Consider the following 281340-nt stretch of genomic DNA (forward strand, 5'->3'; position numbering starts at 1 on the left):
ACAGGAAGAATGAGCTGAGCAAGTCTATTCCTGCTGCCTACACATGAACAATTGTAACCTTTTAAATAACATCCCGGGATTTAAAAACTAAAATTCAGCAAATATCCAGCACGTACCATGTACCAATATCAAGAACATGAAGATGAATACAGGGGGAAATGGCTTGCTCTCGGTGGGTCTCACATTCTGGCTGAGGAAATGGAACTCCGTGACCAACTCTGGCAGCAGGTGAAAGGTGTCGCGGGCCCGCGGGCCTCGCCCCACAGTGACGTCAGAGCTGGGTGTGGAAAGGCACAGCTCGCTGCTGCAGTCAGCAAAGGAGAAGCCCGGCACCCCAAGAGCAGGAGCAGCGTACATCCTGGGAGCATGAACGTGTTGCCCGTTCTGGGAACCGGGGCCGCCCTCGGGGGTTCGCGTCTACAGGGAGAGTGGTGAGGGAATGAGGCTGGGAAGCTAGGTTCCAGCTAGACTGTGAGGGCCCTGCAGGCCAGGCCAAGTCTGAATTTTATCCCGAGGTCTCTGGGAAGAGGGTAAAGATCCCTGAAGAGGAACTGACAAGTAGGGACACTGGAAGCAAGGAGACCGGACAGAGATGACTGTGGTTAGCTAAGGGGTAGAACCCAGAATACAGATATACATTTCTTGCAGATTAATAAAGAAAAAGCAGAATGGGAAAATAGGCAGGGATATATGAACAGGCAACTTGCAGATTGGAAAACATAATAAATATATGTAAAGACATCAACCTCATTAGCAATCAGGGAAATTCAAATTAAGACCACAGTGTATTGCTATTGCACAATCATCAGACTGGCAGAATTTTGAAGTCTGACGATACCACGCGTTTATGGAACGCACGCCTGCAGGGAGAGCAAACGTTGCAGGGAAGCAATCTGTCCACATCCAGCGAGCAGCCGGGTGTGCGTCACTGCATCCAGCACCACTTCCGGGTCAGCCCAGGACACGCCTCCACGTGTCCACAGAGACACAGACGAAGATGTTCGTACAGCACTGTTTATAACAACAACAAAAACCCGCCAAAATTAGGGTTGAATTATGTACTCCCAAAGTTCCTACTTGAAGTCCTAACCCTCACAACATGACTATACTTGGAGATAGGTCTCTAAAGAGGTAATTAAGTTACAACGAGGCCAGTAGGGTGGCCCGAACAAATTATGACTGGTATCCTTGTAAGAAGAGGGGACGAGGACATGGCCATGCGCAAAGGGAAGACCATGAAGACACAGGGAGAGGGTGGCCATCTGCAAGCCAAGGAGAGAGGCCTCGGAAGAAGCCAATGCCCCTGACACCTTGATCTCAGACTTCCGGCCTCCAGACCTGCTGGGAAATTGATTTCCACTATTGAAGCTCACCCAGTTTACGGTACTTTATTCCGGCAGCCCTGGCGGACTCATACCATGGACTTCAATGGGGGCATAAGATTCAAACTAATTCAGTGAAAAGAACACAGTAGCTTGACATGTATCAATATGGCTGCAGCTTCGTAACATAATGACGAGTGACAAGTTGTAAAAAGTATACTCAGTATGAGAACAATTATGCAACATGGTTGGGAAGACAGAAATTTCAAGACAGTAGTAACTGGAAGGGGAAGGATGGGAGTGGGATTCAGGGAGGTGGAGAAGCTTCAACTGTAAGATCATATACATGATGTGTTATTATGCAGAACATAATTATGCATAATGCTTGTGTTGTGTGCATATAATGTGATATCTATCATGCATGTGTTGTGTGTATATAATGTGATATCTATCATGTATGTGTTGTGTGTCAATAATGTGATTATCATGCATGTGTTATACGTATATAATGTATACATATAATGTATATCATCTGCGTGTATATAATATGTACGTATATATCTATAGAATATAAACATGTTAAATTGCCATGGTAGGCACATGTTGTTTTTCTCTGCATTTTATTATACTTTAAAATAGTCTTATAATTTTTAAAAAATTGTTTGAAGGGGTGAGTGTAGGCATCTGGGAGACAAAAAGGAAAGACTTGAACTGAGGCAGCAGCTCGGGGAGAAACTCTGAAGGGCGTGTGCTCTTCTCTCCTTGTTACCTATGCCTTTCTTCCAGGAGAGAGTGTGGTTCTCTGGCTCCAAATCGCTGTGCTAGCTGTTTTCTTCCAAGTCCTGGGAGGCTTGTTCACGTTCTCCGTTTAAGTTCTTCCAGTTCCAAGCAAAGGAAACCTTTTCTGAGTGTGCTTCTCGCTCAGGCCTTGGCCCAGGCGGCCCTGCCTTGAATAACACATGGCCTGCCCTCGGTGTGTTCGTCTGCCGGGGCTGCCACGCCGCGCACGGACTGTGCCCGCGCTGGGGAGTTACACGTGCACGCAACCGCTTTGCTCCACACGGCCACGGCGCAAGCAGGGCCCGGGCACATGCCAAAGGGCAGGGGTGCATTTCTGGTTCTGCTGTGGCCTCTGCCAAAGCCCTTTCCCCGGGCAGCTGCCTCTCCCGAAGACTGTGGTCTCCTCCGTGAAGTCAGAGGCTGACTAGGTCTCCGTCCTTGGCTCCCCTTCCCCGTGGTGGTGGGGGCACCGTAGGTCTCACTCGGGCGCAGCAGCCACCCAGTCGGGCCAGGCCCTCCCTCTGCCCACTTGCCTAGGAAGTTGTTAAATCGTGACCGTGTCCTGAAGAGGCCGCTGTGATGCTCACTGTGGAATCAGCGTATCCACCAGCACCTGCAACAGAGGCTCTGTGACATTCCCAGGGGAACCGCAGGCCTTTGCCATGTGCGCTCGTCTGTGGCCGCCAAGGCCCTGAGGCTACGTGAAAGTGCTCCAGCTCCACGTGTCTAGCTGGCTCCAGCTGGAGTGTTATAGCCACGAAAATCCCCCATCAAGCAGACAGCCGGCACCTTGGGCCAGTTTCTGGGCTAAAGCGGGATATGCTAGAGGTAACCAACCGACCGATCCATCGGTATTTGCTGACTTCCTGTCCTGTGGCAGCAGCTAACTTGTGAACTGGGCAGAATTTGTCTTTTGTGCCCGGTTCTCATTCCCGCAGCCTCTGCACCCCCCGGGCCCCGGCCCGTTGCCATGGCTAGCACCTCCTCCTCACTTCACCTGGACCAAACTCTGTCTCAGGACGGAATCTACCTCGGTCATTGAGCCCTTGAGCTCAACCCTGCTCAAAGGACAGTTCTGTCCCCTCCTGGGGTCTTTCAGGCGTCAGAGAATGAGCAGGTGGCAAATGTCCATTCTGGGACCGGCCACCTGTCCTGCACTCCCCGCCCATGGCTCTCTTCGTCGTGCAGTCGAAATGGATCCTGGCACTGCCATTGGCCGGCCTCCGGTCAGTGCGGCGGCAGCCTGCCAACCCTCCGAGCCGCAGTGTTCCCAGCCACAGCCCGGGAGACAGTGCCTCACCCCGGACGCTCCTCTGGGGTGACGCGTCCGCGTACCTGAGCCTCCAGCACGCGGTAAGACCTCAGCAGCAGTGGATATGTTCACAGTCACGGGCGCAGAGCAGGGCAGGAGGCCTTCCCAGTCTCCAGCTCACACCACATGGAGCGTCGGGTTGTGCGTTGGGAATCGCAAAGGAAGAAGCCCTGGTTGGTGATCTCGATGGCTTCAGTTCTATGGGGCAGTTAATGCCACCTTAGAAAATGTGACCAGTGATTGGCATACAAAAGCACTGTCAGTAACCCCAGAGTATCACAGACCTAGAGATGAGGACTCCCAATCTGCGGTGATTTGCTGGAAAATTCATCCCCAACTGGGGGTCTGAGACTGGGAGGCTCCAAGCCAGCTCTCCGGAGCCTTGGGGCCTCTGTTTTCTTGTCTATAAAATGAGCTGGATTAACCTCTAAGGTCCATTTCTGGTCTTACTATCCAAATGTTTTCTAATGATCTCACACTGTGATCATTTTCTAATGCAAAGCTAAACAAAGATTCCTGCCCACATGGAGCATACATTTCAGGGGTAGACAATAAAGACAAGCAGAATGTATGGGATATCAGGTGGCTAAAAGGCTCTGGAGAACATGTAGGCAGAGGACAGGGGACAGGGAGTAGCAGGGAGTGTGCGGTGCTAACGGGGGCAGGTCTCCCCAAGAGGTGATGCCAGAGCAAAGAGCAGGGGCAGAGGCGCCGAGCAGGACAGAGAGCAGTGGAGGACAGGGCCCAGGGGTGGGTGCTCCCCGGGCAGGTGGAGAGCAGTGGAGGACAGGGCCCAGGGGTGGGTGCTCCCCGGGCAGGTGGAGAGCAGTGGAGGACAGGGCCCAGGGGTGGGTGCCCCCCGGGCAGGTGGGAGAGCAGTGGAGGACAGGGCCCAGGGGTGGGTGCTCCCCGGGCAGGTGGGAGAGCAGTGGAGGACAGGGCCCAGCGGTGGGTGCTCCCCGGGAAGGTGGAGAGCAGTGGAGGACAGGGCCCAGGGGTGGGTGCTCCCCGGGCAGGTGGAGAGCAGTGGAGGACAGGGCCCAGGGTGGGTGCTCCCCGGGCAGGTGGAGAGCAATGGAGGACAGGGCCCAGGGGTGGTGCTCCCCGGCAGGGTGGAGAGGCATGGAGGACAGAGCCAGGGGTGGGTGCCCCCGGGCAGGTGGAGAGCATGGAGGACAGGGCCCAGGGGTGGGTGCTCCCCGGGCAGGTGGAGGACAGGGCCCAGGGGTGGGTGCTCCCCGGGCAGGTGGAGAGCAGTGGAGGACAGGGCCCAGGGGTGGGTGCTCCCCTGGCAGGTGGAGAGCAGTGGAGGACAGGGCCCAGGGGTGGGTGCTCCCCTGGCAGGTGGAGAGCAGTGGAGGACAGGGCCCAGGGGTGGGTGCTCCCCGGGCAGGTGGGAGAGCATGGAGGACAGGGCCCAGGGGGGGGTGCTCCCCGGGCAGGTGGAGAGCAGTGGAGGACAGGGCCCAGGGGTGGGTGCTCCCCGGGCAGGTGGAGAGCAATGGAGGACAGGGCCCAGGGGTGGGTGCTCCCCGGGCAGGTGGAGAGCAGTGGAGGACAGGGCCCAGGGGTGGGTGCTCCCCGGGCAGGTGGAGAGCAATGGAGGACAGGGCCCAGGGGTGGTGCTCCCCGGGCAGGTGGAGAGCAATGGAGGACAGGGCCCAGGGGTGGGTGCTCCCCGGGGAGGTGGAGAGCAGTGGAGGACAGGGCCCAGGGGTGGGTGCTCCCCGGGCAGGTGGAGAGCAGTGGAGGACAGGGCCCAGGGGTGGGTGCTCCCCGGGCAGGTGGAGAGCAATGGAGGACAGGGCCCAGGGGTGGGTGCTCCCCGGGCAGGTGGGAGAGCATGGAGGACAGGATCCAGGGGTGGGTGCTCCCCGGGCAGGTGGAGAGCAGTGGAGGACAGGACCCAGGGGTGGGTGCTCCCCGGGCAGGTGGAGAGCAGTGGAGGACAGGGCCCAGGGGTGGGTGCTCCCCGGGCAGGTGGAGAGCAGTGGAGGACAGGGCCCAGGGGTGGGTGCTCCCCGGGCAGGTGGAGAGCAGTGGAGGACAGGGCCCAGGGTGGGTGCTCCCCGGGCAGAGGGAGAGCAGTGGAGGACAGTGCCCAGGGTGGGTGCTCCCCGGGCAGGTGGGAGAGCATTGGAGGGACAGGGCCCAGGGGTGGGTGCTCCCCGGGCAGGTGGAGAGCAGTGGAGGACAGGGCCCAGGGGTGGGTGCTCCCCGGGCAGGTGGAGAGCAGTGGAGGACAGGATCCAGGGGTGGGTGCTCCCGGGCAGGTGGAGAGCAGTGGAGGACAGGGCCCAGGGGTGGGTGCTCCCCGGGCAGGTGGGAGAGCAGTGGAGGACAGGGCCCAGGGGTGGGTCTCCCCCGGGCGGGAGGGAGAGCAGTTGAGGACAGGGCCCAGGGGTGGGTGCTCCCCGGAAGGTGTAGAGCAGTGGAGGACAATGGCCCAGGGGTGGGTGCTCCCCGGCAGGTGGGAGAGCAATGGAGGACAGGGCCCAGGGGTGGGTCTCCCCAGGCAGGTGGAGAGCAGTGGAGGACAGGGCCCAGGGGTGGGCAGCTCCCCAGGCAGGTGGAGAGCAGTGAGGACAGGCCCAGGGGTGGGTGCTCCCGGGCAGGTGGAGAGGGCAGTGGAGGACAGGGACCAGGGGTGGGCGCTCCCCCGGAAGGTGGAGAGCAGTGGAGAAAGGGCCAGGGGTGGGTGCCCCCGGGCACGGGGGAGAGCAGTGGAGGACAGGGCCCAGGGGTGGGTGCTCCCCGGGCAGGAGGGAGAGCAGTGGAGGACAGGGCCCAGGGGTGGGTGCTCCCCGGGCAGGTGGAGAGCAGTGGAGGACAGGGCCCAGGGGTGGGTGCTCCCCGGGCAGGTGGAGAGCAGTGGAGGACAGGGCCCAGGGGTGGGTGCTCCCCGGGCAGGATGGAGAGCAGGAGGACAGGCCCAGGGGTGGGTGCTCCCCGGGCAGGTGGAGAGCAGTGGAGACAGGGCCCAGGGTGTGTGCTCCCCGGGCAGGTGGAGAGCAGTGGAGGACAGGATCCAGGGGTGGGTGCTCCCCGGGCAGGTGGAGAGCAGTGGAGACAGGATCCAGGGGTTGATGCTCCCCGGGCAGGTGGAGAGCAGTGGAGGACAGGATCCAGGGGTGGGTGCTCCCCGGGCAGGTGGAGAGCAGTGGGGACAGGATCCAGGGGTGGGTGCTCCCCGCCGGTGGAGAGCATGAGGACAGGACCCAGGGGTGGGCGCTCCCCGGCAGTGTGAGGACAGGGCCCAGGGGGAGGGTGCTCCCGGCAGGTGGTGAAGCAGTGGAGGACCAGGGCCCAGGGGTGGGTGCTCCCCGGGCAGGTGGAGAGCAGTGGAGGACAGGGCCCAGGGGTGGGTGCTCCCGGGCAGGTGGGAGAGCAGTGGAGGACAGGGCCCAGGGGTGGGTGCTCCCCGGGCAGGTGGAGAGCAGTGGAGGACAGGATCCAGGGGTGGGTGCTCCCCGGGCAGGTGGAGAGCAGTGGAGGACAGGATCCAGGGGTGGGTGCTCCCCGGGCAGGTGGAGAGCAGTGGAGGACAGGGCCCAGGGGTGGGTGCTCCCCGGGCAGGTGGAGAGCAGTGGAGGACAGGGCCCAGGGGTGGGTGCTCCCCGGCAGGGGAGAGCAGTGGAGGACAGGACCAGGGGTGGGTGCTCCCGGGCAGGAGGGAGAGCAGTGGAGGACAGGATCCAGGGGTGGGTGCTCCCCGGGCAGGTGGAGAGCAGTGGAGGACAGGATCCAGGGGTGGGTGCTCCCCGGGCAGGTGGAGAGCAGTGGAGGACAGGGCCCAGGGTGGGTGCTCCCCGGCAGGAGGGGAGAGCAGTGGAGGACAGGGCCCAGGGGTGGGTGCTCCCCGGGCAGGTGGAGAGCAGTGGAGGACAGGGCCCAGGGGTGGGTGCTCCCCGGGCAGGAGGGAGAGCAGTGGAGGACAGGGCCCAGGGGTGGGTGCTCCCCGGGCAGGTGGGAGAGCAGTGGAGGACAGGGCCCAGGGGTGGGTGCTCCCCGGGCAGGTGGAGAGCAGTGGAGGACAGGGCCCAGGGGTGGGTGCTCCCCGGGCAGGTGGAGAGCAGTGGAGGACAGGGCCCAGGGGTTGATGCTCCCCGGGCAGGTGGAGAGCAGTGGAGGACAGGGCCAGGGGTGGGTGCTCCCCGTGCAGGTGGATAGGCAGTGGAGGACAGGTATCCAGGGGTGGTAGCTCACCGGGCAGGTGGAGAGCAAGTGGAGGACAGGGCCCAGGGGGTGGTGCTCCCCGGGCAGGTGGAGAGCAGTGGAGGACAGATCCAGGGTGGATGCTCCCGGGCAGGTGGAGAGCAGTGGAGGACAGGCCCCAGGGGTGGGTGCTCCCCGGGCGGGTGGAGAGCAGTGGAGGACAGGGCCCAGGGGTGGGTGCTCCCCGGGCAGGTGGAGAGCAGTGGAGGACAGGCTCCCAGGGGTTGGTGCTCCCGCAGGTGGGAGAGCAATGGAGGACAGGGCCCAAGGGTGGGTGCTCCCCGGGCAGGTGGAGAGCAGTGGAGGAAGGACCCAGGGTGGGTGCTCCGGGCAGGAGGGGAGCAATGGAGGACAGGGCCCAGGGGTGGGTGCTCCCGGGCAGCAGGGGAGCATGGAGGACAGGGCCAGGGTGGGTGCCCCCGGGCAGGTGGAGAGCAGTGAGGACAGGGCCCAGGGGTGGGTGCTCCCCGGGCAGGGGGAGAGGCAGTGGAGGACAGGGACCAGGGGGGGGTGCTCCCCGGGCAGGAGGAGAGCAGTGGAGGACAGGGCCCAGGGGTGGGTGCTCCCCGGGCAGGTGGAGAGCATGGAGGACAGTATCCAGGGGTGTGTGCTCCCCGGGCGTGAGAGCAGTGGAGCCAGTCATCCAGGGGTGGGTGCTCCCCGGGCAGGTGGAGAGCAGTGGAGGACAGGGCCCAGGGGTGGGCGCTCCCCGGGCAGGTGGAGGACAGGGCCCAGGGGTGGGCGCTCCCCGGGAAGGTGGAGAGCAGTGGAGGACAGGGCCCAGGGGTGGGTGCTCCCCGGGCAGGTGGAGAGCAGTGGAGGACAGGGCCCAGGGGTGGGTGCTCCCGGGCAGGTGAGAGCATTGAGGACAGGGCCCAGGGGTGGGTGCTCCCCGGGCAGGTGTAGGAGCAGTGGAGGACAGGATCCAGGGGTGGGTGCTCCCCGGGCAGGTGGAGAGCAGTGGAGGACAGGATCCAGGGGTGGGTGCTCCCCGGGCAGGTGGAGAGCAGTGGAGGACAGGGCCCAGGGGTGGGTGCTCCCCGGGCAGGAGGGAGAGCAGTGGAGGACAGGGCCCAGGGGTGGGTGCTCCCCGGGCAGGAGGGAGAGCAGTGGAGGACAGGGCCCAGGGGTGGGGTGCTCCCCGGGCAGGTGGAGAGCAGTGGAGGACAGGATCCAGGGGTGGGTGCTCCCGGGCAGGTGTGAGAGCAGTGGAGGACAGGACCAGGGGTGGGTGCTCCCCGGGCAGGTGTAAGAGCAGTGGAGGACATGATCCAGGGGTGGGTGCTCCCCGGGCAGGTGGGAGAGCAGTGGAGGACAGTGGCCCAGGGGTGGGTCTCCCCGGGCAGGAGGGAGAGCAGTGGAGGACAGGGCCCAGGGGTGGGCTCCCCGGGCAGGTGGGAGAGACAGTGGAGGACAGGGCCCAGGGGTGGGTGATCCCGGGCAGGAGGGAGAGCAGTGGAGGACAGGCCCAGGGGTGGGTTGCTCCCCGGGCCAGGTGGGAGAGCAGTGGAGGACAGGGACCAGGGGTGGGTGCCTCCCCGGGCAGGTGGAGAGCAGTGGAGGACAGGATCCAGGGGTTGATGCTCCCCGGGCAGGTGGAGAGCAGTGGAGGACAGGATCCAGGGGTGGGTGCTCCCCGGGCAGGTGGAGAGCAGTGGAGGACAGGGCCCAGGGGTGGGTGCTCCCCGGGCAGGTGGAGAGCAGTGGAGGACAGGGCCCAGGGGTGGGCGCTCCCCGGGCAGGTGGAGAGCAGTGGAGGACAGGGCATCAGGGGTGGATGCTCCCCGCAGGTGGAGAGCAGTGGAGGACAGGGCCCAGGGGGGGTGCTCCCCGGGCAGGTGGAGAGCATGGAGGACAGGGCCCAGGGGTGGGTGCTCCCCGGGCAGGTGGGAGAGCAGTGGAGGACAGGGCCCGGGGTGGGTGCTCCCCGGGCAGGTGGAGAGCAGTGGAGGACAGGGCCCAGGGGTGGGTGCTCCCCGGGCAGGTGGGAGAGCAGTGGAGGACAGGGCCCAGGGGTGGGTGCTCCCCGGGCAGGTGGGAGAGCAGTGGAGGACAGGACCCAGGGGTGGGTGCTCCCGGGCAGGTGGAGAAGAGCAGTGGAGGACAGGAATCCAGGGGGGTGGGGGTCCCCGGGCAGGTGGAGAGCATGGAGGACAGGGCCCAGGGGTGGGTGCTCCCCGGGCAGGTGGAGAGCAGTGGAGGACAGGATCCAGGGGTGGGTGCTCCCCGGGCAGGTGGAGAGCATGGAGGACAGGGACCCAGGGGTGGGTGCTCCCGGGCAGGAGGGAGAGCAGTGGAGGACAGGGCCAAGGGTGGGTGCTCCCCGGGCAGGTGGAGAGCAGTGGAGGACAGGGCCCAGGGGTGGGTGCTCCCCGGGCAGGAGGGAGAGCAGTGGAGGACAGGGCCCAGGGGTGGGTGCTCCCCGGGCAGGTGGGAGAGCAGTGGAGGACAGGGCCCAGGGGTGGGTGCTCCCGGGCAGGTGGAGAGCAGTGGAGGACAGGTCCAGGGGTGGTGCTCCCCCGGCAGGTGGAGAGCAGTGGAGGACAGGATCCAGGGTGGGTGCTCCCCGGGCAGGTGGAGAGCAGTGGAGGACACGGACCCAGGGGTGGGTGCTCCCGGGCAGGTGGAGAGCATGGAGGACAGGGCCCAGGGGTGGGTGCTCCCCGGGCAGGTGGAGAGCAGTGGAGGACAGGGCCCAGGGGTGGGTGCTCCCCGGGCAGGTGGAGAGCAGTGGAGGACAGGGCCCAGGGGTGGGTGCTCCCCGGGCAGGTGGGAGAGCAGTGGAGGACAGGATCCAGGGGTGGGTGCTCCCCGGGCAGGTGGAGAGCAATGGAGGACAGGGCCCAGGGGTGGGTGCTCCCCGGGCAGGTGGATGGAGAGCAGTGGAGGACAGGGACAGGGGTGGGTGCTCCCCGGCAGGTGGGAGAGCAGTGGGAGGACAGGATCCAGGGGTGGGGTGCTACCCGGGCAGGTGGAGAGCAATGGAGGGACAGGGCCCAGGGGTGGGTGATCCCCGGGCAGGTGGAGAGCAGTGAGGACAGGGCCCAGGGGTGGGTGCTCCCCGGGAGGTGGGAGAGCAGTGGAGGACAGGACCAGGGGTGGGTGCTCCCCGGGCAGGTGGAGAGCATGGAGGACAGGGCCCAGGGGTGGTTGTCCCCGGGCAGGAGGGAGCGCAGTGGAGGACAGGCCCAGGGGTGGGTGCTCCCCGGGCAGGTGGAGAGCATGGAGGACAGGGCCCAGGGGTGGGTGCTCCCCGGGCAGGTGGGAGAGCAGTGGAGGACAGGGCCCAGGGGTGGGTGCTCCCCGGGCAGGTGGAGAGCAGTGGAGGACAGGATCCAGGGGTTGATGCTCCCCGGGCAGGTGGAGAGCAGTGGAGGACAGGGCCCAGGGGTGGGTGCTCCCCGGGCAGGTGGAGAGCAGTGGAGGACAGGGCCCAGGGGTGGGTGCTCCCCGGGCAGGTGGAGAGCAGTGAGACAAGGATCCAGGGGTGGGTGCTCCCCGGGCAGGTGGAGAGCAGTGGAGGACAGGGCCCAGGGGTGGGTGCTCCCCGGGCAGGGGGAGAGCAGTGGAGGACAGGGCCCAGGGGTGGGTGCTCCCCGGGCAGGAGGGAGAGCAGTGGAGGACAGGATCCAGGGGTGGGTGCTCCCCGGGCAGGTGGAGAGCAGTGGAGGACAGGATCCAGGGGTGGGTGCTCCCCGGGCAGGTGGAGAGCAGTGGAGACATGGCCCAGGGGTGGGTGCTCCCCGGGAGGTGGGCGCTCCCCGGGCGGCTGGAGGACAGGGCCAGGGGTGGGCTGCTCCCCGGGCAGGATGGAGAGCATTGGAGGACAGGGCCCAGGGGTGGGTGCTCACCGGGCAGGTGGGCGTGAGCCAGTGGAAGGACAGGGCCAGCGGTGGGTGCTCCCGGGCAGGGTGGGAGGCGCAGTGGAGGACAAGGGCCCAGGGGTGGGTGCTCCCCAGGGCAGGTGGAGGCAAGCGTGGAGGACAGGGCTCCAGGGGTGGGCCTAGCTCCCCAGGCAGGTGGCGAGCTCAGTGGAAGGACAGGGCCAGGGGTGGTGCGCTCCCTCTGGCAGGTGGAGAGGCAGTGGAGGACAGGGCCCAGGGGGTGGTCGCTCCCCCGGGCAGGTGGAGAGCAGTGGAGGACAGGGCCCAGGGGATGGGTTGCTCCCTGGGCAGGTGGAGAGCAGTGGAGGACAGGGCTCAAGGGGTGGGTGCTCCCGGGCCAGGTGGAGAGCAGTGGAGGACAGGGCCCAGGGGTGGGTGCTCCCCGGGCAGGTGCGAGAGCAGTGGAGGACAGGGCCCAGGGGTGGGCGGCTCCCTGTGCCCACAGGAGTGCAGATGGTGGGGGGATTAGGTGGGAGGTGTTGACATTCCCTTCCCTTCCCGGGACTGCATGGAGATGTTCCGGGTCGGGGGAGGGGAGAAGCTGAGAGCTAGCTATATAGGAGAAGGGGAGAAAAGTGAATAATTCCCTTCCGTGCCATGAGAAACTGGTTTGCATGTTCTCACTGGCACACAGGGGGGCATTTTTCCTCCATTCAGACATTCAGTTGGCAAAATGTGAGAGTTCGCAGGGCCAGCAGCATGCTGGGTGGTGCCAGGCCAGGAAGCCTTTAAGTGAGGCCACCCTACATCCCCACTCCCCAGGATTATCTCTGACACACAGATCTGCATGCAAGTAGTTTATCTGGGAGGGGACAGTGAAAGGGAGGAGCCAATCCAGGGTCTGTTAATGGGCAGGTTCCCACTGTGGGCAACTGGGGAGCCCTGGGAGGCTGTGCAGAACCCACCTCCGAGTGTCCCAGCAGAGGAAGCTGGTTTCCCATCCACAGTCCGCCACTGGTGGGGCGGCCCCTGGCAGCCTGGCTTGGCCTTGCCTCCTGCTGCAGGAACGGAGCCGCAGGCCGGCAGTGAGAAAATGCCAGGATGTGCAGGGACAGCGAGTGTCAAGGAGACATCGTCAGGCTTCAGAAACATGTATGTCACCCTTGGAAGTGTCCTGGGGTAGATGGAAGATTACATGTCACCCTAAGTACAGGTGCAGTCATTCCCTTCAATGAATGAGTATATTGGAGGAGGCTAAGAATAGGCTCAACACTGAAATAATTTTTTTTTAAAGAAAGAAAAGGAATCATGAGAGAAGAAACAGGCAGCATAGGTGAAATGCCAAGTGAGTGTAGACGTCAAGGAGTTGGAGGAGGAAGAGGTGTCCTGGGCTGGGATAGAAGGCTCCACGGAGGAGGGGTCCCCAACTTGGTGGCAACTGGACGAGCAGAAACGCAACAGAGGGCATGAGTGGGGACCTGCTTTACTGGGAGGGGTGTATTTGCCTCTGTGGTCAAAGTTAACACAAGACTGTTGGCTGCTTCCGACTTGGGGACACTGGGGTGTGACAGAGAAAGACTGATGCTCACCCAGAGCCACCTCTGGCCACCTGCGCCCACAGGTGCGGAAATGTCTTGATTTCAGCCAAGGCTGCTGCTCTGCTTCGGGGAAATGAAAACAAAGAGATTCTTGCAGGTTGTTATAAAGCTGCAGACGCAGCTGCTAAAGACACGGCCACGAGCCACCACACAGTGAGCCCATGTCTTCCTTCCTGCAGCGCCACCGAAGTTGGGAAAGTCTCGCCTGTGGCTCCTCTGCCCCCGGTCCCCACACTTTGAGGAGAGGATGGCTGAGCACTTGGATTGCTTCCTCTGATGAGGCTAAATTAATTAGCACAAAAGCACACAATCACAGACGTACCACTTAGGTCTGCGCACTCTAATAAAGACGATGATTGCACGATGCTGAGTCAGCCAGCGTGACCTCTGGGCCTGCCTGTCGGGCACGCTCTGCCTGGAGACTGGGACCCGTGCTGGCCCTGAGGTTAGCTCCCCCTTCTCCAGCCAGCTCCTCTCCCATCCCTGCACTCTGAGTAGAAACTCTCGTGACCTTCCTCCGTCAGCCTCACAGCCCAAGACCTGTCCTCGGAAGTAACAGAGGAACCAGGAACCTACACCTCAGCTTCCAAGCTCATCTTCCTGCCCCATGGCTGAGAAATGAATTGTCCTCAAACACAGCTGTGTTTCTTTTTCCCGATAGGGCTCGAGAACTTGCAAAAGCTCCTTATGACCCGTGGAATACAATCCACATTCTAATAGAAGGCTGTCCGCCAACCATCTCCTGCCCCTTGCTTTCCACCATCTCAGCTCCTGGCTGCAAGACCCGGCGGATTTGCGTTGGCCAACCCTGCGCCCGTCCTCCGGCAAGCCTTGCTAGTTCTGGCTTCCAGATCGCTTGCCCTTTTCCATTCTCCCCACCTCGACGACCTTCCTCTCCTCGCAGATCCGTTCTGTGGCTTCAAACAGAAGAGGTGGCAGCCCTGAACATTCCCAAAGACCAACTCTCACTGAGTGATAAGTGACCGCTATGTCCTTTGAGTCACGATTCACAAAGTAGACGACTGACTGAGCAAAGGAAGCAGCCCTTCCTGGTCAGCCCCTTCCCATCCAGATAACCCTCCTTGGTACGGTCGGTTCTCAGCAAGAGCATGTGTAACAGTTACGGCTTGAACCCCATGCCCCTGCGTTCCCATCCACGGCAATGTCGCTGAGGTCGGTTGTACCACCTTTCGGCGAGGCTGGTGTTTTGGATTGAGCGCCTCGCCTAGCGCCAGAATCCGACGGCCTGTCCAGCACCCAAACGTACACTGTTTCATTTCACTCTGCCCATCCGTCATGGATGCAGCGCGTGTCAGAAAGTGATGTAAGAAAATGTTTCCTCTGGAAAATGACCGAAGTTGTCCCCAGGGAAAACGGAGCACTTTAGCAGTGACGCAGGGCAGCCCCTCTGAGGGGTCCCTGGGGTCGGCCTCCTCCGGATTCGACTGTAAGCTCCCCGTCTGACTGCTTCGCCCTCGGTCCTGCCGCCTGGCACGCGGCGGGCACTCAGTCAGCGTGTCCTCAATGTGAGAACCCACGGGCGTGCGTTCCCGGCCACTGCGCTCAGAAATCGCAGCTCTGGACAAAACGCCTCTCAGGGAGAAGCAGAAGCCTGTACAAACGTTCTGTGTAAGACGGGAGGTTTCTGATGCTTCCAAAGAGATCTCTCTCCACGCCTGCAGCCTCTCCAACGCTGTCACCACGGGAGCCTGCTCTTTGCCTCTGCGTGGCCCTGCCCTCACCTTGAGCAGCGCCTTGAGGCGGGGACCCTGTTTTATGTCTTGTGCCCCGCCCCCCCACCCCGAGCCTGCATGTTGGCAGGATCATAGAAGGTACTGACTAAATGATGAGATTGTTCCTTCGGGAAAGGGTGGATTCCCAGCTCCACCCTCGCGCCCGGAGCTGAGCTGCCCAAGCCGTGCCCAGCCCTCCGGCAGCCGAGCCACCCCACCCCTGTCTGGAGTAGCCACACCAGTGCAGCTTGAGGCCAAGGCTGCCCACAAGTTCAGGAGTCTGACTCCTAAAAATCAGAGCTGGGAGGGCCGTGGAGGGCCTCATTCAACCTCCTAGTTTTTTAAGCGAGGGAACTGAACCCAGATGAGGGAGAAGTTCTCTCCAAGTGAGAGACCTGGGAGGGTCCCCAGGGCTCCCCGTGCCCAGACAGGGCCCTTTCCACCACACAGGTCCTCCTCGGGTCTCCTGGTCCCTCTAGGATAAGACTGTCCCATTGCCCAGGTGGGCACAGGTTCACATCAGCTTGGAGCAGAGCAGGTAGGCAGTGAACATATCTGATGAATGAATGAATGAATGAATGAATGAATGAATGAATGAATGAGTGACCTCTAGAATTGGAATATCACATTCTTGATATCTTGGGGAGGAGAAGCCGCTCCACCCCTCCCCTGCAGTTCTAAGCTCCTCTGAGGCTTCTAGGCGTCTGGCTGGACCAACAGGCTGGGTGTGGAGCTGTGGGGGTCTTGTCTGTAACCTCCACCTAGCTCTCGCATCCCTGCTCCCACACCCTGAATGATCTAGAGGCCCATAGAGAGGCACCTAGTGCAGTTATTCCATTGTTTTCACTCAAACAGCACTTACATTGTGTTCCTACTGTGTGCCAGGCACAGGGCAGCAGGTGTGGGTCCCTTTGCATGAATGTATAGCCCCGCACTGGGCATCCTGTTCTGGACAGAACTAATCCTAGTTCCTCATTCTCTCATGTGAAACCCACGAAAGGAGGTCTTCAAGTTGTCGCCCCCAGTTTATCCACCACGTCCCCTCTCAGCCAAGGCCCTGTGCATCCAAGCAGTTTCCACGGAGCTCCAGTTCCACACCAGAGGAGAGGGAAGTGTTTTGTCAGGTGTTATTAACTTAGTGCCTTTGTTCTCCTGGGAAGATCCTCGTGGGACCCAGAGGCCCAGGGGCATCAACCTCCCTCCAACACATATGATAGAGACATTGCAGGTAACAAATGGATCCCAGCTGAAGGAAAATCCATTTATTCGGCCCCTAGAGACAGCCTGTTTGAGACTCTGGAGAAACCAGGCATCAGACCCCACCCTGGTCCTGCCCAAGAAGCTACAGACCAGGGTCATTACTTCCAACTTGTCTCATGATTCTTGCTTAGTAGGAGAACTTATGGCACCATTATGTAACTTTGAAAAGTTGATTAATAAAAGTGGTTTTCCAAAGCTATACCAACGTGCGCTTAATTTCAAATCTATTTCCCTTGTTTAATAGACCAAGAAGTTTTGTTCGGCTGGTGTGGCTCAGTGGACTGAGTGTCGTCCCACAGACTGAGAGGTCCCGGTTCCATTCCCAGTCAGGGCACATGCCCGGGTTTCAGGCTCGACCCCCAGTAGGACATGCAGGAGGCAGCGATCGATGTTTCTCTCACACATCAATGTTTCTCTCTCTCTCCCTTCCTCTCTCTCTAAAAAAATTAATAAAAACATATTTTTAGAAAAATAGACCAAGAAGTTTTGAAGAATGACTCTCAGTCAAGATGCTTTGTCTTGGGTCCCAGAGGACACCCAGTGGCCAGCATGGGGGGGAGAAACAGATACCCTCTGCTTTCTCTAGTGCAACCTGGATCCTACACACCTGCACACTCTGGTGTCGACCCCACGGTCAGGCAGGGGAACTCTCGAAACTCCCTGGTTGTAACTCCTGCCTGGGAACCAGAGGACTTCCCCTGAAAGCAACATGGTGAGTCTATAGGTTTTTAAAAAAGGAAAACAATCTACCATAAGCTAGAGTCTAGAATCCTAAGCTCTGGTCTCAGTTCCCATATGGCCTTGCTATGTACACGTAGGCGGGTGGGTTCGCCTTTCTTCACCTTACTTCTTTATGTACATAGTGAGAATTGAGCTGGATTAGTGGTTCTTGACTAGAGCCCGATTCTTGCCAAAGGGGGTCCCAGGGACGGGGCATGCCACTGGCATTTAGTGGGTAAGGTCATCAGTCCTGAGTGCCTTACACCGCCGGGGACAGGGCCATGTGATGAAAGAATGCTCCACCCTACACGCCAGGAGCAAGCTCACTGAGAAACAGTGGGCTGCATTATGTATGAGGTTTCTGACGGCCTGAATAAGCTGCGAGTCTCCAGTTGTAACTGTTTCTTCCCCCACCCCTCATCCCCCTGCTCCATTCAATAAATATTCACGGAGTGTCTTTTCTTGCAGGATACTGTTCTCCGTGGAAGGTTATCAGAGGGAGTGAAACAAAATCGGTGCTCTCATGGAACTGCTATTGTGGTAAGGAAGGCGGGAGATAGCCCAGACACAAGAGATCTGTGATCGGTTACCACGTGGAGGTCAGTGCTGGGGGGAGCTAAGGGGGTGAGGGGGAAGGATGATGAGGGGAGTGGGGAGCTGTGTTGTGTCAGACGGTCAGATGGCCAGGGGAAGCTCTTGCCAACAAGTGGGCATTTGAGCAGAGACCTGAGTAGTAAGGGCTCGAGCCGTGTGGACATCTGGGAATGAATGTTCCACATAGTGTGAGGCCCTGGATGCTCCAGCTCTGCAAGGGGCTGGAGCAGAGGGAGGGGCAGAGGCGGAAGTGCGGTCAGAGCCGTGATGCGGGCCAGGTCTCAGCGTCCCTGCTTCAAGGGCAGCATCGGCACCACCTGACCGAGGGATAGACCCAGACCCGGGGAGTGAGCCTCTGCACTGACAAGACCCCGGAGAGTCCTGCGCACGGTTAGGGTGGAGAAGGGCTGTGGTGGAACCGGGGTCTCAGCTCACTGAGTCTGAGGATGGCCTGGGAGCTTTGAAAAAAGCTGGTGCCAGGTCCCATCCCACATTAACTAAGGTTTTCCAGAGGCAGGTCCACATAAATATGTTTATTTTAAAGTCTTCTCCAGTAATTTGCCCTGGCCAGTTGCTCAGTGGTTAGAGCATCGGTCCACAGACCAATGAGCCGTGGGTTTGATTCTGGTCAAGGGCACGTACCTCCATTGCAGTTTGGTCCCCGGCCCTGGTCGGGGTAGTGTGGGAGGCAACCAATCGATGTGTCTCTCTCACTTCGATGTTTCTCTCTCTCTCCCTACCTCCCCCTCTATCCAGAGATAAATAGAAAAATAGCTTCGGGTGAGGATTACAAAAGAAAAATCTTCTCCAGTAATTCAAATGTGCAGCCAGGGTCAGACCACGGATCCCACACATCCATGCTTTCCAGCATCACCGAGCACCCTCCCAGGAGCACGGACACCTCTGCCGCGGGTTCCCTGACCGACACTCTGTCCCCCACTGCGGCGCCAGCTCCTCCGAGGCAGGGCTGTCTCCTCGTCTCTCTTTCCCCAGCCCCAGTGTAGGCCTAGGCGGAGTCTCCCCAGTGTGCAGTCACTGAAGAAAGGGGTGAATGAAGACATGAGTGGATGACTGTAGAGACCTCACCTGCATCCAGGTGTAGCGGCCCCTGTCACCTGGGATTCCAGCTGCAGTGGCGGCAACTGCAGGCCCATCAGAGGGAGATGCTCCTCATGTTGCCTCTTCTTCTCCCTCTGACAATGGCTCTACCAACCACTGACTACTTGGACCCCATCTTCTCCCGGTGGTTAGGATAACAGAATCCTGGACGATCAGAGCCTCGTGCACACGTCTCTTGTACAGATGGAGAAACTCCCGAGAGGGAGGCTGACTTGCCCAGGACATGCTAGATGAGCAGCAGGCCGGCCTAGCTACTGGGTCCCTGGCTCCCAGCCCAAAGCCCTGTTCACTGCGCCTTGTTTCTCCCCCCATCCCTCCCTCTTCTCGGGGTCTCTAAGGACCCCCTCTTCCCACAAACTCCTGCCTGCTCACAGCAGCACTGTCTTCCTTCATTTCTCACGCCCCAGCCAGGGCCCACGCTCAGATGGACGGGGCTTGGTGCTTATACAATTTCAGGAGTCTTTTAAGGAAAAGACCACAATATTGTGAACACAAAGTTAGGTACCAAAACCCATATTTCGAACAAGAAAAGAAAGCATAACAAATAACAAATCCTAAAAAGCAAATACTACAAATGTCACACGATCCAGAAAAAAAAAATTTATTTTTATGAATGACCTGCCTGTCACACTCCTGTAATAATAAACTTACAGGGACTTGTACTTTGACAGAGGTGACGATTGAAAGAATGCCGTAGACCAGCTCCTGCTCTGCGTCTCAAACTTGACGTCTGTCCCCTGCGCGTGCATTTCCGGATCTGGGCCCGTGGGCTCTGTCCACGTCGTGACCTGACTTGGCCTCTACCCTTGCGTCAGGTGCATGGGCTCAGAGTGCAGCGCGGAGTCCCCGAAAGCCATCTGTACGTGGGGATGACAAGCGAACTGTAACTGCGTGGAAGTGAGCCCTGATGTGACAGGAAGTCTGGGGGGCAAGCGGCCGTGGAATGAGTCGGCAGCCACACTGGTTGCACTTTAATACCATCTACACAGTTTACAGAAACGTAGGACCATCCAGGGCTTTGGCAAGGCTGGTGCCCAGAGGGCCCCATAGCAGGAGCCTCACCAGCCGACAGGAAGTCTTCATCGCCCCCCTCAGGATGGAGAATTCCCAACAGAAAGAAAACCAGAGGCAGAAAGTTTAAATGTGCATGTCGTGTGCTAGGGCTGCATTACCCAGGACCACAGCCTGGGCAGCTCCAAGGGAGAAGTGCTGTCCCAGGGTCCTGAGCCTTGGTTACAGATGACCCTCTTCCCCTGCGTGTCTCTTGTACCATCTTCCCTCTCTGTGTCTGTCTCTGTCCAAACGTTCCCCCTGTCATAAGGGCACTATTCATACTGGGTCAGGGCTCACCCTAGTGACCTCGTTTTAACTTGATGGTCTCTGTAAGGCCCCATCTCCCAACCTGTTCTGAAGTCCTGGGGGTTAGGACCCCAACCTATCATTTGGAGGGTTCACAACTCCCCCCCTGACAGTGTGAACACACCAACTGATGTGTGCCTCTGCAGAAAACTGAAGGCGAAGGAGAGGAGCCCAGAGACTCGGGAGGGAGGGAGCCGCTGCCTTGTTTACACTCTGCATTTAGAACACCCACCTCATTAGCTGCCTGTCTGCATCCAGGCCCAGCTGCAACCACTAAATCAATCATCTGAGTGCAGTTGCCTTTCTTGGACACCATAAATGGCACATTTTTGAAATTGTTTTGATTTCTGCGGCTGTCTCGGATGTCAAACATGACGAAGGGGGAGAGAGGCTGAAGTCTGAGGACAGACTGAAGATGAGGCCTCGTCGGGCTGAAGGATGAAGACAGAGGCGGGTTAAAGGCCCAGGCAGCGTGGGGCAGGCGACGAGGACCGGTCCCCAGTCCTGGAGTGGCCATGACAGTCACCTTCTTGGCCACTGAAAGGTGGTTAAGGACGAGTAAGCTCTGTCTACGCAGAAGGCAGTGAATCTGGGGGACTTCTCAGGCCAAGAAGTGACCAAAGATGAAAACAGAAATTCAGAGAAGGCTGCATACATTATTGGACAACACGGACGAAGGCACTTCTCCAGCTAGTTTCTGGAAGTCCCCGGGGCGCGTCCCAGGTGCTGGACAGTGAAGAGGCTCTGCCCTTGCAGGGAAGCGCACATGGCCCTACACCGACCCGCTCTTGGACTTGGAGCTCAAACTCCTGTTTCCTGAGTTTCCGGAACCATCAAGGGGGAAAAGTGAAGGTTAGCATCACACCCCTGCAGTGTCCTGTCCTGTCCTGTCCTGTTTCCTTCTCCCCTCGACCAAAAGCTCTGAGAGGTGCTGGCTCCTACAAACTGAGCCCTGGAGGGAGCCCAGGCCCCCAATTCAGCTGCACCCTGAGCTCCAGCCTGGGCTCAGCCGAGACCCTGCGCTGACAGAGGAGGTGGTCAGGCAAGGGCGAGGTGAACGCCAGCCCGTCAGTGGGGGGACTGAAGGGCCAGCGGGAAGATGGACGCAGGCTTGCAGCTGCTGTCGACCATGCTCACAGTGCAACTCTGCAGCATCGGCGTCTGCTGGACGGACACACAGCCGTGTTCACGTAGGTCAGCTTTGTTATAAACTGTACAACGCGTCCCAGGGGTGTATCATAAAATCAAGTTAACGAGTTAAAATCAGCATTTGGAAAAATAAACTAAAACAGGACAGAAAAGCCAGCATGCAGCAGACATTAATTGTGGCGTTTAATGACACTTCATTCCCTTTGCGTAGACGTACATGCGCTCGGGACAGACGCGGTGTGCCGGGGACAGACGCGGTGTGCCGGGGACAGACGCGGTGTGCCCGGGGACAGACGTGGTGTGCAGAGGACAGAGGCGGTGTGCCCGGGGACAGACGCGGTGTGCCGAGGACAGAGGCGGTGTGCCCGGGGACAGACGTGGTGTGCCCAGGGACAGACGCAGTGTGCAAGAAAAGCTGAAAGGCGACCAATCCACACGGACACTAGACTGGGGAAGGCGGAGTGGGGTGGGGGGTGTCAATGGGACAAAAGGGGGACATCTGTAATACTTTCAACAATAAAAAAAAGAAAGACAAATATCATATGATTTCACTTGTATGTGGAATCTAAAAATAAAACAAAACAAAAGAAACAAACTGACAGATACAGAGAATAAACTGATGGTTACCAGAGGGGACAGGAATGGGCCAAAAAGGTGAAGGGAATAAGAGGTATTACCCTCCAGTTATATAAAAGAAAGTCACAGGGATGTAACTAATGTACAGCAAAGGGAATATAGTCAATATCATTGTCATAAATTTGTACAGTAACAGACGGTTACTGAACTTTCTGTGGCGATCACACCACAAGGAATATAAATATAAAATCACTATGTTGCACACCTGAAACATATATTATATAGCAAATATACTTTAATAAAAAATAAATTAGCTCAGCAGGTGTGGCTCGTGTGGCTCAGTGGATTGAGTGTTATCCCATGAACTGAAAAGTCCCGGTTCGATTCCTGGTCAGGGCACATGCCCAGGTTGCTGGCTCGATCCCCAGTAGGGGGCGTGCAGGAGGCAGCGAATCCATGTTTCTCACATCAATGTTTCTATCTCTCTCCCTTCCTCTCTCTCTGAAAAATCAATGAAAACATATTTAAATAACTAAAGTAATTAATTAAACACACACAAAGGAAATAGGACGTTCTTGTAAAACCCAAATAAAGATATTTGCTTCAGTTATAAAAATAAAAAATAAAAAGCCTGAAAAGGAGTGCTTCAGACCGTAGCCCTTAGAATAGTTAAATGTGCAGCAGAATTAACTGGGGAGCTTGTTAAAATGCAGATTTCCAGGCACCACACTCCAGATAATTTTTTGAAGTCATAGCTCTTCGTGGGGACCGAGAATCTGCATTTGACATGCTCCCCAGTGGTTCTGATACATTTGGTCTGTGGAACATGATACAGGAATTGCATGTCAGAGGAAGCAGCTATTTATCTGGTAGGACTGCGTTATAGGAAGCTTGGAAAACATAGAAAGCTGCTTGCTTTGACTTACCCTACAGACTTGAGAAATAGAGGGGCAGAAGGATGGGTATTGGGTAGGGGTGAAGTTCTCCCTCCATCTGTGGGGATGAATTCGGTATCTGGCAGATTTGGGTATCAGTAGACCATGGTTGGTTATAAACTGTGTTGACAGAATTCAGAGCCAGACATACAAAAGGAGTAACTACTTTCCCTAAGTAAAGTTATCTACTGAGTAGACTGTCTACCCGAAGACCCAGATGGCTTCAGGGGCACTCCTTCCTGAGACAGCCCTGGAGCGTGTGACGTCATGAGATGACCTTTCATCTCTTATGCAGCATGACTCTGCGAGCAGCAGGACAGAGGGAGAGGTTGGAGGGCAGATGATCCCAAACACATCCCCCGTGGACCGGAGCAGCCTTTTCCAACGGCAGATCATGACTCATTAGTGGGTCAGGAAATCAATTTAGCATTTTGAAAAATAAAAATAGAATTGACTACAACAGAAAATAGCATGGTGCCTCGAATATAATAATATATTCGGTTGTCTATTGCTGTGTAACAAACCCAACCCAATACTTAATGAGTTGAAAACAATATTTATTATCTCGTGATTCTGAAATTTAGGCAGGGCTCAGTGAAAACAGCTCAGTTCTGCTCCATGGCCATCGGTTGGGGTCACTCTACTGGGGCTGGAGGACCCACCGCCAAGACCCTTCCTTCAGGCGGCGGGCGATCTGGCCTGGCTACCCACTGGGAGCTCAGCGGGGTGGTCAGCTCGGGCTTTGGCACTCCAGCTGCGGCCGCTCCATGTAGCTAGGTCCGGTTTCCATAAAACGACTTCTGGGTCCCCAGGAAGTACATCCCAAGAAAAAACCTCCCAAGAGGACAAGCCTCAGTGTGTAAGAGTTTATCAAGCCTTTACTTGCATCACCCTTACTCATGTCTTTCTGGCTGAAGCCAGTCACCTGGCCAAGCCCAGTGTCATTGTGGGAGGGGACACGCAGGACATGAACACTGGTAGACGTGGTTCATGGGGGGCCACAAGGGTAAGCATTAACTCCAAAAAAAGTTCTCTTTCCAGTTGTGTTTGTGCATAAACAGTGAGTAGCAATGGAAAATATATTTCTAATAGTTCATCACAGTTGAAAAGAGTTGAGAAACAGCAGGAGACAATCTTGGGATTCAGGTAGAAAACACATTTACGTTCCTTGGTTTCTATTTTCCTGACATTTCTCTGTGTTTACCCCATCGGTCCATTTCCCTGATACCTTTGCCTTTTCTTTCTTTCTTCTTTGTTTCTCTTTCTTTGGTTTCTCTTTCTCCCCTCATCTTTTTCTTTCCCAGTCAATATCTTGTCACGGAATCATTTTTTTTTTGTACCTTATCTTTCATATTCAAACATGTTACATGCCTATGTAAACCTGAATGTGAACTGGGGTTCCATGTGACCCATTCTCCATGCGACATCAACTATAAGTGAGCCCAGTCCAGTAGCCAAAAGTAATTTTACATTTATGTCCATTTTTCCTGCATCTCTTAAAGGATGGTAATAGGACTCCAATTTAAATTGCACAGACAAACTCGGTGAAATTTCTCTCACTTCCCACCTGGCAACTGTTCTGGAGTCTCCCACGTGCCAACCTCACAGGCCTTTCCAAACGCAGCCCGGAAGGCTGCCCAGCCGCCTCCTTCGCGACGCTCCTCCACGTGACTCCGCTCGGCCTCTGGTTCCAGCGCTCGCTCCTCAGCACCTCGGTTCTGTCAGCTCAGCTGAGGAAACCGAGCTGGGAGAGAGGAGTAAAGGCAGAAACAGAGGACGACGAGCATCTCTTTCCGTTGAACTGCTTGAATAGTTATACATTTCATCCCAGGCGCACGCACAAAATATGGTGTCTTAGAAAGCGGATCCTGAATGGTGAGTCAGGAGAAATTGATGTTGGCTTGGGCTCAGCTGCTAATTAAATGCACAGCCTTTGACAGATCCTTCAGCCTCGAGTCTCCCTGATCCGCACAGGAAAATAATACCGATTTCCGAGAGTTGCTGTGAGGACTGATGACCTGCTACGTGCCATGGGCCTGGGGCCCAGCAGGCAAGCAAACCGGCAAATTCCCCTTGTGCCCCCCACCTGCAAAATGGGGTAGTGATATATGCCTTGCTCACCTCGCAGGGTCTCTCTACGGATCAAATCAGGAAATGCAGTGGGAATGTGGAGGCTCTTTGTCATCTACAAAGCGCTGTGCTAATAATGTGCAGTACTTTCGTACTTCAGTAACAGCAATCTCGTCCCGGTCATATTAATGCACAATGCCTTATTCAGTATAGTACATTTGTAGTTCATTAAACAGAAATCTCATCCCAGTCAATGCCTTATTCAGTATAGGGCCCATAAATAGCTAACATTTTGTGTGCCAACTGTAATCATGGGACGTGGGGAAGCTACCCTTCTCCACGCCCTCTCTCCCACCCCCATACACACTCTGCAGTCAAGGGAGCCCTGCCTTCAAGTTCAAGTTCATAGGAGAGAACGTTGTTGCTTGACCCGAGGCTGGGGGAAGGGCAATGGTTTCTTTAGCTCAGTGGTTCTCAGAACGTGGTTCCTGGGCCAACAGCATCAGTGTCACCTGGGAAGGGTAAGATGCAAGTTGCTGGGCCCCCCTCAGACCCACTGACTCGACGTTCAGAAGGATGGAGCCCAGGGATCTACGTTTTAACAAGCCCCCCGCGTGTTCTGACGCACACTCGATCTCAAGCATAATGAAGGCACAGGAGCCCTGGCCAGTGTGGCTCAGTGGGCTGGAGCATTGGGAGCGTTGTCCCCTGCACCGAAGGCCGCAGGTTGGATTCCCCGTCAGGCACATATCTAGGTTTCACCTACAGTCCCCACTCGGGGCATGTATGGGAGGCAACCAATCTCTCACATCGATGTGTCTCTGTCTCTGTCTCTCTCTCTTCCTCCCTCTCTCATATGTTGGGGGGGGGGGAGAAGTTCAAGGAATGTGACTCTCCCCTGTAAGTCTGATAACGGTTTTGGCAGACACACCAGCCCTCATGGTGCAAAAGGGTCTGCCTGTCTTCAGACACTTGAGGACAAGCAAACAGAACCCAACTGCAGTGCAGTGTGAAGGAACACTGCAACAGGGCCCTCCCCTCTGCTATCCACCATTGTCTGGGTCTTCCCAAAAGTCATATGTTGACATTTTAACTCCAGTGATGATTTTAGAAGGTGGGGTCTCTGGGGCGTGATTCAGTGATGAGGGCAGAGCCTTCCTGAGTGGGATTAGGGAGGCAGAGCGCTTGCTCCCCTTCCCTCTGCCCTCTGCCCTCTGCCCTCTGCCCTCTGCCCTCTGCCCTCTCCACGGGAGGACGCATGGAAAAGACAGCCATTTGCAAACCACAGAGAGAGCTGCCGCCAGACACTGGCTCTACCAGCACTTGATCTGGGACTTCCCAGCCTCTGGAACAGTACGAAAGAAATGCCTGTTGTTTACCCACCTGGTCTATGGTATATTTGTCACAACAGCCCAGACTGACTAAGACGCCCTCTTTCCTTGGGGCTCAACGCTCTCCCCATCTCCCTCGTCTGGAGAGAAACCAGCTGTGGACTAAGAAATGTCAAGTGGAGGAACAGCTTTGGTTCACAAGCCAGGGCCAGAGGCGGTGAACATTTGCCAAGACAGAACGTTTTATTTCATTTTTTAAAATGTATTTAGTTTTTAAATCTTCACCCGAGGATACTTTTCCATTGACTTTCAAATAGAGTGGGAGCAAGGGAGGGAGGAAGAGAAACATTGACGTGAGAGGGGCACATAGACTGGTTGCCTCCCGCACAGCCCCGCCTAGAGCCAGACACCAAACCGCACCCAAGGTACGTACCCTTGGCCGGAATCGAACCCATGACGCTTAGATCCGCAGGCTGATGCTCTAACCATTTAGCAATCCAGCCAGGGCAAGGGCACAACGTTTTAAAAGGCACTGACTTCAGGCTGCACAAGTGCAGAGTCCCCCAAGGTGGTAAAGGGTGCAGCCTTGGCTCCCCCACCAGCGGGGGCAATAGAGGCTCCTTCCCCCGAGGGAGCAATCCCTGCTGATGTGACCACCAGCTGGAGCAGCATCATGCACGACTGAAACCCCCGACTTCCCCCAACCCAGAGGGAAGCCACAACCACACCCTGTGGGGCAGAGGACAGGGAGCTAGCATTCATGAGGTAACAATAATACGAGTAGTAATAATGATAATAAAATGACTCGAAAGACTGCTACTTTATTAAATGTTTATTAAGTGCTCAGTTGCTAGGCACTGGATGTTCTAGGCATGTTCCGTTATGTTCTGTCCATACCTGTCATCCCACACAGTAGTATCACCACCTTGATGAGAGAAAAGTGAGGCAGGTCACCGCTTTGCTCGACGGGGTGCCAACCTGAGGGCCTTGAGTAGCCGCCCCGAGGCTGAGACTCAGAAAGGTTAAGCCACTTGTACAAGGTCACACAGCCCGTTGGTGGCCAAGTGCCAACTGCGTGTGTTACAGAGCTATGCGGAAAAGAGGCCACGCAGCCCTGCGGATGGGGTGGGACTCAGGAAGGGGCGGGAGACACCAGCCCCCTGAGGATGGGTGACGGGGACGGAAGGAGATGCAGTGAGCTGGGGCGGCCTGGCATGGACATGCAGCAGGAAGCCTGTGGCTCTGGGGGTGGAAGCTGGAGAGGGGACCGCAGGGTCCACCTGGCCTCTTCCACCCCCAGCAGGTCAAAAATGGAGAGCGGGAAAATCAGGTCATAGCCTGGACCCTGTGAAGTTGGGCTCATCCATTCATTTCTCACACACACACACACACACGCACTCGCTCACATACACACGTGCATGCACACGCACATGCACATGCACGTGCACACACATACACACTCATGCGTGCACATGAGCACACATACGCACGTGCAAACATGCACGTGCACACACACGCATGCACACGCATGCGCGCACACTGTGGGCCAGGCACTGTGTCTAGGGTCAAAGATTCAAACATATTTGGTGCAGCCCATGTCCTTGAGGAGCTCCCCGTCCACAGGGGAGCGGGTGACTGCCGGGCAGTGTGAGGGGCTGTGAGGCCACCAGGCCTCCTGGATGTGCAGAGGCGCAGACGGGGGGCCCGATGCCACCCCAGCACGAATGGGAGGGGGGGACGCGGGAAGGCAGCCAGGGCCAGCTCATGAAAGGCTTGATGGGCCAAATGGACACTACAGGGACCGGATTGTGTCTTAAGAGCAGTGGGGGACAGTGGAGGAGTTTTGAGCAGGACAGTGACATTACTGAATTTTGGATCAGAGTTCTCCAGAGAAACAGAATATGTGTATATATGTATTCACATGATTATAGAAATCCCACGATCTGCCTTCTAGTTAAAAGGCCTAACTCCAGGACACCAAGAGCCGGCCGAAGATCAATGTCTCAACTGGATCCGTCCGGCAGAGAGCACATTTGGCTTTCCTCTGCCTCTTTGTTCTAGTCAGGCCTCCACATATTGGTGGTGCCCCCCACCCCCAGAGAGGAGCCATCTGCTTACTCAGTCCACCATTCAAATGCTAACGTCTTCCAGAAACACCCAGAAATAATCCTTAGCCAGCTATCTAGCACCCCTTGGCCCAGTCAGTTAACAATCACACACTTATTGCTCAGAAATGTCACCCTGACTGCCTTGTGGAAGAAGGATTAGGTGGGTAGCCAGTGAGGGCTCTGCCAACCCAGCCAGAGAAGGGGACAGGTGCCAGCCCACCCTGTCCCCAGGCATCCTGCCACAATGGGGCGAAGCCTCCTATCCTGTAGCATCCACTTCACCACCAGCCTAGCCTCTCGACTGGTGTGTGCAGTCTCTGCTCAGACCCCAGGCAGCAGGTGACCGTGTCGGAGAGAAAGCACTGTGCACAGGATGGCAGGGCCCGGCGCGCGGGAGGGGCTGCACGGAGCACGTCTGCCCTGGCACAGGAAAGAGGGGTGCGCCCACTCCCAGAGAGCAGGGGCCATGCAGCTGTGACGGCAGGTGAGGGTGCAGCCCCTCGGAGGTTGAACAGCGGTCGGAATGCCTGAAATGTCTGGGGACCACAGTTTCGGGAAAAGGCTGGGTAATTGGTCTTGGGTTTTGCCATCTTATTGCCATTGTCACGTTGGTTCATATTCCTGAGTCCTTATTCATTAGGCTGTTGGGTGCTTTCACACACACACACACACACACACACACACACACACACACACACACCAGCCACCAGCCTGGGGCCTAGAGAAAGCTGTTATTGTCTCTTGAAATTCCAGCTCCAGGAATTGGAGCAAGTTAGACGGAGACTGGTGGTCCCAGGCCTCAGGCGCCCCCAGTGGTGGATGTTGGAACGCCTGCTTCTACCATCCACCCCTACGGACAAACAGGTAAACATGCCTCAGTCCCAGTGTGACCGACAAATGCTGGGGACGTCTCTGTCTTCGAGCCGGCTTCTCAGAGTAGACTTCATAAAACCAAAGAGCAGGAGCAGGACCTAGGAAATCACCTAGGGTGGCTTGTCCCCAACACTGAGGTCCAGGGAAGAAGGACTTCCTCAAGACCACCGTCTATTGGACATGCGTTTGCTTGTCAACAAACACCTGTTGAACACCCACCACTTGCCCAGCCTTGTTCTAATGCTGGGGACGCCACACCCGTGAACGAGAACAGTCCCTGCTCTCAAGGGGCTGACATTCCAGTCAGTTGTAACCCAGATGACCACACAACGTGTGTGGATGTCAGACAGCACCAAGTGCCAGAGAGAAAATGAAGCAGACGAGGGGCATGGAGGGTGCTTCGGAGGTGAGAGCAGTTTTAAGCAGGGGAAAGAAGGTTCCAGGCAGAGGAGACAGTCAATGCGGTCCCCGAGGCCAGGGCATGGCTGGGTGTTTGAAGACAAGCAAGGAGGGCAGTGTAGCTGGAGAGCCGTTAGCCAGGAGGTGAGCGGCAGGAACTGAAGCCAGAGAGGTGTGGGAAGGTTTGGAGGGCGGGAAGTTCTCATGGGGCCTTGAGGCCACTGTGAGAACATGGCCTTAGGCAGGGAGCATCACAGCGAACCCAGAAGGCAGAGGTGGGTGCAGGAGCCCAGGCAGCATAGGACTGGCCTTTGGGGTCCTCAGACGGCAGCCCCGGGGGGCGCCCATGCCATGGAGAAGCTGGCAGCCAGGCTGGGTGGCCGGCACTGGAGCAGGGGCACCTTCCTGCTGGACCTCACCATCAGCCGCCGCCCCTGCTGACACTTGCCTGCCTTGGGCCAGGGGAGTGTGCTGGGCGCAGCATGAGCGAGACAACCTGCGCATGCGCTCCTGCTGCCATGGGACAGCCGCCACAGCCCACACCCTGGAGGAAGGACGCTGTGGCATCGGGCCAGGACTGACATCCCCTGCAGTACTCAGACCCTGGAGGAGAAACATCCTGCCAGCGTCTTCTCAGTACCGTGCAACCAAACAACTTCAGAAACAAAGAGATGCTCTCAGGTGGATAATCTGGCTGCACCTGTCAGCTCTCGTTTTGTTTTCCCCAATGTTAGTGTTAAGCTCATTGTTTTCATTGATTGACTTTTAAGTGAATGTTAACATTCTAGACTTTTAAATAAGATTATGCTTTTTTTTTTTTTAATACGAGCAGAAGTTTATTTAGAAAGTCACAGAGATAGAAGTGCGCCCCGGAAGAAGTGAGCCAGCTGGTCTGTGTGGGCTCAGAAAACAAGTAACAGAGGCAAGAGAGGGCCCTTGGAGCCCAGGAGAGAGAAAGGCAAAGTAAATGCGCCTGGGGGAAGGAGACAGGAAGAGGCGCAGGCGTGCTCCAGGGAGAGAAAGAGGGAGCCTTAAATAAGATTATGCTAATGAAAATAAAAGGAATTTGGCCTTTACTCCAATAGGATGGGAGCCCCCGGAGGACTCTGGGCAGAGACCAGACCTGCTCTGACTTAGGCTTTAATTGCTGCTGTGTTGTGAATAGACAGAAGAGTGTCAAGGGTGAGGTCGGGGGGCCCAGTGTAGGAGGTTTGCCACTGCAAGAATCCAGGCAAGAAATACCGATGGCTTGGACCAGGAGGCAGCAGCGAGCGTGGGGAGGAGTGACCGGACAGAGTTTCAAGAGAGAACGGCAACAGTACTTACTGAAGGGGGAGGTGAGGGGGGAGAGCAAGAGAGGAGTCTAAAGGACCCTAAGGTTTTGCCTCCAGCTACTAGAAAGAAGGAGTTGGCATTTGCCAGGCTGGAGGAGGCTGCAGGAGGGCGGGTTTGGTCTGAGTGGATTGCATGAGACGCCCTTCGTCGTCCATCCAGGTGAAAGTGGAGAGGAGGCACCTGGCTGGTGTGGCTCAGTGGCTGAGCGTCCACCCATGTGCCAAGAGGTCACCAATTCGATTCCCGGTCAGGGCACATGCCAGGTTGTGGGCCTGACCCCCAGTGAGGGGCATGCAGGAGGCGGCCAATCGATGTTCTCTCTCATCAACATTTCCATCTCTCTCTCCCTCTCCCTTCCTTTCTCTCAAAAAAAAAATCAATAAAGAAAAAAAATATATTTTTAATTAAATAAAAAAAAGGAAGTGGAAAGGAGGCACGGGTGCTGGGGTAGGTTCCGAGACAAGGTCACAGGGCAGAGCCTTGAGCCTGAGGGCTCACGTGAGCTGCTCTGACTGCAGAGAGACAGCAGGGCCAGGGCGTCCCCGAGCTCCGGATGCTGAGTCCAGCACTGAGAAAACTAACTGGGTGAAGGCTGAGTTTTCGTTTCTCTTTTATTTTTCCATTATAGTTGACTCTGAATATTATTTTATATTAGTTTTGGGTGCACAGCAACAATATTAAGTTTTTAAATAAGCTACAAAATTTCTAATAAATGCTAGTTTATCTGTCATCTTTCAAGTCAAAAATTCTCTTAACTAAAATTTTCATACTTATTTCTTCAAAAATGAACAAAGAAAGAGTGAGAGAGGAAGGAAGGAAGGAAGGAAGGAAGGAAGGAAGGAAGGAAGGGAGGGAGGGAGGGAGGGAGGGAGGGAGGGAGAAGGGAGGAAGGGAGGGAGGGAGGGAGGGAGGGAGGGAAGGAGGGAGAAGGGAGGGAGGGAGGGAGGGAGAGAGGGAGGGAGGGAGGGAGGGAGGGAGGGAGGGAGGGAGGGAGGGAGGGAGGGAGGAATGTCCGTGGCTTGGGCAGGGCCGGGCTGGTGACAGCATGCATGGAGGCCCCGCGGTCACAGAAGAGCTCGCGCACAAGAGGGCTGACATTGGACTGGAACCTGCGCTGTGTCCAGATGCCAGTGGGCAGATCCCTCCCCCAGAAGCACCCGTCCTCGGAGGCCTCCTGGGAGTTCACGGGGGACTTGCTGTGCAGTGAGCAGGGTGGGTTTGCCTATGCTTTGCTCAGGCGGCAGAATGAGCTCATGTGGCGAATATTCTCTGGACCCACAGCCCCCACGGCCTGAGCGACAAAGAGGACAGGCTGGCGAGGAGAAAGGCAGCTGCCTGCTGGCGTTGGCAGAGCATCACCCGATCGATCTGCAGGGACATGTGGGCTGCAGCTGAGAGGAAGGGATGTTTGACAGGTGTCTGTCTGTCTTAGTGGGAGTCCCAGAAGCAGCCCCGGACACAAGGATTTGCTTGCAAGCAGTTCCTTTGGGAAGCGTGCGTGCGGAGCCAGCTGGAGAATGGGGAAGGGGGAAGGGGATGAGTGTGTTAACGAGCTCAGTCCCACTGCAGACCCTCGAGGGTGCACAGACCATGTCACAGGACCGCCCACCCGAGGGGCAGGAACCGAGGTGCTTATCCACAAAGTCTCATCTGTCTTGGGCTGAAAGCTTATCCCATAGGCTCCAACTTCCCAACATGTCTAGTCTGTCCTCTGCCTCAGCCAAGCAGTCTCCTGCGCCAGACAAAACCCTGGGGCTGTGATCGGCGGGGCCTGGACCACAGCGGGTGTTAGCAAGCGCCCAGGCTCCCCAACTGGGCACTCCATCCCAAGTCTGAACCCCAAGGACCATCCTCATTGCAGAAAACAGGACTGACACAAATTGGACCCTGACCATTCCTGTCAGGAGAGACAGAAAAGCCTGGGCAGAGTCTCATTGCTGCCAACCAGAGGGAAGGCTCCCCGGGTGCTCTCGGATTGGAAACCGAGTTGCAGCAATGCCAACCAGAGGGAAGGCTCCCCGGGTGCTCTCGGATTGGAGACCGGGCTGCAGCAATGCCAACCAGAGGGAAGGCACCCGGGTGCTCTCGGATTGGAGACCGGGCTGCAGCAATGCCAACCAGAGGGAAGGCTCCCGGGTGCTCTCGGATTGGAGACCGAGTTGCAGCAATGCCAACCAGAGGGAAGGCTCCCGGGTGCTCTCGGATTGGAGACCGAGTTGCAGCAATGCCAACCAGAGGGAAGGCTCCCCGGGTGCTCTCGGATTGGAGACCGGGCTGCAGCAATGCCAACCAGAGGGAGGGCTCCCGGGTGCTCTTGGATTGGAGACCGGGGCTGCAGCAATGCCAACCAGAGTCCAAATTTTGCAGGGTGCTGGGGAGAGGCAACCCCTCGCCTGGAAATCAACGGCGAGATCCAGTTCTTCAGGCTCTCAGTGAATGTTTGAATAAGAGCATAAACAGGGGCTGAGGCTCAGGAAGGGAGCGCCCGAGATAGAGGAGACTGCCCAGCACAGAGCGGCCAGACCAGGGGGTTAGATTCCGGGCTCCTCCACTGCAGGACGCGCCCGGTCACTCAGGGTGGGCGACCTCGAGTTGACATAGCACACGTGTAGCGTCCATTAGGGTGCATCCTTACGAAAACCCAGACATTCCCATTAACAAATAATTTTGTCATCTTTAAAAAGTCTCCCTTGAGCCCTGGCCGGTTTGGCTCAGCGGTTAGAGCGTCAGCCTGCAGTCCGGAGAGACCCGGGTTCGGTTCCCACTAAGGGCACGTACCTCAGTTGCAGTTTGTCCCCGGCCCTGGTTGGGTTGTGTGGATGGCAGCCACTTGATGTGTCCCTTTCACGTCAATGTTTCTCTCTCTCTCTCTCTCTCTCCCTCCCACTCTATCTGAACAAAAAATGGAAAAATGTCCTCCGGTGAGGATAAAAAAAAAATTGTAAAAAAAAGTCCCCCTTGGCACTGTATTTGTGGACCCCTGGGTGAATAGATCCGACGTGATTATCAGAGTCCATTTTCTCTTCCCAAATTGGGCAGAACGAGGTAAACAGCACCCATCCTTCCCTCCCTAAATGTCTGTCTGGATGAGTGGTCCCTGATGCAGCAAACTAAAATGTGTACAACTGACCATTTACCAGGAAACTTTTACTTGTAAGGTGGTTACAAAATACATGAGCGGCCTGGCTGGTGTGGCTCAGTGGTTGAGCTTCAACCCAGGCACCAAGAGGTCGCCGGTTTGACTCTCAGTCAGGGCACATGCCCAGGTTGTGGGCCTGATCCCCAGTGGGGGGCGTGCAGGAGGTGGCCAATCGATGTTCTCTCTCATCGATGTTTCTATCTCTCTCTCCCCCTCTCACTTCCTCTCTCTCTAAAATCAATAAAGGGAAAAAATTTTTTTGTAAATACATGAGAGGGACCCACGTTTCAACAGCTCAGGGTCCTGCAAAGAAGCACCTGTCCTTCAGTGGGGTGCCTGCTGGTCCAGTTCATAAGCAGAATGTTAGAGTGGCAGTGGCTGCCACTCATGAGCCAGAGCACTGGGGCCTGGAACTCTGCATCAGAGCCCTGCTCCTCCCTCTCTGTGCAGATCAGCCTTCTGGGTGCTGTTACCATTTCCCAGGCATCAGAATCCACCACCTCTTTCAAGTTGGGTTTGCAATGGCTTCTGTGGGTTCTTCTGACCATATTGGAAGGTGTCAAATAGGCTTTGGAATTATATGGCCCTGGTGTGATCCACGTACTCTCCAGTAACAGGCTGTGTGACCTTGGAACAGCTGCTTAACCTCTCTGAGCCTATCATCTGAAAAGTGGAGATAATAACATTAGGTTGAATCATATGAAAGTGTCTATTTGTAGGCTGAAAACTCTACAAATAGGTGGATGATGAGATTAAGAAGATGTGGTAACATTTACAATGGAATACTACTCAGCCATAAGAAAGGATAGAATACTGCCATTTGCGACAACATGGATGGATCTTGAGAGTATCATGCTAAGCAAAATAAGTCAGATGGAAAAGAAGAACCACATGATTTCTCTCATATGTGGGATATAAGACGGAAAGTAAGAAACAAATAGGAAATCTAGAAGAAATGGGTATTTACCTAGCAAAATATTAATTACCTTAATTGACCCAAGGAGAAGGAGAAAGGGAGAAGGCCAATTAGTACAGAGGCTGGAAAGGTGATTAAATATCTACCATTCTAAAAGGCACCAGGAACAGACGGTTTCACAGCTGAGTTCCATGTAACCTTTAAAGAACAATGTTAATTACTCTCTTCCAGGTTCTAGAAAAAGATAAAGCGCCGCAATCCACTTTATGAAGCCAGCATTGCCTTAGGACCAAAATCTGATACAGGTCATTTAGAAAAAAGGGATATTGTAGACCAATTGTTCTTCTGAATGTAAATGTGAAAATATAAAATAAAACGCTAGTAATAAAATCTGGTCAAATGTCATTATGATCAAGTGGGATTTATCCTAGTAACATACAGATTTATAACAGATCAGTTCACATAATTCATTGCACCAACAAATTCTAGAGGAAAAAAATATGATCATATCAATAAATGATGAAAGTGCTTGATGAAATATGTACTCCGGGCACCACGGGGCAGGACAGCTAAGCACTCATGCATCAGAATCGCGCACACACACACACACACACACACACACACACACGCGCGCGCGCGCCTTGCATTCCCAGTAGAACCTTCAGACCCGGTGAAAGGTGAGATGACATCATTCTTCAGGGGAACCCCACAGCTGAATCCGCGGGGTTGGGCTGGTTCCCGAGGCCCGACAAAGCCCCATCTCCCACAGTGCGGATCATTCAGGCTGAAACCACACTCTGCCAGGGACTTCAAAGGTCTATGTAATTAGGGGAACGTTTTCTAAGCTTCAAGGGCACAGATCAGTGAAACACACCACATGTCCATGGCTGACTGAACACACGCTGCCTGTTGAAAGCACAGCCGGTCAAACTTGGGTGACGTCGCCATTTTCTCCAAGAACAATGACCGCGCACTTGGTCTACATTTCTCCATCCGAGCGCTCAGCCAGCTGGGTTTCCGAAAACCAAGGTAACGAGCACCAAAGATGTGCACACCTTTCCATGTCCAAAATCCTCACACCAGCAGGGACAGTTCTGATACTGAAATCAAATCCAACTCTAAAAGGCTCCACACCTATGCCAAGCACCCAGCATAATGCCGGCGTGGGGTGGGCATCTGTAATGTGCGTCCCTTCCTCTGCCTTTTCTGTTTTCTACAAGGCAACCCTACCGACGTGCCCCTTCCACATGGGTGCAGGCCCACGGAGCCAGTGGGAAACGTGCCTCTTCCATGGGTGGGAGAGAGACTCCCTGAACACGGCGTGACCCCCGCCACTCTGCCACAGACTTCTCGTGATGAGGTTAAGTTGGCCCCTTCTGCATATCTAGTAAAAAGACAGCTTAAGGAAGTAAATGTAGAGAGACGGGTGCAGAGATTAGAGTCAAGGGGAAGGCATCAGCGGGGCTCCCCCTGCTCCTCCACTCCCAGGGCAGGCCAGCAGCAGAAGCTGCATCCCTCAGACCAGAGGAGTTGGGAGCCAGGCCTGAGGAGCTGAGGTCTGCTCCGAGGTGGAGAGACCATGGCCATCAAAACCTCTTGATTGGCCCTGGCCGGTTTGGCTCAGCAGTTAGAGCATCGGCCTGTGGTCCAGAGAGACCCAGGTTCAGTTTCCGCTAAGAGCACATACCTCGGTTGCAGTTTGTCCCCGGCCCTGGTTGGTCGTGTGGGTGGCAGCCACTCGATGTGTCCCTTTCACGTCGATGTTTCTCTCTCTCTCTCCCTCCCACTCTACCTGAACAAAAAATGGAAAAAAATGTACTCAGGGTGAGGATAAAAAAAAGAACTCTTGATTGACTCTGACCATGTGGTTGGCATGTTCTGGAGGAGACCACCCACCTCCAGGTCACTGGTGCTGTCAACAGTAAGAACCAGACGGTGCCTGGGGTCTCCTTGCTGTGTAGACTGCAGATCAACCTGGTATCAAAGTATCAACACAGGTATCAAAAGACTCCCAGCTCCTGGCCCCACCACTCACCAGCTGAAGAACTGCAAGCAACCTTCTTAAGCTCACTGTGCCTCAGGTCTGTCTATAAAAGGAAATGTTGCTACTCCACTGAGGTTATTAAAAGAATAACATGAAATATTGCTCATGGCAGAATCCACTTTATAAGACTACATTTAAAGCATCTGATTCTCCGTGGGACTCAGGAATTGGTTTGCCATGGCTTTCCACCTTCCCACGTCATCGCTGGACACTTCTCCTCCACCTCCCTCACCCATGTTTCAGTACTGATCGACATGCCCAACGATCGTCGGAAGCTGTGCGGTCTAACCAAACGCAGGTTACTAATGCGCAGCGAGACCACGCACCGCAGACGACTGCGGAGTAAGACGCTGGTGGAGGATTCGAGCTGCGTATGCGTGATCTGGGGGAGGGCTGAGGAGGTGAGGGTTGTTCCAGACTGTACGCTGTCAGGAGGCAGGGACATTTGCTGACTGGGTGTCTTGATCGTTTTTGTGTAGGAAGCAGAGGAAGGGAGCAAGGCTAGAGCTGTCACTGGTGATGAAAGAGGAGTCGCTTGTGTCGGTTGGGAGAAAGGATGTTCATTCATTTGGGAGAATCTCATAATATCCTTGTGCTTATTATGTCGCGCCTCGGTCACTCAGAGGCCTCTCTGATGCTGATGTTGTGTATGTTCCACAGGGACCACCAGGGTCTAGCTAGTGGCTGCTATGCCGCTGTCTGGACTCGGTGTTTTTCTCAATATACAACCACAGGGACTGACTACTGGAGAACTCAAGTACCCTCTCACTCAAGGTCAGTTGTGTACATACTCTGCAAAGTGTCCACACTAAGCTTTTTCCAGGAAATGTTACCTCTAGTCAATCCCCAAAGAGTATTCAACAAGCAAAGAGAGGAGACTTCTCAACAGTTAGCAAGGAGACAGGAGCTGGGCTGGGGCTGAGTGGGCCTGGGTGCCTGGAGGGACAGAGGGGCCCCCCGGGCTGGTGTTCGGCCGCGGTGTCTGCCCTCAGACCCAGGCGTCAGAGACCCCGTCTTACGAACGACCTCGCCTGCCAGAAGCTCTTGCCTTCCTTCCCCCGAGCCAGGAGAACTGGTCTGGAAACAGGTGACTGACCTTGGGAAAGAGTATTGACTGGGGAGACGGGAGACGAGAACCGGGCGTCTGACAGCTGTGTCACCTTGAGGAGACTGCTCGGTGTCCTTACACCAGTGAGAAGCGGGCTGAGCCCTCAGGTCCCCTTGTCGCATCCTAGGAGGTGGGGAGCTGAGCAAATGGTAAAGCAGGCGCCCGCAGCCTGAGGGTTCGGGCTGGGGCAGCAGGGGGAAGGAGAGGCTAGAACCAGGAGAGCTGAGCCAGGAGCTCCTGCCCAACGACCGTGTACACGGGCACCAGACTCTCAGGTGTTGATGGTAAGAGTCCTTGGCATGTGACAATAGGTGACACTTACCACGTGTTCGCAACATACTAGGCACTGCTGTAAGAGCTTGACGTTAACCATTTAACTCTCACCACAACCGTATGGGGTCGGCAGTATTATCACTCCCATTCTACAGATGGAGGAACTGAAGCAGGGAGCTATTAAGTCACTAGTGCAGGGTACCCCAAGCAGTAAGTAGCCCAGCTAGGGGTGAAACACACCAGTATGTCTCCCAAGCCCAAGTTCTCTGCCAGGCTGGACACTGCCTCTCTGAAGGGTGAACAGTCCCCTCTCACAATCATCCAGAGCAGGCACCACCTGGACCCAAGGCAGCTCTGCCACCTGCTGGGCCCCAGATACGATGCTTTCCGTGAATCTCCGTTTCCTCGTCGGTAAAACGCGCTTGCTTGGAGAATATGGTGGGCTCGTGGGTGCACGCACGGAATGCCTGCCCACAGCAGGTGTGCGAAGGGGTTTGCTGCTACCATTGCGGACGTGTACTGATAACGACGGCTTTGCCTGGAACCCCGCTGCGGACAGGGCAGAGCCCTGGGTCCCCCTCGTGGACAGGGGAACGCGGGCACAGGGAGAGGAAGTGGTTTGCCCAAAGAGTCATGAAGAGTGAGAGGCAGGGCCCAGGTCTACCCGTCAATGTCCTGCCCTCTGCCACCCACCTTCCTGCCCCCACCCCAATCCGTAGCAGCCGGGTCCTCAACTTGTGTTCGCTGGCCTGTGAGCAGCCCGTCTGTGTTTGTGTGTTTTCGGTGCTGTAAGCACCCGCCGTGTGCAGGCTCGCTGGCACAGACATTTGTCAAAGATGACGCACCAGTCATCCATGCCACCGGAGACAGTGACAGATGCACTATCTGGCACCCGCCGAGGATGGATGGGGCCCTGGCACCCACTTGGCCCGGCTGCTCGGGGAGCCATGGACCCAGCAGAAGACAAATTGCATGCGGCCTAGTCAGCAAGGAGGTTCAGAGCACGAAGCTCGGAGGCCGCCGCGTGCCCGGCATCCTGCCTCCTCACTCCTCACCCCAGCTGAAAGTGACCCCAGGCGCTCCCAGACCCTCCCTGCTCCTCCCCACTGCACCAGACCTGCCCGAAGCTGATCCTCCTAGGGCTTTGGGGGGTCACAGGCGAGGTGGTGGTGCTCATAGGATCCAGGCTCTTTTCACAATAATAGCAGCTGACTCTTACACATGCTGCCCAGTTCTAACTCTGAGCATGTTTGGGCCCCTTCCATCCCGAGCCACCCCCTGGTGGAGGGACAGGAAACTGAGGTCAGAGAGGGTAGGCGACTCCTCCATCGTCACACAGCAAGTGGCAGAGGCAGGATCTGAATCCAGACGGTCTGGCCCCAGAGCCACTGCACCTGGATAGACAGCAACTGCTGTTGTCTGGTGGTCCGTTTCCTCGGTGGGAAAATGAGGGGTGGGTTTCATGCCCCGATGGGCTTCCGGCGGGAGGAGCCTGTGATTTAGTGGCTCCTGTGATGCCGCCTGCCTCCTCCCACTCACCTCTCCTCCCGCATCCGTGAACCCCAGGCACCCGCGTTCCTCAAGAGTGTGCGGGGAAGAGAGAACCAGACAGTTCCTCTCCTGTTCACAGCGGAGAGTTGTTCCAACCGCACTGTCCCATCGAAGGGAGCCACCCCTGTGGAGCGGGGAACCTGGGGAACGAGCTATGGTGGCCGCGTCCCCGCCCCGCCCCTGCAGTGATGGACCTCAGGCCCCGTCCCCGAGCTTCCGTGGGAACAGTCCACGGCATCCACCTGTGCAGACCCGGCTGCTTCCGCCCAGTGTTTGCGGGAAGAAGTAATTACAGCTTCCTCGAGGTGCACGCAGAGGACACCCACGCGGGGAGAGAATTTCTCTTGCAGTTCAAGCTCTGTAAACACTTGAAAAGTCATTTTCTTTTTGATTTGTGGGCAGGGTGCCACCAAACCAGGAAGCATCATTAAATAGACCCTGGGGGATTTTTTTTCCAGCTATTTGGGGGGGATGGGGTGGGGTTTGGCGTTGGCTTTTTTTCCCCACTGATGCTTTTTGGATAAACACATAAATCAGCATCATCTGTATTCATTAGATAATGTGCCTTGTTCGGTACAAAATTACCCCTGTTTTGCATGATTTTCCCCCCTTGTGATTAATATAAATGACTTAAGTTAATTATGTTTCTCTTCGTGGAAAAATGTACTTGTCAAAGTGCTGAAACATCAATACACGATAAACAGTGTCGTTTGTGGACGGGCGGGATGGCAAACGAGCAGTCGGGGTGGGAAGGCGCCGGCCGTCGGGGGTGTCACTCTGATGGAGTGGGCACGCTGCATGTTTGCTCGTGATGAAAAACCGCTGTTCTCCGTCAAGCCCTCGCAGGTCCCGATGAGGTAGACGGATGTCATCATTAACCATCATGACGCCTCAGACATGGAGGAAACCTTCTTCTCCAGGGTCCCAACAAATGCTGCATGGGCTAAGCCTCGCCTATCCTTCCCAAGGACAACTGAAGCTGTCTCACCAGCCAGCCCCCCAAAACGGGGCCCAGCATGTGGATTCGAGACAGAGGTGAATGCAGATGATCAGAGTGAGGGGGAAGGGGAGAGAGGCAGAAATGAAGAGAAGTGAACCAGGAGGCTGTTGTGAGTCCCAGAGCAGAAGGAAGCTTAGAGGCTAGACTGCCCAACCCCCTCACTGGGCCAGTGACGAGACTACAGTCCAGAGAGGGGAAGGGGCTTGCCCGGAGGCACGCAGCATGTTAGTGCAGGACTGAGACAGAGCCCACGCGTCTGGGCACCAGACCCTCGCCTAATCCCTGCTTTCTGCTGCCCCTAGTCACCTGGATCAAGGGCTCCTTTTTCTCTTGAGCAGGTGAGCAATGGCACCAGCAGGGGGCGTCCTTCAGATCATCAGGGCCACAGGGAAGTCTCCGGGGGACCGTCATTTCTACAGTCCCTGGAATGCCTCTCTACCACCAGCCTGTCTCCGTCTGGGCTTCCTGAAAGCAGACCCTGAGACAAGACGGTGGGTGCGGTGGGTTATTTGAGAGGTGGTCTCAAGACCCTCGAATGAGGTAGAGGAGGATGAGACAGGGAGGGAGGAAAGCCCAAACAGGGAGGGTGCCAAGGGGGGTACTGCTCGGGGCGCCTGTGTTCACTGCGCCAGGGCAGGCCTGTGTGCTGTCCCAGTGCGACCAGGAACACAGAGCATCTGCTCACTCCCTCCTGGGAGCCTCCGTGGCCAGGCCCTCCGGGCCACCTGCGCTCAAGCTGAGCCAGCTCCCATGGAATCATATACACCCAGAGAGGACTCCAGCCAAGAGGGCGGCGTAGGTAAACACGGCACATGCCTCCTCCCACAACCACATCAAAATTACAAATAAACTACAACACAACCATCATTCAGAACTGCCTGAAATCAAGCTGAATGGAAGTCCCACAACTATGAAATTAAAGAAGCAGCCACATCAAGACTGGTAGGAGGGGCGGAGGTGAACAGGTTGTCCCACACCCACATCTGGCAGATAGAAATCAGGAGGACACCTCAGCTAGGAAGGTCCTCCCTGGGGAGCAGTGGGTCCCTGTCCTACACCAGGTGCCCAGCTCAGGGTTCCAAAGTCAGGAAGAGAAGTCCCATAACTTCTGGTTGTAAAAGCCAGTGGGAATTGAGGCTGAGGGAGTCTGAGGCTGCTAGAGCCCCAGGCAGTTCCTCTTAAAGGGCCTGAGCATGAATTTACTCGGACTCACTCTCTCTGGGCTCCAGGGCAGGGTAGGAAGCTTGAAAGGCACCAGAGACATAAGGCATCGGGACAAGAGCTGGAGGGGCAGGTTTCTCCCAGACAGAGGTGCTGGTGGAGGCCATTGTGCCTTTGCTGAGCCCTCCCCCCACAGGGCTCACCCTGTTTGCCCCACCCTGGCGATTTCCTGAGGCCCTGCCCCACCCAACTTTTGGACCCACCCAAACTGTTCCCAGTGGCTTTACCCTAGGAATGTCCTGCTTTGGCTCATGCTTTGGATTTTCTTAAATCTCTCAAACAAGCAGTATCTGGCCTCAGTGAGCCCCATACCTCTCATTAAGTGGCCCCAGGCCCAGCACTAGAAGCAGCCATCTGCAGATCGCTTTGTAGCTTATGCCTGGTGGCCCCGGGTAGAACACAGGCAGTGGTTGACCTTTCCCAGAGCCAGCACACCCTGGGGACAGCTTCAGATCATGATGAAGCATCACCACGCAACCACCTCCACAAGTGACACAGTCAATGAGCAGACTCAGGGGGTACCAGAACCCTGATGACATAAGTCGTACTCTGTGTGGTGGGCCCCTACACAGCTGATCCTCCAAGGTAGTCAGAGGTCAGTGGTCAGCGGGCACAGCCAGTCCTCGCAGCTGATCAGCCTGAGTAGATCCCCCTCACTGATATGCCAACAGCAATCAAGACTCAATTACAACAGAAGGGTGGACAGTCCACATGAGCACCTCGAGGGCACAGCTGGGGTGATCAGGGAGGCTGTGCCACTGGACCCTACAGGACACCTACTGCAACAGGCCACCCTAGGAAGCCTAAGAGACATAGCAACTCTACCTAATACATAGAAACAAACACAGGGAAGCAGCCAAAACAAGGAGACAAAAAAACATGTCCCAGTTGAAAGAACAGAACAAAGCTCCAGGAAAAGAACTAAACAAAATGGAGATAAGCAATCATTTAGATGCAGAGTTCAAAACACTGGTTATAACAATGCTCTGTGAACTTAGTGAGGGCCTCAAGAGTATAAGAAAGGACCAGTCATACATGAAGGATGCACTAAATGAAATAAAGAATAATGTACAGGGTATCAACAGTAGAGTAGGTGAAGTGGAGAATAAAACCATCGATTTGGAATATAAGGAAGCAAAAAACACCCAATCAGAACAGCAAAAAGAAAAAAGAATCCAAAAAATAAAGATAGTGTAAGGAGCCTCTGGGACAACTTCAAGCGTAACAACATTCGCATCATGGGGGTGCCAGAAGGAGAAGAGAGAGCAAGAAATTGAAAACCTATTTGAAACAATAATGACTGAAAACTTTCTTAACTTGGTGAATAAAACAGATATACAAGTCTAGGAAGCACAGAGAGTCCCAAACAAGATAAACACAAAGAGGCCCACACCAAGATACATCATAATTAAAATTCCAAAGGTTAAATACAAAGTGTGAATCTTAAAAGCAGTAAGAGAAAAGCAGTTAGTTACCTACAAGGAGCTCCCATAAGCTCCTTGTCAGCTGATTTCTCAAAAGAAACTTTGCAGGCCAGAAGGGAGTGGCAAGAAATACTCAAAGTAATGAAAAGCAAGGACCTACCACCAAGATTACTCTATCCTGCAAAGCTATCATTTAAAATCGATGGACATATAAAAAGCTTCCCAGACAAGAAAAGGCTAAAGGAGTTTATCACTTTAAACTCCTTTAAAGGATGGGGGATGGCGAAAAAGGTGAAGGGATTAAGAAGTACAATTTTGTTAGGCTGACGAACCTCAGAGGGAAGGAGGCGTGTAGGAAGAGATAAACCAAAGAACTTCTATGCACATATGCATAACCAACGGACACAGACAATAGTGTGGGGAAAGCAAGAGGGGGATGGGAGTGGTGAGGAGGGGGTCGATGGGGGGTGGGGAGGGACATCTGTAATACTTTCAACAATAAAGATAAGTTTAAAAACAAAACAGAGAACTAAGGACCCGGGTGTACGAGTGGGAAGAGCCACTGTGCGTGGCCTCTATCGCAGATGCAGGTGAACCTGGAGGGGGCCAAGAGGACATGAATGGTTCAGCCACAGCATCAGCCACACCACCCTTGTCCAAATGTCCCCAGCCCTCCAAAACCTCCTCCCTCTGTGTAAAGAAGATCATCCTGTCCTCTGATGGTCAGAAACCATTCATCTGGCTCTTACCACAGGTCACCTTTTATTTTATGTATCCACTTAGATATCTTTTCTGTTTCGCCAAACGTACAGTAGTTCCCAAATCATCCATGGGAGAAACATTCCAAACCCCCAGTGGATGCCTGAAACCATGGTTATACGGAACCCTATATTGACTATGTTTTTCATATCCATACACACATATGACAAAGTTTAATTTGTAAATCAGGCACAGTCAGAGATGAAGAACAATACGTAAAATCAGGGAATCTTGAACCTAAGCACTGCCAGGGAACAACAGTGGATGCGATAACCAAGACCGCCGCTAAGTGACTAATGAGCCGGTAGTGTACATAGCGTGGGCGTGCTGGACAAAGAGATGACTCACATCCTCGGTGGAGCCCGGCAGGTCGGCTCAAGATTTCATCACACTGCTCAGAATGGTCCTCAATTTAAAACCTATAAATTGTTTATTTCTGGAATTTTTTATTTAATAGTGTCAGACTGCAGTTGACCGCAGGTAACTGAAACCCTGGAAAGCGAAACCATGGATATGGGGGAACTACTATACTTTAAATGGGTCAAGGTCAAAATTAAGGCCATAATCACTCAATATTTGTTGCACACCCACGAAATGCCCAGCCCTCTTTAAGAGGCTAGGAGTACATAACCCAAGATAGAGAAAATTGTCCTCTAGGAGCGTGCATTTTAGGGATGGAGATAGGTAACAAATAAGTAAATACCATGATTTCAAGAAATCATAAGTGAGCAGACCAAGGAAACCAAAGCAGGGCTAACTGCCGTGGGAGGTGGGGGTACTGCTGTGGACATTTGAGCAAAAGCCTGAACGAAATAAAAGAATGAGCCATGCAAGAATGGTGTTCCGTCAGAGTTAATGTCAGTACAAAGGCCCTAGGAGCAGGAATGAGCGTGGCTCAAGAATACCAAGAAGGCTCCGTGACGCTCAGCAGAGAGAAGGAGAAAGTGCTAGGAGACAAGGTAAGGGAGGGCCAGATCACGGAGGATTTTATCTTGAAACAGGACTTGGCACAAAAAGGTATTGAAAGCAAGCTGCTGGATGGGATCGATGGGTTTGCAGATGGATGGGTGGGTGGACGGATGGGTGGATGGATGGATGATGGGTGGGTGGGTGGGTGGATGGAGAGATGGTTGATGGGTGGGCGGGCGGATGGGTGGGTAGATGAATGGGCAGGAATACTGATACACCCATAGATGAAAAAAGAAGAAAGTAAAGCAACTCCAATGGGAAGAACAGTGTGAGGCCAATTGTGCATTCAAACCGACTTTGCAGGAAAAATAAAATCTGGACTAAAGGTACCTACTAATTAAGCTATTAGACCAAGGAGGCAATTTAAGGAGAAATATCCCTCTTTGGGCCTCAGTCAATGAGAATCCAAAAGGTTGCGTGTCCTTTTTTTTTTTTTTTATTTCATGCCCGGGGCCTGGCCTTCCCTCCCAGTGAGTATCCACTGACAGTACATGGTATTATAGGAGTATTAATTAAACTTGGGTGGCTGGAAGCTAATAAATGATTCCCTCCATTACATATGGCCATGTTTACTCATCAGGGCTCCATTTTTAATTTCAGTCTTTTAATTAAACACGTCCCCACAGTCCATCAGTGAGGAATGTGGGAAGGAGACGTGCATGTGGGTACAATTTAATCTAACAGTTGTGGTTTTTTTACTGAGCACATACTATGTGCTTGGCAAGTTGCTGGGAACCTGAGAGAAGAACGTGTTCATGAAGGGCCTCGTGGACTTATGCTACCAAACAAAGCGAATTTACACACACGCCGGGGGAACAGTCACATATTAACCATCACTTGCTGACTAGCCAGAACACTTCATTAGTAACTTTCCCCTCCAGATTTTATTTGGGAAAACCAGGTCAACCATAAGAAAAGTTTTGGGCCCTGGCCAGTTTGGCTCAGCGGTTAGAGCGTCGGCCTGCTGTCCGGAGAGACCCGGGTTCGGTTCCCGCTAGGGGCACATACTTCGGTTGCAGTTTGTCCCCGGCCCTGGTTGGTCGTGCGGGTGGCAGCCACTCGATGTGTCCCTTCACGTCGATGTTTCTCACTCTCTCTCCCTTCCTCTCTCTCCCTCCCATTCTATCTGTACAAAAAATGGAAAAATATCCTCGGGTGAGGATAAAAAAAAAAAAAGAAAAGAAAAGTTTTGGCACTTTGAAAATTCAAATATACAGGGTGTGTTGTAGCCTACATCCCAATGCACCAGGTACGTTTGGAAAAGCCTCCTGAACCTACTGAATTGCAATCTCCTCGTGGATAAAAGGAGAGGTACTCTTACCCAGGGACTCCAGATGGGACATTTTGTCATCTGTGACCCTCCAGACCTCCAGGCCCAGCCCCCAGCAATGGCTTTCCGAACAACGGCTTAAGTCACTGTAAGATTTTCATTCATCCGAGTAAGTTTCCATCGCTCATGACAGCGTGTTGCCTGCGTCTTCGAAGAGGACGACGAGCTCTGAGGGCAAGTACAAGTAGGTCCCCGGCGAGGCACCATGTGAGCACCGAGAGGCCGTGCAGCGAAGCAAACGCCCGAGTTCGAGGAAGGCGGGCTGTGTTCACTGGATGACCGAACGAGAGACCTTTGATTTGGGCCCCAGAGGCTGGGTAATCTTTTGAGTAAGAAAAGGGAGAAGGGCCCTGGTTGGTTTGGCTCAGCGGTTAGAGCGTCGGCCCATGGACCAGAGAGGCCCGGGTTCGGTTCCCACTAAGGTCATGTACCTCGGTTGCAGTTTGTCCCCGGCCCTGGTTGGGGTCGTGTGGGTGGTAGCCACTCAATGTGTCTCTCTCACATCAATGCTTCTCTCTCTCTCTTCCTCCCACTCTATCTGAAGATAAATGCAAAAATGTCCTCAGGTGAGGAGGGAGGGAGGAAGAGAGAGAGAGAGAGAGAGAGAGAGAGAACGAGAAAGAGAAGGGAGAAGGGAAGCACTTTGAAAAGAAATCCTTCTCCCTTCCTACCAGCTTGGGATGCTACCTTACAAAGATGTAACGTAGCAGCCATATTGAGGCCATGGGGCATTGTAGATACAAACCAAATGACAGAACAGAAGGATGGAATAAAGCACGAATAAACTGGACAGGAATAACATATGGTGATGGCCTCTTCCAGCCTCCTATTTAAGCTAAAGCTTCTTGTTCGCTCCACCCTAGTGGGGTTTCTGTTATTTGCAGCCGAAAGCATCCCAGTTCTCACCTGCCCCTCCAGCACTCAGCGGTCTCTTCTGACTGGCCTGTGTCTCCTCTGTTCTTTCTCACCTAGCCTGTAGCCCCTTCATCTCTGCATCCCAGACTCTCCCGCCTGACCCTTGTCCTTCTAGCCTTCTAGAACTTCCCCTTCCCCACATAGTGGGTGCCTAGATCACGAGCAGTAAAGGAAGGAGCGAAAAGAAAGGCCACCTAAAACTCTGCCTAATGCCCATAAAAACCATTACCCTTCGGGGATGGCTTTGCAATTACATTTTTTCATGAAGTCAAATAACTCTGGCAGTGACCTAAAAAAACAAACATTTGAGACAGGCACAGGAGACTTCCAAAAATGAAAACACTTTGCACTGAGGGGGAAAAATATATTTAACCAAAACAGCACCTGCAGGAGAGATTAACATTTTCAAATTAAAGGCACTTTGAGCTTTCACGGCATTAACACGGAACACGCCACTTAGACATCAGGAGGTTCAAAGTGAGCTTTTAAAAATGTGTTTGTTTTAAATAAATGAGATGTGCGTACACGTACGCACACATGCACACACACGCACACACACGCGTATGCACAGAGAACTCAGCTTTCACACAGTCATCTGCGTCTGGTGCTGCCCCTTGGCCACTATCCGTTTAGATGCCAGAAAGCCTGCAGATGCTGTTGCTGGGGCAACAGGGAGATGGTGGGTACCTTCTGCGTTGTTAACCTGCCCTAGTCTCTCTTCCTCCTAATTAACTCCAGCTGCAGGGCACGCCCTCCTCGGTTCTTCCTCAACTAGCTGGATTCCAACTGCCTCTTCGCTTTCCTGCTCGCGTACTTGCAGCCTGCCTCGGCCATTGTCCCCGCTGGGGACTCGCCCCCGCCCAGCCGCACTCCAAACTCTCCACAGGGCAGCGGGCCAGGTCTCGCATTTCTTTTGTCTGAACCTCCTCATCCCTGGGGTGAGCAAATCCAGTGGCACGGGTTACAGCTCACCTGCGTGAGGATGGCACCCACGTTTCGGTCCCCAGCTGTGGACACTCCCAGACATATCAATCTTAACATCTTCAAGTCCAACTCAGGCAGCACTTCCCCAGAATGTTATATATTTGTTAAATATACATTTTATATGCACAGAGAAGGGGTCAGGCCCTCCCCGATCTCTCTTTTATAAGCACTGTGGATTGTCCTTCACGGTCCTTGTCACCAATCCTCTCTTCTGGGTGGATCACTAAGGGGCTTGCCTGTTTGCTGGAGTTTAAGTCCCTCTGGGCATAGATCAGCCCCATTCGCTCATCCCTGTCTCCTGAGTGCTGGGCACTGTGCCTAGCATGCAGTTGGCCCTCAGTAAATAGTTGTTAAGGGAAGGCGTGGTTCCTCCCGCCCACCCTGGTGCAGGCTCTGTCTCTCGCGGCCATCGGCATACAATGTGTGGCCTCGGGTTACACGGACGGAAACGTGAACCCTTTCCTTGTGCCGGCTTCCGTGTTCCACCCTTTCTCACATGGCTTCACGCCATTCTTGCAACAATCCCGGGAGGTATGTTTTATTCCCATTTTAAAGAGGAGGAGAACGTGGCTCTAGGAGAGTCACTTGGAGGTCCCACACATCCTGCGGGGCCAGAGCTCTAGGCAGCCAGCGCCCCACAAACTGCACCGAGGGTGCTAATCCCGAGGGACTCTGCAAGCAGTGGCCCTGGCTCGGTGTCAGAAGACCCGGTCTGGGTCTCAGCTTTGGGCCTTCAGCCAGCCTCTGGATTCTCCGAGCCTCGGTTTCCTCGCCCGCGCCCTTCTACCTCCATCGGGCGTGAGCCGCTGCGCGCTGCCCCCCGCGGCCGCCGGTGAGGAGCAGCCCTGCCAGTGCGGGGGGGACGGCGCTCCTGGGCTCTGGCTGCCTCCCCGAACGCGGACTCTCCCTACCTCTGGTGGAACCAAACACTGAAGTCTGCAGGCTGGGTGGGGATGCGGAGGCATTTTGTTTGACTGCCCGCACGCAGAACTTTTCTGTCATTGGTTGTGTCGTAAGGGTCCAGATTTTCACCTTCTCTTGACAAATGGGAAGTTCCTGCAATGTTGGAGCCCACTGGTGTCCACGGGCTGGAGCAGAGAGGGGGCCGAGCTCATCTGCCCTTCACGGTAATTCTGCGGGGTAAGTGCTGCTATTCTTCCCATTTCACAGATGAGGAGACTGAGTACCAGAGGTGAAGAGTCTGGCTGGAGGTTCGTGGCGGAGCCGGCTGTGTGACTCACAGCAGCGTGTTGCTGGAGGTAGGCTGTGCTGACCATAGACGGGGAGGCCGAGATCCTCACCAGTGGAGAGGCCAAGAGCACATGGCCAGATCTCCCCCCCGACGGATGGCCCTGAGCTCTTCTCCCTCCCACTCCGAACCTAGAGACACAGGACCCAGGAGGAGGCATCCCCACACCGGGTGCTCTGGTCAGAACGCCAGGGCTGTGCTGGCAGGATTTGCAGGTCCCCAGGCAATTTGCATGTCCTGTTGGAAGTTTTCCTCATTGAAGTAACGGAAATCAATGCAGTAAATACACTGATAATGAACTGGCCCGCTCACGCTCCCTGTCTCTTCCTGAGGGAGCGGCATCAGGAGAGGCACGTATTGGTTTCAGCTCCATCACACCTCTTGCCCTTGCCCGGTCCTCCCTCTGGGAATCCCTCTAGCTCCTGTCAATAGCATTTGAGATGTTCTGGGTTTTTTTTTATTGGATGTTCTTTGTCACTGTGTCTGTGAGAAGTCAATGAAGCTAAGATTTAAGAGCCAGAAGGAGTTTAACTTCTTCCCCGCATGGGCCGTGGCTGCCTGCCTTCTAGGGGACTGTTCACAGACCTCTGGGCAGAAGTGAGCTAGAGGATATTAGCTAACCACTTCATCTCACAAGTATGGAAACTGAGGCACAGAGAGGTAAGGACCACACAGCACAGGACCAGCTCACCCTGCCAGCATTCAGGGGTCCAACTGCCTTAGATGCCCGCAGAAGGTGTTGGTGCCTGGGGAGCAGAACGCTTTGGCGAAGGCTGCCCAGTCTGCGTGCCTCGCCCACCACACCCCACCTGAGCAAGACCTTCGGAAAGTCAACTGACCTCTCCGTGGCTGTGTTTTCTCGTGTGTAGAATGGGGTGATCATAAAAGTATCTGCTCCACTGAGTTGTTGAAAGCGTAATAACACAAGAAAAACTATTAGGACTGCACAAATAGAATGCACCGTGAATGTTGGCGGTGGGCATTATGGTGAAAGACAGAACCCCTGGGGCTAAGAGCGGCTCCTGGAGGAATTTAGCTCCTCCTGGGCTAGGACGTCGAGGTAGCACACGAACTTGTGACAGAAATGGCCTTCTTTGGTTTCACAGCTGTCGGTCATGTTCCCTGGGTAAATGGGGACATTGAAAGTCCCTGAGAGCAGGAGACAGCCCGACACATCTGTGTTGCCTCACAGTGTTGAGCCCAAACCCTGGGTCTCCCGCCAGGCCACCTGCTGGTGTCCTGTGGCTGCCAGCTCCCACCATCAGCCCTCGTGCCAGGCGAGGTTCTGAGGAGTTGCCCTCGTTGAGCCTCACTGGTCTTTGCTCTTGACTCGGTTCTACTGAGCTGCTACATGAACCGACTCTTGCCACTGGTCTCCGGGTTTCTTGTTATGGGAAACAATTAAGCGTCCGCAGTTCTCAAGTCAGTTGTAGTTAGGAGTTCTATTAGAGACAAAGTCACTCGCAGCTTTGTCAGGTGAACATCAGTCTGCCTACCACACGCTCCAGCAGGATTACACTGTGTAGGTAGATTGAGAAACAGGTTCTCTAACGTGGTCAAATAGGAGCCTAGGCAGAAAAGCCCAGAATCCCGGAACGTGGGAAGAAGTGTAAATGTCACCCATGTCTGACATATGGAACAGAACTGTACATCCAGAAATAAACCCTCATCTTCACAGCTACCCTGCTCTGCAGAACCGAGATCGCAGTGCAACGCCACCAGCCCACACCCAGGCGCCCACCACAAGCCCGTGGAAGCTGGTGCACGGGAGCAAGACAGCTGCACTTCTGACCCAGGGCAATGGTAGCGAGAGGAAATTCTTTTAATTGTTTGAAGCCACGCTCGTGGGCAGAGAGGAAACCATGGGCACACTGGAACAACCTATTCCAGTCCTGGAGATGATGCTCGAGCTCCTCCCAGACCGATGTCCCTGCCAGGGCACCTCGCTGCTGCTCGTTGTAGCTTATCACCTCTGAGCAGCTGCGTCCGCCGGAAAGGTTGCATTGCGTTGAAAGCTGTCTCCCCAGAGCATCCCCCTCCATCCTCATCCTGAGCTGATGTAATCCTTTGGAACCACGTGAATTTATTTATTCACAAGTATCTACAGCATATCTGTACCTATCTAAACCTGTACTTACCGTGTGCCAGGTAATAGGCCCTGAGAGGGCTTCTGGGAGTAGGAGAGGGCGTGTCATTTGTATTTTAGCATGAACTGATTCAGTGGATTGCTTTCCTCCAACAGTGGCCTGCCGTCACCTTCTCGGGGTGTTTTCCTTGGTGGAGATAGACAGAATGGCTGCATGGAGTGCGGGGGAGGGGAGGTGTCAAGAGTTAGGAGGCTTTTAACTCATACAAGTCCTTAAATATCAGTAACGAATTTGAAAGCGATGTAGACGCTCGAGCAGAGAGCACGCGAAGAGGATCATCAGAAGAAAGACAAATGGGCAGTAAACAAAGGGGAACGTTCTGCTTCCTACACAAAGAAATATTAAACAAAGCAATGACTTGTTGTTTTTTATCCCTAATATTAACAATTGATTTAAAATATAATATTCAGTGCTGGCCAGGGAGCGGTAAGAGAGCCACAGATGGCTGCTCCTCGTTGGAGTAGAAACCGGAACATCTGTGAGTGCAGCTCAGGGATGTGCTCTTTGTCCAGTCATTTCACCACGACGCTCAGAACAGAGACGCAGACAGGCACTCATGGTGCAAAGATGGTCATCAAAGTACTTCTGTTCAAGCCCCAAATGGAGCGACTCCCCGGTCCTGCAGGAGGGGAATGGTTCCCTAGGTTATAAGGTATCCACATGCTAGAATGGATTTCGAAATAGATTAATGGCATGCAAAAAATGCTCACCAGGTAATGTTACGCTTAAAAGTCAGGGTCGAACATCAAGATGTACTTAGTCTGTAATTACATAAAGTCTTCACCAGACCATAGAAATATTACTGGAAAGAAATAGCGTATAGTGCTGACGGAGCAGGTCCTCGTCGGTGGAGTGGCCAGTGATGCAGATTTCTTCTTCAGTCTTTCCTGGATTTTTCAAATAATCATATATTGGTTTTTGTTTTGTTTTTTTCTTTGGAGGTAAAAAAGAAGCAGTATTATTATTTGTTTAAAAAGAAGAGGAAAGGGGGGAAAAGGAAGCCGTCAAAGATCTAACATCACCCTGGCTCCTTCTGCTACCAACTATGTCTTCAGTAGCAGCTCGTAAAATCGGGACAATTGTACCCAAACGGTTTTCACACAATTGCTGCTTAGATAAAATAAGAAAATGTATGTGACATGCTTTGTAAATTGTAAAGCACTGTACAAATTGTTCGCTGTTGCTAACAATACAAAATTAACTTCAACATTCTGAGAAAAGAGAAAATACACCCATAATAAAGCATCTCAGGCTTTGACCCTGAAACCAGGAAAATGCAAGAATGGGCTAAGAATAGAAAGAAGGGGGCAGGCCCCAGGAATCCTGGAATTGTCTACTAGCGGAAGCCCAGGGAAAGTGTTTAACAAACAAAACAAAATAAAACCGAGCCACATAAGATGTTCTGTCTTTGTTTTTAAAAAAAAAATCTGAAAACTGAGAAGTATTCAAATCAGAAGAATGAGGAAACTCACTCCCTGCGACAGGCAGACAGAAATCAGAATGAACTAAGGTCAAATATTTTGGAAAAGCATCTTGCAGGATCTGACTTGACTCCAAAGGTAAAAAATAAACACCCCAAGGGAGAGAGTTGGTGATGGGAGAGGGTACTTAATTATCATGCGGCCAGGAACGGACTCCGAAATGACAAGGACCTGGCCTAAGAACTCGAATTCTCTCCCTTGCAAAGGAAGGTGCTTGCGGCCAGCCCTGCCGGCCATTCCCTCCTGTTTGAAACTCTGCTGTTCTAGGTTCTCGGACCTCACTAGTCCTTCCTGCCTGCAGCTCCTTCTCTGAGTTCCCTCCTCTTTGCCTGCCCTCCACACAGCACCTGCTCCAGAGATCCCGTGTTTCTCCCTGCTCTTTCCTGGCCCCACTTTCTCCCTGTTCCCAGCCAGCACCTCCACATGTCCATCTCCGTGGGGTCCTTCCCTCCACCCCCTCGCCATCTCTCCAGCTGCCAGTTGGACATACCTCCTCCGAAGCCCTGCTGACAAGGCACACTGAGCTGGCCTAAAGCCAAATGCATCTTCTTTTTTTTTTTGGTACGTGCCCCTAGCGGGAACCGAACCTGGGACTCTCTGGTCTGCAGGCTGATGCTCCAACGGCTGAACCACACCAGCCAGGGCTAAATGCATCTTCTTGAAAATCAACCCAACCAACAAAAACTGCTTCGATGGATCCTCCTCTCCTATTCCTGATAACAGCTCTGCTAGAAGCAATGGCTTCCTCTCGTGCTGCTTCTCTTTCCAAACCAGACTCATCCTGTCTCCAGTCCTATTGACGTACCCGTTCATATTTTCTTCTGTCAGGCCCCTCCCCGCCCCCGCCCAGTGCAGACCCATGCAGCATCTGCAGAGCCTGCTGACTGTTCCCCACGGCATCTGGTCTCCTCATCCCTTCTGAATGCCGCCAGCAAAGGGAGCTCCCCACCTTAGCTCCTTTCCTGACTGGGACTCTCCCACTCACGGCTTTGCAGGACTATCTTGTGCCTGTTAGATAAAAAAAACAAATGCATTGCCTGCCATTCAAATTTCCTGAGCCCTAGTTAAGGGCTGAACAAATGGCTTGGCCAAATCCAGCTGAGGGGTTGGATTATAACCACAATTATATTTCAAATATGAAGGCTAGGGTCCAAGTTTTCGAAAGCTGGGGATGGCCAGGGTTGTTAATGGTCAAAAAGAGGTCATGCCCAGCCAGTGTGGCTCAGTGGATTGAGCGCTGTCCCATGCATCAAGAGGTTGCTGGTCCAACTCCCAGTCAGGGCACATGCCTCAGTTGTGGGTTTGATCCCCAGTGCGGGGCATGCAGGAAGCAGCCGATCAATGTATCTCTCTCACGTCAAAGTTTCTCTCTCTCTCTCTCCCTCTTCCTTCTCTCTATAAAATCAATAAAATATATTTTAAAAAATAAAGAATAGTGGTTTAAAAAAAAAAGGTCAGGTCTGGGGAGGGGATGTAATTGCCAACATCTGTGCACAAAGACAACATCCCAAAGAGGACCAGGGCAATGGGGTCTTCCTGGAGATGGGACACATGAAAGCGCAGAGGAGGGTGGGCTGCAGAAACAAGGACCCAGAGGTGGGATTTGGAGCCAAGCAGCTCTTCAGCACAAGCAGGTCAGAAGTCCACTGCTCAGAGCCCATGAGGCAGATATTGGGCAACCTGAGGCAGCTGGAGCCAGCTCTCTGGGCACTTGCTCCCCACACAGTGCTCACCCTCTGTGCACGTGGGACAAGCTGCAGCTCTGACAAAGCAAGAGTGCAGCTCCTGGGAAATGAGCCAGTTAGTTCTCTGAGTCCACCTCCGCAGGAGCTCACGCTGCATGTTCACTGCCCTCCAAGGCAGCCACGCATTCCCATCTCAGTCCTCTCCATCATGCCCCAGCCTAGAATGTCCTTGACCCAACGATGTCTAATTCTCATCCACCCTTCCTGGCACAAACTAAGTCCCATGTGTACCCGAGCTCATGAGAAATGCTCTTCCCTCCGAATTCCAGCTGAGAAAGAAACCAGGGGACTAAAGGAATCTAAGCCACTCAGCACTGAAACTGCCTCCGTGTGTCAGTGGCTGTTCATGCTTATGGCTTCCCCTCTGAGGCAGATGCTGCCAGCTGGCTAACCAAGCACCCCTTCCCAACCTTGCCTGCATCCACCAAAGAGGCTGGAAAGCCTAACACTCATGTTCCCAGCCTCTTTTAATGCTGGAGTGGCCATGTGACACAGTTGTAGCCAATGACAGATTAGCTCAAATTTTGCACCGTGGGCTTGAGGGCATGGGGAGAAGTGAGAGCAGGGGAGAATGCTTCTATAAGGCACTTGTTTTCAGTAAAAGAGGGAGAAGTAGTTGGTGTTCTACTCCCTCTTATTGTTCCTGCCTTAAACATGAGTATGATGCTTGGAGCTGCAGCAGCCATTTTGTGGCCATGAGGCAATAAGCCCAAGGATGAGAAGCCAGTTGCTAACAAATAGATCTTTGGGGTCTAGTGTCTAAGAACGTTGTTGGGAAACTAAACCAACATCAGCATTCACGCACCTCCAGACTACTTATTATTTTTAAAAAATAATAAACTCATTTGTCTAAGTTTTCTGTTACTTACCACTGAAAGCATCTCTAACTTACTCACCTTTCTTACCAAACAGTGAGCTATTTGACATCAAGGACCATATCCTTTACATTTTTGCTTTCTCCAACATCTAATATGCGGCCTAGCTTATAACCAACCTTAAAAACCATCTGCTAGCAAATAGGAGAGGACAGAAGGGAGTTTTGTAGCCCTTACAGTGTCTATTGAAGCAGACAAGACATGGCTATTAGATGAAATTGTGGTAAACAAATGAGATGTTTTAGACCTAATTGAAAAATTAGGTATAAATAAACCCTGCTGACCAGATGCTATTTACCCAGAGCTCTGAAGAGTGTGATTGCAGAAATGTTTGGCCACGACATGTGACCTGTTATTATAAAAGGCATTAAGTCCCAGAAGGACTGATGGTCAAAACCCCACCCACCTACAAAGCCACCCGCAGAGGAGCCTGGGACAGAGAGCATGGGGTTGATAGAACCTGTGAGAGAGATCACAGGACACCTGAAGAGCATGAATGTGGCACAGAGTTGGCAGAGCACCCCCTAAAGGAGGCCCAGAAAGAGCAAATTCTCTTGTCATGAGGAGCAAATAGAGAGGCATGATGGGAGGGGCGGGGAAGGGGCCACAGTGCAGGACATATTTAGAATTTTAAAAAATCTGTGGTATGATTTCAAAGTGCAGGCTCCTAAACACTCACCTGCTCTGGGATTGGTGCAGCCGAGGCCTCCAATCTGGAAACAAAGAGCAGGATTAAACAGATGGATTGCCGACGGCGGGCGTCCCCAGGAATTGCACTGAGACCAATCCATAGGAAGTGACCGGGTTCGGGACTATCTGGAAGAGGAAGAAGGCACAGCAGCAGCTCTTCGTCTACACATGAGCCCCGAATAAAGCTCAGAAATCAGAGAAGGTTGCCAGGTAAAATACAGGACTGCCAGTTATATTTGAAGCTCAGAGAGACCACAGATAATTGTGTGGTATAAGTATATCCCAAATATAAACATGCCCAGGCAATAACTGGGATACACTTATACTACAGAAGTATCCACTGGTTCTCTGAAGTGCCACAGTTACTGAACGTTTTGGTTTTGTGGATTTTTTTGCGAGGTTTATTTGCTTTTGTGGTTTTCTTGTTATGTTTTGATTTTCTTTTTTTAAATCCTTTTTCAAATAGCTTCAGATAGAGTGGGAGGGGGAGAGAGAGAGAAACATCGACGTGAAAGGGACACATCAACTTGTTGCCTCCCGCATGACCCCAACCAGGACCAGAGACAAACTGCAACCGAGGTACGTGCTCTTGACCGGAATCAAACCCGCGACTCTTTGGTCCGTGAGCCGACGCTCTAACCATTGAGCCAAACTGGCCAGGGCTGTTGTGTTTTGTCTTTCACTAAATCTGGTAACCTTGGGTGGGAAGAAAAGGGCCGTAGCTGCCAGCAGAGAGGGATGTTGGCCAAGACCCTAGAGGAGGAGCCGTCTCATCCAAGCCTATGAGACAATCGGCCATGGGTCCTTGGAACCTTGGGGTGGGCTGAGGAGGGAGAGTAGGAGACACAACAGCATAGCCTAGGGGGTAAGGGCACAGACTCGGGAACCAGACTGTGTAGGTTCAAACCCTTGCTCTGGCACTAACCAGCTGAGTATCTTGGAGCAGTTGCTTAACCACTCTATGCCTGTTTCCTCATCGGCAGGCTAGCATTATAAGAGCATGAAGTGGGGGTGCAGGAATGTGGGTCCTTCCCATGGGCCACACTTCCTGGTCCCAGCAGCCAGCTCCCTCCTCTGCCCCTGCAGGAACAGCACATCCCCCTTCCCAGCAGCTGCCAGCACCTCTGCATCCCCAGCCTGGCAGCCCACGGCTCGGTGTGAAGCCAGCATCCGCCAGCACCTCTGCATCCCCAGCCTGGCAGCCCACGGCTCGGTGTGAAGCCAGCATCCGCCATCGCCTCTGCATCCCCAGCCTGGCAGCCCACGGCTCGGTGTGAAGCCAGCATCCGCCAGCACCTCTGCATCCCCAGCCTGGCAGCCCACGGCTCGGTGTGAAGTCAGCATCCGCCAGCACCTCTGCATCCCCAGTCTGGCAGCCCACGGCTCGGTGTGAAGTCAGCATCCGCCAGCACCTCTGCATCCCCAGCCTGGCGGCCCACGGCTCGGTGTGAAGCCAGCATCCGCCAGCACCTCTGCATCCCCAGCCTGGCAGCCCACGGCTCGGTGTGAAGCCAGCATCCGCCATCGCCTCTGCATCCCCAGCCTGGCAGCCCACGGCTCGGTGTGAAGTCAGCATCCGCCAGCACCTCTGCATCCCCAGCCTGGCAGCCCACGGCTCGGTGTGAAGCCAGCATCCGCCAGCACCTCTGCATCCCCAGCCTGGCAGCCCACGGCTCGGTGTGAAGCCAGCATCTGCCAGCACCTCTGCATCCCCAGCCTGGCGGCCCACGTCTCGGTGTGAAGCCAGCATCCGCCAGCACCTCTGCATCCCCCGCCTGGCAGCCCACGGCTCGGTGTGAAGCCAGCATTCGCCAGCACCTCTGTATCCCCAGCCTGGCAGCCCACGGCTCGGTGTGAAGTCAGCATCCGCCAGCACCTCTGCATCCCCAGCCTGGCAGCCCATGGCTCGGTGTGAAGTCAAGGGCTCCGGAGCCGCAGCTTCTGTGATGTGCTCTGCTGGCTGCAGCTCAGCACTGACCTGCGGCCTCCCGTGGTGTGGCCCGTGGCCTGACCTTCTTCCTGCCTCCGTGGCTCCTGGCTTGCTGCTGCCCACTGGGCAGCACATTCTTTGTCCCTTCAGACACCACCCAGCCTCCAGATCTGTCTCAGCCTGACCTTGGACAACAACAAAGTCCTGGCCTTCTGCTTGCCTGTCCCTGTCCTTGGCTCCCAGTTCATCTTCTCCTGCCAGCTAGACTCACCCAGGTAGGCCCTGTCCCCTCCCCTGAGTGGGGAGCCGGAGAAAGAAGTAACTATTCACTGTCCTGAGGTCAAGAGGGAGCTTGGTGCTGCTGCTGTCCGGACCCACCTCCCTGTCGCTCGTCCTGGTCTTGCCTCTGCCTCTCCAGGAGCGAGTGCGGTGTGGCGACCTGTCGGGAACACATTTAAAGTTTAAAGATACAGCCCTGGCCAGTTTGGCTCAGCGGTTAGAGCGTCGGCCTGCGGTCCGGAGAGACCCGGGTTCGGTTCCCGCTAAGGGCACGTACTTCGGTTGCAGTTTGTCCCCGGCCCTGGTTGGTCGTGCGGGTGGCAGCCACTCGATGTGTCCCTTCACGTCGATGTTTCTCTCTCTCTCCCTTCCTCTCTCTCCCTCCCACTCTATCTGTACAAAAAATGGAAATATATCCTCGGGTGAGGATTTAAAAAAAAAAAAAAAAAAAAAATCAATAATAAAGTTTAAAGATACACGCACTTTAGGAATTCTGTCCAGGTAGGCTACTGGGCAAGCAGGGGCTGAGGCCTGGGGTGATTTCAGGAGCACCCCAAGTCCACAGGCAGCAGAGGGAGGAGCTAGTGGGTGATCGCAGAAGGAGCATCTTGGGGCCAAGTCCAATTTTAAAAGCGGGAAGATGAGCAGCGAGAACCCTCATACCCTGCTGGTGGGGATGTACGGCGGCGCGGCCGCGTGGCAAACACTCGGTGGTTCCTTGGCGAGCTAAATACAGAACCGAAGGCCTTCCCAACAAGTTTTCAAAACCGAAACTGGCACAGGAATGTCACGGGACCCAACCACATGTCCTCGACTGATGAGTGGAAAATAAAATGTAGTGTCCCCACACCAAGCAGCACTGCAGAACCATGAAGAGACGACACACTGACATGCTCCATCACAGAGGAACCCCGAAGACACGATGCTACAGGAGGGAAGCCAGACTCACAGGCCACGTGTTGCATAGTTCCGTGGCCTTGAAATGTCCAGGACAGGAGAATCCACAGAGACAGAAAGCAGACGAGCGCTCGCCAGGGGCTGGGGAGGGGAGACCGGTGGGCGACAACTAAGGAGTACGAGGTTTCCTTTTGGGGTAAGCGAAGTGTTCTCAAGTTCACTGCGGTATTTCTGCACAACTCCACGGATACACTAAAAGGTATTGAATCAAACACTTTCAACGGTGAATGTCTAGTATGTGAATTATATCTCAATAAAGCTGTTTTTAAGAAAGAGTTGGCAGATGGTCCAGAATGGACTTCAGTTCTATGAGCCCAGACTAATAGAATGAAAAAGCAATTCACCAAGGAAGACGCAAACTCGGTGACACGCCCATGCTGGTGGCTGTGGAAAGCTTAAAGGTGGCTGAACCCTTTTCTGTATCCATTACTAGGTTATTTTCCTCTCTCCACGCCTGGTGCCCCTCTCCTGCCCCTCACACGTCTCCAGTTCTCCTTTAGTAGAATCGGATTAACTGTTGGCTGACCTGGCTGCCCTCTGCTGGATTGTGAGATCCCAGAGGGCTCGGTCCATTCCCTCTTGGTCTTTGGATCCTCCTGGTACCTGATTGGTACTCAGAAAAGAAGTGTTGAATTGAGAAAAAATTGTATAAATCCCGGTCTCCTTTATCGGAAGATCTCGCTGTCTCGCGGGAGCCTGGGAACCGGCTGCCTTGGGGAGCAGCACCAGGCAGCGGGGAGAGGGGCAGGAGAGGGGCTTTGCATGTTCTTTAGCGCCGTTTAAATGTGTGCCAACACACCACCTACTCCAAAAAGAACTGAATTTCATGGTTTAATCGTTTGAAAATGCAACGCCTATTAGCAAAGACAGAAAGGTCATGCATTTGACAAGACAGAGAAGAGGAGAATGCGACAGGCCTCAGGAGAGCAGACTGGCGGCAGCCCCCTGAGTGGGAGGTTCAGGGGAGCAGGGCACAAAGCCTCCGGGAGAGAACAGTGCTCCCCTCCCGTCTCTCTCAGGAGCCAGTCGAATCTCTTCATTCACTCGGTAATGACAGCAGGTCTCGGGGGCTGTGCCAGCGTCAGCGGTCAGACCACTGTCAGCCCCATGTCCACACAGATTCATGGAGATCATGCAGCATTTGCGTCCTCCCGGCTCGCCCACTCTGCCCGGGAGGCCCACCAAGGCTGCAGGGGTCACAAACCAAGAGGGAGGACCTCAGCGCCAAGCAACCAATCCACAAACTGGTAGAGAGTGGAAGCCCAGTGCCCCTCACCCCAGGAGAGGCATGCCTGGAAGTCTGGGACACAAGCAAGCTTCACCCCCCAGGCCCTTCCCAACTGTCCTGGTGGGTTTCACCCCTCTCCCAGGCCCCTCCGTCACCAGGTTTCTGGACCGTCACGCTGCAGCCCCGTGCAGTGACCCCTGTGGCAGTAAGAAAATAGAAAGCAATGAGACCTGATTGTCCCTGAAGGACACTGGCCCTCGCAGTGAGCCAGCATCTGGCCGGGGTGTGCTGTGAAATGGCCTGTTGCTGTCCCAGCCTCCCTCCTTCCCGCAGGTGCCCCGGAGGCAGGTCTGGTCGCCCAGTCACCCATCACAGCCCCAGCTCGAAGCGCGTGGCAGGACCAGTGCTCATTATTTAGCGTCGCTGAGCGAACGAGCACATAGCAGCGCAGGCCCGGCCCCGGTTTATCTGGTCCTGACATCAGCCTGAGGAGGCACGCGGTGTTATTCCCGGTTTACAACGGGGTCACAGGGAGCTTGAAGGAGCTTGCCGGGAGCCCAGAGCTATGAAAGACAGAAGCAGGACTCAAACCCAGCGGGCTGCAGGGTCCATCAGCTTAACCGAAGTGTTCTCCCACGATCCATGAAAGAGACACTGAAAGTGTGTGTGTGTGTGTGTGTGTGTGTGTGTGTGTGTGTGTGTGTGTGTGAGAAGGTGAAGATGGGTGGGGGTAGAGGGAAAAATAGAAGGGAGAGAGGGAGGACCGAAGGTCACTGGGTCCCAGGCACCTGCCCTCCGTTTGAGAGGCAGCAGCAATCTGGTCCGTGTCCTAGAGGCCAGGGGTTGACCCGGCTGTGCCAACTCTCAAGAGACTCATGAATGAGCTAGAATACCAGTTTTTCATCCCAGAGAACACAGTAACTTCCGAGGAAACCAGAAGCCCGTGACCACCGGTGGGAAGCGGTGTGTGTGGGCAACGACGTTCTCATCTGAAGTTTGCCTCGTGAGCAAGGGCTCGGTGCCACGGAGCCGCAGGGAGCTCCTAATGGCTCGTGTCAGAGTTATGATCGCCCGACGCTCTGGCTCCTCTCGGCCGCCTGTCAAGCAGAGCGATGTTCCTGCCAGCCAGACGGGCCCCTGTGCTCGGGACAGCGCAGGAAAAGCACTGACAAGTCACTGCCCCTCAGGGTCCCCTTACTCTAGACGACGCACAGACTGCCCCCCTTAGCTAACACGTTTGTTTCCCAGACCAGGCACATGGGGATCTATTAGATTTCACAACTGATTAGGTTTCGCAATCACAGATGCTTAGCTCCGCGATGCATGGGTTCTTCTCACGAGCGCCTCTCTCAGAGGACAGCCACGTTCTGAAAAGGGGGAAACGCACCCCTCTGACCGATGGGCTGATTCTACCTTATTCTCAGGCCCATCGCTGCTTTCGGCCCCCAGGTTTGCTTTGGGTCCCCATCCCAGGAAAGGGTCCAACTTGTGCCCTCCCAGTGCGACTTCGCTGAGCACTGGCTATAAGTGGGGTTCATGGGATGAGATGGAAACCATGCCTGGGGTGAGCAGGCAAAGGCAGACTCCAGTGCAAAGGAATGAGCTGTAATTTAAAAAATAATCAGATTATGTCTCCACTTAAGCAAGTCTAATTTAATCCTGGCTGCTCATGAAGGCTGCATAACCGAGATTTTCCCTGGTAGAAGACAAGGCTCCCTTACCACTAGCAGAAGTTTCCAACACCACTGCTAGGAGTAATGTCTCAATTTACTGAGCACCTTTCATGTTCGAGATGCTGTTGCATGTGTTAGTTCTCCATCACTATGCAACAAATTACCCCAAGACAGCAACCTGAAGAAACACACATTCATTGTCTCAGTTTTCGTCGGTGCAGGTACATCCTAGCTGGGTGTTCTGGCCCTCACAAGCTTACAGCCTCATCTCCAGACTCAACCGGAAGGACTCACTCCCAAGCTCACTCACGTTCTAAAAAGAGGGGGAAGCACCCCTCTGACCAATGGGGCTGAGTTTACCTTATTCTCAGGCCCGTCGCTGTGGTGGTTGTCTTCAACTGCAGGACTCGGTTTCTCACGGAGCTCTTGGGAGCTCCGGGCCCAAGATCGCCACAGCATATGACCGTGTCCACCTTCCCACAGAGCGTCTTCTAGCGTGGCAGCGAGCCTCATGAGGACCACCGAGTGAGCGTTCCAATGAGAGAAAGTGCTAGTAAGATGGCAGTCACGGCCCTTCGTCATCTAATCATAGAAGTGACATGCCATCACTTCGCCACCTTCTCTTTGTTAGACTCCAATCACTGGGTCCCACACACACTGAAAGGGGGTGCGGGTTCACAGGGGGTGAGTACCAGGGCGCGGGGATTACTGGGAGCCCTGTCAAAAGCACATGACCTCCTCCAGACACGGTCACCGTATGTGATCTACCCAAAGCAATCCTACGAGAAAACTGCTATTGTTATTCTCTGCATTTCACTCCTATGGAAACTGAAGCTCAGAGAGGTTAAGTAAAGTGTTCAAGGTCACGCAGCTCATTGATGGAAGAACTGGAACGCAAGCACATATCTGCCTTTATATCCATTCACTGGAGCTCTGCCTGGTCACGGGAAAATCTGTAGTCAAGTGATTTTCCCACAGTGGTCCCAGATCCTACCCAAAAAGGGCCACTCATTCCGTCATTAGGTAAGGGTGGTTGTCTCTAATTTAGCGTGAGACTAATTTGAAGGGAATCCAAATATTGGTGGCCACAGCATCAATACCGAGATCTGAACCTGCCCCATGCTAGACTTTTAACTTCAGACTTGCTGCAGAGATGGCTCAGCTCCTCTACCCTGGTTCTGCCCCGGGAAGGCAGTACCTCACTTTTGGTCACTGCCTGGTTTCCCTAGCCTATCATTATGGTTTGCAAATGTATGTAAATTATTCCCCTTGGCAGCCTGCCCAGTGATATGACTCTGTAACTTAGTTCAATAATGTCTCGTAAACATTATTTTTTTTAAATATGTTTCTATTGATTTTTTTAGAGAGCAAGGGAGGAAAAGAGATATAGAAACATCAATGTGAGAGAGAAACATCGATTAGCTGCCTCCTACATGCCCCACACCGGGGATGGAGTTTGCAACCAGGGCGTATGCCCTGACCAGGAATCCAACTGGGACCTCTCAGTCTTTGGGAGGACGCTCAATCCACTGAGCCACACCGGCCGGGCTCGTAAACATTATTAAACACTATTATGTGTCAAGCATTGAGTGACACAGAGAAAAATCAAACACTGTCCTATCCTTGAGAAAGTCACAGAATTTCCCGCACTGTCCATTGTAGTAGCTACAGGCCCCTCATGGCTACTGAGTAGGGGACATGTGTCTAATCTGAAAAGAGAGCTGCTGTTGCTGTGAAATAGGAGTGGATTTCAAAGACCGACATGAAAACATATATGTAAATAGCTCATTAATAATGTCTATATTGATTAAATGTTTAAAGAAATAACATGTGGGGTATATTGAATTAAATAAAATATACTACTCAAAATAATTCTTTTTTAATATGGCTATAAGAAATTTCTAAATTGTATACGTAGCTCACCCTTGGGGCTTGTGTTCTGGTTCTATTGGGCAGAGCGTCGGAGGTGGAGTCAGCCCTCATTAAGGGCTCGCTCTATGCCAGGCCCTGTGCTCTACATATTCTCTATGCTGGACATAGCCCTTCTGTTTGACCCTCGTAATAAACTTACACGTGGGTGCCACTCACCCTTCTGCAGCTAAGGGAGTGACTTTCAGGGCCAAAGCAACAGCATGGAGTCCCACAGTGAGTGGGCGAGCAAAGCCCATCGGAGAGATGAACATGCTCCCTACCGCCCAGTGATGGGTGCTACAGGGGAGAAACAGGACCGGGGGAGCAGCCAGGGGAGAGCAGCCGCTGCACCTTGGAAGGCCAAGGAAGCCCTCCAGACGGAGAGGACGCTTAGGCTGAGTGAGCCTGGAATGAAGACATCCGCGTGGTCAGCAGCAGACAGGGCTTCCCGGCAGAGGAGGAGCAGGTGTGAGCCTGCAGAAGCGCGCAGCTGCCGGGTGCCTTCAGGAAGTGGCGGGGTGAGACGGTTTGCGCTCAGGGAGCAGGCAGAGGAGGTAAGTCGGGCGAGGTAGGCAGGGGCTTTGCAGGGAGAGGCATGCACGCCGCACACGGGAGTTGGGACTTCATCCTGTGGGTCAGCAGTCTCGACTCTGGAACACATTGGGCACGTGTGGAAGAGCTTAAAGAAATGACATCGAACAGTCACAGTTCTGTCTTAGAAGGTCACTCTGAAGGTTGCGTAGAAATGGATCTTTGGAAGTGCGTGAGGCTGGAGGCAGGGAGTCCAGGCAGGGTTTTACTGAACTATCCAAGTTAGAGATGCTAAGGCCTGAGGGCATGTGGCTGAATACAAGGACTGGTGGGGGGCTTGAGTGAGGTACTCCCAGGGAGAGACCACTACTGTGATTCTCGTCACCTTCAACCATCACCTCTTAATCACGTACCTCGAGCCTCGGTCACATTCAACTGTCTGCTAGACCTCTCCCACCACGTGTCCCACAGCCATCTCCAGCTCCACACACCCCAGCTGGACCTGGTATGTTCTCGCAGAGCCTGCTCCTGCAGGTTTTATTCTCCTCTTGGCCCCTAGAAAGTCCACACCCTGTGAGTCCATCATCAAATCCTCCCTCTCTTTCCACATCCAGTCAGTCACCACGGAGGGCGGGTGCTCCCCCAGAGGCCTCAGAGCTGCTCCTCCTGTCGTTCCCAGCCCCTCTCCTCCTCCCCTCTCCTCCTCCCCTCTCCTCCTCCTCGGGGCCTTTTGTTTGTTTCTCAACCCACTGTGATAGTCCCTGGGGCAACCATCACTGGCTGGCTGCCCAAAGCCATCCACCCTTGGTCCTCGGTCACAGAATCCTGACATCATTTACATATCTGGCAGTGAGGTGCCCACCCCCAGGGATGAATCAGTTTTGGGTTAAGCTACCACTCATAACCTTGGCTGCACATCAGAATCACTGTTTTTGTTCATTTTAGTCCTAACACCTAGACCTCATTGCTTGAAATTCTGATTTAATAAGTCAGGTGTAGGGCTCTGGCATACACACACGTGTGTGTGTGTGTGTGTGTGAGAGAGAGAGAGAGAGAGAGAGAGAGAGAGAGAGAGAGAGAGAGAGAGAATCACCCTGGGATTTATATTTTTACATGTATATATAAACTCTCTCAAGTTGATTCTATTATAAAGCTACAGTTACGAACCATCTCTCTAAACCACTGGTTCTGAAAGTGTGGTTCCTGAACCAGCAGCATCAACATATCTGGGAACTTGTGAAAAAGAAAAATTCTTGGACTTTACCCTAGACCTATTGAATCAGAACCTTGGGGTGGGGCCCCAAGACCTGTGTTTGAACAAACCATCCAAGGTTTAACAAGCACACTCAAATCTGAGAATCACTGGTCTCAATTAATCACGGTCATCCCATTTGCTAGTGATTGGTTGTCAGCGGGCCGGTGACTCAGTTCTGGCCAATGAAACACGAAGGAAAGTCTTCTAGGAAGAAAATGTTCCCTACTGACGGAAAGGAGGAGTCACACAAAGAGAGAACTCTTGCCCATACATATACACTTTCTGTGGAGAAAGTGGAGCTGTTGTTGGGTGAGGTTACAACGCTTGGAGCTTTGGCAGCAATCTGGGATCACAGGGAGGGGAAAAAATGAAGAGACTCACAGAGAAGCTAATCTAGAACCTGATGCTGGTGGGCTGCCAAATAAACCAGTCCTGGAATGTTCTAACCTCATATTGGATGTGAAGTCATTGAATGACATTCTTGTTTAAGCCACTTTTAGTTGCATATGATCTTACTTGCAGCCAAAAGCATCCCAACTTCTACAGCCTCCTAACCATTCTCCACACCTCCAGGCTCTCCCCTTCAAATCCATCCTACTGTCAAAAACTGAAAAGTCTTCTATTTCACCCTCCTTACAAGCTAAGAACTTAGCTTTAATGCTGACAAAAGGCACAAGACCTCCTGGGTCAAAGGCAAAACATGGTTCAGCAAACAGCGTATTTGCATGGGTTCCCCTCGCTTTCAAGTCTCACAGGGACAACATTATGGGCCCATATGTCACCCACATACCCAGTGTACTGCATTATAGGAAAAGAACCCAAACCGAAGGACCCAAAACCCAGCAAGCAGCAAACAAGCCAATTACCTTCCTTTCCTCCTGGGGTGGGAATGGGTTACACAGTAGCCACACTGTAGTCACCTTGACCTACTTAGTTACAGCTACGGAACTGCTCAGTATCAAAAGACAGATAAACCTTGCCATCTGGAGCTCTAGGTGAGACCGTGCATGTGCAGGTAAGCTCAGAGCCCATGGGGGGCTGCCTCTCCTAACACCCCCGTGCAGCTTCCTGCCGGAGCTCTGCAAAGTCCTCTCCTCAGAGGTCAGTGGTGTCTGAGCTGGTTCAGGGCCCTGAATCATCTCTCCCCATTTACAGCTGAGGTCTACCACTCCCTCCCGGAAGTTCAAGGACGCTCACCAGTCGCTTTCTCTCTCACTTCTGTGTGGAATCTCGCGTTCTTGTCGGGCATCACAGCTTCCCCGACTTTGGCCTTCTACCTGGATCCCACCTCGTATCTGCATCTCTTTGAACGCATGCTCTGGGGGGAATTCAGTCGATTCCTCTTTTGGTCTGCACGCCTGGGCTCTGCATCTCTGCTTCCTCCGGGCCAGTCCTTATCCACTTGAGTCTCTCACAACCAGCACCCTGGACTTCCCCGGGGCCAGGAGAGTTGGGATGAGCAGTTTCCGGTTGCCTCTTAATCTCATACCAGCCTCACCCTGGAGGTAACGTCCTGCACAGCCTGCCCCCAACTCGCCTCTCTGTGCCAGCGATTTTCCACTGATGAGCCTCAGGAACCATCTGGCCAGGGGCACTGACCTCTCTTCCCTTAGAGTGTCAAATAAAACAATGACAACAGCAATACAACAATAGCCTTCCCGCGTGAATGCCCTATCTTGAACCATAAAAATAGATAGGTCATATAAAGAGTTGCATTTTAATGCTCATGTCACATAATAAGGTTACATCTGATTGGTTCATTCTTGGTACCAGAAATCCTTATATACAAGTATAGGCACCTGATTTTTTAAAAGTCACTTCGGAGCACAAAGGGTAAGTAATCACTATTATTATTATTTTTGTAAAGCGATCAAAATTATACCTGTTTTTTGTCGGATCAGCAAAAAAGATATATTTTTGGCGTGTCACAGACTTTTCGTAGTTCCTGCGGCCTGGAGATGAAAAGGGTCGGAAGCGGCTGCCCTCTGCTCTCCCGTGCGGTCTCCGCGCTCTTCATCTTTCCCGAGCTGGGGTTTCCTCTGCCCCTTCGCACTTCTGCTCGGTCCCGTGCTGGGTCTGGAATGAACTCTGCCCCTGGGCAGCTCCTGCGCCTCCTCGGGCCAGCAGGAATGAGGTCACAGTAGCAGCCTCTGTAGGCTGGCTCCCGGCTGAACAGGCTCTCTGCCGCCTTTCAACCCTCAGAGACTGAACCTGTCCTGCCGTTCTCATCCGCCCCAGTGTCTGCACAGTCCTCCCAGGCTTGTCTCGTCCCCACTGCTAGGATAAAAGCTCACAGCAGCAGAGACTGCATGATACTCCCTTCCATCTCCCTTGCAGACCCAAGCTCTGGAACTAGCAGGGCAGTTCCCCTGGATAGATCTGAACACCAGGCTGCTCTTCTGACTGAGGCCAAGGAGCCCATCCTGCTGCGAACCAAGCGCATCACCGCCACGCTGGTCCATGCAGTTGCCACCATTTGTCGAGTCAGCCAAAGAGCCAATAGGCAACATACAACTGATAGGGGACATATTGTGACTGGGAGTGTGCAAAATCCCACAGCCCTTTGCAGAGCCTCTGGAACTGTGTGCTGAGAATGGATTTCATCTTTGCCCAGATGATTCAGCCCAAGGGGTAGCCAGGTGGGGCCTGGGGTGGGCTGGAGCGCTCCACCTCAGTGGGCTGTACAAGTATCGTTTTCTGTGTATTCATGAAAAGGAAAAGACGGACATGCCCTGCTTCGTGGGGGGTCAGATTCCTAGATGCCTCAGGTCTAGTGTCTTGGGAGTTGAATCCTTCAAACGCTTACGCTGTCCTCGTGCTGAGCACCAAACAAAGGGGTTCGCCAATGAAATGAGAGGATAACAATGAGGGGTTGAGATGGGAAGGAACTGGTGGAAAATTGTAAGGAAGACGGTGATAGATTGGAGCGAGAATGGCGTGGGTCCGAAGCAATGAACACGGCGGCAGGTCTGGGGGTGCTGTGGCGAGAACAGGAGGCGATGGGTTAGAGACGAAGGGATGGGATTGGAGCGAGGTAACAATGGGGCTGGGGAGTCAGGCACCTTCCGAATAGCCCAGCCGGCTTCCTCCGTGTGTCCTGTCTTCCATCTTCTCGGCGTCCTGGCTGATGGCCCAGTACAGATGAGCCTTCCCCATCACTGTCCAAACAGCAGGACAAAATCAGCCCTGCCCTGTGGACTCTACTCAAGGCCATGTTCGTGATCGATCCAGATCAGGAAATTCTGTTTATCATGAAGACCCAATACCTCATGATCTACTCTCTATTTTTTTTTATTTTGTTTTATTCCCTAGGACTAAATGTGACTTCAAGACACCCCCCCACACACACTTGTTAAACGCCTGATGCCCAGTGTCCCTTTGCTGTCCCTCAGCCTTCCATGTGGCTCTTCTTGTCATCTCCGTTTCTGTTCCCGTCACCACGGGGCCCTCTACCCTCTGTCCCCCTCTCTCAGCGGTTCAGCGTCCTTTCCAGTTTACGCTGAAATCAGAGTCCTTCTCTCTTGCCTTTGCTTTCCCACCTCCCGTGGCCTCTCTTGTCATTTATTATTTAATCCAATCACCCGGTTTTGTATGCATGAGGACCATTTCTGAATATGGCTGGTGTAAAAAAAAAATTAGAGTCCAAGCCAGAAGCACTTCCTGTCCTGGGCCCGCCTCCCAGCTGCCTTGTCTTCTGCTGCAGTGCCGGCCAGTGCCCCCAGGGGGCCGACCAGTGAGCAGAGGGCTGGCCCACAGACCCTCAAGCCCAATTAACTTCTCAAGTTGGACACGATGGAAAATTTCCAGACAGCTGCTTCCAGGCTCCCTTCGGTTTGTGTAAGAGATGTCCCCCCGCAGTGCCGTACGTGGCAGGTGCTTGGTTCAGGGGCCCACGTTCTCTTCTCAGTCAATGTCCATCATTCAATTACTCCGGACCTTTAACCTCGCGAGGCCTCAGTTTCTCGTCCGTAAAATAAGGAAGCGAGGCCGTGGATTTTCAAATCCCTTTCAGTGTGAAAGTTTTAAAAACCCGATTTCTCCAATGATCCACATAATTCAATTATAGATCGATTTCCATAATTAAAATTCACCTCACTCCTAATCAGTGGGGAATGACTAGTACTTGCTATGCTGCGGCTCCTCATTAAAAGGGACTTTAGATGAACCCGGAGACCCCTTCACTGCATAGTTGAAGAGACCAGAGCCCAGGAGGAGAAGCAGCTAACCCAAGGTCACACAGCTAGTGAGGGGCAGAGTCAGCCTAGAACTCACGACTCCTGGCTCCTTGTCTCTGAAGCATGACTGCAAATATTTTGACCCATTGAGAGGTCCCCTGCTCTTCACCTGGTGGGCCTCAGATGGCTTCCACCAAGAGAGCATGGCAAATGACGTGGTTTTGCACGACATCGTTTTGTTATCATGTTAATGAGATGCTGTAGGAACTTCACTGTCGTTTATATCAATGAGCCTATGGTAAACTACTTTCGTTATACTTCATTTTTGTTACACGCACAGAACCTATGGATGACGTCGGTGAGGACTGATGGAACGTGGAAGTCCTGCTACGTGCCGGAAGAGGCTGTGCAGAGACGGTACTTGTCCTGAGAGCCCTGAGCCTCCCCAGAAGAGGTCGGCCCATCCCGAGACCTCTGTGCTGGAGAGGCCACCTGCAGACAATTGGGTCGACAGTCTCAGCATAGCCTGTACCTTAACCAGCCCAGCCCAACTGTCAGACCCATGAGTAAATAAACTAGATTGGAAGTGGCCTCTGGTAGCCGAAGACACACCCACATTCAACATCCTGTCCAGCTCCCCAAAACTCTAGACACCAAGGGACAAAGGGGAGCCATCCCCTGCACCCTTTTCTAACTCCTGAACCACAGAAATCTGAGAATGCAAGACAATGGTGGCTGGTTTGTCCCTTACCTCTTGGGGTCATTTTTAGCATAGCCATAGATAACCTAAAGAACCAGGAAACTCACACTGGCCAATAACTGATCTCGGTGCTCCCCGTCCCTTTGTGACCGATGCGTGGTGAAGGTCAGAGAGGTAGCCCCGCCTCCTCACAGCCCAGGCCCCCACCCTGCCTTCAATGCAAGCCTTCGCCCCACTCCCCAGGCCAGCTCTCTCTCCTCCCACAGTCCTTTGTGTCTGTCTCGAATGTCAGGCTCACCACGCTGGATAGCAGCTGATTTATTTGTATCTGTCTTCAGGAGACTGGGAGCTCTGCAGAGCACAGCTGTGCTCTGTGCGTTTCCCAGACCAGTGCCTGGCACAGCAGGGCGGGAAATCAACGTCTATGGAGCCACACCGGCCAAGACCACATGATCAGCAGCTCACCCCCACCCCTGCCCCCACTAACAAGCGGCAGGTTCAGCTACCTCCTCGTCCTCCACGGTCACTTCCTCTCCAGGCAGCCCCATCGGCTTCACGGCAGCCCGGAGCCTGCCAGGGTGATGTCTTGAGCTGTAGTGGGGGACAAAGAAATCCAAAGAGAACTCAGCCAGCTGGGCCTCGACCAGGAGAGAAGTGAACCACTCTGGAGAGCGTGTGTTTTGTTCGTGGTTGCCTTTGTAAATGTACATGTCCTGAAGGCCTGGTTAATTTTCTTGTTTAAACATTGTTGGAAATTGTTGGCTCCGGCAGAGACACTGTCCTTCAGCGGGTTCTCTTAGAAACTTTGCAAATCCAAGGGCTGACACAGAGGCAGCTGGAAGAGTTGCTGGTTGCTAAGAGACCAGAGAGCGAATTACCAGCTCACAAAAGACACACCTAAGACTGGTAAAAAAAACAAACAAAACAAAACAAAAAAAAACAAGGTAAGAAATGGGCTTCCTCAAAATCAAAATAAGGTAAATAAACAGGCCAGGGAAGTGATTGGAACGAGCGCTATAAACGTTCTCGCTGAAAGGGAACGGGGCTGTAGGCAGCGCCACCCGGTCTTTGTGATTTTGTCACTTGAAGGAAACAGCAGGAGAGCCCCTTTCCAGTCCTGAAACTCCGTGTCTATGAGTCAGAGGGAAAAACAAACTGTCCTAGTTGATAAGGAGACAAAAAAAAAAAAAAAACATGGAATAATGCTGCCTCTTTCATGCGCCGGGAGAGAATGGGCTGCCTGCGGCCGGCCCAGAAACATCCCTCGGGGAACAAAGGCGTCCCCCCAGGGGAGGTTTCCAGCCGGCTGGGCGCCCCAGGAGGAGGGCGGACGCTTCGGGATCCAGTCTGGGCGTTGATCAAGGGGGAGGATCGGCCGGGCTCGCCAAGGGGAGGAGCAGTGACCAAAGTAGCAAACAGGCCCCACGCTTTTATTCAGTTCAGGTGCTCTCACAGACACACTTTCATTTTATTTCTTTAGTTCTCACCCAGGGATAGTTTTCTATTTATCTTCAGATAGAGAGGGAGGAAGGGAGAGGGAGAAACATCGATGTGAGAGAGACACACTGACTGGTTGCCTCCCGCATGACCCCGACCAGGGCCCGGGACCTAACTGCAACCGAGGTACAGGCCCTTGACCGGAAACGAACCCTCGACTCTTTGGTCTGCGGGCCGACGCTCTAACTGCTGAGCCACACTGGCCAGGGCCAGCCATATTTTCAGTCATTTCTATTCTGGCCAGATGATTTAATAAAATATTAAAGTTCTTTTTAATGATGAAGAGAAAAAAGGCACGCTATTCTGTCCCTCACTTAATCACCTCTGCGGTAGAAACTCAACTCCTTAGACCGAAAAACTTTCTAAGACCCCACTGCTCAGCAGACAGATAGAAGAAAAATCCCCTAAGTGGAAATTACCAGCCTCTTGAGAGAGGACTTTGAAACGCTGGTGACCACAAAGTCACAGTCATCTGGGGCTTGGAGATGAGAGAAGAAATGAAGTAGGAGGAAAAGGGGAGTGGGGAAGAACGGGGTTCAGGGAGGTAGGCATTGGGAGGAAATGAAGCCAGCCAGGGGGTGCGGGACAAGGACCATGGAGGGGTGAGGCCCTTAGCCATGTGGCTGAACAGTTTCCACTTCTCAGTACTGATGGGGTGGCAGAAGGATTTCAAAATACGATGAATCCAACTGAGGTAGGATAATAAGAAACCAGGAAAATTCCTTGCCAAGGGGAACGGGGAAACTGAGGCAGATAGCTGAACCAACTGGCCAAGCAATTTACAGCCAGGTACAGAAGGTCACCTCCCTAGAGATAACATCTAGGCCTCAGCTGTACCTGAACTCCTGGCCCAAAGAAGCAGCAATGCCTGGTCGGTGATGCCAGGACCAGCGGCAATGACCCATGACCCCTGTCCCAGTGCTGACAGTCAGTGCCGGCCACAGCCCTGTAAGGATATACCTGGAAGAGCTGGTGAATATTCTATTGAGATCCTCCTCTGATCTCTCCTAGGGATCAGCCCACAAAAGAGAGATGAGAGCCCTCAAGACAAGGACCCTACAGGGAGCATGTCTGTGCCTTTCACTATGCCCTCTTCTTCCTCTTAACTCCACAAGACTTACAACCGGGGGAGCAATGGGCGGTGGCAGCTCGTCCCGGGCTAACCGCCTGAACCTATCTCCAAGGCCCCCTGTTCTCTGACTTCCCAGTGGGCCAAAGCAGCCCAGCCTCGGCTCCCCTGTTGCTTCTTCTACGCTAAGTCCTCCCTTGTCCTACGCTAAGTCCTTCTCTGTCCCCAGCTATAATAAACATACTCTCAACCACCTGGACGCCTGCTGTGAACTCTTTCCTGCGTGAAGTCAAGATCCCGCATGCTACCAGCATCCCTAGGCCGATCTGCTCAGGGCCAGATCCCCGTTCAGTAGCAATACGACTTGCTTTGGCCTGTGAAATGAGCAGAAGTCACACATGTCTCTTTGGGATATAAGTTCTTAGAGCAACACATGGTTTTCTGGCTTTTCACTCCCCTGCTATCATGATGACCATTATGTTCTAGATGATGCCTGATCCGACATCCGGTGTCTCCAAGAGGGGAAAAGGAGGAGCAGAGCTGAAGCCAGATTGCTGGAGGAGAATGAACTTCTGTCATAAGCCTTAGAGATTAGTGGTTATTTGTGCTGTTGTTACAGCAAAGCCTAGCCTAGCTTAGCCGACGAATGCACCTCCCAGAGGACTCAAGTGTGGCCAGAGCTGTCCTTACACACATTTTCTCACCACCTGGCCACAATCTCTCCATTAGAGGCAAGTCATTATGTTCTGGACCACCCACTTAGAGTCAGACATGGTGCCTGCCAAAGCAACTCTTTTCTAGGAAGCCAAGGCTGGAGGCTCTGAGACCCTGCTGCTCAGTGGGGTTCAGTACCCTGGAACCAACCCAGGCCGTGTCTGGGGCTGAGCCGGCAAAACACAAATTTTATCTCTCAAAAATGCCAGATTGAAACTGGCTCACCATTTCTAATTTAGCCCAAACAAAACAACAAAGTCAAATCTTCTTGTTCCTACCTTTAGAACTGTAGAGGTTGCTCATTTAAAAGAAGGAAGGTGGGGGGAGGGGGGCAGGTCTTACCCACAGAGCCACGGGAAATAACATAAGCCTCTACTGGAGAAACTCTGATTCTTCCCCGAATCTCCTCTCTCCCTCCCTAGCCCCCCACACTCTGCTTCCCAGGACTGCTCTCCTCGCCAAAACTCTTCTTTCCCCCACACTCCAACCTGTGTCTGCCAACCCCACCACCTATTTTCCCACGTTCTTCCTCCTCATTCTCTTTCACGTGTTACTGGAGTCACCTTCTTTTCCTTCTCCTCACCGCCGTCCCAGTTAGCAGAGGTCTAGGGAGCTGGGCCAACACACAGCCCCTGAGAGGGCGAAGGAGGAAAGGAGACTGACTTCTAGCATTTCGTTCCTAACGAAGTTGGTATGCACAGCAGAGCGAGGACGCTCAGGTGGGAAATCACCCCAAACAGCAGCAGGGAGCAGGGATGAGGCTGGGAGACCGTGGGAAGGCAGGGTCTGGAGCAGTCACGGAGCTCAGCGGCAGCTGGCTCTGGTTCCTAGACTGCTCGAGGGGCTGCCCTGAGCCAGGGACTGGACACGCCTTGGCAAGTTCTGGGAAGAGGGCCCGGTCAAAGAGGGAGTTTGAACACTTAATAAGATACTATAATTCTGCAGTCTCAGAATTTCTGCGAATGCCCCAAAGAGGAAGGTAGTAGGCAAAAGTGCCCCCCACATTCTAAAGAGGAAGTGATCAAACACTCCTGCAGGGTTTATTTAAAGGTGTGTGATCCCATCCTGCACCCCCACTTCCAGTGCCCCAGGAGAAGACAAGAATTTCAGACCGTCCACTGAGGTGGGGACACCTCTGAGACAGAGCGTCGTCAGCCGAGGGACAAAGGCTGGATTGTTCCCCGCCCCTCCTCCCCCATGACGGGAGAGAAGGGTGCTTCTGCCAGCCCTGCACTGAGGCCCGAGGGTCCAGGAGAGAGCTCAGAGTTGAGAGGCCTTCACCAGGGGAGGCTGAGTCGAATTCCTAGCCGGATTCTGGCTGAACCGCAGAAACCAGGCCACCACGTGTGCCCACTGGTCAGAAGCTTGGGGAGCACCTGGTCCTGGCCCTCAGGTCCTGGAACAGGGAGGTTGCACCTGCTGCTCACCCAGGGAACCATAAAGCAATGTGGGGAGCTGCTGGTTGGAGTGACCTGCAGGGGTGGAGGTTCAGAGAGGATGTGGGGTGGCTTCCCTCTCACAACAACCGGGCCACTGGCCTTGCAGAGTGTGTCCCTCCTTCAGGAGTGTGATAACACCTTCACCCACAAGGGAAGGTGGGGAGGGGCACTAAAGAGCAGACTGTCCCCACCCAAGGCCCCAGCTCAGGCATGAGCTGAGGGATGAGGTGGGGAGAAGCCTTGAGCTGGGTGAGATGGAAGTTTTGGTTTAACCTGGGCTGCACCTTTCAATGCCTCAAAGAGGGTGAAGCAGCCAAAATAAGGCTAGTTATGCTCACCGAAAGGCGCCAAAAAGCTACCGGCTCTGCCTGACGTCGGGGTGAGGGAGAGACATGCAGCCGAGGATTTGAAAACGAGAGCTGGCGAAAAATAAAGCCACTTCCCAATTGTACTGCATTGAGCCAAATTGGTAAAATCAATAAATAATAAAGCCCACACCAAGAGGGGACAGTTACCAAACAGAGAATGCTCTCTATAGGGGGCACACCTTAAGCCACTGTGACCGGGGGGCTTGCTGTAGGACGAGTGACATGGGGACCTCCGTGCCCTTAGAACCTGCATTCTCGGGGGCAACAGGGGCCCCGAGGTGGGGAAAATTGGTTCTTAAAAGGGGAGATCAAAAAACTTAGATATTTCAAAGTTTTGTGATCCTAAAAGGTTCAACCCTATGCAGTAAAATACTATTACTTAGCACTTCATTTATGTTGGATAGAGAAAAAACGAAACGAAGTGAAACTGTTTTGTTAGGGGAGCAACAACGAGGAAAAGTTTAGACACAGTGAGTTAGAGAAATAGGCAGTATCCCACCCCGATCCAGAGCTGGTGCTTAGACACCAGTTTTCAGAGTTGCTTTCACTGAATTTTCTTTGATATCCTGCCTGGGAGGACGGCATCCCTAAGGGTTCTTTCCGTAAGGACCCAGAGGACAAGTGTCTTTCAGGTCCCGCTATAGAGAAAAGCGGCGCTTCTACTGTATAAATGGTTTGTGTACCTTTCATGTCTACGAGAAAACGTCACACTAGCTCAAGTTTCCCTCTTTGCTTCAGCCACGGGGGAGCTCGGGGGGAGCTCGGGGCGCCTCCGGTACCGGTAGCATCTGCAGAGCTGGGGGGTACGCCTATCCGAGGCGTCTTCACTCTCTTTTAGTATTTTTCCACTTCTACTCTGTCCCAGTTGTCTCGGCTACATTTTAACTCTTTTCCACGTCACATAACTTTATAAGGCCCCTAAAGTCCTTTGTGAAATACGCGGGGTGCGACTACGAAGAGGAATGCTCTTCCCTGTCCGTCAGGAGACCCCTCCACCCAGTCGTCAGGTCCGTCTCGCGGTCGCTGCTCCCTGGACTCCGTGCAGCACGGACGCCTATTCCATTGCGTCGTGTCTTCAGCCTGGCTTCCCAGGACGGCGAAGATCATCTGGAAAACCGAGGCCTGATGCCTGTCTGTCCTCTCAGCTTTGTGTTTGTCATCCACGACACCAAGGAGCACGCCGCCCGTGTCTTCCTCCAAGTCACCGATAACAGGGTTGAGTGGACACAGCTGTCTGATCCCAGCCACTACCTGCACACCAGTCACCTTTTTCCTGTTTTTTATGGTTGAACCAGTGTTTAGTCCATCACGTCTCTACTATCTGTCCACTGGGTGGCCAAGAGACCTGGTCAAATGCCCATCTGGACTCCAGCGAGCCTCTGCCCACCACATTCCTCACACCTGTCACTCCTCATGCCTCCCCCAAAAGGAACCCGATCAGCTCTGATGCCAGGGACTCAACTCCACTGCAACCCTGCTGCTGCCAACCCTGCGTCAGGATTCGACGTTGTACCCCGAAAGCGAGAAGTCTGTGCTACCAGCAGCGCCGGCAGAATGGATACCCCACGCAGAGCTCTGCTTCTAAGCGGAGTCTCGGGAAGGAGCTCCTGACTGGGCCCCCTGAGCCACATGCCTGACCCCAGCCACAAAGGATGCTAAAAATCCCAGTGCTCTGGATTCTGCCTTGGGAGGGCAGTTCCCACACATCAGGAACTCCAGCAAGCATCAGGACAGTATTCAAAAGGCACCAAGCCGTCAGACAACAGGACACACGTCCCTGGAGCCCGAGTAGCAGAGCATGGCTGCGGCCCGGAGCCCGGGCTCCACGCTGCAGAACGCAGGCCCTGCGGCAAGCACCCAGGACAGGGAGCCTGACTGGCCTCCTGGGATCAGACCCTCTCCGCAGGCTCGCTGGGTTGGCCGGGGCTGTGGGGTCAAGCAGCGTGGGTGTGCTGTCGGTGCCCCACCGGCATGTCCTCGGAGCCCTGGACCAGCATCGGGTGTGCGTCCCCGAGTCAACCAGCACCTGAGTCTCTTTGTCAGAGGACTGTTCCCAGGCGGCCTCACCCCTGGGCATCCACCCTCATCAGAAAGTGAGGAAATGAGAAGTAAGCAAACCGCAGCCCCTCCTGGATCAGGACAACTCCTTACGGAGGCCCCGTGGGACTGGGCCCGTTTCCCGGCCTTTGCGTTATCCTCCCTTCTCTCCCCCACCCCACGGCCTCTCATCCCCACGGAGTTTTCCTGGAAAACCTTTCTAACACTGTCCACAAAGACTTGTCTCAGGGTCTGCTTCTGGGGAACTGACTCCAAGGCAGACAGGCATGGCTGCCAGAGGCCCACAGTGCTAACCCAGGTGTCACGACAGGAGGGGCGATGGCCAAATCCCCAGCACGCCCCCTCCCGCCTGATGCCACCCTTTCCAGATGCCCTGGTCCTGGAAGTGGGGGCCAAGCCTCCAGACTTCTGCTCTGGCCTGCCCCAGGCCAGCACCTGCGCTGGGACTCAAACCCACTTCCCTGAAGGTGTGCACACCGTCCCATACTCCTGCTGCTGGGAACACCCCCGCCCACTGCTCTGCCACCTCCAAGATTTACTCTTTTTTCCTTTTCGAACGTCAAAAGCACATATGCCCATCGTTTGTCTTTGAGCACAAAGCCCCTCCTCTATCATTTATCAAAGATTAATGATGGTGGCTCTGAAATCGCGTGTCGAGTTGCTCCTGGGCCGCGGGACATAATTCATCAGGCTCGGAGCCTCGAGTCCGTCACAGCTGCTGCAGCTGCTTCCTGCCTGGGCACCTGGCCTGGATTCGGTCTCCTCTTTGCGCTTTCCCCTGCCCTTTCCCAGCGGAAGCCCGCTCTTCCCCACTGGAGGGGGGGCGAACTCGTCATTACACAGAGCTGCCTTCACGTTGTCTTCAGCCCCAAATATCAAGTCATTTTCTCAAAGCAATACCTGCCCTTAATTGGTGCATGCTCGACAGGCATAAACAGGGTCGCTCGCAGAATTCACAAGTCTTCGCTCCTTTAAGGCATTAGCCTTCTGGCCTTGGTTCTTACAGAGAAGAACACACAGCTGGATTCGGCCCTCGCCCTGCGTCATGTAGGGGAACTTGAGGGCCCTTTTACACAAATCTAATCGCTGTGGCCATTTCTGCATCCCAGACCAACTGCTTTGGGACCCAGCCTGCTGCTTCTCTTGCTGACAATTATCCATCCTTCTTTGTCCCTCGTCATCTCCCTTCTTAAAAAGCTGGTTAATGGTTCCTAGTCACAGTCCTCAGCCCATACTCCAATTTCCTTTGCCTTTATTTCTGAGGTCAGGGCTCAAGAAATTGCCCCTTCTATCACTTTGAGGGGAGGCCACCTGCCCACCTTCAGGAGGCACTCACTTCCCGCAAGGTCAGCCCCCAGGCAACTGTCTTTAGGGTCATCCGAATTTTTGAGACTCTAGCCTGGACCTCCTGGGTCCCTGGCTTCTGCCTTATATGTCCCCCCATTTCCTACTATTAGGTTTCCTTTCATTTTGTACTAATCTCTTTTTTTTAAATTTCTGACCCGAGGATATTTTTCTATTTATCATCAGATAGAGTAGGAGGGACAGAGAGAGAGACAGAGACAGAGAGAAACATCAATGTGAGAGGGACACATCGGCTGGTTGCCTCCCACACGACCCAACCAGGGCCGGGGATGAACCGCAACCAAAGTACGTGCCTCTGACCAGAATTGAACCCGCGACTAATTGGGCTGTACTAATCTCTTTTAACGTAGACCGTAAGAGAGATCCACTTAGTTCCTTTAACTAAAGTCCCCTTTCCTCTTCAGCTGAATCAATACCAGGAAGAGTCGATGAAAACCTAATGAAAATAGTTATCTACAAGGGATGCCAAGAAAAATAGTGGAAATGGAAAATGAGATCTCTTCACATATATTCCTTTCTCTTTATTTTTATTTATCAACCATGTAACTGTTTTACATGTTTCAAAGTAAAATTAAGTCAACAACTCACTTTATATAACATCATAGAAAAATACCACAATGCGAGTACTTGGACACCGTGCCCTCTGACGTGGTACGCTTAACGGGATACGTCCTAAAGAGGAAAAGAACCACAAAGAAGCTTCCGTTCTGACTTCGTGGGTTTGTTGCTTGTGGTCTTTCTGGCGCGGTGATTCTAAACGGGCTTTGTGTAGATGGTCGGAGAGAGAAAATTAGTACATATAGTGACAGGGAAGATCAGCGGGAGAGGAAGAACCTGTGGTGTTGGGTTCGACTGGGCAGTATCAAAGCGAAGTCAAGGCCTGTTGTTTTGTTTTTGGGGGGTTTTTGTTAAGCATTTCCTAGCTCTGTCCACTGAAAAGGCCTGGGAACAACCATACCCCAACAATAATGAGCACACGGAGTCCCCATTTTTTTTAATACCATTCCCCCTTCAAAGAAACCAGGCAGAGCTTCTCAGAGAAACAACTGATTGAATTCTGCAACAAAAGTACAAAGTTATACTAAAAATAAAAAAAACTGCTTAAATTCTAATGAAGACGTGTCGGAGGGATGCGGGCGCCAACTTGAAGGGGCCCCCACTGGCAACATTTGGGGCAATTTGAGGTTGAAGAGTTGTGATGAATTACGACATACTGAATTTTTTAAAGTTCATGGTGATATTCAAAAGGATGGAGAAACTCCTTTCTACAGACAAAAATGTTACTGAAGTAAAAGAAATGATAGAATTAGGAAAATTACCATTGACAGTATTACAATGTAATCATCTACTCAGCCGAGGTCATCAGTGTACTTACTCTCTTACCATCGCGTAAGAGGTTGGTAAGATATTCATACAATCAAAATATAATCCCCTGGGGTTACTTATTAGTTAAATATGGGGGATACCACTTAACCGGGTGATCAGCTTGGCATGACAGGACATGGCTCCCAGGGTGCTGCGTGGGAAGTGCACCCACCAGGCAGTGTTTTTGCAAAGGGTGTAACCTGGCCCTGGCCAGTTGGCTCAACGGTTAGAGCATTGGCCTGCAGACCAGAGAGTCCCAGATTCAATTTCGGCCAACGGCATATAGCTCGGTTGCAGTTCGTCCCCAGCCCCAGCTGGGGTCGTGTGGGTGGCAACCAATTGATGTGTCTCTCTCACATCGATGTTCCTGTCTCTCTCTATCTCTCTCTCTCTCTTCCTCCCACTCTGTCTGAAGATAAATGTAAAAAAAGATGTATGTATAAATGTATTCTCGGTTAGGACTAAATAAAACAAAGGGTTTAACCTGAACTCAGCTGGAGGTAGTGATCCAGACACCCCTGTGGGACACTCCACCAGGAATCCATAGAAATGGATTCTTCAAACACGTCACAAAACACTGGAGGGAGCTATTCCAGATCCAGGGATGAGCAAGAGGCATGCGACGCAGTTCCTTGCTTGGAGAGGGGCGGGGAAGGGTGTTACAAAGACATTCTGGGGACAACAGGGGCATTGACTGTGGATGGCATAGTAAACAATAGTATGTCAGCATTGCATGTCTAGGGCATACTGCTGTGTTGTGGTCATGTGGGGGGGGGGGGTATCCCTAGGAGAGGCATGCTGAAGTATTTAAGGGGAAGTAGTTTGATGTCTACAAATTAACTCAAATGATTCTGTTTAAAATATATACGGAAAGAGAAAGAGATTGACATGTGCAGCGATTATACCCAAACGATACTAGGTGTTCGTTGTACCCCTTTCAACTTCTCTATAGATTTGACTTTTTTTTCTAAGTTAAAGTTGAAGTAGGAGTGCCTGGCCCCAACCATTTCAATCAAAGTCCCTAGTGCTCCAGGACTGTTGGCTAGGCAGCCAGCACTGAGAACCACTAGCTGCGTTATTCATGGCGTCCTCTACCCCACCACCTGCCCTCGGCCTCCAAGGACTCGGGAAATAGGTCCCTCGGAGTCACAGGCGCATGGGGCTCCCTCGGCCCCTGCCGCTCTGATTCAGAAGCTTGGCAGAGGGGAAGAAAGAGCCCTTGTAGAATCTGCTGCTTCCCACGAGAAGCCTGACCACGTGGAGGCCCTTCTGGCTCCCCTAGCAAAGGCCGCTCCCTCAAGGAGCCCGCCTCACTCCCTGTGCTGCCCCTCAGGGCTGCCCCTCGGAGAACCCGGGCCAGGGGCTGCGCTCCCCTCCCCTGTGCTCGCAGCCTCTGCAAGGGCCTTGGCTGGCACACCTTCGGGAAACAGGCCAGGTGGGCTCACTCATACGGCACCCCTGTCCCCATGCTGGAGGGAGGAGGAAACACACATGATCTTAAAAGAAGGATTTTACTTTGCCCAGAAAAGCCCACGCACAGGTCAAAGAAGGAGAGAGGTGGGACGGGAGAGAGCCTTGTCCCGGGAGCAGAGTACTCGCCCCCACTGCCCTTTCCCGCTGCAGGCACCGGACCAGTGCCCCCTCGTGGTAGCGCGTGAAATCCCCCAACGACCCAGCCTCACGAGTAGGCACTACTGTCAGCCTCATTTTATGCCACAGAAAATGAGGCCCAGAAAGGTTAATTAACTTGCCCAGCATCACACAGCTTGAACCTTAGTGATCTGGGACCAACACGCACAGTTTTAACCACTATGCTATACTTTACTTCCGGTGAGAGGGTCTTTAAGGGAAGGGATGAAAGCAAGAGCTAATATTTATCAAGCATCAACTAAGCTATGATCTTGTTGAATTCTCTCTGCTGCCCCAAGAAGTAGCTCGTATCTTCTTTGGAGGAAGCTCAGCTAATGGACTCTGAGGTAAAGTGACTCAGTTCTGTCATGTTGCACAAGCTGATAGTCGCCGGCTGTTTGCATTGTGTGCTGTGTGAATGGACACTGAGTCTGTGAGGGGACCAGGCACCCCCTGGAGTTGTGTGATGCAGGACCCAGAGTGACTCGTTGCCCAAGATTACACGGCCAGGAAGTGACGGTCCTAGGATTTGAAACCAGGACCTCAGCCCCTTTCCATTGTACTGCACTTGTCCTGAAAAAGCCCTATTGCCCACCCCGTACCCCCACCCAAATGTTGTGTGTTGTCAGACACCTGTCCGCAAGGATCAGCGCCTCCCGTGTGGGACCTGTGTGTGCCCCAGAGTGTGTCTGCCACACAGACCTCCGCTATTAAAGTGTGAGAACTTGCTTTCCTGGGGGCCAGAAGGTATGGGGAGGGCTTGAGAAAGGAGAGGTGGAGAAGTCTGAGAAACACCTCCCCCCCTCAGCACACTGTGGCTAGTGGTGCAGATAGCTGGGGCAACCTCTTTGTCCCCCTTGGCCAGGTTTTCAGTGAAAGTCCTGCACCCCGGGAAACCCTCAGTTCCGGCGAATGGAGATGGCTAACGTCTTAGTCAGCCTGGGCTGCCATAGCAACATGCCAGAGACGGACAGCGGGAAAGCCTACAGTCCGGAGGCCGGGTGGTCCAAGAGGCTGGCCACTGTGGCCAGCGGTGAGAACTCTCCCCGGCCTGCAGACGGCGGCCTTCCTTCCGTGTGCACGTGGCTTTTCCTCTCTGCACCCCCCCAGGGGAGTGGGGGGTAAGGAGTGCACACCGGTGTCTCTTATAAGGACAATTATCCTTTCATGAGCTCACCTAACCCTAATCTCTAATTACCTCCCAAACACCCCATCTCCAGTCACAATGAGGGTCAGGACTTCAACATCTGAGTTTCAGGGGGCGGGGGGCCAATTTAGACCATAGCAGTTGAACACCCTACTTGCAGCCAGGCCCCTCTCCTCACTCTCGGGCCTTCCAAATGCCCAGGGGACGGCTGCCTGGTCTGCCAGAACCCCGCCTTTCCCAGCTGCAGCCTCTGGTGAAGAAGACCTCTCGCTGGGGTTCCCGTCTTTGCTGGCTTCCGGCCTGAACAAAGAAGCTCCAAATGGCCAGTGCCCGGCTTTGTTTTCCAAGCCAGGACCTACCAAGAGTGGGCTGGGCGGGGAGGGTGGCCCTCAGCACTCCTAGTAGCTGTGGATGAGGCTCATCAGTACACGAGGTGTATAGAGCAAGGGCAGAGCGGACGCTGTCGACGCCTTGACAATCCAATATGGAGTTGCCGTCAGCCATGACAGCTATGTCAAGTGCTATGTCAAGACTGAGGTGACAGTAGGCATCGGTAAACGGCAGCAATCTTTCTTGCCCTCCTGACTTCCCACAGCACCGCATCCTTCCCCCACTCTCATTCTTTCATCCACGTGATGAGTGTTTATTGAGTCACTACTATGTTCCGGGCAGTGGGGATGCAGCAGTAGACAGAACAAAGTGGCTGCCTCCGTGAGGCTTATATTGTTGTCTGAGGAAACAAACGGGCAAATAAATATTTAAGAGCAGCAAAACCGTGTCAGGAGGTGACAGAGATGGGAAGCAGCTGTGTGGATGAGTCTGAAGTTCAGCCCAGAGAGAGGGGAGATCAGAGACGTGAACTTGGGAGCCCTCAGAGTCCAGGTGGTCTTTAGAGCGTGGGACTAAATGAGATCATTGAGGGGGGAGACCAGAGGGAACCGGCCAAAGGGACTAAGAAGGGGCTGCCACAAGTGGGGAGGAGGTCCGGGAGAGGGTGTCCTAGAAGCCCAGGCTGGACAAGGTCCAAGGGAAAATGGGAAGAGAGCATTGGAGAGAGAGGGTGTAGACAGCTCCCAGTGTCCGGGTGTGTTTTACCTCAGCGAAGTATCCCGAATACAGTAAGAAGCCCGAAACGGCATGCCCACATTTCTCTTGTCTCTGGGTCTCCCCAACACATAATTGGTTCTCAGTCAAAATCGACTGAATTGAAATCAGTTAAAATGTTCTTCTGGACTTGGGAAAGGCCAACAGGTACGTGAAAAGGTGCTCAACATCCGTAAGCATTAGGGAAACGCTGATTAAAGCTACAACGAGATCACCTCGCTCCTGTTCCTTTGGCTGTCAGAGAGAAGAAGAGATGGAGGCTGGAGAGGATGTGGAGAAGGGGACCCCTGTGCACCGCCGGTGGGAACGTGAGTTGGAATAGACACTATGGAAAACAGTGTGGGGGTTCCTCAAAAAATTAAAAACATAACTACCATATGATCCAGCAATTTCATTTCTGGGAATATATCCAAAGGCAACAAAAACACTAGTTCTAAGACATCTGCACCCCCATATTCACTACAGCATTATTTATAAGAGCCAGGACATGAAAACAACCTAAGTGTCCATCAGTGGATGAATAAACACACACACACACACACACACACACACACGGATATTATTCAGCTATAAGAATGAGGAAATCCTGCCATCTGTGACACCATGGATGGACCCTGAAGGCATTATGTTAAGTGAAATAAGAGACGCAGACAAAGGTAAATACTGTACCTCTTACTTCTATGTGGAATCTGGGGGGGTGGGGAGCAAAATTCATAGAAAGAGTCACAAGTCTTATCTGGGGCAGAGGGTTGGGGAGGGGAAATGGAAGAAGGGGATCCAAAGGTACAAACTTTGTTATGAGATAAATTAGTACTAGGGGTGTAATGTACAACATAATGAATGTAGCTAACACTGCTGTTTGATACATAGGAAAGTTGTTAAGAAAGTAAATCAGAAGAGTTCTCATGACAAGGAGAAATTTTTTAATTTTTTTTCTTTCTTTTCCTTTTATTGTACCTTATTGTTCCTTATTATTCTAAGACGATGGATGTTAGCTAAACCTATTGTGGTAATTATTTCACAACAGATGTAAGTCAAACCACCATGCCATATGCCTCAAATTTACACGGTGACATGTGTCAATTATTTCCCAGTAAAACTGGGGTGGGAGGATGTTCTGTTTATGGCGAGGGCCAGGGCCGGGTGTTCCCTGCGTCTGAAGTCCTCAGTACAGGCTCCAGGGACCCCAGGGACGGTGACCACCATCCCTCCGAGTCCTTTCTCAGGAATAACAGTACATGTGTCCAGTGAGGCTTTTTGTTTTTTTAATCCTCATGCGAGGACATTTTTGCATTTACCTTCAGATAGAGCAGGAGGGAGAGAGGGAAGAAGAGAGAGAGAGACATCGATGCGAGAGAGACACATCGAGTGGTTGCCACCCACATGACCCCAACCAGGGCCGGGGACAAACTGCAACCGAGGCACGTGCCCTTAGCGGGAACCAAACCTGGGACTCTCTGATCCACAGGCCGACACTCTAACCACTGAGCCAAACCGGCCAGGGCTGTCCAGTGAGATTTTTGATGGCCTCGCACACCAAGAGGGTCATGTGGGCATTCCAGGATCCTGCTTAACCAAAGGAAAGGAAAGAAGAAATGAATGTTCAGGAGCAGGGGGAGGACTTGGCTAAAATGGGAGAAAGAATTGAAGTCATTGAACAAAACAGCAACCACAATAACAACCACTTACTGAGCTCTGGTCCATGCCAGGCACCGGGCCAAATGCATGTGCTGACAGTGTCTCTTAGCTCAGCTCCGCTCAGCTCAACTCACCCTCAGTCACCCTGGGTGGGTGGCATTATGAACCCCACTTTACAGTGAGTGACCTTCTGCTGGAGGTCATGTGGTTAGTGAGTTCCAAGGCTCGCCTTTCTCAACCACAGTGCAAAGCTTTTATTTTATCAGAGAAAGGAGGAGGGGACGGATGGAGGCATGTTGGAGGGTAGAGACAAAGCCACCCCCAGCATCCCATGTCCCCCCATGTCTTCAGCTGCATTGCCACCAGGCTATCCTGGGCTTTCCCCTCTGCCCTTCCTAACATCACCTTTGCTGGTGAGATGTTCAGGCCCATGGGTGACGGGCCGGGGCCAGCAACGAGGGAGCTCTCTTCCTTAGACATTGCTGCTATGGAGGCAGAGGCTTCTACACTAGCTCCGGACCCTGTCACCAGCCCCTCAGCCAGCCTTCTCACAGTGGCAGCGGCTGTAAGAGTCAGAAGAGATACACACACACACCCCATCTCGGAAAGATCTCCCCACTGGCTGACCTTGGCCCCTGAAATTCCACCAGGTTGAGACCCAGGGGAGATCTACGCAGCGGTTATCGCTTATCAATATAAACACTGCGCTCTGGGGAGCTGGGGACAGAGATGAAGGGGATCAGTGGTGCTGGTGGAGAGGGAAGGAGATGGGACACGCTGTCTTGCCAGAGAAAAGGTAGCCCCGGACAGCAGAGGAGGGAGAAGGCAGACGGTCTCTTGAAAGGATGGAAACCAAGCACGGAAGAGGGAAGGAGTCAGAAAGTCATTCTCTGCTCTCCTAAGAGGCGTTGCCTGTGGTACTGATCAAATATCGGACTACCAGGGCTCAGATCCCAGGGGTGCCATTTACTCATTATATGGTCTTGAGAAATTTAACTCAAGCCCGGTGTCTCCATTTCTGTATCCGTGCAACGGGGATAAAGACAGTCCTCATCTTGCAGGGTTACCTGGAGGCTTCAACAAGGTCATCCACGCAAGGGGCTCAGCACGGTCCCCCGCACTGGAGAAATGCCCACTGTAGGTTTAGTATAATTAATATTTAGCTAAAGCCTGTGGCCTGCCTGCACCACCAGCATCTCCAGCTGTGAGCTTCTTTTGGAGTCTTTCAAGGATCTTAGGGTTCATTGATGCTCTGGGTGCGAATCACTTGTAAACAAACACATTTGTGTCTTCTGTTTGGGGAAAACTTTTCCCCTTCTTCCAGCAGCAAAATAGCTAGTGACTTCCCTGGTGGAGGGAAGCGTGGAGTCCGAGAAGATAGGGAGCCGCGCCTGCCCGGGAGCAGAGCCAAAGGAACACGTCCCAGCAGCACACCCCGCTGTCCTTGAGCTTGGCACCTGTTCTTTTTTTTTTTAATTTTTTTTTTCTTTATTGATTTGAGAGAGAGAAAGAGAGAGAGAGAGAGATAAAGATAGAAACATTGATGAGAGAGAACATGGATTGGCCGCCTCCTGTATGCCCCCATTGGGGATCAGGCCCACAACCTGGGCATGTGCCCTGACCGGGAATTGAACGGGTGACCTCTTGGTGCATGGGTCAACGCTCAACCACTGAGCCACACCGGCTGGGCGTGGCCCCCGTTCTTAGATGGCACAATGCAGAGGAATGATCCCTGGGGAATGTAAGTTGGTATAACCCCTACAGAGAGCAAAGTGCTAAGAACTCTCAGATTTTCAAATGCACGTTCCCTTTTGACCCAAAAACGTCACTTCTGTGATTTTTTTAAAATAAAGATGCTTGCACGTGTTCAGAATGATGTAAGTGGAAGGTTATTCATTCAATGCAGTATTGTTACAGCAGAGAGTAGAAGCAATATAAATATCCATTAATCTGTACAATAAATTGTGGCCCATCCATACAATGGAATATTATGCAACTGTAGAGAAATGTGAAAAAATCTCTGTGAACTGATTATGAAAAGATCTTAAAATCTATTATTCAGTGAAAAAGCTGAGTACAGATCAATGTGCAGAGAGCAAGAGAAAGTAATCAACTCCCATATCTAGTTACTATGCTTAGAATAACTCTGGAAGAACACTCAACAAGCGATAATATTGTCTCCAAGGAAAAGAACCAAGAGGCCCAAAGACCCAATAGTCACTGACTTCTCTTTTACATGTTTTGAATTTTAAAATATTGAAAATACATAGGCTTGTTTAAAAGCACAGACCTGGATTTAAAACAAAGTTCTCTGGTTGTGTGATGTTAGGTGGGTCACTTTAATCTCTTCAAGACTTGGTTTTCCATATATAAAGAATGAGAATAATATCTGTATCTCAGGGTTGTTATAAGAATTCACTGAGATCTGTCCAAAAAAGAAAAGAAGAAGAAGAAAATTATCTGTTCGGTGTGGCTCAGTGTTGAGCATCAACCCATGCACCAAGAGGTCGCCGGTTCGATTCCCGGTCAGGGCACGTGCCCAGTGAGGCGGCCAATCGATGTTCTCTGTCATTGATGTTTCTATCTCTCTCTCCCTTTCTCTCTCTCTAAAATCAATAAAGAAAAAAATTTTTTTAAATCCCCTTGTGGAACTGGTTACAGCAAAGACAGCTTTCAATAAATGTAATGAATCTGCATCTATTTTTATTTTTGCTCTTTTATTTAGTTATAATTTCATTAAATGTATTGGGGTAACACTGGTTATATTATATAAATTTCGGGTGTACAACTTCATAATACGACATCTGTGCGTTGCACTGTGTGCACCCCACCTGAAGTCTGGTCTCCTGTCACCTTGCATTTGACCCTCTTTGCCCCCATTGTCCTCCCCACCCCTTCCCCTCTGGTAACAACCATTCTGTTGCCTGTAAGATGCATCTGACTTTATTTTTTCCTTCGTGCCTAGGAGAACACTGCAGGGAGAGGTTAGGCACTGGCAGTAGGTGGAATAAAAGAGGAGAAAAGGTATAAAGTATCTATCCTACAAGAAGGGAGGACAGCAGGTCCCTCTGTGGGTGCGTACTGTTGACAGTGCCATGGTCTGCAGTGGGCAGTCCCCACATCACAAGTCATTGGATCCTCACAAAGGAGCCTGTGGGCGTAGCACCATTGTGCAGATGACACTGTCCCGGAGCGGCTCTGTGGCTTCCTGCGATTAACCAAGCAGACACCAGTGCAGAGGGCACGTGGAAGGGCAGAGCGCATCGGTTCTGGGGAGGGAACAGAACCAGTCCTGGCTGGCCATTGGACCGTGCTAAGCCTCCGTTCCTGCATCCACAGATGCAGATCTTATAACACCTGCTTTGCAAGATGCTGTATGAGTTAGAGCCTCGAGCACTCTGACGAGGACATGGAAGGGGCTCAGCCCACGGAAACTATCATTATTTGTGTGGGACTCTTGTTTAGGAGGTTAGCGTGCACGAAGTGACGTAACTCAAAGAGAGAATCTTTGCCTCCAAAGAGCTCACAGTCTAATGAGAGACGTTGATATGACTCCAGTAACCTCTCTCCAACCAAGTTCTCCTTAAATAAAATCCTAGTCTGCACATGTGTATTTCTGTGGGTTGCTTCCACTGGCCACGATTTTAAAATAGGGAGGTGACAAACCTCAGAGGAGGGAGGGGGAAAGAGATAAACGAAAGAACATGTATGCATACATGCACAACCAATGGACACAGACAACAGTCCTGTGAAGGGGGGCGGGAGTGGGGAGAAGGCTCTCAATGGGGGAAAAAGGAGAAACATCTGTAGCAAAAATAAATTAATTAAAAAATAAAATACAATAGGGAGGTGGGGAAGGAGTGGGGAAAGGTGATTAGGCAGGTGCAAATCAGAGGTGCAGTTTTGCAAAGGTCCTGGGAAAACTAAAGAAATCCAGGGAAGAGTCCAACGGGGCCCCTGGGGAGCTTCCTTGTCACGGCATCTGTGAGGAGGGGCAGAGTGTGACATGTGTCATCCAGGCTGATGGCAGGGACCTCGGCACGGGAGTATCACAGGCCAGCGTCCCAGGGAGGGGAGCTGACGAGCACAGCCCCAGTGTGCTGAGTACATCACAGGCAGGCTCTCCCACTTTTTATTTTTTCTTATGACCCTTAATCATCCCAGATGACAAGTGAACAACCTTCAGTCATAAAGTCAAAAGGCAGTGACACCTACTGACAAAGCAGGGCCTAGAGCACGCACTCTGCTGGGAGCCACGCCCCTGACCTTCCAGGCAATCCACACAGCAGGTGCTGCCTCTGTCGTCCCCATTCTCCAGATGGGGAGATTCGGTTATCATTTCTGTGCAAGGTCACACAGCCACCCAGTGAAGAAGCCAGGACGCAAAGCCAGACCCAGTGATGACAAAGCTCACGCTCTTCCTCTCTGCACGTCGGTCTTTAACAGACGTGCTACTAGGAAGCAAAGACACTGAGATGTGGTGGGGGGGGGAGGGATCTCTACATGTGATAAAATATCACAGAATTACGCACAAAGATACAGCACACAGAGAGTGCTTGCAAAAACTAGGGCCCCCCGAGTGAGGTCTGTGGGCAGGCTGAATGTCTTTGCCAACGTCGATTCTCTGCTTTGGTGATGCACTGTGGTCAGTCATACCCACCGCTGGGGCGTGGGCCAGGAGGCGATCAGAATGCTCTGGACTCTTTATATAACTTCTTATGAGTCTACAATTCCTTCAAAGTGAAAAACTAAAATATATAGATAGATATATAGATATATATACACACATATAGAAACATCTTGTAGAAAATACAGGGTCAGGCCCGGGCCAGTTTGGCTCAGCAGTTAGAGCATCAGCCCACGGACCAGAGAGTCCCGGGTTCAGTTCCCGCTAAGGGCACATCCCTCGGTTGCAGTTTGTCCCCGGCACCAGATGGGGTCGTGCGGGTGGCAACCACTCAATGTGTCTCTCGCATCGATGTTTCTCTCTTTCTCTCTCCCCCTCATTCCCTCCCACTCTATCTGAAGATAAATGCAAAAATGTCCTTGGGTGAGGATAAAAAAAATACAGGGCCAGGGTCGGGGTGCAGAGATTCTAAATAGTTCCTAGCAAGTAAAGAACAGCCCAAGAACATTAACCGTGCAGTAGAAACCCTCATTCCAAACATAAGATGTCACTGCTGCTCCGTTACTTTATAAACTCTTATTTTAGGGTAATTTTATTTTAGTTTTCTAGTTGCACCTGTCTATAGAGGAGCTCACAATAATAGGCATCACCCACGTCTTGCCAGTTTTTGCCCCTACTCACTATGACAGAGCTCCTACCGGACCCCAAACCTCACCCCCTTATTACTGGGGACCTCTGAGGGCTTCTAGCACAACCCCCCCCCCATGGCCCACTACGTTCCGTTCCTCACTGCCGTCCACTTGCGCATGCCCCCTATTCTCAGGTACTCCAGGGTGTGGCTCACCAGGGTCCCCTTAGCAGGTGTGGAGGTCATTAGAGTGGATTCAAAAGCTACCTCCTGGTATCAGCAAGCCCAGTGAAGTCCACCGGGCTCCCCTGGCCTGAAGCCTGTCAGGTCCATGCGGTAGGAGGGCAGATGCCAACTGCAGGCCATGCCTGGTCACCTGGGCACAGGGGCAGCGGGGCAGGACAGCCCATGTCCAACCCATGTAAAAACTGCTCCAGAATTCTGCACCCAGCGACTCGGAGATGAATGCCAAGTTCTGATACACAGACAGTCAGAGAGAGCTAACATTTACTGCGCCGGTCCTCTGCACGCCCACGCCCAGCCATGCACGTGGGTAAACTCACAGAATTCTGACAGACAGGCAAGGTGCTGTCACAAAGAGATCCAAGAATAACCCAGCGGCTGGAAGAAGTTGGAAGTGTATTTCTCCCTCATGTAACATCTGAGGGAGTCTTCCTGGCCGGCAGACAGCTCTGCTTCAGGCAGAGTCGGTGACCTGGGCTTTCTCCAGCTTGTTCCTCTACCGTCCCCCAAGACCTGGTCCGCATCCTCAGGGCGGAAGCGGGGTCGTTGCTATGTGTGTCTGCAGCCAGTGGGAAGGAGAAAGAGAGAAAGGGAACACGGAGGGGGCGGCTGATCGCCCTAAGGCACCAGCCTCGAAGTCTCCTCCATCACCCACTCATATCCTGTTGGGGAGAACTTCATCCCATGGGCTCCACTAACTGCGGAAATGCCGAGAAGTGTGTGCCCAGTTCAATTCTTCTACAGCGAAGAAAGGAAAAGATGTTCTGGTGGACAGCTGTCAGCCTCCTCTGGATCACACCCAGAGATGGCTGTCGTAGGTCATAGCTGTCTCATCTGACAATTTCAGCCACAGAGGTAGAGCTGTGTCCCCTTCAGTTAAAATGTATGTTCTACATGTTTTATTAACAGGGATCTAATGGAGGCACAAGCTCTAAGAGGGTGAGGATTTGGGCAGACTTTTCAAGTGGCATCAGCGTCCAAGGTTCAGAACAAAGATCCTTGGATTTGGGCCCAGGGCCTTCACTTGGGGGGAAATCACAGAAGCTCTCTCCCAGCCTCCATTCTCTGTGGAAGGGAATCCAGAAAAATAATGGCTGTGCATGGCCTGTTGAGCTGCAAAGTGCTGTCACATGTCAGGGGATCACTTTTGGTCTGAGAGGACCTGCACAGCCTGCCACAAAGCTGCCCCTTGGGGAAGCCGTGGGTGGCGCTGTCCAAGGTCTGGGCTTACGGGGAGCGGGCGTGCACAGGTAGGCCTGAGGGAGCTTGGCAGGTGCGCGTGGGTAGGCTGCTCAGCCAGCTGGGCAGCTAATCATGTATCCACACGGATGACTGGGTTTTTGATTGAGTTAACAAGCACTTATTGAACACCGTTTCCTGAAGGCCTGCAGTAAATTGGATGCTACACAGGAACCCTATAAATTTTTACAACCCCACATTCTTCAAATATCGGGATAGTGTAAAAGGCTACTGAATAGGAAGGAAAGAGGAGAAGCCATGGGAAGGTGGGTGAGACGAGAAGGAGGGTGTTTGGTTGTCTCTTTTATTTCCAAGCACCAAAGAGTGTGTTCACCAATGAGAACAAACCAACCCATTGTGCAAATTACTAAAATACATAATCTGGCCTAGTCTGAGCTAATATTTATGACAACAGCTCACATTTGCTGAGTGCCTACTAAGTATCAAACACTGTGCCAATTGTTCTGTATACGCTGTCTCCTTTAACCCTGACAACCTCAAAGACGGCCACCGTTACTGGGGCACTATTTTTAGCCCCATTTTGCAGATGCAGGAATGGAGGCAGACAGATATGCCAAGCAATTCACTCAAGGTCACGTTGCTGGTAAATGGCAGGCTCGGGTTTGAAACCCAGGCCTGTCTCTTTCCTGACACTTGGCCCGTAACCTCTGTGCCTGACGAACCACACTTGTCAGCCACCGGCCTAGTCTCATTTGTGAAATGGGGTCACAAATCTGGCCCTCCTTGCCCTCCAGGGTTGTTGTGAGGCTCCACTGAGAAACAATTGCCCAGGAGTACTGTGAGCCTTCAAAGCCTCTGACACCGGTTAGACAGCATCGCTCCCAGGTCTGCTAAGATGATCCTGCTTCAGGCAGCTGGAGAGCAAACAGTTAGGATCAGCCAAGATTCGGAAAAGCCTCCTCTGCCTGGAAAGCTTCAGAGGAAGGATGTTGCTGACTTGCCTGGCACAGAGTGGCTCCAAGCCCCAGAGGTCACGGTTGTTTTCACCCCTGACCACCTCATCAGAACATCTGGAATCAACAATGCAGCTGTCACGCCGTGAATGTTCTCAAGAAGTGTTACAAGAGCCCGTGTGCAGAAGAACTAAGACCCTTGGCCAGCAACCAGCGCCAACTTGCCAGCCACGTGAATGGGTCACTGTGAAGGGTCCTGCAGCCCCAGCCAAACCTGTGTGTGATGCAACCTCAAGAGAGACCCTGAACCAAAAACCACCCTAAGCCATGGAAACAGTGAGAGCTAATAAATGATGACTGTTGCTTTAAGCCACTAAGCTTGGGGGTTATTTGTTATACAGTAGCAGAAGACTAATACAGAGTCCAGGCTATTTCATGGCTTAAGTATAAGGTTAAGGGGTGTTATACTGAGCTCTTGGTTCCAAGAGAAACCAATTCTGGCAAATATAAGCCAAAGGGGAAGTTTCCGGGAAGGGCCCCTGGCAACCTGGGCGACAGGGAGAGGACTACCCAGGAGGCACAGCTCGTGGCTCTGAAGAGCCACTACCCTTCCACACATCCTGCCTCAGTCGTCCAGGCTGCGATGGTAGAATACCACAGACCGGGTGCTTACGCCGCAAGCACTGACTTCTTGCAGTTCTGGAGGCTGGGAAGTCCAAGCTCAAGGTGCCAGCAATCTGGTGTCAGGCGAGAACCTCCTGGGTTCACATGGGCATCATCTTACATCCTCACACGGCAGAGCGGAGCAGAGCGCACGCAAGACCTCTCGCGTCCCTCCTCGTACGGGCACTACTCCCATTTACAAGCACGCCCCCTCGTGACCTCGTTCCCTCAAAGGCCCACTTCCTGATGCCATCGGACTGGCAGTTCACATTTTAAAATCTGAATTTTAGGGGGAAACAAACATTCGGTTCATAGCAAGTCCTCAATCTACTCTTCCAGGAGCCAGTGTCTGGAGTGACAATGACATGGGTCACGCCTCAGCCCGCTGGCTACACCGAGGGCAGGGAGGAAAGAACCTGCCTCCTTGGTGTTCTCTCCCCCAAGACGACTCCCCGTGGCAAGGATGATCCCTGAAGGGAAACTGGGGAGAGGCTGAAGAGAGGGATGGGATAGACTACAGCCAAAATCAATAAATGTCCAGCCCAGGGGTCACTGCATGGCATTACAAAGAGAAAGAACTCGAATATCATTGAACCAGACCCAATACAGGCAGTGGGCTGCTGTTTTGCATTCATGGTCTCATTAACTCTCACAACAGTTTTTCAAGGAGGGTGTTACTATCCCCTGGGAACCACCCAGACAGGGAGATGGAACCTCACACACATGAAGTAACTTGCCCAGGTCTCATAAAAAGCGATAGAGCAGGTTTCTTAAGTTGAAGAGTGCGGAGTTTTCGAGTCCTTACTTTATCGCATTTTACCAGGTTTCCAAGCCAGGCCTCAAGGGAATGGAATCGCATTCTGCTCAGATGGAAGCAAGTAAGCTAAAAAGAGCTCATTAAGGGAAAGTTCATAAAGCTGAAGTAAGAGAATCACCTGATCTGCTCCCGTGGGGGAATGTACCAGAGTCATGTCTGACCCGCCTGGTCCAGAAAGAAGGGGGTGCTCATGGGCCAAAAGGACAGCACAGACACCCAAAGGAGGGAAGTTTGCAAAAATGGAAGCTTCCCGAGGGCTCAGCCCATGTGCACGCAAAGCCGTTGGCAGCTCGCCACAGGTGGCCTGTTCAGCCCCAGCTCAAGAAGCCCAACTTCGGGGAAGCCATGGGTGGCTATCCAATGGGCAGAAGAAGACGTGAAGGTTTCCCTGGTAGATCTCCGAGAAGACTGAGGCCACTGGGTCCCCGTCTCTGTCACACATGCTTCTCGTGTTTTTGTGGGATTCCCAGGGGCAGCATGGCCGGCTCCTCCCCAGATCAGGTGTTAGGTCTCTCCCCAACCCCATCTTTACTCTCTACCCCACGGAGGAATTTTTTGAAAAGCCCATCTTCACCCACTTCAGCATTTTCTAAATATTCTTCTTAATTTTCTGATTGCAACTTTCCTAGTTTGTTTGAAAAAACCTATCTACTCCCACCTGAGGGCTGCTGGCTAATAATAAGGCATATTCCTATCCTCGGGCTAATGCCCCCACCAACAAGAAACTAGCATAGGCTAGAATTAAGACAGCATGAGAAAGATTACCTAAGGATAAAATAAGTGAGGGGACACCATGATTCTAAGTGTTCAGATATGTGCCAAGTAGAAGAACAAACATACCTGTGTAAGGCTTTTAAATAGGATGAGTAAGGATAACAGGTCTCATGAAAGTGTATTCCCAGCCTTTTGTATTTCAAAGACCAATCATTGCTTTTGATTACTTTTGGTTTTTAATTGGGGAAGGATAAAGTCAACACAGGATTACTAACTTTTTATCGTGTTGCATAAAAATGGTTTAATAAAACTATCATCTCTATCATTATACGTTCATAAGATAATGGACCCTTTGATACCAACAAAAATGAAAGGGTATAATCACAGAATAAGGGCCAGGCTTTCCAAAGAAAGAATCATGGGCACATTGGTTAGGGGGTCTTAGTTGTACATTATAGAATCCCCCTCTAGCTAGCTTAAGCACAAAACATGGTATTACGGATTATAGATAGTTCACAGAATAATTGGAGGGGCTGAAGGAACAGACTCTAAACAAAACTTTCCCAAATCATCCTAGCTCAGTGGCTAAAGAGTTGGCCCAAAGACCAAAGAGTTGTGGGTTCAATTCCAGTCAAGGGCACATACCTCGATTGCAGTCCAGTCTGTGGCTCTGGTCGGGGTCATGGGGGAGGCAACCAATCGATGTGTCTCTCTCACGTTGATGTTTCTCTGTCTCTCTCTCTCACCCTCCCTCCCTCTCACCCTCCCTCCCTCTCACCCTCCCTCCCTCTCACCCTCCCTCCCTCTCACTCTATCTGAAGATAAATGGAAAAATATCCTCAGGTGAAGATTAAAAAAACTTCCCCAAACCACACCAAGACCCAGGGCACCGAGTAGGCTGCCAGCGCAGGAAGGTGTGCCACAGGGGCTGGCTCCTGGACTCAGCTCCTCAGAATAAGCACCAGTCCCGTGCCCTGTTCAACTCTCCCCACTATGCAATGGCAACTCAAGGTCCTACATGAGTTCATCTGATCAGCAAAACTTAAACAAATCTAGGTCCCCATCTGCCAACGAGTCTGGGGAGTGAGTTTTGTTGTCAGCCTCTGCAGCACAGGAAGCATGTGGGCTGGAGAATGCACGGAGTCCACTACTGTTGGTGAACTTTTGGGGCATTGTCATGAAACATATTAAGGTCTGATCCTGGATCGTGCAGGGATCGGGGGATGTCTTGAGGGACGTGTTCAGTCGTGCTTAATTGAGATGATTCTGAAGGTCAGGGAATAACACCAACACCTGCTGAGGTCATGGCTTTTTGTGAAGAGACTTCACTGCCACAGCATTAACTACACCCTGGCTGCAGTGGAAATCTATCATATTCATGGCTGTCCATCCACTTTTGAATATTTTTTCCATATTTGGGAATATTTTCATGTAACGAATCCTACCTCCCCAATATTAAAGTCAGAGTTTGAATTTCCAGACTCCTTTGCAGCTAGGATTCAGCATGCAATCAGGTTGCTAACAATCTAATGCCCATACTTGAGACTGATCCAGAAATCAGTAGCAGGAAGAAGCAGGCAGTACAGTGCATGGGTTTCCACGTTTGCTGACATGGGTGGCAGCAGAGGTCCCACCTTTCAGAGGTGGTGAGGTCTGGTTCCCAACATGGAAGTGGCAGCTGTGGAGCAGGGGTGGCTGCAGTTCCTGAGATCTAGTGCTCACTAGCTGCAGCCACAGTAATACCAGTTTCTCCCCCTTGAGCTAGTTTATTACTGGAAACTTGACCTCAATTTTATTTCTCAGCCGTCCAAAGTACTGCTTATCCTTCAGAGTAAAATCCCCTGACTGCCTCAGCCAGCGGGAGTCAGCTCTGTTGTCAGCAGCCAAGAACACACCTGATGCGCTGGGGGAACCGGGAACACCTGCCCGAATTCCTGGCCTCTCCGTCACACTGCAGTGTAGCCGTTCCTGCAGCAGGGAGGGTCTGCCTAGACCTCGGCCATTTCCTTCTTGAGTCAGGTGTGAAGAAGGTGGGGAAAAAATGCCCTTGTCTCTGATCGTCAACATTCGAGGAGCTCCTACGGAACAGGAATGCTCTCCCTCACTGAATTTTTATCACCAACCCTTTATGCAGGGTGGGAAGTCGGCAAATATTCAATGAATGAATGATGAATCATCAAGCATACTATAAAGTTATGCCCAGCTGGATCCGTAATCCATACCTGCGTCGTCCATTAGAACACCCACTAGCCACATAGCTACTGAGCACTGGAAATGTAGCTAGTACAATTGAGGAACTACACTTTGTTTTTTATTCTCACCCGCGGACATTTTTCCATTTTTTATTCAGATAGAGCAGGAGGGAGAGAGAGAGAGAAAAACATCGATGTGAAGGGACACATCGAGTGGCCGCCACCCACATGACCCAACCAGGGCCGGGGACAAACTGCACCCGAAGTACATGCTCTTAGTGGGAACCGAACCCGGGTCTCTCTGGACCGCAGGCCGACACTCTAACCGCTGAGCCAAACTGGACAGGGCAGAAACTACATTTTTATTTTATTTTAACTGATTTAAATTTTTTAATTTTTTTAAATTATGTTTTTATTGCTTTCTTAGAGAGAGAGGAAGGGCGAGGGCGAAGCATCGACCTTCAGCCTCCTGCACACCCCCTTCTGGGGATTGAGACAGCAACCTGGGCGTGTGCCCCACAGGGATCCAACTGGGACCTCTCGGTCCATGGGACAGTGTTCAATCCACTGAGCCACAGGCAAATTTTTAAATTTATACCTAATTTTATTTTTTAACACTTTTAGCTTAACTTGTGTATGTAAATGTACTTTTTCTGCTGTAAATTTTACGAAAGTTAAATGCAGATCAAATATTTCCAATAACAATTTAGCACATTTTCAATACAAATTGAGATATGCTATCATTGTAAAATACATACCAAATTCCAAATACTTTATGAAAAAAATGTAAAATATGCCATTAGTCATTTTTATATTGATTACATGTGGAAATTATAATACTCTGGATATATTAGGTTAAGTAAAATATATTATTAAAACTGACTTCACAAAAATAAACATGATTTGGGAAAAAAAAAAACTGTTTCTCTTTACATTTTTTGATGTGACCACTCTAGAATAGAGAATTAAATATGTGGCTTTCATTCTATTTCTGTTGGACAGCACAGAGCTGGACACTGTCATGACTGTCACTCAGCAGGCAGACAGGGTGCCAAGGACACGTTACCTCTTAGCACTGGAGCCTCTAAGCCTGCAGACCATCGCTTGACCTGTCCTGCTCATTCCCTTCTCGGCTCTAAATACCACAGGAGGAAGTTCAGGTGTGGAAGCTCATGCCTACCAGGCACTACTCAAAGTAAACCCCAAGGGTATGTCCCCTGGTCACCAGCGTGCCATCTCTGCACAAGCCTATGGAATCAAAAGAAGACCCTTGGAGAACCTGGAACACAGTTGCTCCATTCCAAGGGTAAAGAGACTGAAGCCAGAGAGGTGAGAACTGATCTAACTAGGGCTACAGCCGGGGTTGAGCACCAGGTGTCCTCACGCTCCCAGGACATGTCTCGGCTGTAGGTGTCAGCAATGACATGCCAGTTGGGTTTGATTCGGGAAAGGCAAGGTCCACCACAGAGGGATCTGGAGCCAGCCACCTACCCCAAGATTCCCAAGCCTCCCTTTCCCGGCACTTCGAGTCCATTCTGAGGAATTAGGGCCTGGCGGGGCCAGAAGGCATTAGTCCCACCACAGAGACTCTTGTGGCCTCTATTCACATTCCCAGAAGACTTGAAACTCTTAAAATGACTTGTTCCGGGGTAGGGAGAATACAAAAGAAATATGGCTTTGGCTGGTGTGGAAAGCAAGGAAGAGATGATGGGAGAAAAGAGAAAAACTGTGCTGGGATTTCAGAGAAGGATGCTCTTGGCAGACGATCCTGAGCCAGGTGCAGGGGAAGGAGGCTGAGGCACCAGCCTGGAGGGACTGGCAGCGTCTGGGGGTTGGGAGGGCTAACGAGAAGGGCAGGAGAGGGGGAGTGGGGCTAAGGGGAGAGGGAGCTGGTGGAAGGGCCCCACTTGCTTCTAACAAGAAGAGAAGTGCAGACCCCGTATTACCATGCTGGACCCAATGTTCACACTAGAAGCACAATCTACAAAATGCTTCCCCCACCTGCTGCCACGGGTACAATTTTACCAAATAAAACCGTTCATACCACAACCAGACATATCAATCTCAGCAAAATACAGTTAGCAACAAAGAAAGGCAATTTTCATATTTTATTATACAACGTTGTTCATCATAGAAAAAAGGCCTAATGTTTTTTAATTACATACAGAAGCAAATTGTTTAGTGTTGCCAGAGAGATTGTTCGCCTGCCCTTAAAATAATCAACACCTGTTTGCAAACAAAAGCATTGCTACAGTTGAGTCAAACCCTTTGTTCTCTTTTCGGGGGCGCAGCTATTAATCTCTTTTCTATATAATGTTTAACACATAGTAGGTACTGAATAAATATTTGTTTGACTGGTGGGGTGTTCTTTAATCCCTACCCTTTATTTCATGACCCTAAACTGGATCTTGGTTCTTGAGGTAAAAGTCCCACCCATCCACTCCTAGGGTAGCCCAGTGTCTTTCAATAGCCTTTGATATATGACATTGGTTTAGAGACACTTGCCTGAGGGGAATGACTGAGGGTTCCAGAGAAAGACACATACAAAGGCAGACACAATAAGGAGGTAGAGACAAAAGATGCTAAGACAGAGAGACATTCAGAGACGGAGGACTGCAGGCAATGGTGACAGCCACGTGAAGTCACAGAGACTTGAAACTCACCCAGTTTGAAATAAAGAGATAAAAAGCTTGGGCAAGAATGATCATCTTGAAGTTTCTTTTCAGCTTTGATATTTTACAACAGACATTTTGGCAGAGAGAAAAAGACAAGGCAGGAATAAAGGAAAGCAAAGGGAACAGCTGGACAGCCAGGTGCAATTGCCCACCTTTGGATCTGGCCTTGCACCCATGTGGACCCTCACCTCACACCCACAAGGCCAGGCTCACTATTGGCTCCCAGTCCAGTCACCGCCAACCCCGACCCCCACCTAAAGATCTCCCAATCACTCTGCATGTCCAAGTCTCTCCAGCATCCTCCCTGCTGCAGCCCATACCGAGCTCCCTCTCAGCTCCTAAAGCAGTCCAGTTCATACACACTCACATCCCCTAACCGCAGGTACGCAGGGCGGCGCAAAAGCAGGTGTGCAGTTGTTTGCATGGGAAATAATACAATAATGAATAAATAGTAATACAAGAATAAACTCTGTTTTCCACTCAACTGTAAACCCGTTTGCCTACTCTGTGGTTTTAGTTTGCCCTCAGCTCATACGAGTGCATCTTGACTCCCACAAGAGAACTGCAGGCCTGTCAAGGCCCCAGATTCGCTCATGTATTCCGGGATTCCCAGTGCTGGGTATCACTAAGTGCTCAGTGAATACTGCGGATGGACCAGTCCCCAAGGGGTGCCAACCCCGCAACCTAAGTCCATGGTCTATTAAATAGCTTCCCCAAGGCTGATCACGTCAGGCCATCTCCTGGGCTCCTGCGCCCCCTGCTGTCCAGGAGGGTCTCGGCAGGGTGGCCTTGACCCTGCGAGGCTGGCAATGGCAGTCCAGCCTCACCAAGGCCCGAGACATGGCCTGGGGGTTCTGATGAGGTTGGGGGGCAGTCAGAGCTTCTCATCCAGCTCCTGCTCCAGCTCCAGCTCCAGGCCCTGGTTCTCCCAGGCGCCCCTGCAGGCAGGGGCTGGGCTGCCACCCTGCGTCCTGCTCAGGTAGCTCTGGATGACGGAGGCGCAGTCCAGCCGCTCCATGAGGGTCATGAGGTACTGCAGCTCCTGCAGGCTGCCGTTCTGCTCCTCGAACAGCTCCAGGATGGCGGCCGCAGGGCTGCGCTGGCAGGACAGGAACCTGGCCGGAGGGGGCGGGGCAGCGGGCGCTGGAGCCAGATCCACACCCTCCCGAGCTCCGGTCCCCACCGCTCCGCCTGCCTTCCCTGGCACTCAAGGTGGTGGGAGGGCCCAGGACTTTGAAACCTGAGATTGCCCTGGCTCAAAAATCACGCCTTTCTCAGCCTCAGTTTCCTCCTTTTACACCAGGGCTTGGATGACAGGACCTCTAAGGTGGCCATTGATCTCTCTACATCCCCACCCCCACCCACCCCCCTCTCCCCTCCTCCTTCCTCGCTCCCAGGCCAGGGCATCCTGCCCACCACTGGGGAAACAGTCGTTCCTGCTCAAAACCTTCCAGAGTCTCTTTCACCCACTTACCAAGCCCACCACCGGGCTCACCCACCACCAGGCCTCAGCCTTGCTTTCTGATCTTTCCCTTCTGCCCCATCCTGAACTTCCTTCTTCAGGCTATCGGTGTACCATTTGGCACACAGCCCACCCACAACCTCTTGCAGCTCCCCTCAAACTGGACGGACCATCCCCTTCCCACCTCCCAGAGCTAGAAGACCGGTCTGCACCCCTCAGTTCAGACTTCTGATCCTAACTTCCACATGTCCTTGTTATTCTGGCTTGAACTATTCTGCGCCTCTGCCTTCAGCTTGCTCTGCAGCATAGGTGATATGCAAACAAGGCGCAGGGACACTCGCCTTTACTTCACTGAGCTCCTTGTATCCCTTCCAGTGTGAGCTCCTGGGGGCTGAGACCATTCACCTTGTGTCCCAAAGCTTCGCATAGTTTTCCAGGACACAGCAGGTACTTGATAAAGGCTTATTAATGGGTGGTTTTAAAATCCACTGTTTTCTGCTGAGCCCAGCTCCAGCCCCGTCTCCGGGGCAAGGTCCTCCCTGAGCACTTCACTCATAGTCTGGGTTCTGGGGCTTAGCTCAGAACAGTTCTCCTTGATTTCCCTTGACAGAGACCATGGTGGCATTGCCCCCATCACTGCCAAATCTATTAGCATGTGCCAGGCACTCAGCTACATGCTTCACACACATCATCTTGCAGTCTGCCATTCTAGTCTCAGGCCACAGCATGTCAAGTACTCAATTTGTAACTTACATGTTAATTGGTTCCTCTTTAAGTATTTATTGAGGACCTACTAGGAGCCAGGCATCATTCTAGGTACTGACAATACTGTGATAAATAGAAAGAGCTGCCCTTTTACGGGCAATAGGGTGGGAGTAGCCATTCTCTGCCTTTTACGTTGCTCCCTTATCCGTGGTCTGAAAACCCCTCCTCTCGCCTCGGCAGACCTCGCGCCCCTTACCGGATCTTCATGCCACAGAGGCCCAGGTGGGAGGCCAGTCTCCGCCAGTCATTGCCTGTGATGCTGTTCGGCTCCAGCAGCATCTGCAGCTGCTCAAAGAGCTCGGGGGGCAGCCTGAGGCCGGGGGAAAGGCTGTTCTCAGAGGGGAGGATCCAAGACACCCAGTCTGGTTCTACACACCCCCAAATGCTGTATTCGCCTCTGGGCTCTGGCTGGGAGTCCTCGGCAGCCCCCAGCAGCACCCTAGGCACCCCCACCTCACCTGTTGCAGGGGGGTGGCTGGGCGACAGGGGGTGGCGCTGCCCAGGATTCCTCCTCTGACGCCTGGAACCTGAGGATTTCCATGTACTTGGTCTCCAAGCCCTGCGCCAACAGAGGGGCCAGAAACACTCTTAGGGGTCAGGAAGCTAGGGGACCTACCTCCATTTCATATGTTGTCCTTCAGCCTGTCACTCAGAGCCACTTCACCAGGACATGCGGCCCTCCCCCACCCAGGACCCCGACCCTCTGCTTCCCTGACCCCAGAACCTTCAGCCTTACATTTGCCTACTGAGCTCTTTGGGACCTGGGACATGAAGACCAAACAGACTGCAGAGGGGAAGTCATCCAAAAACAGACACTGAACTCAGGCATACATGTCCTCTTCCCTCCACTCCTCCTTTCCTTGGTTCCTCCCCCCACCCCAAGGGGCATCTGCCAACTCTCCACTAAGATGCCACCATGGTGTCCCAAAGACTCTCAACCCGGATTTCTGTACATGTTCCCTTGAGCGAGTGGGATATCTAACTCCCACCCCACCTACAGAAGACCCCCGTCCCGGTCACTCTCCACACTGGAGACACACAGCATCACCTCTCCGATGGAGACAGCCAGCCTAGACAGAAACCACTCCTCTTTGCTACCCACGTTCCCCTGGGTTGAGAGGAGGTTTGGTTCTTTTACTCTCCTACTGGATTCATCCATGAACAGACGAGAGAGAGTCAGGGATGGGGAAGGTAACGGAGGCCAGGTGCCATCTTCACCTGCCTGATTATGTGGCTAGGGCATTCTTACTGGGCACCAGACCCCTCTCCCCCTTTGCCCAGCACTCCTCCCAGGCCCTGCCCTTTCTCTGCCCAACTCACATCCTGGAAGGTGTGCATGGTGACGATGATCTCATTGGTTAGTGCCGAGCAGTCCTCATTCTTATTGGCTACAAAAAGGACAGGACAGGGCTGGTGAGAGAGGAAAAGACCTGGTGCAAGAGATCGGGAAACCTCGAAGCCTTTGGAAATCTGCAGAAGCTGGGCAGGGCTCTCCATCTTTCTCTCTGCAAAGGTCCGTGGTGGCTCCTGGCCTTGAACAGCCTGCAAGCACGGCCCAGTGCGGAGCTGCAGAGCGCCAGGCGGGCAGGCGGGGAGAGGGGAGGAGGGGCAGGCAGTGGCCTCGGGCGCTGGACTACCTGCTTTTCTCCGGAAGCAGAAGGAGCGGAAGGGACACTTCCCATGCCAGATGTGGAGATGGGGAACCAGCTGGCAACTGCTGTCATCCACATTCTCCCAACCTGCGTGGGGGACAGAGCAGAGCGCCTCAGGGAGCAGGGCCTTCCACGCTGTTTGCGGAAGGCGGCTCTGTGGCAGGTGCTGTGTGCGGGACCAGGAGGGGTCTGAGTCAGGAGGGGGTCTCAAGTGAGTGGGAGTCCCCAGAGCCAGGGCAGGGGACCCTGTGGGTGGTCTTCCTTCTACCACCACACTTCCTACACAGACCCCCACCTTGTTCCCTTCCCTCCAACCTCCTGCCCTCTCATCCACAACCCCAGAAGCAGCTATGTGTATGTGCCCATGTAGATGCCCTAGGCCCCAGGGGCGATTCCCACAGCCCATGCCACACAGGAAAGAGGGCCAAGCAGAGAAGACTGGGACTCCTCCTCCAGGCCGCCCCTCCCTCCTGGGGGTGCCACACCTCTCCTCCCCTCCTCCCCCCCTGCGTCACCCTGTCCTCCCATGGAGGGACCAGGGCTGAGTGAGCCACAGAGGAAGGAAGAGGCAGAGCCGGGGACTCCTGGGGGCTCATGGAGGCAGCAGCAGCAGCAGCAGAAGCCAGAGGAGCCCCCCCCCCTTAGCATCTGCTCCAGAGTCTCCGAAGGAAACTCGAGGCTCCCAGATTTCCACCCCAGGTCTAGGCCCAGAGCCCTCCCTCTAGCGGGCCTCCCTACTGCCCTGCCCCCGCCTCCCTCACCCTCGGAGATGTACTTGAGCTTGAGACACTGGTCCCCTCGGGCCCCAGTGAAGTCGAAGAGCTGGCAGGGCCCACGCAGGCGCCCCCCGTGGGGCTGCTCGTTGGTCAGGGCCCACTGCAGGGCGCAGGGCGTGTTGTTGAGGAAGTAGACACGCAGCTGCAGGTGGGTCTGCCCTGGGGCCAGCGGGGAGCAGAACATGGCCAGCTGCAGCCACTTGCGAGCTTCCTGGCCCGAGGGTGCCTCCAGCACACAGGTGTAGAGGCTGCGGAGGAGATGGAGACGTGGCAGGGACCAGTGTAAAGGAGGCTGGATGCCAGCGCGTGGGCACCCAGCTCCTGCCGTGCCAGAGGGCTCCTGCCTACCTGAAGTGGGAGAGCTGGATGCGACACTCGTCCAGGGAGGCGTGGACCCCTGACCTCCCCAGGGGCTTCCAGGCTGTGGCATCGAGCAGGTTCGTGTTGCTGCAGTAGGTGCGGGCGTAGCCGGGCTGCTGGGCGCAGTGCTTGAAGCTGAGGGTGCAGGGCTTCAAAAAGGAGGCCCCATGGGGTCCACATGCCACCACAGGGCTCACCAGTGCCTGGGCTCGGGACAGTGATGGGGCATCCGACAGGTCCCACACCAGGATCAGTGAGACCCGCTCCTGGCGGCCCACAGCCACAGCACCTGCGGAGACGGAGAACTGGGATGGGCCTGGCCAGCAGGGGAGGCCAGCCCCAGGTGGGAGGGCAGGTGGGGCGGGAATCCAGGGCAGAGGGTGCCCGCAGGGAAGGCAGTGTGGACCACAGAGCAGGACGACTGCGCGGACTGCGATGTGAGCCTGGGCACGGCCCGCCTTCCTTAGGGGCGGCGCTACATACAGGGCCGTGTGAATTTGCACACGGTGCCCTTCCCCCACTTTATTCTCCGTCACTGGAGGACTGTCATAACATATGTTCATTAGAACAAGGCACTGTACTCCCGCCTGCCAGGATGTCGTCTTGGAGTCCATAAAGTCATGCTAAGGATGTAAACAGTTTTCAAAATTAGGAAGTTGTCCCCGAATGCTGCTCGCTTCGGCGTGGTGCCCCGCAGAACAGGCGACCGCACCCGTGCTGGGAAGGGAGCTGGCGCTGTTACCTGGCGGGATGAGCAGAGAGATGCCCGCGTCCTGGAGGATCAGGCAGCCGCCGCAGTGGTCCACCTCCCGAGCCGAAAACATCAGCAGCTTGTGCAGCAGCCGCCGGACGACGGTCTGGCCCTGCGTGGGCGTGAGCAGCTCCTGGTAAAAGGCGGCCATCTCCGACAGGATGGCCGGCGGCCACTGCGGCGGGGGCTCATCCTCCGGAAGGGGAGTGGGATCACACGCTGGCTCCTCCTGACTGTCCAGCTTCCAGCAGGCCCGCAGCAGCCAGTGAGGACAGTGCCATCGAAGGCACTGGACCAGAAGGAGGGCACTTGCCACCGGAACCCCCACCAGCAGTAGGAACTGGGCCGGTTGGAAGGAATTCTCATGGGAGCACATCTGCCTGGTCACTCGCTGCTGCCAGCTCCCCTGCACCCCTGTAACGACGAAGGCCAAGGGCAGGGGACAAAGGGGTCAGTGCCAGGCTAGGCCTTGTCCATGTCATAGAGGCCAAGACTTGGCTTCCAAGTGGCCACGATGAGAGACCAAACTGTCTTTATTCCAGTGCACCCCGGACACCCCAGTCCCTTTAACAGAACTTCGCCCCTCTCTCTCTTCCTCCTTGTGACCTAAACATCAAATTAAACTCCCCTGAGGTACAATGAGCTTGGGTTCAGAGGATGTGAGTTCAAATGCCACCGTGGCCACTGGCTGAGTGAGCCTGTCCTATTGCTTAGCGTGCCTCAGTTTCCCCATCTGTCAAAATGTCTACCTTGATCCACATGGTGCTGATATAGAAACACTCCCTCAGTAGAAAAGCAACTCATGGGGAGCTAGACAGCCTCTGACCTCATTAATATAAATCGCAAAACTATATACAAGGATAGATACATATTTATGGGTGTCTATACAGGGGTGGGCAAAAGTAGGTTTACATAATACCAATAAATAATACAAGAATTAATAAGTAACGAATACAAGAACCAACTCGTGTGCGTCCTCACAACTGTAAGCTTCTTTTCTGCCAACCCCAGGTATAAATTAGAGAAAAAGTCTGAGGCAGTGCTGTGCAATACAAATATAATATAAGCCACATGTATAATTTTAAACTTTCCAGCAGCCACAGTAGAGAAGTAAAAAGGAACAGGAGAAAGGCATTTGAATATTTTAATTTTCCCAGTGTATTCAAAATAGTATCCTGCGGACAGGTAATCAACATAAAATGATCAACGAGATAGTTTGCATTCTTTTATCACGGTCTTCCGCCTCCTTGTGTGTCTTCCACCCACAACTGGGACTGGCTGTCTCAAGTGCTCAGTAGCTACACGGGCTGTGATGCTGGCTTGGACGTGCAGGTCTGGGGGGACACACCCCAACCTATTCCCACTGGTCATTACTGAAAGAGGAGAAACTGAGAGGGTGGAAGGTGGAAACCAGGACTTTCCGTGGTTTTTTTACTTTCTTCTTCCTGTATCCTTTCCTTCACACCAGGCATGTATTTTATATTAACTTTGCAGTTCTTTCTAAAAGCTATTACAAGTGTGGGGGAAACTACCTCTCCAGCGACTGTGAGGCGGGCATGAGCTCAGGTGAAAAGTATTTGTAGGTGATAAAAGCCCTATTTAAACATGCTTGTTTATTTATGCCCCTCCTTCTGCCAGAAAGGTCGGAAGGGAGCTCACGGGGATGCACGAAATGCAAGAGTAACAAAATTTAAAACAGAAAGAAAGGAAAACGAAGGTGGGGGCCTCCAGTGAGGCTGGAGTGAGGGGCAGGGCTAAAGCACACACTGGCCACCGGCTCCCTGGCTACCCTCCTGCGGCAGGGGCTCAGCCCGGGACCTGGCCTCCCAGCAGCCTCCTGCACAGATGTCAGCTGATCCTCGGCCCCCCAGACGCTGCCGCCTCCCCCTCCTCCTTTCCTCCTCCTCCCTCCATTTCCAACACTCTCCATTCCAGCCAGACTGAGCTCCCCACACTTCGTTAATTCTCACCTCTGGCTTCTGCTCATGCTGTTCTCTTTCACCCGCCACCAGTGCCCCCGGCCTGTGTCTTCTCCACCTGGACCCCTCCTGCTCAATAAGTACCCTCCAACCCCAGCTCACCAGCCCTAGACAGTCTTGTGCCTCCAAAATCTCGGTCCGCGGCCATCCCATCATACCCAGTAACTCTTAATTGAACGTTGTCACGGGCTCTGTGAGACGTTCAGTCTTGCCAAACATGGTGTCTTATTCAGCTCTCAAGGAGCCTCTGGGGGGAATGGGACTCATTCACTCCATGGTTGATTCACTAGGGTCTGGCATCCATCCATTCCTCTCCACTCAAGCCACCCCCAGGGCGCAGAGGCCTCGCCCCAGCCTCCTGCTCCTTCGCTGCCCACCTGCTTCCTTCTTCCCTTGGGACCCGTAGAACCTAAGCCCCTGCCCAGCTCCTCCTTCACAGGAAAGACACTCCTCCGTGTCCTGAGGATTGAGGACTTGGGCGGCATCTGTCCTTGAAAATGTAGCCAGGAAGAGAAGGTCGGGCATTGTTCCCTTTGCCTTAGGGCGCAAATGTGAGACAGTGCCGCAAGCCTCTTGCAGGGCAGAGTGAAGGAGGTGAGTTGGCCATGCCCCAGATCTGTGGAAATGGGCCCGGAGCAGCGAGCTTCCCTTACGTCCCACCCATGCCTTTGGGCTCCTCATGTTAAAGATCGTTGGGATTCTGCCCTGGCCGGTTTGGCTCAGCGGTTAGAGCCTCGGCCTGCGGTCCCGAGAGACCCGGGTTTGGTTCCTGCTAAGGGCATGTACCTCCGTTGCAGTTTGTCCCCGGCCCTGGTTGGGTCGTGCGGGTGGCAACCACTCGATGTGTCCCTTTCATGTCAATGTTTCTCTCTCTCTCTCTCTCCAACCCACTCTACCTGAACAAAATATCGAAGAAGAAAAAAGATGGTTGGGATTCTAACTGCAGAGCGCCAGCCTGTGGGAGCTTGACCCCCACAGTGTTAGAGCATTCTGCGTGGCCTCTCTCTTTCAACTCTCACTTCGGCCTTAGGAGCTGCGAGTTATTTTTATTTTCAGTTCACAGATCAGGCAGCCAACTGGTCTCCCCACACGGAGGACGGGTAGGAGATGGTTCAGCCACAACTGAAGGCAGAAGGGAGGGTGAGCAGGGATGACAAGGACTTCTAGAATCACATCCTTTCTCTTTCTGCCCCTTGTTCCCAGGTCTCTTCTTTTCCACTTCTAGTAGAGAAATGGAAGAGAAAGAAACCAATGAAGTACGAGCAAATAGAAGGAAGTAAAGGCACATCCTTGGCTCCGCAGTGAGGGGCACCCCCACCGCTGCCCACAGAGGTACAGCGGCAGGGGACGGGCCAGCCCACGTGAGAGAAGGGCGCGGCTCCCTCTGACTTTATAGCAACCACCTTCCTGGGACCTCCAAAGACCAGAGTCCGAATCCTCTCCACCCCGCTATGTGTCGCAGCAGAGTCCCCTTGCCCAGCCACCCCCCCCCCCCACGACCTGGAGCAGTGAATATGTACTGCTCCCCAAAGCCCCGCTGGGCTTCTCACCTGGTCTCATTCACACCTGCCTGGAGCAGCTTCGCTCCTCCCCCAGCTCCTCCCCCAGCGCAGCCGCCATTCTCCCAGGCTGACAGCTCTCCCCAGGCTGCTTGGCCCTCAGTCCATCCTCCCCCTGGCCCCAGGGGTCCTGAATGGGCAGTATGGCAACCAGAGCTTCCCAACCCCATGCCTGGCTCCTGATTACCCTTGCCTCCAATGTGTCTTGCCCCAGACTCCAGTTCCCCAAGACGAGGGTCCTTTAGAATGCCGTCCCTAGGGAGTCACCCCTGGCACAGAGATCCAGGCTCCTGCTGCAAACGCTCTGCTCATCTCTTTTGAGGAAACTCTCAACCTCCAGTTATTGAAGGACAACAAGTACCGAGATGGATGAGCCCGAACCTCCGTCACGGGCAGCATTCATCAGCACAGCATACAGGTCCACAGTGCCCAGAGTCATCCCCCGGGCCTCACACCCACTGGGCAGTGGCCATCTCCCACACCCCTTCCTCCTCTCCTCCTCCAGCAGAGGGTCTCCACTCTCTGGCAGGCTTGGCTGAGTGGCCCCATCACAGTGCCCACCCCGACCCCAGCTGCCCAGGAGTGTGCTCACCTCACCATGCAGGCGCTCCCAGGAGCTGCCAGTGTATCTCAGCACAGTAGCTTCTTCTCTCAGAGCGGGCTGCCAGACCTGTCGCCAGGCCAGCGGGCCAGTGCGGTGGGCGGGGAGTCAGGCAGGAGTGGCCCAGTGCTTCCCGGCAGAGCCCTGCCTCCAGCCGCCCTGCCTCCCGGGGCATTGGAGTGGGAGAGCCTGTCTCTGTCTGTTGGCAAAGTCCAGTCAAGGCTGGGGAGTAGCCGAGGATCCCAGATGTCAGTGGACTTGCCAGTGTAGGTCTGGAAGGGAGGGGACAGAGAGGAGACAACCTGCGTACAGGTGCAGCCCAGTGTACTGAAGAATGCCCTCCCTACAGTGCCCTCTGCTGGTGAGTGGCACTCCCCAGCCAGAGGCTACTGAAATGCAGAAGGTAGGAGCAGGGAACCTAACCAGAGCCTCTCAAACTATATCGTGCACAAAAACCCCCTAGGACAGCGGTTCTCAACCTGTGGGCCACAACCCCTTTGGGGGTCAAACGACCCTTGCACAGGGGTTGCCTAAGCCATCAGAAAACACATATTTCTAATGGTGATTTATACCATTAGCAAAATTACAGTTATGAAGTAGCAACGAAAATAATTGTATGGTGGGGGGTCACTACAACATGAGGAACTGTACTAAAGGGTCGCAGCATTAGGAAGGTTGAGAACCACTGACCTAGGGATCTTGTTAAAATTCAGGTTCTGGTCCCATCGGTCGGGGGTGGGGCCTGAGATGCCACATCTCTAAAAAGCTCCCAGTGGGAGGACAGAGAAGCAGGGAGAGGACAGAGAGCACAGAGAGAGTTAATGAATCTCAGTTTGCGGTGACATCGGTGACATCGGGTGTCCCCAGGGCTCTTTCCACCGCCTGCACTCCCGGCTGGCAGGGACGCAGGGACGCAGGGACACAGGGATGCTGGGGCAGAGCTGAACTTCAGGCCATTTGCCAGCCTGCGTCCTTCCTTTGAAATTCCATCTGGGAAAGATGGTGCCGCTGGAATGAGAGCTCCCAGTGAAAAGGTATTTTTTAATGGGTCTTTAATTGCTGTATTAATTTATGTTAGCTGTTTGCTGCTGGACCCGCGGCTCCTGGTGGCCTGATTCACAGTAGGTGGTCCACAAAGACTTGTTGAATGAATGAGTGGACCAGCGAAGAGAAAAGGTATGTTTCAGATCCAGACGGCCCACACTGAACCCAGGTGACCCGCCTGCCAGCTAGGTCATCTTAGGCCACTATCTCAACCTCTCTGAGCCTCACTTCCCTTGTCTGTCAACTGCAGATAACGTCTACCTTGTGAGGGATGAGTGCTGCCTTTACTGAGCTAATAAACATAAAGCACTCTACAGGAAATGGTTCTAAGCAAGTGATAACCCGTATCTCCATGGTCTGGCCTCCTGCAGTTAAGGAACCCTGGTGAACTCCCCAAGCTTCTCAGCTATTATCTCCCCCCAAAAATAAGTAACTGCCACTGCTTTCATCTCAGTTAATGATTCTCTAGCCTCTGACTGCAACCCCACCCTCTGCTGCCTTCCCCAGGGTGGAGGCTCCCAGGGTCCCCAAAGTGGAGAGGTGGGCGAAGGAACGGCGGAGAGCAGCCCACCTGGAATGGGACCTCACACCTGAAGCGCAGGCAAGGGCAGCGCTCAGAACTTGGATGGGGATAAGGGGAGATGTCAGGCTTTCCCGGAAGAAGCTCTGTCTGAGTCTCAAAGAAGTCTGTCTTCTCTGTCATCAAGTTCCGAGCGTGAGGTCCAAGCCAGAAGGGCTGTGCCCACCAGCAGGCGACAAACAGGGGCTGTGCCATGTACTATCACCCCATTTCCAAAGCTGGCACTTGAGGTCAATCCCAGTTACAGGAAGGTTCTACAGAATCGGAGGGTCCCTCACCACCCCGGGGGACACGGCGCAGGTTCACGCAATGCAACGAGTAGCCTTCAGCCTGGGGCTGAGCTGTCTCGGGAGATCGGGGTCTCATAGTGTCAAAATCTCAACCACCCATCAGGGGTCCCACCAGAGGCCACAACAAACAGACCAGGGTCCCCTGGTCTGAGAGAGCCCTTCGGGCCATGCAGACAACAACCTAGGCTCCCGGGCCAATACCACCACCCTTGTCATTGAAGAGAGGCGGGCCAGCTGGGAGTCCACTCCACCCTTTCCCCTCCCCCACCCTCCTCTGCCTTTCACACATCATATGTCATCGGGTCCCCAGTCTGGGAGGTGTGCTGTCTGAGGTAGGGGGAACACGGGCCTGGGGATAAGGAGGTGCTAGGAGTGGTGGTGAACAGGAGGAAAGAGGATGGGGTGGGAGGGTAGGCCTCCAGCACTGGGTAGAATAGAAACACAGAGCTGGACAGGAAGGCAGAGGTGAGCAAACAGACAATGAGGAGCAGAAACAGGTAAGTGGAAACAGCAGGCTGGCCAGCCCTTCCCCGGAACTTCTGGGGCGTGGCCAAGGGCCCTGGACAGGGGGGCATGGAGGAGGCAGTCAGCCACTGAGAACAACCACCGTCATTTTCCCTCCAATCCTGTCGATCGTGGGGGGAGACTGACATATCGTGTGCAAATGAGCAGAAGGATGTGGGGTGGGGGCTTCGGTTGGAGGAGGGTCGGCTCATCGCCCAGGCGGGAATGACACGCACGGTGACGTGTACATGAGCATGCAGCTTCTTCACAAAGATCGTGTTGTTCCCCGAAAAGTCAGGCCCAAGAAAGCGGGGCGGGTGTGTTTGTGGCACTGAGCCTCTGGAAGTGGGCAGGTGTAGGGAGACCCTCCCCCAGCCCCCGAGGGGAAGAGGAGGCCTGAGGCTCCAGAAAACAGAATCCGGTGTCCCACGGCTGAGTTTGAATTCAGGTGGGAGCTCGGGTGGGTGGGCCCTGGGTGGGTGGGCCCCGGGTGGGTGGGCCCCGGAGAGGGCCAGGCTGGTGGTGCAAGATAAGCCCCGGGCGGATGGGCTGCCCGCTGTGGACTAGAAAAGACCTCAGGGATCCCATGGGTCAAACATGGTCCTTTCGGGCCGGCTTTGTCAGCTTGGTTGAGTTCAGTCTAAGACGCTGTCCTTGTTGAGGGCCTGGCCACACGCCACCTGCTGTGGAAGGTGCAAAAGATGGACGGACGTGGACCGAGCCCCAGGATTCAGACTCGTTGCAGGAGAGGGACATTTAACTCAGAAGCAGTTATCACGACTGGGCAGTCCCTCCGAGTGCCAAAGGAGAGGTGTAGGGAAAATACGTCCGTGGAAACCAGAAAAGGGGCCAGGCACCTGGGCTCACAGGAGGGGCGGGAGTGGGCCAAGCAGGGAGACAGCCTAGACCCCCTGCGGGGTCAGGGAATAGTGTCGGGCGGGAGGGGGAAACTCACGAGAAACACAAGGAAAGGACGGAGGGGAGGGCTCGCCATTAGCGTGTTCTCTGCCCCCCCCCCCCAGATTGTGCCTCTGCGAGGAGAATGTGGCCTCAAGGGGCCATCTTTGTGGCCCTGCCCCACCTGGGGCCCATCCTGGTCTGGCTCCTCGCCCCGCATAGGATGTCTGGTTGGTGCAACAGCCCGAGGAAGCTACCCTGGTGCCCACCCCACAGAGTCCTGTTGCTTGTGTGGACAGCCATCTACTCTGTCGTGGGGTGAGCACTCGTTTCTCATGCCGTGGTACCCCTGGGGTGGGAACAAGTCCCCCTGCACCCGAACCACTGCTGCATACTAACCTCCAAGGGGATGGCACCCCAGCTTGCCTCTTATGGTGGGTCTCTCTGTGCCCACCTAGGATTCCAGCCAGTCCTCTCCACGGCTCCCCACCCCTCCCCCACCTCCATGCCCAGCTGCCCCAGCCTCCTCCCAGCCCTCAAATGATGCCCAGACACACTTGCCCTCATTGCAGCCCACAAGGAGCCCTGTGTCAGAGGGCTTCCTCCATTTGTCATGGGACATCTCTGCCACCATCTCTTCACAGCTATGCCTCCTACCTGGTGTGGAAGGACCTGGGAGGGGGCTTCGGGCGGCCCCTGGCCCTGCCTCTCGGCCTCTACGCCGTGCAGCTCTCCGTCAGCTGGGCCGTCCTGGTTCTCCTGTTCGCAGCCCACACCCCTGGCCTGGTAAGGTGCACCGTGGGAGAGGCCGGAGCTGGTGAGGCCCCAGGCCCCAGCAGCAGGTAGCACCGCAGATCGGTCAGGGGCCGGCAGGTGTCAGGTGGGCAGACTTCTCTGGGCTCCGGCGGAGTGCACAGAGCCCCAGGACTTGGCTCACGGGGTCCAGGGTGCTGCAGCAAGGTTGGGGCCCGTTCTCAGGCCAGCCTGCCTGACCGCCCTGCCCCCACCCAGGCCCTGCTGCACCTGCTGCTGCTCTACGGGCTGGTGGTGAGCACGGCGCTGACCTGGCACCCCATCAACAAGCTGGCCGCCCTGCTCCTGCTGCCCTACCTGGCCTGGCTCACGGTCTTTGCTTCCATTGCCTACCGCCTGTGGAGGGACAGCCTTTGTCCAGAGCTCCAGCCGCAGCCCGCCGGAGACAAGAGTGACTGAGGCACCGGGCACAGGAAAGGAGGAAGGCCGGGAGCAGTGGCCGGACTGCAGGCGGGCCGTGGGGTCGGGGGGGGCCGGGCACTGATGAGCCCTGAAGGTGACTCGTCCCAGTGTGGCCACTGTCCTGGGTCCCTTGCTGCCAACTTTCATTAGAATTCAAAGAAATGAGAGAGAGGAATAAAATTTATTTTACACTTAATATAAGTTAATAAATACTGTATGAATAAATATTAATTTACCAATGTCAGTTAATAAAATCCTGAGACTATCTGAGGGTGTGACCTGGAGGCCATGTTTGCGTGTATGATGCCAGGGCCACGGAGTGGGCCTGGAAGTGTGTGCACATGTGAACACGTGTGTGAGGAGGGTGACACACCATCTCCATTCCACTCCCACGCCCTCCTAAATCTGGCCCAAAAATGTAGACTTAGCTTTTTAATTACGTGAAAAATGAAATCTTTTTGAGAAGTCACATAAAAGAAGAACAGAAAAGTAGATAAAGTAAAAAAGAATAATAACTTTACATCACATTTCTATATTATATTTTATTATATATTATATTACATATATGATATTAATCTTACTTAATTAACTTATTTTAATTAGTATATTATATTCCTTCTATTAATGACCATATTTAATATATAATATGGCTATAAGATAGATATACATCATATATGCCATACTAAGTCCTGATATGATTAATATAAGTAACATTAAAGATCACTTTTTTGTTTTCATATACTCATACTATTAGTTTTTTACATCAATTAATGACCATTACAATAAGAAATAAACGTTGCAAGACAGGAGCTGTAAGGCTCGGTGCTGACGAGTGAAGGCAGTAGGAGCTTCTTGTCCGGGCTCGGAAGCGTCTTCTCCTTCTGAACCTTCTCCTTGCCATTTTTATCTCCGTCTCTCCCGCTTCTTGTTTTCACCTCCTCTAGTCTCCAAACCCTACTGGCAGCAAGACACGACCGCCCTGTGGCTCCCGGCCCAAATCCGAGCAAGGCCAGAGGGGAGGCCGGACACCTTGCCCAGGGGCTTGTAACAACACTAACCAGGCGCTGGGGGTGGGCCTGGGCACCGGTGTTTTTACAGCTGCCCGGGTGAGTGCAGGCTGAGCGTGAGCCCCGCCGCTGAGAACCCCTGCTGAGTGTGTACCAGAGCCATGGGGGGGGGGCGCTTATTAAAAGCACATATTCCCCAGACCCCACCCAAGACCTAGGAATCGGAACTTGGGGCTGGGCGCCAGGCACCTTGAGATTTCCGGAGCTCCCAGCACTTCAGTCCGCTGCTCGCTGCAACTGGAGAGCTCTGGGCACGGAGGGTCTCCGGGGGCCCTTTTCACTTCCACAACCTGTGCTTCTGTGACCTAGGCTCTGGGGCTGGAACACACTGTGTCTTCTTAGGCGGGGGGTCAAGGACCTCACAGCCAGAGGAAGCAGGACGTCCTCGTCTGGGGTGTCTGGATCTTTCTGGAGCTCACTGAGGAAGAACAATCTAGAAAGATCTGCACCCTCCCCACCTCCACACTAAGGACGTGCTCCGCCCAGAGGGCAGTTTGGTCACCTGCACTCCTGGAGGGCACACCGTGTCCCACCCTCCTGTGTGTCCTCAGCCCCAGTGCAGCCCAGGGCACAGAGCAGGCCTTAACATATCTTTGTTGATTGATTGATTGATTGATTGATTGATTGATTGATTAAATGAAGACATTGTCCCATTAAAAGAAAATGTTGACCCACACCCCACCAACACCTGTACCCACTCTGGACCAAAGAGCCTGTCTCCAGGAAGGGCGGGGCACTAAGAGCTGCTGAGATTTCTCAGGTGGTCCTGGAGTGCAGCCAGACTGGAACAGCCACCATAGGGCCTGGCTTCTGTGACCCGGCGACCTCCGGGGCTCGTCCAAGGCCTGGACTCTAGACCCGCAGAATCAGATCATCAGGAAATGAGGGCCATAGGGTGCAGTGGTTTGCAGTTCTGGCCTTGGGGACCCACAGCCTGGGCTGGGATACTGGCTCTGTCATTTGTTAACGGGTAACCTACTTCACTGCCTGTGCTTTCTGTATTCTCCTCCCCTGTAAAATGGAGTTTTGGGGAAAAACAAATGAGATAATGAGTAAAAAGAAGTCTGGCATGGAGGAAGTACTTAACAAATGTTAGCTGTTCTAGGAGGGTAGCCGGGATGCCACCCATTTAAAAAGATACGTGGTTCTGATTTATGCGACAATTAGAGACCCGGACTGCTTCAAGGCCCAACTGTGCTCCCCAACTGAGCCAGAAGAGCAAGTACCTGCCTCTCAGGTGTGTGGCCACCTGCCCAGGGCCTGGCCCGTCATCTTACACGGTCAGGTGGACTGTTTTACATTTTCTAAAGCTGTTTTAGTCAAGTTTATAACTCCATTTATACATATAACTGTTTTATTTATGTTTTTCTTTATTAATTTGAGAGAGAGAGAAAGAGATAGAAACATCGATGAGAGAGAACATCGACTGGCCACCTCCTGCATGCCCCCCACTGGGGATTGGGCCCACAACCTGGGCATGTGTCCTGACCGGGAATCGAACCGGCAGCCTCCTGGTGCCTGGGTCGATGCTCAACCACTGAGCCACACCAGCCGGGCCATGTAACTGTTTTAAATGTCTGAGTGCAATCTGTAAATCTTGACTGAGGATGGTTTGGGAGCCACTCTGCATGGTTCTCCACTATCGCTGTGGGGCCTTAGACGAGGGAACACCCTAGAAGTATTTGTCATTATTATCTTCATCATCTCATCTAAGCATTATAAATATGTGCTACCAATTTTATTCATGTTACCAACTCAGTCCAGGCGTTAAGCTGACCCTCCAGGAAGATGCGCCATGCCTGTCGCCTGACTTTGCCGTCTCCAGGGTGAGCTCATGCCACAAGCCCAGGTGGCCTCTAGTTTTGGAAACTTGGCCCTAGAAGGAAGCCTGATTTGGAACGTGTCCCACGCCCTGGAATGGTGTGACCACCTGACATGGCACGAGCCAAACTAAAGGGTTTCATGGCTTTGTCCAGAAACAGCCAGAAAGAGCAGGATCCCAACCCCAAACTCTCATCCTCTGACCCCAAACTCATCCTAAGAACCCTCCTCTGACCACCTCCTTGGTTCCTGGGTGGAGCTTCTAACCCCGAAGTCTCCAAGCCGCCTGGGCCGCTTCCCCCGCCCCACCTCCCAGTCCCGAACCTGGCCAGGAGCACACACCGCCCTGTCCCTCCTCTCGTTACCTAGAGTTGTGCCTAAATAGTCGGAGCTGCCTCCTGTCCTTGCCAGATGGGTCCCAGCGTTCCACCATCCTGTGTGCTTCTGTCCTTGGGCAGGGTTTTTCCATTGCCTCCGCCTGGGCCCGTGTGTCTGAGCTGACTCACTGGGTGGGTGGGGAATCGAGAGCTCTTCTTCCTCGTGCAGCTGCCCCCCGTCTGAGGAGGTGGGGAGTGCCCCGTGGCATGTCTCCTTCTCCTGTGTCCTAGTTCCTCCTTTCCTCCCCTCGGCCCTTCATTCTCCCTCCCTTGGCCAATGTCTGCGGACGCAGGCATCCAGAGGCAGGGCGAGGAGGGCAGGCCGGTCGGGTTCCGTGCCATGGACAGGTTGTCGGGGCTGAGGGTGGGCAGAGCGCAGGAAGGTTTCCTCTGGCATCTCTGGCGCCTCCCGCCTGCGGGCAGGTGGAGGTGATGCTGTGGTGGACGGTGAGGCCTCCCTTGTGTTGTCAGGCCCGGGGCCCAGGCCCCAAAGTCTGCCTTTCTGTGTGGTGGCCACCATCCACTCCATCTCCTAGGGCTCCCCTGCACCCCAAGCGCAGGTCCAGTCTTTCCAGAGTTCCCCTTTTTGCAGTTCCCGAAAACAAGCGTTGGACCCTTTCAGTTTGAGGACTAATTGCCGCTCCTCCATAGTGGCTCACAGGTTACCCATCCGAACAAAGCCTGGCTTTGGACCCCCTCTCCCATCTCCAGGAGTCCTCAGAGGCCCCTGCCCCCTTCCTGGGCCCCGCACGCTCAGGCCCCTCGTCCAGCGGGCCGCTGGGAGCAGCCCTCTCTGCCGCAGCAGAAGCTTCAGGGCATCCGTTCCCTCACCTGCCCCGCGCATGTCCATAGGCCTGAGGCCCCCAGCAACCCCAGAAATTATCTGCTCAGGGGAGCACCAGAAAAGCCCTCCCCCTCGCCTGCACCTGCTCCCACACATGTCTAAGGGTGGAACTTCTCCTCTCAAAGGTTGGTTGGTAAGTGTCTTGCTTTCTTCTAGTAGCTCCTTTGCCCCCGCAAACACCCCTTCGAAGAGGAACACCATTAGTCACCATAATACGTATGGTTCTTATCAGATTACTTTCCTCAAAGACACCGCGAAGGGAGCCGGGCACTGGTAGTAGCCGCTGGGATGGAGGACTGAGGTGCCCAGGACTAAAGTCCTGGGTGTCACCATTTGGCTCAGAGCAATGTGACCTGCATGGCAAGCCAAGTGTCGTGTCCTGCACAGGAGGAGACTGGGAATCCTGGCCTCTCCTGTGTTTCTAGTGCTTTCTCCAATCCCAACCTCAGACTCGGGGAGACCCTTGGGCCCCTCCTCCCACCCAGCCAGAGCTCTGGACACCCCGTGTTTATGTCAACAGAGCGGTTGCTAGAGGGGCGGGCTCCATCAGCAGGGGCTGTCCAGCCGTTATTTGTGTACCTCGTCTCAGTAGTGACCACGGGGCTGGCACTTTCGAGCTGGGTCTCTGGGGCAACGCACTGTTGGGGTCCCAGCTGTTCCTGCACATAAAGCACCCATTCCATCAACCTGCTCCCGGGGAGTCTTGTTTCACAGAATGAGAATTTAAACCTTCCCCTAGTGAGGCTACTATTTTCCACCAGCCGCCTCCTGGCCTCTCTACTCCCTTCCGCAGGAGGGCAGCTTGGCATCCAGCCGACACCCAGGGAATAGCTGTGCCTGGCCGTGTGCCCTCCTCCCTGCCACGTCCTAGCACCTCCGAATGTTTCCTGAAATGACGATGGGAAATGGGACAGGGAGAGGCAGACTGTGGCTTCTTCTGGGCCGAACCCAGTCCTTCCAGCCACTGCCAGCTGCACAGAGGGGCGGGGGCCCTCGGGGAGGGACGGGGGAATTCCCTTTCTGGTTTGCATCCCCACTTACCAGCCGCTGGTGTCTTTATGCCTCTCCCCCTACACATGTCCCTCCCTCATATACCAATTGCTTCCCGAGCTCGGCCTCCCTGCAAGAAGTCCTTCTGCCCCAGTCCCCTCCGCTGCCCTCCTCCCGCAGAAGCTGGCCTCCTGCAGGAACTCCTTGTCCCCCGGTCCCCTCCATGGCTCTCCTCCCGCAGAAGCTGGCCTCCTGCAGGAACTCCTTGTCCCTCAGCCCCCTCCCTGCCCCTCCTCCCTCAGCGCCCGGCCTCCTGAGTCCTGGTAGCAGTAGGGACTGAATGGCGAAGGGTTTAAGAACATGACTGTGGAAGCACAGAGCTCCCACTGGCTACGTGACCTTGGGCAAGTCACTTAACCTCTCTGTTCTCAATTTCCTCACCCCAAAATGAGGATCATGCCTCTACCTGCCCCGACGTCCTTGTGAGGAGTGCATTTATGTTCCTGCTCAGGCCAGCGCCAGGCCCCAGGCAGGTTGGGCTGGTGTCAGCAGCTCTCCTGTGACTGGAGTCCAGGCAGGACGACACAGTGGGAAAAGCGTGGAGCTTGGAGGCTGACAGACCTGGGTTCACATCCCAGCATCCCACTGACCCCTCGGACGACCTTAACGTAGAGCCCTCACTCCCCGTGAGGCTCATACCGATGGAAAGGTACTCGTGGGGCTGACAGGGGGCGGGATGCCTGCCCTGAGAGAGCACAGTGGCAGCTGCAGGAGGAGGAGTCCGGCCCCTGGCATCTGATCCCCCAGATTAGCTGCTGCATTCTGGGGCTGGCAGGGGAACCGGGTCTGACTTGGACAGAAGAGCCAAGGACCAGCCAGGAATTCAGGCCCCTAGGAGGTGCCATAAATAACCGGAGCTGCCCAGGGCCTCCGGAGATGGGGGAGGGGCTGGAAAGGGGCAGTGGAAAAGGAAGCTGTCAGTCATCATCAGTCCAGGAGAAGGTCTAGGGCACTCACTCAGTGTCGAAGGAAAAGCTGTACATGGGTGTGCGGGGAGTGAGGGTCACCTCTTCAGAGAGCCCCAGCCTGGGACTACTTCTGTGCCCCCTCCCAACACCCACCTTTCAGGACATGCTGCCACCCTGTTCACCTCCACCCTGCGGTCCTCAGGAGCCAGCCCGCCTCCTCATCTCCATCCCTCTGAGCATCCTGGAAAGGCGAGCAGGAGCCTGTGTCACAGGTGCAAACACCGAGGCCCAGAGAAGCAAAGTGATCTGTCCGAAACCGCACAGTGCATCAGGGGCTGAGATGGGGGTATAAACGTGCATTTTTTTTTTTCTTTCCTCCCAATCCAGGGTTATACATGGCAGCCAAAATATAAGAACCTGTCCTCAGGAAAGAAGTCTTTCCCACAGGGCAACAGGGAACTGGAAGGACCCCACCTCTCCGCTTCCCTCCCCAGACATTTTGCTCTTTCTCTCTTGATCCAACCCCATCGCTGTAGTTGAGATGTGGATAATGCTATGGAGAGAGTCATCAGAGCTAGCTGGTGCAGCCCTGGAAATAGGAGCTGAGGCTTAGAAGACCTGGACTCACCTCCTCTTGTAAGCCACAGGTCGCTACTTGCAAAACAAGGCCCATGATAAACGCCCAGGTGAGGTAAGTGTGAGGACTAGATGAGAACATGCTCGTGGGGTGCCTGAGAGTGCCCCAAACTGCATAAAGACTGGGCGCTCCTGGCGAGGCAGCACTTCGTCATGGCTGTGTCCTTGGTGTTTACCACAGTGCCTGGCACACAGGAGTCCCCGATAAACAGGGATGAAATAAAAGAATGAAACCAACTCTTCGCACTTAAAGGCTGCGTGTCTGTGTGACTGTAAAGGTAACGATGTGTGCTTGCTGTCTATCAGGTATCGCAACCTTTTCCCTGTGGACACGGGCACGCCTACCACTACCCTGTGCTTTGTACCCCTGGAAAATGCCTGAAAACAAAATCTCTGGGTAAGAATGCGTTTAGTAATAAGCCCAATAGGTAGGGTGACCATATAGTTTTTTGTCTATACGGGGCCCGTTTGGGGGTGAGAGGGGCACTAGTAGTCATTATGCCTGGACAATAGGTATAAACTATGACTGTCCCAGGCAAACAAATACACTTGGGCACCTTCGGGCACCGCGATGATGCTCAGAACTCTCTGGAGAAGAGAACCCCAAATCCTCCAAACCACCCTGACTCCTCTCCTCTGGTCAGACCATGGAAAGAGTCCCCCACCTTATCTCCAGCAGCCCCGTTCCCCGGCAGTCCTCACTCTCAGCCTCTAGGTGTAACCCCACCTAGAGGTAACCCCACCCTTCCACTACCTTGGAAGTGTCCCAGAGTGTTCGCACTGCTTCAAACATGAAAACCTGTGGTTAAGAACCTGTCGTGTGAACTGCGAAAACCATCCATCCTTCTTCCGACTTTGCGCCAGCTCGGGGATTTCTCTAGGGGCCTCATCTCTCACTGGTTTCAATAAGCTTATGACTGATCCCTCTGTTTCTGCTATTTTCCATCTTTGGTCTATTCTCAACCAAGCAGCCTGAGCAATTCTGTAAAAACATAAGTCAGATTATGTGTCTCATCTGTTCAGACAGTGGCTTCCCATCTCACTCAGAGAAAAACAGCCCATAAGGACCCAGCCTACTTAGTTAGCCCTTATTTATCTCGCTGGACTCTCTAGACACACAGGTGTCCTTGCTTATTCCCACTTCAGGGCCTTTGCACCTGCTCTTCTCCTTCCTTGAAACACTTTCCCCTTAGATATCCATATTATTATTTCTCACTTTCTTCAGATCTTTTCTAATTGTCTCCTTTTCCAAGTCCTTCTCTGGCCATTCCATAAAAATGTAACACCCCTCTGTCATTCTGTCCCCTTTCCCTACCTTTTTCCTTAACACTTAGTTTCACCAAAGAGATCATATGTATTACTTATCCTGTTTATTGTCCACCCCCCTCAGTCTCTGTGAGAGCAGGGATTTTCATTTGTTTTCTTCTTTGCTATATCCCTAGTATCTGAAACAGTACCTGGCACATAGTAGATGCTCAATAAATATTTGTTAAATGAGTAAAAAACTGGGAGGAAACACAGTATTGTCATTGAATGTATGACATCTGGACTAAAAAGCCTGGGTTTTAATAAAATACATAGGAGAAAACATAGGTACTAAACGTATAGAATAGATCTTGGTCTCAGAGAAGGTTTTGTGACTTTGACACTAAAGACAAGGGAAGTAAAAACAAAAATAAATGAATGGGACTATATGAAACTAAAAAGTTCTGCACAGCAAAAGAAACTGTCAACAAACAGAAAGGCACCCAACTGAATGGGAAAAGATATTTGCAAACAATACCTCTGATAAGGGGCTAATATCCAAATTATAGAAAGAACTCATACAACTCACCAACAGCAACAAACCCCAACCAATTCGACTAAAAAAATGGGCAGAGGACCTGATCAGGCACTTTTCCCACGACAACATACAAATGGCCAACAGATATATGAAAAGATACGTAGCTCCACTAGCTATGGGACATGCAAATCTAACCCACAATGAAATACCACCTCACACCTTTTAGAATGGCTGTTATCAATAAGACAAGAGATGGTAAGTGTTGGAGATGTGGAGAAAAGGAAACCCTCATACACTGTAAGTAGGAATGTAAATTAATGCAGTCACCATTGAAAACTGTGTGTAGCTTTCTCAAAAAATTAAGAGTAGAGCTACCAGCTGACTAGCAATCCCTTTTCTGGTTATCTACCAGAAAAATTTGGAAACATTTATTTATAAAGATATATGTACCCCTATGCTCATTACATCACACTGGCCAAGACTTGGGAACAACCTAAGTGTCCTCCAATGGATGATGAGATGAAGAAGCTGTGCTACATATACACAATGGAATACTACTCAGCCAGAAGAAAGGATGAAATACTGCCATTTGCAACAACTTGAATGGGTCTTGAGAGTATCATGCTAAGCGAAATAAGATGGAAAAGGACAAGAACTGTAGGTAGCAAGATGATGAGACCTCAGTTCTGGTCTTCCTGAAGGAAAGATTTCAATCAAGAGACAACGTGTAGTCCTGGCTGGTTTCCAAGTGGTTAGAGCGCCGGCTTGCGATCCAGAGAGACCTGGGTTCGGTTCCTGCTAAGAGCGCGTACCTCAGTTGCAGTTTGTCCCCGACCCTGATTGGTCATGCGGGTGGCAGCCACTCTATGTGTCCCTTTCACGTCGATGTTTCTCTCTCTCTCTCTCTCTCCCTCCCACTCCATCTGAACAAAAAATGGAAAAATGTTCTCGGGTGAGGATAAAAAAAAAAAGAGAGAGAGACAACGTGCAGCAAAGTAAGAAAGAATTTATTGGCTGCAGCAAAGACACACTTAGGACAGTGAATCAAGGAAGGCACAGAAGAAGCAACAGGAGAGCCAACACTGGGCTGCTTCGGCCCACGGAGAAGTCAGAGAAAAGGGGGCCTTGGAGACAGGTTCAGGGGGATATCCTGGGACCACCTGCCGCTGCCCATTGCTCCCCTGGTTGCCAGTCTCCCGGGTCCCTTAGAGGGAAGACGGGGGAAGGGAATGGCGCTGGCGCGCTCCCTGGGGGAGAGCCACACTGGGTCCTTCATCCTGAGTGGGTTTATCTCTCTTGCAGGTGGGAATCTTAGGGGAGGTCTCAGGGGAGGGTCTAAATAGAATATTCATTAGCTTTCCAGGTGTGCTCTTGCAGGCATTAGTCAATGCAGCTGGTCCTGAGGCCACCACGGTGTCACCTGTCTGGTTTTGTTGCTTTTCTGGGCCTGGAGCTGAAACACAACTGAGGCCTAGATGTTATCTTTAGGGAGGAAAGGTCAGGGGTCCAAACCACATGAGCAGTGATATGCTGGGGGAGGATAGGTTACCCTGGGGGCGGGGTCCTTGTTTTCCCAGTTTTGCCCCTGGCTGGGCATCTGGGGCTTTCTGCCCTGGTGAGTTTCTGTACCTGGCCCATCGTCCCTGCTCTGCTCGTCTAACTGCCTAAAACAGAGCCACATTATTTCAATCATATGTGGGATATAGAACAGAAAGCAACAAAAGAAAAAACAAGCAAAAAGAAAACATCATATAGACACAGACAACAAACAGTATAGTGGTTACCAGACAGGAAGTGTAGGGAGGTTGAAGAGGGTAAAGGGGGGTCAGATGTATGGTGACAGGAGACTAGACTTTGGGTGGTGAGCACACAGTGCAATAAACACGGTGTGGCAAAGTAGGTTTACAGTTTATTCTTGTGTTATTATTTATCAGTAATAATTTACAAACACCTGTAAACCCACTTTTGCCTCACACATGTGTGTTACAGAATTATACACTTGAAATTTATATAATCACATGAACCAGTGTCACCCCAATAAATTTAATAATAATAATAATAAGCCTGTGTTTTCATGCTGGCTCAGCCACTTACGGGCTGAGACTTCCAGCAAGGCCCTGGGCCTCCCGGGCGCCTCAGTTCCCTCACGGGTACCACGGGATGCACACCGCCTCCTGGGGCAGCTGAGAACGTGGAGGGGTTTCACATCGAACTCGCCTCTGGCCTAATTCCAAACTCTAAGCTGAGGAAATGGCAGGCGGCCTCATTGCTCCTGGAGACCCCCAAATTGGACACTCCGTTTTGCATCCATAACAGGCCAAATGCACCTGCTCCCCTTGGGTGACAATCCACAGTTTCTTTCCAGATTGGCCATCCTTAGACCACCTGAACTCAACTTTCCCAACTAAAGCGGCTGGGCCTCTCTGGAACAACCTCCTCACAGCCTCGTCCTCCTCAGACCTCTGAGGCCGCTGCCTCCTAAATCTCAGCAGGCCACCCCCCCCCCCCCCAGGAGCCGGGTGGGAAACGAGAGGGATATAGGCGAGGGAGGGGAGGGCGAGAATATGAATACATATGCGAGCTGGGGAGGGGAGGGAGAGGAGGTCAAGCCATCACCACCTGCCAGCTTCCTGTCCTTGCCTGCTGATAAATAGGGGATACTCAGGGCCAGATTTTCCATTCCCCCTCACCCCATCCTGGCACCCGCTGTCACTCACTTAAAAAAAGATAGAGGGAGAGGGCCTGGGGGAGGGGCAGGCAGCCTCTACTTATAAAGCCCGTGGCTAGGGGTGAGCACACTGAGCCGGCCTGCCCAGTCCTCAGCCCGTCACAACCCAGCAGATTTAGCTGTTGACAGCTGCTTGGGACTTCACTGCCAGGCCCTGGCCGCGACCGCCGCCTCTCCTCGCCCTCAGTGACTCCCCGCTACAGCCCCTCCATGGCCCAGAAAGAACAGGCCGCTGAAGCTGCTGCTCCTGCCTCCCAGAATGGTGAGGATCTGGAGAACCTGGACGACCCTGAGAAGCTAAAGGAGCTGATTGAGCTGCCACCCTTCGAGATCGTCACAGGGTGAGAGTGTGTGGCCTGGGCTCCTGCTCCCCGGAGGAGCACAGGCTGGGAAGAGCCTGGGACTTAGGATGGTAATGGTAGGAGCCAGGGTCAAACTGTGAGCGTGCACTGGTGTGCACGGTAGGGGCTCTGGGGACACAGCAGCAAGTCTCAGCTGGCTTCTCGGGGTGACACCATGGACCCTGTATTCAGGGGAGGTAGGAGGAGCTCCTTGGAGGCCATGTAACCACCCTTGAGGCCTGCTGGTGTTGGGACATCACCTGCCTCTGTTCAGTCCCAGGGAATCTGCTAAGGACACTGGCGCCTTTAAACATGGCCCCAGTCAAAGACCCCCTCCCTCCCCTCTCTGCTTCTGAGCCTCCCCTCCATCTGCATGTCTCTCACTTTCTCTTAGAGCCTCTCTCGGGAGAAGATCCTAAAACAGGAGAGAGACTCATCCTTTCTCAAGCCTGAGAGAGAAGCAGTTTGTCCTTGTCCGTCTTTCCTGAGCTTCCCCAGGGGCTGTTCACATCCAGCCCAGGGAAACAGAGAGGTCACAGCACGGGCCACACAGGCCAGGGCCAGGGGCTTCTGGACGGAGGAGGGTCCCCACCCCTGCAGCCACAGCCCGGAGGAACCAGGACCCAGAGCAAAGGTCTCGAGGCCCCGAGGGGCTGCACACAGGGTCCTTCTGTCCGTCCACATCGTGCCGGCTCCAGGGATAAACCCTGGTCTTCCTCCTCTTCCCTCTGTGTCCCTGCTAATGTCCTAAGCCAAGAATAAGAAGGGGATACGTGGGGCCACGTTCCTCCCGAACCCCAAGGTTTCCCTCCTGGGGTCCAGCAATGCCCGCAGGCAGAGTAGGGGCGGCACTAAGAAATCTCAGAAGAAAGGAGGCGTGATGCCTTCCGGGGGCGGAAGGGTCCCTGGTGGCATTTCGGAGCTGCCGGTTTAAGGAACTTCCCAGTCCTGGCCTCGGTGTTTTCCTCTGTAACATGAGCAGGTCACGCTCGCTGATGCCAGGGATCCCTTCGGCTCAGTTATTTTCCAGTTGCTAAGAGAACCTGAGGGAAATGCACCCTAATTCCAGAGGCCAGAGTTCAGGGTAGCACCCCTGAACTTGTGTTTGGCCATGCCCAACCAACTAGTGTCGCCCTCAACCTAGGGTAAAAAAAGCAACGGGCGCAGATGAGCATAAACACAGGGCGAGCTGAGAACCAGAGCCCTCGCCTCCAGGCGCTCTGCACGGAAGGGTCCGTTCTCCAGCCGCAAGCACGGGGGTGCAGGCTGTCCTGGTCACGCGGACACGCCCACGCACGCCCGTCTGCGCAGGGCCGTGGTCCCGTCACAGGCACCGGGTCGGTTCAGAAGCGAGTTAGACCGCGTTGGTTTAGTTGAATAAGCTGCGGAGTCCCCGGGTGGTGGGTCCTAGAGGGTTCAGCCCTCCGAGGTGACCTACATCTGTCCAGGTCTTGATCATGGCACACTTTCATGAGCTCCTTCAGCCTCAGCACAGCGCTAGGAGAGGGGGCTGTGTGACAGCCGCTCGGATGGGGAAACAGAGTCAGGGAGGGTGAGTGACTTGTCGGAGACCTCAGAACCAGTAAGTGGCAGGCCCTGTGACTCCGGCCAAGTGTCCTTCCCTGTCTCTTCCTCGTTGTGGCTCCCAGGTTTACACACAGAGCTCCACCTGTCTCCGGCTGCAGGGCAGTGTGCTTGAGGCTTCCCCTACCCCCAAGGCTCAGAAACAGACGCCCAGGTCCGGCGGCTTTCCGGGAGCTCAGAGCAGCTCAGGAGGGAGGTGGAGCCCGGAATGTCTCCTGGCCACCAGTGACAGCTGTGGAGATTTGTCTCCTGGGCCCCTTGGGGTAAACAGATGGCTGAAAATAGCTCAGAGGTGTGGCTGTGTCTCTGCAGGGACAGGATGAGGGAAAGACTCCTTCTTCCTTCTCCAGATGCCCTGGGGTCAAAGGGTTCCCAAGCATGTCCTCTCCTCGCTAGGACTCCCACAGGGGTGGCTCTGTCCATACTGCGTCTCAGCCTTCAGCCACAAACTGGCAGAGAGCAGGTGGCCCGTCAGCACACAGCCTGGGGTGAGGCGGGCGTACCTGGGGGAAACAGAGACTTGGCTTGATTCTGGCTTGAGCAGGGCGCTCAGGATAGCAGCAGACCTAAGGGCATTAACACAGTAACGGTGCAAAGGGACAGAAGGGGTGTACCACTGCGGTGGCGTGCCCCGCCAGCTCACGTGGGCCGAGGGGACCGTGCGTCTCTCTCCTCAGCTGCGGGTTCTTGAACAGATGTCAGCAAAGTTAGAAGTCAGAGTTTTCTCTCTTTCAGTTTGCTGGGTGCAAACTAGCACGCTGCTGAGAGGAGCCTCTCCCGAGAGGAAGAGCGGGGCCGAGGCTTGGTGGAGTTTAGACGGTGCTCTGGGGGGTGCGATGTGAGGCCCAGAAAAGGCACCATCATCCTGGCCAGTGGCTAAGTGGTTACGGGTTTGATTCTGGTCAGTGGCACCAACCTGCACCTGGGTAGCAGGTTCGATCCCTGTCGGTCGGGGCACATGCAGCAGGCCACCAATAGATGTCTCTCTCTTTCTCCTCCCTCCCGCCCTGCCTTCCACTGTCTCCAAACATCAATGGAAAACATATCCTCAAGTGAGGATTAAAAACAACAAAAAAGGCACCATCCATCAATACTAGGTTTAATTTCTTGAGTGTCTACAGTTGTTTAAAATCTGAGGGGTTGGGTGACTCAACCTACTTTCAGAGGAGGAACCAAGCCTTTGAAGGGTTCATAATTTGTCCAAAGCTAATGGACAGCGCAGCGCGCAATCCCCAGGATTAACCGACAGCGAATCACCACACTGTCTTAAAAAGCCTCAAGAGGAGTCTTTTATGGTCAATGGTATTTACAGAACAGGAGTCATGTCTTTGCTGCCCCTTCCTCCACTAGTGTTTTACTTCCATGAGGACAGGAACTTTGCCTTCCAACTGCTCTGTCCCTACCCCTAGAATAGTACCCAGCTCCTAATACATAAGGAATTTTTGTTTTTGAATAAAGGGATGGACTGATGATGAGCACCTATTGTGTGTGGGGCTCTCTGCCAGGTGCCGGGATAGGGACTTAATTTCGGGAAGAACTTGAGGCGAGAAATTCTGCAGATACGAAGACCCAGTAGCACTAGGCTCAGAAGAGGGTTTCACGGTCCACGGCTGCCTTTGGCTTGGCATGCTGTAGGGAGGCTCTGGGCCCCAGAACCGGCTGTGTCCTGTCTCCCGTCCCAGTGACAGGTGACTGCGGCTCTGCCGGGCGGCACCTGTGTGTCTGCCTCGAGTTATGTCGTGTATGACTTTGCATGAAGCTGAATTTGCTAGCAAAGGGGTTATCATGGAACAGAGATAAATGGCACCGCCAGGGATTCCCCTTCTGACCCCTTCTTTAGCTCCCGTAATTTACTCAGGCCGTGGGAGGGGCAGACAGACAAGGCAGGGTTCAAAAGAAAGGGACAGGCGAGGAGTGAGGGCCTGCAACACCACTGTTAATGCCACAAGCCCCTCACCCTTACCCAGCACTCGAGCATGCCAGGAAGAATCGTGTATTGAGCCAAACTATGGACAAATGCCAGGAGGCAAAACCTCAAGAGATTGAGACAATGCTCTGGAGAACGGCAGTTTCGCACCTTCATTTATACATTACCATCCAAAGAGAAGATGTAAGTGGGTTACATGAAGTCCACTGGTGATAGATTAGGGAGGTGGGAGATAGCAAAGCGGGGAGAAATCTCTAGGATTGATAAAAAGTAACGTGATAGACACATGCTTCTTTTACATAGGTGGGTACAGGCTAGTTAACAGACTAGCATGTGGCCCCTTTGCGTCCACGGTTGGTTAGAGCATTGTTCCATACCCCCAAAAGGCTGTGGATGCCATCCCCAGTCCGGCACACACAGGAGGCCACCAATCGATGTTTCTCTCTCTGTTTTTCCTCTCCCTTCTTCTTTCTCTAAAATCAGTAAAATGAAAAACATCCTGGGGAGAGGATTACAAAAAAAACAAAAGGCTAGCAGACACCACTGGCTGACCACCCTGGTCGCCACTGAGGGCCGGGGAAGGTCAAAGCTGGGTCAAGACATGCTGTCTGGGGGGAGGGGCGGGCTCTGGCCTGCCGGGGGCTGTCCTCCCAGAACTGCAGACCAGAAGCCTGCAGCCACCACACCTGTGCAGCTCTAGGAAGTCCCAGTTCCCACTGGGCTTCTCCCCCCTCCTGACTAGGCCCACTCCTTAGCATCCTGCTGAAAGTGTACTGAAAGGGAAAGGAACCTGAAACTGACCGTTCGGCCTCTTTCCAGCAGGTCTAGTGAGGGAAAAACATCCTGAAATGAGTCAACACCCAATGACCTGTGAGTGGATTTTCCACTCCATGGATTATGTTGGAGCAAATGTTTAATCTCAGACCAGCATCTCCTGCCCTCAAGGTTGCTTCTTTTCACTGAATAGATTTATGCTTAGGAGATGCAAATGTTTTTAAATGTGAACACATGAAAAACACACACACACACACACACACACACACACACACTCACATCTTTCCCCTCCACCAACAGACCATCATCCCAGCTTTTCCCAGATACCTGGAGTGCCGGTTCCTGCCCAGAGAACTGCCCGCCCAGCAGCCTGGGTCTGGGCAGCCTGTGCGGCCTCGTCTGCAGACAGTGTGAGGAAGTGCTGCTGGAAGAGGCGCGTCTCAGGCTGGGGGTGGGAATAACGCTGATGGTTTTTGTGCCTAAAGAAGCCACTGAGCCCAAGTATAAAAAATCCACCGTCGCTCTCTCTCCTGACCCCCCCCCCCTTTAGCAGTAACACAGCTGCTAGGGTTCACAGTATAAGTAAATGTGGTCCTCAGGCATATCAAGCTACTTAGAATAAAAAATGTTTGTGATCACTTAAGAAGTGACACTATGTCCCTCCTCCTACGAGTGGGCGTGGTCGTGCAGACTTCTGTGATCAGTCCCCGAGATGCCCATGGTGCCTGAGCTCCCCGGGGAGCTTCAGACCTCTGCCGGCTCTGCTCCCCTGGTTCTCCTCAAGGGCCTCGCTGTTTCAGTCAGTGGGGATCCCCAAAGAACCCCGATGGATCCTTATGCTCCCTCCAGAAGACTGAAAAGGAGCAGCCAGCAAGCTGGGTCTCTGAGGAAGCCCAAAGGGAGGACCGGGAGCCCGGGCCGCGGGCTTTGCTGTGCCCCTGGAAAGCACTGCCCTTCCCGGGCATCTATTTGCTCTCACTCTGTTGTCTCTGCTGAGGGACAGGGAAGACCGGGCTGCTGGCCAGAGGGGCTGGGAAACAGTACTTATAGAGGTGAACTTTCTTCTCCTCCCATGGCTCCACGTTTCTCTGGGAACTCCCCCTGGCCCAGGGGAGGAGGAGGGAAAACACCAGAACTGAAGAGGGAGGGGCTGAGAAAAACAAATCGCACACTGGGTCAAACCCATACCCTCGGCGGGGTTGTGCTTGGCCAAGTTGGAGCCATACTTCTGGGGGTTCCAGAAGAAAACGTGCGGGACACAGACAGCAGTTGCTGAAGCCCCCAGCCAGCCACGCAGTCACGAACACAGCAGGTCCTCCGAGAACCACGGTTCTTTCAGCGACGTTCCATCTCAATGTTGACGAGATGCCATAGGAACTTCAGTCTTGTTCATATCAGCTAACCTATGGTAAAATCGGTTTTGTATATACACGTTTTGCATAAAGTTGCAGAACTTATTGACAGGTGCCTCCGGATTAGGCTCGGGGTGAGGTGGGGTGGTCTGGCAAAAGGCCTTGAAAAGCAAAAAACGGTTTTGGGCAAGAAAGGTAAACGCTGTGTTTCTTGGAAGGAGAAAACCACTCCAGGAAGAGAAGGGATCGTTTAGCAACCAGCAAAGTTCAGGAGTGGTCTGGTGGGGTGAGTGTCATTAGGGAGAGCTAATCCCAGCAGGGGCTGAAGAGAAGAGGGGAGTCATCAGGTCATCCACTCCCAATATACTAAGTAAATAATAAACACATCCAACCAGGGACAGAGGGGGCTTAGAGAGCTAAGTATAGCACCCAAAGGAATCCCTGGGGCTGGGTCCTCAAATGCATCCAGCTCTGAAGTGGAAACTTAATTTGCCAGCAAGAGACATGGAAACCGGGGTAGAGAAAAATTGGTGATGGGGGAAGGGAAACAGCTCAGGTTCACTCAGCTCTTTGGCACCTGCTGCTTATGCCTAAGAAGCCAAGGCCCTGGGATACCAGGGATTCCCCTGCAGTCCAGGGAGTTAGGTGACCTCTTCGGGGAACAGAAGGCAGGGACAGAAGCGACAATGAAGCTAATGGTTGCCTCAGGGTATCTTCTGAGGCAGCCACAGAGATTACATTTTTATTTTGAGACGTTTTATAAGTTTATTTGAGCCAAACTGATGATATATGCTGGGGAGCAAGATCTCAAATGCTCCAGAGATTACATTTTTAAAGAAGAAAACCGTCAACCTGTCCAGCTGGTGCCACTCACCCTCTGCTCTGCTGGCATTTCCTTTTTCTCCCTCCTGGCATTTTCTCTCTCCCGGTAAAGCTGCCACGTTCTCCTTGGCCTTCAAACCTACACAAATCTTCCTATTTTGGAAAAACACAGGCGTACACATCAAGATCAAAACAATCTTCAACGCTGATGCCCTCTCCAGTTCCTCTGCTTTTTTCCCTTCTTCTTACTACTAAACTGTTCAAGAAACCTGGCCTTTCTCTGCTTTCATTTCGTCCATTTCCCCTTGAAGCCACTGGACAGGTCCATCCCCGAGTCGTTTCCTCGGACACCAGCGGGCTCTTTCTCAGGCTTCCCCCAGCTTCACTGTCTGCTTGACGCCACCTGTCCTCTTCCGTGGACATGGCTTGTGCGCGTCTTTCTTTCTCTTCTTTGTGTGCACCACTCCCGGAAGTGCTAACAGACACTCAGAGTGGACGAAGCCAACTCCTATTCCACCTCCCTGCTCCAAAACCCCATTTAATATATTGTCCTTGGGCAGAGGACAGAGCTGATATTAATCTGATCAGAACAGATACTGTACTTGATCTTAGCCAAAAGGCCAAGAAGCGACTATGTCTAGTTATTCGAGAACCTGTAGTGATTCTCTATTGCCTCCTGAATCAAGGCTAAACTCAAACCCTTTGCATGTCCCCCACTTGACTCAGTCATTTTTAGCAGTTTTCTGTTTTCGGCTATCTTATTTATATCTTCTCTGTCCAGCTAGAATTGAGCTGCTAGAGTAAAGGCATCTGGAGGGCAGAGGCCAAATCCTTCCTGATTTTGAAATGATTCAATATTATATACAAGCTGAATCATATCAAGATACCCTTAAGTATCCAAGCTAAAAATTCTTGGACACTAGCCCTGGCCCCTGTGGCTCAGTGGTCAGAGCGTTGGCCCTTGCACCGAAGGGTCGAGTGTTCGATTCCCAGTCAAAGGCATGTGCTGGGTTGCAGATTTCATCCAAGACCAAGGTGGGGCATATGTGGGAGGCAACCAATCCATATGTCTCTCTCACATGGATGTTTCTCTCTCTCCCCGCCTCCCTTCTACTCTCTAAAAATCAGTGGGAAAAAATACCCTCACGCGAGGATTAACAACAAAAGAATTACTGGGCACTTATGTGACAACCGTCTTTCACCCGAGGAAAAGGATAGGCTCGAGGACATCACTAGGAGAGCACGGCACTGCAAACCGTAGGCCACTCTAAGAGAACATGCAACAGACAGGAGTGAGGAGGGATGAAAGCATAAAACGTCTGCGAGCCCTGGCCAGTTTTGCTTAGCAGTTAGAGCGTCAGCCTGCGGACCAGAGTCCCGGGTTCGGTTCGTGTAAGGGCATGTACCTTGGTTGCAGTTCGTCCCCAGCCCAGATGGGGTTGTGTGGGTGGGTGGCAACCAGTCGATGTGTCTCTCTCACATCAATGTTTCTCCCTCTCTTCCTCCCGCTCTGAGGATAAATGCAAAAATGTCCTTGGGTGAGGATTAAAAAAAAATTCTGCAAAATCTGTCTTGCTTGGGAAATTTTATATGCTTGCTACTTTGTAAAATTACCATTTGAACACTGCTTTTCAAACCTGGCCACAAATTAGGATCATCCAGAGAGCTTTTTAAAATGCTGATGCCTAGGCCCCCACCAGGTGTTCTGATTGAGTTGGGTTCGTCGGGCCCAGGCCTCATTTATAGAGCCTTCTAGGTGATTCTGGTGGAGAGCCCGGTCAGTCATTGGTGTAGAAATGGAGGTGTGCGTCGTGCATCCAGCGATGCTGGGGTTTGGAGACCGACCCTACTGGGGGGACTGGAATGCACACCTCACTCCAAATTCTTTCCTCCAGATAAACCCTTTGGCACTCTCTATGCCTTTTGGCACTCATGCTGAGATCTTGGAGAGCTACCCAGTCCAGGATGGCTCCAGAAACAAGAACTCATTCTCTCCCCCGTTGCTTTGTCTTGACCCACAGGGAGCGGCTGCCTGTCAACTTCTTCAAGTTCCAGTTCCGGAACGTGGAGTACAGTTCCGGGCGGAACAAGACCTTCCTCTGCTACGTGATTGAAGCGCAGGACAAGGGAGGCCAGGTGCAGGCCACCCGGGGATACCTGGAGGACGAGCACGCCACTGCCCACGCCGAGGAAGCCTTCTTCAAAACGGTGGTGCCGAACTTCGACCCGGCCCTGCGCTACAACGTCACCTGGTACGTGTCCTCCAGCCCCTGCGTGGCGTGCGCCGAGCGCATCATCAGCACCCTGAGCAAAACCAAGAACCTGCGCCTGCTCATCCTGGTGGGGCGCCTGTTCATGTGGGAGGAGCCCGAGATCCAGGCGGCGCTCAAGAAGCTCAAGGAGGCCGGCTGCAGGCTGCGCATCATGAAGCCCCAGGACTTCGAGTACATCTGGCAGAACTTCGTGGAGCAGGAAGAGGGCGAATCCAAGGCCTTCGAGCCCTGGGAGGACATTCAGGAGAACTTCCTGTACTACGAGGAAAAGCTGGCCGACATCCTGAAGTAGGCGGGCTCGGCCTCACGTGAGTCCCGGCACCACCACTCCCCTGGAGGGCAGAGGCTGGGGTCAGGTGGACCCAGCGGGGCTCCATTCTCCGGGGAAGGGTTTCATCTCTGCTCTGGGTGGACTGCAAAAACATTCTGAAAGATCCTGTCTCCTTTTAGTTCTCGCCCTAAATTCTTTTCCCTCCGACCCTTTTATATCAGACTACCTTTCCCCAGGACGTGGAATATGCAGGGTTGACAGGAATCTGAACACTCTGATGCGACAGGGCTGCTTGTAGGAAGATCTGGATGGTACGGGGCTGCTACTGAAGGGCCTAGAATGTATTTCAGTCCCCTAAGCATGCCCCCGTGTGTTCATGCAGAGTCATTCATTCTGGACACCTTGTGGAAAGCTGCAATCTTACCTTTGCATTTCTTTAAACAGGCGCTTCATTCTATCGGGAGCGATTTTTTTGTTTCATTTTTGATACTTTTGAAATTCCCCAACATTTTTTGGCCAGAGAAGCAAGCTTTCATGTTTTCATACACATGGTTCTGCTTTGAGGGAAACCAGTAATTGCTGTGTGAAATGTATAATGCAGGAACATTTTTCTGATGTTGAGAAGACCTCAGCAGAACTCAGAGAAAAATGCTGAATGCAGGCATGGGGATAATATAGCAACAAGTTCTTCCACGTGGGAATGTTTAAAGGGTTAAAAAGATGTTTGTAAATTAGTCAGCAGCTCAGAAGTAGCCTCCTACCGATATGAAGATGTGATAGGAGAACTGGAGTAAAAATTAGCTATTTAAGCAAATAATTAGGACACAATTAAGGCCAATTTGGCCTCTTGCTGAGGGTAAATTAGACTCTTACAGAAACAGGCTGATTACCCTCAGGAAAGAGGGTACAGAATCCTTTACTGTCTTTTTTTGAATTTGATCTAGTCTGCTTTGCTCCCACAGCAATGCTACGATCAAGTCCCCTTACAAGGCCCGAGTTACTGATCAAAGTCCTCCAGGAATAAAGAATATTGGTCTTCCCCACCCTCTTCAACAACCTTCATTCTGGAATAACTCACATTTACTCACACACAAAAGCAGCATGCTTCCATAAAGTTATTCAAGTTTTGGTGTCTCTTACTCTTAATATTCTTTTTTTTTTTTTTTCCTATCCTCACTGGAGGACATTTTTCCATTTTTTGTTCAGATAGAGTGGGAGGGAGAGAGGGAGGAAGAGAGAGAGAGACAGAAACATCGACATGAAAGGGACACATCGAGTAGTTGCCACCCGCATGACCAACCAGGGCCGGGGACAAACTGCAACCGAGGTACATTCCCTTAGCGGGAACCAAACCTGAGTCTCTCTGGACCGCAGGCCAACACTCTAACCGCTGAGCCAAGCTGGCCAGGGCTCACTCTTAATATTCTTAAGTTGTTGCTTCACAAACACGTTTTGAAAATATCAATTTCTGGCCCAGCCAGTGTGGCTCAGTGTTTGAGCGTCAACCCATGGCACCAAGAGGTCGCCAGGTTCAATTCCTGGTCAGGGTACATGCCCAGGTTGTGGGCCTGATCCTCAGTGAGGGGCATGCAGGAGGCGCCCAATCGATGTTCTCTCTCTTCGATGTTTCTAGCTCTCTCTCCCCCTTCCTCTCTCTAAAACAAATAAAGGAAAAAAAATTTTCTGGAGCTTGATGTTGGCAGGTGTTTGCTAAGAAGTACACTCCTGCCCTGGCTCGTTTGGCTCAGTGGACTGAAGTGTCGAGGGTTTGATTCACAGTCAAGGGCATGTACCTAGGTTACAGGTTCAATCCCCAGCCCTGGTCATGGAGAAAGCAACTGATTGATGTCTCTCTCTCTCACATCAATGTTTTTCTCTCTCTCCCTTCCTCCCTCTCTTCCACTCTATCCGAAAAATCAATGGAAAAATATCCTCGGGTGAGGATTAAAAAATAAAAATAAAAAATAGAAGTGCACTCAGGGTGCCTGATAATTCTCCAGTTGAGCATTTGCCAATCCATGAAGATACGATTTTCAGCCATTTCTGACAAAAAAGCAGGACCATCATTGAATTCACTGAGACTATGGTGAGGTAATGTCATGTGGTACTCTGCTCATATAAAATAAGACACTACTTTGAGTGGTGGTGAGTGGTAATAAAAAGAGATTTCTAAGGGTGCCCTCTGAAAATACAAAATTAGCTTTTCAATTCCTTGAAGATTTTATTAGCGTAGGTACTATCACTGTAACTATAAACCCTACATAGATCCTACAGAATGACTGGTAGTTTTATTTTTTAACCCTAGGTACCATCTTCTTAAACATCTTCCAGAGTCATGGACCGTTACTTCCAGCTGTCTAACTAGCAAGTCCTCAGGGATTCGTGGGTGGTGGTGGTGTTGTTTTCCATTAAGTCAGATGAGATAGTTAAATCTGCCATAAAAATTAAGCAATTCAAGGAGAATTAAAAAGAGCTTTTAATATTGGATAATTGAGGGTTGTACCTTATGCTAATCTAAACAGAAGTAAAATAGATCAGTTTGATGGAAAAAGTCCATGTCTAAGTCCAATTATTCTTAATAAAATGTTATTGGACATGTTCCACATTATAAGCCTCTTTCCATTAGTGAACAGAACTATATGATCTGGACCCATTATGCACATGCTTCCCTGCACCCTATTTCAGTTGCTTATGTTCCTGAAGGAAAAGGTTATAATGTACCAAGTTAAAAAAAAAAAAAAAAAAAAAAAAAGGCATAAAATAAGGGTTATCATCCAAAAGCCCCAAAGAACAACTCTGCTTAATTAAAATACTTCCAAGAAATGGGAATTTGTTAAAGAAAATTTTCCTCATATTTCTTATTCTACCTTTTAAAAAAATGACAGATTAGGATTTAACCATGTAATCACGTCAAAAGAACAGTTAAAACAGGTCTCTCCTGGGGCTCTCTCTGTGCGAACCATACCAAACGTGAATGGCACAAATCCCACATGGGTAAACCAGTAGTCACAGGACACTATGTAGAAATTCAGGGACTTGGGGAAGGTACACAGAAACCCTAATTTAAAAAAAAAAAAAAAAAAAACCTCTTTATCGTTGGGCCAGCAGGGCTCTCAGTAACACGTTTTCTGTCTTCTCAAGGTCTGCCTGCTGCCAAGAGACAGCAGTGACATGTATGGCCATCTGGGACATGCCTGACTTCCTGATACCACTTGGAGCTGGACAACATTTGACATCAACCAATCCCACTGCACAAGGCCCTGGACTCCAAATATACTTCTCATGATGTAAATCACTTCAATTGTGCCTCTCTCTCTAAGGCTGCTCTTGGGAAAGGACGGTTGCAAGGAGAAATAACCACCATGTGTGGGTGCCAAGCATCATGGGGCTGAGGGTTCTAATTATCCCCCAAATGGGCTGCTTAAGGCAAACAGCCTCAGACCCAAGATCTGTGCAGATCTTTGAAATATGTCCAGAAATGCATTGATATTAACTTGGTCTTTTTTTTTTTTTTTTTTTTTAAAGAAACACAAGCAGCAACAATAAAAAGTGGTGTGGATTTTCTGTGACCATGTTTTTTAAGGAACTTGAACATTTAGATGTTAACTATGGACAGGGATGAAGTCCCAGGAATAGGGATTGCCTAGGCTATGAACCAAGCCACACTGTAAGTGGGAGGGCGGCTGAAACCAGGACTTGTCTAGGCAATACAGGACACTAACTCTCCCATGTAGACGTCTCATCCTCGTCTTGACCTTCATAAAATATTTTCTTCTGAGATTCCCTGAGTGTCTTTTGCCTTGTCTGAAGACAAGGAATATGGTAGACGGTAAAGCAAAAGACATGAGAAATGTATGTAAAATATCCATGCCCCAACAGTCAATTAATAAGCAATTAGCCTCTTGACTAACTAGAAGTGAGAAATATGAAGATTTCAATGTTCAGATACACAATATAAGAGTTGTCAACATGTGTACTTGATGGTGATGACAGGATGATGTCAAAGTCTCATTTCTTAAAGATTCAAGTTCTATATAGAAGTACAATTTTACATGTGAATTTCTGGATGTTTGCCAAACTCTAACTAGGTTTCCAGGAATAATGTGTTCATTCTGATTATCAGGCAATGCCTTTCCCCAGACTTTGAGTGTGATTAAGACATTGGAATTTGACCCCAAGACTATCTACAAATAAAGCATTTTATCACATTCCTGCTGAGTCCCAGAGTTCCGCTTACAGCCAGTTCTCCACAAGACTAAGACTTGTTAGAAAAAAAAAAATCGAGTCATACTCCCTGAAAAACATTCTCCCTAATCCCTCCCTTTCCACGTAGAAGCAGCCTTCAAACCAATGTTAATATTTATTTGCATAGTTAGCAAAATACTTCATTTCCTCTTTTCACCCACTCTCATTTTCAGTTGTATTTAGATTTTCGTCCCTTCTTTTTCCCCCTTCACTTTTACTACTACTAATGAACAGCAGCAATGCCTCTTCTAGAAAAGCCTTAGTCTAAGTTTGATAATGAACTTGCTCCTGGCACTACCCCAGCCCAACTACACGGAGAACTTGTCTGTTCCACACAGAGGTACAAAAGACATGAAATACTTTCTGAAACTGCTGCCTCATATCAGGCTGCAATGTGATAAGAACACACGTCTAAAGTACAAAGGCTATATTTAACCAGTGCACTCCGGTGTTTCAACAAGCACATTCTAAAATCCAGTTTTTTATACTTGGGAAAGCAAGTCCAGGATTCACTCAAGGGAGAAAAATCAATAGTAAGTCTGGCTGTTTTAACTTACACCACCACAGTTCGGGGGAGGGGAGGGAACTCCACTAATGTCCCTCATACCTCTATACTGGGCCAGTGGCTAAATTTATGAACCTTCTTCTCCCACCACTAGAGCAAAGTGTTGTTCTCTCAGCTTAAGAAGGGGACTATTTACTGTTCTCCGTCCCAGATGATTACTCTTCAGCATCCTCCGGAGCTAAGAAACATGGCCATCTTCCCCAACGCCCCAACTACCAAAATAGAATTTGGGGGGGAGAGTGAGGTTTTTTGTTTTTGTTTTTTTAAAGAAGATTCATACAAATTTTGTTGAGAACCAAGTCATTACTCCACAATAAGCACTTTGCCAGGAATTTAACATACATTACTTCAGCCCTGGCCAGTTTGGCTCAGCGGTTAGAGTGTCAGAGAGACCCGGGTTCGGTTCCCGCTAAGGGCACATACCTCGGTTGCAGTTTGTCCCCGGCCCTGGTTGGTCGTGCGGGTGGTAGCCACTCGATGTGTCCCTTTCACATCGATGTTTCTCTCTCTCTCTGCTCCTCTCTCTCCCTCCTACTCTACCTGAACAAAAAAAATGGAAAAATGTCCTCGGGTGAGGATTAAAAAAACAAAAACAAAAATACATACATTACTTCACGTGTAATTACAGAATTCAGACAGGTTCAATCACGGGACTGCGCAGTGGACAGGAGAGCTCACCACGAGGGAAGGCTATAAACCTGCCTTTGCAGTGTGCTGACCCACAGGCGCTGTCCGTTCTTGTTCTCACCACGCTGCTCTTCCCAGAGTCAGAGGTGAACCCTCCACTATCCAAGTCCAGAACCACACAAACGTGTACAGAACCTCACTGTAGCCCAAGAAGATATTTATTTTCCCATTTTTGTTTCCACAAATGCCTTAACAATGTAAAAACCCATTTTTGTAATTTAAACAAACACTCAAAATTCTCTCCTAAGATGAATGTGAGGACATAAGGATAATACCAAGTAAATGCACAAATGACAAAAGATGCAAAATTAACTGAAATGTTCATCCTTCCTGAAATTTCTCTTAAACAGCAGAGAAGTAGAATCAATGCTGCCACCTAGTGGCAAGCCAAACAAATCAGGTAGCATCCTGGAGCAAAACAAGGGTGGTAGAACCCAACACCTGATTCCCGGCCTATCATCAGGCTATCACCTACTTTCTTGCAAAAAGGAAAAAAAAAATCACAGCAACATTTCCCAGCAATCCCTCCTCCAGAGTCCCAGTCCAATCATGGGAATACAGAAACCCAACATGGCCTGTGACAGACAACTTCACATGAAACTTTCCTCTGACAATTTTTAAAGTGAGTTTGCCCAGTCCTATGGCCCAGTAGGGATGACACCAGAAAACACGGACATATCCAAAATGCTCATCAGTTCAGAGTGTGTACACAGTAATTCTGATGTCTGTTGCCTCAAACACCTCCTCAATCATTGCAGATACATTTTCCCATTGCAGACGATCAAGACCACACCCAATCCTGAAAAAGAACAAAACATCTCCACTGGTTGTGATGAAGGTATCTAGGAAAGCACTCCTACCTTCTTCCTTTAGTCTGTATTCACCCAGAGCATGAGAACAAATGATCTGATCTCACACCTATAGGCAGTCATGGTGGAAGTGTGGAAGTTAATTCCTGTTGTGAGCCACCCAAGGCTGTTCCTGACAGCACTAACATCCCACAGCTGTCACATCTCTTTTGCCTACTGATTATCACTTCCCAATTATTTCAAGCAACATTTAGAAATGTACAACTACAGTGATAAGGGAGACTCACGATCCTTCTATGTCTAATGATGAAAACTAGCTGTGGGTGAACAGGAAAAGGCTGGCAATTTAAAAATACACTTATGATCGTGGAAAGTTAAAGATTAAAAAGGAGACAAAGGACAGGATCTCTACGAAAAAAAAGAAAATGGATTGTTGAGAAATGCCAAGCTGATGGCAATTCAGGTCTCTGCAACACCCTGGTGAAAAACTTTTACTGGCCCACAAAACTCTATTACCTAGCACCTTTTCTTCTAAGACGTCACTTTATTGATCCTCAACATCCCTAGGGGAAAAAAAGAGAAGCTTAAAATTGCTAATTTCATAAAATGTGATCGTTAAGTCCCTGAAAAAAATACTGTGATTAAAAAAAGTTTGGCCCTGGCCGGTTTGGCTCAGCAGTTAGAGCGTCGACCTGCGGTCCGGAGAGACCCGGGTTCAGTTCCCGCTGAGGCACGTACTTCGGTTGCAGTTTGTCCCCGGCCCTGGTTGGTCGTGCGGGTGGCAGCCACTCGATGTGTCCCTTCACGTCGATGTTTCTCTCTCTCTCTCCCTCCCACTCTATCTGTACAAAAAATGGAAAAATATCCTCGGGTGAGGATTAAAAAAAAAAAAAAAAAAAAGTTTGATACATAATCCATATATATATTAAAGATCAGTGTAAGACAAGGGACCCTGTAGCCACACAAGTATCTTGGAGCTTGAAGTGAGCTGCATGCATGGTCAGCACTGACTCAAAACCAGACTGACAGAAGAGAAGTAGTGACCTCCAGCCTATTTCCTGAAAAGGATGCAAAGGAGATACCGAAACCCCAATGTCGTTCCTTGAGTTCCCAACAGGTAGGGTCTAAGGCATTACATCGGGGGGCATATCCTTGGCTACTGTCCAAGGTGACCACCACCAAGCACATAGTTGAAAAGGTGGTCATTTACAACTTTCTATGCACATGATTAACAGATTTGGGACACCAGAAGTGGCCCAGAAGGAAATCATAATTGCTTGATTTTGGTTGTTAAGCTTACATTGTTTCGGGAATAAAGGCTAAGCTTCAGGTAGAGGATACTAGAAATTTAACAAATGTGATTCAACAGTGGTTCCTCCCTACTACATAGGTTGAGGCAGGTGTGTGTTTTAAATTAATTATCCTGAGTCATTCAACCCAAGCTAAGAAATGGGTATGCCTGGGCCTAAGGTCTGACAACTGGGTAACTGGTGAGTTTTTTAAAGTTCTGAAATTTTTCCACCTCCAAGCCTGTATTTTGGATTAAGCTTTTGAGTCATTTGTCTTTGGGTAAGACTGTAAACCCCACCAATCAAGTCTTCACTTAGGGCCCTGGATGTCCTTGCCTGGGCATGGAGAGGTCCGTGACTCCATTCTTCAGACAATGGGACTTCATGGCCTCTAAACTCTTCTGTAAGTTTTCATAAGTTGGCTTGTGTGAAGCCCTTTTCTTTGTAATCTGAGTACACAGAAAAAATTCAAACTTCTATTAGTCCAAAATGATAGCTAAAGAAAGCTGTCATATTCTCCCAACACCCTGATAATTAAAACCAGAAGTGCATTTAGAATAGTCTAAAGCAGGGATGACAAACATTATACTATCCCTTCCAGTTATGGGAAGCCTTCAGAAAGACAAACTAAATAGGGCCTGAAAAACCCAGACACTGCCTGGTAATAATCTTTCCTTTTCTCAAGCCCGGGAGGTTAACAGACTATGCCTATTATATACTGTCTTTAACCAAAGTAGGTGAAAGTCTTTGTGCCACTTCCAAGAGATAAGCTACATATTTGTTAACAAGAACTCATATCAACTGAAAATGTCCTGTTAAGTCTATTTACTTAGAAACTATGCTTACTTGCTTGCTTGCTTTTTGTTTCTCTAGAAAAGAACAGAAACAAGTCCGGCCGATGTGGCTCAGTGGTTGAGCATCGACCTGGGCATGTGCCAAGAGGTCGCCGGTTCGATTCCCAGTCAGGGCGCATGCCCAGTTTGTGGGCCAGATCCCCAGTGGGGGGCATACACGATGTTTCTCTCTCTCTCTCTCTCTCCCTCACTTCCTCTCTCTCTAAATTAAAAACAAAAAAACAAAAAAAACAAACAAACAAACAAAAAAACCCAGAACAGAAACAAACTGGTAGTATTCCAAATAACACTGGAAGTCACAGCAGCCTTAAAGACAGCATTCAAAGATATGATCCCACTTAGTGTGCTGTCCAAATCAAGCTCATAGTGGGTTGGCTGTAAGTCACCCAGCAGCCGCACTCTTTCTGGGGCTGAAGACCATTTGGACAGTGGCAGGACCCCACACTGAGGCAGCAAGCAGGAAAGCAGCTGAGTGCACTTGATAAGGAAGAATGAAAAACTCCTTTGGGCAATCTGTCTCTTGAGACATTACTGTTTTTCTATCTCACTATGATAAGAAAAGAATTAAAGTACAGGAGGCATCCCTAACTTTTGCAAGTCTTAGAACACAGGCCTTTAATAGCTGTCACAGTACTTTTTCCTATGGAGCTAGGATGTAGCTTCTTTTCTAACCCAGAGCTCCAAATAGCCATCACCACTGGACCTGAGTTGGTACGAGATCAGCTTTTTGACATCTTCGGTTGTTTAGAATGGAATCTCGTCATCAACACAAAGTCAGCACAGCCTATCTGTTCACCAATCCTTAGAACATATTGAGAATTGGCCCCTCTTACCAAGTAATATATGTATCGCCCATCTCTCTTCAGAACAGCCACCTCTCCAGATTTCTTTTCTAAGAAAAAGTTATTTAATAGTAGAAAGAAAAAAGAAAATCAAACGCTTATCTCCATTCTTAGATTTTTTAAAAATCTTGTTTACCTCAGAACTAATTTTCAACTTTAAAGAAACCTGTTGTCTCCTATGAATACTTTGCTCATCAGCCTTCCTAAATACTGTATTTCTTAGCTTCCAGCTTTCTTAATCGTGTTTTCTTGACCATGTTTTCCTCACACCCCATCTTTTGTCCTGCTCCAATTTTCAAGTACACCCTTACTGTTCATTTAAAAAACTTTGTCTGTTACCTTGACATGTTTTACAATCTACAGCATTCCTTTGCTAAATGTATGTTCATTTAATAATGACCTTTTTACATACAAAAAACTAAGGTTTAAGCATTTATGGGGAACACAGGTGTTCCTAATTAAAAGGGTTTTCAATCAAGAAAAGGTGTCATGTTCATATATAACTACAATACGAAGCAGTAAGAAATAGCCTTTTTAAAGGCTGGGATCAAAACCACCAGTGGAGACGCTGATTGAGTAAGCCTAGATATGGTCTGAGGACCTGTTTCAGAGGCTCCACAGGATTCTAATACACATCTCTGGTTTAACACCATTGGTAGAAAGTGATAGGTGGGGCTTGTAAAAAAAAGGATTCTAAATTCCTCAATACAATATGGGTCAACAGAGGATCTTGAATGACCGGCTAAAACCTGTGGACTTTGCTAAGCACTTCAGAGTAATTAACGTTTTCAGGGAAGTGGAGTATTACCAATAGAGCTTTATGGTATAGGTAGAAGAGATTAGAACTTTTACAAGAGCTCAAGCTTGGTGTAATAAGGACTAAAAAAACAGGCTGTTTTTGTGGAGGAAAAACTTAATCTGATGAGTTAAAAGTACTCAGTGGTCAGGAACCCCCTTTTTACATGTATATCTTATTTAATAGAGGTCAAAAGATGCTCTAGCCAGGGCTTAAGAAATAAGCTGTTTTCAAAACTCACGTTGATTTAACAGTTCCTGCACCCCTCCAAATTTCTTCTTGAAGAGTACAGCTATCCCAGCGCCCATTCGACAGTCCTCACTGATACAGTGGGCTAGAGAGTCTGTTTTGGGGCATGCAAAAAGGTCTCCTTTCACATAAGTGATCTAAAATGTGCAAAGGGAAAAAATGTTTCATTAGATACACAAAAATACTAAGCTATTTGTTTTCCTTTACTGTGCCCACCACCCCTCCCCACCTTCTTGATTAAAAGTCAAATCCTCAGAATTTTTAGGAATTAGCCGCAACGAATTAAAACATATGTAAGAGGAAAGTGATGGCTGGCCTCTGCCTAGGTTGTATTAGCCTTTCTGAAATAAAACAGCTAGAGAGAGAGAGAGAGAGAGAGAGAGAGAGAGAGAAGACAATTCAACTAAAAGTGTTTATGCTTTTGACCTCAATTATTCGAATTTCAGTTCACCATAAGGTAATAGTTATTACGCACTCTGCTTCCTTCTGCATCTTCACTAGGGCTGCCGGCCATGATACCGAGTTGCTATCTCCAGAACTTATATGTTTCTCCAGCTATGAGAAGGGAAAGGGAAGGAAACATGCTTAGGCAGCCTGAACATATTATATTCAGATCGCCCTGACCACCCACTCCTCATTGCTCCCCAACGTTGATCACTGAATGTGACTTCGCAATACAAAACTCTCCTGCAGCGGGGGGGAGGAAAGCTGCCTTCGGTCCGGAGGCGCCGGACCCCGCTCGCATTTCGCGCTTTCCCGGAGCGCCCGCTCCGCCCGCGAAGAAAAGGCGGCCCCAAGCCGCGCCTCCTCCTCTCCCCGCGCCCGGCGGGCGGAGGACAGTCCTTACACTCGGTGGGTTTGGCCTAGAAGAAAAAAGGAGGGACTTCGGGCCGCAACCAGGTGTACGGGCCAGGGGGTGTGTACAGCCCCGCGCGGGAAGGAGGGCAGGTGGCCTCTCAAGGTTTACTCCTCTGTTTGGGGGTGTCGGGGGAAGGAGTCTGGAGCAGCCTCCCACTCTCTGTCTCCTACCCTCAGGCGGGTCAGCGAGGGTGTACTGCGTGTCCTGGGGTCCCGTGGGAAGGAGGGAGGAGGCTCGCTCTAAGCCCCAACGTACCGGGGTTACCCTTCGCCTGAAGTCGGTCGTTACGAGGTCCCGCCCCACGGGGAAGGCCTCCAGACCCGGCCCTGGTAGGTTGGGAGCAGCCGACGAGCCCAGATGCGGAACCAATCCTGCCACAGCACTTCAGAGTACGCACCTAAGATGGCCGCCCACCACCCGGGAGCGACGCGGAAACGAGCCCCTCTAGCTAGCTACCAGCACCACCACTCTTTGGTGATGGCCGCCGAACTTCCGGCGGTAAATAACGTGAAGTCTCCCGCCGCCACCCGGGCATGCGTAACGAGACAGCCACCACGAGAGAGAAGGAACAGCGCTTGCGCATTAGCCCAGGGGTGTGCCTCCAGGGGCCGCATAGAAGAGGGTGGGAAGTTGGCAAAGGAGCTAGTTAGCGCCTGCGTAGTAATATGTTCAGGGCAGTGTATGAGTCCAAGGGACTGGCGCGTCTAGAAGGCGCCTGCGTCTTTTTTCCGTCGGGAGTGGTATCTGATCAGGGAAGTGGGCGTGGTTTTCAGGGACGCCTGCGCAGTGCTCCTTCAACTAGGTGTGGGGCGAGCCCAGAGAGGGAGAATTGGGAGGCGTGGTCTCAGAGGCGCCTGCGCGGAGGCAGTTGGAGGGAGGCCCGATTCCCCTTTGTTCGGGTTCGCCATTTTGCGAGGCAGCGGCAGTGGCGGCGGCAGCGGCGGCTGGAGCCTCTGATTGGGTTTCGGAGTCCGGTAGTGGAGCCAATCAGCGCGGGCAGCGAACCGGGGGAGCGAGGCACGGTGAGTGTGAGGAGCCAATATCCAGCGGCCCAGAGCCGGCCCCAGCGCCCCGATTGGCGGGTCTCGCTGACCACTCAGGAGAGGCCCAGGCTCCCGTCGAGCCCGGGGAGTCGAGCTGAGCTTAGCCGAGCGGGGCGGTTGGCGGCCCCGGTCTAGAGACTGCGAGCGCCGCGGGGCACTGCCGGCCGAGGCCTGCAGGGGGCTGACCCGCGCGGGGATGGCGCCCCCTGGGGCAGGCGTCTCGGGGTCCCGACCCTTGCAGGGTGCCGGTGCCAGTTGGGGATGCCTCCTGGTTCCCCCGACCCTTAGCCCAGGGTTCTCAGGCTCCGGGCTGGGGAGTGGCGGGCTTGCCTGCCACGAACGTCCCTACGCTCAGGTACACACATGCGCCCGCCTCGGTGGTTTCCTTCTGGTCGTCCCGGCCTCACACCTCAGCCTGCACTCTCCACGCTCGGGCCCGGGGCAGGAAATCTGCCCCTGCGGGGCCTGCGTCCCCCAGGCCTCCGTGCGCCGGCAGGAGGCTTGAGGAGGACGCGCGCCGGGGCCCCGAGAGCGGCGGGGAGAGGGGCCCGCCAGTCCCCGCCTCGGCGCTCCGCGGGGCCGCCCCCGCCGTCTCCCTGGTCGGGGGCGGGGGAGCCAGTGCGCCCACTCCCCCTGCTCCGCCGGGCCCCTCCTTCCTTCGCGCTCAGCCCGGGGACCGGGCGGGCGGGCGCCGTTACCACCCCCTTTTGGCTCGTCATTTCCTCTCTTCCCCGCCCCGCTCGCCGGGGCAGAACCGCACACCTCAGTCTCGGAGCCCAACCAAGCGGTCTCCCCTTCCCGCCCGGCGCTAAGGCCAGTCCACTCTTCGAAGATTGCCAGCCCTTCGCATTCCCTTTCCCCGAGGCTGCGCACCGTGCCTTTCATACTTTCTAGCCATTGCTCATCTCGTGAACTGCCTCCCTTGACGATACAGGTCGTTCTCACCTTTCTGTGTCACTCTGAACAGGTCAGACTTGACTTAGCTCAGTCCATAGCTAGCTCTTAGTTTATTTTTTTCTGATACACTTTCCAATTCCGTATTAACGTTTTGGCAGCAGATATTTTGGGTTTGTGGACAAAAAGGGGCCACATGCTAACCCGACAGGCTCATGGAAGGGCCTGCCTGGCGCCCTTTCAAACTCAGAGACTGAAAATAACCACAAAGGATGGTCTGAAATTAAAACTTTAACTAAAAGTTTATGGCAGGTAGTCCTGTCCTAGTCTAGAATCCTCTCTGACAAACGTCAATCTTTTCCTTAACTAACCTCATCTGCTGTCTTCTGCATTTACAATAACATTCCTTTGGAATGTCAGGGTAACTCCCCTTTTTCCAGACCCCCTCAGGGCACAACCTGTGCACCTGGGTGAAGACCATAAATCCTCTCATTGTATTGTTACCATGTTAATTGTTGACTGTTAACCTGCCTGTACCTCCTAGGTAGAAAGATGTGTGTCTATCTTTTTACTTTTCATCCAGTTCCAGAGGTTTCCCCACTTTGCTTTCTCCCACCTCCCTAATCTATCACCAGTGGATTTCATGTAGCCCATTCTCATCTTCTCTAAGTGCAAAACTTCCATTCTCTGGAGCATTATCTCAATTCGTTGAGGTTTCGCTTCCTGGCAATTGTCAACATTTTGGCTCAAATAAACTCACAAAAATTCTCAATAAGGTTTGAATGTTTCTTAGGTTGACCAGGTTTTAGTTAGGGTGAGAAGAAGTCTCCATTGACAACCAAGTATGGAGCAGGTACCAGGCATCCATCTATTTGATGGGGGAAGGGTGGGTACGTGTAAATGAGAATCTTCCCTGCCTGGTGGAGATGGACAGGTGAATGACTAATGCATACCTAACAGGGTGATGAAGGAGCCAAGTTCACTTTTGTGAAGTACAGTACTGACGTGTGAGCTTACCAACAGCCTCATGGAAGGCTTGACATAGCCACACTTTTGCTTGGCCTCATCGATGGTAGGATTTTTCTGACAGGAGAGAAGAGTATTGCTCGCAGAAAGAAGGGTATGGGCAGAGGCCCCAGTGGTGCTGTGTGAAAGAGGGAAGGTAGGATAGGGCAGTGGGCAGGAGTGGTGAGAGTTGAGGCTGGACAGCCCAGTTGATAAAAGCACTTGTACATCTTGACAAATAATATTTTCTAAGACTGGAGAAACAGATTTCTACTTGTGGGGTTCTGACCCATAACAGTGGTTTCTTTTGGGGAAGAAAGGGAGATTTCCCTAGGACTTGAAAAGTTTTTACTTATGTGAGGCACCTAGTGCAATCCCTAGCACACAGAGTAGGTCTTCAGTATATTGTGCCTGTTTTTCCTAATCACACTAAGGTCATACAACTGGTAGGTTTCAGAGAACTCCTAATTCAGTCAGTGCTCTTTAGTTCTTATTATCCACACTGATAGGTGAGGTAGTGTGTCTTAGATGTTTTTTAAAACATATAATCTGGTCACTAAAACCACCAAATACTTGTTAGACTTTCTAAAAGACAGTTATAGTCTGGTTACTTTTTTTTTTTTTTCTGCTCAACACCTGCAGCTTCCGCCTGTCTGTAGAAGAACTTCTCTGCTTGGAATTTTGAAAGACTGTAGTCTGTCCCCTATCTTTCACTTGACATATGGGGCCTTTTAGTCCGCTGTTCATATGCTGAAATTTTTTGCCCTTGTTACTGTGCTGGCTCTTCGTTTCCAGTACTCCACCAACTCCCACATCATCACATAAATCTTTCTTGCCAGGTCAGGTGTCACGTTTTCCTAGTCTTCCTTGATTTATCTATCCTCACTGGAAGATATCTCTGTTCTCCAGATTCCCTTATTACTTTGTTTCTCTTAGGTTCCAGTACATATTTTTACTCCTTTACTAAACGTAAAGACTCTTTGAAGTTAGGATCTTTGTCAGAGTTTTCTTTTTATGAAACCTTTAGGACAGTGAGACATGGTACATCATTAGTGGAGAAAAGGAGCAAATTAGGAACTCTAATCCAGAAACCTCTTGGACAATGAGAAAGCTGGACAGCTCTTAGTTTTAGTCTTTTTTTCAAAAATCAGGACCCATTTGTTGAGTTGTAAAATCAATTTAGTGGGCTAATGCTGGTGATTTCTTATGATAAAATAGATTAAGTGGATACCTTATGTTATAAAAAATAAATATTCATGAAACTTTCATTTCAGTTACTTTTTTAATGTTATGCGTGTAGTGATTTGGGATATGAAGTGTATTTCTTACTGTGAATTGTGGTCATAGAAGTTTGAAAACTACTATTCTAGACTTACCTGGAAGTGATTGTCAAATATGGTAATTGTGAGAGCTTTACTGTGCTCGTAATTGACTTTCTGGAAGTTTAAGCTTTCAAATGTGTATGGGTCCACACAGAATAGACTCCTAGTAATTAGCTCCGTTTCTGGTCCTGTGCCTTGAAGTGGGAAGAAGAGAATTTTCATGCTAGCCAAAATAAACACTCTCTTTGAGGAAAAACATTCAAAACCTTGGGTTTAGAAACAAGAGCTAGACAGACTAAATAAGGCTGGCTTAATTTTGTCAGAATCTCGGTCAGAGGGAAGACAATGTCAAGTGTTATTGCAGTTTTGCTAACTGAAGCTCCCAGTAGTAGGGACATAGGGCTTCACTGAAGCCAGTTTGTTTCAGCGTTCACCATTAGCAATCTCAACATCATGCTCCAGACTGAATCACCTTCACGTTAAGGTGAGAGGGAATTGCTATTAGATTAGAAGCTTTCTCTTTAACCCTTCAAAGTATAGTGGATTTAAATGTTTTTAATTTGGAGCAGTTCTGTTATGGGATAAATTAGTTAAGAAAATCTGCATGATCTATTTATTAGTAATTCATATGTTATTTGAGTAAATTTCTGAAAATTAGTGGTCAAGAAAAGAATCTCATATAGTAAGGGGATTTGGGGTGGGGGAGGTATTGAAATGTAGAGGACATTCCTTCATGATACTTATTTTTTAAATCATCTTTATTAACTTCATTGAAATATAGTTTAGATACAAAGGGTCATTATTTTAAAGTTTACGTTTTGATGAATTTTGGCAAATATACACCTGTGGAACTGTCGCCACAATGAAGATATAAAACATTTTCATCCAGAAAGGTCCAGGTGCTCTATCCCAATCAATCTCCTCCTTTCCCCCGCTGCCCCTTCTTCTCCAGTCCCAGAGAACCACTGGTCTGCTTTCTGTCTCTAGATTGCTGTTGTCCTTCCAGGATTTTATATAAATGAAATCACATATACTCTTGTGTCATGACCCTTAATTATTTAGTCGTATATATGTATTATGAGTCCTGCAGTAATTGGTAAGATAGAGTTTAGAGAAGATTGTTTACTGGCAGAGTCACTTGGTCTGGTTGAAAACCTGATTTTCTCTACTGTTCCCAGTGTCTACTTGGAGCTGACTCAGTCACCCAATTCAGAAGAGACTGATGTAAAGATCAGAGAGCCATTTTGTCAGTGCGTACTGAGAAAATAGCTATCCAATTTACATGTGTTGCTGATCGTATATGCTCCTTATAGGCTAATGTATATGTAAATCTAATTAAAACTAGATATTTAGTGAATGTTTCATTAGAGCAAGGGCAGTGAGTTGGAAAACTGTGTGACCAGATGCATGGTGCTGTGGTGATAGTCATCCTGTCACTATTTATGACTCTTACATACTATATACCGTTTTGCTTATGAATGATAAGCTTCGTTAATTTTTAGACTTTTAAAAAATTTTCAACATCAATACACTTCCTCCTAAATACTTGGGCAAGCACTTGAATATATTTTGATTTCTTTCACATAATGTTGAGACACCTTACAAGTGATTAATCTCATCCACTACATGTAGATTTATGGAGAGTGGTCCCTTGCTTTGTTGCGATGATGTGCAGCTTAGTTAGCTCACATAATGTTGTCATTCAAATTTTAGGGTTTATGAAGGCCTCGAAAAAAATTGAGGGAAAAAATTTATCTGCGTTTTGTTTATATACCTGTGCCTCCCCAATATTTACAAGGAAAATTACCCTTCAGTATTTGAATCAAGTCTTTATTTGAGGGTCTCAAATATCACTTCAGTTTACCAAATTGTGTCTTTATTTCAAAAAGGAGTCTTCAACTGTTAAAGTGTGTGAGAATGGTAAATTTGAACATTGACTAGCTATTTGATAATATTAAGGACTTACTTCATTGTGATAAAATAATAAAGACAAAAGAGTCTTTCTCTTTAGAGATAGATGCTTAAGTATTTGTGAATTTGGGGGATAACATGCTGTCAGGGATTTGCTTAAAAATAACCCAGGGGTGGGTAGAAAGTGCTTGATATATATGTGAACAAGATTGACCGTGGGTTGAGAATTGTTGAAGTTGGATATAAGAATTCAAGAAACTGTTTATTCTCTAAAATACATGTGCAGATTTAAAAACCAGTGTTCAATAAGCCTGTAACAAAGGGATATTTTAACTCAATGAATGTTTCTGAGGTGGAAGTATTGTTCTTTTAGTATTGAAAGGTAAGATTGCCAATGAAATGAGTAAAAAACATTTTAAATTATGTGAAATTATTATATTGTTGACATGGTTGTGCCATGTAATCCTAGTTAAAAATGATAATATATATAAACATTTTTCTATTTTCTCATGCTGATTTCTTACAAATAAAGCACAATGATAAATTTTAAGGTTAATCATTTGGCAAAGCCTTATTGACAATCCATACTCTTGGTTTTTTCCCAACATTTCTAATAGGAGTGCATCTCGCAGTCTTCTAGTGAAACTCACTGTGTGCAGGATTCTAACTTGGAGGGACCATGGAGCAGTATACAGCAAACAGCAATAGTTCGACAGAGCAGATTGTTGTACAGGCTGGACAGATTCAGCAGCAGGTATGGAAGTAAAACTGCTTTAAACATCACAGCACTGGAGCTGATAACAGCATTACTCAATTAGGGAATTATTTGAGAGGTACCAGATCTTATAAATAACGGGTATGATGACTTTATGGGTCTGAAGTGCTTTTTGAAGATTGAATTTGTTATGATTTCTCTCTTGTTTTCTGTGTTCAGAACTCTATGTTCAGTCCATAACCACTGAGAATTTGCTCTTAGTGGGAGCCTGGTTTAATACGGAATTGCCCCTTTTATCTTATTAAAAGTCAAAACACCTAGTCTGTTTTCAGATGAGAATTTAGAGTTTTGGGTTTTTTTCTGGGTTCATTTTGGTTATTTCTCTTCTTGACTAAGGTAGTGCATGTTCTAATAAGATTCTGGCCAAAATGCACAAACCAAGATAGTCATTGTCCAAGAAATCCACTGTCTTTGATTGGATCCTCCACAGTGCTTATTCTGAAAAGTTCTAGTTTACCATGAGGATAATATTTAGACTGTCATTCTTCTGGATAAACACATATTGGAAAGGAATTCCCTGCTACTGGTTTATTTCTTATTAAATGGATTGCTTTCTTGAATTTATACACAGCTTATATTTTCTGATTCTTTATCCCTGGTTATATTTTAGTGAAACTTCACTTGTTTTTCTCCCTAGAGAAAATAAATTATATGTATCAATCTAACCTTAGGCCAGGATTGGCAATATTTTGTTTCCAAAATGGAACTTAGATAATACAGAAAAGTAGCTAGTAGGGAAGGCAGAGGAAATTTTGATGGTGAGTTCTCCTATCTAATGAGCAAGGGAGGGAGCTGGAGTAATTATTTAAACCCCTTACTCATCTTTCCTTCCATGCAGCTGCTGTGGCTCTGGCAGCTTCTTTCAGCTGCCTTCTTTGTAACGGGGATTCCACAAAGGGCCCTCCATTCACACCAAGGCCCTGGTGGGTGAATTTTTGTTCTGTCCGAACTTACCATTACAGAACATAAAAATTAGGTTGAAACTGCTTCTAAGGTAGTCCAGTTGAGTAGAAGTAATCCTAGTTTGGGGACCTGGGAGCAGTGACCTCATGAAAATGATTTTGGTTCACAGTGATTGCTTTGTTCTTCCTTCCTGGTGATTGCATTTAAGCCCCAGAAATTCTTCGTTGTAGCTTCAATGCTATTAAAACCTTTGTTCTTGTGAACTCATTGAGGAAATAAAAAGAGCATTAAAATAACTTTGTAGGTAAAAGGACCAGATGCCTATCTTTGGAGGGAAGGACTGCGTTAAAATATTTGTGTTAAAGATGACAACTATTGACATTTTTGAGTTGTGGAAGTGTGTTTTGAGTTCCACTCTGGGGAAAATGGGCTAATATCTTCAGTTGGACTACCTTCAACCAAATAGCTACAGGATAGGGATTCTGTAGAGTTTGAAAGTCCTGTGTAGGGTAGGGTTGTTGAAAGACAACTCCCTCCCTGTCCTTTAAGAGGTAAGGTGATCTCATGTCTTGAACCATACATTTCCTTCCTGACACATTTCAAGCTCTTCCTGTTCCTGTTCTCAGCAGCAGGGTGGTGTCACTGCTGTCCAGTTGCAGACTGAGGCCCAGGTGGCATCCGCCTCAGGCCAGCAAGTCCAGACCCTCCAGGTAGTGGTGCCCTCTCTGATTCTCTGTAAGCACTGCATGAACTTCTCCTTTCCTCATGTCTGGTGCTGTTTGTGGTAGGATCGCAAGGAGGAATGGCAAAGTCAGTTGCATGTCTTTGATGCTAACTTGTCTTTGAGGCTTATACCATGCTGATTTTCTAATGTCTCACACGAAGTCATGTAGTGACTCCAGTGTGAATTTTCTGAAAACGGAATTTGGCTAGTGTGTTTCTTTAGGAATGCCTTGGAAAGAACTGTTGCAAGGGACAGGAGGAAATTCTTACAAGTGACATTAGACCCTCTTTAGAGCTCAGACTCTGTATCAGATTGCAGGGTAAAATTTTATTATAATAGTAGAGAAGGAAATATATGCACATTACCTAGTCTAAGGGCTATTTAGGTGCAAAATAATCATTGTACTTGGCAAGTTTTATCTAATCACTAAATCTCGTTAATCTCTTAACTTCTGTCTCTTTACTATTTCCTGGGGAAATAGTGACCTGTCTTTTTACTAGGTCTGCAAAGATTATCCCATACCTCTAGGTTGGACTTACGTGGGATATGCTTTCTATAGGTTTGAGAATTTTTACTTAACCGTTTCAGTTTGTTAACATTATGTTGGCCAAGTGAAATACCCTAAATTGGGGTGATATTTTGGCCAGCTCCTATATAAAATTAAGAGTAGGAGCATTAATCTATTTTCTGTCTATGTGTTACTTTGACTAAAATTACTGTATATTTGAGAAACTGGCAAGATTTTGGTGCCCTTTTTCCCTCCATTAAATGGAAATGGTTCAGAGAAGGACCTAGAATGTAGAATCGGCATCTCGCTTTATTACTGATGCTGCTAAACACCCTGCAGTTAACTACCCCTTATTGTAATCAAAGGTCCTACTGTGGCCCCACCACCACACCTGCCACCCATAGTGTTTGATGATGATATACAGCCAATTCTAACTATAAATTAGGCTGAAAGAACCTGAACTTGTAGGTTCTCCCAAACGGTAAATCTCAGAGTTCAACAGATTGTAATTCATGTTTTTCATGCTTGCTTCATCTTATTGATGTGTAAAATAATATTGTCATTAACCACTTGTGGAATGAGAATGTAACATGCTCTTAACTGTATGGCTTTTTGTCTGATGCATGTGTCCTTGTAATCATTCATATGTTGTAAATACAGTGGGCTCCTTGGAGTCTCAAACGATTTATTATGTACACTTACAGCATGTCAATGAGGGGAGAAGTTAAGATGATGGAAAGCCAGAAAATTATTAATAGTTATACCTTAAAACTTATATTCCCTACCTATGTATACTTTATTTTAAAAGAAATATACTTTATTGACATAATGGAATTTAAATAGTTATTTCTGTTATTTATGCAATAAATATTCTGGGGGAAAAAGGTATTTCCTGATAGAACATATGCAGACATTGATGTGACAAAGGGGATATGATTTGGGATGGGGAAATAAGAGAAGGAGAAAGTGTGAAAATCAGATTGCAAAGTTCTTAATATTAAAGTGGAATTTCTCGATGAATGGTTTAACAAAAGCTAGGATTTTAAATATTTCTAAAGATTCTAGTAGACTTGAGGAGGTGCTTAATATCTAATTTACTCCTCTAGGACTGATTGTTCTTTCCATTAATTTTATTTGAACATTTTTTCACTGGCAATAAGAATGAGTATTTTAGTCATGCAAATTTTCTTTTGTAATGTTACAAGCAATTCCTCAAAACAAAGATAGAGTCTGAAAATGAAAATATTTTACTTTAGTTATTCTGTTGAACATTCACTCCATTTCACTTTTCAAATAGCCTGTTTTTTGGCTTCTAGAAAGCATTCTTTTAGGCATTTTTATATAAGGACTCAAGATATTACATAGAGCATTTACCATGCTCTGGCTTCTAGAGTATTCTGTTTATTCATTGGAACTTCAAAGTTGTAACATTTTTTATATACTTTAGTACTCTGTGTAATATCCATATTTCTGTTAAAGTTAAAATAACTGTAGGTATTGCAGGGTTCGTTGTGAGGAATGCCACCACAGATACTGCAAACTGACCAGGAAATATTTCTAGGCAGTTTTTACTAGTGGGCTCTTTAAACAACCATCAGACTAGAATTCCCGGAGTATAAGGTAAAAGATGGAGGCCAAAGATGTACATTTAATTTATGCTAGAGAAACTGGGGGGAGGAAGGGCCTTCTACATAAGATTTCAGAGCAGCTTGCTACCCAGCCTCCTGGAGTCATTCCTGGGTACAGTTTGATTTACTTCTTCCAGGTTATTTAGAATTTCTACTTAACCATCACCACAACCATCAACTATCCCTCTCATTGCCTCCTCTTCAGCCCTTACTAGAGATCATTCCTGGATATTAGTCTAAAAAGCAAATAGTCTTGACATTTTGCTTAAATGCTTCTCATGAATTTGGCCCGTGTTTAGTAATAAACGCCTTATACCTACTGAGACTTCCCAAAGACTGGATATACTCCAATATCTGACTTTAAAGTATTCAACTTGGCCTTTAGTCAGAGATACCATAGAACTTGAGATGAGGACTTGAGACTTACTGTCTTAGGGTTTCTCCTGCCTTTTTCCCCTCTAGCAAGGCAGCAAAATAGTTCCAGTGATTTTCTTTCAGTAAAAACCATTTTGTGTCTTACGTTATTTCATTGTGCTTATTTTATTTCATTCTAGGTCCAGGGGCAGCCATTAATGGTGCAGGTCAGTGGAGGCCAGTTAATTACATCAACTGGCCAACCCATCATGGTCCAGGCTGTCCCTGGTGGACAAGGTCAAACCATCATGCAAGTACCTGTATCTGGGACACAGGGTTTGCAGCAGGTGAGTGGTATGAAAAAAATGTTTAGAATATCAGAATAGAAGTTTTTAAAGAATAATTTATTACAAATTATTTGACTGTTGATATTGTTGCTTCCTAATCCTCTATTTGCATTTAGTCAATAGTCTACCTTTGTAGTACCAGTGATAAAGCAGAACTCTGGTAAGGACTAATTAGGCATGATTTTTTAATCAGTGTAAAGACTATGAAGAAGCGGGAATCTAATAAAAGCAGTTTATGTCGTGACGTTTGTGACCATATCTAGTCAGTGAAAAGGGGAGGAAATTTATAATCTGCTTTGGTGATTTTGTTTTTGCTCAGAAGTGTTATCCTTTTCATTTCTTTTCATGTAATTAATAATTTTAGTTCCCTAGCAAGTGATGAAAAAGAAAATATTTCGGTTCACACCCATCACACACACCTAATGCCCTACTTGTAGCAAAATTTATAACCTTATATATTTTTATTTTTAATTGAAAATAAATGAATGGTATTTCTTGTTAGGAAAAGAAAATGAGCAAAAAGTAGGTTAAAATTACTGAAGTAGGAAACTAACAAAAATGTAGAAAGGGTAAATAAAAGCTGAATCTTTAAACAGATCAATAAATTCACTCAAAAGACTGATTCCACACCAGAAAATAAAGGTAAAAAAAAAAGACAAAAATGTAGAAGAGATTAAAGAAATAAGTAGGAATGTTACATGTTTAAAGTAGAGAGATTTTTTATCAATTTGGCAAAAATTAAAACAATAATTATATCCAGTTTTACAATGGGTGTGGAAAAAAAGAAATACTCGTTATTTTAGGTGATTTCAAATTCTCAAGTAATTTTGGAAAGGCATCTCAGGCTTAAATACGTAAACCTATTTCACTTCTGAGAATCCCATAGGAAGAAAAGCGTCAGTATGTAGGGAGAAATGTACAGAGACATTTATTGCAGCATTGTACTACCATAGAAACTTTTGGTAACCTGAATGTCTATTAGTAAGGAAGTGGTTGAATAAGTCATACTATATTCATATGTGAAATAGTATGGTGGTGAAAAGGATGAACTCTTGATTTGGGGTGGTGGTTAAATTGAAGTACTTTTAGTGGAAAAATAATTTGCAGAGAAACATATGTTGTGTGATACCATCTTTGTAATAAATAGCCAAATCCCTATGTGTATATGTGTTATAAGTTGAAAAAAGTCAACTGTGATCACACTGCTTGATAAATCAGACTCTTAATTTTTCCACATTCTTTTATAGTTTTTATTCATACTTTTTTTTTTCCAAACTTTTTTCTCTATGAAAAACTTCAGACAGATATGCAAGTAGACAAATAATACAATCAACTTGCATACATCCATCATCCACCTTTAACAATTACAAAGTATGTATAGGCAAGGCTTTAATAATGCTCACATGTGGAAACTGAATATGTCCCTTGAATATTTTTAATTTAAATTTCTGCTCCAATCTTTCTTTTTCCTTGCAGTGTGTTTATGCATACAATTTGAGCACAGTTATACCATGCATGTAGTTGTGGGTTTGATTTTTCTTTTTAAAAATTTAAATGTATTTCTACTTGATTTGTTTTAAAAATTTTTAATTCCTTCATAATAATGGTCAATCAATTTGAAGAATCAGAATTTACAAAGTGTTTTTAGGTGTTTTCTTTTTGCTTTTATAGGTAAGGTTATTGTAAATTTATTTGAGCATGATAGTTTTATTTCACTTGAATTAATTCTTAGGGTAGTTTCTTCGGCGTGGTAGGGATTGCTTGGTAAGGAGGAGGAGGAGCATTTTTTAGACTGTTGGCGTATTTTTGCCACAGTAGAGTTATAGTTAGGGTTAAAAATAGTTTCCACATTTCTCCATGAATAAATGCATGAGGCTTTAAATGTATTTTCAGAGTGTACTTTACTGTATTTCACACTGCCGTTCCATTTCTGTCCTCCTTGCCACCTCTTCGTCATTCCTTGTCACACTAGCCTTTCTCCTTTTGAATAGAGTCGGTGTGATCCAGTGCTAGGAACAGTGTGTTGGGGGTGCAGTGACCTGACTTTTCATTCCCAGGTCTGCCATCAAACAGCTTTCAGGTCTTGGCCAAGTCATCTGATTGTCAGGTTTCTCATCTGAAAAATGAAGTTTATATCAGGTGATTTCTAGGGTTCATTCCAGCTCTAAATTCTATTTACTTATTTACCTTTAAGAGTCTTTGACAGGGTTATTTATTTTATTCTCCTCCCTTCAAGCAGGAATGTATGTAACTAATCAAACCATCCTAGAAAAATTATTTCCTGTTAACATGTTAAGGCTCTAGATAAGATTCCATAGCCTTTCTTAGAATGCTTAAGATTTTAATTATTTTTATAAGAATTGTTTTGTTTTTTGTTATTTTAAACTTTATTTTATTTATTTTTTTGTACGTGCCCCTAGCGGGAACAGAACCCAAGACTCTCTGGTCCGCGGGCTAACGCTCTAACCACTGAGCCAAACCAGCCAGGGCAAGAATTATTTTTTAATAACCATTTATTTTAGAAGAGTACTTCTTAATCTTTATTATAATGCATCCTCTAATTTAAAATTCCAGTGAGATATCCTGTGTCGTCCTCTTAGAAAAAGTGCAGATGTCCAGATGCATGGCATACAATTTTATGTTAGACCCCTTGCTTGAGCCCTGGCCGGTTTGGCTCAGCAGTTAGAGCGTCAGCCCTTGGACCAAAGAGTTGTGGGTTCATTTGCACTCAAGGACATACATGTACCTCTGTTTCGGTTTGGTCCCCAGCCCTGGTCAGGGTCATGTGGGAGGCAAGCAGTCAATGTGTCTCTCTCACGTTGATGTTTCTCTTTCTCTCTCACCCCCTCTCCCTCTCTTCCTCCTTCCCACTCTATCTGAAGATAAATACAAAAATATTCTCAGGTGAGGATTTAAGGAAAAAAAGATTCCTGGCCTGATATAGACAATGGAACTGGCCTGGGAAGCCAATAAATGTATTCAAGAATATTGAAAGTTGGTATATAGCAAAAATAGGATAGAATATCAGTGAAAAAATGGTTTAAGAATTATATGGATGTACAACACAAAGGACCTAGAGGGTGTTATGCTAAGTGAAGTAAGTCAGATATAAGGACAAATATATAATTTCACTTATATGTAGAATCTAAAAAACAAACACTCATAGATACAGAGAATAATTGATGGTTGTTAGAAGAGTGCAGCAGAGAGAAGGATGAAAAGGTGAAGGGGATTGAGAGGTATAAACTTCTAGTTATAAAATAAGTCATGGGGATATAATGTATGGCATAGGAAATACAGTCAATAATATCGTGATAACTTAATAGTGACATATGGTTACTAGACTGACTTACGACAATACTTGTTAGAGTAAAGATCTAAATGTAAGAAAGCATACTGGGAAACTAGATTCTCTTTACAGGAAGATTTTCTTTATGCAACAGGGTAGAGAAGGATTTCTTAAAGACTTTAACTTTTTTTTAGAGAGAGAGAGAGATAGAAACCAGTGCGAGAGGGAACATCGATTGGCTGCCTCCTGCACACCCCCTTCTGGGGACTGAGCCCGCATCCCAGGCATGTGCCCTAACCAGAAATCGAGCCCAGACCTCTCAGTCCACAGGATGACGCTCAGTCCACTGAGCCACACCAGCAGGGCTTAAAGACACTTTTAAAAATTCAATTTGACTACAGTAGTCCCCCACCTTGTCCATGAGGGATATGTTCCAAGACCCCTGATGGATGTCATAATTTGTGCATAGTACAAAACCCAAGTGTTAACAGTAATGGATGAATAAATTAATATAATTATCTAGTGTGATACTTTACACCAAATAAAACAAATGAACTAGTTCTATTTCAACTGGCTATATCTTGAAAACAGTGTTGACTGAAAAAAGCAAATTGTAAAATTTGGTGCCATTTATATGAAATACATGAACTTAAAGGCCAGCACCGTATATTTTTATGGATATACATGTATAAAATAAGCTCTGTAAGGAGTGTTACCAGTTTTAGTATAGTGACTGTCTTTTAGTTGGGAAGTGAATGTTAAATGAGGCAAATATGGCAGAATATTAACCTGTTAAATCTGGTGACTGCAGGGGTGTCTGATATGCTAGTCTCAATTTTTCTGCATCTTTTAAGATTCTATAGATACATTTTTATATAATCTCAGCTCAGAGTTGGAAAAATTGGAAATAACTTATTTTTTCTACCATATTATAGAAAACTTTAAATACAGACAAAAAAGAGAGTGCTATGAGAAATCATCACACCCATCTTCAACAGTTATCAACAAAGAATCAATTTCTCTAGTTTCATCTGTATTTACCTATTCTCTCAAGTATTTTGACTATATAAATATTTCATCTGTAAAAATACTTGAGTATATATTTAAATAAGTGTGCTTTTTAAAAATGATGTGACAATGCCAGCACTATCATCCTCTAAAAACTAACGTTGATTATTTAATATCCAGTATCCAGACAGTAGTCAGAATTTTCTGTTTGTTTTATAAGTGGAAAACAACTTATCTCTTATAAATAATAGCAGAACAAGACTTCTGGTTTTTTTCCTCTTCACGGCATTTTCTGCTTTGTAGAGGAATTGGGGTCACTGATGTTCCAGGACAAAAGAGACCAGTGTCAGGTACTAACCTTTCTGTGTGTCTTCCACAGATACAGTTGGTCCCACCTGGGCAGATCCAGATCCAGGGTGGGCAGGCTGTGCAGGTGCAGGGCCAGCAGGGCCAAACCCAGCAGATCATCATCCAGCAGCCCCAGACAGCTGTCACCGCTGGCCAGACCCAGGTAATTCCACAGGAGCACAGGAGCATAGCTGTTTAGGAAGGGTCAGACAGCTGAGCCAAGAAGTTCACGTATGGTAGAAGTGGGGGAGAAAACCATCAAAAATACTTCTTAAGAAAAAGACTAGCCCTGGCTCAGTTGGTTGAGCATTGTCTCATACACCAATAGGTTGTGGGTTCGATTTTCCCATTTGGGTGTGGGTACGGGAGGCACCAGGATGTTTCTCTCATGTCAGTGTTTCTCCTCTCTCTCTCTCAAATCAATAAAGACATATCCCTGAGTGAGCATTTTTTAAAAAGTAAGGAAAAGACTACATGGTGCTTTCCTTTGTGATGTTTTAGATTCTGTTAAATTGTGTCGTGATTTATTTCCTTACAGACGCAGCAGCAGATTGCTGTCCAGGGGCAGCAAGTGGCACAGACTGCTGAAGGGCAGACCATCGTTTATCAGCCAGTTAATGCAGATGGCACCATTCTCCAGCAAGGTAAGTGTGTCCATTCATTTCTGTCTACTTTTGGGGGCTTTTTTTTTTTTTTTTTTTTAATTTTCACCAGAGGCTATTTTTTTAATTGATTTTTAGAGACAGTGGGAGGGAGGGAGGGAATGACACACACACCAATTGGTTGGCTTCCGCACTTGTCATAACTGGGGCCGGAGATCGAACCTGCAACCCAGGTTTGTACCCTTGATTGGGAATCAGACTCACAATCCTTTGGTTCAAGGGACAACAGTCTAACCACTGAACCATACCAGTCAGGCTACATGACATCTTCTTGAACAAAAATTAGATTTTCTCTAAGTTTCCATTGATTATGTTTCCTTGTCACCAATACATGGCTAGCATTGATTCGATTTACAGTGGTTGTTAAAAGACTAGGCCTAATGAGGATGTAAAGTACAGCATAGGGAATATATATTCAGTAATATTCTAATAACTATGTGTGGTGTCAGATGGGTGCAAGATTCATCGGGATGATCACTTAGAAAGTTAGGTAAAGTCTAATCATATGAGTATACACCTGAAACTAATATAACAATCTATGTCAACTGTAATTGAAAAATAAAAATAGTATGTGTTTTTTTAAAGGCTGTTCCTGGGGATTATATAAACTCTAATAAATCTTCAGTACTTTCTAAATAGATGATTGGAACTAGAAGTTTCTTTGTTGGTAGAGGAAGAACTGGATCAGAGTCAAGTTGGTATTTTGAGTATTGTTGGTGCTTAGGTATATTTTTTCAGGGCCACTTCATTCTTAATTTATTCCAAAAAGACTATATGCCTATTATGTATGTAGAACATTGCTAGAAAAGAAGAGCTTTTTTCTCAAAAAGCCTCTATTCTTATAAGTGAGGCATACATATGAACAAATAACTATAGTGCAGAGCCCTTATACAGGTATGTTCTAGGAATAGATGATGCATAAAGAAAGGAGAGATGAAAAATGGCTTTAGAGGAAAATGTAATTCAGAGAGGAGGAGTTGGCTCAAACTGAACTTACGAGCCTTTGGAAGCATTTGTCAGATAGTTAAATCTAAAAAGGACATTTCCATTAAATTCCATGCCTAAAAGTTTCACTTGTGGTTAAAACATAGTAGTATGCAAGATCCAGTTAATGCGGTAAAGTGTGCTCTTCTATGACTCAGGAGAGGGCCTGAACTGTATTGAGCACTGGCAGGAGCTCAGCCAGGCAATGGTGAACACATCCTCTTCAGGTGCTCCTGTTGATAGTTTAGGGGCTTGGAATGCTTGATACAATTTTATTTTGTTTTATCCTCACCCAAGGATATTTTTCTATTTACCTTCAGGTAGAGAGAGAGAAACATCGATGTGAGAGGGACACATCGACTGGTTGCCTCCACACGGCCTCGGCCAGGGCTGGGGCTGAACCGCAACCTAGGTACGTGCCCTTGGCTGGAATTAAACCTGGGACTCATTGGTCCACAGGCTGGCGCTCTACCTCTGAACCAAACCAGCCAGGGCTGCTTGACATAATTTTTAAGTTTATAAAATCTCTATCCTGAAGCAGATTGTTCATATGTATGAAAACTGGGTATAGCTGTAGTAAGACTGATTCATAGAAGGGGAGGCCTCCAAACTATCTCACCACTCATTGAAAACTATTATTGTAATGCCCAGGAAAGTATCCATTTCAAGGATAGATTTATTCAGAGCTAGAACCCAGAAAGTTAATAGATTTTCAAAGATTATGGTTACATGGGTTTTATATAGTAAACCAGAGAGTGGGTGAGCACTTTTTTTTCCGCCTTGTGCTGTTTAGTATGTTTTTCCAGGGTGAGTGTGTGCCAGATAGAAGAGGAACTAACCGTGTTCCCTTCTTTCTGTGTACCTGTTTTTTGTTTTATGTTTTATTTTCTTAAAGTTACAGTCCCTGTTTCAGGCATGATCACCATCCCAGCAGCCAGTTTGGCAGGAGCACAGATTGTTCAGACAGGAGCCAACACCAATACAACCAGCAGTGGACAAGGGACTGTCACTGTGACACTACCAGTGGCAGGCAATGTGGTCAATTCAGGAGGAATGGTCATGGTAAGACTATTGATTCTTCAGCTTGCTGTTCTCATCTGTGATTTCTTTTTCTACTTATCTCTTTGTTTTTTAAATATTCTTAAACTTGCAATTTGATGTTTCTCATAAAGCTTTTTTTATAATACCTCTCAGAATTGAGATTGATCCTTAATAAACATTACATAATTCTGAGGACCTACTATGTGCTAGGCACTTTTCTCAGGGCTAGAGTTATAGTGGTGGTTAAATAGATATAAATGTCTGTTTTTATGTGATCTTACTCAAAATTCAAATAATGAAGGGAGAGTTAGACTTGATCTTTTCTAGTTGGAAAATACATTGACCCTAGTGGATGAAAAAAGAAATAATCTAAATATTAAAAAGATTGTAATCAGAAAAACCAAAAAAATGTGTGATATAAATACCTTGAGAAGATAGGGAAGGAGAGTTGGGTGGTATATGTGAAAGCTAAACCCTCATATGTCAAATAGTATGTCAGTACATAGTACCTAAAATGGATAAATTAAGAATGGAGTAGCAGGGATTAAGAAACTGTTTCCTATGTCCATGCTTCATATCACTATTTAATAAACTGGTTTTCTCTTCACATAGATGGTGCCTGGAGCTGGCTCTGTGCCCGCTATCCAAAGAATCCCTCTGCCTGGGGCAGAGATGCTCGAAGAAGAGCCTCTCTATGTGAACGCCAAACAGTACCACCGCATACTGAAGAGGAGGCAAGCCCGAGCCAAGCTAGAGGCAGAAGGGAAAATTCCAAAGGAAAGAAGAGTATGTATAACGTTGGGAAGGATGTGGGAAGAGAATGCCAGAGTTCTACTTTGGGAATTAATTACCTTTTATTTGGTTTGTTTCCTTGAATATCTTTTATTTATTTATTTATTTGCATTTATCTTCAGATAGAGCGGGGGCGGGGGGAGACAGAGAGAGAAACATCGATGTGAGAGAAACACATCGACTGGTCACCGCCCACACAACCCCATCTGGGGCTGGGGACCAATTGCAACCAAGGTACATACCCTTAGTGGGAGCCAAACCCGGATTCTCTGGTCCGCAGGCCGGCCGGCCGACCCTCTAACCGCTGAGCCAAACTGGCCAGGGTTCCTTGAATATCTTTTAAATAAAACTTTTTTTTTTATCTTTACCCAAGTATATTTTTTCATTTTATCTTAGATAGTGAGAAGGGGAGGGAGGGAAAGAGAAAGGTAAACATCATTGTGAGAGAGACACATCGACTGCTTGCCTCCCACACGACCCTCGCCAGGGACGAACCGCAACCGAGGTATGTACCCTTGACTGGAATCCGAACCCGTGACTCTTGGTCCGCGGGCCAACACTAACTGCTGAGCCAAACCAGCCAGGGCAAAAGTTTTTTTTTCTTTCATAAAAGAAGTCCAGATGCAAATTGTCTTGGGCTGGTAGCACATTTCACAGTCCTCAAGACCCATTCTCCTCCTGTCTCCTTCTAATGTCCTTAGTATGCTATTTGTAGCGCGGTGGCTGCTTGGGCTCTAGCCTAGGAGCAAGTGGAACAAAAAAGGCAACTCTCTTTCAAGGAAACTTTCTGTAAGTTTTTTATAGCTCATTAGCCAAAATATAATTACATGGCCACACTTACCTGCAGATAAGGCTAGGAAATGCAGTCTGTTTACCAAGCAAGCAGCCATTTGCCGAACTAAAATTTGGTCTGTTATTAAAGCAAAGGAGAGGATATCTATATTGGAAGATAGGTAGTCATCTGCAGGTTACCTTTGGAGAGTCTTTTTCTTAATTATATTCATTTAGCGTTTGCATTCTTAGGATAGTTATATATGATTAGCTGCTATCTAGTGTTTTCTCCAAAATTCAGTCATAAGTGCCCGTGGTAGCTTTGATCACTGCTTATCTAAACTATTGCAGTTGGAATTTGTGCATTAGAAAAGTATGCTGGTTCTAGCTAGTAGATAAATGGTTTTATTTCTCTTGTTTTAGAAATATCTGCATGAATCTCGGCACCGTCACGCCATGGCACGGAAACGTGGTGAAGGTGGACGATTTTTCTCTCCAAAGGAGAAGGATAGCCCTCATATGCAGGTAAGAAGACTCTACTTTTTATTCTTCTTCTTACTTTGTATTTTCTTGGGTGGAAGGAAGCCTTTGTGTTGTCCTCTTGGTATTTTTACACTTGGGACTAACCACATTCTCCAAATTGGATGCAATATTATGTCACTTTTGCCTTAAAGTACTAGAGGTCTTTAACCCAGTGGCCTTTTTTCCCTTGATCTTTGCTAGTTATTAATATTAATTCTTGAAGTTTTCATTTTTCTTGATTTTCATAGAACAGTAGCAGCTAACACCTGACTATTATGTGCCCACCATTATGTTAGGTATTTTTATAAGCATTTTATTTTTCACTGAATCTTTACAGCAATCTAAAGCCCCATGAAGTAAGAATTACATTTCCATTTTACAGTGAATCAGAGGTTTAGACACATTAAATAGTTTGCCTAAGGTAAAATACTTATTAAATCCCACAACTGAAATTCAAACCCAGGCAGTATAATTCCAGAACTTACTCTGTAACTACTATATTTTACTGGTTCTTACATCTAATTTCACTGATATTGTATTGGCATTTCTGAGTCAATATATTTAAAATAGAATTCTTGATTTTTTTCTTTTTTTTTTAAATGCCTGAACTACTTATCTCAACAAGTGACCTGTCAATACATCCAGTTACTAGAATTGTCCAACTTTTGGTTTTACCTCTAAAATATAATCTGAATCAGTTTACTTTTTCCCCTCCCAGCTGCTGTCAGCCTAGTCTAATCCTTTCTCTTTTGGTTCAGTTAATGTAACAGCTGCCTACTGGTCCCCTTCTTCCATTCTGATCCATTATCCACATCTTAGTGTGATTTTATTTTTTTCCAGTGTATATCGTATTACATCAACATCTTGCTTGAACCCCTTTTACCCTCACCCTTTTCCATGTGCACTTAAGACTAAAATCTAAAGTGCTTATCTTGGCCAGCAAGGTCCTGTATGATCTAACTCCTGCCTGCCTCTGGCTTCATTTCCTCCCACTCCTTGGTCTTTAGGCTCTTGCTGCCCTCTTCATTGGTGACCTTTGTCTTAAAAATAATCTATCTGTAATGTTTTTCATTCCCTATCTTTTTTGCGTGGCTGTCTTCTTATCTGTTAGGTCTTGGTTTAAATCTGAGAGACTGTCCCTAGCCCACTCTATCCAGAGTAGGTCTCCTACCCCAATACTTCTCCAGATCTTTCTTTTCTTTAGAGTGTAATAATAATTGAATTTTTTATTTGTGCAATTGTGCAGTGGTTGTCTCCTTCACTAAACTATTAGGCTGTGTAAAGAGGAGAGGATTGTTTTGCTCTTAGCATAATGCCTCGTCCTAAACCAGCACTCAGTAAATGTTTTTGAATTAATGGATTCCTCCTGTTTACTGATACTTCATTCTGTATGACCGTCACATCCCACTTGTACTGTTGCCCAATCGGTCTTTGTAAGAGTGCTTTACAATCATGTCAGGCCCCTGCTCATGGATGCATGCTAGTTTCTCATTTTTACTACATCAGATCTCAAACTATTTCTATATGACATCTAAGCAACTTTTCCTCATCATGCCTCGCAACAGTCAGACTGGTATTCCTCAGTGTCCCCATACATGCTCACTAATTTCTTCTATGTTATTAATTCCTACCTGTAGTCTGAGAGCTGCTCCTTTGTCATTACTCTCTTATGCCTCTTGTAGATGTTGAGAAGCCAGCTATGGGCATTGTGCCAGGAACTCTCCTAATTCTGTGTCAATTTACTTAACTCTTTTAGCCTCAGTCTCTATACTTGTAAAGTTGAGGTGCTATTGATACTTCACAGGAATGTGTGGGAATTTAATGCAGTAAGTCACATTATTAGGCACCTATTTAGTATGGTGCATGGTGAGAGCTTCATAAATGCTGTTATTGTTCTCACTCATTGACCAAGACCAAGCTGCAGCCCTACCTACCACCTTCAGAAGTCTTTCAGCTTATCCTTGGATCATGCTGATTGACGCTTCAGAGCCTTGGTGTGGAAGAACTGAAGGCAGTTTTGTAGAGTATTGCAAAAAGCTTCCATAGATAAATCCTTGTCTTAACACTGCAGGTTGTAAGTGAAAGGCGCAGGCAGAGTTTAGTGGAAAGAAGATTAAATGGGTACCAAGAGATTTGGGAGTTGGTCCTTGCAGGTGTCCTGAGTTTTTTACTCTAGTCCAAGCAAATCAATTTACCCACCTGGGCATCAGGGTTATCTGTAACCTTTAGGTTACACTATAACCTTTTAATGAAGTGAGTTCATTAAAGTAAATAAATTTCAATGTCACTCAGCTCTGGAGTGTTCAGTAATGGAGTGCCAGGCCAGATCAGATTTGTTAATCCTTCTTAAAAGAGTGTTTCCTGTTTCCAGACAGAGCTACATTTTAACCCATGTCTGCAGACTTGCATCAGGCCTTTGGTTTACTTGGCAAAGTCGTGTCTATGCCCTTGGTGATAAAGTAGTGAGAGCCATAAGTTCCTGTTGCTTTTGCAAAGGACTTTAATCATTATTACACTTTCTTTGTCTCTAGGATCCAAACCAAGCAGATGAAGAAGCAATGACACAGATCATCCGCGTGTCCTAACCCCAGGCCATGTGATGGAGTTGATCGAGGTCATGTTCTTCGCCACTGTTCCAGGATATTGATCATTTCTTCCGATGGGACACTGATGATCAAATTCTGCCCTTTTCTACAGGACAGAAACCCACTTAGTTTTTAATAAGTGGCTCAGTATTATAATTGCAGCAGTGTCTGGCAAATTGAAGTTGCAAGGCTTTGTCTCAACTTTTGAGTCAGGACCTATTTTAGACTGTTGAAGACATTGACATTTCATGGATTAGGATGATGCAAGGGACTCCAGCCCAGCAGTACCCCACACAGCACTTAGATGTTGACTGGTGAAGCCAGCCAGCTGTCTCAGCGGGGAAGAACAACCTTCTCAAGCTAAACTGCAAGCAGGGAAGCTGCAGCCCACTCCTTCCCATGGAATCTAAACACCATCCATCCCTCTGACAAGGGATCTCAGACTAAGTGAATGGACACTTTGTATTCAGAGATGACTTCCAGGCATGGAAGTTCTGTCTCATAATATGGAATAATAAATTCTCTGAGATACATTCATCTAATCTGTGGTAATAAGAATTTCTGTCTGCCCAGATGATAGGTTGGTATTTTTGGACTCTGGCCAATAAAAAGCTATTTCTGGGGATAGAATAATAAAAGAATCAAGCACTAAAAACAGTAATTGCTGAATCATTTTTAGCCATGATCACTTGTGGTCTGCTTGTTCATCTTTTGACAGGTCAGCTGAACCATAGTTCTTACTATGGCTACTTTTAAGACAATTTAGAAGGTATTGGACCTTGAAACTTCCTTTCCTAAGTAGAGAACAAAACAATACAACAGCTGTGCTGGAGTGCTGAGGACATTTGTAGTAACTCCTAAACAGAGAGGCAAACTAGAGATTTTCAGTCATAGGCTTGATGACAGCATTTGGAAAATAGAAGGGTTTATAATGTGTTTCAGTCTAGAAGAAGAGAGAGAGTAGTATATATACCCATGTGTTGTCATATAGCATGATTCTTTTAGTGGATGGATGTCTGGGATGGATCATTAAGATGAAGAGAATCATTTACATTTACACTATAACCTTTTAACAATGGAAGGGAGAAGTCTGAGATTTGGTCCTGGACAGTTTCTGGAAAGCAGTGTTCAATAAAGCTGCCCTGGATTTTCTCCAGGTTACCTGCTAGAGCTTAAGGTAGATGTTGGCTTCACTCCTGCAGCTCTTTGTGCTGCCCCAGAAAATGTACATTGTCGTTCTACCTATGGCAGCTGACTTTTTGGTGCCAGTTTCTGTTTGCTTCCCCCCTTTCTGCATAAGTCTTGTGCAAGCAAGTTTTCATATTACATCCACATTCTGGGGACAAATTACAGATTGAAAGTAGAGATTCCTGCAGTGTAAGTTACTGGGCCACAGTTCCCAGAATGGACTGTGCCTCATTTCTTTTCTGGGTGTTGAACCCTGGTAGCAGTAAGATGATATTTCAGAAGAGTTTCTGCCACTCTGGAAACAAGGAAAGCTTAATTCTTTTGAGGAACATTTGGGTTTGACTTAGATACCAATAGTAAAGACTGACTTTTTTTTTTTTTTTTAATTTTACTCTAATTAAGAGGAAAAAAATTAACTCTAAAGAAAACATTACAAAGGGAAAGCATTGTAATAGTAGAAATAGCAACAGAACTATGCAAAGGAAGCAGGAAGTGAATTATTTTCCTAGTTCTGGAATCGAATCATCTGGCTTTTAAATGTGGGGGTGTTGATTCTTTGGTGAGCTCACTAGAAACTTCTTGCTCCTTACATGAATTTTAGATGTTAACTTTATCCAGTAATCCCCAAATTTTTCAGATGATACATTACTAAAACCAAATGAGGAATTTGTATCCCTTGGTTTGTTTAGGAATCTTTAATATGCAGAGTTCAGAAGGAGATTCCTCAGACCTAATTTCAAGTACTTATGCTGAAAGCAATTCTAAAATGCTATTTATTTGTGTCTGTAAGTTTGTACATAGTAATTCGAACCTCGTTATTTTTTTCATGCATTTGAGTTTTGTTTAAAATGAAATGCTTCAGTTGTCATTTTTGTCATTGCATTTCAGCTAACTCATAGCTCTTTTATTGTGATCATTTTAGCACACCATTTATAACCCACAAAGTCAGGGGGTTTAGGTTTGTGTTTTTATTTGTTGCTAGAAGTTCTTTTATTCATTTTTCCTTGTGACTGTAGTGATGACTTCTAGATGCAGAAAGAGTGAATGGATGAGTGAATAATTGGTTTAATGCAGCTATTTTCACTTGAGTGCTTTTTTTTTTTTCCTCTTTGCAGGATAATTGTAAATGTATGTTTTAATTGTACTGGTACATGGAACATGTCAGTGTCTATACCACTGGACCAACAACATTTTCTGGCTTTCAGTGCCTGATAATAATGTCTTGATTTTCCTTTGAGACTCATTTATATATATTTTCCCCTTAGCAGTAGGGGGATTACAGGTGATTTGATCATTGATGTCATTGCAATTGTTATTTTTTAAAATAAATCTATAAAAATACTAAGAAGTGATTTCAATTTTGAGAAGTCTACATCCCTTGGGTTTTAGATTGTTGATACTGTTGAAATTGTGATCTCTGTAAACAGATATGTGTAGTGTCCAGGCCTCTTAGCTGTCTCTCCTTTTAATCTCTTTTCATTCCATTTTGGCCCTGCCACCCTGCTGAGAAGATATTTTTCTGTCACATGCGGGCTGATCATATATTTAGTCTTACTATTGGAAGTGTTAAAATGCAAAGAAGTAATTCCTTGAGTAAAATTAGCCCACTAAAACAGCATTAATTTATTAGATATTCTAAAAGTATAGCGAAAATAAAATTTTAAGATTTTTTTTATTCCTTCAGAAAAGACAAAACTTTTGATTGTTAAATATACATAATGTGCTCATTCAGCACTGCTTTGCGAATCTGAGCAACAGACTGTCGTCATACTAAAGTCAGAACCAGGAATTCAAAGAAAAACAGCCACAGGGAGCTCTTCCATGAGAGACCCAGAAGACCTGTCCTGGCAGACAACAGAAAAAGAAGAAACTCCCCTAACCATTGAAAGGGACTTACGGTAAAACAACCTTAGTCTAACGGTGTTAGAAACTATCCTGAGTGCTTTAGCCAGATGTCAGTGGAACTTTTCAGAAATTCAGAGATGCCCCGTTTCTGCCCACGATATAACACAAAGACCACCCTACTGATATTTATCCCTGGTGACGTGCTTTGTCGTAGAAGCATCTTCACTATCACATTTCAAGATGAACAAAACGCGGACGCTGCTGCTTTGAACGCCCTGCTCTTAGCTGCTGGCCCTGTCACTGCTACCCCTGCACCGGAAACCAGAGCGAGGCCCGAGGCGGCCGGAAGGGGTGGGGCGGGGCTAGCGCCACATTCGAGACCCACAGTGATTGGTTCGTGGGAGGACCCTCCCCAGAGCCGTCTTGAGGATTGGCTGCTACTCGGGGGTGGGGCCCTGTTTCCGGTAATTCGGCTGGCAACCCCGTCGCTGTCATGGCGACTGGCGACCGACTGAGGGCGCAGCTTCTGTGGCCGGTGGAGGCCCGGTTGGCGGCTCTGCTTCCGGACCTGCTGGTCTTCAGGAAGCCCCGGGCATCGGAACCCGAGCTGGCCACGGCCCAGGGCGTGCTCCTTGGCGTCCACGTGACGGGTGAGGGCGAGGGGAGGGGCGTCGCTCCCCGGCCTGCCCAAGGGGCGGCCGTTGGGCCCCAGCTCCCAGGGCCGCGGCGTTTGCGGGCCTGGCCCCGGCGAGCCAAGACGCCGCTTAACTGCAGGCCGCCGCCCGCACGAGACTCGGGGCCGTTTTCAGAACCGGAGGACGACCTGGCTTAGCCCTTGAGTTCTCTTGAGAAATGGTGAAGTCGAGACTCATAAAGGGGAAGGGTCTTTTCTGGGCCGCGCGGCCGTCTTTGAATCCATGTTTCTCCGAGCATTTCCAATAAGTATTCTTCCTCGCCCACGCACTGTATTCGCTCAATTCGTCCTTTGGGTCGACAAGTACGTGCCGCCTTTGCGGGAGTTAGAGAACTGGCAGCTACTTTGAGAGCCCCTTCATGTAACAGATGTTTACGGAGTGTATGTGTCATGGATATGAAGATGAGCGACACAGGTGCTTGTCCTCAAAATATGAATTCTCCATAGAGCAGCAATCCGTTCCCCTTGTCAGTGGTGTTTGTCTCTCAACGGGGGAGGGAGTCCTATGGTTCCCTGGGCCAGCGGGCCCGAGGACGGTGGGAAAGGGGTAGCTGGCTTCAGATGAAAGGGGCTTGTGGGGGACTCTTCACCGTCTGCAGCTCCTGGAAACATTGAGAGTGTCCCTCTGGATTCCCGAGGCAGCAGCGACCAGCTTGGCCCCAAGCATCTTAAAGGATGTCGGAGTTGCTCAACTCCAAGAGTTCTGCTTCCTGATAGGTGGAGGGACTAGGGCCTACAAGTTTAGGATTTGCAGCTAATTTAGTAATTTCTGCTTTGTTGGTCAGGGTTTACAGCATTAATGGACAGGTTCAGCCTGACCTGCAAGTCGGAACGTGACATGGACAAACTGGCCCACATCTTCAGTTATTACATTAGTGACATCGTGGAGCGTGAGTGACCCCTGCAGGGAAGCAAGGAGGTGTAGTCTGGGCCCCTGAGGGTTTGTAACAGAAGGGGGCCCGGGTTACTTTAAAGGGATATTAAAGGGTCATTCTTTCAGTATTACTCATATTGGTTCTTCAAGTTGCCACTGACAAGCTACAGCTTTGCCTGTATCTGCCATTCTGCCCAGTCTCATCCTGTTGACTCGGTGTCCAGAAACGGGAAAACAGCTCATTTTAGCTTTGCATGTTTGTATTTTATTTCAAAATAAAGTATTCCTCAAGTTGTCTCTTTTAACAATAATATGTACCTCGTGTGTATATCAGATATAATTTCCAAAACACCGTCCCATGCTAGTAGTGCATTTTGATCCGTTGAGGTAGGAGAGTGTTTCCTTTATTTTCTGCCATGTATTAAGCTTGTGCATATTTGCCTAACCTGGAAAATAAACTTATTTGTTCAGTAAACATGTTTTGAGTACCTACTCGGTGACATGCACTAGGTACAGAGAGCGCAAAACCCTACTCTGGAGGACCTTTCAGTCCAGTTAGGCCTACCTAACAGAAATTACTCTGGCCCTGTGCCTTTTAGTACCCACATAACATTCCCGTTCTTTACTGACAGAGCCCCATACAGTCACAGCCATCATTCTGAGATTCATCAGAATACTTACTTTGTGGTATCTCCTTTAGAAACCACTATTTGATTCTCCCCTTACCCATCAGGGACAAGTATTAAAGGTCTTTCCATTTTTCTCACCAAATGTAGATGAAAAGGGGAGATAGAAATTATGAATTAAGTAGGAATGATAACACCAGGAACTCTGGGTACTAGAAATAAAGGGGTAAATAAGACATAGTACCTGCCCTTGTGAAGTTTCCATTTTAGTGGGAGAGACAAATAATAAATAAACAAGACAATTATAGATTATGCATTCTACAAAGGAAATAAGTAGAGTATAGTGGTAAAAATAGGGTGAGAGTTTCTGTATTAGGGTAGTCATAGGTGGTGTTTAGGCTGAGACGTGAATGATGAGAGGAACACTGTGAAGGGCCAAGGGAAAGTGTTTTAGACGGAAGAATGCTAAGTACAGAGGTTCTGAGGTGGGAGAACGCTTGGCATTTCTAGGAACTGACGAGGCCAGTGTGCCTAGAGCACAGCTAGTGGAGGACCAGTGCCTTGAGGTGAGGTTGGAGATCATCGAGCTGTATAAGCCACAGTAAGGAGTTTGAACTATACATGTTTGTACAAAGGGAAACTGAAAAGTTTCTAGCAAGGGAGTGATGTGATCTGATTTACATTTTTTAAAAGCTTATTTTAGCTGCCTCGTGGAAATCGGATTAATCGGGAGCTGATGAAGGGTGGGTAGTAAGAATGGAAGCTAGAAGAGACAATTGGAGCAATTGTGGAATGAAGGAGATTTAGTCTAGGGTAGTGGTTCTCAACCTTGGCAGCACATTAGATAACCACTTGGGGAGCTTTTAAAGATCCTGATGTCTGGACCAATTAAATCAGCGTATCTTGAGATAGGCCCGGGAATCAGATTTTTTAAAGTTTCACAGGGAATTCCATTATGCAGTCAAGTTTGAAAACATTAGTCTCAAGATATGGCAGTGGAGTTGTATGGAGATGGACTGAGTTGAAATATATTTTGCAGGTTCAACAGACAGGATTTGCTGGTGTATGGGATTTCAGTGGGAAGTCGTGAGACAAGGACTCACGTTTTCAGCTTTCAGAACTGATTTGATGGTGGCAACACTTACCAGAAGGGAAAGTCTGCGCTTTGAGAAAGAAAATCAGGATTCTGTTTTGAATACATTGAGCTTGAACTATCAATAAGTCATTTAAATAGAGTAAGTGTGAGTTGATGGGGAGAATAGAAATAAAGAGAAAGAGCCTAAGACTAAGGCTTGAGGAACTCCAGGGGAGAATTATGATTAAGGAGAAAGAACCTACAAAAGAGACTGTAAGACAGCCTGTGATGTAAGATATTGTGGTATTCATGAAACCAAAGGGGACATAGTGTCTCAGGAGGAGAGTGATGGCTAGCTGGGTTGAAAATGAAAGGTGTCTAATACAGTGAGGTCAGAGAATATTAAATTTAGCAAGATGAATGCTGTTAATAATCTTGATAATTTTAGTGAAGTGGCAGAGATGGAAGTCAGACTGGGGTAGGTTGAGAAGAGAATAGTAGAGAAAAAAATTTGAGTGAATGACGATGTGAGGAGAAAAATTGCATATGGTCAACTCTTGAGAATTTATTTTTTTTGCTGGAAATGTAACACAAAATTGGCCCTCAGAGCTAGAGAAGAAGGTTAATCTTGTTGTTTTGTTTTTGTCTTTTTTGTTTTTAATATAGGAATGACCCAGTAGAGAGAAGATAAGGGAAGGAAGGAAGTTCTTGAGAGGGTGAACAGGGCTAGGATCCAGAGCACAAATAAGAGGGTGACGTTGAAGAGAAGGTGATATAAGTAAAGACAGATTTGGGGAGAAGCTAGGAGGAAAGAAGAAGGAACCTAACCCTTGGAGTACACAAATAGACCAGAAAAGATATGAGGAAAAACTCAGTAGGTTATTCTTTTGATTATATATGATTCTTCATGATCTGGTATAGTTCTGATTTTGACTTATTTTCCTCTCTCTCCCTTACTAAATTTCAGATGTGCTCTGTTTTGGAGGGGATATCCTAAATATTACAGGTATTTTTCATTTTTTCTGAATATTTAAAGGACTATAAGAGAGGAAGACTATTTAGGTGGAGCTAGGCATATTTGTTTATTCAGCATTATTTGGTAATGTAATATGTTCTGGGCCTGAGGAAACAAAGATGGGAAAGACACAGTCCCTGCCTCAAAGGGTCTCCCATTCTGATGGAAAAACCGTGCCCATATTGAGCTCACATTGCTTTACATTTTATTCAGATTGAATGACAGAAACATAAGTGCCTATTAAAGGCTTCGTGAGTAAACTAACGGGAAACTTGGTTATTAGTTGCAGAAGGTAAATATAAGATAGGGAGGAGTCAAAAGTCTCCTATCTGGAGAACTCTTAGGATCATTAACAGCTTTATGCCACAGAGTTGGCCCATCTTTTTATCTAAACTTAAACTAGCCATAAAATTAGATTTGATCATGAACCTACATTTTGTGAACTTTGTTGCTAGTACCTCTCCCCCTTCTTTTAGTATACTGGTGGAAGGAAGATTACTAAAACTATTCTTAAACCTTAGTAACATTTCAGCTTCTACCTAGTCATGTTTTTATATGCTCAATTGTTTTGAGGATCTAAAGCAATATTTTAACTTAGGATATTTGTAGAGTCAAGAAACCTTGCCTGACACCTTGCATGATATCTTCTGCAATATTGGAGACTTTGTCCTGGCCAAGTGAATCCAGGTATTTGACCTTTGTCAGCCTATCTTGTGTCTCTGCAGGGAATGTGCTCCTGGCACTCTGGACAGTGGAACAGAATCAGCTGAGTGACATCATTACCCTGGTGGCAAAATGCAGTCTGGAGATACAGGAGAAATTTGGCATCTACCATACCAGAGAAGGCCAGGACCTCCAGCTACAGATAGGTAGTAGCTACCAAAATAGACTTACCTGAGGCTGCATAGGTAGTTATTGGCCAGAACCAGGGCTGAAACTCGTGTTTCCTGACTCTCACTTCATTTTCACTTTTTCATTCTTCCTCCTATTTTTTATTTTTACTGGTCACTTTTTGCTATTTTTATTCTATTTATGCTATTTTATACTTCCAGTTTTATTGGGAAGTATATATTTAAGGTATACGACTTGATGTTCTGATGTAGGTACACATTGTGAACTAATCAGCACAATGAAATTAATTAACATGGTTTATCACATCACTTTCTGACCATTTTCTTTTATTAAAAAAAAGAGAGAGAGAGAGATCTAGTTGGAAAACAATAACAAAGACAGTATAAAAATTTCAAAAGATAGCCCTGGCCAGTTTGGCTCAGCGGTTGAGCGTTAGCCTGTGGACCAGAGAGTCCCGGGTTCAGTTCCCGCTAGGGGCACGTACCACCAAAAAAAAAAAAAAAAAAAATTCAAAAGATAAACAACAAATTGGGAAAAAACATTTGCAACTCATATCATATAGACTAAGGGAGAATTTTTCTAATATAGAAAGAACACACAGAAATTGTAAAAATAATAGAAATCAAGAAAAGACATTCTAAGAAAAATGGGCAAAAGACATGAATAAATAGTACATAGAAAAATAAATACATATAGTCAACTTCATAATAAGAAAAATGCCAATTGAGAGAGCATTTTTTATCTATAGATACACAAAAATTCATATGCTAGACACACTGTTATGGAGGTTGTAAAGAGTAAGCCTTCTTATGTGGTACTGGTGAGAATCAGCAATGATACGACTTATGTGGAGGATGATTCGGTAATCTTTATCAAGGTTACAAATGCATTTATTATTTATCTCAGCAATCCTACTTCTGAAATTCTATAGGTATACCTGAGGATATATGAAATGTCATATGTACAAGACTGTTGATTGCAATATAGTTTATAGTAAATGGTTGAAAATAATCCAACTGTAGGAGACAGCTTAAATACTAATATGCCTACCCAGTGAGATTCTCTGCAACTTTAAAAACATATGTTCTGATATAGAAATATCTCCAAAATACAATTGAGAAAAAGTAAGTCATATTTTATTGTATGAATATACTACAATTTGTTTATCCACTCACTCTTTTTTTAAGTTCGGCTAAGAGAAGAATTCAGGGCCAAGACTCAAATTATAAGAAAAAGTTTATTTAGAAAGTCACAGAAGTAGAATAAATGAGTCCTAGAAGAAAAGGGCTCAGGAAACAAGTTACAGCAAAAGAAGGGCCCTTAAACCTTGGGGGAGAGAGGGAGAGAGAGCCCGAGCATGTATGCGCATGGGCATGCTCCATAGAGAGAGATTTTATCCCCTCACTTTTGATGGACAATTGAGTTGTCAATTTTTGGCTATTACAAATAAAGCTATTATGAACATCTGTGTACGAGTCTTTGTGTGGACATATGTATTCATTTCTCTTGGGTAAATACCTAGGAGTGGAAGGTCTAGGTCATGGTAGATGTATGTTTACCTTTTTAAGAAATTGCTAATCTTGTCCTGGGTAGCTCAGTTGGTTACAGTGTTGTCCCAATACACCAAGGTTGTAGGTTTGATCCCAGTCAGGGCACATTCAAGAATCAACCAATGAATGCATAAATAAGAGGAACAACAAATCCTCTCTCTCTCTTTTTTTCTCTCTCTCTCCTTCTCTTCTCTCCTCTTCTCTCCTCTCTCTCTTCTTCCTTTCTCTCTCTAAAAATCAATAAATCATAGAAATTGCTAATCTTTTTGCCAAAGTGGTTGTACTACTTGACATTCCCACCAGCAATGTATGATGGTTCCAATTTCTCCATGTTCTTGTCAAAGCTTATTACTGTCCGTTTGAAGAACTTTTTTTAAACATTTCTCATAGTATGAGTTTGCTGAAGATGTGTTAGTTCAGCTTTTGTATGTCTGGAAAAATCTTTTTTTGAAAGGTATTTTCACTGAGTATAAAATTCTAGGTTGACAGGGATTTTTCTCTCTCTTACATTAAAGCTGTTGTTCTGCTATCTTCTAGCTTGTGATGTTTCCAACAAGAAATCTGCTTTCATCTTTATTTCTTTGTATATAATGTATGTTTTTTTCTTCTGGCTGCTTTTAAGATGTTTTTATCACTGGTTATAGGTTATTTGATTTTGATGTGCCTTGGTACAGTTTTTTTGTTTTTTTGGTTTTGTTTTTTTGTGCTTAGGGCTCATTGAGCTGCTTTGATCTCTGGGTTTTAGTTTTTATCAGATTTAGGAAATGTTCTGCCATTATTTCTTTAAATAATTTTTTTTGTTTCCTTCTTCCTCTGTTCAATTACACATGTTGGGCTGCTTGAAATTGTCCCATGATTCACTGTTGCTGTGTTCACTGTTTTTCTTTTTTCTCCCTGTCTTTTATTTTGGATAGTTTCTATTGCTGTTTTTTTCAGGTTTACAGACCTTTTCTTTTGCAATTACCTTTATTTTATCTAGTGTATTTTTTATCCTTAGAAGTTTGATTTGGGTCTTTTTTTTATCTTCCATGTCTCTATTTGATCAGCCTTTCTCTAGGTTCTTGAATATATGGAATATAATTACAACTTTTAATGTCCTGTCTACTAATTTTATCATTTTTGTTATTCGGGGTTGGGTTTGATTGATTTTTCTCTTCACTGTAGATGATATTTTCCTTTTTATTTGCATGCCTGGTAACTTTTTGTGGGTGCCAGGCATTGCCAATTTGATGAGTGCTAGATTTATAAATTATTGCCATGATATTCTTGAGCTTCATCCTGAGATCCTTTCAGGCAGCTTGATCCTTTCAGGTTTTGCTTTTAAACTTTGTTGTATGGGACCAGAGTTGTGTTTAGTCTAGAGCTAGTTTTGCCCTGTTCCTGAGACAAACCCCTTCAATGTCCTGTATTAAGTTTGACACTCTGGCCAGTGAGAGCAGGAACAATTCCCATCCCTGTGTGATATCAAGGATTATTCCTTCTAATCTTTTCAGGTGGTTCTTTCCCTGCCTCAGGTGGTTTCCTCACATTGATGCAGTACTCAGCTAAAAACTTGAGAGGGCCCCTGTACAGATTGCTGGAGTTCTTTCTGTGTGCACTACCTCTAGCCACCTTGGCCTCCTGAGACTTGTTTGAATGTCTGTCTTTAGGTGTGTTTGAGACAGAAAGAAATCTGAGACAAGGTATTATTTTTCTTTTTCTTTTTTTACATTATCTTCAGATAGAGTTGGTGGGGGGGGGACATCGATGTGAGAGACACATCAACTGGTGGCCACCCACACGACCCCAATCGGGGCTGGGGACAAACTGCAACCAAGGTATATGCCCTTAGCGGGAACTGAACCGGGGACATTCTGGTCTGCAGGGCAACGCTCTAACCGCTGAGCTAAACTGGCCAGGGCAAGGTATTATTTTTTAAGGTAAGCTCACTGAATACTTCTGCATCTGTGTGCAATAACAAGATTGGCATGATGCAGAGAGCAATGTGAGGATTCCAGTCCCCTTCCTTTGCATAGTCTATTGAGTTTGGCTATTCACCACTTGTCTCCTTTTTTCTGGATAGGTCTGTCTGCAGGTCGGATTTCCCAGGTTATTGTTGGAGACGAGCAGCGACAGTACCTCTTGGTGATTGGGCGAAATGTAGATGATGTCCAGTTAGCTCAGCGTTTGGCTCAGGCAAATGAGATTGTCTTGTCCTGGAACTGCTGGATGCTCTGTGAGCAGTACATGTTTGAAGTGGAAATCATGAAGGAGTATGAAGCTGTCAAGGTAGGAGGCAGGCCCCATCCACTGCACATTCTGCAAAGGCCTTTCTACTGCACACCGCAGGCAGTGCTCTGGTGGTGGTCACATATTGTCTGACCAAAACAACAACCATTGGAGCTCTGTTTTGGAGAGAGGTGGGGGATATCCTCCCAGAAAGATAGATGAGGCAGAACAGTAAGGCTGAAAAGATAAATAATAAACAAAAGAGATGGCATCCTCAACCCCTCTGTTAAGGAACCAAAGGTAACCCAGTTGGTGGGTAGGCACAGAATTGAGCAGTTTTCTTTCTATAGTTAAGAGATATGCGGATCACTGACCCATTTGATTTTGATGAGCATTTTGACAAGTGCCTCGATTATCTGCCACATTACCGGACGAGTGCTGGTAAGTTACTTTGTTCTTTCTACCCGAGCCTGAAATTTTAAAGATTAATTTTCCACACGGCTGGAAACATTTTGTTTGTTTTCCTTTTCTCAGACACTCTCAGAACTGCCCTGGAGTTGGATCCAGACTCTGCACTTAAGCAAACTCTGCGGAAGCACATAATGAAAAACCTTTTGAAGAAGGTTATTTCCTAGGTCTCGAGTTGTTGTGTAGACTGTGCATGTGTTTGTGTAAACAGGTGTACATTTACCTGTGATGACCTTTTTGTATTGATCCAGTCTGTCTCCTGCACCCCATTGTAATACGAGCAGATTTCTCCATCTGCATCAATTACTGTGATGACATGTCTTATAACTTTAGATTTCTTAATCCCAGAAAGTAAAAACCATATTTGTTTTTCAGTTTGTCCCTCAAGAAACTAGTATACTGTATATACTGTATATAACAGAGTATAGTATAGAGTAAGTTAAGTATATGCTTGGTTAATATGTATTGACTGATTGTGTATATATAAACATGTAAATCCCTTAGTAAGTGATGTAATGACTAATGAAATTGGAAATATCAAACTAAATTTTAGAAAATATGAAAGCTTAACAAGTTTCATCAGTGAATTATGTTTAAATTCAAACAGTTTTTATCCCAAATGCACTGGTTTATATATCTTATATATCTCTCAAACCTGAATTTTCTTTTAAGATTTTTTTTAAATTCTCACACGAAGACAGTTTTCCATTTTTTTGTTCAGATAGAGTGGGAGGGAGAGAGAAGGAGAGAGAGAGAAACATCAATGTGAGAGAGAGACATCGACTGGTTGCCTCCCGCACAACCAGGGCCAGCAACTGAGGTACATGCTCTTGACCAGAATCAAACCCGCCGCTTGTCAGTCTGTGGGCCGCTGCTCTAAACTGCTAAGCCAAACCGGCCAGAGCTCTTTTAAGATTTTATCTGAGCCTCTTAAATTATTTTTTGCCACTCACCATGGAATATGGAATTAAAAATTTTAAACACAATGCTGGCAGTTGAAAATGCAGGCAAAGTAACTCACTGTGTCCTTGTAGATTGATGTAGGCCAACCTATGGAGTATATATCCGAATTTCGTACCGTGACTATGGTTTTGGTCAGCCTGGAGTTCCACCAGACAGCATGGATGTTGCATTTGTGTCATCTTATCCAGGAGGCTGCATCGTACATCTCCAGAGTCATAGAGAAAGGGGGTGGTCAGCTGAGCCGGATCTTTATGTTTGAGAAAGTAAGTACAAGGAAACCTGACCTATCAGCATGAAAGGTGAATGAAGAATAATAGTCTTGTATGACCTGTGTACCTCTCACATAACACAAGCATAAATCAGATGCCCAGCTACTTATTTTGCAACAAGCTATTTTACCTTAAAACTTCAACTAATAGTAGTCAAGGAATAGGATGTTCTAGTTCATTGTCAGGGTAATCGAGGGTTATTCTCTATATCCTTTTTTATTCAATTCTTGTTGGAAAATCCTCGTGAAAGGATAAAGAATGTTTTTCTGGCTCTGTTAGTTGAGTAAATGTAGTCAGATCTGTCTCAGACAATTAAGGAGCTTGAAAAAGAGCAGCTTCAATACAGTATAAAGGAAGAAAATGCAGGCACATAGATTTAGCTCACGGTATATACTAGAGATTGAATATTTGAAAAGTTCTTGGCATTAATTTTTCTTGTTTTAATTTTTAATTCTTTGAAAAGGTAGTTAAATTAAGATTTTATTTCTTCTTAAAATCTCCATGTTGATGTGGCCTGAGCATTTATTTCATGAGCCCTGTAGAATCCTACATTTCTAACAGAAGAACAGTCAAGAAAACATCTGGCTTCATTCAGGGGATTTGGGTCATTTTCGGCAAGCCATAGTCCTTCCCCAAGTAAACTCTCTTTCCTTTCTTTGTTCTCCATTCCAGGGCTGCATGTTTCTATGTGTTTTTGGCTTTCCTGGGGATAAGAAGCCAGATGAGTGTGCACATGCCCTGGAGAGCTCCTTCAGCATTTTCAACTTCTGCTGGGAGAATCTTGCTGAGACCAAGTGAGGAGGAAGGTGGGGCAGAGAGGAGCTTCTCAGGCCCCAGGCGGCTCATTAGGCAGGGTAGGCGGCTGTAACAGGTAGCAGGGTTTGATGACATCCAGAATCTCCCTTAAGGGGAGGGAACATGCTAAGAGAAGTCAGAAAACAAGATGTATTAAGAAATTACTAGTTACAGAAGTGTCCTAGATATCCGAGTAAATGAAGATAAGTTTCCATCCAGTGGGTGGGAGAGGGGGGAGGAACAGAATACACATAGCAAGATTCAAGAACACTGTAAAGGAACAAGCAAATGTGTAAATTAATATAATACAAATAGTATATCTGTATGTGGAGGGAATGCAGAACAAGGACTGCCTGTCTATCTACTAGGAGGAGCGGTATGGGGCAATGACCTAGACAGGAAGGACCCACAGCTGGTTAATGCTCTCCTTCTGGCTTTCACTCTTGGTCTTTCCCAGACCCACTAATGTTTCTAGAATTCACACTGATATGATCACCCTCCTCTACATCCACTTCACCCTCCCACCTTCTATAAACTAGTCCTAATGAAAGTATAAAAAAGTCCATTTTCCCACTAGTTGCACTATGACAAGGTTGGTTGGAATTTGTCAAATGACTTTTTTTCCCTTTAGAAAGCTATGGGGAAAGTGTATGCATGAATAGATTTGAAAAACGGTTAATTCTAATGTTAACATTGAGTCAGAGATGTGTTTGCTTGCCATTCTTATTCAAGATGAATAAAATTATATCACACATTTATATAGTGCTTTAAAATTTACAGAATACTTTAATATACGCTACACACGAGGAAACTAAGACCACAGAAGAGAAATTACTAGCATATAGCAGAGCTGGTGAGGAAACCCAGATCTTCTGTCCTCAAAGTCTGTCATTTTCATTATCCTACAGCTGCCTCTTATAAAATGTAAATACTCTCCAAAAAAAGATAAACACATATTACTAATGTGATATAATTTTAGAGGCATACTTATAGAATGTTTGTACTGAAAAGAAATTTATGTTATCTGATACAACTCCTTATTTACAGATAACAAAGATCCTACAGTTGCTTCATATAAACTCGGACTGTTGGCCCAGGACAGATAGTGTTGGCACTTCTTTCAGGCACAGTGGGATCTGCAGATACTTGTGCAGCCCACTTTCAAATGTTACTTCCATTACGGATGTGCTGGGCTATTCTGCTCTTGAATTTGGCATTGACATATATCTATATATGAAAGAACATATTCTTCATCAATGAAAAACATTTTTAAAAGAAGGAAGGAACATGGACTGCCAGAAAGAACAAGGGGGATTGTAAAGTACAATAGAAAGAAATAAGAAGTGTCCAAGTTGAGAAAAGTGTTCCTTGTTTAATTATCATTGTCTTGTTAATAGCTGAGTTTCTTACATGCATAACTGCATTCATTCAGCGAGCATTGGTCGAACACAGCTATGAGCCATTCACTGTGCTAGGTTTGAGGGACATAAAGAGAAGTAAGACACTACTGCCTCAGCTAAGTAAACAACTATCTTTAATACAACAAAATTTAACTATAGGAATAAAGTGCTGTAGGAGCTGCAACAAAGTGCTATGGGAAAAAATAGTGAATTCTCATCAGAGATTCCAGAGACGTCTCGACTATAGAAATAACTTTTGAGCCAGGTTGAGAAAAGGCATTTTAGACAAAGGAAGCATGATGAAACATTAGAAGATTTTTAGTTTTGTTCTTGGTATGGCAGCAGACCCCACTGCCTGGTTGTTGTCTTCGGTGCCTCTTATTCGCCTGGGGCAATGGGCCCAGTGAATGAATGGTAAGAGTCTTCAATCCTATCATTCATGTAAATTCTGCAAAAGAAATTTAATGTCTCAGGAGACAATAATGTTAGGATTGTTGTCACTATTGATGCTATATGAACAACTGAAAATTGTTTATGTGTATATTTAACTTAAAACTGTGCTCACTGCACCCTCTTTCTCCATCCATGTATCTTGTTACCTGTCACAGGGAATTTTTACATCAGTCAAGTAAATCTACTGTTCTCTGTTCATTGCCACCTTTGAGCCTTTGCCTCACCTAGAACGGTGTATGCCCCCCGTTAAAGTAATTCATATGGCCAGTACTTTTCCATGCATGGACTAGGTAGGACCACTTCTCTCTTCACCTTTCCCTACTCTGAACATCTTCTATGCTCTAGCCTTCTTGAACTATTTAGTTTTGCAAAAGCACACCAGATTCTTCAGAACCTGTGCCTTCCCACTAGACAGAATGTTGTTGCCCCACTTTGGCAATACTTCAACTTGCAAGGATCCATCGTATGTCCTCTCCTTTATGAAATACTTCTTTTATTCTCTCCAGTTAATGCTTCCCTTCTGTTTGCTCTGTTAATTTCCTGTACTGATCTCTAATATGTAGTACTTGTGTTGTTAACCTATAAATATGTCTTTTCACCTTCCTCAATTCCTATCACTCTCCTCCCCAGATTGAACTTCTCCAGGAAAGGGTATTTTTGTACAGGTCTTATTGTATAAACTCCTAGCCTAATGGTTGGTACTGTACATACTTCCCAATGCTTGTTAAATGAATGGATGTATGCATTATATGAATGCATGAAAATATATTACTTATTTATAAAAAATTTATTCCAAAGTCTAATTTGCTTCAAAAAGCCTTCCATCAGCAGCCTGATGTTTTGGTTATTCCTTTACTCTGGCATTCCAGCATTATTTGGTCCATTAACCCTGTTCAGACATCTGTTGATGTATTTAATTTTCAGGTTTTATCTGAGGCAGTGTGGTATAGTGGAAATAACATTGGTCTAAGAGTCAGGAGGCCTGGGTTATGATTCTACAGTTGACTTTTGTAACTCTGTGAAAGTGAATTAACTCTTTGTTTTGTTGGTGGTGGTGGTAGTGGTGGTCAAATGGGCTTCAAATATTTGCCCTACATACTCCACGTTTATTGTTAATTATCCTTTCAAGGGTCAGATGAGGTTATCAATTTGAAAGTACTTCATAAAGCATATATAAAGTATCTGACAGATAAAAAGTAAAATTTTTAGTCTTTTTACTAATAATTACTCCCCAACTAAAACTCCTGGAGTAGGGAGACCATTCTGTTCCTTTTGGTTATTTCCCTAATAGTCAGTACTGTGTACCCATAATGTGATGTAGACTGACAGCAGCCTTTGGTCTTTTCCATTCTGAGCTTGGAAACTAGTCTTCTGGATCTAGATAGTGACAAATCTAGTGCCTGACCTGGAGGCTTCTGACTGTGTACTCACACTCTTGCTTTTCTGATCCCCAGGCTTGTTTCCATCAGTATCACCAATGGACCAGTATTCTGTGGCATGGTTGGGGCAGTAGCAAGACACGAATATACAGGTAGAATAGGATGCTGGACTGTTAGTTCTCTGACTTAGGGGGTAAAGGTAGAGAAGGTGATCAAAAAATTCTGTGTTCATTTCTTTTCTGTCTCCTTGACACAGTTATTGGCCCGAAAGTGAGCCTTGTGGCCAGAATGATAACTGCTTATCCAGGTTTGGTGTCTTGTGATGAGGTAACATATCTAAGATCCATGCTGCCTACTTACAACTTCAAGAAACTCCCAGAGAAAATGATGAAAAACATCTCCAACCCTGGGAAGATGTATGAATACCTTGGCCATAAAAGATGTATGTGAGTGTCATTGTGTGATAGTTCATTCCAATCGCTTTTACAGAATCAGGGCATAGGAGTAATCAGTGTTTGATTGTATGAAATTAGAAGCAAAGATCTTCTAGTACTGATGACATAAGAGATATATGAAGAGGGCTTCGTGTCTGAGATCTTCAGCTTTTATGTTTAGCTCTTAGCTAGTTCCTCAGCGAATTTGTTGCTAGCCAACAGGAAAAGAATAGCCATAGGTCATTAATCTAGATGTTCTTTTTAGTTTGTGTACTTTATACTTCCCTGAACCTAGAACAATCAAGAATACTTCTCCCCACCTTCTTCCAAAATTTTTTAGTTTTTATCCTCACCCGGGGACATTTTTCCATTTTTGTTCAGATAGAATGAGAGGGAGAGAGAGGAAGAGAGGGAGAGAGAGAAACATTACATGAAAGGGACACATCGAGTGGCTGCCTCCTGCACAACCCCAACTGGGGCCGGGGACAAACTACAACCAAGGTACGTGCCCTTAGCGGAAACCGAACCCGGGTCTCTCTGGACCCCGGGCTGACGCTTTAACCGCTGAACCAAACCAGCCAGGGCTTTAGTTTTTAAACTCTTTTTTACATAATTCTGTACCTCTTGAGTTATCTGAAAGTACTTGTTTATAAGAACCATTTTCCTTCTATCTATTTAGAGATATATTATCTATTCAAATCTATTTTTAACAGACACATTTTCCTTTATCTTTATTCCTAGCATGTTTGGGAAGAGACATTTGGTCAGAGAGAGAAATGAAAATCACCCTTTGTTAGGTGAGTTTTCTTTTCTACCTTAAATTGCATTTATTTTCAGCTGTAGACTATTAATAGGATTAAAAACAAAATTCAAGGCTAAATGCTTCTAAGCTGTGTTAAAAATAGAAAGCAATCGCTTCTTGGCCTTTTGGCTAAGGTCAAGTGTAGTATCTCTTCTTATCAGTTTAATATCTGAAACGTCCTCTCTCCAGGGACAATATATTAAATGGATTTTGGAGCAGGGAGTTGGAATAGGAGATTGCTCTGTCCGCTCCACGCATCGACTTGGTATTGCAGTACCTCCGGAACGGTGCAGTGAAAAAAACAATAGAAAGCAGCCTTTTTAGTGCATTTATGTTCATTTTGAAGAGGATTTGCCTTTTCTTTTCCATATTGAATGTTTAAATTACAGGGGAGTCCTAAAGTACCAACCTTTAGTAAGAATCTTTGTAAGTCAGAGTTCAGCTATTGAGATCTGACCAGCTTATTGCGGGTCAACTGTGGAAGGAAACTCCTCATCCTTACAGAGTGAAGATAGCACCAAGACTGTTGCCACATACACTATCAATTCTGTCTTTATATTATTTTATCTACATCTGTTAGATCATTTATATCTTTACATAGCATTGATGGACTTTGACTAAAAATTATGATTATGGAAATTTTTTTTAAACTTTTTTTTCTTCATTGATTTTAGAGAGGGAGGAAGGGAGAGGGAGAGAGTAAGACAGGAACACTGATGAGAGAGAGCATCAACTGGCCGCCTCCTGAATGCCCCCGACTGGGGATCGGGCCCACAACTTGGGCATGTGCCCTGACCAGGAATCGAACCGGTGACCTCTTGGTGCATTGGATCGACACTCAAGCACTGAGCCACGCTGGCCGGGCTATTATGGAAATTTTTACAAAAAGCTAAGACATATCCATGTGGTACCTAATTGTCCAGAATGCCATTACTTAGGCTCTGGAGCAAACATCAAGCCCAGCACACATGTCTCTATAATCCAGAGTTAATTTTCTGGGAAAATATGTGAAGTCTCACCGAAGAATGGGATTCTGCCAAGGATTCTGGGGGAGAAAAGACATTCTGAGACTTAATTTTGCAAATTAATTCAAATAAATTGAGTGTCTACTAAAAAGCACAGAAGTGTTCAGTGTTCCCTGTCTCTCTACAGACCGGGAGAAAGAACTGGAAACCTTCCGAATGGCACAGCAAGGATGTTTGCACCAGAAGAAGGGACAAGCAATTCTGTATGAAGGTGGAAAAGGCTATGGAAAAAGTCAGCTGTTGGCTGAAATAAACTTGCTGGCCCAGAAGGAAGGGCATAGGTAAAGACACCTGCTTTCTGACTTAATGTGTGCTTCTTTTGGGGCTCCTTTCCTTTGTTAGTGAGACTCGTGTATCATTAGATTCAGTATCCTTGGGCCCGTAGAGTGAGTAACCTCTCTGTGTGTGGGTCAGCAGACTCCCTGTGACCATAGTAACATTCACCAGGGTATTGCCATTGAAGCTGAAGGAAGCAGATTCCAAGCAGCGCTTCTATGCCATCCAGACCCTCATGGCCATCTTCTTTGAGATTGATACATGCCCAGCCTATTACCGGCAAGAGTGCCTACACAAACAGCTTTGTGAGATGGTGGAGGAACCACTGCACTGCCTTTTTAATGACCTCTTCTTTGTAAAGGTAAGGAAGGCAGTGGCTTTCTGAATTAGATTACTACTGTTTATTGTATATATAATCTGTATGGCCTAAGAACACATAGTTAGCAATGTTGGGGTGAGATGTGAAGTCCCTTTGACACCAAAACCCAGGTTTTTCTCTTTTTTGAGGAGAGTGAATGCTAGGACTGACTCTGATACTTGCTAGTTGCATCCTGGCACAAATCACTAGCCTCTCTGAGCCTCAAATTTTTTCACCTATGAAAATGACGAGTACAGTACTTTCTTGGATTTTAAAGGACATGGCATATACGAGATTGCATTGTAACTGTGAAGTGCTAAATCCATCAGGATGATCCTAACCAGTGGAGCATCCCCAGCAATTGTATTCATGTGTTCTCAAGTCAGTTTGCAATGTTTTGTTCTTTAAACCCAGTTGTCCTTTCCCTAGCCACCGAGCATGTCGCTTGAACCAGCATCTGAATCTCAAAAGCTTGCAGTGGTCTAGGGTGCATACGTTACCCAATAGAGAGTAGGCTAAGAATTCCCTGGTCCACATTTCCATTTTTACATCTTTTATTACTTATTTCAATATACCCAGCCTGCAAGCATTGTATTTCATGGAAAACAGAAAAAGGAAATCTGTTCAATCCCCCAGCACAGCCCTGTTTTAAGACAGACCTTGCCTAGCGCTTTGGCCCTGGCCAGAGTGGTTAAGGAGTAGCACCACTGTGGCTCTCAGGCCATGGTAACTAAGGTGCTCGGCCCAGCAAAGGAAACAGTGTGATGTCTATTGCAATGGTTTCTGACAAGTCTCGTGCACACATTCATCCTGGTATACTTGGAATAACTGGGGTACTAGAGCTGTCCAAAGTGACATTGCTAAGTCTGACCTGTCATGTTATTCCTTAGTTATGACTCTTTAAGGGTTTTCCAGAGTCGGGTATGAAAAGGAGCTCTCTCTTTCTCTCTCTCTGTAAGCGCCAATGGACTTTCAGTCTTAACCTCTGAACTGTATGTTGATGTTTGTAACTCTATGCCCAATACTGTAGAAACCCATTCTCACTCAAAATAGAATCACTTTCTATTCCCTTTGCAGAATCTGTATATTTTTACTAGATTGTCATTTTGAATGCTAATATATGAATAATTTTCCTGGTCAGTTTCCCTTATCCTTTGAAGTTTCACACATGGATGACCTGACCAGACAAAAGAAGATTAAAGCGTGTTTTTTTCAAGTGCTACAGGAGGTGAGTACTTTTGCTACATACCATTATCTAACTCTTAACATTTGGAGATGATTTATGCTCATTTTAATCTGTCCACATCACACCTTGATTTAGGCATTTCTTGACCTGCCTGTTTGTTGGCATCTTCATTGTTTGTATCTATCTTTAACCTTGAATCCATCATATAGTACAGCATACAATAAAGGTTTTTGCTCTTTTCTGATCCTGTTTCTTCATGAAATTTTAATGACTTAATTTAAAACAGTAGTTTCTAAATGCAGGTGGATAGCTATTAAAAATAACAGATACTCAGGCCCCAACCCAGAATTACAGAATCTATAAGAGCAGAAATTGATATAGCCATTCTGGGAAGCAATCTAGAAGTAACAAGTCAAATTTTAAAAGCATGCATTCTCTAGACCCAGCAATTCCACTCCTGGACATATATTGCAGGGAGTGTGTCTATTGCAGTGTGTGTTTGTGGAGGCTAGGGAGGCACTGGCATGGACTCCGGATGAGCACTATGGACTGTAATGCAGAAGTTAGAAGTAAGGGGGTCGATGAAAACATAGCAACACAAGGTGATCTTTAAAACAGTCCTTATTAAAGAGACAGAAATAATGTGACCTGTAATACAGTACCATTTATATAAAAACAATATTCTTGACAAAACAACCATGTATAATTTATATGATCAATATACAAATGAAAAATTAAATGATAAACATATTAAAATGGTTACCTGTGGCCGTGGGGGAATGGGGGCACTTCTTTAAGTGGGGAATGTGGATAAAAGTAAATACATTTAAAAAATTTTTTTTTATCCTCACCCAAGGACATTTTTCGATATTTTGTTCAGATAGAGTGGGAAGGAGAGAGACAGAGACAGAAACATCAACGTGAAAGGGACACATCGAGTGGTTGCCATCCACACGACCCAACCAGGGCTGGGGACAAACTGCAACTGAGGTACGCACCCTTAGCGGGAACTGAACCCGGGTCTCTCTGGACCGCAGGCCAACGCTCTAACCGCTGAGCCAAACCGGCCAGGGCTAAATACTTTTTTTCAAAGGCTACATGAATAGGGTCTATTAATTGGTAGTTTTAGCAAGCACTCCCAGGAAATTATGATTTACAACCTGGTTTGGAAATACTGGTTTAAAGTATTATGAATCCTCACACAGTTTGAAGCTTTTGCACAATAAAATGTTTGAAAGTTTTAAGTTTGATTTGGAGAATATTTTGATGCTTATTTCATTTTTTTGTTGGAGTATCTTCTTGTCCAAAGAAGCTCAGTACATATCTTTAGAAATTAGATATACAGGTTATATTTTATATTTATAAAGTAGAATACTACCTGGACTTAGGATATGTTTTACTCTGAAAACCTCAGCCTTTGTGACATTTTATTTAAATTGTTGATGAGAAATTCATGGTAGATTTGCAAGTCAGGTAACTTCACTTCTAATGAGAGGTTGTCATTGTCTCTTTGCTCTTATTTCCAGGCATTGAGGGAAACACAATTGATTTTCCTCATTGACGAGGCCCAGCATATGGATGCAGCTTCCTGGGAGTTTTTGGGAACATTGCTCTCCAGTGTGCCCATCATCATGGTGATGACATTGACACCTACCTTCACCCTGTGTGGCGAGGCCCAGCACTTCCTGCAGAGCCCTCACGCTATGCTGATGCCCATTTCGAAATTAGCAGTGAACTCACTGTTGAGAATGGCATGTTGGGAACTGGGAGTGGTGAGCATCCCCCAAGAGCTGCAGATGTGAGTGGCTAGGACTAGCTGGGCACTTCATTAAGGGAGGAATGGCATTATAACCATGATCAGACGCAAGACTAGATGTAACAGTATACAGTCTCCTAATAAACCAGTAAGGGGCTCCTTCCCTGGGCTATCCACCAGGTTTTCATAGGACAGTTAGAACTTGGATGGCTTGCTTAATGTGTCAGTTATGTGTGGTCAGGCCAGTTTTTGCCAGGCCATTTAGCATGGGAACGTTAATTCGGTTTAACATCGATAAGAAGCAAAACAGTTTAAAAAGAAAAATTACTACCAAAATACATTTTAAAACCAATCAGAATTTTTGTTACATTTCTGTGTTGCTGCTTCCCTTTGTTATTGTACCAAGAGCTGACTTCAACAAAAGGAGAAATATTCCTATTATGAAATATCCTTATGCTTGGCTCTCTTCAAGTGGGCATCTTTAGTCAGCAAGCCCCTACTTACCTTTCTACAGCTACCTTCTCCACAGGTGCTTTGGAAACCCCCTCTACTGTGAGGTCCTATGCCAGGACCTTCTCTCTAAGGATATATTGCTCTTTCATGACCTACAAAAGGTGGAGGAGGAGAACAGCAAGTGGGAGACCCTCTCAGGTAAGCTGAGCTTCCCAGGGTTCTACCTTGGTCCAGCTGCATCATCCAGCCCTTACAAGGTACATGCCTATTCTCTGCTGACATCATTGGTAAGCTTAGGCCTCCCTAGCTAAGTGAACTATACAAATAATATGCAACTATGGTGAAAATACTAAATGCCTGCCTCAGATAACTTGAGTTGATCCACCTACTATAATTCCTTTTTGAGTAGCGCAGGAGGTGGAGATAGGAAAATAGGGTCTATAAACATGACAGTCCACTACAGGGGATTTATAAACATAAGAGTTCAATAGAGAATTGCATATTACTTAAGAGAAGGATGACTTGAGGATTTGGATGGGGGAAATGGGAGAAGGAGGAGGGTAGAAGAGGAGGAAAAGAAGTATTTGTAAATCTAGAAAGACATCTTAGAACTGTGGTATAACAGAAGTAAGGGCTATTAGCAGTAAACAGGAAGAGTAAGAATGTCAGATACCATATGGTACAGAAAGTGTTTGTTTCTGAGAGAAAATTAGAGAACAGGCAGGATGGGTGGGGTAAACCACTTAAAACGTGATACGCTCCATTCATCTTCATCCTTTTAGTTTCTTAACTAAATTCTTGCATTTATATGCCTTTAAAACTACAGTCACTGAGCATAGCGTTTTCCTCAATCATAGTTTTCTTTCCCTACAGCCAATACCACGAAATCCACAATGTATAGTATTCCTCCTGCCAGCTCTGAAGAAGACCTGGAACTCTATGTCTGCACAGTCAAGGAGGATGTGAACTTGGATGCAGTGCTTCTCCCACCACTGTTAAAAGGTGAACCAATACCTGCCCTGGCTGGTTTGGCTCAGCAGTTGGAGTGTGGGCCTGCAGACCAAAGGGTTTTGGGTTTGATTCTGTTCAAGGGCACGTACCTAGGTTGCAGGTTCGATCCCTGGTCCCGGTCCAGGTCGTGTGGGAGGCAACCAGTCAATGTGTCTCTCTCATATCAATGTTTCTCTCTCTCCCTTCTTCCCTTCCACTCTATCTAAAAAATCAATGAAGAAATATCCTCAGGTAAGGATTAACAACAAAAAATGGTGAACCAATAACAGATGTCATTACAATTAGTTGTTTGGTGGGTGATTGAGTATAGGTCTCTTATTATAATGCCAGCTTCATTTTCTTCTAAAAAAGAAACCTGCCTTCCAGAAAGAAGTTCTGGCTGCCACCTCTCGGCCTGCCGGGATCAATGCAATGAAACTACAAGCACAGGCTGCTTGGAGTGAGAGGGAGCTTTGCAAGAGAGCAAATCTCTCAATCTCTGGACGCAGTCCCATTTATTTGCAGATTGGTACCCCCAGGTTAAAATTATTTTCTGGAAGCCAAAAGATAACAAACCCTTATTCACATGCAAACGAAGCAGCTAGTACACCTGGGTGGGTCAGCCCCCCACCCCCCTCAGGTGAGAGTGCTTAACACAAGGCTACAAAACTACAAAACGTTCATCTTTCAACACCCCAACCCCACATCTCCCCCGCCTTTTGTTTTCTTGAAATTGTGGGATCACTACTGCTGCGGTGGTCAAGAGCGTCATCACTCGTTTTTCGGTCTTCTGCATAGAGGACACCATTCGCCAGAGTCCTCAGAGAACCATATCGAGTCCCCAGGCTGGAAAGAGGGTGCACAGGGTCCGAAGTGGGCACAGGCAGAGTGTCGCAGATGAGTTTATGGACAGCCTTCTGAGTGGACTATAGGGCCTGCAAGAACTGTAAGAGGGCCAGGGGGAGCAGAGTGGTCCAGTTTTCACCAGTTTCTAAAGTAAATTTGGTTAAGGTTTCCTTGAAGGTCCTGTCTAAATCTTTCTTTAACTTGCATAGACCCTCTGTGACTTTCCTAGTGCTTTCCCTGACATAAACCTGAGAGCTTGCTCAATCTACCTGCTGTCTGCACATGGCCCAGTTTTCCTTCTCTTCCTCCCTACTCACACCCACACATTCCTGCTTCTCTCTGCCTTCCCTCTTTCCCTGTGACTTTACTGGACATTACCTGTCTCTCGGGAGTTTAGTAAGCTTGGTGTAACCTAAGTGGTGGGTAGTCTGGTGCAGTTGGCTGACTAAAGTCTGACCTAAAGTTTCTGGGACTAACAACCTCCCATCAGGCAGAGTCCATCATCCACTGATTCTTGGGTGGCTTGCTTCTGTTTAGCCAGGTCATTTTCTGACCTAGTGTATCTGGAGAGGCCCCACAGGTTTTAGGTCTGCCTCCCTAGCTTTCTGGTCTGTAGCAGATTTTCCTTGCCCCATCAGAGAGCCTGGATTAGGGCTATGAGTTTAGGCCGTTGGGCTAAAGTTCCCCTACTTAATGACTGAGACCAAATGACACAGTCCAGAGTTATTGTTGCTGCCTCAGCATACCTGATTTCTTCCTGGACATAGCTGTTCCTGTCCATGAACAATACCTCTTCTGATGATGGCAGTGGAACATCCTTGAGGTCTGGGCAGGCCGTCTGCACTATGTCAATTACCTCCAGGTTGTCCGGTAGAGGTTTCTCCGGGTCATCATGCAGGAGGCAGGCTGGCAGTATTGATGGCCAACGTCTTGTAGAACTTGATATGGGGCTGGCCTGGAGTAGCAGTGACCAGCAATCGAACAGTCACTGGAGAAGATCACATCCGAGTAGGAGATATGGGCACTCCAGCATGGCCAGAAACGAATGAGCCACAGTATTTCTCCCATGGTCCATAGACCTCTTTGAAGTCCAGGGTATGTTAAGGGCCCGTTGGCCCAGTCAGGACTGAGTCTGCTGTACCAGTATCCTCTACACCTGACTTAGTCCTAGTCTTTTCTATTCCTAATCGGGAACTAGGCCTGCCATCCAGACCCTTCTAGGGTGATCCTTCCCCAAGGGCCCTATTTCCCTTAAGGCTGCTATTACCACCTTTGCTATTTCAGCCAATTGAGCCAATAGACCTAATAGGAGAACACGGTGAAAAGTGTCTAAGAAAGCCCCTGGCTGGTTTGGCTCAGTGGTTGGAGCGTCGGCCTGCAGACCAGAGAATCCCAAGTTCGGTTCCCGCTAGGGACACATACCGGAAAAAAAAAAAAAAAAACAAGTGTTCAAGGAAGCCCTCCTCCTGGCAGTATTTGGGTTCTACCGTGGGCAGAGGGATGGGAGAATATCCTCTCACCCCAGGTTACAAAAGGACACAGGAAAGGGGAGAGTCGTCCTAGTGCGCAAGTTTACGCAGGGCAGAGTGTTTTTCAATTCTCCAGGAACACATCACGCCTGCACCTGGGATCCCTATTTTCAACTCCCCAAAGATCAGAGAAGCCTGTTGGAAACTAGCTGCTGCCAAACCTGGGGTGGCAGACAGACAAGTTACTCAGGCTGGCACTGAAGGAACACGCCCCTTCCATGTCCTGACCGCCCTCCCTGAGGAACCCTGTGGCCTCCGGGTGAGTGCCTGTGTATCTGTTTGCCTGCCACCCTGTTTCCCAGGACAAGGGGCTCTCCACACCAACCCAGTCCCAAAGCATGGTGCCATGCAGGACGCACAGAGTGGCCCACCAGCAGGGACGGCCCCTGAAACATAAATTATTCTGTTAACTACCTGTAGCAGCCAAGCTACAAAATCTAGATGTGGCTCTTCAGGTCCTTGTCTGATGGATGAGAAAGATCTAGCAAATTTTTTCCTTTTTTGGGGAGCTCTTTCCAGGCCTACAAAGCACAAATATTAATCATCGCTGTAGCGGAAGACGGTGGGGAAGTTATTAAGGACTCATAGCCTTTCTTGGCTTTCCTCAAGTCTTCCACTACACCTTTCTCCCCCACCTTATTAGCCTCCTGCACAGGATCAAGGCAATCTCTAATTAGGGCCCTAAGAGTAAATGTTTGGGCCAGAAACTTGTTCGGGCCTTATGCTGTATCTCTGCCTCGCAGGCACTGCCCTACCTTTGCCCAGGATTCTCTTGGGGCTCATTTTGGGGCCCACTATCAGTATATGTGCCCTAATCAGAACCTCCTCAAATCCTTCTCTAAGAATGTTTCAAAATGCACCCAATGAGGTCTTCTGGGCACTGGGGCTGCTATCCATGATTAGACTAACCGCAACAAAGTTGAGGGAGACACAGTAGGGAGGCACACAAGGACAAAAACAAGGGAAGACACACAAGACAGAAACTTTTGCTTACAAACTTTGTGGAGCATGGTCACTCACACACGATTACATTCACAGAGTCCACTCACACACTGTTTGAATTTCCTTCCAGAAATTCCCCATCCTGAGCGGTGCCTATGCCGCTTGGGGGTGATCAGTCTCCCCTTCCGCCCCAGTGGCGGGTCTGAATGAACAGAATTTGCCAGATTTGAACCCCACCTAACGTCTTAGGGGAACCCCCAGGAGAGGAGAGGCTGCGCCGTGTCCGGCCCTCTCACATCCAGATAGACCGGCCACCCAGAACACGCCATCAGAGGCTTTACCAGGTCTCCTTTAATCATCTTGGGGACTCCCGGCTGCTCATCAGAAACCTAAGTAGGAGGGCCCTTTAACTCAGGGTACCTCCCCTCAGATCTATAGGGGTCCGGTGGCCGGATCAGGAGAGGCCTCTCGTCCCAGGCATCAAGCCCTTGGTGAAGCAAAACAGGGAATCTTGCTGGGGCCTCCAAATGTTGTATCTGCTGCTGCAGGGTTCAATAATATAAGCAAGCAGCATAAAACACCTATCCTAGATGGGGTGGAGGTTATAGATAAGTAAGCCAAAAAATATTCTCTGGGGTAAGAGAAGCCCTCATTCTAGTTAGCATTTCCTCAGAATATTGTTGTAACTGCTTGAGGCTTCCCCAGGTAACCCTAGAAAGGGTTTGAGAGGGGCCCTGGGACTGAGTCTGGGATCAAGTGCGAGTTTTACGATAAGTGTCCAATGTCCAAGGTCAGCTGTGTCATATGGGGAGTCAGGTTGAAGGTCAGGTCCTTCCTATTCATGGTAAGATTTTATCCACCCAGCCGCCAGCCACTTGGAACCTGTAGGAGACAAAACACAAGCATACCCCTGCCCCCAAGCCAGGAACTGCAGGACTTCGCCATTCAGGTCCTGGCTGTGGATCTCTGTACCGGACTAAAGGCTTGGACCCCGTGGCAGAACCTTTTGTCGAAAATGTCGCTCCGCAGCTATAGTGCCAAAGCGATTTCGATTTAAAAAATTTAAGGTATAGATTGTCAGAGAAAGCTGATTTACAGGGGGTTCACCCATACTCCCCTCTTTGTTTTGTAATTAGTCATTTTAAAGTAGCATAAGCACATTCAACAATAGCTTGTCCTGTAGGGTTATAGGGGATGCCAGTTTTGGAGTTTATTTTTTATCCTCACCCGAGGACATTTTTCCATTTTTTGTTCAGATAGAGTGGGAGGGAGAGAGAGGAAGAGAGAGAGAGAGAAACATCGACGTGAAAGGGACACATCAAGTGGCTGCCACCTGCAAAACCAACCAGGGCCAGGGACAAACTGCAACTGAGGTACGTGCCCTTAGCAGGAACCTAGCCCGGGTCTCTCTCAACCACAGGCAGACGCTCTAACCGCAGAGCCAAACCAGCCAGGGCGGGATGCCAGTTTTTGAATCACTAATTATATTTAAGGGCTCTTCTGTAAAATGTTGAAGAGCTAATATTGCAGCCCGTAATTCAGTACGCTGAGTTGACCCGGGCTCGAGGCTGCTGATATTTTTTCACTCCTCATTTTCTTTCCAGGCTATTCCTGATTTGTGAGATTTACCTGATCCATCAATGAATACAGTTCTAGCCCCAGGTAGTAACACTCCCATGGGTTATATAATAGCACTGATTACTCTCAAATCATGTAGTCATCTCCATTTACCACCTTTTTAGGGATTACAAAAATGGGAGTGTTCCAGGGACTGAAGGTTCCATATGACCTGCTTCTAATTGCTCTTTCACTAATCTGTTTGCATGTAACAGTTTTTCCCCTTTTAAGGGCCACTGATCAACCCATATTGGCTCTGTTGTTTTCCAGGCCAATGAAAGGAGGGGAATTTTACCAGTGACCCCTAGCCAAAAGGCTGGGTTTGAATAACCATTCCCCATTGAGAGAGAAGATCCCTTCCCCCCATATTTAGGGGAGACTCCATGACATAAGGTGGAATCCAACCTTTTTGTGCATCTGGGCCTGTACCAGAAAGGGAGCGAGGACTTTGTTGAGGAGCTTGAGTTCCTCCCACTCCTGTTACTAGCAGGTACCGGGGCTTTAGGTCATTCCTTAGGCCATTCCCGTGTTGTTATAATAGAAATGTCTGCCCCTGTATTCACTAATCCTGAAAACAGTGGCCCTCGTATGTTAGTGGAGAGCAATGGTGTTAATAGCCGCAGTCCAGAGAACATCACCCTGACCAGTGCGCCCAAACCCTGCATTCCCTCTTACTGTGGAGGGGGCTCCAGGAACCCAGCAGGATGACGAAAGGAGTTGAGCGATTCAGGTTTCCCGTGTTAATACACGAAAACCACAGCCTTAAGCATTACTTTAATTTCTCTTTAATTTGTCTCTTGCTTTTTTTTTTAATCCTCACCTGAGGACATTTTTCCATTTTTTTGTTCAGATAGAGTGGGAGGGAGAGAAAGAGAGAGAACTATCAATATGAAAGAGACACGTCGAGTGGCTGCCACCCGCACGACCCAACCAGGACCAGGGACAAACTGCAACCAAGGTACATGCCCTTAGCAGGAACCAAACCTGGGTCTCTTGGGACCGCAGGCCTTCGCTCCAACAGCTGAGTCAAACCAGCCAGGGCTGTCTCTTGCTTTTTATGGGAAGACACCTTGAAGCCAAAAGATAACAAACCCTTATTCACATGCAAATGAAGCACCCAATATTCCTGGGCAGGCCAGATAGCGAGAATGCATTAACACAAGGTTGAGAGTGCTTAACACAAGGTTACAAAACGTCCATCTTCCTACCCCCCACCCCACAATTTAGACTTACACTTACTGGCCCAATGCAGCCTTTTGCCACATCGAGGACAAAGCATAGTAAGAAGGCCATAGTTCTGGCATTTCCTTTTTTACAGTCCTTTTGAAAATGCCCTGGTTTGCCACAATTAAAACATAATTTGGACCCTTGTTGTTTTTTATTGAATTCTCCAATTGGCAATGTCTCAAGAGCAACTGCTAAAGCTCTGGACGGATAAATTTCTGTCCCAACATTTTGACTTGCCTTTATTTTATTTTTTTAAATTTATTTATTTATCATTGTTATAGAGATTTCTCTTTTTCCCCCATTGATACCCTTCTCCCCCTCCCTCCCACCCTGTCCCCAGCTTTGTTGTCCATGTCCATTGTTCATGCATACATGCATATAAGTTTTGTGGTTTATCTCTCCCCCCAACCCCCTCTTCTGGTAATTGTCAGTCTGTACCCCACTTCCACGTCTCTGGGACTACCCCATTCCTCAGACTGTTATGTTCATGATATTCCACAAATAAGTGAGATCATATGATACTTGTCTTTCTCTGTTTGGTTTGTTTCACTTAGGATAATGCTTTCCAGGTCCCTCCATGTCGTCTCAAAAGATAAGAGATCTTTTTTTCTTACAGCTGCATAGTACTCAATTGTGTATATGTACCACAGCTTTTTATCCATTTGTCTACTGATGGACATTTGGGCTGTTTCCAGATCTTAGCTATTGTAAATAGTGCTGCTATGAACATGGGGGTACATATATTCTTTCTGATGGGTGTTTCAGGCTTCTTAGGGTATATTCCTAGAGGTGGGATCACTGGGCCAAATGGAAGTTCAACTTTTAATTTTTTGCGATAACACCATATTGTTTTCCATAGTGGCTGCACCAGTCTGCATTCCCACCAGCAGTATACTAGAGTCCCCTTTTCTCCACACCCTCGCCAACACTTGTTGTTTGATGATTTGTTGATGGTGGCCATTCTGACAGGTGTGAGGTGATACCTCATTGTTGTTTTAATTTGCATCTCTCTGATGATTAGTGATGTTGAGCATTTTTTCATATGTCTCTTGGCCATTTGTATGTCCTGTTTGGAGAGGTGTCTATTTAGTTCCTCTGCCCATTTTTTAATTGGGTTCTTTGTCTTCCTTTTGTGGAGCTGTATGAGCACTCTATATATATTGGAAATTAACCCTTTATCTGAAATATCATTGGCAATTATGCTCTCCCATACAGTGGGTTGCTTTCCCATTTTGGTGGTGGTTTCTTTTGCTGTGCAGAAGCTTTTGAGTTTGATGTAGTCCCATGTGTTCATTTTCTCCTTTGTTTCTGTTGCCTTAGGTGATGTATCAGTGAAAATTCTGCTGCATATGATGTCTGAAATTTTGTTGCCTACAGTTTCTTCTAGGATTTTTTATGGATTCATGAGTCACATTTAAGTCTTTTATCCATTTTGAGTTTATTCTTGTGTATAGTGTAAGTTGATGGTCTAGTTTCATTTTTTTTGCATGTAGCTGTCCAATTTTCCCAACACCATTTATTAAAGAGGCTTTATTTTTTTTAATTATTTATTTATTTTTGTTACTGTTTCTCTTTTTTCCCCCATTGATACCCTCTTCCCCTTCCCTCCCACCCTGTCCCCAGTTTATGCTCTTGCCACCTTATACTCCACTGTATGCTCTCGCCACCTTTGTCAAATATTAATTGAGCATATTGTTTTGGGTCCATTTCTGGGTTCTCTGTTCTGTTCCATTGATCTATCTGCCTGTTCTTGTGCCAGTACCAGGCTGTTTTGATTACAGTCGCTTTGTAGTATAACCTGAAATCTGGTATTGTGATCCCTCCTACTTTGTTCTTCTTTTTCAAGATTGCTGTGGCTATTTGGGGTCTTTTTTGGTTACATATGAACTTTTGAAGTATTTGTTCTAGTTTTGTGAAGTATGTCATTGGTATTTTGATGGGGATTGCATTGAATCTATAGATTGCTTTGGGTATATAGACATTTTAATGATGTTAATTCTTCCAATCCATGGACAAGTTACGTACATCTACTTTTTTATATCTTCCTCTATTTCTTTTTTCAATGTTCTGTAGTTTTCTGTGAATAGGTCCTTTATTTCTTTGGTTAAGTTTATTCCTAGGTATCTTAATTTTTTTGCTGCAATGGTGAATGGGATTGTTTTTTAGTTTTTCTTTCTGTGAGTTCATCATTGGTGTATAAGAATGCCATCGATTTCTTGACGTTAATTTTGTATCCTGCTACTTTGCCAAATTCATTTATTAAGTCTAGTAGATTTTTGATGGAGTCTTTGGGGTTTTCTACATATAATATCATGTCATCTGCAAATAATGACAGCCTCACTTCCTCCTTTCCAATTTGGATCCCTTTTATTTTTTCTTCATGATTGCTTGACATGCCTTTATATATCCCCCTATACAAGTGGTTTTCCCCTTCAGTGGAGCAAGGACAGCCTGACAATCTGCATTAACATTCTTATAGTCCAATTGTAATAGCAATGTATCAACTGCTCCTGCATTATCTATCTATTTACTATGGCCGCGTGCAACCAATCATTGAAAGACACATAAGATTCCTGTGCTTCTTGCCTACTGGTAGCATAAGAGCCTGTCTTTCCTCCAGACTCTGGAATCCTTCGCCAAGCTTTAGTAGCTATATCTGAGGCCTGATAAAACAATCTAGCATCTTGCCTTGCCTGTACTTGGGGATCTAAATAGTTTCCTTGTCCTAGTAACGTGTATGGTCCAATAGGAATCTCTGTTCCAAAATTTTCCAATGCCTTTTGTGTGGCTCTCTCCTGATATTCTAACTTCTACATGGTGAATGGGGCCAGCATCAACACAGTTTTTGCTAGCACCGTCCAATCCCAAGGAATCATCAGATAACTGACTACCAGCTATTCCCTCCAACATTCCTATAGTAAAGGAACTTTGCAAACCATTCTCCTTTATACTTTGCCTGGATTCTTTAAAAACCTGATAGGGCAAACATTCATGCACAGGTCGTTGACCTGGCCGCATTATTAGCTGGGAAAGCCCCAAGGTTGCCCGCTCTCCTGGCCTCTATAAGACAGCCCTCCATGGTTGGGTGTGGTGAGGCTAAGAAATTCTCCACAAAAGGAGGAGGAGGGGAAGGAAAACTTGCCTCCTTTGGCAACCATGCGGGGGCAGTCAGCTCTGGAGTATCCTCCGAAGGGGGACTGATCTCCTGGGCCAGCTGCTGCAATGCTGTAAATACTGACCCCATGCTGTCTTACTGAAAACCCCTCACAACACTAGATATGCTGGCAGCTGTCCCAAGCCGAGCACCACTGGCTCGAGAAAACTCTTTCTCAAGTGAAGTTTACTTTGGATCCGGATTGCTACTTCCCTTTTGTATACCGTTACGTTGCTGGTCATGTTCAATCTCCCCACTGCATGTCTGAGTCATGTCGAGGTCAGCGCCTGCCGGGATCGGTGCAGCTCAATGAAACTACTAGCACAGGCTGCTTGGAGGGAGAGGCAGATTTGCAAGAGAGCAAATCTCTAGATCTCTGGATGCAGTCCCATTTATTTGCAGATTGGTACCCCCAGGTTAACATTATTTCCTTGCTACAAAACGTCCACCTTCCAACCCCAACCCCACACTGGCACTGCCCAAAAAGCCCTTTAAAGAATTGAGTAATGGTTTACTTAAGTGAGCCTGTTGTTCTCTTTGGGGCTGACTGATAACCTGGAAAAGTTTTTTTTGGTTGTTTAATAAAAATATGTCCTGAGTTTCCCTTTGTGCATATTCCTGTGCTGGAGGAAATAGTACGCAAGGGAGATAATGCTGCTGAAATTTAAGAAAATTTGTGGTGCTAGTGAAGAGACAGTGTTATGCACATAGCAGGAGTTTAATGAAAAGAGTGCAAAGTAAGTTTATAATGACTTATAAAGAAGCCATTAGAATTAGATAGGCATAATTGGACCAGGGATGTTCTTTTTAGAGATCAGTTTTTCTTTAATATTCAAGTGTTTGATGGGCAGTGTACTATATTAAGCCCCCTGAAGGGATGTGATGATGAATAAGCATATGTTCAAGTTAAGGATGGTCTTGCTGAGAATATGAGGCATGCATAAGAAATCACAGTACAGACCACCATGGTAGTTAAGAGCCAGGACTCTGGATACTGTTGGCTCCTCCACTGACTGGCTGTGGAACCTTAGATAAATTAACTTATGTAAGTCTTAGTCTTCTCATTACTCGAATGAGGATAATGATAGCTCCTAGCTCAGGGGGTCAAGGATTAAATGAAATAAATCACGGTACATTATAAATATTCAATGAACATTGACTTTTATAAATCATTCTGGAGGCTTTAAGTCTATCTCCAGTGGTTTTCTGTCTTCCTAATGCCATGACCCTTTAATATAGTTCTTCATGTTGTGGGGACCCCAACCATAAAATTATTTTTATTGCTACTTCATAACTGTAATTTTGCTACTGTTAGGTCTTAGGCGACCCCTGTGAAAGGTCGTTTGACCACCAAAGGGGTCACAACCCACAGGTTGAGAACCGCTGATCTAGACAGGTCATATTCCTACAACTATGATAGGCCACACTTGGCAATGACTTTACTAAATTAGAGGGACACAAATCAGGAAACACAGCATGCTAGCAGAATAGCAGCAGGTGGTTTTCTTCAGTGAGAGTCTTCATAGCAGTTTCCACTGCTATTCTCTGGAGACTCAAAGACTAGCTTAGGTGTGATGGAATGAGACCATGTGGATGGGTGCATAGAAGCCCCTGCCCCAGCTAAAAACTGGTATCTCTTATAACAGCCCTGCAGGCATAACTTCCAGGCCCTGCAAGGGACATGACCTGTTATCAGATTTACTACACCCAAGGAAGCCCAATGCTGTGGCTTACCCCCAGGTATTTATAGCTTATTCACAGTTTTCTTAATACAAATCTGTTTCCAATCAGGGATCCTTCCTAACGTAAGCGATGTTACTTGGTAACTCAGATAACATTCTAATTTTATCAAGATCCTGGGAAAGTACTAGAAAGTTAACCCAAGGTCAACATTGTCCATAGAGAAGGAAAAGGAATATGTTAACTCATAAGCTAAAATAGCTCAGTCCACAAAGCCTTGGTCTAATGAAAGACCAAAGCTAGATTGTGAAAGACCACATAAGTTATGAAATTACTTAAGAAGGAGACTGACATGACATTATATTTGTACCTGACATATATAACTGCCAGTAGCTAAATGTTATTGGGATAAGAATGAGAGGAAATTGGAGATGTTCAAAATAGGGTATTATAGTGATCTAGGTAAAAATGACTACTTATACTAAAATTGTTTAGGAGGAAACATATGCAAGATTTTTGGCTTGGTGACTTACTGGTGCAATATGGACTGCTTTAATATATGGGTCATAATATGGAAAGATTTACTATGATGGTTAGAGTTAATTAAGATCTTTATAATTATTAGAATTCTAAGACCAGGAAGCCTGGCCTCCATGTTTAGTCCACAGTACGAAGAAAGAGTCTGAGTATTTACTAGTCATGGAAATGGGAAAAATTTCTAGTTTGGCTGAATGATTCAGGGCATACCTTTGGGTTTACCAACAAAAGGTTTTGGTGAGTTTCAGTGATGTGATGAAAATATGATTGTTGTTGGTTGAACAATGAATGAGGCACGAGGACGTGGAGACAAGGCTCTTTGAAGAGGTTTAGCTGAGTGAAGAAGGGGTGGACAAAAAGCAAGCGTTGGTATTTTTTAAATGAACTGATTATCAACACAATGTACTCTTTGTTGTAGAAAGCGTGTTCATTGCTGATTTTTTCCCTCCAGAAATAGCAGTAATCCAACTGGATCAATTGAGCCCAGAAGAACAGCTGCTGGTTAAGTGTGCTGCAGTCATTGGTCACTCCTTCCACATAGGTCTGCTACAGCACCTGCTGCCTGGCTGGGGTAAACATAAGCTACTGCGGGTGCTGAGGGCTCTTGTGGACATACACGTGTTCCGCTGGTGCAACAAGAGCCAGGAGCTTCCTGTTGAGCCAAAATTAATGCCTTTTTCTATTGAGATCATTGGAAAAACCAAAGCGGAAAAGAAAAAGTCGGGTGAGGAAGAGCTGCTCCCTTGTTCTCAAGCCTGAAGAGAGAGCCTTGGGGGAGGGGGGGTCTGTGAGACAGAACTTCAATATCATATATCAAGGGCCTCATTCTCTTAAAGCGTATAGCTAAGAAATGGGGGAAACAAGTATTCTAATCACGAAAGCATCATAGTTATATTGAATAGCTGTATTTTCAGAATTGTCTTAATTTCAAGAATTCTGTCTCCTTGTGTTTTGATGTTTGGTTAAGAAAATATTGCCGTAATCCTTTATTGGCTTCTAGGTATAGATAATAAGAAAGAAGGATAAGCTATTTCTCATTTTAGAAATTCACAAAGAAGATAAATATATATGGTACTGAATCAGATCTTCTCAGATTCTCCACATGAAAGAATAAAATTGTGGCATAGAATACTCAAAATATGTATAATCCACAGATAATTTCCTTTTGACTTTGTAAAGGTTGGGTTCTTATATCTATACAGAGCATTTCTGATGATTTGACATTTATAATAACTTGTAGCACAAAAACTCATCTTAGGAGAAACAACTAAGAAATCTACCCAACTGTACTTCTGTAGTCCTGATCATTCCTTCTTCATGGTACTTTATACTAGATATGATCACTATCATTCTCAGATTGGTATAAATTCTTTGTACAAAGTAGGCAGTAATACAAAGTGGGAATTGTAAATAAAAATTTTTTTTTTTAATTTAGCACTTAGGAGTTTGTTACGTGGTAGCATACAAAGACTTCAAGGGAGATTCTGACAGATTTTTCTGTATTTCAGGTGCTGGCTCTCCTCTCGAGCTGAACGAGGAACTGTTCCTACCTCAACCTGAGGTGCTAGAATTTGGAGTGCCTCTGTTACGGGCAGCTGCTTGGGAGCTGTGGCCCAAGGTGCAGCAGATTGCCCTGCATCTCAAATGTGCCTGGTTTCTCCAACCCTTGGCCTGCCGCTGTGGGAGCTGTCAGCGCGGGGACTTTGTCCCCTTCCACCGTTTTGCCATCTGTCCTATTAAAAGCTCCAGAGGAACATTCCGATTCTGTAGTTACAGAGATACTGGCTCTGTGCTAACACAAGTGACCACAGACAAATTGCAGCTGCCTTTGCCCAAAGGTAAACCCAGGGAGGCAGAAAGAGGACATATGGACAGCACCTCTCTTTATTCATAAACTTGGAGCTCCCTATCCAAAAGGTGAAATCACATTAAGGGAGAAAAATAGGTGGAAAGAGCCATTTATTCCTGAAGTACCAGAGATAAGAAAAATGTAATCTCCAAGTTAAAAGCAACATTAGAGATCATACTTGTTTTGGTTGGCAATCTTGGGCAAGTTCCTTAACCTCAATTAACTGAGACAAATAACAATATCACCTTTATAGGGTTGTTGTGAGGATTAAATGAATTAAAATGTATAACGTGCCCTGAATAGTGCCAGGCACATCGTTAGTACACAACACATCTTAATTATTGTTTTTTATTGTTATAATTAATTATTCAGCTCAGCACACATATGTTGGATCTATGTGTAACAAATGCTGTTGAGAATACAAAATGAATGAGCCTTGGTCCCTAAAATGATCAGTTTTGGGGGGTGATAGAGACATATAGAGAACTCCAACAGCATGGAAAACTAGATGAACATGGCATGCATAGGGGTGGATATCATTATCCAGCCTGAGGAGTGAGGAGGAGAAGACTCGTTTTTGGAGGAGATACTGCCAGAAGTTAGACTTGAAGGATAAGTAGGAGTCAGCTGCTTGAGGAAGGTTGGATTAGTGGATAGATGGTCCCCAAAGCCTGTGACCCTTCTCCACACCCCAGATAAGAGTTCACTCATCTTTGTTTTAACATTTTCACTTAGTTTACCTTACAGGACATCTTGTGTCATTGCCAACAGCTATTAGGAAATTTCTTCTTTTATCAGTGTGAAGTCTACCTTTTTCTCACCCATTTTGCAGAGTTGTGCCTTCTTCTGTAGTTGAAAACAGCTGTGAAGACCCAACCATTCTTCTCTTTTTCGACTTTGATGGAAGAGAAGTTGGTATTGGTGTTGGCAGGGGTGAGGGATGTGAGAGAGATGGTGATGTATTGGTGGTAAAGGACTATAATGAAGGATTTGGTCCATGTTCCTAATACTTCTAACAGCTGTAACATTCTAATGACACTGAGAAGATAGACCAGTGACGGAGAAGTTGGTCATTGATGATGAACTGGAGGAGCATTTGTACTTGTGCACTTTCTGAGGGGAAAGAGGACAATAACCATGAATGTCTTAGTCGGGTGTTGTGATGAAGTTACGCGGTCATTCACCTTTCCTATATGGCCTTTGTTTTTAAGAGGTCAACATCAGCTTTAGATTAGACAGTCTAATTGGTCCCTGTGAGAGAGGCTCTAGACCAGTGGTTGTCAACCTTCCTAATGCCGCGACCCTTTAATACAGTTCCTCATGTTGTGGTGACCCCCAACCATAAAATTATTTTTGTTGCTACTTCATAACTGTTTTTTGCTACTGTTGTGTCTTAGGCGACCCCTGTGAAAGGGTCATTCTACCCCCAAAGGGGTTGCGACCCACCAGTTGAGAACTGCTGCTCTAGACCTTCCCGGCATAGCTGAACCCCAAGGAGGCCTCTGTGCACAGCCATGCAGACCAGGCCCTGCACAAATTGAGGGGGTGCTGTTCACACAGCTGTGAAGTGATGGTGCCCTGGGAATTGTGCAGGGCAGTAGTGCTGCCAAACTCCTGCGTTCTTAGTTACCTTATCCTTACCTGACCCTGTTTGACATCGTTAAATCATCAGAGAGCCAGTCCTTTTACTTGACACAAGTCCTCCCTGCAGCAGCTCTCTTAGACTCCTCCTTCCTTTCAGTCCCACCACCTGTGCCTCTGAGCGCTGACGTGTAACATGGCTACGCCAGTCCCAGTCTTTGCTTTTGACTTGAGAAGGCAGCTATAGAGGAAGAGGCAAATCTGGAGGATAAAGGCTATTTAAGGCCAACTAGGTCAAGTTGGAAACCTCTGCTGGCCACCGAGGCTCTAGTGCACTGTGGCATCTTGTGCCCTCATGATTTTCTCACTAGGTCTTAGGTTCTGTGGTTTTCTCTGCTCTGTTCACAAACCTAAAGGTCTAGAGTAGGGATTTCTACTATTAGAAGTAGCCATCAAACCAAATGGAAACTTTATTTATTTGCCAATATTGAGTGCCTCCTGCAAATTAGGAACTGGTTTGCAAGGTTTGTGAATGAAAGGAGTTACTATCTGAATCACAAATAGTTACCATTAAGGAATTTGCAATCTATCATCCAAATGTTGTGTTTAGGCAAATATTAAACCTAAACTAATCATTATTATAGTGGGAGGGGCAATTACATCATAAACTAAACTGCAGAGGAAAGGTAGTTAGGAATTTAAAATGTCCTCAGTTAATACAAACATGGATAATTAAAGGTAATCATCTTTTTCTCCCTACAGACAGTTTTCAGCTCCAGGAAAAACCATCCAGAAGTCGGGAGGCCTTCGCAAGTGAACACTGCAGGTAGATGGAGATGCTGGGAATGGGCATGAGGGGGCAGAGATGAGACACAGCCGACCATTAGACTGGGCACTCACATCACCTGCAGACCAGGAAGGCATCTGACCACCCAGGAGTATTGACTCTTTTACTCAGCCTAAAATTCAAGTTAATAGAGATTTGGAAAGGCAATTTTTTATTTTTTTGTAGAGAAATTATTTCTTAGTGGGTAAGAAAATCTTCAGTAGTTCTCAAATGCATTGTTCACATAGCAGTTTTGTTTTGTTTGTTTTTTTTTAGCTATAAATTTGCCTTCTCAATTACTTTTTACCACAGCTGATATTAAAATGAATTTACATTTCCCTATCTTCTGGCTTTCAAATGTCTGTCCATTGATTTTAAATGTCCCTACCTCAAGTTCACCAGCAAGGCTGTAGTTTTCTATCTCTTATTCAACTTGATATCCTATTTTCAAACAGAAATCTGTCTATATTTGACATGAATCACCTCCCTATACGCCTGTGTGTCTGGCTCACACAGTTCTCCTTTATAAAAATACTAAGTGGTCTCCACGTCCTCTACTTATCAGAATGTTCAGCATCCTTCAGAGCCCTCCTCAGTGCCCACTGTTTTTGATCATTCTGTCTCAAAGAGACCTGACCTCTTTTGAACTCATGGTACCTGTTGAAAGAGCACTGGACTGGTGGTCAGAGAGATGATCTCTAGTTCTGATTCTACTCAAGAGCTGCAAGGCCATATGGAAGTCACTAAGCTGTCTGAGTCTCAGTGTCTTCATCTGCAAAAGGATGGTACCATTTGCCTGCTGGAATGACAGGGTTGTTGTAGGGTAAGATGGTGGTGTGTATAAAACAATACTCAAATGTGCTATGACAAAGTTCAAATATGTTAATAGATAAATGCAGTGTAACTTACTGCTTTGTATCACTTTTACTTTTTTAAAAATTTAATTAATTAATTTATTTTTGTTACAGATGTTTCTCCTTTTTCCCCCACTGAGTCCCCCCACCCACTCCCTCCCCACCCTGTCCCCAGCTTTGTTGTCCATGTCCATTGTTCATGCATACATGCATAAAAGTTCTGTGGTTTATCTCTCCCCCACCACCCCCTCTTCAGGGGATTGTCCGTCTGTACCCCATTTCCACGTCTCTGGGACTACCCCATTCCTCAGACTGTTATGTTCATTATATTCCACAAATAAGTGAGATCATATGATACTTGTCTTTCTCTGTTTGGCTTGTTTCGCTTAGGATAATACTTCTCAGGTCCTCCATGTCGTCTCAAAGGATAAGAGATCTTTCTTTCTTATAGCTGCGTAGTACTCCATTGTGTATATGTACCGCTGCTTTTTTATCCATTCGTCTACTGATAGACATTTGGGCTGTTTCCAGATCTTAGCTATTGTAAATAGTGCTGCTATGAACATGGGGGTACATATATTCTTTCTGATGGGTGTTTCAGGCTTCTTACGGTATATTCCTAGAAGTCGGATAACTGGGTCAAATGGAAGTTCAATTTTTAATTTTTTGAGATAACACCATATTGTTTTCCATAGTGGCTGCACCAGTCTGCATTCCCACCAGCAGTATACTAGAGTCCCCTTTTCTCCACACCCTCACCAACACTTGTTGTTTGATGATTTGTTGATGGCAGCCATTCTGATGGGTGTGAGGTGATACCTCATTATTGTTTTAATTTGCATCTCTCTGATGATTAGTGATGTTGAGCATTTTTTCATATGTCTCTTGGCCATTTGTATGTCCTGTTTGGAGAGGTGTCTATTTAGTTCTTCTGCCCATTTTTTAATTGGGTTTTTTGTCTTCCTTTTGTTTAGTTGTATGAGCACTCTATATATATATTGGAAATTAACCCTTTATCTGATATATCATTGGCAATTATGCTCTCCCATACAGTGGGTTGCTTTCCCATTTTGGTGGTTGTTTCTTTTGCAGTGCAGAAGCTTTTGAGTTTGATGTAGTCCCATGTGTTCATTTTCTCCTTTGTTTCTGTTGCCTTAGGTGATGTATCAGTGAAAATTCTGCTGCGTATAATGTCTGAAATTTTGTTACCTACAGTTTCTTCTAGGATTTTTTATGGATTCATGAGTCACATTTAAGTCTTTTATCCATTTTGAGTTTATTCTTGTGTATAGTGTAAGTTGATGGTCTAGTTTCATTTTTTTGCATGTAGCTGTCCAATTTTCCCAACACCATTTATTAAAGAGGCTGTCTTTACTCCAATGTATGCTCTTGCCACCTTTGTCAAATATAAATTGAGCATATTGTTTTGGGCCCATTTCTGGGTTCTCTGTTCTCTTCCACTGGTCTATCTGTCTGTTCTTGTGCCAGTACCAGGCTGTTTTGATTACAGTGGCTTTGTAGTATAACCCGAAATCTGGTAATGTGATCTCTCCTACTTTGTTCTTCTTTTTCAAGATTGCTGTGGCTATTCGAGGTCTTTTTTGGTTCCATATGAACTTTTGAAGTATTTGTTCTAGTTCTGTAAAGTATGTCATTGGTATTTTGATGGAGATTGCATTGAATCTATAGATTGCTTTGGGTAGTATGGACATTTTAATGATGTTAATTCTTCCAATCCATGAACAAGGCATGTGCTTCCACTTTTTATATCTTCCTCTATTTCTTTTTTCAATGACCTGTGTAGTTTTCTGCGAATAGGTCCTTTATTTCTTTGGTTAAGTTTATTCCTAGGTATCTTAATTTTTCTGCTGCAATGGTGAATGGGATTGTTTTTTAGTTTCTCTTTCTGTGAGTTCATCACTGGTGTATAAGAATGCCATCGATTTCTTGATGTTAATTTTGTATCCTGCTACTTTGCTAAATTCATTTATTAAGTCTAGTAAATTTTTGATGGAGTCTTTGGGGTTTTCTACGTATAGTATCATGTCATCTGCAAATAATGACACTTTTACTTCCTCCTTTCCAATTTGGATCCCTTTTATTTTTTCTTCCTGTCTGATTGCTGTGGCTAAGACTTCCAGTACTATGTTAAATAAGATTGGTGAAAGTGGGCATCCTTGTCTTGTTCCTGTTCTTAAGGGAAATGCTTTGAGTTTCTGCCCATTGAGTATGATGTTGGCTGTAGGTCTTTCATATATGGCCTTTATTATGTTGAGATATGATCCCTCTATTCCCACATTGCTGAGCATTTTTGCCAGAAATGGATGCTGGATTTTGTCAAAGGCTTTTTCGGCATCTATTGATATGATCATGTGGTTTTTATTCTTCATTTTATTTATGTGGTGTATCACATTTATTGATTTGCAAATATTATACCAGCCTTGCATCCCTGGGATGAATCCCACTTGGTCATGGTGAATAATTTTTTTTTGACGTATTGCTGGATCTGCTTTGCTAGTATTTTGTTCAGGATTTTGGCGTCTATGTTTATCAGGGATATTGGCCTGTAGTTTTCTTTCTTTGTAGTGTCTTTTTCTGGTTTTGGAATTAGAATTATGCTGGCCTCATAAAATGAATTTGGAAGTCTTCCTTCTTCTTGAATTTTTTGAACTAGTTTGAGGAGAATGGGCGTTAGTTCTTTTTTGAATGTTCGGTAAAACTCTCCCGTGAAGCCATCCGGGCCTGGGCTTTTGTTTGCTGGGAGAGTCTTGATTACATGTTCAATTTCCTTAGTTGTTATTGGTCTGGTCAAGTTTTCTATCTCTTCCTGGTCCAGTTTGGGAGACTATGTGTTTCTAGAAATTTGTCCATTTCTCTTAGATTATCTAATTTGTTGCCATATAATTGTTCATAATAGTTGTTAAGGATCTTTTGTATTTCTGTGGTGTCAGTTGTTAGTTCTCCTCTTTCATTTTTGATTTTGTGTATTTGGGTTCTCTCTCTTTGTTTCTTGGTAAGTCTAGCTAAGGGTCCATCAATCTTGTTTATCTTTTCGAAAAACCAGATCCTTTGAATTGTTTTTTTGGACTCTATGTCATTTATTTCTGCTCTGATATTTACTATTTCCTTCCTTCTACTTGCTCTGGCGTTTTCTTTTTGTTTGTTTTCTAGTTCTTTAAGTTGTGAGGTTAGATAGTCTATTAGAGGTTTTTCTTGTTTCTTGAGGTAGGCCTGTAGTGCTATGAACTTCCCTCTCAGAACTGCTTTCGCTGCATCCCATAGATTTTGTGTTGTTGTGTGTTCATACTTTTAGGTTTTTATTTAACACAATGTTAGTTTACTCTTTAGGTGTGGCCATTTCTCCATTTAGTTTGTGAGGTACTTAGATTGGCTTTGAGTTTTTAAAAATTTGTAATGGGGCTTTGACATCATAGATTAGGTCCATGACTTTCAAAAAATGTATGGACTAATAGAGAGGGTGGACATAGAATTAATGAGTTATAAAGGAAAGCTACCTGGGAATGTGGCTTAAAGACCTGATAATGCCCCGACGAGAAAGTGGCTGCTGCCTGGCCACTGTCATTTTTTCATCTTCTCTCCACCAAGAACAGAGGAGGAGTTCCTGGATCAAGTGAGCAGGAAGCTGGCTCAGACCAGCCCAGAGAAAGATGTACTGACCACGAAGCCCTGTCACTGTGAGGAAATCCTGAAACTTGTGCTCTGGCCCCTCACCCAGCACTGCCTGATCACCGGAGAAAACGCCTGTGCCTTCTATTACCTGCTGGAGGCAGCCGCTGCTTCCCTGGATCTGTCAGATAATTACATGGTGAGCAAGCCCTGCTCTGTGCGCCCCAGCTGAGCCCTTTCACGTGGGGGATTCAGCTGGATTTCTTACTATCAATTTGCCTGGAGAGAAAAGTGGAAGAAAGTGGGAGGGAAAAAGGATCTGGAAGGGGTTTAGGAGACCACAGGAGTGGGAATGCGGCAGTGAGAGAGCACCAGGCTGCCAGCCTGCCCCTGCCCTGCCCTGCCGTGCAGTCCAGCTCCTGGCTCCCGTTTCTACCTCCCAGTCCAACTGATTAAGTGCAGATCTCCACCCTCCTCATATCCTTACTCCAGCCTGCGCCCATGTGGCACTGCCAGCACCATGGCGATCCTAATTCAGTTTCTCCTTCCTTTGTCTGGGTTGGAGGCCTTCTTTTATTTGAGGAAGGCAAGCAGTCTCCTGGGCCAGCCCTCAGCATTCTCGTTTTTGAAAAAGCGCAAGGTGAAGATCTGTCAGTTTCAGGAGGCCGCTTTCTGCCGTCTTCGATCAGAGGTGAGGCCGGGGTGACCGTGAAGTTTGGGTGTTTCTCTGTGAGGGTTACCCTATTATTTCTTTTCAAACCCCTTTGTGTATTTTGTGTGCATGTGTGAGTGTATGCACAGTTATAAATGTGATAATGTGACAAAAGGTGTAAAAATTCAAACAGAAAAATATATAATCTAAAAAGTGAAACAGCCTTCACTGATCCCCTGCGCCTCTGCAGACACCACTGCCGATGTGCACATAGTCAGGTCATTGTTGTGGGTCATTTTAAAAATAGAATTATATTCCTCATTCTCTTCTGTAGCTGACTTTTATTTTTCATGGTGCAGATTGAACGCATTTGCGTATTGGTACACCTCTGCTCACAGCTACAGCTACAGCTCCAAGCATCTCACAGTATGCGCGCATCAGTCTGCGTGACCACTCTGCTCTTCAGGTGCACGGTGGTGAATGTTCTTGGAGATACTAAGGCAGAGGATATGAAAGATTTTACATTTAGTAAATATATTGACAAATTGTCTACCAAAAATATTATATCAATTCAACTTTTTCACATTTCTTTGCATCCTTACCAACATCAGATATCATCAGTCTTTTTAAAACTTGCTAATGCATAGATGAAAGTTATGTTAACTAATATGGCACATTATTTTGGCATGTTTATTAGTCATTGATTTTTCTGTGAATTGCCCAGTCATGGGGATATAATGTACAGTGTAGTGAGTACAGTTAATAAAACTGTGTTGTATAATTGAAAATTGCTAAGAGAGTAGATCTCAAAAGTTCTCATCATAAGAAAAAAAGATTTGTAACTGTGTGGCGATGGACGTTAACTTATTATACAATTATTTTGCAATATATACATATAACGAATCATGTTGTACAACTAAAACTAATACAATGTTATATGTCAATTAGATCTCAATTTAAAAAATCACATTGCCCACATTAAACTTACACAATATCATGTGTCAGATATACCCAATAAAGCTAGAAGAAACAAAACAAAAACATACCGTTGAAAATTTCCCCAACCCTGTCACTCAGCCGCTGTGTGTCTTCCCCACCGGTAAGTATCTTTGTGTGTTCTACCAGGGGGCTCGGCATGCATCAAGGTGTATGAGGCTCCCCCTTCCTTTTTTATCTTGCTTTTAAAAAAATAATATTCTATAACATGTATAACAAATATTTTCAGGGAATGAGATTTGTGTAACAAAAAAAAAAACTCTGAGGAAATTACATTGTGAAATATTTCATTTTCAAAGGACAGATAGAAGTAAACTTGTTTATTGTTTATGAATAATTTAGGACAGCTGAGTGACTTCTCCCAGCCTTATGAGTGTTAAATCCAACAGACCATATGTGTTGGGATAATTATTTAGCAGTTCATAAATAATGGCTCCATAAAACCTCAAGGGATAGATGTCTTGTTAGAGAGCTGAGCTTCAATTTTTTTTTAATTAAAAATATAAAAACTAATTTCAATGTAAACCTTAAGATAATCTGGTTAAGAGAGTAAAGCTAATGTGTATAATGCCTTTGAATGCCAAAGGGAATATTAGAATTGTCCACAGTATTGCATTACTTGTATTTCAACCAAGAGGTCTTTGGAGCAAAGTTAAATAATATTTATTTTTCTTTTTTCTTTTAATCTTCACCTGAGGATATTTTTTCATTTATCTTCAAATAGAGTGGGAGGGAGGGAGAACGAGAGAGAAACAACGACATGAGAGGGACACATTGACTGGTGTATCCTGCAGTACCCCCGACCAGGGCCGGGGACGAACTGCAACCGAGGTACATGCCCTTGACTGGAATCGAACCCACAACTCTTTGATCTGCGGGCCAACACTCTAACCACTGAGAAAACTGGCCAGGGCACTTATTTCTCTCTTTATTTATTTTATTTTATTTTATTTTATTTTTGTTACAGATGTTTCTCCTTTTCCCCCCATTGACACCCTCCTCCCAATCCATTTCTTTTTCTTTATAAGAATTTATTTTGCAGTCTTCCCACAATTGTTCTGGAATCACCATAGACTTGACCACTCTCTCTGAGGGTTTAGCCTTAGAACGTGAAGGTATATGATAACCTCAGGTGGTCCCCGGTTCCCACCTCCACATTCACTACGGTCTCCAGCCTGTTTAGGGAGAGAGGTACAGGATATGGTGATGTTTCCAATGTTTTCCGTGGCATCTGAAGCACCTGTATTTCTGCCCAAATGACAATCCCACCTCAGTCTAGCAGCATCACTTTCTGAATCACAGCCTCTCTGTGCTCACTGACGAGTGTGTGGGAGATGAGCAAGGAGGGTGCTTTCTCCTTAACCCAGTTTTCTCACTCCTTGTCTACTCATGGCCCTACCGGTGCTCGTCAGTGTCGGGAGGCTCTGCTCCAGCTCAGCTCACTCACTTGAGCAGCTCAGTGGCCCTAAGTGCACATCCCCAAATAACAGAGCCAGCGTGCTAGGTCCAGGACCTTATCCAGAGTGCTCTTCCCACATTGACATGACTGTTTCTTATTTCCCCATGTCCAGGTCTGTTTCAACATGGGACAGATCACCTTGGCCAAAAAACTGGCTAGGCAAGCCCTTCATCTGCTGAAGAAGAATTTCCCTTGGACCTGGTTTGGTGTCCTTTTCCAAACATTCCTGGAAAAATATTGGCATCCCTGTTCCATGAGCCAACCTCCAGACAACCCTGATGAGAAGTGAGAAAGAAGCCTGGCCTAGTTGCCCTGGTCCCCCTTAGGGCCACAGAGAACTAAAGTAGGACCCAGCCTAGAGTTTTGCTATATTGACCTAAGACTGACTCCTCTTTTTAAGCATATCACAGACAGTTCTAGTTCTGCCTTACTTCCCCAGCCAATTAAATATAACAGAATGAGGACTTTTACTTCTGAAGTGTGGTGTTATCCTGTCTCTTCCAAATAAAGATAGGGGCGTGTATTTGTTGTGTGTGTGTACATGCATGGACATATAGATATATAAGTAGGTAGCAATTTAATACTTCTCTGATAAAAAATATTACATTGCTACCTAATTATTGAGCTATAATAATTTATAGAAAATATATTTAACCAAATTAGCAATTCAAAGAATAAACCTTTATAAAAGCCTTTCTGAACTTTTCCTGGTCAAGAGGGATGAATTAAAAGGGTCTATGGGGTTAGAAGTAGAGGGATCCCAGTAACACTTCTGAGTTTGGAAGTCCAGATGGCCCACCAATGAGCAGACTTGATTTCCTGTGCAGAGGGATGGTGGGCACTGGCGAAGCCTCAGGTACGCTAAGCATCGTGTGCTCCACAGCAGTAAGAAGAAGCTGGCAGTCCTGCAGCAGCGGGTGCACTGCCTCTCCCTGCTCTGGCAGCTCTATAACCTGGAGGCCACAGCCAGCAGCCGCAGGTTTGCCTGCCTGGCCACTCTGATGCAGAAGAATTCAGCTGAGGAGTTTGCGAATGAAGCCCAGGTAAACCGGTCCTTGCTTTACCTCCGGACTGCACCCAGAAACCTAAAAGGCTAGGGAGAGAGGGCTGCCAAGTCCCTGGGTTTGCATGGTTCCATGAGAACCCAGATTTAACAGGATACCACTAATCATGGTTTTGAGCAGGGTTTCTCAACTTGCAGTTTATAGATGGGTTTTCCAGGCATGAGACTGCCTGTGAACTCCCTGAACCAATGTAGAACTCTGTGTGTATATGTTCAAAAGAGCATTGTGGAAATGATGGGAGGTTGGGAAGGGGTCATAGCTTTCATCAGATTCTCAAAGAAGCTCATGATCTAAAAAGAGGATTTGAATTGCTGACTTAGAACAAAAGAAGGAAGAGAAATGTGTCTTCCTAATTTTAGTGTCTCTTTCTCTCTCTCTCTTTCTCTTACATTTGGTCAAGAAGTATTTGATTAAATGAACACCCATTATATGCCAGGCACTGATCTTGGTTCCAGGGAAATAGATAATAGATAAGTGAATATACAGTATGTTAGGTGACAAAAAATGCCATGGAGAAAAATTAAGTGGAGGCAGGGAAATGTGGGTTCTAGGAGCTGTTGGGTGCAGTTTTAAACAAGGTGGTCAGGGAAAGTCTCACTGAGCAGGTGACATTTGGGCAAATATCTGAAGGAGGTAAGAAGGGAAGCCACATGCTATCTGGGAGAAGCGTGTACTAACAGAGGCACAGTGAGCACATAAGGCATGCCCCTGTGTCTGAGGGACAGCGAGGAGGCCAGCGTGGCTAGAGAGGAAGGAAGGGAAGAGAGAGGCAGGAGATGACTCAGAGGGAAGGGTGGATGGCAGACCATTCAAGCCCTTTAGACCACTATGGAGGTTCAGCCTTTACTCTAAAGAAGACGGGAAGCCTTTAGTGGGTCCTTAGAAGAGGAATACCAGGTCTCCTTACATGTCAATAAGATTATTCTGGCTGCTGTATTGAGCATGAACTGAAGGGGGCAAGAGATGAAGCAGGGAGACCAGTCAGGAGGCTATAACAGTAATACAGGCAGGAGGTGCTTGGCTTGGACTGTGGGGGCAGAGGAGGTGGGGAGGAGCGGGCCTCTGTCAGGAGAGAGCTGGCAGGACTCACTCTCAGATTAATTCCGGACGTGAGAGAGAGACAAGTCAGGGATAATCCCAGGCCTTGCAATGTGGACTTCTAGAGGAATAGAGATGCCCTTAATTGGGAGGGGAAGTCTGTAGAAGGAACAGATTTGGGGGAAGATTGGCCACAAGGTTTTGGACAGGTATAATTTGAGATGCCTATTAGACATCCAGGCGGAGATGTTGAGTAGCACATGACTATCCAAGTGTGGGGTTCATGAGAGAGGTCTGGGCTGCAAATGGAAATATGGAATCATCAGTGTGTAACTGGTATTTGAAGCCATGCAACTCGGTGAGATCATCAAAAGAATGAGTAAAGGTCCAAGGACTGAGTTAGTAGCTTTGTGTTAAGGGGTCAGGGTCATAGGAGAAACCAGCACAAGAACCTGAGAAGTGCCAGAGAAACGGGAGAAAAACCAAGAGAACGTGGTGTCCCGGAAACCTACTGAAGACTGTTGTGAGAAGCGTCAACTACGTCAAATGTGTACATAGTTATAGCAGGGATCTAGCAGCAGTTCTGAAGTTCTCTAAGGAACCGGAACCAGAGACCCTAATTAGAGGCAACACAGATGAGGTTTGGCTAGTGTTTTGAAAGGGAAAGTCTTGGATTGGAGAAAAAGAGGGACAAGTTGAGAAAGGGGTCTGTTTAAAGAACAGGTAGTGAGCCCTGGTCAGTTTGGCTCAGCAGTTACAGAGAGCGTCAGCCCGCAGACCAGAAAGGCCCGGATTTGGTTCCCACTGAGGGCACGAACCTCGGTTGCAGTTTGTCCCCGGCCCCAGTTGGGGTTGTGTGGGTGGCAACCACTCAATGCATCTCTCTCACATCGATGTTTCTCTCTCTCTTCCTCCCTCTCTATCTGAAGATAAATGCAAAAATGTCCTTGGGTGAGGATAAAAAATAAATAAAAACAAAGAACAGGCAGTGGGGATAATCAAATCAGAAGCCTAAGGGCAAGAAGGAGTGTGTTGTCCTAGCTGGAGCAGAGGTGAGTGCTAGGCCCCCAGGAGTCCTCACTGAATGAGCAGCGTGGCACCAGAGTGGGCACTTACGCAGAAAAGGGACAGGATGGAAGTGCAGTGTGAGTGCACAGTCAGAATGCTCTGCCCTGTGTTTGTTGCCCTGCAGGTCGTCTCTACCTACGTGGCCCTCTCCCAGTTCTCCCAGAACGTGGGTGACAGGGAGCAGTGGCTGCACTGCGAGCGAATGGCCATTCAGAAAAGCAGCCGATGTTGGTTCTCCAGGGAGGGGTGGCTGGCCACAGCGCAGCTCGTGCAGGCCTTGGCCTACACCAAGCTCTGCCTCGGCCACCTTGACCTCTCCATCAAGCTGGGTAACGGGCTTGGGGCTGGCGAGCCCGAGGCTTTCAGGGGGGCCAGGCTCGCGGCAGGACCTCACACCGTGCTCTTTTGCCTCCCTAGGTTTTCAAGCTTATGAGATAAGCAGGCACCTCAGGAAACCAGCCCTGGAGAATCTGGTTCTCTCGGTGCTCTTCAGATCTGCATTTCTCAAGAAGAAGTATTAAGATCATTCTTTGTCATTTGTCTTTGTTGCCTAAGAGGGGAGGGTATGATGCCCCAGAGGAGGTGGGAGCGGAGAGGGAGAGGCTGTTCGTTTCCACAGCCAGGGCTGTCTCCTCTGTCACTGCAGGAAGCGCTCTCCTGCGTGGGGTCAATAGCAGTCTGAGCTGCTACCTAGTCTTTTTTCTTTCTTTTTTGTAAATTATTTTATTTCATTTTATTTTTTTCATCTCCATTTATCACCTCTATGCCCTCTTCCACCTCCACTCAGCCCCTCCCCACAATCACCGTTGTTTGTGTCCATGAGTTCTCGTTCTCTCTCTCCCCCTCCCTGCCTCCCCCCTTTCATTTTTCTTTAGGGAGGTAGAGAATTGCAGTAAAGACCCTGGAAACTGTCTTAGAGGCATTTTTCCACTTCTTTTGCTTAGAGACACTCTGATCCCAGGCACAGATGCTCTCTATATAAATAGAGCTATAGAGAGGAGGTGTACGGGATGTTAGGCTGCTTTGGAGGTGTAAGATCCCCTCCTGCACCATGCTCCCCACTCCCAACTGGTCCCAGTGGCTCTGTCTCTCGGCAGATTTGATCTGTGTGTCCACGTGCTGGACAGTCAGTGGGCGCTCATTTCCCAGGGTCACAATATCCTTGGCCTGGCCTGCTTCTACTCTGCTTGCTTAGATCTGCTGCTCTATGGAAAAGGTAAGTCTTGTGCAGGGCTCTGTTGTCTTCGGAGGGATTCAGACCTTAGATGGGGCCTGAGGTTTGGGACACAGGCAGTCATGAGCCTGTCCCTCAGGCATGGTCTCTGCTCCCAGCCCCTGGCTCCATAAAGTCTAGAAACCACTTTGTGATTCAGGAATGTCTGCCTTTCAAATGTCTCCTTCGAAACCGTTTCCACATGGACAACTTCTAGTAGCCTGGTTACCTTCTGTCCTCAGGATTGCGGTGCCGGCCCTTTGGAGAGTGTCTGCGTTTCATTCAGTACCATGAGCATAGCTGCATCCTGACCTCTCAGAGCAACGTCATGCTGGGGGTCCACTCCTCTCTGGCCATGTGGTAACGTGGGCTTCCATCTTCCTTGGGGTAAATGGGAAAGGGTAGAAATTTTTTGTTTAAATTCTCACCCGAAGATATTTTTCCATTTATCTGCACACAGAAGGACGGAGGGAAAGAGAGAGCAGAGGCGGGGTGGGGGTGGGGGAACAGAAACATCAATGTGAGAGAGACACATCAATTGTTTGCCTCCCACACAACCCCAACCAGGGCCGGGGACCAAACCGCAATTGAGATATGTGCCCTTGACTGGAATCAAACCTGCGACTCTTTGGTCCAGGCCAATGCTCTAACCACTGGGCAAAACTGGCCAGGGCAGAAAGGGTAGAAATATAAGGGCACCATAAGTTATTATTTCCACATCTCTAATTCACTTCTAAATACCATTCACCTCCCATCCCCATCTTATTAGATGGGTTCTTCTTTTCTTTTTTTCCATAACTGGTTTAGGCCTACAAGATGAGGGTTAAGTTTAGGGTTACATTTAAGTGCTAGATAACTCATGAAAAGGCTGAATACCACTGGTCTCCCTCTAAGTCTCATTGAATGAGAGTTAGTAGCCTTGGTCACTGTCCAGCGTCACAATTCTCACTATCAAGGAGCTCTTAGAGCCTTAAAGAAACGATGCTTCTATGCAAGAGCCATGGCTGGTAAGCAGGGGAGAGCGCTCAGAGCTGCGATTTTCCCTCCAGGTTTGCCCAGGACTCACAGTGGCACCTGTTTGAGCACCACTTCTCCAAGGCTCACCAGTTGGTGAGACGAACCAATGCCTCACTGTTCGGTTCACATGGCTTTGTCCGATTCCTAGAGTGCCACATGCTAACGTCACAGAGGGTGCCGGGGGCTGTCCTCATGCACGCTCCCCCAGAGACTCAGACTCAAGTCTCCAAGGTACCTGTTTCCCTACTGTCCTTCAACTAGCCCTGCATTCCAGTCCGACCCTGCAGTACTCTCTCCGCCGCTTGCTCTATCCCTGCTCTTCTCTCTGCTGCCACTGTCTCTTTCTGCCCCTCGAGCCCTTTCTCCCTTCACCTGGAAAGGCTTTCCACCCACCTTATGTACCTTCCCAGGGGTTCTTGCAGGTAGGTCCGGACTGGATGCCCAAGGCAGAAGCCTTTGCACAGCTACTGCCCAATACCATTAAAATTTCAACACTTAGCCCCTCTCATGGGCCCGCTCTGGCAAGTGTGTGATCGGACACAGCTCCCTGCATCCCTGCCTTCCGGTCTAAGACACTCTAGATCCTCTGGGTTTCCAACCAACTTTCTGGGCCTACTTTGCACCACATGACTCACCCTTGTTCTGAGTGAGTGTCCTGAGTGGGGACTGTTGTAAGTTCTGAGTGGAGGGAGAAGTACTAATCCCTGAGCTAATGGACCTTCCTTTCTTTTCAGTACTTTAAGGAGTTCTTCTCCCGATGTGTGACCTGCCCTGTCTATCACCAGTGGGTCTCTAAGCTTAAGGCTTCTGTAATGAGATGTGGAAAGAGAGAATTCATGTCCTTGAATAACATCATCAGGCCTTTTGACACTTGCTTGGCCAGGATTTGGATAGAGGGAAACTTCCTGGAGGAAAACAAGTCCCTTGAAGGAAATGTACCCATGCAGAGTAAGCATCCCTTCCTGGAGCCCTTGTCTGAGAGACGGCAAGACCAGGCTCTAGCTCTCACGCACAGCAGCCAAAGGCTTCACCCCCAAAGTAAGAAGGGACACAGGTGTAAGGAGTTTGTCCCTGCTTCAGAGCTATCTACTGTCCCCTCACTGGTGCTGGGCCCAGCCTGGACACATTGCTAGGTAATGTGAGAGCCTCCCCCAGACCTTTACTTCAACATCTAGAATCCTTACGTGTAGCGAGTTCCTCTTGGTCAAGTTCTTGGTCCCAGCTTAAACAACTAGATCATTCCTTTGAAGTAGCTGCAGGGTCACTAAGCGAGACAGAAGACCTTAGAAGCCACACTGTGATGTGTAGAGGTAATGGTGAGATGTGGGCAGGAAGAAGAGAGGAACGAATATAGTGTCTTGCCTTGAGGCCCTGCAAATTTCCTTGCACAGGCTCACAAGTTAGATCTGTAATTGCTAAGGACATTCCTTGTGTTTGTGATATTCTTTATGTTCCTGTTTCCAGGATTTGACAGAGTGGCTGATGTCAAGGAGAATAGGGATGAAGAAGAAATTCAAGAATGTAAATGTTAAAACAAAAAAAATCATCTGAAGGGATCATGATTCTCTTACTGTATATAACACAAAGAAATGCCCAGTCTCCTTTTTGATACTGTATAGTTTACATATTAGATACACTAGCCTTTTACAGTCACCACTGTCTAGATATTTGTCAAAATAAAGGCCTATGTTTCTGAAGCATGAAACTTAGATCTTTCTTAACTCTGGACTGTGATCTGCACCACTGTAGAGAAAGTAAACCCAGGAGTAGACCAGAGGTCTGGGAGGCTTCGGGATGAACTGATTCCATCTCAGATAGGGCGGGTCCGTCCAGAGGAAACCGCCCTCGCAAAGAGGCTGCCGTTGCGTAGTAGGGGAGGCTGGCAGTGCGGCTGCTGGGTGCTCACCCCTTTGGCACAGGTGTGGAGATGGGCTGGAAGAAGTCAAGGACTCATCTGAGAGGTACACAGTGGGAATTTGTTCCTCCTCGGCAGGAGTGACCTGGGCATTTCCTCGTGAGACGGAAGTTGCCGGAGGGAAGAGACTCGGCTCTCTTCTTCATTCTCCCCTTTTACAGCTGCTGTCTTTGGCCTTCATCTGTTTGATGGTCTTTCTTCCACGGAGCATGGCCTTCCCACTGAACTTCACACTTTACAACTCAATCATCCAGTGTTCAGTGTCAGTTAACTAATGTTATGATAGCTACTCTTATTGTCCAATTACTCTGTGCTTGAAATACATGCTTTAAGTCCTTGTATCAATTTTGTGAAGCAAGTATTTTTATTATCCCCATATTACAGATGAAGCGACTGAAGCTTAGAAAGGTTTTAGAAACATAGTCACAAAATGGAGGTGCTGGGACTCTAACTCCAATTTCATTCCCGAGTTTGTGCTCTCGATCACTAGGCCGCACAGGCCTTCACGGGACCTAGCCCGTTGCCAGCCGTCCTGCACGTGGTCCGCAATGTTCTGTTCAAATGACTGAGGTCAGAACTTTAAGGACCTGAAGGGAGATGCTTGGGAAAGGGAGGCCTGTACTTGCCCTTTAAATCTAGTCTGCACATTCCCTCCTTCCCCTCCCCTTCTCGTTACCCTTCCTCCTCCCCTCACTCCCCTCCTGTCTCCCTCCCTTCCCCCACCTCTTCCCTCCTTCCTCCCTCCTCCTCGCCTTCTCTAGCTGAATGCCCGCGGTTCTGACACGAAGCAGTCATCCCACATGTCGCCTGCATTTGCTTTGCTTTGTCTTCATGTGTTTCTTACAATAAAATTTAGGCCAGTATTTTTATTTTAAAAGTTACTTTTATAACTGTGACTTGACTTGGGTATTCACTAACTTCCGACCATGAGCAACAATGGAGTTAATGTATTTCCCTTCTCTTCTTCCCCGTTCCCCCAGCCAGTGGTGTTCCTTGGTACTTTCCTTTGCACTGCTAAATATACTTATGCTTCTGTCAGGGTCTGAAAAGTTCGAAATACATTCAGAACAGGGTAAGTTTTCCCCAGAAAGGTTCTTAGACTCTTTTCTGCCCTTCCCCCTCCTCCCCCTCCCCTGCACGCCCTCACCTCCCCACCAGGCAAGTCCCCAGTCATCGTAGCCAGGGAAAAAGGAGGGCTTTATTGATTGGTGGACAGCTGCTGCCTTCACAGGGGACAGAGTAAATTTAGGTTCTGTCACAGACTGAGACTCTATCAGCAAAGCTCAGAACATCCTGCCAGAGCACCCTAAAAATAGCATCACCAGGCTTACACAGCTGGGGAGCCCAGGGCACAGCCCCTGCGCCCTCCCTTCCCCTGAGGGGCCTAGACCAAGCTCAGGGCCCTCCGGATGGGGCACCTCTTTATGCCTCGCTCTCTGTGACTGTAAGACAACTGGATTCCAAGCGCCTCATCCTCTAAGTCTCTCCTCTCGATATGGGCAAATGTTTTCAGATTGAACTGTTTCAGGAGAAATCCTGGCAGAGATAAAGGCCCTCTCACCCCAGCCTAGATGAGCTTTCATTTACACTTGGCCACTCCGCTCCCCCAGCCTTTTCTCCCTGGGCTCCGCCCAAGCCGGCCGAGGGCGCAGTGCTTCCAGACGGCTCCTGGGCTGACAGCAGCTCCACTGGGCGTCTGCGAGGAGCTGCTCCTGAGGCGTGGAGTCCTTGGTCCCCCGAGGAGCAATACCGAGGCGTGTTTCCACTTCCCCCTGTTCCTGTTTCTTTTCAGCCCTCTCCCACACCCCTGTCCTGAGTCTCCTTCGATTAAGCATTGTCCCCTCCTCCCATCATATGTTGTCACGTCAGAAGATGTCGCTTGTTTACAAGGTGTACAGCGGAAGCAGAAAACATTTCTAGACTTGAGGAAATGGATCTATGCTTTCGGGTATCAGGAGACAGGCAGGAAATACTTTTGGAAAAGCCTTCTTGGTGCCCCTTGAGTCAAACAGCACGGCGGTGTCCAGACGGGGCAGTGAAGCCCCTCCCCCCGCAGGCCGGGCAGGCGCCCATGCGGCACCAGCCCCAGACTGGTCTGTGCTGTCCTCAAGTCGTGTAAATAGTCGCGCTCGGGCTTCCCTTCCCCTCACCACCAGGGTGCATATGTCAGCATTTAGACTTTATTTAGCCCATGGTTTAATGGCGTGGGAGGATCCCAGACACCTGGATCACACCCAGCTTCACTGCAGGTCAGAAAGTCAAGGCATTACAGTAGATCCTGAAGTCCCTGGGTGCTCTGATATACTAAGGACATGTAGGGCTTGGGCTGCTGGGTGGATGGCAGAGAGAACCCGGGTGGTCTCTGGGCACACAGTGTGGTGAGCAGCCGGCCGGATGGAGTCTGGCCTGAGGAGGACCTGGGCTGGCTCTCAGCAGGCCCCTCCACCCCTGTCCCCTCCATGGAAGTTGACTGTGGCATATGTCACACTCTTGGAGTGGGTCAGAACCTTAGGAGGCAGAGGGGGCACTGAGGATGGGGCTGGGGGTGGGGGTTTCCTTGATAGGGGCTCAGGAGGTAGGCTGGTGTAGGTGATATCGTCGAAGGAAGGCAGGCGGTTGAGCCTCACATGTGGTACTTCCAACGGCGCATCTGCAGCCGGCCCCGCACTGTCCACGCGGTCCCCGGAGGAGGGCGCCTGTAAGGAACAGACGGACCGGGCAGAGGGAACACCTTCCTCAGCCCCATTTCCTCTGGGGCAAAGCCCAGGACTATGCTGCATTGTCTCTCGAATCCTGAATGTGTCAGTGGGCAAGAGGGCTTCTTGGACTTCCGGTGAAGATGGTAGCATAGGTAAATGCGGTATCGCGTCCCCCCACAACCACATCAAAGTTACAACTAAACTACAGAACAACCATCATTCAAAACCACCTGACATCAAGCTGAATGGCAGTCCTACAACTACAGAATTAAAGCAGCAGCCACATGGAGACTGGTAGGAGGGTCGGAGGTGGACAGGCTGGTCCCACACCCATGTGTGGCGGATAAAAATCAGGAGGACACCTCGGCTGGGAAGGTCCTTCCTGAGGACTGAGGGGTCCCCGTCCCACACCAGGTGCCCCGCTCAGGTTCCAGTGCCAGGAAGAGAATCCCCATCACTTCTGGCTGGAAAAACCAGCGGGAACTGAGGCTCAGGGAGGCTGAGGCGGCTGGAGCCCCAGGCAGCTCCTTAAAGGGCCCGCACACGGACTTATCCGACTCCCTCTAAGCTTGGAGGGGAGGCAGCTCAAGGGGCACCAGAGACATACAGGGAAGAACTGAGCTGTTTGGCACTGGAGGGGGCTGGAGAGGGGGCTTTCTCCGGGACAAACGTGCTGTCAGAGGCCTTTGTTCCTTTGGTGAGCCCTTCCCTGGGGCGGCAGACAGTCACCATATCTGGGACTCGAGCAACTTGGCTCACACTGGTAGCCCCTCCCTGGTGATTCCCTGAGGCCCCGCCCCACCCCACCCAACTTTCAGGACCACCCAAGCTGTTGCCACTTGCTTAACCATAGGATTGGCCTGTCTTGGATCCTGCTTCAGGTTTTCCTAAATTCTTTCAAACAAGCAGCATCTGGTCTCAGCGAGCCCCATATCTCTCGTTAAGTAATACATAGAAACAAACACAGGGAGGCAGCCGTAATGAGGAGACAAAGAAACAGTCCCAAATGAAAGAAAAAAACAAATCTCCTGGAAAAGAACTAAGCAAAATGGAGATAAGCAACCTAACAGATGCTGAGTTCAAAATACTGCTTATAAGGATGCTCAATGAACTTAGTGAGAACCTCAGTGAACTTAGTGAGGGCCTCAAGCGCATAAAAAAGGCCCAGTCAGAAATGAAGGAAGCACAGTCAGAAATGAAGGAGGCACTAACTGAAAGAATAATTTACACAGATTCAATAGTAGAGTAGGTAAAGCCAAGAAGCAAACCATCTATTTGGAATATAAGGAAGCAAAAAACCATCCAATCAGAACAGCAAAAAGAGAAAAGAATCCAAAAAAAGAGGATAGTGTAAGGAACCTCTGGGACAACTTCAAGCGTGATAACATTCACATCTTGGGGGTGCCAGAAGGAGAAGAGAGGGAACGAGAAATCAAAAACCTCTTTGAAACAATAATGGCAGAAAACTTTCCTAACTTGGTGAAGGAAACAGACATACAAGTCCAGGAAGCACAGAGAGTCCCAAACAAGATGAACCCCAAGAGGCCCACAGCAAGACACATCATCATCAAAATGCAAAAGGTTCAAGACAAAGAGAGAATCTTAAAAGCAGCAAGAGAAAAGCAGTTAGTTACCTATAAGGGAGTTCCCATAAGACTGTCAGCTGATTTCTCAAAAGAAACTTTGCAGGCCAGAAGGGAGTGCCAAGAAATATTCAGAGTGATGAAAAGCAAGAACCTACAACCAAGATTACTCTATCCTGCAAAGCTGTCATTTAGAATCAATGGCCATATAAAGAGTTTCCCAGACAAGAAAAAGTTAAAGGAGTTCATCACTACCAAACCGTTATTATATGAAATGTTGAAGGGTCTTTTTGAAGAAAAAGATAAAATATATGAACAAACAAAATGGCAATGAATACATATCTATCAACAATGGAATCTACAAACAAAATGAACAGGCAGAACAGAAACATTCTCATAGATACAGAGAACATTTTGTTGGTTGCCAGAAGGGAGGGGGGTTGGGGGAATGGGTGAAAAAGGTGAAGGTATTAAGAAGAAAAAATTGGTTGCTAGACTGACAAACCTCAAAGAGAAGGGGGTTGGGGGTTGGGAAGAAATAAACCAAAGAACTTATATGCATAACCAATGGACACGGACAACAGTGGGAAAAGGCAGGAGGGGGGCGGGAGTGGGGAGGAGGGAGTCAATGGGGGGAAAATGAGGAACATCTGTAATACATTCAACAATAAAGATTTAAAAAAAAGAAAAAGAAAAGAGGGCTTCTTGAAGTTTTTTAACCCCCAAGTTTTTCCCCAAATCTGGGAAGGTGGGGTACCAAGGTGGGAAAGCGGGACCATTGGGGCCAGTCCTCTCTCCACCCCTTCAGTGTGGGACCTCTCAGTGAGCATGGCAGGCGGAGGGTCTGGGGACATTGGCTGGGAGCCTGCGGAGGCCTCCCTCTTACCATGCCTGGAACTCCGCTGTCCTGCGATCGGCCGGAGACTCCAAGCCTGTTCCCTGGCGAGACAGAGGACAGCAGCCCGGTGTGCTTCCTGCGCTGCTTCAGAGCACCCCCCTCCCCTTCGGAAACCTCTTCTCGAGTCCAGACACCTTCCCCACTCCCACCACTGAACCTTCCCCCTAGGACTCCCCACCCACTGCTTCCGGCTCCCCCAAACCTGGCTGGACACTCACCCTAGCTCCAGAAGCCCTTTCCTCACCTCTCCAGTCCCCTGCCCCCAATCCCACTCCCCACCTTTCCAGTTCCTGCCTTTCCCTAGGCCTGTTCCCATTGACTCTCCTTCCTCCCCTCCACCCATCAGCCATGGGAACCCCAGGGTCTGGGTGCCGTGCTAATGCCCAGACAAGCCCCTCCTCTGTAGGGGACAGACCTAGATTCCTGGCCTCGTCTGCAAGACGGGCTGGCAGGCCCATGGGGCTATGCTGGGATAGAACGGACCACGACCTACCTTTCCTTTTGGCCATCGCATCGAACAACACCACTGCCACCACCAGCAAGCCCAGCAGGGCCACTGAGCCCCAGATCAAGAGGATGCTGAGGGACACAAAGGGACAGGTGAGCATAGCCCTGAGCCTGGCCGGGAGCTGCGCCAGGACTCCTGGAGCAGAGGCACGGGGCGCAGTTCCTGGTGAGCGTGGTGGGGAGAAGGGGGTTTGGATGGGGTGAGAAAGCAGGCTCAGGCAGGGAGGAACAGACACATCGTCTGGGTATCCTGGCTGAGGACCCCGCGAGATGAACGGGTCATGTTGAACTGGCACAGAGAGGTCTGGCTGGCTGGCTGACGAGCTGCCCGATCAGAAGTTCCCCAGGAAAGAAAGGAAGCATGAAATTTCTCTGATTTATCTGGGCTCGAAGCAAGCCGTGGGTATCTTCACCACCACCCTCGTCCCAGCCACGCAGACGCGGTTCTTGTCAGTACCTGTGCTGCTGCAGGCTGGGCTCCGGAGGGCTGGCCGTGCCCGTGGGGTCTGAGGAAGGGTGCTTCTCCTCCTTCAGGCCAGGAGCTGTCGGGAATACCCAGTGAGCGCATACCCGCTGTGGGCAGGGTTCGGGGCCTCCCGAGGAAATGGAGCTGAGGAAGGAGAGGTCTCCAGCAGGAAACACAACGAAGGAGTTTGGGGTGTTCCTTAGGGGCCGCTCCTTCTGGGGGCCAGGGATGGCATTCAGTATGCTTCACCTGGCAGTGAACACACCCGCTGTCCCCTCCACACCAGCTCCCGCTCCCCTGTCTCTACGGGGGCTCCGCACAGCCTGCCACCTGGGGCCCCTGCAGGCTGGCGGCGCCCATCCCCAGCTCGGCCCTCAGGGTCTGAGGAACTCTGGGGTCAGCCCAAAAGGGACACATGCCAACTGACCCTTGCTGAGGGATTTGCTTGGACCCGAGACTCAGTTGGGTGACAAAGCTTCCGTCACCTACAACGTGCTCAACTTCTGGCTGAGGGACTTAGGGTTGGCTTCTCTGGGCCTGAAGATCTGTCGTGGGAACCAGGCCGGGCCTAGACCTTCTGGGAAGGGAGCCTCGCCCTGCTCAGAGGAGACTCGACATTCCTACCCCACCCCATGACCAACCAGGAAATGGAGTTGCTGGGGCCCCGATCTTGCTGCCTATGACCTGCTTTCCTGGTGCCTTTTAAGCCTCCGTGGACAAGCCTCCATGAAGCTAAGAGGGCGCCCGAGCTGCCCCCACACCCTCCCTGGGGACCATGCACCTGCCCGCGAACCCCAACTTCCACACCTGCCACTGCAGGCCCCGCCTCCCTGCCCCTCTGCTCACGGGGAGGGGTATAACCCCGAGTCCCCAGACCTTAGCGCGTCAAGGACGGAGGAGGGCAAAGGTGATAAGGGTGAACAGGAGTGTGTTTGCGGTAGAAAACAGTAACCGCGGACTGCGGAGAAGAGGGATTCTCGGGGCGACTAGGTCCGTCCTCCTAACTACCAGCCGGAATCCCGAGGAGGAGCCTGCCTCTGACTGTGGTGTTTGGGGCGGCACAGGTACTGGGGAAAAGGAGGACCTGAAGGGGAAACGCGTCAGCACCCACAGGGAAAGTGGCCATCTCCGCGTCAGCAGCCGGCTGACATTTCCCTCCAGAATCTTGTTTTTACAGCAGCCTGCTTTACTGGAAAAATGTTTTCTTTAAGAAGTTATTTATTTATCCTCACCCGAGGACATTTTTTGTTCAGATAGAGTGGGAGGGAGAGAGAGGAGGAGAAAGAGAAACATCGATATGAAAGGGACACATCGAGTGGCTGCCACCCGCACGACCCAACCAGGGCCGGGGACAAACTGCAACCGAGGTACGTGCCCTTAACGAGAACCGAACCCGGGTCTCTCTGGACCACAGGCCGACGCTCTAACCACTGAGCCAAACCCGCCAGGGCTGTTTTTTTTAACACTTAAAAATTTCTTTAAATGAATGCTTGGCTATTAGATAGTTATAGGCTGTGTGGATTAACTCTATAAAAAAATAAAATGCTGGCCAAGCCACTGTGGCTCAGTGGTTGAGCATCAATCCATGGACCAAGAGGTTGCCGGTTCTATTCCCGGTCAGGGCACATGCCCAGGTTGTGGGCCTGATCCCCAATGGGGGGCATGCAGGAGGCAGCTAATCAATGTGTCTCTCTTATTGATGTTTCTATCTTTCTCCCCATCTCCCTAAATATCAATAAAAATATTTTTGAGCCCTAGCCGGTTTGGCTCAGCGGTTAGAACGTTGGCCTGAGGTCCAGAGAGACCCGGGTTCGGTTCCCACTAAGGGCACATACCTCGGTTGCAGTTTGTCCCCGGCCCTGGTTGGGTCGTGTGGGTGGCAGCCACTCGATGTGTCCCTTTCACGTCGATGTCTCTCTCTCTCTCTCTCTCTCTCTCTGTCTCTCTCTCTCCTTCCCACTCTATCTGAACAAAATATCAAAAAATGTCCTCGGGTGAGGATAAAAAAATATATATATTTTTTTAATTAAATAAATAAATAAATAAAGTGCTTTCCATACTGAAATTAGAGCTGAGAATATTAGCTGGAATAAGGGATATTTCTCCCATTTTTAAAGCTGAATGAGGTTCAGACGTTGCATGGTAGTCCGCCTATAGATGAGCCCAGGGAGGACGGATAAAATTCAGTAAGATATGAATTCAGTCATTTTTAAGCCATCGAATACATTATTACAGTAATTTAAAAAAACTGGATGATAAAAAAGAGTAATTCAAGTTAATATGCCCAAATTAAAACTTTGTTTAAAGCATTTCTAAGAAAAGAAAAGTAGCATCAAGTGTGTTGGAAATGCTGGAACAGGAGGCCAAGGCCATGCGTGGGGGAGAGTCTGTGCCTTCCAGGGGGACCCGCCTGGGCCGGAGGGGGAAGGGTCTGCATTTGGCTGTTTGTGTTTTGTTTTGTTTTGTTTTGTTTTTAATCCTCACCCGAGGATATTTTTCTATTTATCTTCAGATGGAGTGGAGAGAGAGAGAGAAACATCGACGTGAGAGGGATACATTGACTGGTTGTCTCCCGCACAACCCCGACCAGGGCGAGGGATGAACCACAACTGAGGTATGTGCCCTTGACCACAATCGAACCCGAGACTCATTGGCCCACAGGCTGACACTCTACCACTGAGCCACACTGGCCAGGGCTGCATTTGGCTGTTTTTTCTGTTGTCTCACCCAGTTTGGTTTCTGTTCCCTGCAGAGCTGTCAGAAAGATGTCTCCCCGCAAACCCTCTCCCCCAGCGGTCCCCACCCCCCAAGGCCCCAAGAGCAGCTGGTGGGAGTCGGGAGGACGGGTCAGAGGAGAGTGCGGGCCTCGGGTACTCACCTTCAGGGAGGATGTCCAGAGACACCCTGTGCACCGTCTGGGACCCGGTGCTCCCCTCCACCATGCACCTGTACTCCCCAGCGTCCTCCTCCCTCAGGGAAACCATCTCCACCTGGAGCAGGCCGCTGCCCATGTCCGTGAGGAATGTGCGGCTGTGCCCTGGGGCTCCGCGGTCCACCACCGAAGACACCAAGGGCTGGCACCACCCCTGCGAGAACCGGCACCACACCTTCCGAGCCCTGAGGTCGTGGGGCCGGTAGAGACACTGCACCCTGATGGAGCTCCCCACCGGTGCCCGCAACACCTCGGGGAGGCTGTCGGCCGAGCCCTGGCCTGAGGGAGGAAAGGATGTCAGGCAGGAGCGGGGGAGCCCCAGCCCATGCCCTGGCAAAGGCCCTACACACATTACTGTTACCACAGTTACTTGTCGGCACGGAACGCTCTGTGGGGCCCCGGCACAGCCCTCGGTCCTTACCTGCTAGTCCCAGGAGCAGCAGCAGGAGCGGGCTGAGACCCATGGCTGGCAGGGAGGCTGGCAGGGAGGTTGCCCGGGCACTGACGCAGCATTCCCTGGGGGCAGGAAACAGCTGCATCCCACAGACAGTCACGTGGGCTCCCAGTGACTCTGGGTGCGAGGCAGACATGGGGGCCCCCACGGGTGAGGATAAGGAGTGTGTCCAAACCCAGGGTGGCTCAGTGCTTGGGAACCGACCCTGAGGACAGGGTGGGCCAGGCAGGGCTGCGGCCCAGCCAAGGAGGAAGGTGGGAAGGTGGAGGCGGCAGGGGAGTGTTAGGGAGAGGAAGACGCTCTCCAGGTCTTCCAGGGACCTGAGGACCCGGCCGAAGGAGGGAGGTGGTGTCCTGCCCATGACCCAAGGCCCTTCTGATTCTCAATTCTGTGTGCGTCCTACCGAGCCCTCAGGAGGTTGTCCTTCTCCGGTGGCCCCGCCCCGCAGCCGGCAGTCCCGCCTTGATGGTGGGCCTGGCCTGGCATTGCTTATTCGGCAGTGTGCCCTCTGGACCCAGCCAGTGAGGACCCACGTTCTTCAGTTCTGGAAACTGCATTATGTCTTTTAAAACATTTTTATGTGTTTTTATTTATTTTGGGGAGAGAGAGAGAGAAACATCAATGTGAGAGAGAAACATCCATCAGCTGCCTCCTGCACGCCCCCTACTGGGGATCGAGTCCACCACCCGGGCATGTGCCCTAACCGGGAATCGAACAGGGACCTCTCAGTCCATGGACAACGCTCAATCCACTGAGCCACACCGGCCGGGCGTGTGTTACGTCTTTAATCATCGCTTCTCCCTTTTCTCCCTCCCCTCTGTTTTTCTGGAACTGCCTGATTCCTTGGATATGGGCCCTAATGCATCCAGGACATTTTCATACCCTTTCTCTCCTATTTCCCATCTGTCTTGGTCCGTCTTGTTCCGATTTCTAAAAGATATCCTCATCTTTTCTTCCATCCCTTCTGCTAGTGGCTTTTAAATTTTTATTTCTTAGTGTTCTTAGTTGACAAGGTTTCTTATTCTTCCAGCATTTCTTCCTCATAGCCTATTTTTGTTTTGGGAATACACTGTCTTGTCTGTGGGGAGGCCATTCTTTTTCTTTTCTCTTGTAGAGAGATTTCTGCTTTTCTGCCTGGTCTGGGCCCAGGGTGCCCACCAGGTGTGTTCAGGTGACATACTGGGAGGTTTGCTTACATTCTTCCCCTCTCTCCCTGGAGGTGGGTTGTTTGTTTTGTTTAAATTTCATTTCTCAATTCAGTTTGCATTTCATATTGTTTTGTAGCCAGGTGGGTACTTGATTTGGTTTCTGATGGGAGAGGACCCTGAGGCTCAGAGGAGTTAAGGAAGTTGCAGGAGGCAAAGCACCTGCACCCCCTTCGGTCCAGAGTGCCCCCCAGAGAGTCCAAGGCAGGGGATGCCAATGGCAAGGAAAGGGTACCTGCACCCCAGTGCCCAGCACACCCACCTGGGGGCCTCCCTGCCATCTCGTCCGCATCGTGCCTGGGACGAGGGGCCAGAGGTAGAACCAGCTCAGTCTGGGCTCCACTCGGTCCAGAAGCCCGCCCTGCCTGGGGACGGAAGGAGGAGTTTCCTGTGCCCCAGTCAGAAGGCCGGGGAAACAGACGGGACAGGCCAGCAGCCTCACTGGGGAGTGGCTGAGGCAGGGCTGGGCAGGGCTGGGCAGGGCTGAGGCAGGGCAGGGCTGGGCTGGGCAGGGCAGGGCAGGGCTGGACTGGGCAGGGCAGGGCTGGGCTGGGCAGGACTAGGCAGGGCTGAGGCAGGGCTGGGCAGGGCTGGGCAGGGCTGGGCAGGGCTGGGCAGGGCTGGACTGGGCAGGGCAGGGCAGGACTAGGCAGGGCTGAGGCAGGGCTGGGCAAGGCTGGGCAGGGTTGGGCAGGGCTGAGGCAGAGCTGGGCAGGGCTGGACAGGGCAGGGCAGGGCTGGGCAGGGCAGGGCTGGGCAGGGCTGAGGCAGGGCTGGGCAGGGTTGGGCAGGGCTGAGGCAGGGCTGGGCAAGGCTGAGGCAGAGCTGGGCAGGACTGGGCAGGGCTGGGCAGGGTTCTGAGGCTGTATCAGGGATTCCAAACCCCAGATTCCCACACCCAGGTTTGTGGCAAAGCAGCCACGTGGCCAAAGGCAGAGGAGCTCCTGCCCCAGGGTGTAGAGAACTCCTTCCCCCTCTTCCCAGTGACCCCCACCCTAGCCCTGGACGTCTGCCAGTTTCCCCTTGGCTCTCCGCCTGGCCGGGTGGGTGTGTGAACTGAAGAAGTGTGTTCACTTCCTCACCTCCTCCAAGTGCTTCTCCGAGCAGCCTCTGACCACCCTTAGAATTGCACCATCCCGTCCTTTCTGCCCTCCAACCCTCCTGACCCGCTGACCACTCCACGTGGCTCTGCGTGGGCACACATCTCTGCCTGCTGTGTTCCTGTCTGCAATGCCCAGATCAGCCCTGACGCAGAAAACATCCGTTGAATGAACAGATGAATGAATGGGTGGCACTGAGCTGGAGGGAGGGGCTCCGTGAATGACAGGTGAAATTTGGATTTCCAAACTCTACTGGGGACTAGGGACAAGTCCTTTCCCTTGTGAGCCTCAGTTTCCCTTCTGTACACTGGGGGCTTCGATCAGCAGTTTCCAGACGGGGGTGCTGCCCATGACTCAAGTCCTGGCATTCCCCGGGGGGAAGAGGGACGAAGAAAGCAAAGCTCCGGGGAGATGGGTGCGTCAGCTGGGACGTGGGTGGACTTGGGGTGGGGTGGGAAGGGAGGAGGAGGCCAGGAGGAGGGGAGGAAGACCATGCTAGGGACATTCCAGAGGAGGGGGCAGGCCTTGGTCATCAGCTCTAGGAAAGAGAGCGAGAAGAACAAAAAGATGGGCCCGTTTGGAGCCTGAGAGATGGCGGAATGTGGTCTCCTTAGGACCCGGGTCCCAGTGAGCCAGCCCCCTTTCCACATCCACATGTATCCTCCTAGCCCTGGAGCAAGAAGAACTTCACAATGCCCAAAGCAATCCATCTAAACAGGAAATCTCGGATTTATTTGTGAGAATGTTTGCTGTCCAATGCCACACACGCCACACACACACACACACACACACACCACACACACACACACACACCACACACCACACACCACACACCACACACACACACTACACACCACACACACACACCACACACCACACACACACACCACACCACACACCACACACACACACACCACACACCTCACACACACACTACACACCACACACACACACCACACACCACACACCACACACACACACACACCACACACCACACACACACACACACACACCACACACCGCACACACACACTACACACCACACACACACACCACACACCACACACACACACACCACACACCTCACACACACACACACACCACACACCTCACACACACACTACACACCACACACACACACCACACACCACACACCACACACACACACACCACACACCACACACACACACACACACACCACACACCACACACACACACTACACACCACACACACACACCACACACCACACACACACACCACACCACACACCACACACACACACACCACACACACACACACTACACACCACACACACACACCACACACAACACACAACACACACCACATACCACATACACACACACACACTACACACCACACACACACACCACACACACCACACACCACACACACACACTACACACCACACACCACACACCACACACACCACACACACACACACACACACCACACACACCACACACACCACACACCACACACCACACACACACACACCACACACCACACACACACACCACACACACACACACCACACACACCACACACACACACCACACACCACACACCACACCACACACACCACACATCCCTGGGGCAAGGGCAAGCAGAGTGCAGGCAAAGTGGGGTTTTGCCAGAGCAGAACCAGGAGTCTTGGTGGCTGAGGGGCGAGTGTGCAGGCTGGGGAGGTCCCTGCAGACCTCTCCAGGGCCTCGTCCCACGTGGGGTCCTCTCCTCTCAGGTGTCCCTCAGCCCTGCAACACACTGAGTTACTCGCATGCCCTCTTCGCCCACCGCCCCTCCCAGCCCGTCCACCCCAGCCACACTGCGCTCCCCAAGCTTACCAGTCAGGGTCTGGAGCTGGTGACCTGGGTCGTGGCTGCAGTCGGGCACACTGGCTGGAGGCGGCCCCAGTTTCTGCCCATGCCAGGCCACAGCCCAGAGGGCGCTGGCTGCCAGGAGCTTGCTGAGGAAGACGCAGGCCAGGAGGAAGAGGACGGAAGTGGGTGGAAAGTGCATCTCCTCTTCCAAGAGACTCCTGGTGGAAACAAGGAGAGCGTGTAGGAGGCATCGAAGGGGCCTCAGAGAAAGATGGGGGGACACCAGGAGCTTCCCGGGGCTCAGGGCAGCTCCCCGCACCCAGCACCCTCCCTGGATGGAGCTCTGTGGGGTTCGGCGGGCCTGCATTCAGGAGACCTGAGTTCTAGGCACAGGTTGGCATCTAAACCCCTCACCTTTACTCGCTGGACAGTGTTTGCCCTACGTGATGCTATGATGTGGGGGAGGGGTGTGCGTGGCGGGGGCACAGGTGTGCTCCGGGGTTATGTTAACAACACTGAACACCAGTACAGAGCCTTGAACCAGCAGGTCTGGGGACCTCAGCTTTGTACTGGAACATTCATTGTTGCTGACTTGTGGGGCTGCCGTAGGGCTGTCGAGGGGGGTGCAGGAGGCTGGCCACTCAGGAGTCCTGGAGCTGCGGCTATTTACAAACTGTTATAAAAGAATTTCAACAGTTGTTTTTTTTTTGGTATATGCCCTTAGTGGGAACCGAACCTGGGACTCTGGTCCGCAGGCCGACACTCCAACCACTGAGCCAAACCGGCCAGGGCTAGAATTTCAACAGGTCAGCAGGTGGCGCAGTCACACCAACACACAGTGGCCGGTGGGAAGGCTGCTTAGATGGGATCAGACCCAGGCCCTTTCCTGCTCTAACCGCCCTGGGACGTGTGGTTCTGGGACCCGCGTCTGCAGGGTAGGAGTCCACCAGGGACCTTAGGAAAGAGCTGTCACCACACCTGGAGATGCTGTGCTCCACCTGGGCGTCCTCAAAGCCCTGGGACTCCTCGGGGATCCAGAGCGCACCGGGGTCCTGGCGATCAGTGGGGTCTGTGGGAGACAGAGCCCGTGACCCTGTGCCCCCTCGCCCCAGGCAGCCTGCCGAGGTGGGGGAACCTCTCTGGGTGTTGTAGGCCTGTGGCCTCTGGCCCTGTGCGACCAAGTTGTTAACCTCTCTGGGCCTCAGTTTCCTCACCTGTAAAATGGGACAGTGCTGCGGATTCCGTGGGAACAGCCTTTGCCGTGCCTCCCACCTCCCAGGAGCTCAGTGACTGCGGCTCCAGTGACCCTCAGTAGGGGGACAGGACCTCCAGCGTGGGTTTCCCAGGGTCCTCGAAAGCCCAGAGCGTGGTCCCAGGCACGGACACTGAGGACAGGCCCGGGCGCTGCAGCTGCCCTGCCCACTCACCGGCCACGACCTCCACCAGGACTTTCCTGAGGGTGCTGGCCTCCCTCCCGCCGAGGCTCTGACACTGGTAGAGGCCAGCGTCGTGGGCTTGCAGGTTCCGCAGCGTGATGGTGAGCCTGCCGCCCAGGGTGTCGTCTGTGATGGACGTGCTCCCGTTCCGCCGCTTCAGGAAGGACAGCAGCCACGAGTGGTGGGTGCTGACCACCCGCTGGCACGAGTCCTCCTCGCCCAGCTGGCGGCACCAGGCCTTGCGTCTCCCCCAGTGCTGCCGGGAGTCGTAGGGGCAGGACACCCGCAGGGACTGGCCTGCCAGGCCCTGGAACACCGTGGTGTTGAGGCCTCGGCACAGCCCTGGGGGGGAGACACGCATTCACTCTTTTATCATTTACCAGATCTTCATTGAACACCGACTACGTGCAGTGAACACGAGACAGAAACCTTGCCCGGAAGGGGCTCAGGTTCTTAAAGAAGCTGGAAGAAGGCGGCACAGCCCAGGCAGGTGCTTATGGGAGACCGGAGCCGGGAAACCCAGGTCCTGGGTCTGGCTCTATCATCGTTGGACTTGCTGAGCATCGTTGAAGAAGTAACTGTCCCTCTCTGGGCCTGTTTCCAAAACATTTGGTCTTGAAGTTCCCCCAGTCCTATTCTGCACATCTTCTCCCTCCACATGGGAAAGAGACCTCTCCTCACCCCACTGCACCCCCAGAGCAGGGCTGCACCCCCGCCCTGGCCGTGCCTGTCCTCTGCCACTGCCCACGCTGCCCTGCACGCTGTCCTTCTGCCCTTTAGCACCCAGCTTCCCTGTTTCTGTGGCTTTGTTCCCCTTTCACGATGGACTCGTCTCAGCGCTATTTTGGGGGAGACATGAGGCTGCTATTTTGGGGGTCCTCCTTGGAGTGGGGAAGATGGGCTTAGAACACCAGCGTATTTCCAGGACGGGGGCTGCAAAGAATCACCCGAGACCTCTGCCTCCACGTCCCCTCTCGGTCCCCCTCTCTTCACCCCATCTTCAGCCATACGGTGACAGAAACTTGAAAGATGGGACTGGGGAGCTGGTGGCCTGCCTTCTGGAACCAGAGAGGCCTGGTGAGCAGTAGCCCCTCCACATGGCGTCTCAGCCACCCCTCGGCCTCCACCTTGCCGCACCCCACCCAGCCGGGCAGGGCCTCACTGGGACGACCCCTCACCCGGGTTTGCCTGCCGCTCTGGGGAGCACGAGGCCCCTTCCCCTAATGAGAAAAGGCAGTGTGTGCAAGAACGGGGGGTGTCAACCCCCAGCTCAATGACAGACATGTTTGGCCCCCTCACTTCCATCCAGGGCGGAGGACAGAGGATCGTCCAAGAATGGGGGGGGACACCCCAAAGACAAGGGCTCTCAGCCCAGGTTCTTTCCTCCCTCCCACCCTGCCACTCCTCTGGGGCTAGTCTTATGCTTCAGTGGTTCATAAATTTCAGGGCTCTGACTACTGCCCCCCAAACTTCCCCCAGCAACTAGCTAGTACCTGAGATGCCACCATCAAAACTCCTTCCTTCCACACAGCCAGAGCCCGGGCCCCGTGTGCCTGCCCACGTCTGAGGAGGCCGGCGGCGGGTCCTGATCCCGCAGAGGACAGCGTGCAGGACAGGGCGGGCGGGAGAGACGCGAGGACGCCAACCTCCCTCCGCTCGGCGCTCCCCACCTCCCGCCCGTCCACGGAAGGAAGCCACCAGCGACGGAGGGAAGGGGTTCTACCTGTGACAGACAGCAGGATGAGCAGCCGGACAGGCTCCATGTCACCCTCCCTTGCAGAGGGGGACACGAGGTGTCTTGTGCAAGATCTCGTCTTTCCCTTGAGCTGCAGAGAGCAGAGGCTCAGGCATGCCAGGCGCTGCTCACAGGAACTGGCTCCTGGGATTGAGCAACAGTTGGGACTGGGGTCTGGGTTTCTGATTCAGGAAGGGGTGTGGGGAGGAGGAGAGGAGGAGCCGCACTGCAGCCTCGGAGCCGGAGGCTGAGGATCTCAGACCTCTAGAGGTCAGCCCTCCATCTGTGCCGGGGCTGGGCAGGGTCCGAGGCTGCAGACCCCAGCCCCTTCCGGTCCTCTCGGGGCTGGTGTCCCTGTAGTGTGGCAGTGGCGAGGAACACGGGACTTGTGGCTTCAAATCCCTTCTTCCTCACCTCCTATGTGTGCAGCCACAGTCATAGCCTCTGTCTCAGCTCCTGTGTCTGTAAAATGGGAATAATAATCGTGTCTAGGGTTATTGGGAGCATGACATGGATTTTCCCAGGCAAAATGCTTTAGAACAGGCCCTGACACGCCAAAATTAATGAGTACCATTACCCTAGAGAGCAGGACACACAGCAAGCATGCAACAAAATTAACTAGTACTGTTACCCTAGTTAGCAGGATGTAGCAGGTACACAACAAAATTAACTAGTACTGTTACCCTAGTTAGCAGGATATAGCAGGTACGCAACAAAATTAACTAGTACCGCTACCCTAGTTAGCAGGATATAGCAGGTACGCAACAAAATTAACTAGTACTGTTACCCTAGTTAGCAGGAGAAAGCCCAAGTTTAGCCCCCTTTACACAGCTGGACGCCTCCTGCGGGCACATGCTCACACGACCATTGGTTTGTGCTCACACACACCTTGAACTCCCCATCCTCCTGTGGGACAGGACAGGACGTGACATGTTCTGGAGATCTTGGGTGGGGGTGCTTGAGCCATAGGTGCAGGTCTACGAAGGGTGACCCAGGCACAGGGACCTCCATGGCAGAGGCTCAGAGGTGTGGAGCGCCAAGCGAGCCAGGACAGGTCCGGAAGCTGGCAATGCCCAGGGGCAGGAGAGGCTGGAGGAGCCCACAGCCACCTACAGATCCTCAGTCTGCTTCGGTTTCCTGCAAACAGTCTGGTTGGTTCTTTCATGCATGTATTTATTCGTATTTACCATGCATGTATCGTATGGACAGGGAATGTGCGTGGAGATGGGTAGTTGGTGGTGAACATAAGGTAGTTCTTCATTTAGAGAGTCAGCTGCCCAGTCTAGACCTAGGTGCCTAGGGAATGAGGGTCTACGCCACCTGAAGATCACTGCACAAGACCCTTCTGAATTAATGGTGTATAATTTCATACAGAGAAATTCATCCCAGTAGGGTGTCCAATTCTATAAATTTTGACAAACTCGTACATCTATGTAACAACCCCCATTAATCAAAATACAGAACATTGCCCTGGCCAGTTTGGCTCAGCGGTTAGAGCGTCGGCCTGCGGTCCGGAGAGACCCGGGTTCGGTTCCCGCTAAGGGCACGTACCTCGGTTGCAGTTTGTCCCCGGCCCTGGTTGGTCGTGCGGGTGGCAGCCACTCGATGTGTCCCTTCACGTCGATGTTTCTCTCTCTCTCTCCCTTCCTCTCTCTCCCTCCCACTCTATCTGTACAAAAAATGGAAAAATATCCTCAGGTGAGGATAAAAAAAAAAAAAAATACAGAACATTTCTATCAGCAAAACAATATTCCCTCGTGCCCCTGTTAGCCACTTCCTTCCTCTCCAGTCCAGGCCCTGGCAGCTCTGATCTGAATTCTGTTCCTAGGTCCTGCCTTTTCTGGAATGTCACACACACAAATGATACGGCGGGTCGCCTTTGCGTCTGGCTGTTTTCGCTTATCAAAATGCGCTCCGCATGCGTGAAGTCGCACCTCTCAGGAACTCATTGTTTATCGTTGACTAGTATCTCCCTGTGGGGCTGAACCAGCTGGTGAGCGTTTGAGTTGTTTCTAGTTTGGGACAATTATGAATAAAGCCACTATACGCATCTATGTATGTACATATATGTGGTGCGGACGTTTCTTTCCATTTCCCTCGGGTAGTGCCGTCACGTGGACAGTGTGTTTGACTCCGCAGAAACTGCTGCACTGTTCTTGCGAAGTGGTTGTACCATTTTTGCATCTTTGTCAAGACCTGACACTGTCAGTTTTCTTTTTAAGTTATTTTAATAGGTGTATGGTGATATCTCATTATGGTTTTTTAAAATATCTTTTTTTAATGTTTTTATTGATTTTTTTTTTTTTAGAAAGAGAGAAACATTGATGTGAGAGAGAAACATAGATCAGCTGCCTCTTGTATGCCCCCTAGTGGGGATCAAGCCCAAAATCTGGGCATGGACTCCGACTAGGAATCAAACTGGGACCTCTCAGTCCATGGGACAACACTCAATCCACTGAGCCACACAGGCCTGGCTCATTATGTTTTTAATTTATTTTTTCCTAATGCCTAATGATGTTGAACATCTTTCATTGTTTCTTTGCCTGTTGCATACATATCTCCTTTTGCAAAGTATTAGTTCAAATCTTTTGTCTATTTTCAATTGTTTATCATTATCATTATTATTAAGTTGTGAGGATTCTTTATACATTCTGGATACAAGTCCTTTATCATATATATGATTTGCAAGTATTTTTCTAGTCTCTAGCTTGTTTTATCACTTCCTCAACAGTGTCTTCAATGAGTAGAAGATTTAATGCTGATAAAGTCCAATTTATTGATTTTTTTTGGTTTATAATTTGTGTTTTTTGTGGCCTACTAAGAAAAATTTGCCTATCTGAAAGTCACAAACGTTTTCTGCTAGAAGTTTTATAGTTTCTGGTTTTACATGTTGGTCTATAATCCATTTCAAGTTAAGTTTGCATATGGTGCAAAATATGATTTGTGTTTCTTTTCTTTTCCTTTTGGCCTATGGATGTCCAATTTACCAACATCATTTGTTGAGAAGACTATCGTTTCTCCTTTAAATCACCTTAGTATCTTGATCACAAATCAATTGACGTGTAGATCTATTTCTTGGTTGTCCATTATGTTCTATTGATCTCTGTGTCTACCTTTCCACCAATACCACACCATCTTGACTACTCACTGTAGTTTTATGACAAGCCTTTAAATCAGGTAGTGTGGGTAATCCAACTACATTGTTCTTTTTCAAAATGGTTTTGACTGTCCTGTACTTTGCCTTGCCATGTAAATTTTAGAATCAGCTTGTCAATTTCTTCCCCCCACCACCAAAATAGCCTCTGGACTTTTGCTTGGAATTATTGAATCCATAGCTCAGTTTGGAGATGTGGAGGGTGGGGACTAGACATTTTAACACTACTGAGTCTTTGACCATGCCCACAGGTTAGCTCTTCATGTACTCATTTCTTCTATAGTTTTATCAATGTTCTATGGTTTTCAGCATACAAATCTTGCACGTATCTTGTTAAATTTCTACCTAAGTATTTCATGATTTTGTTACTATTTTAAATGTTTCCAGCTTTGTAGATCTCAGGCAGAAGCAGAACTCAAAGTCCCATGAACCTTGCTCTGGCTGGTGTGCCTTAGTTGGTTGGAGCGTCATCATGCACACCAAAAGGGTGTGGGTTTGATCCCCGGTCAGGGCACGTAAGAGAGGCAACCTATCGATGTTTCTCTTGTCTCTTTCTCTCCCCCCGCCCCTCTTGCTTTCTCTAAATTTATTTTATTTATTTATTTATTTTATGGTTGGGGGTCACCACAACATGAGGAACCGTATTAAAGGGTCATGGCATTAGGAAGGTTGAGAACCACTGCTTTATTTTATTTTATTTTATTTTATTTTATTTTATTTTATTTTATTTTTTATCATCCTCACCGAGGACATTTTTCCATTTTTTTGTTCAGGTAGAGTGGGAGGGAGAGAGAGGAACAGAGAGAGAGAGAAACATCGATGTGAAAGGGACACATCGAGTGGTTGCCACCCTCACAACCAACCAGGGCCGGGGACAAACTGCAACCGAAGTACATACCCTTAGCGGGAACCGAACCCGGGTCTCTCTGGACAGCAGGTCGACGCTCTAACCGCTGAGCCAAACCGGCCAGGGCTAAATTTATTTTTTTTTTAAAAAAAAAACATACTCCCACAACTCCCCCACCACCCACCACCACTACCAAACTAAGAAAATAAATAAATAAAACATACCCTCGGGCGAGGATTTTTTAAACAGTCTCATAACTCTTTACCTTACTGTCTGGCCCATTTATGCTCCATTCTGACCCCTTCTTCTCACTTCCAGTCTACCTTAGAAAGGGTCCTGTGCATATCCGATGTTCTCATCCTTATCTTGTGCCAGTTTGTGGTTCAAGTCCCTGCTCTTCATATCTGAGCATGAGAACATTTGTACAGCAACCCCCACTCCCAAGCACAGGGTCCTTCCCTTCCCTTTGCTAAATCTGAGTTCCGAGATACCTGCTACCTCACATTTGGCACAGAGATCTCTTGCCCTCTATCACTATATCTGAACATCAACGTTCACCAATGCGTGCATTTAACCACATGGTCACGGTGCTAAGGAACTCAGGTCTCTTGGAGACCCAGGACCCCCAGGTATGATGGTGACCACTGCAGAAGCCTCAGAACCAGCAGCATGACTGGTACATGAAGTAGTCCTGATGTCTAACTTTGGCCGAAATGTCACAGCTGCCTTGTCAGAGTGCCTGGTAAACTTCCGATAGCAGCTGTTCCAAATTGTCACCCTCCTCAAACACATCCTCCTATCCACCCCCTCCTTCTCTAAGAATAAATCAAGTCTGTCGTCTGTGGGCATCCTCGCCCTCTTTCAGACCCTCCCTTACGCTCTCATCCCCAGTGTAACCAACCTCAGCAGCTGAAGTACGAGAGTGTGGTCAGGACCATGGTCAGCGCCCCGGGAAGGGTGAGGCAGGATCTACTGGCATGGGAAACACTCAAACAATCAGGACACCCCATCAGCCAACCTGGGAAAGCCCCTCCCAGCCTGCCTGAGAGGTGGGCTTGAGGGATTCACTGGTGGTGCCCACCGACCCTTGGCCACCAGCCTCAAACATCAGAGTCCACAAATGTCATCTTCTGATGAGCAGCCTCTTAAGACTTCCCTTTCCCAGTTCCCTCTTTGGTCTTGTCTTGGTTTGACTTGATTTCGCCATCCTGGATCCAAATCCCCGTCTTCAAGCCCCAGCCTCTCGCTCCCTCTGACCTCGCGCAGACTTGACCTCCCGCTTCTCTCTTTGTATTTGTGCCGACGCTGCCTGGCACTCCCAGCTGAGGAGACCCCCCCATTCTTAGCATCTTCTAACAGATCTCAGCCCTTGTCCAAGGCCAAGTACTCCTGTTTTCAGGGCAGGACATCTCCCAGGAAGTGAGTGATGGAGGCAGGGACCCAGGCCCTAAACCTGGTACAAGGCATCATAGGTACATGGGCCGGGGCACAAGCGTAGGAACTCTCACCTGCTGACTCAGTGGATCAGAACTGGCCCAGGTTCCTGCTGGGATTGGGGAAATCTCTAACCCAGGTCAACGTGTGGGGACTGAAAGACTGACTGCGACAGAAGCTGGAACAGGGTAGGGGCTAAGCATACAGGCCTTGGGCCGGTGCAGATTTGTGCTCAAGCCCAGCTCTGTTATCCACCTGTTAGGTGGCCTGGGCAAGTTTCTTAACTCTCTGGGCTGGCTTCACTCTCTGGGTGTATAAAGTTATGGCACATTGTTAAGTGCTCAGAGAAGTAGCTGGTATTACTTTGTTCCTTCTTGAATATATTTTTTCTCAAAAATCTTTCTTCCATCTGCCTATCTTCATCCCCAAATTTCACTTTCTTTTCCGAGATGATTCTCAGTGTCTCTCTCGCTCTCACTCTCGCTCTCGCTCATCCCTAGGAACTTACTTTCTCACCCATGGCCTCTCACTCTCTCCAACAACGCCGCCCCAGCACCTCTCCCTCCAGGGTACAGTCTGCCTGCTCCGACCCGCACTTGTCTCTGTGCCCCCCAGTTGCCCCCTCTCATTATCATGTACCACTTTTGAGCTGTTCACGGTCTTCAGTGGATCCCTTGAGTCTGATTCCTAGAAGTCACCAGTGACCTCCTTCCAGCCCTTCTCCCCTTGGCTCTTCTGCTGCCCTTGACATCCTGGACCACAGTGCTGGTCACCCTTGACTCCTGTCCCCGCCCCGACTCACGCTCTCCCTGCTCAGTCCTGCTGTGTCCGGGAGAATGACCCCTCTGAGCTCCCTGGCCCAGGCTTCCAGCCCATTGGCTTGCTGCTCGGTCCAAGCAACGGGAGGGCTTGGCGAGGTTCGGACATGGCTGCTTTCCTCGTAGCCGCAGCTCCTGCAGGCGGCCCCTGTCCCGAGCGGCAGCAGCCCTGTCCCTCTCCCTGTTCTCTCAAGTCTGTGTGGTAGCAGCTCCCTGTCTTGCAGTAGCATGTCCTGCTGGCTCCCTTACCCTTGCCCACGCTCTGTAAAGTGCCCTGTACGAACTGATCAGACCGGACCCTGTGGTGCGTACATCTGTTCCTGGGCGGGAACTTCGCCTCCATCTCCCTCTCATCCGGCATCCCTTTCAGTCTTCCAGCGTGGACGGGAAGGCCTGCAGCACTCTGCCAGGGGCACGTTCATTTGCTCCACAGATATTTTTCAAGCACTTGCGGTGTGCCAGGCACCACGCCAGCTGGAAGGTGCACCGCATGGGAGCGGAGCTGCCTCTCCGTGGGTGGACGCGGTGGTGAGGTGGTTGTACGTCTGTAGCAGATGGGTTCTAGGAAGCCAATACCCTGGGCTTGGAGGGTAAAGAGGGCCTTCGAATGAGTCATCAGAGAGAGCTGGGGACCTGTGTGGCCACCTCAGCCTAAAGGACACACTGAGCATCTCATTTGAGCTTGAGTTGGGAAGTCAGGACGCCCATCGGGGTGGAAATGGGGATCCAGGCTTTGACCCCAGAGATTGCACATGGAAGATTGGTCTTGCTACAGCTGGGAGCATAATGCCTTAAAAATAAAAGAAGATTGTTCGAAAACTGCAGCCTTTCTGGAGGAAGAAAACAAGTCTCTTCAGAGAGAGGCGGATTCCCGCTCCAGCGCTGAGCGGACTCCACTAGGTGGCACTGTTTCCTCGTAATGCCCTCGCCCGAGTGAGGTCACCCCGCTTTCCCTGCACCCGAGCGAGCGAGCACGTGGGGCAACCTGGGACAACAGGGAAACGAGTCCAGGTCAGCCCTCCCTAACGTCCTCCGACCACAAAACCCTTTCAAATGACGTTTCTGAGATGTCAGCTGAAGCTCTGGGGTTATCCCTTGTGCCCGGATTAGAGTAGAAAGCAAAATTAGTCCTGGAGACAAATTACTGGCTGCAAAATTTGATCAATTCCCCCAAGAAGAGTTAAGCCAAGATTTAAAAATTACAATGTAGAAACAGTTTTTACAGACCCAATGCTGAGATTATAACTCTCAAGCTGTACCAAGGCTTTGCTAAGTAAATTAAATACATCAAGGTTATCAGCAGTTTCTCGGCAGCTCACACATCCTACCTTCAAGCCACAGGCAATTAATTACCTGCCACGCGTAGGTGAAGCACAACCTGAAATGGAGACCATGTCTATTATAAGAATAACAATATTAAATGTGTTCAGCATTTTAAAAATCTTTAAGAAACTATACTGAATTCATTTTTAGGTGAACAAAATATATTAAAAATGATTCTTTAAAAAGCAAGTTGTCCATAATTCAACCATAAAAAACACACTAGCATTTATTTATTTATTATTATTATTATTTTATCCTCACCCAAGGACATCCTTGCATTTATCTTCAGCTAAAGCTGGAGGGAGAGAGGGAGGAAGAGAGAGAGAGAGAAATATCGACGTGAATGAGACACATCGACTAGCTGCCACCCACATGATCCCAACTGGGGCCAGGGACAAACTGCATTTGAGGTACGTGCCCTTAGTGGGAACCGAACCCAGACTCTCTGGTCCACAGGCCAACACTCTAACCACTGAGCCAAACAGGCCAGGGGCACACTAGCATTTATTAAGTGCTTACTATGTGCTAGATCTTGTTCTCTACACTTCAAATGTGTTACATCATTACCTATAAGGTAAGTGATATTGTAGCTAAGATCCAGAGAAAGGAAATACCTTGTCCAGGGGCACACAGCTCATTCAGGGGGAAGTCAGACTGAGAGCTGAGCAGTCTGGCCCCAGAGCCAGTCCTCTCAACAGCTTCAGTGAGTGGGAGTTCTTCCCCGGAGATGACCACTAGTAACATTTCAGTGCATGTCCATCTAGTCTTTCTCCTAGGGTCACACACAGAGACAAACACCGATAGCTCATGTTAGGTATAGTATTTTGTGGCTTGCATTTTTTCATTTAATATATCCAAATCATCTTTCCATATCAACAGATTTAAGTTGTACTTCACTTTTGTAATGTTTATATAATATGCCTTGATGCGGATATAGCATAATCTATTTAATCAACCTCCTATTAATGGCTATTAAGAGTTTGTAAGAGTTGACTCTTGCAAATTGTGATAAGCATAACTTATTTTTCCTTACCTTCAAATGTTTGAGGAAAATATATTACTAGTGTGGGTTATTTTTACACACTTATTAGTGTCTCTTAAAATACTAATGTTTTATGGAGCACTGGGAAGCGAATCTAAATACTTCAAAAGCTGCAATAAGCTTCAGCTTGTGAAACCCTCGCTTTGTGCTCCAAGGTCACTGTCATGTAGCGGAACCCACCTGTAGTCAGTCTCCTGCCCACATCTCCAAACCATCCCCACAAACTCAAACATCTCAAGTCCTCAAAAGCAAGATGAACACGTCAGGGACCAGTGAGATATGGAGGATCCACACATTCTCCCACATTGTCAATCTCTCAGTTTTTGGCCTGAGGGGACAGGACTTCAGTGGGTGAGCAATGGATGGAAGGGCCAGGAGAGCTGGCTCAAGGGAAGACTGGATGGGGAGATGTGACAAGGTGACCACCAGGTGTTGACAGCAAGGTAAATGTGTGTTTCCTGGAGGAACAGAGTAAAGTATCAGGTTAATCTGATGGCTTTTGATTGGTGTCAGCCTGGATGTCCTCGTGTGAATCTCCCTGTAAGACAGGACCATCATGAAGGACCGCCTGTGTTGTGGTTACCGTGTGACAGCTGCCGTGGGTGGAAGAGGGCTAGTTTTGAGAACTCCAGTCAGGATTCTGGGGAGAAAGAAGCCCAAGCAGGATAACAGGTGGCAGCAGTCAGCAAAGAGAAGACAGGCCTGATTTCTGAGCCCTCGGGAAGCTGCCCTGGACTTAAAATTTACATTAGAACTTCTCTTTCACTATGTTTTGACTCTTGGAAGAGACTAAGTAGTTGCTCACTGAACTTTTTCCTTCTGAGAACACAGCTAGGCTTTATCATCCAGCCTCTCTTGCTGTGGAAGGTGGTCAAGTGACTGGGTTCTGGAAGAAATGACCTTTGCCCCTTCCAAGCCTGGCCCATAAAGCCTCCTGTGCAATCATCGATGTTCTCTCTCCTTTCATTTGCACCCAGATGCTGAGGATCCAGTGGAGGGGCCTAGGGGCGAGGAATCTTTTTCCTGCCAGGGGCCATTTAGATATTTATAACATCATTCACAGGCCATACAAAATTATCGACTTCAAAATTAGCCTGCAGTATTTTGTCAGGCTAATTTGGTGAGGCGTGTGAGGGTAGCTGGTATTGATTTCTCAGGCCTGATATGGCCTGAGAGGATACTAGTTGGAAGAACCTGAATCCCTGCGTGACCGTGTGGAGCAGAGCTCCCTCACCAACCCCGCTGTACTGTGACAGGAGTGAGAAATACACCTTTGTTAGGCTTGTTTGTTATAGCAGCTGGCTTACCCTGGCTGATGCACTGTGAAATACTGTTATTTGTCTGACTTCTAGGTTGCTTCTTCTTTCTGTCCTTCAATCCTTGTCTTTCTGTCATCACCTGAACAAAAATATATCCCAAAAGAGTCGGGGTTCCTCCAGCCACTCTTCTCTGGGTCAACCGTAAGTCCTGGTCTCTCTTTTGAGCTCCAGACTCTCATCTCCAGCTGCTTAAGCTCAGCTGCCCTGCAGTTCTAAGCTCATCATCTTCCTCCCCAAACTGGCTCTCTCTTCTAAATGTCCCTCTCACTGGCCTCCAGGCTTCTAGCCAGACTGGCCACACATCTCTGTGTGTTCCTCAGTTCCTCCCTCTCGCTCCCCTTCCCTTTCCCCCCACACCTGTCCCTGGTCCTCCACTGCCCTCATGACTTTAGCTCTCTCCTCAGGCTAAGTGGTGCCCCCAGCTCTCTCTCTAAGCCAGCACCCTCGGCTATATCCATGTCAACTCTTGTTTGGCCTTTTACAATAACTTTTTTTTTTTATTGACTTTAAAGTGAGAGGAAGGGAGATGGGAGAGAGATAGAAACATCAATGAGAGAGAACATCGATTGGCCACCTCCTGCATGCCCCCCACTGGGGATTGGGCCCACAACCTGGGCATGTGCCCTGACCAGAAATCAAACTGGCAACCTCTTGGTGCATGGGTTGACACTCAACCACTGAGCCACACCCACTGGGCTACATTAGCCTTTTTATTTTTTTTTAATTAAAAATATTTTATATATGTACCCCTATGTTCATAGCAGCACTATTTACAATAGCTAAGATCTGGAAACAACCCAAGTGTCCATCAGTAGATGAGTGGATAAAAAAGCTGTGGTACATTTACACAATGGAATACTATGCAGCTATAAGAAACAAAGATCTCTTATCCTTTGAGATGTCATGGAAGGACCTGGAGAGTATTATGCTAAGCGAAACAAGCCAAGCAGAGAAAGACAAATATCATATGATCTCATTTATTTGTGGAATATAATGAACTAAACAAACTGATGAACAAAATTAACCCAGAGACATAGAGGTGGGATACAGACTGACAAGCCTTAGAGGAAAATGACAAAGGTTAAATACATAGAGAGAATCTTAAAAGCAGCAAGAGAAAAGCAGTCCGTTACCTACAAGGGAGTTCCCTTAAGACTGTCAGCTGATTTCTCAAAAGAAACTTTGCAGGCCAGAAAGGAGTGGCAAGAGATATTCAAGGTGGTGAAAAGCAATCACCTACAACCAAGATTACTCTATCCTGCAAAGCTATCATTTAGAATCGATGGACATATCAAGAGTTTCCCAGACAAGAAAAAGCTAAAGGAATTCATCATCACCAATGTTGAAGGGTCTTCTTGAAGGTAAAGAAGAACAAAAATATGAACAATAAAATGGCAATTAATACATATCTATCAACAATTGAATCCACAAACAAAATGAGCAAGCAGAACAGAAACAGACTCATAGATACAGAGAACTTGCCAGGTGGGTGGGGGCTGGGGGTATGGGTGAAAAAGATGAAGGAATTAAGAAGTACAATTGGTTGTTAAACTGATGAACCTCAAAGGGAAAGGGGGAGGGAGGGTGGGATGAGATAAACCAAAGAACTTCTATGCATATACGCATAACCAATGGACACCGACACTAGTGTGGGGAAGGCAGGAGGGGGGCAGGACTGGGGAGGAGGGGGTCAATGGGAAATAAAGGGAGAATCATCTGTAATACATTCAACAATAAAGATGAGTTTAAAAAAAAAAAGAAAAGAAAAATATTTTAAGTATACAGAATAATGTACCTAATTGGCCAGCTTAGTCAAATCTAAATATTTTGCTATATTTGAAAATGAAGAAAGGAAAAGGTAGTTCAGATTTAGGAAATAAAAAGCTTATGTTCTCTCTTACATTGTACTAGATAGAATTTTACAACACACTTACTTAACAGCAGAATTTATACACAATGCCACGTTTAAGTCTGTTGTTGCCTCTACGTTATATAAATCACTAATGTGACAGAACCCTTGTGGTTTTATGTGCATTTTTACAGGGAAAAAAATGTCATCTGAAGTGCCTAAATTCATTCAAATAACTAGAATTTTTTCCTGTGATTATTTTTTTAAGGAATAGTTTATTGATTTTTGGAAAGAGAGGATGGGAGAGGGAGAGGGAGAGAGTAATGTAGATGTGAGAGTGAGACATTGAATGGCTGCCTCTTGCACGCCCCCTACTGGGGATTGAGCTGCAACCTGGGCATGTGCCCTGACCGGAATCAAACTGGCGACCTTTCTGAGCCTCTCCAGCCAGGGCTCTGTGATTATTATCATGGATTCTCAGAACTAAAAAATTTGAGATTCTCTACTATGAATACCATATATTTAAATAAAACATTTCAGATGTGTTTGAAGCTCCCTACCAGTCTACTGGGTATGAATGTAACTTAGTTGAGATTTGAATTTCTTTGAACACTAGTGAAGTTGAACATTGTTGATGTACCTTTGGTTTTTTTCATTTTCTTGTTTTTGAATTTTTTTTCTTTTTTTTTTTTAATTAATTAATTAATTAATTTTTTAATCCTCACCCGAGGACATTTTTCCATTTTTTGTTCAGATAGAGCGGGAGGGAGAGAGAGGAAGAGAGAGAGAGAGAGAAACATCGATGTGAAAGGGACACATCGAGTGGCTGCCACCCACACGACCAACCAGGGCCAGGGACAAACTGCAACCGAGGTACGCGCCCTTAGCGGGAACCGAACCCGGGTCTCTCCAGACCGCAGGTGGGCGCTCTAACCGCTGAGCCAAACCGGCCAGGGCTTTTTTTTTTTTCTTACCTATAATTTGCCAATTGAAAATGGTTTGGCTTTTTAACTGATTTATAAGTTCTGGATACTAACCCTTTATTGGTCCTGTGTGTCGCCAGGGCCGTCTCCCTGTCTGTGCTCACCCTCCCTTGTACGTCTGCATCTCCTTTTGTACTCGAGTTTGTCACGTGAACGTAGTCCAACATGTTACAGTTCCCCTTTTCGGTTTGTTTATTTTGATGCCGTGCTGAAGAAGTCTTCCTGTTCCCTGAAGTCATAAAAATGCTTCTGTTTTTGTCTAAACATTTTATGGTTTGGCTAATGTCATTTGTGTTCATAACGCAGTTGGAATTGAATTTTGTGTGAGGCACATGTCGGAATCCAGTGTTCTTTCCCCATCTGGGTAGATCGTTGTGCCCTCCCTGGGGTGGGACGGGCAGGAGAAACCCAAGCTCTGTTGTCTGAGGTCACTGGTTCATGAGGGATCTCCCCCCTTGCCTCCCCGGCTGAGTCAGCCACCCTCCTAGTGAAGCCGTGATTGTTTTGTATTGTCATTGTTTTGTCATACATCTATCCACTGTGTACATGGACACACACACACACTCTCCGGTAAATTCTTACAGGAACAGGAACTTAGAAGCAGCAGGGTTAAAACTTCAGGATCTGGGATCTACCATTTACTGGCTGTCTGACTCTGGGAAATTACCTAATCTGTCTGCCTCAATTTCTCCATCTGGAAAATGGGGGAAAGTACTTACCTAAGAGGGAGGTCTAAGCCACTAAGGCCACTAATGCACGCAGGGGGACGCAGCCCAGGAGAAGCGCTCCGTCAGTGTCAGCTCACGGGAATGGGTCTCTGTCCCCAGCCACATGGCACGTGTCTGACGTGGTAACTCCAGGAGCTCTAGTCTGAGCACGTCCCTGAGGTGTGTCAGCTTGTGAGGCACCCGACCCCAGAATGGCTCCTGGTGCTACTCCAGAGCCATGCCAGCAAGAAGCCCAGGTTGGGGGCCTGTGGCGAGCAGGGGTATGTGGACTGAAATACAGACCAAGACAGATGCACTGCCAGAAGCCTGGAGCTATGAAGGGCCAGAGGTCAATGAGGTGTAATGAATGCCAGTGATCTCTTTTTTTTTTCTTTTTTTAATTGAATTTTATTTTTTGATTTTAGAGAGAGGAAGGGAGATGGGGAGAGAGATAGAAACATCGATGAGAGAGAACATCGATTGGCCCCTCCTGCATGCCCCCACTGGGGATTTGGCCCACAGCCTGGGCCTGGGCCCTGACAGGGAATCCAACTGGTGACCTCTTGGTGCGTGGGTTGACGCTCAACCACTGAGCCACACCGGCCGGGCGCCAATGAGCTTTTCACGGCAAGATCGGGTCAGGTAGGAGCAATGGCCCTGCCTCTGGCGGTCCGATCTGGGCTGCAGGAGCGCGGGGCAGGAAGGCAGCACTGGGTGCGAGAAGCCGAGGTGTCACTCAGAGCATCCTGCTCTCTCCTTGCTCCCCGCCTCCCGCACCCCGTGCCTGGCCCTACAGGTCTGCATGGTCACACTCCCGTGGAGACATTCACTGGGACAGAACCACATCCTCATTGCTGGGATGGTGTCTGCAGAGATGTCGCAAGTGACAGGCACTTAGCCCACCTTCCTCCAGGAAGGACTCATCCTCTCGTCAGCCCACAGGGCTCAAACCGCCCCCCCTTCTCTCCCCCCTTCACTCCCTTTCTGGCCCGGCCCGGCCTGGCCCTCAGGTTTCATCCTGGGCACAAGGCGGAGGGCCCACTGGGATGGAAGGCAAGCAAGTTGCTGTGTAACAGAAGCATGTCCCGAAGAGCCACCTGAGCAGGAGAGGCGTGTCCCCTGTCCTCGGAGACTGTGACTCATGGGAATGTCACAGAGGGGTCTGGCTTCCCATTGGCAGTTGGATTCAATGACCTTCAATGTCACCCTTGAGAAGCAATGAGTCTGCAGTTCTAGGCATCTGTCCCGTAATGTGGCAGGGCACAGCCCTTCTGCTCACGTGGCCTGGGGTTTCCAGGATTCTGAGTCACTCTCCAGGCCCCGTCTCCAGAGGGCCCCGTGAAAGTGCACTTGGGGAAGCAGGCGCCCCCTCGCCCACTGCGCTGCTGAGCCACAGTCAGCAGAGGGATGGGGGTTTCCACGGAAGGCAGAGCAGCCTGGGCCAGTTCAGAAGTAGCTGTGTGACCGCAGGGGGGGAGGACGCTCCCCGGCCCGAGCAGTGGACACTGCCAGCGGCGTGGCAGGGTTGTTCATGACGATGGTGAGAATCAGGAGGCCAAGAAGGAGAGGAGGAGCTGGTGTAGCAGGGACAGGACTTTGCAGCCTAGCTTTGAGACCCTGAGAGGACAGTGAAGGGAGGGGCTGTCACGGGGACAGTCACCAATAGAGGAACTTGCATAGTCCATCTGGACTTCACAGCCCGTGGTCAGGAAGGAAGGGAGAGTCAGAGAGGGAGGCGAAGATTGCGTTACTCAGATCCCATCTAGTTGAACTCGGTGCTGATGTCTCTCCTCCCAGGCCCTGCGGAGGGGGCAGGCAGGTATCCAGATCCCTGGGTCCCCACAGCCTGCCCATCACAGCCCTCAGACTCAGAGCTTCTCCCCTACGGGTTGATAAGGACTGTTCTTCCTGTGCCCCCCTTCCTCCTCTCCTTTTTGGCCTTGCTGGTTTGGAACGGTCTCGGCCACAAGAAGTCACCCGCTCCCTGGGGAGCAGCGTGGTTCTCCCCCGGGTGCTCACTGCGAGTGACTTTCACCTTCAGGTCCTGGGCACCTCCGGCGGGACGGCTGGCTGGGAGTGCCGCGGTCTGTTTTTAGGGATGCTGGCATATTCCACAGGCAGAAATGGGTCAGCTGTGGGCTTCGGGCTGGCGTGGGTGTTGACGTAGATGGAGTCTTCGGGGCTGAAGGGCTTCAGGTGCATAAGTGAGGCATAGTGGATGTCCCCAGAGCCCACCTGCTGATTGGAGCCCTGGGAATCAAAGACAGACAGACATCCATTGTACAGATCACAGCTGGGAGTGGTCAGTGGCCCTTGGATGCCCAGAGCTGGGCCGAGGACGGGGACAGGGACAAGGTGTGGGCCAGGGTGTGAATCCTGCAGTGTCTGGCGATGGCAGAAGGCAGCCAGGGCACCACCCCCAACAGGTTTAAGAGTAAGGAAGGTTTCAGAGGGCACAGTCCGAGGGCCAGCAGCACTAGCACCAGCACCGCTGTCTCGGGATCCCCCCAGATCTATTGGCCCAAAGCCTCTGGGGCGGGGCCCAGGACACTGGCATAAGAAGCTCTCCGGGGGCCTTGTGTGCGCTCAGGTTTGAGCTAACAGAACACTTAGTAGGGAGATCATTCACAGAGGGTAGACCAGACGACTTCAGATCCTCCCAATTCTGTGATGCTGTGATTTTAAGAGTCTCAGATCTTCACAAAGGAAACAGCCCAGCCCCCAGCTCCTGATAACAGAGCACTCTAGGAAACCATGGTTTTTACCAGTTCACACCCCTCCCCACAGCTGATGGGACCAAGGGTGACTGAGCCACATGACCCACCAGATGAGTCAGCATTACAAGATATCTCCCACGGTCCAGCCGGTGTGGCTCAGTGGTTGAGCGTCGACCCATGCACCAAGGGGTCACCGGTTCGATTCTGGGTCAGGGCACAGGCCCAGGTTCTGGGCCCGACCCCCAGTGGGGGGCATGCAGGAGGTGGCCAGTCGATGTTTCTCTTTCTCCCTCTCACTTCCTCTCTCTCTCAAATCAATAAAGAACATTTTTTTTTTTTTTTTAAAAGAAATCTCCCCCGGGGGGAAGGTCAAAAGCGTGGTTAGCTGCTCCAACTCTCTGAGGAGTTTGAAGTTGGGAAATATAGAGAAAATATTTTGCATAGACGGGGCATTTGGGACCTGATGAGAGTCTGAATTAATAGAAACTGTGAGCAAATAGAAGCAGGAAGTAAAAAAAGAAGAAGAACAAAATCAAAGGTACCCAGGAAAGCTGAGATTCCCTCTGTCCCAGGGAGGGATCCGTCCTGTGCACAGCCTCATCCTCACAAGCGGGTCTGTCCCTGCCTTTGGAATAAAAGTCAGGTTTAGAGGAGGGACCTCTCTCCACCCTCTCCCAGGATCTCGGCGCGGGGCTGGAGGTCCTGGCCAGGAAGAAGGGAGCCTGAGGGGGAGGCTGGGCTGGTTTGGGAAACACCGTCCTGCCTGAGGAGGTAGCAGGTGCCAACGCAGATTTGTGTCCAGAAAGTGGACATTAGTACTAAACTAAAGAGCAAATCAAACTGGCTGCCCATGTCTAATTCTATCAAAAGGGCAAAGTAGATCAATTCTAGGTCAACGGACGCGTCACTGGGTGTGAAGTTACAGACACGCAGCGCGTCTGTGTCGGACAAACACTAGCACACCAGGCAGGGTCATCAGAAGGCACCGGCCTGGTCACCTTACCTGGGACTAATGCTGAAACTGAGGGCTCGGGAGATTCGAAAGTGCTCCAAGTACTTTTAGGAAGGCAGTGTTCACACTGATGGCGACCGTCACAAGCAATACCGCGGGCCAGAAAGGTCTTCAGAGCAATTTGTTTTAAAATCTTTAACTCTAGCCCGGCCGCTGTGGCTCAGTGGTTAAGCATCGACCCATGCACCAGGAGGTGGCCGGCTCCCAGGACACATGCCCAGGTTGTGGGCCTGATCCCCAGTAGGGGGCGCACAGGAGGTAGCCGATTGGTGTTCTCTCATCGGTGTTTCTCTCCCTCTCCCTCTCCCTTCCTCCCTCTCTAAAATCAATAAAGAAAAAAAAATTCTTAACTCTAAAAAGATGACAAAATACGTGATCCCAAATGAATACTAGAATACCCCGTTTTCGGCAAATTGGCACTGGCCTCTCAGGCCTCCGTTTCCTTGTTGGTAAACGGGCATGAAAACCCTGTCTCATGGCTCACGGGCACCGCATCGCGGCTGGGCACTCGGTCTGCTCAGAGCCGCGGCAGGTCACCTGCCCTGCCCTCCCTCGGGCTCTGCGGAGGTACAGGATCATGAGGACAGTGGACACCTGTGGGTCACCTGCCCTGCCCTCCCTCGGGCTCTGCGGAGGTACAGGATCATGAGGACAGTGGACACCTGTGGGTCACCTGCCCTGGCCTCCCTCGGGCTCTGCGGAGGTACAGGATCATGAGGACAGTGGACACCTGCGGGTCACCTGCCCTGGCCTCCCTCGGGCTCTGCGGAGGTACAGGATCATGAGGACAGTGGACACCTGCGGGTCACCTGCCCTGGCCTCCCTCGGGCTCTGCGGAGGTACAGGATCATGAGGACAGTGGACACCTGCGGGTCACCTGCCCTGGCCTCCCTCGGGCTCTGCGGAGGTACAGGATCATGAGGACAGTGGACACCTGTGGGTTACCTGCCCTGGCCCTCCCTCGGGCTCTGCGGAGATACAGGATCACGAGGAGAGTGGACACCAGCAGCAGCAGCAGGACTACCGTCACGCTGGAGATGACCTTGGTATTCCAGTGGCCTTGGCCTGGGGGGCTTTGGAGTAAGGACCAGCCAGGTGAGGAAAGTCGGAGCCAAACTTCTGCAGGCAAACCGTCCTGCCCCCAGGCCTGCAGTCAGGAGGCAGCCCACGGTCACGGTTCCTGCCCTGCAGGCCGGGCATTCTCGCTGTGCCACCCATCTCTGGGCTTGTTTCCGCCTCGGTAAAGCAGGGATGCTGCCGAGGTCTCCAGTTTTGCTCTGGCTGCTGGCTGCCCCTAACTGGCCATCTGGGCCCCTGCTTTGGGATCTGTGCTCACCCCTCCCGCATCGTTCCCTTAGCTATTCTCCCGTCGCTGGGAGACGCGGTTAGCTCCTGGAGAAGACCGTTTGACAGACAGCTCTGTGCCTGGTACATGCGTTCTAATAGGTCCTGCCCCAAGTCAAAGGAAGAACAAAAGGTAGACTTTCTCACAGCATGGCAGGCCCCTAGGGAAGGTGCCTGGGGTGTCAGTGGTCATCGGGACAAGGCAGCAGCTCTAGGGACACTGACCACTCAGCTCCTCTGAGCGGCACCCCTTGGTTCCTGGTGCCATGCCTTGGAGAAGGAACTGAGGTTGGTAGGGGCCCAGGATTCACAGTGAGGAATGGGGGGACGGGGGCAGGAAGAAAACCTGCTTTCAGGCCAATGGCGGCCTGGGGCCAGGAACCACTGGGCAGAGGGCGAGCAGCAGCCAGGCCCTGGGAGGTAGTCGCTGCAGAGTGGGGCACCCCTATGGCCTGGGCCAGCCCCCCTGAAAGGAGATGGGCTGGGAGCAGGGAAGGAGAAGCAGGCCTGGCGCTGGGTCCTCTGTGTCCCCCGAGGCAAACTTGGTCATGTCTGGGGACATTTTGGTTGCCACAACTGGGGAGGTTTGTGCTATTCCTGTCTAGTGGGTAGAAGCCGGGGATGCTGCTAATATTCTACTACACCCAGGACAGCCCCCACGATGAAGAATGATCTGGCCCCAAATGTCAATAGTGTCAAAGGTAACACACCCTGACGTAAGGTGGGAATGTTATTGGCCCCGTTTTGCAGAACAGAAAACTGAGGCCCAGAGAGGTGAGTGACCTGAGCGAGCTGTCTGACCCCCATTGCACCCCCTGAGGGCCAGGTATCCACAGGAATGTGTGGTTGGAGGCACTTGGCACAGCTGGCGATGGATGGAAGGCAGTGGAGGGGTAGGAACAGGGGAGGGGGGACGTACCTGTCAATGACAGGGCTGATGGCAAAGGTCCTCCAGGTGCTCTGGGTGGTGGGCGGGGTTGGAGCTGGGAGAGACAACATGAAGGGGCACTCCTATCTGTTTGCCCCACACGCCAGGGCCCCCTCTTCTAGCCCCCAGCCCTGGGGGGAGGAGCCCACGCACGGCCTGGCCCGGGTGGGGATGTGCAGCACCAAGTCCTGCAGATGCATGCTGGGGTCGCGAGTCCTGCAGATGCATGCTGGGGTCGCGAGTCCTGCAGATGCATGCTGGGGTCGCGAGTCCTGCAGATGCATGCAGGGGTCACCCCTCTTCTAGCCCCCAGCCCTGGGGGGAGGAGCCCACGCACGGCCTGGACCAGGTGGGGATGTGCAGCACCAAGTCCTGCAGATGCATGCTGGGGTCACCCCTCTTCTAGCCCCCAGCCCTGGGGGGAGGAGCCCATGCACGGCCTGGCCCGGGTGGGGATGTGCAGCACCGAGTCCTGCAGATGCATGCTGGGGTCGCGAGTCCTGCAGATGCATGCTGGGGTCGCGAGTCCTGCAGATGCATGCTGGGGTCGCGAGTCCTGCAGATGCATGCAGGGGTCACCCCTCTTCTAGCCCCCAGCCCTGGGGGGAGGAGCCCACGCACGGCCTGGACCGGGTGGGGATGTGCAGCACCAAGTCCTGCAGATGCATGCTGGGGTCGCGAGTCCTGCAGATGCATGCTGGGGTCGCGAGTCCTGCAGATGCATGCTGGGGTCGCGAGTCCTGCAGATGCATGCTGGGGTCGCGAGTCCTGCAGATGCATGCTGGGGTCGCGAGTCCTGCAGATGCATGCTGGGGTCGCGAGTCCTGCAGATGCATGCTGGGGTCGCGAGTCCTGCAGATGCATGCTGGGGTCGCGCCAGGCCAGTGGCTCTGGAGGAGACGGCACACCTTCCCGTGTATACTGGCCGCATTTACAGTCGCTTCTCTGTTCATTGTTTCTGCGCCTGTCATGCACTTTCGACCTATAATGCCTCCCTCCTCCCTCCCCACTCCTTTTGTCTCCCCAGTTAAATTCCTGCTCATCCAACCAGACTCGTAGTGCCACCTCCTCTGGGGAGTCCTCCAGGAGGAGCCAGACCCCTGGCCTTCACCAGCAATCTGTTCCCTCCCCTCACTGGCCTGCATCCAACGTGCTCCTAATATGCTGCCCGCCACCCTACAGCATCGCCCTCTGTCTACGCGTCCGTCTTCCAGGCTGGGCTGTGGGCTCCTTCAGCACAGGGGTTCTCCGGTGTGTCACTCCCCCCCCCCCCACAGCCGAGCCTTGTGCCCTGCATGGAGTGGGCAATGAGCCAAGGCTTGGGCAGAGAATGACCGAGGAGCGGATCTGGGCCCGCCAGGCACACAGCTGGCCGAAGGGCTGAGCAGGCTGGGCAGCAGGGCAGGGTCGGAGAAGGTGCTGCTTGACCCCTGACCACCCCAGAGAAATGTAGGGGGGCTTTGCAACTGACATTTTCAGGAGGCATACCCACGGGCCTCAGGGTTGGGGTAACCTCGAGCTGCCCACTCTGAGGTTTGAAGTCTTTCAAATTAGGGGCAGGTCCAGGGTGAGGCCCCAGGCCCTCCGAGTCCCCTCCCCCTCCCAGCCCACCCCCGACATCATACATCTGCCTCACTGTGGCTGTCTCCTGTCTGTCCATCCAGTTACCTGTGCCCTGTCTCACGCACAACCCTTTGAGAGGAGGTTGGGGATTAGGGTCAGGGTTAGGGGTGCCCTGGAATGGACCCCTAAGCCAGTCTTGCTCAAGCTGAGGAAGCCTGACGGTCATTACAAATCAACAGTGTTCAGAGAAACGCGTGAGCTGGAGAAGGAAGAATGCTGGAAGCCAACGGGCCGAGTTCCGGAGCTGGTTCTGCCTGTAAGCAGCTGGTGACCCTGGGCAAAGGGTTCGGTGTTCGGCTAGGACAGGGCAGGAGGAAGTGACTTGGCGTCCTCTCCAGCATGTGACCCAGGGAATCCGAGAAGCACACATCAGGCGGGGAGCACTTACCCCGAGATACCACCAGATGGATGGCTCTGGAAGCAGAGAACTCGAGAGAGTTGAGGGTTCCACACCAGTAGAACCCCGAGTCCTCCACCCTGAGCTCCGTCATGGTGACGGTGAAGTAGCTGAATCTGGGGACATCCTGGATGAAGTACCGAGGCCTCCCAGGCACTGTCAAGGGCCTGGAGTGGGTGACCAACGGGACACAAGTGTCTGCGGACACTTTCCTGCACCAGGCTTTCGTCTTCCAGCCTTCCTGGGGCCTGTACCAGCACGTCACGGAGAGTGTCTCCCCCTCCAGTTTCCGCAGCGACTCTGGCTGCTGTTCCCAGGAGCCTGAGAATAAACCGCCAGGTCAGGGGCCCCCAGCTGCCCCTGCAGAGCCGAGAGATGGGACCTCCCTCCTCAGGAAGTCCTCTACTTGTGTCTGCGCCCAGTGCCCCTTGCCCACCTCCGGTCCCTTCCTGCGCACAGCCCCTTGGTGCCCACCTCGCCTCGCCCTCTCTCCTCTTGCCCGGTCCCTCTGCCCCTCACCTGAGGCCAGGAGCACCAGCAGGACAAGTGTCAGCAGGTGTGTGGCCTCCCAGGCCATGGCCCTCTTCTTGGGCTGGTGGCAGCAGGACGCCCCTGAGGGAGGGCGAGAGCTGGGCAGGGTGCAGCCCCGCCGCCCCGCCGCCCCGACGTGGGAAGAAGAGCTGTGGGCGCGAAGGCGCTGCTGGGGAAGTGGGAGTCTGGGGGGCTTCGGCCCAGAGGGGGCCCCTCCCCCTGCCCTGCCCAGGCCCTGGGGCTTTCTGTCCCGGCAGGCTGGCTCCCTCCCACTGGAGTGTGGAAAACTGTAGAAGCCCAAGAGGAAACTGTGGTGAAATAAGAACCCATTTCCCCTCCCTCTCTCTCTCCTCTGTCCTCCCACTTCCTTCTCAGCCTCAACTTTCTCCTCCTCGCCCAAGAAAAACGGGGGCTGGAGGTGAGTGACAGAGGTAGGAGACCCTCTGGAGGTCCCCGTGGTCACAGGTGTGCTGGGAATGGGGAAGTCCTGTGGGGCCTGAGAGGGAATAGGAAAGAGGGGTGGGGAGTCGTTTCCAGGGATGGGGTGCAGGGAAGGTCCCTGGCAAGGGCAGGGGAGAGCAAAGCAGACGAGGGTGGGGGTGGGGGGTGGTGCAGGGGGGAGGAGGAGAAGGAGGAGAACAGGAGTCTGTCCCCCTGTCCCGGCTCCCAGCTGGCCACTATTATCACTTCATATCCATAAGCATTTGTTGAAAGACCACGCTGATCAAGCACATTCAAGAAATAATTTGTTCTTTCGGCCCCTGTGACTACCAGGAATCTAGTCAATAATGCGTCTGGTGCCAGGTGGGTACTGGAAATATTGGGGGAGCACTGTGGAAAGTATATGATCATCTAGCCACTATGCTGGACACCTGAAACAATATAAAATAATACTAAAAGTAATCTGTAATGGAAAAACTAAATTTACAGAAAGAAAAGAGAAGAATTTGTCATTCGATGAGCGAAAGGAAAACCATTGTCACAGTCGCTCAGAGTTACTAGACAGACAGCAGAACGAGCAGAAAGCCCAGGGCGGGCGGGTCGGCAGGGACTCCGGAGGGGCAGTGAGCAGGGGTGAGGTGCTGGGGACCGAGCAGGGAAGGCCAGGGCAGGGCGCACCCTCTGCCTCACTTCTGGAGACAGGCTGCCCTTAGGGACCTAGGGAGGTGGTGGGGTGCCCGGTCCTAGTCCCCTGCCCCAGGGTCGGGGCGGTGGGCTGCCCCGGGAGGGGTGTGCCTGCTCCCAGCACCAGGCTGGACGTCCGCGGTTCTGAAGGAGGAGGGCACCCGGCTGGACGTCCGCGGCTCTGAAGGAGGAGGGCACCGGGCTGGACGTCCGCGGTTCTGAAGGAGGAGGGCACCGGGCTGGGCGTCCGCAGCTCTGAAGGAGGAGGGCACCCGGCTGGACGTCCGCGGCTCTGAAGGAGGAGGGCACCGGGCTGGACGTCCGCGGTTCTGAAGGAGGAGGGCACCGGGCAGGACGTCCGCGGCTCTGAAGGAGGAGGGCACAGGGCTGGAACAGTCACGCGTTCTGAAGAGGAAGGCACCGGGGCTGGACGGCCCAGTTCTTGAAGAAGGAGGGCACCGGGCCTGGGCGTCCGCGGTTCTGAAGGGGAGAGGCACCGGGCTGGACGTCCGCGGTTCTGAAGGAGGAGGGCAACCGTGCCTGGACTCCGCGTTCGAAGGAGGAGGGCACCGGGCTGTGCGTCCGCGGTTCTGAAGGAGAGGGCACTGGGCGACGTCCGTGGTTCTGAAGGAGGAGGGCACTGGGCTGGGCGTCCACGGTTCTGAAGGAGGAGGGCACCGGGCTGAGCGTCCATGGTTCTGAAGGAGGAGGGCACCGGGCTGGACGTCCGCGGTTCTGAAGGAGGAGGGCACCGGGCTGGACGTCCGTGTTCTGAAGGAGGAGGGCACCGGGCTGGACACGTCGCCGGTTCTGAAGGAGTGAGGGCACCGGGCTGGACGTCCGCGGTTCTGAAGGAGGAGGGCACCGGGCTGGACGTCCGCGGTTCTGAAGGAGGAGGGCACCGGGCTGGGCGTCCGCGGTTCTGAAGGAGGAAGGCACCGGGCTGGGCGTCCGCGGTTCTGAAGGAGGAGGGCACCGGGCTGGGCGTCCGCGGTTCTGAAGGAGGAGGGCACCGGGCTGGGCGTCCGCGGTTCTGAAGGAGGAGGGCACCGGGCTGGGCGTCCGCGGTTCTGAAGGAGGAGGGCACCGGGCCGAGCGCCCACCCGCTCAGTCGGACTCCCTGCCCAGCCAGTGTGCAGCGTTTGGGTGAACCTCGGGCTTGCTTGCCGGTCCCACTGTGGAAGGTGTCAGGTCTGCTTGTGGACACCCGCACATCCCAGGGCTGGGTCTCTTTCCGTGTTTCCCGTTGGTCACTACAGGACACTCTTCACAGGTGGCCTCCAGTGTCTCTGCCCGATACGGAAGCTGGGCTGTGTCACCGCCTCAGGCCCAGCAGCCCTGGCCTGCCGGCAACCCTCCCCTCTGCACCTCCCTGCCCTGGGTCTGCTGGGATCTGGGTCCCCCTGCAGCTCGGGGACAATGGTAGGAGGAGGAAGAAGGAAGTGAGATGCTGGGTTTGGGGAGAAAATGTCCCAGAGGCCTGGAGGTCACTGGGCGCATAGCAGCTGGGGAGCAGGCACGGGGTCTGGGTCTCCTTACCAGTGGGTACTGGGTCCTTCCCAGCCGTGGGGTTCATGTGGGAGCAGGCTCACGAATGGGCAGTGTGTGAAGTCCGCCCGGTGCCAGGAGCCCCTCATCCTGGGCAAGTAGGGGTGGTGGTCACCCAGACCGCTACCCTGCCCACACCAGGCACAGCCTGGGCCCAGCACCCAGCACCTTGGGACCATGTCCCCCTCTGCCCTCTCTTTCCTCTACAAGCGAGGACAAAACAGAGACACGGGGTCCAGAGGTCTCTAAAAGTGTGGAATGTCACTCCCAGTGTTACAGCTCGGAAAGGACCTGTGGATCAGCAGTCAGGACACACTCACTCGCATGAAGTTCATATTCTGTCGTTTTATTCTGAAAAGTCTTGAGGTAGGAATTAGTGTCCCCTTTCACAGGAGAGGGAAAATGAGGGCCGTTAGGGTTAGTGACTCGCACGGGGCCACACGGGGACAGGTGGCAACCCTGGGTCCCCTGGGTCCCCTGGGTCCGGGCCCTGAGCCCCTGCAGCACTCTCCCAGAGGGCCTCCCAGTTGTAGGGTCTTGGATGGAGGTGAACTCTTGGGACCTAGTTTCCCCCAGGTGAGTTAAACTTCCTCCAAGTTACATACCAGGTGATGGCCACACCTTCCTGGGAGGACAGATGTCAGTGTGTGTGTGTGTGTGTGTGTGTGTGTGTGTGTGTGCCGGGGTCTCCCTTCTAGCGCCCTCTCCTGGACACAGGGAAAAGGTGCCTCCTCAGTAATGCCCCATAGGATTACCCCGCTCCCCCTTCTCTCCCCATGCCCATCTTGGAGTGGCCCCATTGAGGGTCCGGCTGTGTCACTCTCCTGACTATGACATTTGCTCTCCCACCTGGGAGGTCCCTGACCAGGACCAAGAGTAGAGATGCCACATTTATACCCAGGTGCTTTCTCCAGTCATTCCGGGCTGGTGGACCCCCCTCTTCAGGGAACGAATGCAGCTCGGATTCTCCAGCCTTCCCTGCAGAAGAGGCCAAGTTTGAGCCAGGGGCCGGTGAGGCAGCAGCAGATCTCAGGCTGCTGGGCCAGGGTCCTTGGCTCCATCCGCCCCTGCCCGCCCCCACCAGGCAGGCCTCCAGGCTGGGGTAGGCTCTGAGTTGTCTTGGCCGTGTCACAGTGGCTCCTCTCCTCCCAAGGGAAAAGAAGACCCTGGAGATGTGGGTGGGGGTCGTGTGATGATGCTCCCTTTCTCTGAGCTGTGGTCCCCCCTTCAGTGGACTCTGGAGGACCCTCAGGGCCCTCCCGGAGCTCAGACCTGGAGTCCAGGTGTGGGAACTAGGAAACACAGCCCTGAGTTCAGCCTCTGCACCCCAGTCAGGGGTCAGGCTGGCCCTGCACTGAGGGGCTCTCAGTGGCCCATCACAGTCATCACAGCAGGGACTGGCCAGCAGGTGGCAGCAACGACAGGCTGGGTTCTGCCAGCTCCCAGGCCTTGAGGGACAAGCAGCGAAGTCAGGGCAGGGCACACCAGGGGTCAGTCAGAGGGCACATGGCCTGGGGCACGGGGGCTTGGACAGCTCTGGGGCCCCTGCTGCCAATGCCTCTGAGGACCCCCAGCTCTCAGCCACTGCTCATTCTCCTCCAGGGCGGGCCCGTGGGCCACCAGCTGCCTCTGGGATTCTCTCTTCCCCAAGTTCACAGGAAAGCTTGACGGAGCAGAGGGCAGCTAAGGACACAGGGTCCAGGTGGAGAGAGGGCAGCTGTCCACCTGCCCCAGCTCCACTCAGCCTGGTGACAGGGGTCCCAAGGCCAGCTGGAGCTGAGGCTCTGTCTGTAAACAGCACCATCCAGCTGGGGCCCAGTGCCTGCCTGCGGCTCTGAGCAGAATTCCCTCAGGGGCTTCCCCCCAATAGCTGCTGCCCGCTCGGGGGGTACCCCCAGGTTCCTGGCAGCCAGGGGTCTGAGCGGGCGAAGTGAGGCCTCTGGTGAGGGAAGGCCTGAGCCCAGCCTTGCACAGTCCTCACCCCCCAACCTGGCTCCAGTCCAGACAGGTCCCCATCTTCACTTCTCCTGTGACCTCCGGGAAAAGCGTCCATCTGGGAAAAGCTGCCCGACTCCGTAAGTGGCCTTAAACCAAGCAGGCTTCCAAGGAGGCTCCAGGCTTCCAGGTTGGTCCCTCCAGGGTCTGGCAGGGTCCCTGCACATGCTGTAGCCTGAGGACCAGGGAGACAGATGGAGAAGGCCGGGGTCCTGCTCACCATCCCCCACGCTCCGGGGCTGGACCAGCTCCTCTCCTGGCCTGCTCTTCACTTCCTGCCCGGTCAGCCCCGGAAAGCAACACTGCCCTGTCCCTGCCCGCCCCTCACCCGGTGCCTCAGTCCTGATGGACCCAGGGACTGTCCCTGCCCGCCCCTCCCTCACCGGGTGCCTCAGTCCTGATGGACCCAGGGACTGTCCCTGCCTGCCCCTCCCTCACCTGGTGCCTCAGTCCCGATGGACCCAGGGACTGTCCCTGCCCGCCCCCTCCCTCACCCGGTGCCTCAGTCCTGATGGACCCAGGGACTGTCCCTGCCTGCCCCTCCCTCACCTGGTGCCTCAGTCCTGATGGACCCAGGGACTGTCCCTGTCCGCCCCTCCCTCACCCGGTGCCTCAGTCCTGATGGACCCAGGGACTGTCCCTGCCTGCCCCTCCCTCACCTGGTGCCTCAGTCCCGATGGACCCAGGGACTGTCCCTGCCCGCCCCCTCCCTCACCGGGTGCCTCAGTCCTCCTGATGGACCCAAGAGAGGCCACACCGCCAGGGGCCCACCATCAAGCCCCAGGGCTCTGCCCTCGGAGGCCGGGAGGAGGGGCTCTACTCACTTCCCCTGTGTCTCTTCTTCCAGAACCCATAGACCACAATCACCGCCACGGGCACCGAGAGGAAGGTCAGCACCCCCACGAGCACAGTGAGGCTAGAGTCCTGGTGCCTGAGGAGACGGGACAGAGCGGTGAGGTGAGCACCAGCTCCCCCCCACCCCGCATGAGCCATGTCTTTCTGCACACCACATGATAGGAGTAGGGGGAGGGGAACCCTGATGGGCCCTGCGGGGGAGGGAGGGCCCCTCTTCCTTGGGGACCCAGCTATGAAAGAAGGAAGTGCGCTCAGGGGAGGAAGTCCCCAGGTAGAGGGGAGCATCTGTGCACTTTAGCACCCCTACTCCATTTCCCCCCGAATCTGCCCACCCTCCAGCACAAGGACTCTAAGAGACTCCCATTTGTGCCAGAAGAGACCACGATTCTGAGTCCCATTGCAGTGACAGGCGGGCTCCCCCGCCTCGACCCTGGTAGACACGGGGTGCCCTGCCCGTGTTCCTTCCCTGTGCCGTGTGCATGTGCACCTGTCGGCAGCACCTCTGTGTACTTCTGTTTCTTTTGGTCTGAGGACTTTCTCTTGTCACTGGCGCCCAGCGGGGTGGGTGTACAATGCGCCGGCCCCTTGCCCTCCAGGGGGCCGCCGGAGCCCAGAGCTCGGCACAGGCGGCACCTGGCTCGGCCCGCGTTCCAAATTCACGAATCCTGCTCTTTTACTCCTTCTGGGGGAACCCAGGTGAAAGCATCCCCCACTGTCCGCTCCCCTTGTCCTGTTCCTACCCTCTGCATCTACAGACCCTCGTGCTGACCCCTCCCTGCCCTCACTGCCCACCACTGTCCTTCACGGCACCTCGCCACCCCAGCTTCCAGGCGCCCCCCCCCCACCCACTCAGCTACAAGCCAGACCAAATTCCAGGGGGGGGCGAAAGAGGAAGGTCTGCTGCGACACCGGCACCCTGCGGTCTGCTCAGGCACGGAGAGCCGCTGCTGCCACACCTGGGAGACGCCGTTCCGCCCCTGGGCCCAGGGTACCTGACGGGGGACAGCTTGTGGAGGATCGACCTGCTGGTGAGGCACATTCTCGTGGTGGGCGACCTGGTGCGCAGCTGCCCGAGCTCGGTGAAGTCGGGTGCGGGGCCAGCCGAGGACGCTCTGGCTTTGCTGGGAGACGCAGTCACAGTCTGGAGCCCCTTGGTCCTTTGGGGCCCCGGGGTGGGGGGGCTGGTGAAGCTGTAGCCCGTCATGGGGCTCAGTCTGATGGTCCCTGAGGCACCGGAGGGCAAGAGTCTGGCCAAGGTGAGGACTCCGGGTGTGAGCATCTTCACACTGGTGGTGAAAGGGGCGCCAGGGCCCGAGGTGGGAGCTTGGCCCGTTGAGACGACGATCCCACCCTTGAGGATGTCGGCCAGTTGGGTAAGAGGCGTGTTTCTCTTAGCTGTGGGCACTGAGGACCAGAGAGGGAGGAGCGTTAGGCTGAGTTTGGGGCCTGGGTGCTGGGAGCAGACCCTGCAACCCACATGGCTGCCTGGGTGCCTGGGCGGGGCCTGTCCTCACCTCCCCACTGACCTTGGACTAGGACTCTGCTCTGATGACTGACGGGTGTGTTCATTCAGAGGGAGATGCCAGGAAGAAGGAGGCACAGTAAAGAAGGAAGAGACTTTCACAATCCCTTTAGCCTCCCTGCCAGGCCTCGTGGGCCCAGAGAGTTGGCCCTTCCCCATCCCCCCCCTCCTGTCACTCCTGGCCCTCCTCGTTTCTGTGGGCCAGAGACATCCCTCCACGGTGATGTTGGATGGGTCTTTCCCAGCTGCTCCGTGATTGACTGAGGTCCAGAGATGAGGACAAGGAAGCAGCAAAGGCCTGGATTCCGAAGAATGCCACAGCGGCAGGGCAGACCTACCTTGGGGGCTTCCTAAGAGACATCGGTCATGCTAGCCTCACCCATCAACCCAGCCCGTTACCGTCCCTTTTTCTAGAAGGCTGGCGTTTGGATGGCGGGGGAGAAGGGAGCTGCAGTGCTGAGGTCCAGTCAAGGGGGCAGTGTTGGGTCTTTCTCTGCGGGGAACAAGGACATTGGAGCAAGATGGCAGGGGTCAGAGAGGGCGGCTGCCCCCCACGATCGTGCATGGCAAGGATGCAGTCCTGAAGGCCAGGTGGTCACCATGAAAGGTGCCCTATTTTCTGGGCAAGGGACCCCAGAACAAGCAGCATTGGTGAGGGTGGACATAGAGGACGGGGCGCACCAGGAGCCAGCTCTCCCACATTCTACTCAGCAGTGGGCAGACCCCCAAAGGACCCTGCAAAGAACTCACACATACGTGCCTTGGGAGAGCCAGTCTTTGGACATACTTCATAGAGGATCTCAAAGGGTTGGGCCAAATAGGAGTGATATCTAACTACCAAGGGTCAGCGAAGTCACACCACCTCCATTCCTGCCCAGTACACCACGGAGCTGGGAGGGGGAGACGAGGAGAAGGTGACTAAGAGGAACCCCCTCCCCCAGCCTCCAGAGAGGACGGAGAAAGAATTAGGTGCCTCGGGTCCTGAAGCCTGGTCTTCAAGGGGGAATAGAAGAGAGCCTATATTGCTAGAAGGTTCTAGTTTTTAATTGGGCTGAGGATTCTTTATTTCCTAAGGACTGGAAAGTTGGAATCTCCTCAAACTGTCATTAAGAGATGCAAACTGAGATCTGACATAGTCCACGGGGGGAGATATGCTAAGAGAAAAATAAAACCACTTCATGTTTGTATCTCTACAAATACAGGCTTCAGCAAGCTGGGTCCAACTCCCTCCCTGGCTCCAAATCAGAACTAGAGAGTGGGGGGAGGAGCTTGGGCTCCGCCTCTTACAGACAGCAGTTGCCCCGTTCAGACCTAACAGAAGAGGCGGTGCAGTGGGGTTAGGGGGACAGGGAAAGGTGGGTACTGATCATAATCATTGGCCACTTTTTAAAGACTCTTTCACCCTCTTCGATCTATAAATGTGGGAGGACCTGGGGGCTGGATTCCAGGCTCCAAGGCTTTTATATTTTCCTGAATTTTTAAGAACTTTATTGAGATATAACTTCCATCGCATATGACACACCACGGATAGTGTCACACTCAGTGTTTTCAGCATCCTCCCAGAGACTTGCAACCGTGGCCACAGTCAATTTTAGAATAGTTTCAACATCTCAAAAAGAGCCCCCTCCCCCCTTAGCCATTACCCCTCAGCCCTCAGCATCCACCAGCCTTTCTGTCTCTGTAGATGTCTGGAATCCCCTTGGCTTGAAACTGTCTTCACAGAGGTGATTTCAAATATATCCTCAGCTCCAGTCTCTCACCTGAGCCTCAGGCTGCAGCAACGGCCTCCTCGTTTCTCCACGAGGTTCCAGGAGGCGCCGTCAACAGGGACGTGACAACACAGAGCTCTGCGTTCCACCCCTCCAGACCGGCTCCTCCTCCAGCCCTGCCCTACCCAGGACACGGCCCACATGCACTGTGCTGATGAATCGCAGCGCCTTGGAGCCATCCTTGAGTTTCTGCTTTTGCTCACCTCCCAAATGAGCAAATCCTGTCTCACCTCAAAAAACAGACTGGTCTGGTCAGGATGGCAGCGTAGGTAAATGCAGTATTGCCTCCTCCCACAACCATATCAAAATTACAACTAAACTACGAAACAACCATCATTCTGAACCTCCTGACTTCGAGCTGAATGGAGGTCCTACAACTATGAAATTAAAGAAGCCACATGGAGACTGGTAGGAGGGGAGATGTGGACAGGCTGGTCCCACACCCACGTGTGGCAGATAAAAATCAGGAGGACACCTCGGCTGAGAAGGTCCTCCCTGAGGAGTGAGGGGTCCCTGTCCCACACCAGGTGCCCAGCTCAGGGTTCCAGTGCCAGGAAGAGAATCCCCATCACTTCTGGCTGTAAAACCAGAGGGAACTGAGGCTGAGGGAGGCTGCGGCTGCTGGAGCTCCAGGCAGTTCCTCTTAAAGGGCCCGCGCACAGACTTACTCGGACTTGCGCCCTCTGAGCTAGGAGGGGAGGCAGCTTGAGGGGCACTAGAAATATACAGGGAAGAACTGAGCTGTTTGGCCTTGGGTCGAGGGCTGGAAAGGCGGCCTTCTCCTGGACAGACGTGCTGACAGAGGCTGATGTTTCTTTGGTGAGCCCTTCCCTGGGCTCCAGCAACCTGGCTCACACTGTTTGCCCCGCCCTGGTGATTCCCTGAGGCCCTGCCCCACCCAACTTTTGGGCCCACCCAAGCTGTTTCCAAAGGCTTTACCATAGGATTGGCCTGTCTTGGATCCTGCTTCATAGTTTTCTAACATCTCTCAAACAAGAAGCATCTGGTCTCAGTCCCATATCTCTTGTTAAGTGGCCCCAGGGCTGGCACTAGAAGCAGCGAGCCTTGGTTCACCACTTGGCTTTGCCTTGGCACCTCCAAGCCCAGCACAAGAAGCAGCCATCTGCAGATCACTTTGCACCTTACGCCTGGTGGCCCTGGATAGAACACAGGCAGTGGCTGACCTTGCCCCAGAGCCAGCACACCCAGTGGACAGCTTCAGACCACATCAAAGCACCACCACCCAACCACCTCCACAAGTGACACACTCAAGGAGTGGACTCAGTGGGTATCAGAGCCCTGCTGAAGTAAGTCTTGCTCTGTGTGCTGGGCCCTACACAGCTGATCCTCCAAGGTAGTCAGAGGTCAGTGGTCAGTGGGCACAGCCAGTCCTTGAAGCTGATCAGCCTGAGTAAATCCCTTCTATTGACATGCCACCTGCAATTAAGACTCAATTACAACAGAAGGGTGTACAGTCCACAGTAGGGGTGCACCTCGAGTGCCAGCGGGGGTGATCAGGGAGGCTGAGCCACTGGACCCTACAGGACACCTACAACAATAAGCCACCCTATGAAGCCTAGGAGACATAACAACTCTAACTAATACATAGAAACAATCACAGGGATGCAGCCAAAATGAGGAGACAAAGAAACATGTCCCAAATGAAAGAAAAGAACAAAACTCCAGGGAAGGAATTAAACAAAATGGAGATAAGCAATTAATCAGATGCAGAGTTCAAAACACTGCTTATAAGGTTGCTCAAGGAACTTGGTGAGACATTCAAGGAACTTAGGAAGACCTCCAAAGAACTTAGTGAGAACATCAACAATGTATAAAAGGACCGGTCAGAAATGAAGGATGCACTAACTGAAATAAAGAATAATTTACAGGGAATCAATAGTAGAGTAGGTAAAGCCAAGAAGCAAACCATCTATTTGGAATATAAGGAAGCAAAAAACACCCAATCAGAAGAGCGAAAAGAAAAAAGAATTCAAAAAAATGAGGATAGTGTATGGAGCCTCTGGGACAACTTCAAGCGTGCCAACATTCCCATCATAGGGGTGCCAGAAGGAGAAGAGAGAGAACAAAAAATTGAAAACCTATTTGAAACAATAATGACAGAAAACTTCCTTAACTTGGTGAAGAACACAGACATACAAGTCCAGGATGCACAGAGAGTCCCAAACAAGATGAACCCAAAGAGGTCCACACCAAGACACATCATCATCAAAATGCCAAAGGTTAAATACAAAGAAAGAATCTTAAAAGCAGTGAGAGAAAAGCAGTCCGTTACCTAAAAAGGAGCTCCCATAAGACTGTCAGCTGATTTCTCAAAAGAAACTTTGCAGGCCAGAAAGGAGTGGTAAGAGATATGCAAGGTGATGAAAAGCAATGACCTACAACCAAGATTACTCTATCCTGCAAAGCTATCATTTAGAATCGATGGACATATCAAGAGTTTCCCAGACAAGAAAAAGCTAAAGGAATTCATTGCCACCAAACCAGTATTATATGAAATGTTGAAGGGTCTTCTTGAAGGAGAAGAAGAACAAAAATATGAACAATAAAATGGCAATTAATACATATCTATCAACAAGTGAATCTACAAACAAAATGAGCAAGTAGAGCAGAAACAGAAGCATTACAGAGAACTTTCTGTTGCTTGCCAGATGGGCGGGGGCTGGGGGGATGGGTGAAAAAGATGAAGGAATTAAGAAGTACAAATTGGTTGTTAGACTGAGTAACCTCAAAGGGAAGAGGGATGGGGGAGGGTGGATGAGATAAACCAAAGAACTTCTATGCATATATGCATAACGAGTGGACATTGACAATAGTGTGGGGAAGGCAGGAGGGTGGTGGGATTAGGGAGGAGGGGGGTCAATGGGGAAAAAGGGGGGGACATCTGTAATACATTCAACAATAAAGATGAGTTAAAAAAAACAAACAACGTACAGGGTGGGCAGAAGTCTGACCATCATAGATTTGAGCCCCTCCTCTTGTTTCCATCTCCAGGGACCACATCTTACTCCAAGACACTGTCGTTTTCAGCCAGGATGCCCACAGTGCTTTCTCTGCCCACGTTCTTCTTCCCCAATCCATCCTCCACACGGCAGCCAGTATTGTCTTAAACATAAGCCACAGCACACCCCACTGTGCTCTCCAATCGCTCTCTGTTATACTTAGGAAGAACTCAAACTTGTAACAGACTTCAGGGCTTCTGTTTGACTCTTCAACCTCATCTCCTGTCGTCCTGCCCCACACAGGGCAGACCAGCCACCCAGGCCTGCCTTATGCAGCCCTCGCTCCTTCCCACCTCAGAGCCTCTGCACATGCGCTTCTTCCCTGGAATGACCTTTGAAGCATCCACATTTCAACAGTTAGAAAGCTCTCGTCATTGAGGGCTCTGCCTGGTGTCACCTGCTCAAGGAGGTCTCCTCTGAACCCTGGTTTCAGCAGCTCTCTCCACCACTGAGCTACTTTCTGGTTCATCACACTGTTTAATTTTCCTAAGAACATTTATTGTTATCTGCGATTACTGTCTGCTGATGTACTATGGCCCGCCACCTGGGCAGAGTTGGGTCTGTTTTTGCTCCCCACTGTATCCTCAGAGCCAGGCAGAATGGCTGGCACATAGCCAGGGCTCAGTGACTATATATTAAACAGGTGACTGAAGGAAACAAAGCACAGAGAGACGAATCTCATCGCTGACACTTGCTAGCGCTGTTATCTTAGACAAGATCAGAGGCACACAGGGACGTTTAGATCTCACTGTCTCCATATCAAATGGTGACAGTAATGTTCATGAAGATGCCTGAAGAACTGTGAGAGCCCTACTGTGCAGGAAGCCCACTGACGGATTACTAGTCTCAGTAAATCCGACGTTAGTGCGGCCCAGGGAGGGAGGACACCGCCACCATCCCCGTGCCCCAGCAGGCCTGCTCACCTGGAGACACTTCCAGCTGGAAGCCCATCAGAGGGTAGAGGATCCCGGAGCTGTTGCGCATGCACCAGTAGCGGCCCGAGTCCTGGCGCCGGAGGGCCACCATGGTGATGTTGACCACCTTGGCCTGGGCATCGTCCTGCAGCAGGTAGCGCGGCCCCTGCGCCCAGCCCCGGCTGAACCCAGGCTCACACTTCTTCTTCCGGATTTTGCACCAGACCTTGCCGTCCACGTGTTTTTTGCGGCCCTTGTAGGAGCACTGCACAGACAGCGTCTCCCCTTCAAAATGCTGCACTTTGGAGTACACGCTCTCAGCAGGGACACCTGCGGGGGACAGGGTGTGTTGAGCAAGGTCTGGCAAGAGAGGGGAAGGCGGCATCGTGAAACCTGAGGCTCGCAGTGGAGGGCATCGCCCTGCTGAGGGGGACTCGTGGTCTGAGGGAGAACCGGCCCTTCTCTGAGGGCGCTCCCCTAGTCCGAGGGGGGACGCAGGCCCCTCCCTCAGGGAGGCCCTATGGGACACGGCCCCTTTCTTCATGGCATTTTCCCATCTGATGGGAATATGACAAGCCCCGTCTTCAGAGTCTCATGGGAAAGACCAGGACCTCCCACAACAAGGCAGATACGCATGTGCAAGTACCGGTCAATCGGTTATGAAATTCCAGAGCACAAACCATATAGTAGATAAGAAGATCCGATCTTAATTTTTGAAAACATTAAGAGTAGTCATTTATGTTACGAAGAGGTTCGCTATGGACATCTTTTACATAGCAAGTTGTCTTGGTTCATTCTAGGTGGTTTTTAACTTTGAAATGTCCTAGTTACATAAAAGCCGTAGATTAGATGTGCCCCAGAGTGCATAGAACGGCCAGCCCAGCGCAAGCCAAAGGATCCTAGGCCACCCACTGTTCTCTTCCCATTCATTGTCCTCTGCGAGAGGAAGGAGACGTGGGCTGCGCATCTCAGGATCCGCAGTCGGAGACGGTGGGGGGGGGGGGACGACTAGGTCAGGGGAGGCGAATCCAGGGCCAGGGGGGAGAGGGCTGGGGCGGTGCCTCCGCCCACCGCCTGCCCCAATCTCAGCACCTGCTCCTTGGCACCCCAGAGCCTCTGTGCACAAGCACAAACACACAAGCTACTCCCCAGTGGGACAAAACAGACCACACATTTTGGAGTCTAAGTAAACATGGGTTAAAACCTATTCTACTGCCAGAGATCAGGTCGGCTATGACAACGGTGCCCCAGGACAGGGCCTTGAATATGGTAGGTGCTCAGCGCGTGCTTCCTTTTCCCGCATGCATGTTGCTCCAGACTTCGCTGCAAGAGCCCAGCACTACGCTAGCCAAGGGCCTGGTACCCAAGACATCTGCCTCAGTTTCCAACCTGGCTGCTACTACAGGGCCAGGCTGCAGACTTGGAGTAAGGTAACACCGTCTCTGAGCATCACTTTGTCCCACACGAATGAAACACAATGATCCAACTCAATTATTTGGTGGGTGAGCGGTTTGGGGGACCCCAGATGGCTCAGCACAGGAGACACTCTTCTGCCCTGGCAGAGGGGGGCCTCTCTAGGGGAGATGCATGGATAGGGTCACCTAAGAAAGGGTCTCCAGGGTACTGGGTTCACTCATGTCCACTTCCACCCCTCTCCCAGGGGGTGAGGAGTGGGTTTTGCCAACCCCCACCATGCCCAGAGCTGAGCAGGAAGTGGTAACTTCGTTGCCATGGCAGCAAGAGAGGCAGGATTGGGTGAGCCCTCCTTAAGGAACATTAGTGCCTAGAGGTGGGGGAGGCCTTCAGGCACTGCGACCCCTCAGGACAGGGTGTCATGGCACCAGCATTCAAGAAGAAGCAAGTTCAAAGCACACACATGATGCAATGATTCCCGCGGCAACCAAACGGGGCTTTCCTGGCCCAGGCCAAGGGAGAGGCTTTCTGGGTGAGGAACTGTGTGTTCCCGGCCAGAGTCCTGAGGGAGTCGCGCAGAGAGGGCCCCCAGCTTCGTGAGACCTGGGGCAGCTTTGCCTGGGGCCAGGTATTGGGGCGGAACCTTCTCATTGGTCTCTGGTAGGAGCTACTTAGGCTGGCCCAGCCCCCCCCTCCCCCTCCAGCTCCACAAAATATCAAACCACATCACTGGGCAAGGAAAAGCGAGGTGGGAGGGCCCGGCGGCAGGCCGGTCCCTCCCGTGGCGCCCACCCCCTCTCACCTGAGACGCAGCCCTGCAGCCACGCGAGCAGCAGCAGCAGCAGCCACGTGGGAGCCATGGCTCCATCCAGCCGCCGCGCCGGCCAGCGGGCGCCGCACGCCCCGATCCCCGTCAGGGCCCGGGCCGAGGCAGGAGGGACCCCTTGGGTCTGCCAGGGAAGAACCTGGGCTTCTAAAAGTGAAGCTGCCCATTTAGGGAAGTGAGGAAGTCACGGGACCCACTGCGACCGGCGACCGCAGGAGCCCCAGAGCCGGGAGGGCGTGCCGGCTCGGTTTCCGCCCTCTTCCTCGAAACTCGGGCAGGTGTGGCCGCTCCACCCAGTCTGGGCCCGGCCCAGGGAGGGCTCCCAGGGGCTGAGACTCCCACACTTTCTGCATTCCCTGCAGGAGACTGGTCCAATAGGTGTGCCTCCTGTCCTGAGACAGGAGATCCACCTAGGGGCGCGTGTGAAGTTCTGGAACCTCAGGTAGACTTCCCCGGAATGCTCTGGGCTCTGACACCCAGGGGTAGGGGATCAGTGGCCAGGGCGAGGCATCTGGGATCCTACCTTTTCACAAACACACATTCAAAGGAGGTTCTTATAAACTCATTCATTCATTTATTCATCCTTGGTCGAATGCGTTCATTCTGGTTCTCTCCCTCTCTCACAGGCTCCTGGCTGGTGGAAACTGTCACTCACGCTCACACTTGCAAATAACCCCCTACATGCGCAAACGCAATCTTGTTTTTGTCACGGTTAGAGTGACAGGGGGGGGGGGGGGGATGCAAATTGTAAAACAGCATAGGGCATGGGTTCAGGGAGGGGCTTCTGTGCTCACATGAGGGCTGGTGCATACACACACACACACACACACATACACATACTATCACACACAACAGAACACACACACACAAGCTGCCTCTCCACTTCCCTACTAACGTCCCCGAGTCCTGTCTTCTCTACCTGTCCTGCTGTCCCACCACCTCTCCGGAGACTCCTGCTCCCTCTTGCAGGCTTCCTAAAGCAGCACCAGATCCTCCCCTCCCCCATCTGTCCCCCAGAGCCACGCCCCCAGCCCCTCTTCCCTAGCTCTGGCCCCCAGCCTGCACA

The 281340-nt window shown here is 49.9% G+C and overlaps 10 protein-coding genes and 2 non-coding genes across 26 annotated transcripts; 5 read left to right on the top strand and 7 right to left on the bottom strand.

The window, feature by feature from the left end:
- Positions 1 to 102050: 102050 nt before the first annotated feature.
- UNC5CL (unc-5 family C-terminal like) lies at positions 102051 to 111202 on the bottom strand. Its single transcript, XM_036249039.1, has 9 exons — positions 111073 to 111202; positions 106934 to 107356; positions 106180 to 106480; positions 105817 to 106079; positions 105041 to 105142; positions 104724 to 104791; positions 103862 to 103962; positions 103600 to 103713; positions 102051 to 102291 (listed from the first exon to the last, which is right to left on the bottom strand). The coding sequence occupies exons 2-9, from the start codon at positions 107316 to 107318 to the stop codon at positions 102051 to 102053; spliced, it is 1575 nt and encodes a 524-aa protein (XP_036104932.1). The 5' UTR covers positions 107319 to 107356; positions 111073 to 111202.
- Positions 111203 to 113287: 2085 nt separating this feature from the next.
- TSPO2 (translocator protein 2) lies at positions 113288 to 115807 on the top strand. 3 transcript variants are annotated; one of them, XM_036248817.1, is made up of 4 exons: positions 113288 to 113327; positions 114522 to 114714; positions 114969 to 115182; positions 115408 to 115807. In XM_036248817.1, the coding sequence occupies exons 2-4, from the start codon at positions 114542 to 114544 to the stop codon at positions 115606 to 115608; spliced, it is 588 nt and encodes a 195-aa protein (XP_036104710.1). In that variant the 5' UTR covers positions 113288 to 113327; positions 114522 to 114541; the 3' UTR covers positions 115609 to 115807. The 3 variants fall into 3 exon arrangements, with proteins under 3 accessions (XP_036104710.1, XP_036104711.1, XP_036104712.1); XM_036248818.1 differs by having other exon boundaries at positions 115041 to 115182; XM_036248819.1 differs by lacking the exon at positions 113288 to 113327 and adding an exon at positions 113761 to 113947 and having other exon boundaries at positions 115041 to 115182.
- Positions 115808 to 126898: 11091 nt separating this feature from the next.
- Positions 126899 to 139374, top strand: APOBEC2 (apolipoprotein B mRNA editing enzyme catalytic subunit 2). The gene is made up of 3 exons (XM_036248093.1): positions 126899 to 127166; positions 135647 to 136206; positions 139311 to 139374. Exons 1-2 carry the CDS (start codon positions 127036 to 127038, stop codon positions 136188 to 136190), a joined length of 675 nt encoding a protein of 224 aa, XP_036103986.1. The 5' UTR covers positions 126899 to 127035; the 3' UTR covers positions 136191 to 136206; positions 139311 to 139374.
- Positions 129167 to 147780, bottom strand: OARD1 (O-acyl-ADP-ribose deacylase 1). Of its 4 annotated transcripts, XM_036248090.1 has the most exons (9): positions 147620 to 147752; positions 146981 to 147060; positions 146498 to 146642; positions 145452 to 145510; positions 144101 to 144213; positions 133678 to 133778; positions 132640 to 132700; positions 131779 to 131896; positions 129167 to 129253 (listed from the first exon to the last, which is right to left on the bottom strand). In XM_036248090.1, exons 2-9 carry the CDS (start codon positions 147017 to 147019, stop codon positions 129182 to 129184), a joined length of 708 nt encoding a protein of 235 aa, XP_036103983.1. In that variant the 5' UTR covers positions 147020 to 147060; positions 147620 to 147752; the 3' UTR covers positions 129167 to 129181. The 4 variants fall into 4 exon arrangements, 3 of the variants coding, with proteins under 3 accessions (XP_036103983.1, XP_036103984.1, XP_036103985.1); XR_004957596.1 differs by lacking the exons at positions 129167 to 129253; positions 131779 to 131896 and adding an exon at positions 142992 to 143038 and having other exon boundaries at positions 132640 to 132854; XM_036248091.1 differs by lacking the exons at positions 129167 to 129253; positions 131779 to 131896 and having other exon boundaries at positions 132640 to 132854.
- On the bottom strand, positions 134076 to 134257 carry LOC118622172. Its single transcript, XR_004957980.1, has one exon. It is a non-coding gene; the product is annotated as a U2 spliceosomal RNA (small nuclear RNA).
- Positions 147781 to 148281: 501 nt separating the features above from the next.
- NFYA (nuclear transcription factor Y subunit alpha) lies at positions 148282 to 173052 on the top strand. Of its 8 annotated transcripts, none has more exons than XM_036248082.1 (10): positions 148282 to 148386; positions 154157 to 154293; positions 155844 to 155930; positions 158632 to 158778; positions 163455 to 163586; positions 163962 to 164067; positions 165965 to 166131; positions 166723 to 166896; positions 168097 to 168198; positions 170727 to 173052. In XM_036248082.1, exons 2-10 carry the CDS (start codon positions 154219 to 154221, stop codon positions 170778 to 170780), a joined length of 1044 nt encoding a protein of 347 aa, XP_036103975.1. In that variant the 5' UTR covers positions 148282 to 148386; positions 154157 to 154218; the 3' UTR covers positions 170781 to 173052. The 8 variants fall into 8 exon arrangements, with proteins under 8 accessions (XP_036103975.1, XP_036103978.1, XP_036103979.1 ...); XM_036248085.1 differs by having other exon boundaries at positions 155847 to 155930; XM_036248086.1 differs by having other exon boundaries at positions 165983 to 166131; positions 170727 to 173051.
- A 737-nt stretch (positions 173053 to 173789) lies between these two features.
- Positions 173790 to 224751, top strand: LOC118621363 (adenylate cyclase type 10-like). Its single transcript, XM_036248678.1, is given in 32 exon segments — positions 173790 to 173866; positions 174230 to 174260; positions 174262 to 174463; positions 175293 to 175397; positions 178050 to 178088; positions 178823 to 178966; positions 182562 to 182767; positions 183058 to 183148; positions 183242 to 183330; positions 184210 to 184401; positions 185080 to 185201; positions 188510 to 188586; positions 188691 to 188880; positions 189610 to 189665; positions 190823 to 190976; positions 191143 to 191332; positions 192471 to 192557; positions 194042 to 194313; positions 194786 to 194922; positions 195598 to 195726; positions 207698 to 207970; positions 208755 to 209084; positions 211439 to 211502; positions 215963 to 216182; positions 216549 to 216674; positions 219203 to 219375; positions 219977 to 220133; positions 222385 to 222663; positions 222665 to 222774; positions 223358 to 223476; positions 223716 to 223833; positions 224523 to 224751. Coding segments are annotated over 32 exon segments (4788 nt in total).
- On the top strand, positions 189780 to 189968 carry LOC118622167. The gene has a single exon (XR_004957976.1). It is a non-coding gene; the product is annotated as a U2 spliceosomal RNA (small nuclear RNA).
- A 2838-nt stretch (positions 224752 to 227589) lies between the features above and the next one.
- Positions 227590 to 235981, bottom strand: TREML1 (triggering receptor expressed on myeloid cells like 1). Its single transcript, XM_036248765.1, has 6 exons — positions 235912 to 235981; positions 235437 to 235769; positions 232550 to 232634; positions 232079 to 232164; positions 231574 to 231626; positions 227590 to 229101 (listed from the first exon to the last, which is right to left on the bottom strand). The coding sequence occupies exons 1-6, from the start codon at positions 235952 to 235954 to the stop codon at positions 228835 to 228837; spliced, it is 867 nt and encodes a 288-aa protein (XP_036104658.1). The 5' UTR covers positions 235955 to 235981; the 3' UTR covers positions 227590 to 228834.
- A 3884-nt stretch (positions 235982 to 239865) lies between these two features.
- Positions 239866 to 243391, bottom strand: TREM2 (triggering receptor expressed on myeloid cells 2). Its single transcript, XM_036249282.1, has 5 exons — positions 243248 to 243391; positions 241516 to 241866; positions 241067 to 241157; positions 240113 to 240306; positions 239866 to 240022 (listed from the first exon to the last, which is right to left on the bottom strand). Exons 1-5 carry the CDS (start codon positions 243285 to 243287, stop codon positions 240006 to 240008), a joined length of 693 nt encoding a protein of 230 aa, XP_036105175.1. The 5' UTR covers positions 243288 to 243391; the 3' UTR covers positions 239866 to 240005.
- A 13892-nt stretch (positions 243392 to 257283) lies between these two features.
- Positions 257284 to 265554, bottom strand: TREML4 (triggering receptor expressed on myeloid cells like 4). The gene is made up of 6 exons (XM_036249454.1): positions 265276 to 265554; positions 264748 to 265077; positions 262728 to 262791; positions 261410 to 261537; positions 259995 to 260077; positions 257284 to 258985 (listed from the first exon to the last, which is right to left on the bottom strand). The coding sequence occupies exons 1-6, from the start codon at positions 265331 to 265333 to the stop codon at positions 258773 to 258775; spliced, it is 876 nt and encodes a 291-aa protein (XP_036105347.1). The 5' UTR covers positions 265334 to 265554; the 3' UTR covers positions 257284 to 258772.
- Positions 265555 to 268015: 2461 nt separating this feature from the next.
- TREML2 (triggering receptor expressed on myeloid cells like 2) lies at positions 268016 to 280340 on the bottom strand. 3 transcript variants are annotated; one of them, XM_036249442.1, is made up of 6 exons: positions 280251 to 280340; positions 278045 to 278365; positions 271803 to 272214; positions 270780 to 270886; positions 269942 to 270130; positions 268016 to 268938 (listed from the first exon to the last, which is right to left on the bottom strand). In XM_036249442.1, the coding sequence occupies exons 1-5, from the start codon at positions 280306 to 280308 to the stop codon at positions 269979 to 269981; spliced, it is 1050 nt and encodes a 349-aa protein (XP_036105335.1). In that variant the 5' UTR covers positions 280309 to 280340; the 3' UTR covers positions 268016 to 268938; positions 269942 to 269978. The 3 variants fall into 3 exon arrangements, with proteins under 3 accessions (XP_036105335.1, XP_036105334.1, XP_036105333.1); XM_036249441.1 differs by lacking the exon at positions 280251 to 280340 and having other exon boundaries at positions 269950 to 270130; positions 278045 to 278860; XM_036249440.1 differs by lacking the exon at positions 280251 to 280340 and having other exon boundaries at positions 278045 to 278860.
- Between the last annotated feature and the right edge of the window lie 1000 nt (positions 280341 to 281340).

Source organism: Molossus molossus, unplaced genomic scaffold (assembly GCF_014108415.1).
Source record: "Molossus molossus isolate mMolMol1 unplaced genomic scaffold, mMolMol1.p scaffold_m16_p_8, whole genome shotgun sequence".
Classification (NCBI taxonomy): Eukaryota; Metazoa; Chordata; class Mammalia; order Chiroptera; family Molossidae; genus Molossus; species Molossus molossus.

What these genes read in the sequence shown, in the direction of transcription:
- UNC5CL (XM_036249039.1), bottom strand. Translation starts at nt 107,318, where the DNA reads ATGTGCTCCCATGAGAATTCCTTCCAACCGGCCCAGTTCCTACTGCTG. An exon ending in CCATGCACACCTTCCAGGAT is followed by an intron (nt 103,963 to 104,723) that starts GTGAGTTGGGCA and finishes CTGTTGGCGCAG; the next exon opens with GGCTTGGAGACCAAGTACAT. An exon ending in CAGCCACCCCCCTGCAACAG is followed by an intron (nt 103,714 to 103,861) that starts GTGAGGTGGGGG and finishes CCCCGGCCTCAG; the next exon opens with GCTGCCCCCCGAGCTCTTTG.
- TSPO2 (XM_036248817.1), top strand. Translation starts at nt 114,542, where the DNA reads ATGTGGCCTCAAGGGGCCATCTTTGTGGCCCTGCCCCACCTGGGGCCC. An exon ending in GCCATCTACTCTGTCGTGGG is followed by an intron (nt 114,715 to 114,968) that starts GTGAGCACTCGT and finishes CCCTCATTGCAG; the next exon opens with CCCACAAGGAGCCCTGTGTC. An exon ending in CAGCCCACACCCCTGGCCTG is followed by an intron (nt 115,183 to 115,407) that starts GTAAGGTGCACC and finishes GCCCCCACCCAG; the next exon opens with GCCCTGCTGCACCTGCTGCT.
- APOBEC2 (XM_036248093.1), top strand. Translation starts at nt 127,036, where the DNA reads ATGGCCCAGAAAGAACAGGCCGCTGAAGCTGCTGCTCCTGCCTCCCAG. An exon ending in CCCTTCGAGATCGTCACAGG is followed by an intron (nt 127,167 to 135,646) that starts GTGAGAGTGTGT and finishes CTTGACCCACAG; the next exon opens with GGAGCGGCTGCCTGTCAACT.
- OARD1 (XM_036248090.1), bottom strand. Translation starts at nt 147,019, where the DNA reads ATGGCCGGCAGCCCTAGTGAAGATGCAGAAGGAAGCAGA. An exon ending in AAGATGCAGAAGGAAGCAGA is followed by an intron (nt 146,643 to 146,980) that starts GTGCGTAATAAC and finishes TGCACATTTTAG; the next exon opens with ATCACTTATGTGAAAGGAGA. An exon ending in GCAGGAACTGTTAAATCAAC is followed by an intron (nt 145,511 to 146,497) that starts GTGAGTTTTGAA and finishes ACTTTTTCTTAG; the next exon opens with AAAAGAAATCTGGAGAGGTG.
- NFYA (XM_036248082.1), top strand. Translation starts at nt 154,219, where the DNA reads ATGGAGCAGTATACAGCAAACAGCAATAGTTCGACAGAGCAGATTGTT. An exon ending in AAGTCCAGACCCTCCAGGTA is followed by an intron (nt 155,931 to 158,631) that starts GTGGTGCCCTCT and finishes ATTTCATTCTAG; the next exon opens with GTCCAGGGGCAGCCATTAAT. An exon ending in AAATTCCAAAGGAAAGAAGA is followed by an intron (nt 166,897 to 168,096) that starts GTATGTATAACG and finishes CTCTTGTTTTAG; the next exon opens with AAATATCTGCATGAATCTCG.
- TREML1 (XM_036248765.1), bottom strand. Translation starts at nt 235,954, where the DNA reads ATGGGTCTCAGCCCGCTCCTGCTGCTGCTCCTGGGACTAGCAG. An exon ending in GCTGCTCCTGGGACTAGCAG is followed by an intron (nt 235,770 to 235,911) that starts GTAAGGACCGAG and finishes TTCCTCCCTCAG; the next exon opens with GCCAGGGCTCGGCCGACAGC. An exon ending in TGCGATGGCCAAAAGGAAAG is followed by an intron (nt 231,627 to 232,078) that starts GTAGGTCGTGGT and finishes CTGTCTCGCCAG; the next exon opens with GGAACAGGCTTGGAGTCTCC.
- TREM2 (XM_036249282.1), bottom strand. Translation starts at nt 243,287, where the DNA reads ATGGAGCCTGTCCGGCTGCTCATCCTGCTGTCTGTCACAG. An exon ending in CCTGGTGGAGGTCGTGGCCG is followed by an intron (nt 241,158 to 241,515) that starts GTGAGTGGGCAG and finishes TGTCTCCCACAG; the next exon opens with ACCCCACTGATCGCCAGGAC. An exon ending in GTGGAGCACAGCATCTCCAG is followed by an intron (nt 240,307 to 241,066) that starts GTGTGGTGACAG and finishes TGTTTCCACCAG; the next exon opens with GAGTCTCTTGGAAGAGGAGA.
- TREML4 (XM_036249454.1), bottom strand. Translation starts at nt 265,333, where the DNA reads ATGGCCTGGGAGGCCACACACCTGCTGACACTTGTCCTGCTGGTGCTC. An exon ending in ATCAGCCCTGTCATTGACAG is followed by an intron (nt 261,538 to 262,727) that starts GTACGTCCCCCC and finishes CTTACTCCAAAG; the next exon opens with CCCCCCAGGCCAAGGCCACT. An exon ending in CCGAGGGAGGGCCAGGGCAG is followed by an intron (nt 260,078 to 261,409) that starts GTAACCCACAGG and finishes TTTATTCCAAAG; the next exon opens with GCAGGGACAGACCCGCTTGT.
- TREML2 (XM_036249441.1), bottom strand. Translation starts at nt 278,579, where the DNA reads ATGAAGAAAGGGGCCGTGTCCCATAGGGCCTCCCTGAGGGAGGGGCCT. An exon ending in CCAGCTGGAAGTGTCTCCAG is followed by an intron (nt 272,215 to 278,044) that starts GTGAGCAGGCCT and finishes TCTGGTCCTCAG; the next exon opens with TGCCCACAGCTAAGAGAAAC. An exon ending in GAAGAAGAGACACAGGGGAA is followed by an intron (nt 270,131 to 270,779) that starts GTGAGTAGAGCC and finishes CCTGGTCCTCAG; the next exon opens with GCTACAGCATGTGCAGGGAC.